The sequence below is a fragment of the Micropterus salmoides genome, unplaced genomic scaffold, assembly GCF_014851395.1.
Source record: "Micropterus salmoides isolate LMB-PRFRI ecotype aquatic unplaced genomic scaffold, ASM1485139v1 Ms_hic_scaffold_2, whole genome shotgun sequence".
Lineage (NCBI taxonomy): Eukaryota > Metazoa > Chordata > Actinopteri > Centrarchiformes > Centrarchidae > Micropterus > Micropterus salmoides.
In genome coordinates, this window is record NW_024041150.1 from 24494584 (window position 1) to 24782941 (window position 288358).

A 288358-nucleotide genomic window follows, 5' to 3' on the forward strand; every position below is an offset into this window, starting at 1 on the left:
AGGTTCCCAGCATACTCAAAAGCGTCCGATTGAAGCTTTCAACAGGATTTCCTCTGGGATGGTATGGTGTTGTCCCGACTTTCCGCATTCCCACCAATTCGCACAGTTCTTTGATAGTCTTGGACTCGAAGTAAGGTCCCTGATCATTGTGTAGGCGCTCTGGGAAACCATAATGGATGATGAGACACTTGGCGAGAGTTTGAGCTTTCTGATTGGGGGTGGGTATTGCCACTGCATATTTAGTGTAGTGATCTGTAATCACTAAGACATTGGTTGTGTTGCTTCTGTCTGGCTCAATTGAAAGGAAGTCCATGCAGAGCAACTATAACGGATGGGTAACTTGGATGTTGACAAGCGGTGCAGCCTTTTGAGGCGGGGCTTTCCTCCGTATACAGCGGTCACATGTCTTTATCTTCGCTTCCACTTCAGCTGCCATCTTAGGCCAGTAAAACCTAGATCGTAGGAGATCTGTGGTTCGCTCTATCCCAAGGTGACCCATGTCATCATGTATACTTTTCATGGCCATAGCCCTCAGCTCTTTGGGTAGCACCAAATTTCACACACATAGATACTAAAAAAATTAAGAACATCTTTAAAGAAAAAAAATACGCCAGAGGCAAGGAAAAACGTCCTTTTAAGAGGCAGAAACCTCGAGCAGAACCATGGCTCGGGGTGGGCGACCATCTGCCTCAACCGGTTGGGGGTGAGAGACAGGGAGAGAGAGAGGGATGGAAGGAGAGGGAGAGGGGAGGGAGGCAGCCTACACAATATACACACAGAGGTACAGACAGTAAAGGTAATGTTGCTGTAGACTGAATGAAAAATGGTAGATATTTCATCACTGCAGATCCATCTCACCCCAGACACAACCTGTTCCAGCTCCTCCCCTCTGGTAGGCGCTACAGAGCACTGTCCACCAAAACCAACAGACACAGAAGCAGTTTCTTCCCACAAGCCATCACTCTGATGAACAGCTGATTTCTGTGATTTCTGATTTTGGTGTCAGGAACAATTCCTGTGCAAAAACCTAGTAACTCTGCCTCTTATCAGCCACCTGTTTACTGGTTTCCACTTATTATTTATTCACCATTCTCTATTTCAGTGCTGTTCACACTGTCATATTGTATATACTGTATACCAGTACACCTACCTCAGGTCACAAGGTCATAGGTCTTGTTTATTTTTTCCAGCATCCTTTGCACTATGTTCTATCACACTGTGTACATGTATGTGTACCTGTATATCATATGCACCTTCAACATGTAAATGAGAATAATAGTTTACTCTTGCATCCTCTGCACTCTGATCACTGCACTATTTGTCAATATGTCTATATTGTTTTGTTCATAGTGTGTATGTTAGTGTTGTCTATACTGTAGTTTGTGTCTGATTTTACTATTATTTTATTATTGTTATGGTATTTTTGTACAAGTAAGCACAACGTGAGCAATGTACAATCCTGAGTCGAATTTCTCGTATGTGTACACATACCTGGCAATAAAAAGGATTCTGATTCTGATATTTACAGTAGTGTTACTGATAATTATCGTAATGATGATTATAATTACAATAAATATAATAATAGGACTAGTAACAATAATTGTAACAGAGGGTGTCGAGCAGGAACACGGGGGCAACCACAGATCCAGACTCCACAGCTCCAGAGCCAGAAACACCTGCAGGAAGTGATAGGAGGAGAGAGGAGAGGGACGGGAAAGCACAAGACCACGGGAAAGGGAAGAAGTCAAGTTAGTAACATGCATTAATGGGATGAGGTTGCATACAGAGGGAGAAAAAGAAGAGGAGAGAGGAGCTCAATGCATCATGGGAAATCCCCCGGCAGTCTAGGCCTATAGCAGCATAACTAAGGGATGGTTCAGGACTCACCTGAGCCAGCCCTAACTATAAGCTTTATCAAAGAGGAAAGTCTTAAGCCTACTCTTAAATGTGGAGATGGTGTCTGCCTCCTGAACCCAAACTGGAACCTGGTTCCACGGGAGAGGAGCTTGATAGCTGAACGCTCTGGCTCCCATTCTACTTTTGGAGACTCTAGGAACCACAAGTAACCCTGCATTCTGGGAGCGCACTGCTCTGGTGGGGTAGTAAGGTACAATGAGCTCTTTAAGATAAGATGGTGCCTGACCATTAAGAGCTTTGTAGATGAGAAGAATTACTTTAAATTCTATTCTGGATTTTACTGGAAGTCTATGCAGAGAAGCTAAAACAGGAGAAATATGATCTCTTTTCCTGGTTCCTGTCAGAACAAGTGCTGCAGCATTCTGGATCAGCTGAAGAGTCTTAATGGACTTTTTCGAGCAGCCTGATAATAAGGAATTGCAGTAATCCAGCCTGGAATTAACAAATGCACAAACTAGTTTTTCTGCATCATTTTTAGACAAGATGTTCCTGATTTTTGCGATATTATGTAGGTGAAAAAAGGCGGTCCTTCAGATTTGCTTAATGTGAGACTTAAACGACATGTCCTGATCAAAGATAACTCCAAGATTACTCACAGTGGTGCTGGAGGCCAGGGCGATGCCATCCAGGGAAACTATATCTTTAGAGAATGCATCACAGAGGTGCTTGGGCCCCAGAACAATAACTTCAAAATGAGACTAAGAAAAGAAAATTACAGGTCATTCAGGTTTTAACATCCTGAAGGCACATTTGAAGTTTCATCTGGCTTGATCGATAGATATAACTGTGTATCATATGCATAACAATGAAAGTTTATGGAATGTTTCCTGATAATATTGCCTAAAGGAAGCATATACAATGGGGAGAACAAGTATTTGATGCACTGCTGATTTTGCAGGTTTTCCAACTTACAAAGCATGTAGAGGTCTAATTTTTATCATAGGTACACTTCAACTGTGAGAGACAGAATCTAAAACAAAAATCCAGAAAATCACATTGTATTTTTTTAAATAATTAATTTGCATTTTATTGCATGACATAAGTATTTGATCACCTACCAACCAGTAAGAATTCCGGCTCTCACAGACCTGTTAGTTCTTCTTTAAGAAGCCCTCCTTTTCTCCACTCATTACCAACCTCTCCACAATGGCCAAGACCAGAGTGCTGTGTAAGGACATCAGGGATAAAATTGTAGACCTGCACAAAGCTGGGATGGACTACAAGACAATAGGCAAGCAGCTTGGTGAGAAGGCAACAACTGTTGGCGCAATTATTAGAAAATGGAAGAAGTTCAAGATGACGGTCAATCTCCCTCGGTCTGGAGCTCCATGCAAGATCTCACCTCGTGGGGCATCAATGATCACGAGGAAGGTGAGGGATCAGCCCAGAACTACACGTTAGGACCTGGTCAATGACCTAAAGAGAGCTGGGATCACAGTGCTGAATGGGAGAAGGTCATGTGGTCTGATGAGACAAAATAGAGCTTTATGGTCACTGTGTTTGGAGGAAGAAGAAGAAGGATGAGTACAACCCCAAGAACACCATCCCAACTGTGAAGCATGGAGGTGGAAACATCATTCTTTGGGGATGCTTGTGATGCACCATATTGAGGGGAGGATGGATGGCCATGTATCGCAAGATCTTGGCCAAAAACCTACTTCCCTCAGTAATAGCAACGAAGATGGGTCGTGGCTGGGTCTTCCAGCATGACAATGGCCCAAAACACACTGCGAGGGCAACTAAGGAGTGGCTCCGTAAGAAGCATCTCAAGGTCCTGGAGTGGCCTAGCCAGTCTCCAGACCTGAACCCAATAGAAAATCTTTGGAGGGAGCTGAAAGTCCGTATTGCCCAGCGACAGCCCCGAAACCTGAAGGATCTGGAGAAGGTCTGTATGGAGGAGTGGGCCAAAATCCCTGCTGCAGTGTGTGCAAACCTGGTCAAGAACTAAAGGAAGCGTATGCTCTCTGTAATTGCAAACAACTGATCAAATACTTATGTCATGCAATAAAATGCAAATTAATCACCAATAAATCATACGATGTGATTTTCTGGATTTTTGTTTTAGATTCCATCTCTCAAAGTTGAAGTGTACCTATGATAAAAATTACAGACCTCTACATGCTTTGTAAGTTGGAAAACCTGCAAACTGAAATGTTCCAGTCTCTGTAATAGGATCTGATGGTCAATGGTATCAAATGCAGCAAGACCTAATAAAACCAGTACAGAGACAAGTCCCAATGCATGATGCAATTAGGAGGTTGTTGGTAATTTTCACCAGTGCTGTCTCTGTGCTATGATCCTGACTGAAAATCCTCAAATAAACTTTTGCTATGTAGAAAGTCACACATCTGTTTGGCGACTGCTTTCTCCAGGATCTTAGAGAGAAATGGAAGGTTAGATATAGGTCTAACCTTCACACACAGTAGCTTACTTTTTCCAAAGAAAAAAAATGACAAATAACCTAACTTACACAGATGTACAATATTGATAGCGGTAGCTATTTTGACGGCGAACACATACCAAGATCAGTGCATTAAGACTTTTCTCAATGTTTTGGATAATGCTAACCAGTCACCTATCATTCTTGCAATGTGTAGAGTAGCGGAAAAAAATGAGAATGCATTATTTCCCTAGTAAATCACATTAAGCCTGTTGAACTTTGGTGTCTGGTTTGATAGTAATTTAAATTTCAAGCAGCACACCACAAAGCTTGTTCAATCATGTTTTTATCAACTTAGAAATATAGCAAAAATTTGATATTAACTTTTAAGGACACCAAGACCATTTTACACGCCTTCATCTCATCACGCCTGGATTATTGCAACAGCCTTCACTTGTTTAACCCAAAAATCTATTGATCGACTCCAGACTGTCCAGAACTCAGCTGCCAGGCTTTTAACCAGAACAAAGAAATATGACCACATTACCCCTATTTTAGCTTAACTACACTAGCTAACTGGTTGTTAGTATGTTTTAGAATTGACTTTAAAATTTTAGTGATCACTTTTAAAGCTCTTCATGGCCTCTCGCCTTGTCATATTTCTGACCTTTTAGTCCCATATGTACCAGCACATACCTTGAGATCCTCGGGCAGAGGTCTGCTGTCTGTACCAGAGTCTCGACTGAAAACTAAAGGGGACAAAGGGTTTGCTGTCAGGGCCCCGAGGCTCTGGAACAGCCTGCCTGACGAAATCAGGTCGGCTGAGTCAGTCAACTCTTTTAAGTCCCTTCTTAAAACATACTTTTATAGGAGAGCCTTTCCTGATCTTATTTGACTTTATTCTATCCCTTTTATTTTATTCTCTTTTACTAATTTTATATTTATCTTAAACATGTATTTTAGTCTTTTCAAGGTTTTCTTGCTTTTATTAGGGCCCGAGCATGAACTGTGTGAGGTCCCTATTGTTTATTATTATATATATATTTTTTTCCTGCAAAGTAAGCTCAATTTTGGGAGGCCTAAACATCAGAAGTGTCAGAAGTGGTGAAAAATTGTAAATGTAGATGTAGGATGAGAGTCCCGCCCTGAACACATGTACATGCCGACATTCACCGACAGTCACAGCGCCACCTGCTGGCAACAGGAAGTGACCTTTAACGAAGCAGCCCCCGCCGCACGTTTCACCTACATGTATGAAATTTCTGTGGCACATGTATCGTGTCCAGACGTAAAAAAAAAAGCCTCTTGGAGCGATGCCCTAAACCCAACAGGAAGTCGGCCATTTTGAATTTTACGGCAATTTTTGGATGATTTACACACTCCGTACTTTAACAAACTCCTCCTAGGGATTTAGTTGGATCGACTTCAAATTTCTGCTGTGCCTTCTAAAGGCATTGACGATGAAAGGTTGTGCCATCTGTGAGACTTCGTCGATGGGCGTGTCCGTGGCCTGGCGTCAAAGATCAACTCTTCGCCTAGACACAAGAAGTTGTTGTAACTTCAGTGTACATGCTCACATCTGAACAAAACTTTACGTGCCTGATAACACAGGAAGTGACATATAACACCTTCATATATCATCGTAACCGCGTAGCAAATTAACAGCCGCACCGGCAGAGTTCCAGAATATGCAACGCGGCCGGCTCACACCCGGACACGCTACAAGTGCGAGGGCCTGCCCAACGCTGTTTGCAGCTTTAATTAGGGCCAGAGCACGAACCGTGCGAGGTCCCTATTGAAACTGTAAAGATTTATTATTTTTTAAAATTTTTTCTGCAAAGTAAGCTCAATTTTGAGGGCCTAAACATACTCGAAAACTCACATAATTTTGCACACGTCAGAAGTGGTGAAAAAATTTGTATTTTATGGGTTTCGCGCATGGGCGTGGCAAAATGACTCACTAGTGCCACCTAGAAAATTGGAAAAAATTAGCCCCTCGTTCACGTTCAACCTACATGCACAACATTTTCTGGGGACATGTATCATGTCCAGACGCACAAAAAAGCCTCAAGAACCCATATCCTAAACTCAACAGGAAGTCGGCCATTTTGAATTTTACGGCCATTTTTGGATGATTTACTTAAACGAACTCCTAGGGATTTAGTCCGATCAACTTCAAATTTCTGAAAAGTTGTGCTATCTGTGAGTTTTCGCTACAAGTGCGAGGGCCCGCCAAACGCTGCTTGCAGCTTTAATTTATGGTTATTTCCTGGCCTGACAGTGGAGGTGTCCTTGACAGAGGAGCTCCACAGTGGAGGTCTGCAGTTGTACCCCTCTCGAGTGGAGATACGTGGTAATGTGGGCTGGTGTGGCTACAGTGCCAGGGCTGAATTTTTGTCCCAGTCCGCCCCGTGCAAGGTTATAATCATTAACAAAGAAGAACGAAATAACGAAAACTAGATGTGAAAAAACACTGTGGGTAAAAAGAAAAACGAGACAAAACAATAACTAACTAAAACTGTGTTGTAGGTTTGCAAAACTAAAATGAAAGCGTGAAATGTTCTTAGTTTTCGTTTATTTATTTATCTCATAGAACCTAATAAGCATACATTTCGAGTGGATATGAAGCCGGGGTAATCATCAAAAAGTTGATTTATTTCAGTAATTCCATTCAAAAAGTGAAACTTGGATATTATATTCATTCATTCCACACAGACTGAGAGATTATATATATATATATATATATATATATATATATATATATATATATATATATTTAATTGTGATGATTAAAACTGACAATGAAAATCCCAAATTCAGTATCTCCGACAATTAGAATATTACTTAAGACCAATACAAAAAAAGGATTTTTAGAAATGTTGGCCAACTGAAAAGTATGAACATGAAAAGTATGAGCATGTACAGCACTCAATACTTAGTTGGGGCTCCTTTTGCCTGAATTACTGCAGCAATGCGGCGTGGCATGGAGTCGATCAGTCTGTGGCACTGCTCAGGTGTTATGAGAGCCCAGGCTGCTCTGATAGTGGCATTCAGCTCTTCTGCATTGTTGGGTCTGGCGTATCGCATCTTCCTCTTCACAATACCCCATAGATTTTCTATGGGGTTAAGGTCAGGCGAGTTTGCTGGCCAATTAAGAACAGGGATACCATGGTCCTTAAACCAGGTACTGGTAGCTTTGGCACTGTGTGCAGGTGCCAAGTCCTGTTGGAAAATGAAATCTGCATGTTGCAACTTCCTGGTAAACGGCTGTGTTGACCTTGGACCACAGAAAACACAGTGGACCAACACCAGCACATGACATGGCACCCCAAACCATCACTGACTGTGGAAACTTTACACTGGACTACAAGCTAACATGGATTCTGTGCCTCTCCTGTCTTCCTCCAGACTCTGGGACCTTGATTTCCAAAGGAAATGCAAAATTTTCTTTCATCAGAGAACATAACTTTGGACCACTCAGCAGCAGTCCAGTCCTTTTTGTCTTTAGCCCAGCCGAGACGCTTCTGACGCTGCGTCTTGTTCAAGAGCGGCTTGACACAAGGAATGCGACAGCTGAAACCCATGTCTTGCATAAGTCTGTGCGTGGTGGTTCTTGAAGCACTGACTCCAGCTGCAGTCCACTCTTTGTGAATCTCCCCCACATTTTTGAATGGGTTTTGTTTCACAATCCTCTCCAGGGTGCGGTTATCCCTATTGCTTGTACACTTTTTTCTACCACATCTTTTCCTTCCCTTCGCCTCTCTGCTAAAGAGGTTGGCCGTTCACAGAGCTCTGTGTCCAAGCACATTAATAATGACCTTTTGTGTCTTGTCCTCCTTGTGCAAGTTGTCAGTGGTCATCTTTTGGACAGCTGTCAAGTCAGCAGTCGTCCCCATGATTGTGTAGCCAACAGAATTAGACTGAGAGACCATTTAAAGGCCTTTGCAGGTGTTTTGAGTTAATTAGCTGATTAGAGTGCAGCACCAGGTGTCTGCAATATTGAACCTTTTCACAATATTCAAATTTTCTGAGATATTGATTTTGGGGTTTTCATTACTTGTCAGTTATAATCATCAATTATATGACCAGCACCTGTGTGTGTGTGTGTGTGTGTGTGTGTGGATTCTCTGAGCACTGCAGCCTTCCTAAGTCCTTATGAATTCTCCTTCACATCTTATGATATTTGACCTTGTGATGTTTTCCATCGATGGTAAGGAAAACTGGATAGGAAAGGATTGTTTTTTTTCCAACTTTTTGACCGCAGCCAAGAGGTTTGGGATTGTCTACAAGATTGTGGAACAAAACAACTTCTGGTTCAAGCAAGGATTGAGGATCGAAGAAACGACAAATAAGGCCCAATCTTAATGTCCACACTTACAGACAAATTTCCATAATTTATAGCCTTGTTACGTGAAACACTGTGGTTACCAGGGGAAGCCCAGAAGCGAGAGAAAAATCTCAGCAAATTCACCTTATGAGAGAAGGAGGAAGAAGAACGGTAAACAAACAAGCATAGAAGGAGCAACCAACCCTGACTTTAAAATAGTTAGAAAAAAAAGTTTACATAGATTTAAGATAATACATAGAACACACAAAATCAGAGGAATGCAATCACCTTATTACACACCTAGTTTATTCAACTATTTATTTTAGTATTTGCATAATGATACTGTGACCAACAATAGTGCATTGATTAACAAATATAGATCAGCTAATTATTGACAATTACCTCTCATCCACTCTGTAGAGCAAGACACATAAATCAGACAGTCAGGAAGTTAAAAAAAGCATGCAACATGTTTAATTGTCATCAAGGTAATGCAATAATGCAGTTAATGTGCTATCCCATTCCTGTTTATAATATTTTGAGCACTTGCAGCCTCTTGCATCAATCACTTACCAGATGCTGTCACTTGCGTCTGTTAGGGTTCAGGGCTTAGGGTTTAGGAGGGACATTGGGGGCCTTTCCGAAACTAGACCCTCGCCACTTCCACTCTGACACAGAGTGAACACTGGTCGGATTCACCCTCACAGCCAAATCAAGCTCCCTCCCCGCGTAGGTTTAAATACAGCGACAACGTTCAGACAAACTATGGGATTGGGCCTGTGAGACTTGAGATGCACCCTCTGTTCTCCCTCACTTTCAGGGCGGATTTGTTAGCTTTGCTACCTGTGGCTAGGCCCCACTCACACCTGCTGGCAATCACTAATTGGGACACCTGACTCTCTGACTCTGATCAGCTGTCCTTCAAAAGCCTGGCTTGTCTTCTGGTATCCCTCTTCAGGTCTGGAGCTACTGCCAACCTGTTCAGTCATCTGAGTGGTCTTCTGCTGAAACCATGCAGACAACTATTTCCTCTGTCTGTTCTGAGCCATTACTCCCTGCCCAAACAAAACTCTTAAATTCCGGTTGTGTTCTGTCTGCTTCTGGGTCCAGCTGCCAAACCTGAAAGTAAAATGTTCAAATCAAGCTTGAATTTGCTTTGATGCATGCATAACTAACAATCACTTATTGTCAGAAATGGGATGTAAACAACCCCAAAGGCTGATGTACTCTGCAATGTGAATTTTATCCTCTACTGATCTATTTTATTTTATAGTTTAAGCTTAAATCTTGCAAAAAAATGTATTTAACAATATTTAATTTTTGGTGACATAGTTCTGAAGTTTGCGTCTAGCCTGTTAGGGGTAAAAATATAGACAAGAAGCCAACAAGCATCTCAGTGGGTAGGGGTCTTTCAACTCAAGCAAGATTTTGAGTGAAAGATCTAAACATGTATTGGGTTTGTCCCCCCAAGTGGTGTTTCAAGTTGCTGTCTCCAATAATAGCCTGAAGTGGGATTCTGCCATTCAGTTGCCCTCCATATTGCTGAGTGGTCAGGGTTGCAGATGTTTACCAAGGGCTTAATCTGGGCAGCTTGATAATAGGTTTTAAGGCACCGGAGCACCAGACCCCTTTCATCTCTAGGAAGCTGGAGGGTTGTAAATCTAACACTAGGGTTTTTTTCCCTGCCAAAGGAATCTTATAATCCACTTGTCCCATTCCATAAAGTTCTTGTCTGGGATATCCACTGGTAGTGATTACCAGGAAAGGCAGCATCCTCCATCTTTTCTAAAACTGGAAAGCAGTGGGTCATAATTTCTTAAGACTAATGGCATATTCATCCTTGAAATGCTTACTGTTTGTAAAATTAAATGTTAAAATATAGGATTTGTGAATATCAAAGAAATGACTGCATACAAACCCATTATGACTAGGCTACCTCAATAATTTCCTGGTTTATATGATGTGTTTCATGTAAAGTATGTGTTATGGGGTTGTGTGTGGTGTGGGGACAGAGAGGACCCAAATGCAATGTTCGGAGGGAAGGAGGTTTATTGAGGGAGAAAGGGGGTAGAGGGACTGGAGTGGAGGAAGAGGTGGATGTCTAATATTATCCTGTTTTATGAGGCTTGTTTAATCCAAGTTTATCATTTTAGGTAGAATTAGTTCCAACCTTTTAGCTAGTATTGCGGCTAACATTTTATAGTCCTGGTTTAAGAGGCTCACAGGTCTATAGTTTGAACACTCCAGTCCATCTCCTCCCTGCTTAGGCATGACTGTTATAACTGCTTCCTTCCAGGAGGGGGGCATCTCCACTTTCTAATGCAGCTCTTCTAATGCATTGTTCAGCAGTAGGGCGGTTAAAGATTCTTTAAATAAAGCCCAGGGCTTTTCTTGGTTGTAAGTCTTGAAACAGCTCAGTCCAGTTATGCAAGCAGGGACTCTGCTTGGTCGTCATCATTTAATTATAGTTGAGTGTTTTTGTAATATGTTTTTAAAACTCTTGCTGATGTTGTCCAAGTCGTAATTTATCTCACAGACTTTAGGGTCTCATATCTGGCAAATAAATCGCTCAGGTTTTTTTATTTTATTTTTTATATGCTGCATTTCTTTAGCTGGGTTTGGGTCCATTGTTGTTTTGTGCTCACTTTGCATCCTTTAAAATTATGCTTCTAGATCTAAAAGTTCCCTGTTGTATTTTTACAACACCTGTTTTTGCAATTAATATCCCACGTAAGCATCCCAGAGAATGGGAGGGGAGACCTCACCATTCTCGTTTTCATCTTAATACTTTATTTCCTACCTCATCCCTCAAAATAGTCTATTTAAGAATTGGAAGATGAAAAAAAATGTTAAAATCTTTTCAGAGTTGGAATTCCCTCCAAACAGCAATTAAACGTGGGTCCTGCGTTACACTGTTAATTTTCCTGCAAAGTTGACTGCTCTGAGAACCAAACCCTTATATGTAGTCTAACTTGGCGTTCCATCTAACAAATCTCCTCCACAGTTCATAAAGCTTCAGAATTGCACTTATTATCATCATCATCATAATTATCCCCCCTATCTGGGTTCAGATTTATATGATGCTGAGAAGGACCCATTCTTTTAATTAAGCATGACCTGGTTCTGAAAAGGATTCCAACCTTTTCCCTTTTTAAATTTATTCAGTATTTTACTCCTCTTACTAGGATTGAGAGTACTATTCATGTTGTCTATAACAGTAGTGAAGGGTAGCTTTGCGCACTCCTGCGATCCCCCATCTGTCTCAGCTTAAATCACATCCTAATGTCGGACGCACAGCTTTCGAAGATAGAGAATGCAAACTCTACTCTCTGCTTTAACTGTTTCTACATTTTAGAAACCCCTGTGTTAATATTCTATGTCGATTAAACATTCTCAGTAACGAAGTGTTTCAAATCCATCCATCCATCCATCCATCCATCGTCAACCGCCTATCCTGCGTTCAGTGTCGCAGGGGGCTGGAAACAATCCCAGCTGACATCGAGCGAAAGGCGGGTTACACCCTGGACAGGGTGGGAAAAAAGAGGAGAAAAAACACTTGCTAGGCATCCACTGGATACTTTTAAGTAATTAGAATTGTGACTTTGTTTATAATGTAAAATAGGCTACTGTGTTAATAGCTTAACTCAAAACAGTGTGCATGAGTGAACCTGTGTCATCCTCATAACGCAAACAATGTCTATAAACAATGTAGATATAGCAGTAGGTCTATTAGATAAGATAAAACCGTTTTGTTGTAAGGAATCATATATGTGTGTACATATTTTGATGTACATCATGATGAATAGACTTACAAAACACTGCATAAACAACAGTTAAAGAAAAGGTGTAGGGATTATCGATACTGTGCTAAAGCACATTTCTTTACTCAAGGTTTTTAAGACTTTGACCTCCTCCTGTGACTGCGTTGATGGGAGAGAATAGAATGGGATCCCAGCCAGACAGCTGATTACGGATCTAGAGCCGCTGATGTTTTATATTATCATTGTAATATAGCCTATTTTAGTGTGTGATGCAAAACTCTTATTAGGTAGAGGTGAACTAAATGTTTCAAAGAGCAAACACCTGTTAGTGAATCAGGACAGGTTTATGTGTGAAAAAAACAGATGGTGATCACAGAGAGGTGACAATCCTTAGGTATTCCTAAAGTCGCCCCAGCCCCCCCTAAGGGTCGGTGGACTGATTTTCAGACAAAAAAGAGCTTAATTTGGCTAAGCTATAGCCTACCTCCTATATTTTAAGATAGATGTCATTAATAAAATAACATCTTAAGTATTTAAAATATTTATTAGATACCAATACTGCATGTGCATATAATATCCTCTTAACATTTAACACTAAACAAAGTCTAGCTATTTATTTATAACTAGCGTACATCATGGTTGTTTTTATTTTCTCTTCATTTATAATCTAAACTAAATGTGAGAGCATACATTAAAACGGTGTGCGTGAGTGTAAAACCCCTTTGTTAAAACCCCTGAGCCACACTCGCAAACAATGTCTATAAGCATTGCAGATATGGTAGCCTAGTATTAAGATACGACCCCGTTTCATACTACTATTATCTAGCCTATATCTAGGTTCTGCGTGTGTCCCCTGGCAGGTTGGTCCCCTTAACTGCGAGGAAATGATATGTGGGACTTGCAGGCTATGATAGTGGGTGGGGAGATGAGAAGGTGGAGAACATTGGGGGCTGACAGAGACCCTGACAAAAGGGTTAAAAGTTTCAGAGAAGTCTTTTACCACCCCCTACTGCCGTGTAGGTGTAAAAGCATGCTGATGTCCTGCTGCTAAAACCATAGACTGTATAGAAGTAGACCGCCATCTTGAACCGGTCATACTCCCAGTTGCGCAGCTGAAGAAAGCAAGATGCCAGAACGCTGTGCAGCATATTCATGCTCAAATTGGCGGACCATCGTATACAGGGCTCGCTCCTGCGTCTTAGCTACATGTATGACCTTTGCAGGAAAACTCTCATGAAAATCAGAAAATCAGCATGAAAATCAGTTCGGTGTTCAGTATGATTAATTAAATGCACTGACAGCTCATTGCACCTGCCGAAGAGATTACACTGAGTGGAGCGGGTTCTAGATGGCGGCCCCACAGCTCATCCGCACCAGTAGGCAGTAGCGGTCAATGGGGCGTCTATCTCTTATATGTCTATGGCTAAAACAGATTTGCAGTTGCATTATACATTTGAATGTTGAATTCAGGCTGGCAAACTGACTCAAACGGACGTGAAAAAAATTAAAGAAAGAAGCTAAAGCCTACCGATCACACAGTACAAGTGAACCACCACATCCCCCGACGACTGAGACAAATAACGATATTAAGGATCAACACTGTTCTCGTAAAGCTGGGTAGGTCTCTGTACATTATTACAATAATTAAAAAGCAGAACAGTAGGGCTTTATTATGTTACATGCGCTATACAAATAAACTTGCCTTGCCTTATATTCAGTATGAAGTTAGCTAGCGTTAGCTAACTAACGTTACATTAGGAACGATCCGCAGCAGACAATTTTCTGGATTTATTTTAGGTTTTGGAAAGAGAATAAATCTCACTTCTCCTATCAACCTCTCTGGGTAGCGACTGTAACAATTACAAGTGCCCCAGGAACAGCGTTTGACCATATCTAAGAAAAATACAGCCCAAAAAAGCTAGAAAACGACTCTTTTTGCATTAGAGTCAATGGAGCGCAGCCACGAAAGTGTCGGACCTCCATTAGAGCAAGTCCTATAATGCACAGTGATTGGCCAGCTGTGTATTCGGGGCGTGGCTTAGCAAAGGGTCAATTGCATACATTTCGTACAGTCGATAATGTTAACTGCTAGCTGCTCCTAATCTTTGGAATACTTTACCTGTTCAAATAAGAAATGCCCAAACTCCTGACACTTTCAAATCCTTGCTAAAGACCTATCTTTATTCATTGGCCTTCAAACAGAGTTGAGTAGTGACATTTATTTTATTTTTTACTTTTTCTACTGTTGTCATGTATATTTGTTGTCTATTGTGGAAAGCACTTTGGTCAACTAGTGTTGTTTTTAAATGTGCTATATAAATGAACTTGAACTTGAACAAGTTATCATCGTAACCTTCACAGGCCACGTGACCGGGCCCCTTTCCCAGCAATTTGGCCTATTTCACAGCCATTTCCTGGGTCGCCCACACCGGTGGCAATGACTATATAGTGGAATTTGTCTCTGGTGGACCGAAATGTTATGCTTACAGCACACTGGAAAATAAAGCTCAGCTGAAATGCAAGGGCATAACATTAACTTTTCATAACTCATCTGTTGTCACTCCACACACACCGATTTGATCTTCTACACAAGTTTGTGAATTCAGACGAGACACCGCAACACGTGATGACAAAATCAGACACTATAGTGAGAGTTTTTTTCTGATCTGAGAACTTAACCATATGGTTTTTGAAATGGCTGTTGGAGAGACTGATGACTTAGATGTTAGACCACAGTATCCTTTTAGACTAATTGTGTCAGATCCTTCAAACAGTGGTAAAACATATTTTGTGAAAACGTTAATGGAAAATGCAGAAAAGTTCATTTCAAAACATATTGAAAATGTTTTATATATTTATTCGTGCTGGCAACCCTTGTATGACCAGATATTGAAAATTAGAAGTGTGAATTTTGCCTGTACATAAAAACGATTGATTATTGATGATTTAATGAATGATGCAATAACATTGAGGTCCAAAATGTCATTACAAAATATTTACATCACAGAAATTTAAGTTATTTATATCTAGTTCAGAATTTGTTTTTTCAAGGTAAAGTCAGTCGTACTATTAATTTGAACACCAATTATCTTGTTTTGTCTAAAAATCCCAGCGATAAATACCATGGCTAGACAAATGTTTCCTGGTAAGAGTATATTTTTGTTTGTTTTGATGATGCCACAAGTATTCCTTTTGGTTATTTAATGATTGACTATAAAGCTAAGACACCTGATGATTTCAGACTCAGAACTGACTTGCTTTCAGACCTGCCTGTTGTGTATGTGCCAAAGAGAAAATAAATATGTCTAGCGCATTAAAAGAAACCTGTCTTTATTGCTAGCTCTTCATACTGCATCTCCATCTCAGAGAATGAATATTATTAAATCATCAGCATCACCAGACTTTTTGGTATCATTATGAGAAATAGCTTACAATGTTTTAAAAGGTAAAATCCCTTTAAATAACACACAGTATCAAAAATTTTAAAAGAAGGCGGGGATTAGACTAATCAGCAATAAAAAGGTTTGCGTTTCAAAGAAAAAGACGCTGTGTAAACAGTCAGCGGTTTTCTTCTCCCCCTCCTAAGTATCGCTGTGCCTTTTTATATCGAGTCTTATTACTTCGAGACAAACTTAGATGACTATGGAGTATGCACAAAAAATGTTTCTGGTACCTAAACAACAGCTTGATCTTTTAAGAAGACCTCCGGCACACGAGTCAATTTGAGAAACTGTTGAAAATGACCTGGATCGTACTATTTAAAGACATTCTGGATCAAAAGACTGAAGATCTTCATGAAAAAGCAAAAAAATATTACAATCGCTTTGCAGAGATTTCTCACCATGGTAAAACAAGGAGAAAGAGATCAGAACACACTAACTTTGTCTATGCCGGTCGTTGAGGATTTTCACTCTTCAGAGCAGAAGAATCAAGAAGGAAGAGATTTTGTTTGTGAAGAAATTTAAAAAAAAAACTTGGAAAAAAACATCAGGAATAAAGATCAGCATATTTTGGATAAAATGTCTTCTTCAAAAAACATTTCTTCATGGACTGAGTGTGGGGAGTTTGTGTTTAACGGTAATGTTGTTAAAGGGTCTCATGTGTATGATTTGATAAGAGGAGTGACTGCTTCTCACAACGTGTCTGACAGCCAGAGACATACAGGTTGGGATGAATATCTGCAATCGTTGGCTATATTGAATATACTTTTCTCAGTTGTGCCAAATCAACAAGTCAAAAGAAAAATTGACAAGTTTAAGAGAGACTTATGGGGAATCTTCTCCTCTTATTACTGGACCACCATCTACACCTCTTGTTACCAGAGTGCATTGATTAGCAAACAATGAAACAAGTCCCTTTGTATCCCCTGAAATGCGATTGAGTGATTGGATAATTGGATTGGATTTTTAATTGTATATCAGAGACATAACTTTATCATTTCAGTGTTTTTATTTATATCATCAGAATAACAAAACAGTGTTTTACACGTTTCAATCTATTAATCATTTTGATAATGATTCACACCCAGCTTGTAATATTATTATACACACTTAAAAGAATCTGATACTTGGACACACTGGTTACATTCTGCATAATTATTTTGTCCACATGCAACCGAGGGTCGTTTTTTTTCACAAATTAGCACACCATAAAATCATTGCATGACAGTTTATTACTATATTTAGTCATTACATTGTCATAACATAACCCTCTATCCATATGGTAAAGAAAAAACAGACAATGCTGACCGCACACTACAGAATCCACATCTTGCACTTGTCTAACAGAAAGTTGCGTGGACTTACAATTACTGAGAAAGACAAAAGGATTCTGGAAAATGTGAGTATACCGGAGAGTTCCCAAAACTGTCAAAGAATGATCCCACACCCTGCTTGTCAATATAGATAGCGACCCAGTGTTGTCCTCCCAGGTGGGAGGGGTCTGTGTTTACCACCAACATGAGGGGTCTCTTTTTAATAACTGTTTTAGGAAGCTGGTCACTAGCAAATACTCCAAGAAAGACGCCTTGCTTTACTACCTTATCAAGTACTTTTGATAGTTCTATCGTAGTTAGAAAAAGTCAATGAGAACCTGTCTTCTTGATGATATCTCATTATAGAATCATATGTGGTGTAAATGACCGCATTTATTGTGCGTTGAAGCGCATTTCTAAAACGAGCCTCTAATCTAACACAGCCGTTTTTAATGAGCGACATATGGTCTCCGCATCCTTCATCAGGGCTCAGGTTAAAACAGAACAGACTATATCCATTACAAATTTGTCACGGGTTATGGCCATAGCGTTGTTTTTAAGATACTTTCCAGTTGCCGAGTACAATTGGTGATACTCCCTGATGGCATTCCCTTCAGCAAAGTTGGGTTGAAAGGGTTTTGAAGGATATTGTTGGCCGTCAACGTATAAACAAAAAAATTCTATATCATAATGGTTAAATGTAAATGGATTACATGCATAACTTTCTGTAAATGCCTCATGATCTACAAATCCTTCTACAATAAATTTAGGTATTTGTCCCAAGAATATATTTTCTTGATTACAAACACGAGTGCCCTCGGGATGCTAAAATTTTTAACATTGCCATGCGTTAATGCCTTAGCATGCGCTAGCTTAACAGCCGGATATACGGTGACTTTCTTTATAAACAGGCTTGCTGACATAATGTTAACCGGAATGTCGCCTACAGTGTTGCGCATTAAGCAAATTGAATGAATTTTATCTTGAGATTGTGGTGGGAAAAGTGTTTAAATAAACAGCAAACACTTGTCTTTCCGTGAATTTTATTCAAGTCTTCTGCAGAAGGAACTCACAGGGACACATACACATCAGAGAGTATCATCCGAGTGAGCTCCAGTGTAACAGCTCATGCAGCTTTTATCTTAGTCTCGGGGTTGGAGTACTAGCTCATCAAAGGAACATGGTGTCTGTCTTTCAGTGTTCCCTACGGGACACTCAATCTGGATCTATAGAAAGACACCCATGTCCAAGGTACATGTGGTGAACCATTTAAAGTCATGACCCCTCTGGACATATGTTAAAGCATCACACACATTTACCTTCCATTGACCTCATACCCAAGAGGCTAGAGGCCCCTTGTCAGATTAGTTACATGGCAGTGTTTTAAAGATGGTTCTCATGAAATTCCCATTACAAGGTCTACTCCATTGATCATTAACTTGTCTTGAAAAAATAAGTCAGAATGTAAAGGGGATATTAGCTCCTCTACGCAACTTTGTGTGTACTCCATTCTTTTAACTAGTGCCTCAATGCATCCTCCAGCCGTTGCGTCGTCCATATGACCTACTGTATCATTCTCATCTCAATGCATCATAACTGACGCTTTCAGACAGCATGACAAAGCGTAAGGATTTTAAGCTAAAGGTACCCTTCAGCGTCCGTGTGAAACGCCCCCGTTTGCTGCGTTGCAGCAACATAAGAGAGGCTAACCCTACCTTTTAGGGCGCAGCTGTAGGGTTAGCCGGTCGACATGCATAAAGTCAGGGACTTAGGTTTAGGTACTAATATTTCAGATGGTTGTGGTAAGAGAAGGGGCTTCTGGGAGCTGTCAACACCTTTTATCATGAACGTAGCTAGCTAATTAGCACTTCCGGTCTGTGCGGGACGCCCCAGCACGTCTCATAGAGACGCACCCAGTAGCGTCTCACAAATAACTACAAATAACTACGCTTTGTCACTCTTTCTCAAATCGTCGGTATATGACGCCGTGAGAACGGGCTGGCTGTATCCATGCAAAATAGTCTGGATCCAAACTGTGTCTTCAGAGCGTCCTTTCCATAGTTCAAAAGGCATTCTATTATACCTCTGTAAGGATATGTGTTTGACGATATGTCAACCTGTGAAAATATTGTACATCCAGGGTAGTTGATAAAGCCCACTTCGTCTGCTTGATCTAGGTTTCCGCCGTTAGCTTTGGTGATTTTTACGTGTCTGTACAGAAACATATTGTTTAGATCCAGGTAGTCCTCTGGAATGAAAAATTCAAGGAGTGCAGAGTCTGATATCGCTGCTAGAGGAGGGAATTCGATGTAGACGCTTTTCTCAATACTTGTTTGTGTTAACGGTACCATAAACAGGTCTAATTTCAACTTAACGTACTCTTGTGACACGCTATGTACCAACGAAATTCACGTTAGAAAATGTCTCTTGTCTTCTGAGGTTTTGTCAACTTGCTTCTCCTTGCTTGTTTATTTTTTCTAGTCTTAGTATGGGTCTTCTTAATTGTTGTTCGGCTACGCCTCTTTGGTGGGGAACTCCCTCTTTTCACAGGTCTTTTGTAATAACATCCATAGCTATGTTTTTAGCAGCTGTCTTTAAATAAGGGGCAACAAATGTAAATCCGTTCTTGAGTAAGGGGAATGTTAGTCTAAACAGAACCCTAAAGATACCCCCTAACCCTGCACCATCCTGGTAAATCACCACCCGCTTGGGCTGTATAATATGCAACTAATTTGTCCGCATTGTGAGCATTTGGCTGGTACATGTTTGGTCCTTGTCTAATACTGGTATTTCACAGACCAAAAGTGTAGCTTTATTATCACTTAAACACGTACATAAAAGGGATATGCTGGTTCTGATCTGTCTTGAGAGAAATCTTGATACTATCAGTGTGTGTTTTGCAGAGCCTCAGGTAGTGTGGTCTGTCATATGCATTTGTGATCATATGGAGTTTTGACCTCGATATATGTACTATTCTTAAAAGAGGGACGTAACTATCCCCTAATGTTTGATGATCAACAATATCGGTATAATCAAATATATTATACATCCCTACATTAACATCGGCAGGATGTGGTGCCATATATGGCATCTGTGTCAACACTGTGTTAGTTCGTGGTTGAGATCTAAATGTCACAGTTTTCCATGAAACGTTAATTCTGCGTCTCTAGTTGGTAAAACGCTTACTCTGTTGTTAATGTTGTTGTAATCAAGCTCAATGTGACCCATTTCGTCATCAGATAAACAAATGTTTAGTTCAGCTATTATCTGTGACATTGTTGTATAGAACTCCTGTGTCGCTGATAAAACTACCCTCTTGTTGGATTTTTTTATCAAACACAACAAATTCTGAGTCTGATGAAAAAGATTTCCATGTTTTTGGATATTGTATTTCTATCAAACCCACCTCGTATGCTGATTTAAAGTGTAAAAGCTTGGATAGTTTTGTTCTAAAGTTTGCTACCTGTATAATACTGCTAGCAGTAGTGTTAGGAGACGTGTCCTTGTCGCAACAGTCCAGAGTGTCCAAACAGGCACCCTTAAACGGCTTGTCCCTGCTCTTGTCCTCTTCTGATTTTTCTTCAGGAATGAGAAATGTTAAATTTCTTTTCCCCAGTTCTTTGCCATAGTCATCCACCCATGAGTTATCGACGATGTCTTTCTGGAGTAATGGAAAATATTTAGGGCTGTTTGATAGACCCTCACCTGCTGCACATGTACTTGTACCTATACAAAACATATACTTTTAATTAGAACAATGTCCATGTCTTTCCCCCATCATAGAGGTAAAAAAAAAATCCCACCCCGACCTTAAGGCCCCCCTACAAAGCCATTCTCCCAAACCATATTTTAACACACAATGAGAGCACTATTTCACAATTGTCCAGTATAATCGTAAAATAGGTGTTAAATACCATTATCTGTGGTATTATACAGTTTTTAAAAAGTCTTAAATTTAACTGGATGAACCCATAGAAACCCATAAAAGCACCTGCAGCAAAATAACAATTCTGTAAATTTTCCTAATTGAAGTTAGAAGGAAAATACAGGTAGATATTCATTATTTATAAATGATTTCCAACTGAATCATATCAATGTCATGTATTTGCACTTACTCAGAGGAATATAAGGAAATTTAACTTAGATGCTTTGCTTTTGATATGCCCATTTTGAAGCTGTATTGTATTTACAATGTTATTGTATTTGATTTGCATTTTTTCCTGCTCCATTACCACTACACTAGAACTCAGTCCTAACTTGTCACACTGGTGGAACTACTTTAAACATTCACAAAGGTTCAATGAACCAACAACAAAAGAAGGGAGTATGCCTTAGTTTTGTACGTCACTGAAGACAAGACAAGCCTGACTTAGCCTTTATTCTGTTCAAATATATAAAGGCCTCAGTAGACTAGAACGGTCACATAAGGTGAATGGTTTGCAATAAGACACTAAGATTTTCATCTTTTCATTTTGGGTAAGTACATTTTTACATGTATACTTTTGTAAATGTACACTGTGTGTGTGTGTGTGTGTGTGTGTGAGAGAGAGAGAGAGAGAGAGAGAGATAATATAGAAAATGTTAGATATTGTATGTTTCAATTGACCGTGATATTATCACAATTATTATTATTGTTTGCTATTTTAATAATTATTTATTGGCAAGACATGTTACATAGAAAGCCAGACATTTTTTAATATAAAATATATTTTTTCCTTTTTTTTTCACCCTTACTTTTCACAGCATTGTGAAAATGCTTTGTTTTAGGTAAAAACCAGCATCCTATTATTAAATTCAGATAAAATAATCATAACGATTTATGAACAGTGTCAGTTCTTGCATCTATTTTCTATGTCTTTCTCCATCGTGGGGTGTGAGGTCAGGGTCAGAGGTTCAATGCTTTAATCAAAGACGTTTTAGTTTGGCTGATGCTTCTCATTCACTCTCTCATGCTCCTTACATACTTCATCTTCCTGTCCTCTACTTGTTAAGGTAGTGTTCTAATGTCTAATGGAGATAAGGCATTTCAAAGACACTAGAAAATAAAGATATGGGAATAAATATGCAAGCAAAAATATTTGTCAGTGAGGTATGAAGAAACACATAGAATATGTTAGGCAGAGTTTTATCACTAAATTCTAACAACTTGACATCTTTTCTTTTTGCTTTTATTTTGCATTGGCTTAGGCAGACTGAGATTCAGTGTTGTCAGAGGAAATACGCTTTTTCCCACTCTCTCCAACTGACTTGGAAATCTGTAGTTGTATGGAATCTCTTGAAAGGCGCTGTTGAATGTAGGTTTTATGAATGCATTGGAGATCCATATTTTCTCAATTTCCATCTACTATATTGTAGTTATTATGATTATTGTATATTGTCATATTTATATATTAATGAAAACAATACTACTATATACTACATTTCACATTAGTAAAAGTTGCATTTTTTCACAGCTGTTTAAAATGCATATAGTCCGGCATGCAGATTCTTTTGAGGGGAAGACGTACTGTATTATATGTTGTACACAGTACACAGAACAAAGAAATTCATTTTAAATGTTTAATTGATTGATTCAAGTGAATGTAGTGCAAAAGGATTCGACATGCTGCTTCTGTGAGTAATGTTCAGTATTGTTTAATTTTATAGATTCAAAGACAGGATGGGTGTAAGATGGATATTATCAATTTTGCTGATTCTAACAGGTAAGCTGATGTTTAAAAGATTAAAGACCAAAAATATAAGAAAAGGTATAGAGAATGACACAAAGTTAAAGCTGAATTCTCTCCTGCACCTCTACCAATATTTCTTATGCAAAGAAAGATCAAAGTATGGTATAATTCTTAGATCACATGCATTTAATAAAGATAAAAGGTAAGCATGTTATGGTCATCATTTGAGCTGGTAATGTAATATAAAGCAAAAGGTTTGTTAGTGGTAACCTACACTGATTGACCCTGCATACTAATGTAGAACAACACCTTAAATATTTTGTACTAAAAGTTTAACATAATATATATTCTTGGTGTAAAAAAATATTCTTGGGTTACAAATTATTCTAACTTTCCTGCTCTGACAACAACAACAGCGGGAACAACAACACCTGCTCAAACAACTACTACATTAACGACAACAGCAACAACAGCACCTGATGCAGTAACGTCTTCTGCAACAACATCTGCTCCGACTACTACTACAGCAGATACATCTGCAACAACAACATCTCCTCTCACAACAACGACAACAACAGAAACAACAGCAACAACAGCAACAACAGCACCTCCTCTGACAACAACATCATCTGCAACAACACCTGTTGAAACTATTATAGTGGCGACAACAACACCTGCTCCGACAACGACTGTGGCAACAACTACTGCTCCAACAACTACTGCATCAACAACATCAGCAATAAGTACAACGCCTGATCCGACAACGACAGCGGTAACAACATCTACTGAAACTGCTGCTCCGACTACAACAACAGAAGCAACAACATCTACATCAACATCTGCTCTGACTACAACAACAGCAGCAACATCTGCAACAACAACATCTTCTCTCACAACAACGACAACAGCAACAACAGCACCTGATGCAGTAACGTCATCTGAAACAACATCTGCTCCGACTACTACAACAGCAGATACATCTGCAACAACTACAACACCTGATCCAACAACGACAGCGGTAACAACATCTACTGAAACTACTGTTCCGACTACAACAACAGCAGCAACAACTACAACAACAACAGCAACAACAGCACCTGATGCAGTAACGTCTTCTGCAACAACATCTGCTCCGACTACTACAACAGCAGATACATCTGCAACAACAACATCTCCTCTCACAACAACGACAACAACAGAAACAACAGCAACAACAGCACCTCCTCTGACAACAACATCATCTGCAACAACAACACCTGCTGAAACTATTATAGTGGCGACAACAACACCTGCTCCGACAACAACGACAGTGGCAACAACTACTGCTCCAACAACTACTGCATCAACAACATCAGCAATAAGTACAACGCCTGATCCGACAACGACAGCGGTAACAACATCTACTGAAACTGCTGCTCCGACTACAACAACAGAAGCAACAACATCTACATCAACATCTGCTCTGACTACAACAACAGCAGCAACATCTGCAACAACATCTCCTCTCACAACAACGACAACAGCAACAACAGCACCTGATGCAGTAATGTCATCTGAAACAACATCTGCTCCGACTACTACAACAGCAGATACATCTGCAACAACTACAACACCTGATCCAACAACGACAGCGGTAACAACATCTACTGAAACTACTGTTCCGACTACAACAACAGCAGCAACAACTACAACGACAACAGCAACAACAGCACCTGATGCAGTAACGTCTTGTGCAACAACATCTGCTCCGACTACTACTTCAGCAGATACATCTGCAACAACAACATCTCCTCTCACAACAACGACAACAGCAACAACAGCAACAACAGCAACAACAGCACCTCCTCTGACAACAACATCATCTGCAACAACAACACCTGCTGAAACTATTATAGTGGCGACAACAACACCTGCTCCGACAACAACGACAGTGGCAACAACTACTGCTCCAACAACTACTGCATCAACAACATCAGCAATAAGTACAACGCCTGATCCGACAACGACAGCGGTAACAACATCTACTGAAACTGCTGCTCCGACTACTTCAACAGAAGCAACAACATCTACATCAACATCTGCTCTGACTACAACAACAGCAGCAACATCTGCAACAACAACATCTCCTCTCACAACAACGACAACAGCAACAACAGCACCTGATGCAGTAACGTCATCTGAAACAACATCTGCTCCGACTACTACAACAGCAGATACATCTGCAACAACTACAACACCTGATCCAACAACGACAGCGGTAACAACATCTACTGAAACTACTGTTCCGACTACAACAACAGCAGCAACAACTACAACAACAACAGCAACAACAGCACCTGATGCAGTAACGTCTTCTGCAACAACATCTGCTCCGACTTCTCAAACAGCAGATACATCTGCAACAACAACATCTCCTCTCACAACAACGACAACAGCAACTGATGCAGTAACGTCATCTGAAACAACATCTGCTCCAACTACTACAACAGCAGGAACAACATCTGCAACAACTACAACACCTGATCCAACAACGACAGCGGTAACAACATCTACTGAAACTACTGTTCCGACTACAACAACAGCAGCAACAACTACAACAACAACAGCAACAACAGCACCTGATGCAGTAACGTCATCTGCAACAACAACATCTCCTCTCACAACAACGACAACAGCAACAACAGCACCTGATGCAGTAACGTCTTCTGCAACAACATCTGCTCCGACTACAACAGCAGCAACAACTACAACAACAACAGCAACAACAGCACCTGATGCAGTAACGTCATCTGCAACAACATCTGCTCCGACTACTACAACAGCAGATACATCTGCAACAACAACATCTCCTCTCACAGCAACGACAACAGCAACAACAGAAACAACAGCAACAACAGCAACTCCTCTGACAACAACATCATCTGCAACAACAACACCTGCTGAAACTATTATAGTGGCGACAACAACACCTGCTCCGACAACAACAACAGTGGCAACAACTACTGCTCCAACAACTACTGCATCAACAACATCAACAATAAGTACAACGCCTGATCCGACAACGACAGCGGTAACAACATCTACTGAAACTGCTGCTCCGACTACAACAACAGAAGCAACAACATCTGCATCAACATCTGCTCTGACTACAACAACAGCAGCAACATCTGCAACAACAACATCTCCTCTCACAACAACGACAACAGCAACAACAGCACCTGATGCAGTAACGCCATCTGAAACAACATCTGCTCCGACTACTACAACAGCAGATACATCTGCAACAACTACAACACCTGATCCAACAACGACAGCGGTAACAACATCTACTGAAACTACTGTTCCGACTACAACAACAGCAGCAACAACTACAACAACAACAGCAACAACAGCACCTGATGCAGTAACGTCTTCTGCAACAACATCTGCTCCGACTACTACAACAGCAGATACATCTGCAACAACAACATCTCCTCTCACAACAACGACAACAACAGAAACAACAGCAACAACAGCACCTCCTCTGACAACAACATCATCTGCAACAACAACACCTGCTGAAACTATTATAGTGGCGACAACAACACCTGCTCCGACAACAACGACAGTGGCAACAACTACTGCTCCAACAACTACTGCATCAACAACATCAGCAATAAGTACAACACCTGATCCGACAACGACAGCGGTAACAACATCTACTGAAACTGCTGCTCCGACTACAACAACAGAAGCAACAACATCTACATCAACATCTGCTCTGACTACAACAACAGCAGCAACATCTGCAACAACAACATCTCCTCTCACAACAACGACAACAGCAACAACAGCACCTGATGCAGTAATGTCATCTGAAACAACATCTGCTCCGACTACTACAACAGCAGATACATCTGCAACAACTACAACACCTGATCCAACAACGACAGCGGTAACAACATCTACTGAAACTACTGTTCTGACTACAACAACAGCAGGAACAACATCTGCAACAACTACAACACCTGATCCAACAACGACAGCGGTAACAACATCTACTGAAACTACTGTTCCGACTACAACAACAGCAGCAACAACTACAACAACAACAGCAACAACAGCACCTGATCCAGTAACGTCATCTGCAACAACAACATCTCCTCTCACAACAACGACAACAGCAAGAACAGCACCTGATGCAGTAACGTCTTCTGCAACAACATCTGCTCCGACTACAACAACAGCAGCAACAACTACAACAACAACAGCAACAACAGCACCTGATGCAGTAACATCATCTGCAACATCTGCTCCGACTACTACTACAGCAGATACATCTGCAACAACAACATCTCCTCTCACAACAACGACAACAGCAACAACAGAAATAACAGCAACAACAGCACCTCCTCTGACAACAACATCATCTGCAACAACAACACCTGCTGAAACTATTATAGTGGCGACAACAACACCTGCTCCGACAACAACAACAGTGGCAACAACTACTGCTCCAACAACTACTGCATCAACAACATCAACAATAAGTACAACGCCTAAACCGACAACTACAGCGGTAACAACATCTACTGAAACTGCTGCTCCGACTACAACAACAGAAGCAACAACATCTACATCAACATCTGCTCTGACTACAAGAACAGCAGCAACATCTGCAACAACAACATCTCCTCTCACAACAACGACAACAGCAACTGATGCAGTAACGTCATCTGAAACATCTGCTCCGACTACTACAACAGCAGGAACAACATCTGCAACAACTACAACACCTGATCCCACAACGACAGCGGTAACAACATCTACTGAAACTGCTGCTCCGACTACTACAACAGCAGCAACAACTACAACAACAACAGCAACAACAGCACCTGATGCAGTAACATCATCTGCAACAACATCTGCTCCGACTACTACAACAGCAGGAACATCATCTGCAACACGTACAACACCTGATCCGACAACGACAGCGGAAACAACACTTACTGAAACTACTGCTCCGACTACAACAGCAGCAACATCTGCAACAACAACATCTCCTCTCACAACAACGACAACAGCAACAACAGCACCTGATGCAGTAACGTCTTCTGCAACAACATCTGCTCCGACTACAACAACAGCAGCAACAACTACAACAACAACAGCAACAACAGCACCTGATGTAGTAACGTCATCTTCAACAACATCTGCTCCGACTACTACAACAGCAGATACATCTGCAACAACATCTCCTCTCACAACAACGACAACAGCAACAACAGAAATAACAGCAACAACAGCACCTCCTCTGACAACATCATCTGCAACAACAACACCTGCTGAAACTATTATAGTGGCGACAACAACACCTGCTCCGACAACAACGACAGTGGCAACAACTACTGCTCCAACAACTACTGCATCAACAACATCAGCAATAAGTACAACGCCTGATCCGACAACGACAGCGGTAACAACATCTACTGAAACTGCTGCTCCGACTACAACAACAGAAGCAACAACATCTACATCAACATCTGCTCTGACTACAACAACAGCAGCAACATCTGCAACAACAACATCTCCTCTCACAACAATGACAACAGCACCTGATGCAGTAACGTCATCTGAAGCAACATCTGCTCCGACTACTACAACAGCAGGAACAACATCTGCAACAACTACAACACCTGATCCAACAACGACAGCGGTAACAACATCTACTGAAACTACTGTTCCGACTAGAACAACAGCAGCAACAACTACAACAACAACAGCAACAACAGCACCTGATGCAGTAACGTCATCTGCAACAACAACATCTCCTCTCACAACAACGACAACAGCAACAACAGCACCTGATGCAGTAACGTCATCTGCAACAACATCTGCTCCGACTACTACAACAGCAGATACATCTGCAACAACAACATCTCCTCTCACAACAACGACAACAGCAACAACAGCAACAACAGCACCTCCTCTGACTACAACATCATCTGCAACAACAACACCTGCTGAAACTTTTATAGTGGCGACAACAACACCTGCTCCGACAACAACGACTGTGGCAACAACTACTGCTCCAACAACTACTGCATCAACAACACCAGCAATAAGTACAACGCCTGATCCGACAACGACAGCGGTAACAACATCTACTGAAACTGTTGCTCCGACTACAACAGCAGCATCATCTGCAACAACAACATCTCCTCTCACAACAACAACAACAGCAACAACAGCACCTGATGCAGTAACGTCATCTGAAACAACATCTGCTCCGACTACTACAACAGCAGGAACAACATCTGAAACAACTACAACACCTGATCCAACAACGACAGCGGTAACAACATCTACTCAAACTAATGTTCCGACTACAACAGCAGCAGCAACAACTACAACAACAACAGCAACAATAGCACCTGATGCAGTAACGTCATCTGTAACAACATCTGCTCCGACTACTACAACAGCAGGAACATCATCTGCAACAACAACATCTCCTCTCACAACAACGACAACAGTAACAACAGCACCTGATGCAGTAACGTCTTCTGCAACAACATCTGCTCCGACTACTACTACAGCAGATACATCTGCAACAACAACATCTCCTCTCACAACAACGACAACAGCAACAACAGAAACAACAGCACCTCCTCTGACAACAACATCATCTTCAACAACAACACCTGCTGGAACTATTATAGTGGTGACAACAACACCTGCTCCGACAACAACGACAGTGGCAACAACTACTGCTCCAACAACTACTGCATCAACAACATCAGCAATAAGTACAACGCCTGATCCAACAACGACAGCGGTAACATCTACTCAAACTGCTGCTCCGACTACAACTACAGAAGCAACAACATCTACATCAACATCTGCACTGACTACAACAACAGCAGCAACATCTGCAACAACAACATCTCCTCTCACAACAACGACAACAGCAACAACAGCAACTGATGCAGTAACGTCATCTGAAACAACATCTGCTCCGACTACTACAACAGCAGGAACAACATCTGCAACAACTACAACACCTGATCCAACAACGACAGCGGTAACAACATCTACTGAAACTACTGTTCCGACTACAACAACAGCAGCAACAACTACAACAACAACAGCAACAACAGCACCTGATGCAGTAACATCATCTGCAACAACATCTGCTTCGACTACTACAACAGCAGGAACATCATCTGCAACAAGTACAACACCTGATCCGACAACGACAGCGGAAACAACACTTACTGAAACTACTGCTCCGACTACAAGAGCAGCAACATCTGCAACAACAACATCTCCTCTCACAACAACGACAACAGCAACAACAGCACCTGATGCAGTAACGTCTTCTGCAACAACATCTGCTTCGACTACTACTACAGCAGATACATCTGCAACAACAACATCTCCTCTCACAACAACGACAACAGCAACAACAGCAACAACAGCAACTCCTCTGACAACAACATCATCTGCAACAACAACACCTGCTGAAACTATTATAGTGGCGACAACAACACCTGCTCCGACAACAACGACAGTGGCAACAACTACTGCTCCAACAACTACTGCATCAACAACATCAGCAATAAGTGCAACGCCTGATCCGACAACGACAGCGGTAACAACATCTACTGAAACTGCTGCTCCGACTACTTCAACAGAAGCAACAACATCTACATCAACATCTGCTCTGACTACAACAACAGCAGCAACATCTGCAACAACAACATCTCCTCTCACAACGACAACAGCAACAACAGCACCTGATGCAGTAACGTCATCTGAAACAACATCTGCTCCGACTACTACAACAGCAGGAACAACATCTGCAACAACTACAACACCTGATCCAACAACGACAGCGGTAACAACATCTACTGAAACTACTGTTCCGACAACAACAACAGCAGCAACAACTACAACAACAACAGCAACAACAGCAACTGATGCAGTAACGTCATCTGAAACAACATCTGCTCCGACTACTACAACAGCAGGAACAACATCTGCAACAACTACAACACCTGATCCAACAACGACAGCGGTAACAACATCTACTGAAACTACTGTTCCGACTACAACAACAGCAGCAACAACTACAACAGCAACAACAGCACCTGATGCAGTAACGTCATCTGCAACAACAACATCTCCTCTCACAACAACGACAACAGCAACAACAGCACCTGATGCAGTAACGTCTTCTGCAACAACATCTGCTCCGACTACAACAGCAGCAACAACTACAACAACAACAGCAACAACAGCACCTGATGCAGTAACGTCATCTGCAACAACATCTGCTCCGACTACTACAATAGCAGATACATCTGCAACAACGACATCTCCTCTCACAACAACGACAACAGCAACAACAGAAATAACAGCAACAACAGCACCTCCTCTGACAACAACATCATCTGCAACAACAACACCTGCTGAAACTATTATAGTGGCGACAACAACACCTGCTCCGACAACAATGACAGTGGCAACAACTACTGCTCCAACAACTACTGCATCAACAACATCAGCAATAAGTACAACGCCTGATCTGACAACGGTAACAACATCTACTGAAACTGCTGCTCCGACTACAACAACAGAAGCAACAACATCTACATCAACATCTGCTCTGACTACAACAACAGCAGCAACATCTGCAACAACAACATCTCCTCTCACAACAACTACAACAGCAACTGATGCAGTAACGTCATCTGAAACATCTGCTCCGACTACTACAACAGCAGGAACAACATCTGCAACAACTACAACACCTGATCCAACAACGACAGCGGTAACAACATCTACTGAAACTACTGTTCCGACTACTACAACAGCAGCAACAACTACAACAACAACAGCAACAACAGCACCTGATGCAGTAACATCATCTGCAACAACATCTGCTCCGACTACTACAACAGCAGGAACATCATCTGAAACAAGTACAACACCTGATCCGACAACGACAGCGGAAACAACACTTACTAAAACTACTGCTCCGACTGCAACAGCAGCAACATCTGCAACAACAACATCTCCTCTCACAACAACGACAACAGCAACAACAGCACCTGATGCAGTAACGTCATCTGAAACAACATCTGCTCCAACTACTACAACAGCAGGAACAACATCTGCAACAACTACAACACCTGATCCAACAACGACAGCAGCAACAACATCTACAACAACAGCAACAACAGCACCTGATGCGGTAACGTCATCTGCAACAACAACATCTCCTCTCACAACAACGACAACAGCAACAACAGCACCTGATGCAGTAACGTCTTCTGCAACAACATCTGCTTCGACTACTACTACAGCAGATACATCTGCAACAACAACATCTCCTCTCACAACAACGACAACAGCAACAACAGCAACAACAGCAACTCCTCTGACAACAACATCATCTGCAACAACAACACCTGCTGAAACTATTATAGTGGCGACAACAACACCTGCTCCGACAACAACGACAGTGGCAACAACTACTGCTCCAACAACTACTGCATCAACAACATCAGCAATAAGTACAACGCCTGATCCGACAACGACAGCGGTAACAACATCTACTGAAACTGCTGCTCCGACTACTTCAACAGAAGCAACAACATCTACATCAACATCTGCTCTGACTACAACAACAGCAGCAACATCTGCAACAACAACATCTCCTCTCACAACAACGACAACAGCAACAACAGCACCTGATGCAGTAATGTCATCTGAAACAACATCTGCTCCGACTACTACAACAGCAGATACATCTGCAACAACTACAACACCTGATCCAACAACGACAGCGGTAACAACATCTACTGAAACTACTGTTCCGACTACAACAACAGCAGCAAGAACTACAACAACAACAGCAACAACAGCACATGATGCAGTAACGTCTTCTGCAACAACATCTGCTCCGACCTCTACAACAGCAGATACATCTACAACAACAACATCTCCTCTCACAACAACGACAACAGCAACAACAGCAACTGATGCAGTAACGTCATCTGAAACAACATCTGCTCCAACTACTACAACAGCAGGAACAACATCTGCAACAACTACAACACCTGATCCAACAACGACAGCGGTAACAACATCTACTGAAACTACTGTTCCGACTACAACAACAGCAGCAACAACTACAACAACAACAGCAACAACAGCACCTGATGCAGTAACATCATCAACAACAACATCTCCTCTCACAACAACGACAACAGCAACAACAGCACCTGATGCAGTAACGTCTTCTGCAACAACATCTGCTCCGACTACAACAACAGCAGCAACAACTACAACAACAGCAACAACAGCACCTGATGCAGTAACGTCATCTGCAACAACATCTGCTCCGACTACTACAACAGCAGATACATCTGCAACAACAACATCTCCTCTCACAACAACGACAACAGCAACAACAGCACCTGATGCAGTAACGTCATCTGAAACAACATCTGCTCCGACTACTACAGCAGCAGATACATCTGCAACAACTACAACACCTGATCCAACAACGACAGCGGTAACAACATCTACTGAAACTACTGTTCCGACTACAACAACAGCAGCAACAACTACAACAACAACAGCAACAACAGCACCTGATGCAGTAACGTCTTCTGCAACAACATCTGCTCCGACTACTACAACAGCAGATACATCTGCAACAACAACATCTCCTCTCACAACAACGACAACAGCAACAACAGAAACAACAGTAACAACAGCAACTCCTCTGACAACAACATCATCTGCAACAACAACACCTGCTGAAACTATTATAGTGGCGACAACAACACCTGCTCCGACAACAACGACAGTGGCAACAACTACTGCTCCAACAACTACTGCATCAACAACATCAGCAATAAGTACAACGCCTGATCTGACAACGGTAACAACATCTACTGAAACTGCTGCTCCGACTACAACAACAGAAGCAACAACATCTACATCAACATCTGCTCTGACAACAACAACAGCAGTAACATCTGCAACAACAACATCTCCTCTCACAACAACGACAACAGCAACTGATGCAGTAACGTCATCTGAAACATCTGCTCCGACTACTACAACAGCAGGAACAACATCTGCAACAACTACAACACCTGATCCAACAACGACAGCGGTAACAACATCTACTGAAACTACTGTTCCGACTACTACAACAGCAGCAACAACTACAACAACAACAGCAACAACAGCACCTGATGCAGTAACATCATCTGCAACAACAACATCTCCTCTCACAACAACGACAACAGCAACAACAGCACCTGATGCAGTAACATCATCTGCAACAACATCTGCTCCGACTACTACAACAGCAGGAACAACATCTGCAACAACTACAACACCTGATCCGACAACGACAGCGGAAACAACACTTACTGAAACTACTGCTCCGACTACAACAGCAGCAACATCTGCAACAACAACATCTTCTCTCACAACAACGACAACAGCAACAACAGCAACTGATGCAGTAACGTCATCTGAAACAACATCTGCTCCAACTACTACAACAGCAGGAACAACATCTGCAACAACTACAACACCTGATCCAACAATGACAGCGGTAACAACATCTACTGAAACTACTGTTCCGACTACAACAACAGTAGCAACAACATCTACAACAACAGCAACAACAGCACCTGATGCAGTAACGTCATCTGCAACAACAACATCTCCTCTCACAACAACGACAACAGCAACAACAGCACCTGATGCAGTAACGTCTTCTGCAACAACATCTGCTCCGACTACAACAACAGCAGCAACAACTACAACAACAACAGTAACAACAGCACCTGATGCAGTAACGTCATCTGCAACAACATCTGCTCCGACTACTACAACAGCAGATACATCTGCAACAACAACATCTCCTCTCACAACAACGACAACAGCAACAACAGAAATAACAGCAACAACAGCACCTCCTCTGACAACAACATCATCTGCAACAACAACACCTGCTGAAACTATTATAGTGGCGACAAAACCTGCTCCGACAACAACGACAGTGGCAACAACTACTGCTCCAACTACTACTGCATCAACAACATCAACAATAAGTACAACGCCTGATCCGACAACGACAGCGGTAACAACATCTACTGAAACTGCTACTTCGACTACAACAACAGAAGCAACAACATCTACATCAACATCTGCTCTGACTACAACAACAGCAGCAACATCTGCAACAACAACATCTCCTCTCACAACAACGACAACAGCAACAACAGCACCTGATGCAGTAACGTCATCTGAAACAACATCTGCTCCGACTACTACAACAGCAGATACATCTGCAACAACGACAACACCTGATCCAACAACGACAGCGGTAACAACATCTACTGAAACTACTGTTCCGACTACAACAAGAGAGGCAACAACTACAACACCTGATCCAACAACGACAGCGGTAACAACATCTACTGAAACTACTGCTCCGACTACAACAACAGCAGCAACAACTACAACAACAACAGCACCTTTGGCAGTAACGTCTTCTGCAACAACATCTGCTCCGACTACTACAACAGCAGATACATCTGCAACAACAACATCTCCTCTCACAACAACGACAACAGCAACAACAGAAACAACAGCAACAACAGCACCTCCTCTGACAACAACATCATCTGCAACAACAACACCTGCTGAAACTATTATAGTGGCGACAACAACACCTGCTCCGACAACAACGACAGTGGCAACAACTACTGCTCCAACAACTACTGCATCAACAACATCAGCAATAAGTACAACGCCTGATCTGACAACGGTAACAACATCTACTGAAACTGCTGCTCCGACTACAACAACAGAAGCAACAACATCTACATCAACATCTGCTCTGACTACAACAACAGCAGCAACATCTGCAACAACAACATCTCCTCTCACAACAACGACAACAGCAACAACAGCACCTGATGCAGTAACGTCATCTGAAACAACATCTGCTCCGACTACTACAACAGCAGATACATCTGCAACAACTACAACACCTGATCCAACAACGACAGCGGTAACAACATCTACTGAAACTACTGTTCCGACTACAACAAGAGCAGCAACAACTACAACACCTGATCCAACAACGACAGCGGTAACAACATCTACTGAAACTACTGCTCCGACTACAACAACAGCAGCAACAACTACAACAACAACAGCACCTGATGCAGTAACGTCTTCTGCAACAACATCTGCTCCGACTACTACAACAGCAGATACATCTGCAACAACAACATCTCCTCTCACAACAACGACAACAGCAACAACAGAAACAACAGCAACAACAGCAACTCCTCTGACAACAACATCATCTGCAACAACAACACCTGCTGAAACTATTATAGTGGCGACAACAACACCTGCTCCGACAACAACGACAGTGGCAACAACTACTGCTCCAACAACTACTGCATCAACAACATCAGCAATAAGTACAACGCCTGATCCGACAACGGTAACAACATCTACTGAAACTGCTGCTCCGACTACAACAACAGAAGCAACAACATCTACATCAACATCTGCTCTGACTACAACAACAGCAGCATCATCTGCAACAACAACATCTCCTCTCACAACAACGACAACAGCAACAACAGCAACTGATGCAGTAACGTCATCTGAAACAACATCTGCTCCGACTAAAACAACAGCAGATACATCTGCAACAACAACATCTCCTCTCACAACAACGACAACAGCAACAACAGCAACAACAGCACTCCTCTGACTACAACATCATCTGCAACAACAACACCTGCTGAAACTTTTATAGTGGCGACAACAACACCTCCTCCGACAACAACGACTGTGGCAACAACTACTGCTCCAACAACTACTGCATCAACAACACCAGCAATAAGTACAACGCCTGATCCAACAACGAGAGCGGTAACAACATCTACTGAAACTACTGCTCCGATTACAACAACAGCAGCAACATCTGCAACAACAACATCTCTTCTCACAACAACGACAACAGCAACAACAGCACCTGATGCAGTAACGTCATCTACATCAACATCTGCTCTGACTACAACAGCAGCAACATCTGCAACAACAACATCTCCTCTCACAACAACGACAACAGCAACAACACCTGATGCGGTATCGTCATCTGCAACAACATCTGTTCCGACTACAACAGCAGCAACATCTGCAACAACAACATCTCCTCTCACAACAACGACAACAGCAACAACAACACCTGATGCAATAACGTCATCTGCAACAACATCTGCTCCGACTACTACAAAAGCAGGAACGACATCTGCAACAAGTACAATGCCTGATCCGACAACCACAGCGGTAACAACATCTACTGAAACTACTGTTCCGACTACAACAACAACAGCAACAACTACAACAACAACATCTCCTCTCACAACGACAACAGCAACAACAGCGACAACAGCACCTGATGCAGTAACGTCATCTGCAACAACATCTGTTCCGACTACAACAACAGCAGTAACATCTGCATCAACAACATCTCCTCTCTCAACAACAACAACAGCAACAACAGCACCTGATGCAATGACGTCATCTGCAACAACATCTGCTCCGACTACTACAACAGCAGGAACGTCATCTGCAACAACAACATCTCCTCTCACAACAAAGACAACAGCAACAACAACACCTGATGCAGTAACGTCATCTGCAACATCTGTTCCGACTACAACAACAGCAGGAACGTCATCTGCAACAACAACATCTCCTCTCACAACAACGCCTGATCCGACTACGACAGTGGTGACAACATCTAATGAAACTACTGCTCCGAGTACAACAACAGCAACATCTGCAACATCTGCTCCGACAACAGCAGCAACATCTGCAACAACATCTGCTCCGACTACGACAGCAGCAGCAACCACATCTGAAACAATATCTGCTCCGACAACAGCAGCAGCAGGAACAACATCTGCAACAACAACATCTGCTCCAACTACAACAGCAGCAGCAACCACATCTGAAACAACAACATCTGCTCCGACAACTACAGCAGCAAAAACAACATCGACACCAGCTGCGACAACGACATCTGCAACAACAGCAGAAACAACATCTGCAACAACACCTGCTGCAACAACTACAGCATCAACAGTAGCAACAACATTTGCTCCGTCAACAGCAGCAACAACAGCAACAACAACACCTGCTACGACTACAACAACAGTAGAATTATCTGCAACAACACTTGCTCCAACAACGTCATCTGCAACAACATCTGCTCTGACAACAATGACAGTGACAAAAACACCTGCTGCAACAACTACTGCATCAACATCTGCAACAACTACAACAACATCGGCAACATCTGCTCTGACAACAACAGCAGAAACAACATCTGTTCCGACAACTACTGCATCAACAGCATCTGCAACAACTACAACAACAACATCTGCAACATTTGCTCCGACAACAGCAGTAACAGCAACACCAACAACACCTAATACAACTACAACAGCAGCAGCAACAACATCTGCAACAACCGCTTCTGCTCTGACAACAACAGCAGGAACAACATCTGCAACAACATCTGCTCCGACAACGACAGTGGCAACAACAACACCTTCTGCATCAACAACATCAGCAACAACTACTACAGCAGCAACATCTGCAACGACTTCTGCTCCGACAACAGCAGTAACAGCAACAATAACAACAACATCTGCAACAACACTTGCTCCAACTTCAACAACAGCAGGAACAACATCTGCAACATTTGCTCCAACAACAGCAGCAACAACACCTGCTCCAACTATAACAACAGCAGCAACAACAGCAACAACACCTGCTCCAACAGCAGCAACAACAGCAACAACACCTGCTCCAACAGCAGCAACAACAGCAACAACACCTGCTCCAACAGCAGCAACAACAGCAACAACACCTGCAACAACACTTGTTCCAACAACGTCATCTACAACAACACCTGCTCCAACTGCAACAACAGCAGCAACAACAGCAAGAATACCTGCTCCAACTGCAACAACAGCAGCAACAACATCAGCAACACCTGCTCCAACTGCAACAATATCAGCAACAACACCTGCTCCAACTGCAACAACAGCAGCAACAACAGCAACACCTGCTCCAACTGCAACAACAACAGCAACAACACCTGCTCCAACTGCAACAAGAGCAGCAACAACAGCAACAACACCTGCTCCAACTGCAACAAGAGCAGCAACAACAGCAACAACACCTGCTCCAACTGCAACAACAGCAGCAACAACAGCAACAACACCTGCTCCAACTGCAACAACAGCACCAATACTTGCTCCAACATCATCTACAACAACACCTGCTCCAACAGCAGCAACAACAGCAACAACAACATCTGCAACAACACTTGCTCCAACAACGTCATCTACAACAACACCTGCTCCAACTGCAACAACAGCAGCAACAACAGCAAGAATACCTGCTCCAACTGCAACAACATCAGCAACACCTGCTCCAACTGCAACAATATCAGCAACAACACCTGCTCCAACTGCAACAACAGCAGCAACAACAGCAACAACACCTGCTCCAACTGCAACAACAGCACCAATACTTGCTCCAACATCATCTACAACAACACCTGCTCCAACTGCAACAACAGCAGCAACAACAGCAACAACACCTGCTCCAACTGCAACAACAGCAGCAACAACAGCAACAACACCTGCTCCAACTGCAACAACAGCAGCAACAACAGCAACAACACCTGCTCCAACTGCAACAACAGCAGCAACAACAGCAATAACACCTGCTCCAACTGCAACAATATCAGCAACAACATCAGCTCCGACAACGACAGCAACAACAACACCTTCTCCAACTACTACAGCATCGACAACACCAGCTCAGACGACATCAACATCTGCAACAACAACCCCCGCTACAACAGCAAATGCTGCAGCAACGACGACAAAAGTATCACCTACTGTGACAACATCTACAACAACATCTGCTCCTGCATCAACAACAGCAACAACAACAACAACACCTGCTCCAACAACGACTTTGGCCGCTCCACCTGTTTATAACATCTCAGCAGATTTGCAAGGAGAACCTTTTTCAGCTAACCTCACTAACCCCAACAGCAGTCAATATAAAGATCTTGAACAACGAGTTGTTATCACGGTAGGTCACTTTTCAAATTCAACACATTATTCAGTGGCTGTGTCATTGTTCTCAATGAACGATTAGATATAATCTTTTAGCTGAAGTTGCACATTTGTTAAGATGGAAATTATTTTCAGTTAAATGTTCATTTCTGTTCAGTTTAACTTTAACAAAATTGTGCTCGAAAATTACTCCAGGGTTTCAATGTTGGTTTCTTTTTGCAGTGCAATATTATATACAAAGCAAGATATCGTAATCTGTTTGACCGCTGCATTGTGACGGGCTTCAGGTAAAAACATTTTTCAGTGGTTCACTGACTTTGCTTTATATGCAGAATTATGGTTTTAAAGAACGTTTTTTCTAATGTTGACAGTGTCATGTTTAAATCACCCATAACACACAGCAACAGAACCATCTCATATCAGTATTTGACATTTACTTTTATGATACAGGATTGCCCAACCTCGAGCCGACGGAACTCAAGTGGAACTGCTAGTTGTGTTCAATTCAACAACTCCCATGGCAGACCTCCCACAGAACAGTGCCGTTGCTCAAACCTTAGTAGAAGCTGTGAATAATACCAACAATAGCTTCAATGTGAGCATAAATCCCAACACAGTCCTAGCAGTAGGTAAGTAAACACAACAAATTGTTTTGCTCTAATCAGTATGTAAAACAAATACAAAATACCATGTGCTGCTCATGCTGTTTTTAAGTAAGTCATCAAAACATTATGCTGCTTAACAAGAAATGTAGGTATAGACAAGATTCATTAGCAATGAATGAATGAAACAATGTTTAATGTTGTACTAATCAATCCATCCAATCAACTGTGTGGCAGAATGACCTTTTTTTAAGCCATGTATTCAGCCACAATGCTTGTTATGCAAATAACTAATATTTTTGACATTAGCAGCTTCACAACTAGACAAGCTGCTAAAAAGTCTGTAGTTCCAACTTTTTCTGTGCCTTTTATGATAGTCCTTAGTGAAACTGGCACCAAAGTCAGTTTGATATCAAACAAAGATAAATGCATCATTTTGGTTTGAACATGAATACTTATTTACAAACTCTATTTAAAATTTTTTACAGCGGGTCCAGTTCCGTCTACAACTACTGCACCTGCAACTGCTGCACCTACAACTACCTCACCTACAACTTCCACATCTGCAACTACTGCACCTACAGCTACCTCACCTATAACTTCCACATCTACAACCATTGCACCTATAACTACTGCATCTACAACTGTAGCACTCTTTACATCAAGGGTGACTTTCAGATCTGTTCAAAGCACCTTTACAAGTGACTTGAACAATCCATCATCTGCAGCTTTTATAGTTCGAGCTTCTATGATAAAGACACAGGTAAGTCTTCCTCAAAGAATAAAATCTTCTGGTACCACTACTGAACTATTTTGTTACTGTCTACTGTCTATTTTTACGGCCCGAGCACCAAACGTGCTTAAATAATTTTGCACACATCAAAAGTGGCAAAAATGTACGTAGTTAAAGTGTTTTCCAGTGTTTCCAGGAGGTCAGAGAATGTGTCATGGCTGTCAACAAATGTGACATATGTAGAAGCTTATCAATCATTTATTTTCCTACATGTGATTGGCAGCTATGGGGTGCGGTTGTTGTTAGGATCATGTGTTAGCCTTGGGACAGAGAGGGTGAAGAGGAGATGTAGCTGGCTGTTGAGCCAGGTTTGTTTCTTCAGTGTAGGCTGCGGCTCACAGTTGCCTGTATTTTTGCAGCATTAATTAGGACCGAGCAAAACCGTCTGTCATCTCGTAGCCTTTCATTAGGGGACGCTACAATTTGGTACTGCGGTGAATGGTGGCAACGCTTCTCACATCAGTTTCGGAGCACCATTTGACACATTTAAGTGGCACCCAAATGAGGTTCCAAAGCTTGCATTGTAATTCAGCCTGGTAGGTACCGGTCGTATAGGAACCAGTTCCATATTGGCACGGTGTTTCGATACCCAACCCTGCTCGTGAATAGGAGTAACGAAATGGCTCCATAGTGCCCCCTAAAATACTTCAAGTAGTAGTTTCCAAAAGCATGTATAATTCGGTTTAGGTTTCACTTGCTAACATAGCAGCATAACACAGTGTAGCAACATAACAGGGTCATGGTATGTCAAACCAATGCACTCAATTTTATTATTTATATAATCATGCATGTTCTGTGAGACTTCTTGTAGTTTCTACAATTTGTACAATTTCTTTCAGAAACTTTGCAATGATCAGAATACAAAATCTTTCAAGAGTTTAAATTGTCTTGTGTGTTTTGTAATTTTGGTGGTTAAAGTGTATCAGAGCATGTTTATTGCCAGTAGGTTTAATAAAACGCCAATGAAATTGTTATTTAAAGGATTAGGTATGGTTGTTGGAAACTGCCAGACAATATTAGAGATGTGTTGTTCCTAATGACCTTAGATTCAGCACTGTAAATAAACTCTAAACTACCCTAAAATATTTCAACGAATGAGCCCCCACAATTCATTTGACCTAGACGTACGAAATATTAGTAGCACATGTATCATCACAAGACACACAAAAATGCCTTTTGGCTCCATACTCTAAACCCAAAAGGAAGTCAGCCATTTTAAATTGAAAGTGATATTTTAGGCCATTTTTAGTGAGGCAAACATGAAAGTGAAAAGTGTTCCATGTGTACAATTTGTTTTCTGTTTCTGCAGCTTGAACCTGTGTTCCAAAGGGCTTTCCCTTCCTCCTTCAACTCCTTGGACGTGGTATCATTCAGGTAATTTCTTAGGTGATACAATTTAAGAGGAGTGGCCTAAGTCTGATATTTTTTTAAAATACTTTACATTTCTTATTCTACAGAAATGGCTCAATCATCAACGAAATGAATGTTCGCTTTGCAAGCACATTTGTTCCTAATAACACTCAGATTGCAAGTGTTTTGATCAGTGCTGCTTCAACCGTCACCGGCTTTGACATTGAAGGCAGCTCAATCAACGTGAATGGCACACGTAAGCTATATTGTATGCTTCTTCCAAATTTCAAAAAACTCTCAAATTTCAAAAACAGTTTATTAAACTAATGTGTTGTTTCATTTTCTCCTCATATACAGCATCAGGTGGAGTAAGCCACAAGATCAGTTTCATTACCGCATCCTGCCTGGTACTGTTGTCATGGATTCTGTCAAGCCAGCGATAGCATCAGTATTAATTTCAGTTCTTGTAGATCATTAGAGTATAAGCTAAACAAAACTTTCTTTCTCTAAAGCACTGCAATGTCACTAAATAATGTCACTATTTTACTATTTCTGTAAAAGGTAATGTCAGTGTGTCTTGCTATTCTGAGCACTGTGTTATTAACTTAGTGTAATTTACTAAAAAAGGGACTAAAAGGGGCTTTGTTGTTAGTAAGTTTTTTTTTAACATGCAAATTGAAAAATCAGAATGCTAGATTTCAAACTGGACAGTTCGTGAAGTTACTCTTTATCAAGGTTTTTACTTTAACATAAAATGATTTAAGGGTCATGGTATCCATGATATGTATGTCAAACCAATACACTCAATTTTCTTATTTATACAAAGTGTATTTATATAATCATATTCGTATTCTGTGAGACTTCTTGTAGTTTCTACTATTTCTTTCAGAAACTTTACAATGATCACAATACAAAATCTTTCAAGTTTAAATTGTCTTGTGTGTTTTGTCATTTTGGTGGTTAAAGTGTATCAGGGCATGTTTATTGCCAGCAGCTTTAAAGGGGCATTATGTAGTTTTCAGCAGCCACTAGCGGTGCGGTTTTAAGATTGCAACCAGGTGTGTGCTCATACATGTGTTCGCTTGAACTCATGAGCGAGCATAATCAGAAACACTACCACTTTCATACAGAAATCCTGCAATAAATGCAGAAACACCAGTATGCAGGCTGTGGCTTTTCACACAGACATGATCAGGTTCTGTTATTTCTCGGCTCAGAGGCAGATCAACACCGGCGCCATACCTTTCATTCAGCACAGCAAGACACGGGCATATTGGCACAGTACTCCCGAAAAAAAGGGAGAGTGACAGCGGCTATAGACAGGTAGTGTGACAGCTTCACACAACATTCTGGAAACTTGGGTAAACTCCCACTGCAACGTTACAGTATCTGCTTGATTTAGCCGACATGCTACATCGCCGTTAGCTCGCCTGCTGCTTTCAGTAACTATCTGTACTATCTGTGTATCTTTCACCAGAGGCTCAGCAATGTCAACACAGCTAAATGTATATGATGATAAGGAAGCGGTCAGTGAGCTGGATTGAATATTATAACGAGATTGTGTCACACTTTATAACAGTTAGACCACAGTATGTAACTTTACTGTAGTGTTAGTGGATGGCTCTTCCTCTGTGTTGTTGTCGCCGTTTTGTTGCAATATTCTATATTATGTGGGTCACGTTAGTTACAGCGACCGAGAGGTGGAGAAGCTGTGCACCCAAGTATAGGTAAAACCAAAATAAATCTAAATTGAATGTCACGTAGCAAGCAGCGGCAGCGGCGCTAATATAGCATTAGCAGGCTGTTCCTCCACCGGATAACGTTAGCAACTGCTCGCCGTTAGCAGGCGAGCTAATGTGACTTTCACTGTGTTTCTCCAGCTTTTCTAATGTTCACTGTGATGTAGATGCAGCTGATGTACACTCAACATCATCTGCATCTGTTTGGTCTGATGGGCTTTTATTGTTTTAAACTTTTATTGTTATTTTGTATCCTTACATGGAATCTGTGTTTTGCTGGGAGCCGGTTGTTTTATGGTGTTAGTGGGCTGCAGTGTTGTCGCTGTAGTCTGAGAGAGGCTCGGGAGCACACACAGTGCCAAATCTGACCCGGTGTCTTCACATTAAAAGCAGAATGGTGGCTGATGCAAGCAACAGAGAAAACAGGTGTGTGCTTCATTTCTAAGTGAGTTTTGAGCCCACTGACAATAACGCAATGAAAATTTGATTTATTAATAATTAATTTCATTGATAAACTTGCATAATAAAATTCTAATGACGGTGTGATTTCATATCATTACATTTCAGAAGAGTGTCTTACCAGCCAGTCTCAGCCTTTGCTGTGTCGGTGAAACGGTTTGTTCAGAAAGAGAGAACTGCGAGCAGCGCATTATTCCCTTTGGCAATGAGATTGTTATTTAAAGGATTAGGTGTGGCTGTCGGATACTGCCAGACAGTATTAGAGATGTGTTGTTCTTAATAACATTAGATTCAGCACTGTAAATAAACTCCAAACAGCAAATCACAGGGCAAAAGGCAGTTGAGGTACACACAGAAAGATTATCACTACAGGGAGTCAAGGTGAACTAGGACAGAAAAAGGGGAACTAGTGAGAAAGGGATAACAAGATGTTTACCATAAATCTTGGAACTTGCTATCTACTCATTACATTTTAAGTTCAGACTTTATACTGTAAAAGCAAAATAAAGAAGAAACAGAGGTACAGATGACTTTTACAAAATTGTCCAAAAGATGTAATGGTGAACTTGTGACACAAACATGCCAAGCCAAGTCCTGGCGAGATTTATATTTGTATTTGTTGTCAATAATGGGAGACAAAATCTCTCTCTTCTCTAATAACTTAAAGTAAAAGAACAAAAACTATGGGCTAGTATTATGATGGGCAACATCTTCAGTCCTTACAAACTGTCCATCAACAGTGCTTACATCTCCCCAAGAATAGTAAAAATATACTAAACTGTGACTTATCATTCCACCTACAAAACAGCCTTAAGAAATCCAAAACACATTTTTGTTTTGTTAAACTGCAACTACTGCTGGGGGAAAAAGACACATATCCTTGAAACTAATATCTTAACTAATAGCTTTTACACTACATCGAATTGACCTGTTCACCCACATTCATACACTGTGCCTAAGTGCTCAAACGTAAACTAACATTCACACATATTCATACAGCACCTCTGCTGTATGAATATGTGTGAATGTGAATGTGCCATCGGGGGAAATTCAAGGTTCAGTATCATGCCCAAGGACACTTTGACATACAGCCCAATTAACGGGCAACCCCTTTTACCCCCTGAGCCACTGCTGCCCCAGGTTACAAGAATAACAAGGTACACGGTAAAAGCAGAAAGAAAAAGAAATTAAAATACAGTAAAAAGAATACAGTTAAAGGTTCAGTGTGTAATATCTCTGAGTATCTACCGACAGAAATGCAATATAAGATCCATCACTATGTTTTCAGTGTTGTATAAAGACCTTATATAATAAACTGTTATGTTTTTATTGCCTTAGAATGAGCCATTTATATCTACATAACCACGGGTCAACCTTCCATGGACGCCACCACGTGGCATCATCATGTTTCTACAGTAGCTACAGTAGTGAGGCCAGGGGAGATTACAGCCCATATGCCTCAGTGAAGAGGTGTGTTTTAAGCTGTTTTTTAAAGGTTATTAGAGAGGAGGCAGAGCGGAAGGCAAGAGGAAGCTTGTTCCAGAGTGATGGTGCACTGACACAGAAGGCTCTGTCACCAAATGTCCGGAGCCTGGAATTAGGGACAACGAACAGGCCCATGTCAGAGAACCGCAGGGACCATGACTGAGTGTAGGCATGGAGTAGATCTGTGAGGTACTGAGGTACAAGTCCATGGAGAGATTTGTACGTCAGGATTTTATATTTGATCCGGGACTTAACTGGCAGCCAGTGAGGCTTCCTCAGGATGGAAGTGATGTGCAGTCCAAGTTTTGTGTGGGTGAGCATTCTAGCCACAGAGTTCTGGACATACTGGAGTCTGTGAGTAGCCTTGCTGGGCAGACCAAACAGGATACCATTACAGTAGTCAAGTCGGGAGTTGGAGAGGCACTGTCAGAGACTGGAGAGGCACTGTCGGGAGTTGGAGAGGCACTGTCAGAGACTGGAGAGGCACTGTCAGAGTCTGGAGATGTTCTTAAAATGTGAAAGGCAGTAGTGTTTTTGATATGCTGTTGGAAGGAGAGAGTGGAGTCCATGATGACGCCCAGGTTGCGTACTCTCTGAGGGGATGCAGAGATTGAGATGTCCAACCTCATGGTGTTTGACTGCGGGGCAAATACCATGAGTTCTGTTTTGTTTTTGTTCAGTTTGAGGAGGTTACTGTCCATCCAGTTCTTTATGCCCTTCAGGCAATTGATAAGCGGTGGAAGGGATGTAGGAGATTTAGTGCTAATGTACAGCTGGGGGTCATCAGTGTAGCAGTGGAATTGTAGTCCATGATTACGGATGATCATCCCAAGAGGTAGCATGTAGATATTAAATAGTAGTGGCCAAGCACTGAGGCACGCTGTGTGAGACTGGTGCCAATTCAGAGCAGATGCCTGTTGGTGAGATAGGATTGAAGTGATTAACCAAGTCATCAACTGTGGTTTGGGGGATAACTGAGAAGATGGCCTGCAAGGGTACAGGATTGTTTAGGTATGCATACTTGTTTGATGTTACAATATGCAATGGTCCTTTTCACACACTTCCTGTATGTGTGCACAGAAACAGAGAACATGACAGCAAGGTGATCTGAAATGGCCAGGTCAACAGTCTGTAAGTCCAGTAGTGACAAAAATTCTGCAGCGTAAACATCACTGGAATCAACATGGATGTTAAAGTCACTATGTAGGATGGTAGCTGGAGAGGTGGGGCAAATCAGAGCAAGGAGGTCAGAAAACTCAGGCAGGAAACTAGCAGATGCCTTAGGCGGGCGATAGACATGGATCAATTGCAGCTGCAGAGACCCAGACAGAGCAAAGTGAATGCACTCAAATGAAGGCGTGTACTGGAAATTTTTATATTATTATTTGTAAACTTTTATCTGGATGGACGCATGATGTATGACAGCCAGTCCCCCACCACGTCCAGAACCACAGGGCTTTTGAATATAACTATAGCTTTGGGGGGTAGCTTGGTTAAGCGCAAGAAAGTCCATTAGGTTCTGCCAAGTTTCAGTCAGACACAGAAAATCCAGTTTCCTGTCAGCTATGATGTCGTGTATGAGTGGCGCTTTATTATTTAGTGAGCAAGTGTTAAGCAGCATAAATGAGGCAGATTTATAGACAGATGTATTGGCATGGGGGATGACATCAACAGCCTGTTCCAAGGGCCATAGGTTAAATGAATGTAGGCGTGGCTTACTCTGATAACGTCGTCGCTGAGTAGTGATACACCAAAGAGTAGCCGGGGGTGTCTCCAGGAAAAAAACTTATGTTGGGCAGCCCTGTGCACATGGGGGGGGGGGGGGGGGCGTAAGAGATGGAGAGATTTAATCACCTCAAGGCTAACGTTACTCGGTACGATGTGTGAGGTGAGATTCTTGAGTTCCAAAGTGGAGTACCTTAGGAAAGCCATGATGCTGGAGGAGACCGCTAGCTTGTCCAATGCTAGCTAGTGTTAGCTTACAAGCCACAGACCATCCACCAGAGAATCACAGCCAAGCTTCAACAGAGACTACTGTGGAGGATCAAGCCGTTGTCAATGTTAATTACAGCTGTTGGCAGTTTGGGGATCATCAGAATAAAGCCAAGGTTTGGAAGTAGCCTGTCGACCTCTCTGCAAGGTAGCGTAGCAACTGGAAAAAGCCACTGGTTTAGCAGATCCCGTAGCGTAACCAGAGCACACAGAGAAAAAGTTGCAGAGTGTGAGAAAGTGAATCCAACTAGTAGCGTAACGTAGAAAACCAGATTAGTGAAGCAGCAGGAGTAGAATTGCAGAATAGCTGGAGTTGTGCGTATTGTTTGTGAGCGTGGGGCGGGCAAGATACTGAACCCTGAATCGCCCCTGTTCCGCCAGTGTATGAATGTGTGTGAATGTTAGTTTCTGTTTGAGCACTTAGGCTCAGTGTATGAATGTGTGTGAATGCAGATGTAGTGTAAAAGCACTTTGAGTGGTCGAAAAGACTAGAAAGGCGCTATACAAGTACGGACATTACATTTGCATGAGAAGCGGCACACACAGCGTCCAATGATGATAATGAAAAAAAACAAAACAACCCAAATGTTGTTTGGTTAGCTCAGTTGGTAAAGTGCAAGATTTGCAACCCTACAGTTGAGTGTTCAATCCCACATCCCACAAATGGATTCTGCAGTGAATGTTTCTCAGATCACAGTATGTGCTTCACTGTTTGTGTTTCGGTGTTTCATCCACACCCATCAACCTATGGGCGCTTTTTCATTTCCCCAGTATCCAGGCAGACAACATTTAGGGGAATCACATTCTTTGACGGCTCTTTCAGAGGTGTGTCGAGCAGGCAACAAACTTTTAATGTTGTTCTGAATTTTTCGAAGTAAAAGCTCAGTTCAACTCCAAATACAGGATTGCAGTAAACATGCTTCTCATACTTTTATTTAGGCAAAACTACTAAAGAGGAAGTGATTATATGAGTAACTGTTGCTGCCATGAATATTTCAGCACTGCTATCAAAGTATTTACCATAACAACCACACCTGCTCCAACAACTACTGCAGCGACAACGCCTGCTCTCACAACAACTACTACAACAACAACTACTCCAGGAACTACTACTACAGCACCAACACTTGCTCCCACAATAACTGCTGCAGCAGCAACAACAACAACTGCTCCAACAACAACTAGTCCAGTAACTACTACTACAGCAACAACACTTGCTCCAACTACAACTACTGTAGCAACAACAACAGCACTTGCTCCAACAACAACTACTCCAGGAACAACTAGTCCAACAACTACCACAGCAATAACAACACCTGCTCCCACAACAACTACTGCAGCAACAAAACCTGCTCTCACAACAACTACTGCAGCAACAAAACCTGCTCTCACAACAACTACTGCAGCAGCAACAACCACACCTGCTCTGACAACTACTGCAGCAACAACACTTTCTGCAACAACAAATACTGCAGAAACTACACCTGCTCCCACAACAACAACTCCAGCCAATACTACTACAGCAACAACACTTGCTCCCACAACAACTACTTTGGCAACAACAACAGCGCCAACAACAACACCTGCTCTCACAACAACTACTGCAGCAGCAACAACAACAACAACAACAACTGTTCCAATAACAACTAGTCTAGTAACAACTACTACTACTACTACTACTACTACAACAACAACACCTGCCCCAACAACAACTACTCCAGGAACTACTACTACAGCACCAACACTTGCTCCCACAACAACTGCTGCAGCAGCAACAACAACAACTGCTCTAACAAGTACTCCAGAAACTACTATTACTACAACAACAACACTTGCTCCAACATCAACTACTGCAGCAACAACACCTGTTCCCACAACAATTATTGCAGCAATAACAACAACACTTGCTCCAACAACAACAAAAGCAACAACAAAACCTGCTCCGACAACAACTACTGCTGCAACAACAACAACTGCTCCAACAAGTAGTTCAGTAACTACTACTACTACTCCAACAACATCTGCTTCCACAACAGCTACTGCAGCAGCAACAACGGCTGCTCCAACAACTACTCCAGTAACTACTTCTACAGCACCAACACTTTCTCCCACAACAACTACAGCAGCAACAACAATAACAACTGCTCCAACAACAACTAGTCCAGTAACAACTACTACAGCAACAACACTTGCTCCAACTACAACTACTGCAGCAACAACAAAACATGTAGTACGAAGATTTTTAAGTAATCAGCAAAAGATTTGGTTTGGCCCCAGTCAATCCCCTTAGTAGAGAATGTTCCGATTTTTCACACAAAAAATGTGCACACTGCCCAGAAAAACACATGAAGAAACTTAATGTTTTTGTAAATAATGAATAGCTCAGATTTTTTTCTATATCCTTTATTGGTGCCCATCATTATACGTTCCTCCCGTCGGTCTGTCTCCTGGCCACAATTAGTTTTCTACACTACCACAGGAACATCTTTCACTCTTGTATAGTCTACGTACTATATCAAAAAAAACTATCTTGTTCAGATTTACAGGAGGAATTGATAAAAAGAGACATCAAGGGGAATACATCAGGACAAACTAGATTATTTGCATTTCTTGAAGGAAATATGTGTGATTGCTAGATATGCTGCTGCTGCAGAAGAAGAATTATTTGAAATAAAGAGCTAAGATAACTAAAGTCTTACAATAAGTCTGAAATTAAGAGTGAAGCAAACTACACTACATCTCCAGCCCACTGTACCACTTACACAAACATACAAGTAATAAGTGTTTAAATGCAATTTATTTTCTGTTTCTGCAGCTTGAACCTGTGTTCCAAAGGACATTCCCTTCCTCCTTTAAGTCCTTGGATGTGGTGTCATTCAGGTAATTTCTTAAGACTTACCTGTTACAATTTAAGAGTAGTGGCCTAAGTCAGATTTTTCAATAATATTTTACATTTCTCATTCTGCAGAAATGGCTCAATCATCAGCGAAATGAACGTTCTCTTTGCAAGCACATTTGTTCCTAATAACACTCAGATTTCGAGCGCTTTGATCAGTGCTGCTTCAGTCGTCACCGGCTTTGACATTGAAGGCAGTTCCATCAACGTGAACGGCACACGTAAGCTATATTGTGTTTTTATTTATTTCAAAATGATACAAAACTGTCTAAATGTTTCTTTTTCTCCTCATTTACAGCATCAAGTGGAGTAAGCCACAAGATCAGTTTCATTACCGCATCCTGCCTGGTACTGTTGTCCTGGATTTTCTCAAGCCAGCAATAGCTTCAGTGCTGAATTCCATTTCATTGCTATCAGAACATGAATGCCATCACTGGTATGAAAAGGGACTTTGTTGTTAATAGTCCAAGATTCAATATTGGTTTTGGTCTTTGGTCTTGTATGGCTTCGGATGACCTTACAATCAAATGTACCTTTCCCTGACCGGAACTATTAATGACTATGAATTAGGTTTGTCTGTCGAACACTTTAAGCACCCGGTCCACTGAATTGTGATAAAATAAAAAGCTCAACCAAATAACAGTATTTATTAAGCCCTGGGATGTCAATTATTATTTGCAATATTTTACTATTTATGTCAAATGTAATATATATAGTACATGCATTTTGGTTCTCTGGGCACTGTACTATAAAAATATTTAACTTTGTGTAAAAATCACTCTCACCATTGCTTGAATGTAGTTTCCAAAAGCATGTAAAATTCATGTTTAGGTTTCACTTGCTAACCTAGCTGCATGACATACTAGCATAACATAGCAGCACGAACATAGCAACATAACATAGGATAACAACACAACATGGTCATTGTATAAATTATATATATGTATAAACAACGCTTTGTCAATTTTTTTATTTATGCAAAGTTTATTTATGTAATCATATGTAAAGCTGTATTCTATGAGACTTGTTGTAGTTTGCACAATTTCTGTCAGAAACTTTACAATGATCAGAATACAAAATCTTTCAAGAATTTAAATTGTCTCTCGTTTGATGTTTTGCAGTTTTGGTGAGTAAAAATAAAGTATATAAGTGCATGTTTAGTGCCAGGAGCTTTAATTCAATTTCACAAGAGCGTTTAACAATGAGCTGGTCTAATCCTTTGTTATGTCGGTGAATCAGGTTTGTTCAGAGAGAGAGAGAACTGGGAGTGGCACATAGTTAGCTATAAGATTGTTATTTATTCAAATACCAGACTTTCTCAGAGACACATTGTTCTTAAATCACCTCAAACTCAGAGTAACAACCAGCATCAAAATCAGAATCAAACATTGTCAGAGTTAGGTTTCCATGATGGCTCTCACAAAATAAGAAGAATCAGAAAATCTGATGCATTGCAGTGTTGGTGAGATGATATTAATGAAATACTCGAACCAGTCTTTCAGCCTAACATGGCAATACTAAGTTTGTTTCACAGCAATCACTCATAGATTATATTTCAATGCATTTTCGGCTCATATTTTCCATAACACTTATATTGCAATAGAATTAAGGATGCCACAGTAAAAAAAATATTTTGCATAAATCTTCTTAGGAACTTGCCATCTACTCATTAAATGCAAAATTTTCCTATTTAAGCTTTTAAAGTTGATCGTAGAGGCGAGTATAAACTTATTGTCAACAAAGAAGAAATTAAGAATGACTTTCACAAACTGATCCCAAAAATCTAATTGTGAACTCGTAACACAAATGAATAAGCTGGTTAGTAAGCTAAGTCCTAGCTGGACACACATTTTGCCTTTATTGTCAAACACTGAAGGCAAAATCTCTAATCTTTCAAATTTTTAGTAAGAGAACAAAGACTGTGGGCTAGAATTATGGTGGGCTATATCTTTAGTCCTCACAATCTTGACAGTTATTCTGAACAGCGACCACACCTCTTCAAGAAATAGTAACCACCACAACTGTGACTTTTCCATCCACACAAAAAACAGTAACTGATTGAAACAGTATCTAGACATTTGTGTGCTAGATACTGCTAATTATAAGATATAGTTATTAATTTTAATACACAATGAACACAAACAAGAATAATACAAACAATACCTTTTAATAGACTTTTCTTTGGGTTAGGGTTAGTATTTTTTAAGGGTGTATCTGGTGTACTGGGATACCTTGAATCCTGCCCTGCTCCTTTGTTGAATTGAACAAGGGGTGTTTTATTGCTAATAAATTTAGTGTTTTATTTGTGGGATGGAGAATGTGATATTTATTTAAAATATTTACATAGTCTTCCTTTCTGCAGTCCAGGCAATGAAAACATCAACTGCATTGGCTGTCCTCTGTTGCCCAAAATGTAATGTGCAGTCATTTATGTTATGTTTGACCAAGGTCTGGAATGTATTATGGAATAATTATTTATCACTGGGAAAAGACAACACATTCTCACTCAACTCTTCACAAATGACCTTTGGTCAAGACCTCTCGGCATCACTTTTTAGTGCACTGGGTAACCCTTTGGCGACGTTTTTCGACTTTTAGGGCTCAGGTGTCAAGTTAGCAACAATAAATATGCAATGTTCGGTTACACTTTCAAAATAAAATAACTTCTTTACGTTAAAAAAACTACATTACCCATGTCAATTCTCTTACATAACTTAACATACATTACTTGCATAACATGGGCAACTTATGTAACTTATGTGAAGTTGTCTTTCTTTTTCTTGTCTCATAAACTGAAAATGTTTCAGTTTACAAGTGTTGTTGGCACTTATTAATTAACTATTCATTCCACGTTTAAACACGTACTATTACTCTCTGATATTTGAGTGTGAGTGTTTGAGTCTGCACTGTTTGAAATCTAACCACTTTTCAACCCTCTTTTCTCAACATATTGTATCCTTCAATAACTTTACTATGGTAACATGTGGTTTGCTTGGAGTATCATGCCTAAGATAACATTATTTTATTCATGTTTATTTAAACATTCATCATTTCCAAGGTATAAGACAAAGCTGAAAAAATACCATCTTACTTGTCTATCCCCTCTAAAACATGTCTCTCAGGCCTTAGAGCCTCCACTATATTTAATTTTATTTGAGGGGTCAATAAATCGGTTGCCCCCCCCCCCCCCCCCCCCCCCCACCCACCACCCACACACACACACACACACACTATTTTGTTGTTGGAACAAAATAATAATTTAAAGAAATAGCCTACCCACTTGCTCTTTGATCTTGTGATGGGCATTTTTAACTAATTTTTCTAAGGATTAATTGCTAATAAAAAAAGATACATTAGATAGTGGCTCTGTAATGATCACATGACAGCTTGGGGGGGGTGATTAACTATTATCATTTGTTTTAATAGATGTTATTTTGATATTGCTGCTGTGTTGCTTTTGCCCCCCTTACTATAGCCTACATTGTGCTTCACTGCTCTCTCAGTAATGTTGACAGAATGAAGCGAAACCATCCTGGCTAAGAAACGGTTATTTTTATATCTGCTGATCAGCGGAACCGGAAGTGGAAAAGCATGGATTAGTGTGTTTACAACTCATATCATCCTGAGTGTACACGGCATTATCCTGCACGCCAAAACAGACCCAAGCAATTTGCAGGCTCGTGCTGCCTGACCCATAATACATCCCTGTTGTACTTTCTTAGTAAGGACTAGGAGTTATTATCTCGGACTAACTGTGTGAGACCGTTATCTTCCGCAGCGTCGGGCCACCCACCATCTGTGGAAGTGGGACAAGGGAACAGATGGCGCATCCAAGTCGGCCTGCAGGGCTGCTGACGCTGACTGTTAGGACAGCACTGGAGACGAGTATGAGTGATTAAAATAAAAGGCAGTCGGTGGTAATTGCACAGTGTATTTTGCAGACTTAACGATGCCAGAGTGACTTGTATAAGAGTGACAGGAAGCATCGTAGTTTGACCAAATTGATGCGCGACGACTCGACCAGTGGCATCAACTTAATCCCTTTTGACGTATCTCCGGCTCGGTGAACAATGGTTGACAACCGCTACGCTACAGCTCTGGTCATCGCCTGTGTGTTGAGCATACTGGCCACAGTGTATCTGTCAGTGGCCATCGGGACTCAGCACTGGTACCAGTACAGCAGCCCCACCGTGCGCGGGGAGGCTAACGTATCAGAGCTGCGCTCCCTGTATGAGGAGTTCATGGATGGGGAGTTTGATGAGAAAACCTACAGCGACACCCTCTTCCGCCTTAACGGGACTGTGGGCCTCTGGTGGCGGTGTGTGCTCGTTCCTGCCAACGGTCTCTGGTACAAAGAGCCAGGTATGTAAATAACTCACCTCACCTAACCAAACAGTCAAACTACTTTTATTTCAGATACATCGGCCCATATCAGTAAAATAAAAAATAAATAAAGAGGTACAATAAAAAGACATACAGTGCAGAAACATGTAGGTACAAGACAGATGAGTCATTAGTTTTCTTTTCTCAGAAGTTCAAGAAGCTGCTGTCTGGGTTTCTATGGAGCAACCAAGTGTGGCCAATTCCCCTACAGCTAGGACCTGTTAGGCGGGAATTTGTTACTCTTGGATTATGGGTGGTATTAGCCCCATTTTGTGCCTTTCCTGTATAATCATTAAATTGGATTCACAGAGCGAACCATCCATTTATCTGAATATGAATTAATGGGTTCTCCCAAACAGTTTAGTGGAGGTGGTAAGCCACCCAGACCCTGATAGATCTGTCTCATGATGATCAAGGCTGGATTGCCAATTGACATTGTCAGTGTAAATTATTTAGTATTTTGTGTGTATTTTGAAAACATCTGCTGCAGTATGTACACGGCAGGTAGAAAATACACACAGCAATCTAAAGTATATTAGAAAAAAAAGTTTATGTGTTATTTGTAGTAAACTGTCCAAAACATGCTTAGACTCTTAGTTCTTCAATTAAACAACCTCTTTCAGATTCCAAGATGATGCTAGAGTGTCGAAGCTTCACTCTACCTCAGCAGTTCACTCCCAAGTATACAGAACCGGGAAACCACAACAGTGGAGAGGACATGCTGCGCACCTGTAAGTCCAGTCACAACAACTTTACCTCTATTTAAATGTTAGATGTTGCATGAAGCTGTAAGAAAATTTGCACCAGATTCAGCCTCTTCTCTCCATTGTGCATTAATTATGACCAATATGTGATGTTGAATAATACATTGCCTCCAGTCAGGGCTGCTGCTTCTGTCATGCATAAGAAGGTGTGTAAATAAAAACTTAGGCAACCATGATGCACAAGGTCTCATACCTTTCTGTGTGTGTGTGCATGTATTTACAGACTTGTGGAGGTGCCAGTTTCTGCTGCCACTGGTGTCCCTGGGTCTGGTTGTGTTGGCAGGCCTGACTGGGTTCTGTGCCTGCCTCTGCCAAAGCCTCACCCCTACTCTGGGCATAGGAGTACTTCACCTGCTGGCTGGTAAGACCTGTTTAGCTGCACAGAACTGCTAACTGATACCTGGCTGATTTCACCATTTGAGTCACTAAATTGGTTAAAGGAGCAAAAAAGAGAGTGTATTGTGGGATTTACATTCATGAAGTGGCCAGAAATACAAATCTTAATGCTAATGTTGTTTGGTGTCTGCTGCGTGTTTAAATAAGCAATTGTTTGCTAACATGTTCGCCATATTGACTTTATAAAATGAAAAAGTATGTTTACAGATTGTTGTGCTGCCTCACACTATGATGAGGGTGTATGTGTTTTACATCAACCTGAAAAGTCCTCTAAAGATGCCCCCTTACAGCCACTCTTCTGTGCCCTGCAGGTCTCTGCACCTTAGCCACAGTGTGCTGCTACCTGGCCGGCATGGACCTGCTCCACAGGGTGTCAATGCTACCTGATAAGGTGGATGGCTCTCTGGGCTGGTCCCTCTACTTGGCCCTCATTTCCTCACCACTTCACATGATGGCTGCCGCGCTGCTGGTGTGGGCCGCACGCAGCCACAGTCAGAACTACTACCGCATGACCGCCTACCGGGTGGCATAGCTCTGGATCTGCCCTGTTTAAATTCATACACCACTCTGACACCAAGATACATTTTATAATGATCTCAGAGGAATGGGATATGGGTTAATCTGTGTGTTTTGGCCTCTGATGGATTAACGTGCATGCTCTCTATAGTAATGACCCTTTATGCTGCATTAAAAGATTTTATTTTTCTCTCTCTAGGTCAAGGTTCGGCAAATAAGTATGGCGTCGGGCCAAATTTTTTTCAGGCTGTTACATGGCGGGCCAGAACATAGTCAAATTATTTCAAATGTGTACGTTTAGCTCACTCGGTAGGAGCGGGACTTATGCAGTAAAATCATTAGTTTGACATACAGGTTTTAAACAAGTCCCCAGATAGTCGTAAAATGCACATCACATTTTTAAACATTGGGATTTCTGAAAACTGAAAAAAAGAAATTAACCAAATTGTAATAAACAGGAATTGCTGTTAAAGTATATAAAAATGTTAGAAACAGAGAAGATACTCAAAATGTTTTTTAATCAAAATGTGGACACTTTGGGATTTTTCTTGGAAATCAAAAAACAAAAGCAGATGTGTTTAAATCTTCTGACTAATGGATGTCCATCGGCACACATCTTATATTATTTCCTGCTTAATATAGATATCATTACAAACAGTATATATACTATACTAAGTATGTGGTATGGTATTGGGACACACCTTTTTCTTTTATTGGTTTGTTTTTGTCTTGTTGACATTTTCAGTCTCACACACCCAAATTCACCCATTTGGGTGTGGTGACAGTTCCTCTTTGTTGGACTTACAAATATGCCCGGCAGTACTGAACATACCCTGAGTATCGTGGCAAGACAAAACCTTTTAGGTAAGGTATTTATGGAAAAGACAAACAGAGGATTGCTGTTGCAAAATTAGTTATTTACTTCTGCTGCTTCATAGTCGAGGAATGTGGACGTCAATGAAGAGTACAGTGAGATAGACAGTGTTTGTGAATGGTTTTCATTTCTATTTCCAAGCACATTTTGTTTTATATTTTGACTGATAGAGGCTTTTGCAGAAAATATTCTTTTTTTCTATATAGTAGTGGTTTTTCATCATTTTGTGTTGTTGCCCTTACATGCTCATATAAAATCCTTTCCATATCCTTTTATGAATTCAGTTGTGTTGTTAATATTTATTTAATTTGTATTGGTTACTTAATTTTTAGTTAGATAGTTATCACCATTTCAATTCAACAGGATTTAAGGGAAAGTGTGTTTCCCTGATAGGCATTATGAATGTAATTTCAAGGCCATAGTGTGATAAGCTACAGTATTCATTTGCACTTAAAATATTGTTGAACATATCCAGAATATTCCTGTAGTGGTCAGTAATGAATTTAAATTTTTTGATGATGCAAATGTCCCAAAAATAAGACATTCAGAAAAAAACACCATTATTACCCTAAAAGCCATGCAATATGTCTCCAGAAATATATAAATTACGACCAGTCACACGGTTTCATAAAACTACAGAATGTCTGTAAAATGATGCACTGTGTGTTGTCAAAAAGGTCTGGTGATAAATCAGATTATTTTGCAAATTCAGCCTTTTAATTTATCTCTGAATCAACTGTAGCGTAAATATAAAAGCAAATGTCATTGTATGACTGTGCTTTTGTGAATCTACAGTGAATGTGTTGTTCATTCTCCTGTTGTGAGCTGAAACAGTTAATAATTGTTCACTTAAATATTGTGTATGAGTGTAAGCAAGCAAATGTGGGTTCCAAGCAACTGCTGTCATTTCAATAAATCAATGAAGAAATGTATTTGTACATCAGTCTCATCAGGTTGGGTGTTTTAAAAGTCCATCCTCACTCTTCTTCTGATGCAAATCCCTGTTGGTTAGCTTGTTGTTCCTGTTCTGTCTGCACTCGGATTGCAGGAATCATCACACGCCTTTTTCTTGCCAACGAGAGAGCGATGCCCTTCTCGTAATAAGCACACTCATTGATAAAGAAAGGATAAAGAGGTGTATTGCCTTTATACCTCAGCGTTTCACCTGAGAAAGTCTGGAACAGTGGGTCTCCAGGGTGGAGCAGGCAGAAGTCTCGGTCCTGTGGGGAAGCACAGTCAATTACACTGATTGCTGAATGAGAATACTTGTGAAAATTTAGGCCATCTTCACTTACATACAATATGTGAACTTTTTAATGCAGTTGGTCGTTAGTAGTAGTAGCAGGTTCAACAAGGCTTTATACTGCACTGTAGTAACTGATTAAAAGAACATTGTAAAAGTTTGACATTTTAGGAACTTGAGCGTGAGAATAGGATATCGTGTGTATATATATATATATATATATATGGAGAAACCACTCTCTCTCTGTGTTAACTAAATAATACAAGTTGATTTTTTATTATTTAGATTTTTGTATTGTATGCAAGTAGTCACTAATTGAAATGGAAATTTAATTTGGTGATATGGTAATTTCTGACATTGACGATATCTCCCACTTGATGAAGACGAGTATCACTATATTTGCCCATATTATCTGTTAAAAGTGAGCTTTAGAAGTACTGGTAGGTGATATTTTACCTTTGGAAAAGGCCAGAATAGCTGTTCTTCTTGCTAATTATAAGCTAACCGTCGCTAAGCTTTAGCTACGCTAGCTGTGTATTAGAAGTATTTTCCAAAATGTCAGACTTTTAATCTAACCACATGTGTTTTATGGTTTCATGGCTTGGGTTTCCATCCATAAATGGTCCTAAACTATATTCTCAGGATTGCCAACTTTTCAATATTTTTTTAAGCATTGGCACCTTTTCACACATTTCACACAACAATAAATTAATCAACTTTTAATTCAGTTATAAAGGCTTTATTAGCTCTGGTGGTGGTGAAGCTTCTTTTAAATGCAAAAAAGACAAAGGCGATGATATTTGCACCTATAAGTACTAAAGTCCCAGCTCTTGCTATTAACACATTGCAAGATGAAGCCATTGAACTTGTTGATACTTATAAATACTTGGGTATCTGGCTGGACAGAGGTTTTACCTTTAAAAAACATATTGAAGCTCTTGCTACAAAACTGAAATTTACTCTGGCATTTCTATATAGATTAAAATGTTGCTATTTTAGGACTACATGGAAAAAACTGGTTGCAGGATTATTCTTGTCTCAGCTAGATTATGGTGATATCATCAGTTTGCATGTCCATCTACTCTGTCAAAACTTGACCCTCTTTATCATGCGGCTCTCAGGTTCATCACAAATGCTGGCTATCAGACACATCACTGCATCTTATACAGTATGGTAAATTGGCCATCAATTAAACTGCACAGGATGCTACATTGGTACACTTTTATTTACAAAGCTATTTTAGGTGTTTTGCCTTCTTATATCTGTTTAAAATTTGTTCATATGCAAAGTACATATAATTTACGATCTAGTTACGGACTACTGTGAAGGTACCCAGAATGAGGACAGAAGCAGGAAAGAGGAGTCTGTCTAACTATGGCCGTTCATCCTGGAATGAACTCCAGTCTAGGCTTAAGATTGGTGCGCTAATTTCCTTAGCTGCTTTTAAAAACAGAATATCTGACATTCTGATGGACATATGTACTTGTTTTTAATTAATGGTAGGTAGATCTCTACATTTAGTCCTTATTTCGTTTGTTTATATATTTTAAACTCATTGTATTTTTTCTATGTAAATATTTTGTAAACTTTGTGTAAATCTGTATGGTATTTTAATTTACGTAATATATTGTTTTTCAATGTATGGTTGAAAAATTGTGTTTTATTTGTGCTATATCGGACTCCCTTGTAAAAGAGACTGTGTCTTAATGGGACATTTCCTGTTTAAATAAAGGTTTATATATATATATATATATATGTTCCAGAAAGTTTTCTGCTCATGTTCAAAACTTTCTGCACATTTAAAATCTTTTAGTTTACTTTCAGTATTTAGATGTTTATATTGCAACTATACCATTTCGATACCACTGGGTCACAAACTGTCTGCCACTCACAGCACACGTGATTTGTCAATGTTATCAAATATATATTTGTCTTTCACTCTGTGAGGAAATTTATGTGGTGTGTGAGTGTGTGTGAAAAGTGTCAGATACGGGAGAGTTGGCAGCTCTGAATTCTCTATGATGATCTATGACCAGACACTGCAATAGTGCTGACAGTGTGTGTGATTTCATGTTATCTTAAAAAGGTTGGAATGTACTACTACAAGTGTTGACATATTCTATAAATATGTTAAATGTAGTTATGTAGTTTAATTTTGTGATTGTGTCCCAGAAATTTGGAAGTTTTTTTTAAAGTTATGTCCATTAAAGATTAGTTACATTTTATGGCTACCATTTTTTATATTGAACAGCAGCAATGTCCGCGCTCAAAACTGACTAATGTGATTTTATTTATAATGAACATTAACATGGTGCTCAAGCAATTTAGTATTCGATTTTCAAAAGGCCTGAAAAAAAGTACAAGTACAAGTAACCAGATATTTTTAATTCATGATAGTAAATGGTCTGGTTGTCCCTCATGGTTGTGTGTACTGATTGACTGATGAAAAACAACCCTAAATATGACTACAGATCTCAATCAGCCCTTGTGTGGCAGTTTCACAATGCCTGCTATTCATGGTAGTCACAAACAATAACAAAACTTTATCAGGCACTGTTATCAAATGCAGCTAGATTTCTGTTTTTTTTTCCTACTGATTTTGTCACTGTAAGCCTGAAACCTGAAGTGTAATCAGTTTGTCACAGGCCTAGATGTCTCTCATGTCTCTTGTGTTTTGATTTTATACTGTAAATTTCCATTTTGTAATTTGTAACATTTCTTTCAAAAGTAACATAGATGTCTTCACACTTTATTGATTGCTAGGAATGTGTAACATAGTAATCAGTACTGTGCACTTGCAATAATATGTTGCACCATCATTCGGACAATTAAACTTTAATAACAGAAGAAATGTTTAAGATTTAATTTAATGGGTCAGCGTTAATCTGTAATTAATACCAATTTCTCTACCTATTAAAAACTCTCTACCTAAAATAAGTTTTACTATAAAAAGAAAAAGATTGTATCAGTCATCCAGTGGAGTTTCAAGTTGAAAAGATTTACTGAATGCTTTCAACTTACAATGTAAATAATCAGGCAGCTAGTAGATTTTCAATGGTATTACAACCATGTTGTGGACGTCATTAGGTTTCATGACTGCTTTTTACCCCACCCTGTGTTGTGAACACTGTTGTCACCACACACAGAGAGATATGTGCAGTAAGATACTAAATATGAAACATAATAATAAATGACCTTTTAGCTAAGGATCATAATTATTATTAGTATTTTATTTTTAATAATAATTATAACAAGACATAATATTATTTATTGTTAGATAGTTTATATTCATAGTGTTTTGTTCTTTTATCCACTCCCTGGTTTATTTAAATTTGAATAACTGGGCTTAGTAGCATTCAAATCTGACAAAGGGCCACCTTTTTCATAAAAGCTTGGAGCCACAAATACATTTTAGTCTGTACCTGGAGTTGAGGATGAATGGCTGCTGTGATGTTTTGAGTCTCGCTGTCTCTCGGGTAGTCGATGTGTCTAACCATGGTGAACACGTCCACGAATCCTCCTTCAAAAATAGTACCTGAAAATGAAAAGCAGAACATGCAAATGAGGGGTAAAAGCAAGACCAAAAAAGACATATACACCATTGGTAAACTGTGCTTAATTGCACCTGAGTTGAAGAAATGGACCCAATCAAGCATGTGCTGCACGCCAAATTTCATTGCTGTATAGATGTTTGACCTCACCACACCGTGAGGTTGGGGGCCGATCTCCATCGCTGCACAAAATGGATTTCAGACAACAAATATTAAAGACATTCAAATGGTTTTGATAAACTGTTTTTATAGTAAAAATGAAAATCTTACCAAAGCCATGTTTTCCCACTGAATCAAGGGAATACGATTCTTTATTGGAGACATCAAAGTGGATGTACCTCATTGGAATATCTGGCATCTGCCTCTGAAAAGGACATGTCAGACTTATATTTAAAGCATTACCAATCTCAATTCCATCTTTGTTCCATTTAATTGTCCCTGATTCTTAAAGTTTCTCAAAATTTGCAGGGTAAACTGGTGTGTGTAGGAACTGTTTGTGCTTGCCTGAAGGTGTCTGAATATGTGCATGCAGATCCAATCGCAGTCAGAGTACGCGATAAGGCACAGGCCCATGTCGGCAGTGGTGTTGTGGAGGTCACAAACAAGATCCACTGCCTCTGGACTTCCTTTGGGACCCAGCATAGCATTCAGTTCTCGGGATCTGATCACCTCGTAGGGCACCATGTCTGATATAGGACCACTGGGAGACAGAGAAACAATGTGATCACCTACTCATCGTCATCAGAACTGCTACCATGAGCATCATTACCTCTCAACGCTGCCTTACTTGAGGGTGGCGTGGGTGAAGCAGCGGTTCAGGTCGGTGTCAACATATCTGCGGCACTGCTGCGTGGCCCGCGGGTTTGACAGCACCATCAGCACTGAAACAGGCTCTGCTTCTTCCTCCTCTTTCTCTTTCACTTTCTTCTCCACCTTCAGCAGCTCTCTCACCAAGTACACACCAGACAGCTCGTTTCCATGGGTACCGCCACACACAGCGACCCGGGACAACCTTGGCAAATGCACCACTTTGTCTACCTCCATCTGACTGAGAGGAAGAGATACAGTGGAAAAAGTGTGAGATTTTGAAGGCGTATGTAATGAAACATTTTACTGTAGCTTATGCCTCCAGTTTTGAGCAGAACAGACTAGATTGCTTTTTATCAGTTCATACACTATTTTGTGTCTGTTTGTATAAAGTATGCATCAATGTCAAATTACACGTTTTATAAATTTATTTCCCTCTTGTTTCACCCAGTGGGAGGCATCAGTTACTCCAGTGTTGATATCACTGGGTACATTGTAGACAGCACTGCAACACAAAGCACAGATATTGATTTGTGAAACCTTACCTCGCTTTTCTGGCTTGCGGAAAACTGTAAAGGGGCAGTTCCGGTTTTAAACCCTAGAAATGTACTGTACTCTAAAGCAGCACTGAGATTAATCTATTTAATGTCTCTTAACTGAGGAGGAAAGCTTGAGGTAAAACAGACGGAACTGTCAGCTCCACATTCATGAACAAAAGATGAAATGAATGACGAGGCATCATATTGTACATCTTACCCCATCTACCCTTGCCGTTACCTTTCTCTTCCCTCTCCCCCTGCCGTTTACCCTCTTCCACCCTCTCCCAGGCTTTGATGCAGTTTCACTGATTCAGCATTCCCATCCCTCTCTCTGTACAGGCTGTAGCCGCCTGTTATGCAAACTCTCGCCGTCTCTCTACCACCTCTTGTCCACTGCACTGCACTGCATTATACTGTATCGTACGCAGGGTGTGTCCTGAGTGTGATGTGGTGCATCGATTGCTTCCTTTGGTCCTAACAGCTGTGAGGTTCGCCAAACTGTATGCCCCTCCCCAACTTTCCCCAACTCCCTGTTTCTCTCTGCCCCATGTATAGGATGGTAGGTTCCAGTCTGCCTTTCAAAAAAAATGGCTCAAAATAAATCTGCTGGCATGACACAGCAGGAGAGGCGCCTGTGGTGTGTACAGTGAAAGAAACAGCTCTACTCACAGGGAAAATAACAAAAGAACCAGCTGGTGATTTAAAGAGAACATAGATTTAAAACTAAACTGTAACAAGGAGGTTGACTCCTAAAGAAACTGTTAAAATAGCAGGTTAAATCTTGTCTAATAACCTTTTTTGAGAAGGGCTAATAAATTTTTCTTATTTAAATACCCAAATACCCAATTTCTCTATTTATTATGTCTCAGTTTTTTCATTGGAAGTTTACATCTTCTTTTTTTATATTTTTCTACTATGTTTTGTAAGTGTTTGCTGCTGTTTACTATAGGCTGAGAGATTGTGGACTTTATACCAGTCAGTCAGTATACATTAATATATTGTACAGGTGCTGGTCATATAATTAGAATATCATCAAAAAGTTGATTTATTTCAGTAATTCCATTCAAAAAGTGAAACTTGTATAATGTATACATTCATTCCACACAGACTGATATATTTCAAGTGTGTCCTTTTAATTTTGATGATTATAACTGACAACTAATGAAAACCCCAAAATCAAAAGGTTCAATGTTGAAGACACCTGGTGCCACACTCTAATCAGCTAATTAATTCAAAACACCTGCAAAGGCCTTTAAATGGTCTCTCAGTCTAGTTCTGTAGGCTACACAATCATGGGGAAGACTGCTGACTTGACAGCTGTCCAAAAGACGACCATTGACACCTTGCACAAGGAGGGCAAGACACAAAAGGTCATTGCTAAAGAGGCTGGCTGTTCACAGAGCTCTGTGTCCAAGCACATTAATAGAGAGGCAAAGGGAAGGAAAAGATGTGGTAGAAAAAAGTGTACAAGCAATAGGGATAACCGCACCCTGGAGAGGATTGTGAAACAAAACCCATTCAAAAATGTGGTGGAGATTCACAAAGAGTGGACTGCAGCTGGAGTCAGTGCTTCAAGAACCACCACACACAGACGCAAGACATGGGTTTCAGCTGTGGCATTCCTTGTGTCAAGCCACTCTTGACCAAGACACAGCGTCAGAAGCGTCTCGCCTGGGCTAAAGACAAAAAGGACTGGACTGCTGCTGAGTGGTCCAAAGTTATGTTCTCTGATGAAAGTAAATTTTGCATTTCCTTTGGAAATCAAGGTCCCAGAGTCTGGAGGAAGAGAGGAGAGGCACAGAATCCACGTTGCTTGAAGTCCAGTGTAAAGTTTCCACAGTCAGTGATGGTTTGGGGTGCCATGTCATCTGCTGGTGTTGGTCCACTGTGTTTTCTGAGGTCCAAGGTCAACGCAGCCGTCTACCAGGAAGTTTTAGAGCACTTCATGCTTCCTGCTGCTGACCAGCTTTATGGAGATGCAGATTTCATTTTCCAACAGGACTTGGCAGCTGCACACAGTGCCAAAGCTACCAGTACCTGGTTTAAGGACCATGGGATCCCTGTTCTTAATTGGCCAGCAAACTCACCTGACCTTAACCTTATAGAAAATCTATGGGGTATTGTGAAGAGGAAGATACGATACGCCAGACCCAACAATGCACAAGAGCTGAAGGCCACTATCAGAGCAACCTGGGCTCTCATAACACCTGAGCAGTGCCACAGACTGATGGACTCCATGCCACACCGCATTGCTGCAGTAATTCAGTCAAAAGGAGCCCCAACATTTCTAAAAATCCTTTTTTTGTATTGGTCTTAAGTAATATTCTAATTTTCGGAGATACTGAATTTGGGATTTTCATTAGTTGTCAGTTTTAATCATCACAATTAAATGAAATAAGCATTTGAAATATATCAGTCTGTGTGTAATGAATGAATATAATATCCAAGTTTCACTTTTTGAATGGAATTACTGAAATAAATCAACTTTTTGATGATATTCTAATTATATGACCAGCACCTGTATGTAGGTCAGTCAATATTCTTTTTTTTTTTTTACTCTATAACATATACAACAATTTTTAATAAAGATGCCTTAAACTTGCCCTTTAAGGAACTGTGACCAAGATAAGTACTTGCATGACATTTGACAGTTGAACAAATGTCTTCAGCCATGCTAGCAGCTCTGTGAGGCTATACTTAGGTACAGCTGCGCTTTGAGGTAAGTGCTATAATACTTACCATATGCCCCATCATAATTTAGGGTGTTAGCATGCTAATATCTGCTAACTAGAACTAAAATGTGTGTGTAGGATGGGTGTTTTCACTGGCAGAAAAGCGTTGGCAGGGCACTAGGATGAAGCACTTGTGTGATGACCAATGACCACCAAACGACCTGCATCCTTCCCGCCCCCCAGAGTCCTAAGGGTGTATGTAGTGACACATGACCAAAGGGGATGTTGAGAGTGCAAAAGTACGACCTCATTACACACATTTTCCATTCACTTCACTGGTTACTGTTTCCCCTCTAACGTCAATACGAACCCTCCGCTCAATTAACTCAAACCAACTCCTTCCCCCTAGGACCAAGCTCATCACCATTTGTTGATCGGGATTTCTGTTCTGCCACTCCTCGGATCTGCAATACCTCCCTGCTCATCTGAGGGCACCTCTGACCTCTGAAAGAGAAATGCTATATGGACACAACCCCTTAGGTCAGTGTTTGAAAATCAAATAATACATTCATTACTCAGAGCACTAAAATTAGAACATAGCACTAGCAGAGTACAAAATATATTTTTTAATATATGCAACTTGCAGGTCTGTCTATTGTTCTGAACAGCTAAGCAATAGTCACAGGTATCTCTGCCGATAATTTGATGGTGCCTGTAGGAAGGCCAATCTGAATTATGAAAAAGACTTTGCTCAAATATTATTAGAGGCAATTCGATCCTCCCAAAATATTGGTAGGGACGTGTCTATCTCTACAGCCCCCTCCAACAGTATTTGAACGGTGAGGCAAATTCCTTTGTTTTTGTTGTTCACTGAAGACATTTGGATTTAAGATCAAAAGATGAGTATGAGACAAGAATTTCAGCTTTCATTTCCTGGTATTCACATCTAGATCTGTTAAACAACTCAGGACATACCACCCTTTGTTTGAACCCACCCATTTTTCAAGTGAGCAAAACTATTGGAACATGTGACTGACAGATGTTTCTTGTTGCCCAGCTGTTGCCTTTTAGGTTGATTGTCCAAACATTAAATAGCTCTGCATGACTAGTCTAAGTTTTCATCCTTGGTTCAAACCTATAAAGACTGCATTTCCTATTAAAGAGGATAAACCAACATGAAGACCAGAAAGCTGTCTATGCGAGAAAAGTAAGCCATTGTCAAGCTGAGAAAAGAAGGAAAATCAATCAGAGCCACTGGACAAACATTGGGCATAGCAAGCACAACAATTTGGAATGTCCTGAAAAAGAAAGAAACTACTGGTGTACTGAGCAACAGACGTCCAACAGTTCGGCCAAGGAAAACAACGGTAGTTGATGACAGAAATATCGTGAGAGCTGTGAAGAAAACCCCCAAAACATCAGTAAGTGACATCACCAACGACCTCCACAGTGCAGGGGTGAAGGTATCACAATCCACTGTTCGAAGAAGACTCAGATAGCAGAAATAGAGGCCACACCACAAGATGCATCAGCAGGAAGAATTGGAAGGTCAGATTGACATTTGCAAAGAAATACAGAGATGAGCAACAAAAGTTCTGTAACACAATCATTCCAGCCAAACAGCAGCAATAAACAGCTGACATAGTAAGACAACTAAGAGAGAAATGAAAACAAGGAACAGTTAAACACAAATAAGAAACACAGCACAGGCACGAGAGCTGGAATAATAACAATTAATTTAAAGAATGTAGTTGTTAGTGAGAGTGGGACGCCACGACCGTGCCGCACGACCCCAGCAACAGGCTGGCAAGAACCCTAATAGCCAATAGGGGTGGGAGAGAAAAAAATTAATAAAATGACTCCCAAATGCACTGCGACGCAAACGCGGAAGGCCCCGCCCCAACCAACAGACACCCAAAAAAACGGCCATCCAAATGCCAATTGACAACGTAATGCCGACGGAAGGTAAAAGGCGTAACCCGCAGAAGAGCAGCGCCAAGACCTTGCGCACACAACATAGACCAATGCCCCCCCTCCCCCAAATTGAGGGGCGGCCAGTGGGGGAGGAAGAAGGGTGAGGCCGCCCCACCAAACGACCTGCAGCCTTCCCGCCCCCCAGAGTCCTAAGGGTGTATGTAGTGACACATGACCAAAGGGGATGTTGAGAGTGCAAAAGTACGACCACATTACACACATTTTTCATTCACTTCACTGGTTACTGTTTCCCCTCTAACCTCAATACAAACCCTCCGCTCAATTAACTCAAACCGACTCCTTCCCCCTAGGACCAAGCTCATCACCATAGTTGATCGGGATTTCTGTTCTGCCGCTCCTCAGATCTGCAATACCCTCCCTGATCATCTGAGGGCACCTCTGACTACTGAGACTTTTACAGTTTTTCTCAATTGTTTACACACAAATTCTGGTACTTGAGACACAATGACCACAACATGTAACTCATTCACCAACCCCCTGAACCAATTCTGTTAAACTACAAGCACAATTCCTGCTTTACACTCAAATTGCAGTTCTAAAACACACTTTTTTCAAAACACTACACACAATTCTCTGCCTTTGGCACAAGTTTCATGCAGAAAATATCTTGTTTTCACAAGGAACACACTGCCATTCAAATATGCACACTGACTCATCACAAGGGCAAACACCCGTCACACAGTTTTCCAATTAGCAATCAGAGCTTTACCGTTAAAGGTGAGCTCTTCAATGGAGCAATGGATGCCAACATTGGAACAGAGAAAGAGAACAGCCACTTTGGTTGATCATGTGGTCAACCATGGTCTAACACTGAAGGAGGCTGGGCAAAGAGTACAGCCAAATCTGAGCAGGTACACTGTAGCATCCATCATCCGGACTTTCCGAAATGAGAATAGGTAAGAAATCTACTCTCGCTAGCAAATTGCAGTACTGCATATCAATACAGTACTCAATGAGTACAGTAGTACAGTATTGCCTGTGGACTGTTCTGTAGGACTGTAAAAATACTGTAACGTATGTTTCAAGTATTTAGGAAATGTATACCTACTTTGTATTTACAGTATTTTACTATTTGTTTGGCAGAACTGAAAGATTACCAACACAAGGTGGTCGGGAACGTCTTCTGTCGCCTGAACAGGAAACTGAAATCATAAACATGGTCCTAGAAAACAACGCCATAACATTACAGCACATACAAAGAAAAATAATAGAAAACAATGACATATTTCAAAATATTGATAGGGTAAGCATATCAACACTGGACCGTGTCTTGCGCAGAAATCATCTCAGGATGAAGCAGGTCTACAGGGTGCCATTTGAACGCAATTCAGAAAGAGTCAAAGAATTGCGATATAACTATGTGCAAGTGAGTCCCACAATTGATGCATACTCTCAAGACTATATACAGTAAATTATACATATTTCAATATTGTAATCATAATGATTGTGCTTCACAATAGTGACCACTCCATGTCTATTTCTGATATTGTCATGTGCTGGCCAGCGCGGAGGGAACATCACAATGTGTGCAGCGATTACCCACCATGGCGTCCTCCATCACCATGCTACCCTTGGCCCCTACAACACCGCCCATCTGATCACATTCCTGGACACCCTACACAACACACTCATTCCACCAGATCAGGTAGATGGCCCAGAGCAGCTCAGGTACGTTGTCATTTGAGACAACGTAAGTTTCCACAGGGCTGCTCTGGTTCGTAACTGGTTCACTGCCCACCCACGCTTTTTAGTTGTTTATCACCCTCCATATTCTCCATTCCTAAATTTTTTTTTTCTACCTGGAGATGGAAAGTGTATGACCGAAATCCACAAACACGTATACCTCTTCTCCAAGCTATGGAGGATGCATGTGGAGATATAGCAGCTGATGCTTTTCATGGCTGGAATCGCCATGCTAGGTGATATTTCCCCTGCTGCTTGGCCAGGGAAAACATTGCTTGTGATCTGGATGAGGTGCTGTGGCCAGACCACAACAGAAGAGAGGATGCAGCATAATTTGTTTTTAGGTAGTTTTTTTTTTTTTACTTTAACTGTGTACAGTAAATTCTTCTGTTTTGTATGTAGTGTATGTACTTTGTGTTGGTTGGGAATGGGATGTACACTGTGTACATTGTTTTTGTGGGACAAATAAAATATATTTCTTACCGTGTATTTGTGTGTTCTGAGTGTAAAAATAATATTCTCAAATATTTTACAACACACTTATGTATGTACTGTCTGTAGTAAGTGTAACACTGAACAAAAAAAAAAGGCTGGACACCCTACACAACACACTCATATCATTCACCTTAAGTCATTATGATGAATGGAGAAGAAGTGTTTGCCATTCATCATAGTGTTTTACATTGAGCACATCAGTGTTCAACTGGTTCTTATGAACGTCTATTCATATGATGGTTTGTGTGTGTCATTTGAAAACAAAATACCATTTTGAGAAGAAATAACATTGTTTTGAATGTAAAGTTTCATTTTGCAGGAGAATTGAGGGGGTTTGCCCAGTGTGTGTGTGTGTGTGTGTTTTGATTTGTGTGTAGAGTTCTGAGAATATGAGGCATTCTTTTAGAAAATGTGTATAAACAATCTAGAAACTGTAAAAAGGGGCTTAAAACATTTATTTTTAGCAGAACGTGTTATTTTTAATTAACCTTGCAAATTGCTTTTTTTTTTTTTTTACCTGACTTTTATGATTTACCTGTACCACTTTGAGATTTCTTTCAAATGCATTACGAATAAAATGAATTATTATTATTATTCTGCCAATAATCTCTTTTTAGGACCAGAACACATTCTGATATCATTCGGCTTTTAGTTTCTTCAAATCGCAATACTATATCAATACTATAATATGAATTTCAATACATTATAAAATCATAGCTATTTGCAATGCTTCTTTCTTGATTCTTCATTTTTAACTACACTTACAACCAAATTATCAAACACACACACATGCTGCATCCCATGTTTCTGGTGTCAGAATGTACTTGCATATGAACACTTCGGCAGATACACAAGGGTGTGATGTTTATTTTCAGGCCACCAGTCGACATTTTAATGAAACTATTTTAATCATATTTATGTATGAATTAATATATTAACCAGCTCACCTTTGTGAGGTTATGAGACCTCACTAAGGTAACATGAGGTAATGCTGTTTAGTGTGTTGCCAACAGGGTTGTAGAGTTGTAGAGTGCCCTCTGGTGGAAAAACTGGTGGGCTCAATCATCCGCCTCTGCTTAAACTCCACTAAAAATTGTGGCACAATCTGTGGCCAAAAACTAACCACATACTGGCTACTTTCAGGTTCATATCCAGCTTGGAACCTGTGTTTGATGTCATTCCCCTTTTCTCTCTCCCCTCATTTCCTGTCTCCTCTACTATCAGCTCTAATAAATGGCATAAGAAGACCAAATACTTACAATTAAACTACCAATCATCTCAATGCTAACAGCTAACTGAGAGCCCTGCTGTTTATTCAAAGCCTTGTTTAAATGTGCCATCTTGCTTTAACTCTGTCAGTCTCAGCTGATCGATCCACAGTTTTCCTACAATGATGTTGTGCACTGTGTTGGTAACTTTCTTCCATGTAGTGATTGTTGCCCTTTTCAAAGATTGCATCAGTTGTGCCTACAAATGCAGATGGGGAAAACACATCAAACCATCTGCGAAAACAAACCATTGTCTGTCACCAGTTGCCTATCATTCAATAGTTTCAGTTGTCCAGACTATAAAGCCACGGTGTGACTGACAAATTCCTCAAGCTCTTTACACTGATTCTCATAACAACACTGTGACCTTTGATTAGTGACTCCTTTTGATTCATCAGGAAATAATCACAGTGTTTGTCATCATCAGACCACAAAGCAAGCTAGACATGTTTGGAGCACATGATGTGGTGCTGGAGGGGGGTGGTAACTCACCTTGGATAGAGGTGAAGTCTACGTAAAGCGTACAATTGAATTTTTAAAAAAGAACATAACTTGGGGTGTGGCCCTTGAGTGCTATTTATTTTTAGGTTTGGAGCCTCGCCATTAGTAAATATTGTCATTTAATGTAGTTACATGTAGACACAGACACACTGACAGACCTGTCTGACTAGATGAATGACTAAACAGAAATAGATAGATAGATTTCACTTCTTCTCTTACTTCTAATAAACCAGATGACTATTACTACTACTATTCTACTTTTTAAATTATTTATTTAAAAGGGAGATCGTACGGTAAACCATAAACATTTCCATTTGATGCACTGTACCAGATTATAGCTAATTCGCATCTGCATTCTCTTGGCAAATAATGTAAAATTCTTCTTCTTCTTCTTCATATGTATTTAACATGTCCTGTAGAGCAGTTTATCCGTTTGGGCTACTGTAGAAACATGGCGGCGCAATATGGCAACGTCCATGTAAGGGGACCCGCGGTGTATGTAGATATAAATGGCTCATTCTAAGGTAATAAAAACATAACGTTCATTATGTAAGGCGTTTTATCTACTATAGCAGAATGACAATGGATTCAGCCAGACCTTTCTCCAGTGCTGTCACAGCGCTTCTAGTGTGGAGATAGGTCTGGCTATGTGAGACTTGATAATTAGAGACATTACCTGTAAAATAAGAAACGCAAGTATTTCAGTTTGTTTTTCAGACCTCACCTATGAAACATTTCTATGAGGGCGCCACTATGCTCCGGCCCATGGTGCTCCAAACGCCATGAAAAACACTGCTGGTATCAATTTATTTTAAGAAATTTAGAAGACAGAACGTGGGCAATAGTCTGGATATACAAACTTTGAATGTAATTCAATGGCCATATTGTGACAAGCTACAGTATTACTTTGCAATTAAATTTTGTTGAACATATCCAGAATGTTACTTTTTTTCATGAATCACATACGTTTAGAAAAGAAACTTTATTACATTTATAACATTATTACCCTAAAAGCCATGCAAAATGTCTCCAGAAATATAAAAAATACCACCAGTTACAAAACTAAAGAATGTCTGTGAAACTATGCACTGTGTGTTGTCTAAAAGTTCTGGTGATAAATCAGATTGTATTTTTGCAAATTCAGCCTTTTAATTCAAGAAATTGATCTCTGGATCCACTGTGGCATAAATATTAAAACAAATGTCATTGTATGACTGTGCGTGTTGTTCATTCTACAGATGTGAGCTGAAACGGTTAATAATTCACTTAAATATTGTGTGTGAGTGTAAGCAAGCATACAAGTGAGTGTTCCAAGAAACTGCTATAATTTCAATAAATGTAACATTTTTGTACATCAGTCTCATCAGGTCAGGTGTTGTAAAAGTCCAGCCTCCTTTTTTAGATTGACAATTAGACAATTAGATTGATTGCTAATGAGAAGCACTTGGATTGAGTCACTTAAACAGGCTTAAACAAGGCTGTTGGCCTTCTCCTATGTGCATAGAAGGATCATTTTCAAAGTTGAACATGTTAGGAAACTTGCAGAGTTAGATGAGATCAGATATATAAGACAAGCCATAGATATTAGTCCCTAATTTAGTAATTTCCCATCATGAAGGCCTAGATGCTGTTTCCAGCATGGAAATATACTAGAATCAGCCCATAGAATATTTATAAATGCTAAAACGTCAAATTCTCAGAGAAAGAACAAAGGACATGACCTCAGTATCCTCATATGGCCCTGAGCAGACAATTAGCATAGCATAAAAACTTGAAGGGGGGGGGGGGAAGCCATGGTTGAATTACTTCCTACTGTGTTTCTCTCCAGGCACAGTGACTTCTTGGAGTCTTGTGCTATCATGTTGTATCATGCAGACTATATTGCCATGCTGGTGAGTCTTGAAATTTGTTGACATCAGCCTCCAGTTTGTAACATCTGTGCTGACCAACATGATTTGATTTATAATGAACTTTCACAGGGTCCCAGAGATTTAGTATATGACTTCCGTAAGGCATAAAGAAATTATTTAAAAACATGATCAGTGTTTCCTGTTTGATGTGCAAGTAACCAGCCATTTTAAATCCATGTTATTAATGGCCTGGATGTCCCTCATGGTTGTGTGTACTGATTAAAATTCATGACCACAGGTAAACTGTAGTGAATGACCATAGATCTCAAACAGCCCTGTGCAGCAGTTTCAAGAGAAACTACATTGTGAAATTCTCAATGTCTGCTTTTCATGCCACAAACGATAACAAAGCATTATCAGAGACTTTTATCAAAACCATCTATTTCCACTGGTGTTATCACAGTTACTACTGTCTGATGCATCATCATCCTGTCACATGACCCTCATGGTTGTGTTTTCATTCCACTCTGTAAATATCAATTCTTGAAATATTTGATTTTGTAATTAGGTAACATAGATGCACCAAGTGGTTAATTCTTTATTTTATGGGTCATTTTTATGTATAATTTATACCAAATTACATATTTCTCTTTATAGCCAGGAAATAATTACTTTTACTATAAAAAGAAAAGGGTTTTATCAGTCATCTAGTGGAGTTTCAGGTTGAAAACGATTTACTGAATCCTTTCAACTTACAAAAGAAATACTCAGCAGGCTACTTCAAGGAGATTTTCAATGGAATGACAGCTATGTTGTGAGTGTCATTGGGTTTCATGACATGCTCTTTATATTTTGGCGCAAGAGGCCCCACCCTGTGTTGTGAACACTTATCATGTACATTCTAGATGTTAGGTCATGATTTATCCCTACAGTGTAAATTAACTTTTAGCAAAAGATGAGAATTATTATTGAATTTGTAGTAATATTTATAACACTTTATCATATCTATTTATTGTTAGGGTAATTTATATTCTCTCCAGCACCTTGTTGTAGACTTACCAGGAAGACTGAGGAGTGTGATACACCTGTAATTGGCACACACTATCTGGTCCCCATTTTTGAACAGGAGAATCACCCCGGTCTGCCTCTCTTTAGACACTGTCCTGGACTTACCAGGTCTGTCCAGAGTTAAAATGGTTTTGGGCCAGGGGTTAAGGTTAGGGTAGGGTTAGGTTTAGTTAAGTGGTGGTTAGGGTAAGTGTATGTCTCCAGGAAATGAGTAAAGCCCATGTAATGTCCCCAAAATAAACATGTAGCCTGTGTATGTGTGTGTGTGTGTGTGTGTGTGTGTGTGAGGAAGTGCATCTCTGTCTCAGACTCACCTGTCAATCAGTGAGCACATGTTCTGAGTTATTTCTGTTGCCATGATTGTCTTCTTTTTTCGATTTGAGTTTGTTGACACTGAGCCTGTACTTGGTTAGGATTGGTCTCTGTATCTCTGACAGTAGAGAGATATTCTGCCATAATCCCTCTTTTAGGGCCAGATCACGTTCTGATATAATTCAGCTTTTTGTTTCTTCTAAAGGCCAGGAGCAGCACATTGATCTGACTGAACAGCAAGCATAAATTTGCACTGCCGCCCTGACGAACACGTCTTCTGGGTGAAGAATACACTTTGTCTCTATTTTTAACAGCACACCTATTTTCCAAATACATTAACATTTTGCCCCCTGTACCACAATGTAGAAGTCTGTAATAGGGCACTTCCTGACAAATAAGACTCAAATGCTTTCTTGAAGAACAACAACAAGTTTCATTTATTTAGTTTTTGTTCCTCACTGTAAGTTTTTGTGTTATTTGGTTGTGGTCTGAAACGGGGGATTGCTGTCTGACAGTGAAAGCACTGATAGTGGAGGGTTTCATGTCAGTGTCTGGAGGCGTTGATGCAGTGGATAAGACACATACCTTTGTTGTGAGAGAACCTGGTTTGATTCCCACTGTGACACATCCACCAATGTGTCTCTGAGCAAGAGACTAAATCCCTATTAGCTCAAGAGGCGTGTGACCTCTGACGTATTTAGCAATTGTAAGTCCCTTTGGATAAAGGAGTGCCATTCTGTGCCAGAAGCTCTACATGGTTTTTAGCCAAAATCCTATGGTCCATTTTTAAAATCTCAATTGTTTTACCATTGTTTTTAACATTGCCTCAGTTGTCATCACCCCCACACCTTGCCCTCCTGGTTTTAAGCACTTTTAACAGCGTAGGGTTTCAGGTCGCGGTGGAGGATTGGCTGTGATTCAAAGAGTAAATTTGAAATGCTCCCCCTACCTAAGATTTTTCCTCTTTTGAGTTACTTGGTTTTATGGTAAAAGGCCCCACTATATGTGTGTTTTGATCTACAGACCCCCAATAACTTCGGTTTTATACAAGAATTCTCTGATTTTAGGTGGTTTTAACATAGGCTACATGTATGCTGCCTTTCTGGTTCCTCCTTTACTAAGGACTTTATAGACATTCTGCATTCTTTAACCTGACTCAGTCAGTCGGTCCCACTTACTTAAAAGTACACACCTTAGACATTGTCCTTTCCTCTGGTTTTAGTATTGATAGCACCTGTGAGGCTAGCTTTGGAGGGTTGGTTGACCACAAAAAAACTTAAGTCTCTGTCTCCACCTCCAGCTCCCTTAGTGACAAGTTATGTTTCCTCCTGTGTTTTCCATTCAAACTCTGCAACAGTTTTCAAAAAGCCTTCAGCACGGCATCTTTACCGAGCAAAAAAAGGAGAAGCTAATTGTATACTAAACCATTTCAATTATACATGTAAGGCTGATCTCAAATCCGTAGCGCCCGTAAAAATCCTAAAGGTGAAATCAACCCCTTGCATACCTTGGCTAAACAACAATATCAGCGACATAAAGAGGAAATGCACACAAGCTTAGAAAAAATGAAAAAAGATGTTTCATGTAAAAATATTAAAATAATTAATGTCTGTATAATAAAAAGCAGTTAAAAAAAGCCAGGTCCTCTTTTTTCTCCAACATCATGGCCACAATTGCTGAATTCTTTTTAAAGCTGTTGAATCTTTAATAAGCCCTCCTAGCCAGCAACATGGAGCCACACCCATGATCTGTGACCACTTCCTAGCTTTCTTCACAAACAAAAGAGATGAAATAAAACTAGAGATTGGTTGTGTCATCAGGAAGCTTTCCCCTTCTCCAAATTGCAACCCCGCTGCCTCATTCTCACAAATTTGAGGTCCTTTCTATGTGCGCTATATAATGACTAAATTGAAGCCCTCATCAAGCCCAGCCCGTTCTGCCTGCCAGATTTCTTTAAAAAGCCTTTAACAGTGCTGGTTCGCTGATTATATCTATTGTACACTAAATAGTAAATAGTTCTCTGTCCTCTGGATGCGTTTCCTCCAGCCTGATATATTTGCCTGTTTTGAAATGTTTTTATTCTGTGTTCAACCATGTAAAGGACTTTGTAAATCTGTTTCGTGCTGTATCAGTAAAGTTTATTATTATTAACAGCATCAGCTAAATCAGTAAATGTAATTTAGTAGTCTTTCCCTCAGCAGCTGTCTTAATGCTTATGTCCCGCATTGGCTTTTATTTTGGAACTCCTGAAAGCTCCAGATTTCAGTTGAATCATGGTCTGACGACCAACTATTATCCTAAATGCGTAACACTTTCAAGATCAATTTTGTTTATCTTAGTATATACTTTATCTGCATTTTTTTGTGTGCAAATTTCACACAGTGGTTTAGGATTACATATTGTCCATACAAATAACAAAATAAACTGGAACACAAACTAATGGGTGTGTGTTTTCACTGTTTTTTATTTTACAGACAACATATGTTGTCCCATCTGGAGCTCTTACTGAACATGAGTTTATATAGAAAGTCCCAAAGAATGAATTTGTTTAACCGTGTTACCTTTTTAATAACTGATTAACAAATTAAATTAAAGAACAGTATGAACAGCTAGTTGTTTGACATCACAGCATTTGTTTATTACAGATTATTTTTCTTTGTTAATACAAAATACTGAACATTGTCATGTCTCGCGTCTCAGTTAAGTACGAAACTCCCTTTTTTTCTGAAAATGAAGACAGTCCTCTTCCAATAATAGGAGGAACCAACAATACAGTTCAATACTATATGAATTTCTATACATTTATAAAATCATAGTTATTTGCAATGCTTCTTCCTTTATTCTTCATTTTTAAGTACACTTACAAACAAAATTATGAAACAAACAAAGACACATCCCACTACATCCCATGTTTTTGGTGTCAGAATTTACTTGCATATGAACATTTGAGCAGATACACAAGGGTGTGATGTTTATTTTCACCACTGCATTTACTTTCAGTATTTTTCTTTGCACATTTGTCTGTGTTCTTCTCAACACAAAAAACACACCAAGCATCAATTACTGTAAAAAAAAACAAAAACATTTTACTACCATGTAACTTTGTTACTATTCATTTTATCTGTAAAATGGCTAAACATTATTCCAATCCTGTGAAGAGGTTGTTAATCAATGATTGTTATTGAATTCAACTGTGCTAATGTGAGATTTCCTCAGCACTGAAACAAGCTTTTTGCCATTTCCCAACAATTTCTAATAAAATTTTAGTGTTTGTACTTGAAACCAGCAACAAATGTCAGCATCATATCCACTCAGATTAGATGTAAATACAAGTGAGAGCAGGTTGCTCATTTCTAAGGCGAAGACAAAGGGCCTGTTTAGGCCTATAGTTGCTGTGTTACTGTGTAACTATAGTTGCAGTGTGCAGGTTCAACCAGTATTTTGGACAATCGTTTTCTTTTTTTAAACACAGTATACTGCACAGTGGCAGTGTTGTAAAGTGATGGAAGAGCAGATATGCATTCATACACAAACGCGCTAGAACCTTTACTTCATTACGTTGAGACACTAAATCAGAGAGATACACAAGAAATCCTCGCTAAAATGTTGAAGGCCACCAGTCGACATTTAAATTAAATTTAATCATATAAATGTATATATGAACCAGCCCCCCCCCCCCTTAGAATTATTACCAAAGCACACAATGCTGTGGATGATAATAGGAACACTAAATTATCTCACAGTTGTTATCAGCACTAAACCTCTACTGCTCCTGATCCAAGAGACTGAAAAGACTTGACAAGAGAGACAAAAAGAATGATTCTACTCTAGATTTGGAAGCACTGCTAATTTAATTTCCTCCCCCTTATGCTCAGTCTGAAACTGACTCAAAGCAGCATCGACATTTTTATTCAAGTCCTCTGAGATGTGTGACAGCAACAGGGGGACTTGAGGACACAGGAACAAAAATGGGATTAGGGAGGCCAGAGGAAAACCCTGCTCCCCCCTGGATCAGATAGCAGTGACTGTCCTGGAGATCTCTTAGAACAGAGAGCCACTGCAGGGAGGCAGCCGTCCAAGGGGGGAGACAAGCCGGCCTTTGTGGTAGCTGTCCACCAGGCACCTTTGATGGATTGGCCTTTTCAGGGCACATTGTAGTCAACGCCGAGGTCAAAATATGTCAGGACATCCCTCCCAGCTCCCACGATCCTTTGCTTCCCAGTAGCCTCCCTTATAGATATGGACTTGCTCACCTGTGATCCGGTCCTCACAGCGCTCGAACCAAAGTGCCTGGTAGTTTTCATGAGGTACGCCTGAAAGAGGAAAAATTTGTGTCACCAAAAAGGTGAGAAACAATCTAAATGGAAGATTAAAGCATGAGGTGGCAGTAAAAGAAACAAAAAGAGGAGTACTTGCTTTTTAAGGAGGGATCATTAAGTGGGTCCTCATCGACAACTTTTGGAAGACAAAAGGGGGATCACAGATTTTTAAACCCCTTAATTAAATTTTGCAATTTTCCCCATGCAAGATAGAGAGGAATTCAAGAGAATCAAAGAATTAACACACACTACTGTGGACTCTAGGCTCTCACCTTCTTCTGACTGGCTGGAGGTGCGCTGGCTGGCGGCTTCTCTCTCTCTCTCCCGCCGGACGCTGCGCTGCTTCTCCTCCAGCCGCTGCTTCTCACTATTGGCCTCGTCCCAGCGACCGTCCTCCATCAGGCGTTGGTCAGGCCGGCGCCGGCTGTCAGTGGGCGCCACGCCCTCCTCCGTCTCGTTTAGGGTCAGAGCCAGGTTAGTGAAGTAGTACATGGTTTCTGCTCCCTCACTATGGTAGAGCAAAGATGCACGACAATAGCAAAACACACAAACCTACGTTAGTAGTAGTCAACTTGTTTTTCAATGGCCGATGCTGATATTTAGAGAGCAGGGTGGCTGATGGCCAATATATAATGCAGATATCAAAACAAAGAAAATTCATGTGTAAGTCCATTATGCCATGCAGAGTACAATGTAATATACATGTTATCTTAGCCAGTGTTGTTGTTTTTTTGCTGTCATTAAGGGATCGGAGAAACATGTTAACATTTAAAGAAGACGATGATGACTGAGGACATTTAGGGCTTGAAACTCTTTCACAGCCATCCCAAAACTCACAAGGGGGAGCGCTAACATCTTTCCACAGCAGCCACACTGACAAGGCAGCCTGCAGATGTGTCCGCAGACATTTGTTGTTTATTGGCCTTGTGAGCACATCTCAAAATGCCAAATCACAATTTGGTGATTCTAATGTTTTCATTTCCTGCCTCACCTGTCAATACTGATGGGAAACCAGAACGCTCCAGAAGCTCACTTATCTTTTTAATCTTGCTTTTATCTAGATTGTTGTTGCCTCTTGCTTGTTTTATTGAATATTCTGTATTTTAAATTGTTTGTTTGCAAACCTTTAAAGCTTTTAAAGCACTTTTAGCAGAATCTCATGTATGAAAGGTTCCTTTTGAAGTACCACGGTGAAAACATTATCCAAAAAGTATAAACCATTACTCAAGTATACATAGTACGGCCACAGAGATTAAAAAAATAATAATAATAACAAAAACACTATGAAAAACTTGTATGCATCTGCTACACGAAGTACACTTCCTCTTTTGACAATTTTAAATCCAAGGTTTCCAGACTTGTTTTATGGTGGAGGTGGGTAACCCTGCCTGAAATAAAGAATGCTTCCACTAACATAACAAAAATGAGCAAAGCTTAGCAACGTAGAAATTTAGCATTCACTGAATAGCTAACTAGTACACGCAAAATGGGACAAAATACAAGATCTGATTGGCTCACCTCTTCAACTAAACCATTTTCTACCCTAAACCTGAAATTCAGCTATTCATTTCTGGTTCTTCAGGAATCAGGGTATATTGCTTGAGTAAGAAACTGAAAAGTTGCACATTTATAGCAAAAAACTCTTGCTATTGCTATTATTATATGCTATTTTATGCTGACATGTTTTTGCCGTGAATGACAATGTATTTTGTGATTCTTTTTGGTTAGAAGGTAAATATAAATAAAAATAAATAAAAAGTATTTTGTACAGTAAGTGACTGCATTTTGCCAAATCACTTCTGTCTTTTCAGCACTTTTCAGTCTGTCATATTATATAAACCATAATGTGTGCTGATGCATGCTCAGCCTGCAATGTAGATGGAAATGAAACCAGTCCAAACTAATAAGCAGAAGCAGAAAGCATATTTGTTTGTTTTGTTCTCATATATAGATAGCCAACTGGGAAATGTAGCAGACAGATAAAAGTTACAAATCTTGGCTCTCCTGCCAAGGACTGACTGGATAATGTTGTTTAAAGAATCTGCAGAACTCCGGTTTACGGACACACCTAGATTTGCAGTAATTACTTACTTACTAATTACTAGTACTTACGGGAGAGGGTTCTTCCTCCACACCTCTCTGGCTTTGAGGGTTTGATAGACCGTCTTTTGTTTGCCCTCTGTGCCGTTCTCTCCTCCTCGGCTGCTCTGCATCACTCGGGAAAACTCCATTTTCTCATCCCAAGTGCCTGAGAGCACATAGTGGGCCTTGCCATCCTTGTCCATCACCACACCTGTCACCTGAAGAGAGAAGAAACAGAAGGTTAACAGAGCAGTAAACTGAAAGGAGCATTCTGACCCATGAAGCATAAGAGACTGGTCACAGGGTGGAGAGCAGAAGTGCCACTGTAAAACTGGTTAAAACTAACACAGTTAAGTGTAGATCTTTTTTATTCCACAAGAGAATTCTTTGTTTTTGAACAGAACATTAAAAAACACAATAAGATAAGTGAAGACGTTAACATGAGCATATTTTATACACTCAACATTGAATACTTGTGTAATCTTAGTTGAGTGTTTACTGCACAGGGATAAATTTGAACAGCATTATGACCTAAATTTAGGAAACGTGTACAGGGAAAAAGTCGAACTGTATCAGTCTTTGCATTTGTCTCACCTTCCTGGCCACATCTCTTGAGAAGTAGCTGTAGGGAGCAAACTTCAAGTGGCAGCGGTCACCTGTCGTGTGGTTGACCACGTCTATCTCTCCTGACTGGCAGAGAGAAAGAAAAAGAAAGTTTTAAGGAAATTACCAACAATGTGGAAACATGTTCACTTTAATTGAATAAATTTCGGGATAGCAATGTGACGATCAATACACTGTGACAGTTTTGAAAACATTTTATTTGTATCACCTTCACAAACAATATTTGTAGTGAAATTCAAGGTAGTATACTCTTAAGACTGCGCTAACAGACTAGTGTGCAATGACTGACAATAAGAGGTAAAATAAGAGCGTGTATACTGACCCACTAGGTGGGCTGTGCAATTGCTGTATTGTTGTCTCCTGTCTGTATGCCGTCACCTGTACTGTTAGTTTAACATTATCTGTTAAGTGTTGAATTTGTTTGTGTTTTTATTGTGTCTGTTATTTTTTAGTATCCTCACTGCAAATCAATGTCCGTGGGGATACAATATTTAATAAATCTATTAGGGCTGACCCCGGATAGTCGAATATTTGATGGGCGGAGCCTGATTCAACTGTCAATCTCACAGTCAAAGCTTCACAGCGAGGATAATACCATTTTTGGCGATGTGGGGGTGCTCAATGTCTGATTTTACAAAGAACTACCAGTTTTCTCCCACTAAGTTAATCTATGGCCAATTACATTTATTCATTTGGCAGACGCTTTTATCCAAAGCGACTTACATTTGAGGAACACCATACAAGCATCAACAGAGCATCAAATACAGATCTACAACAGACAATACATACTAGTCAGAGCAGCAATAAATACTAGTAAGAGCTCATGGTACATATCACATTAATGGGGTAAATACCTAGGTAAGGAAGTAAGAGTTAACAAAAAAGTGCAATCAATACAAGATAATTGTAAGGGGACAGAAGAAGAAGAGCACAGGAAGTGCATGTTAGAGGTTAGGAGTTAGAGGTGTGCTAAGAGGAAGTGTTCTCGGAAGAGATGAGTTTTCAAGAGCTTCTTGAAGTTAGAGAGGGACACCCCTGCTCTGATGGCGTGTGGTAGCTCGTTCCACCATCGTGGTGTCACAGATGAGAATAGCTGGGACTGGGATTTCTTTGTGTGAAGGGATGGCAGAGCCAGGCGGCATTCGTTGGAGGAGCGTAGCGGCCGAGAAGGAACGTAAGTTTGTATTATGGAGTTTAGGTAGATGGGTGCAGACCCAGTAGTCACTCTGTATGCAAGCATTAGTGACTTGAATTTGATTCTGGAGGCCACGGGGAGCCAGTGGAGGTCACTGAGTAATGGAGTGACATGAGTCCTTTTGGGCTGATCAAAAACCAGACGCGCTGCTGCGTTCTGAACCATTTGTAAGGGTTTCACCGCACAAGCTGGAAGACTTGCTAGGAGGGCAATGCAATAGTCGATGCGAGAGATAACCATGGCCTGTAGCAGAAGCTGGGTGGCTTACTGAGTGAGGTAGGGCCTGATTTTCCTTATGTTGTATAGAGCAAAGCGGCATGACTGAGAGACAGCAGCAACATGGTCTGAAAAGGGAAGCTGGTCATCAATCATGACACACAAGTTTCTCACCACCCTGGCTGGAGTGATGGTTGAGGAGTCAATTTGTAGTTTGATGTTATGGTGGATAGACTGCAGTCTTAAAGAGGTTTAGTTGAAGTTGACAAGCCTTCATCCATGCAGATATGTCCGAGAGACAGTCCATGATTCGCACCAAGACGGTGGGATTGTCTGGCGGGAAGGATAGGCAGAGTTGCGTATTGTCTGCGTAGCAGTGGTAAGAGAAGACATGCGAGCAAATGATCGGCCCCAGTGAAGTGCTGTTAATTGAGAAGAGAAGGGGCCCAAGCGCTGAGCCTTGGGGCACCCTTGTGGAGAGGCAGTGGGAGGAGGAAAACTGTCCTTGCCACAAAACATTGTAGGAACGCCCCGAGAGGTATGATTCGAACTACAGGAGTGCTTTACTCGAGATGCCCATTGCTGAGAGAGTGGATAGTAGAATCCTGTGGTTGACTGTGTCAAAGGCAGCTGATAGGATGGATTGGGTTGCAGCTTTAGCTGACCTTAGGGCTTCTGTTACAGACAGAAGAGCCATTTCAGTAGAGTGGGCACTCACCAGACTGATATGGATCTAGGAGGTCATTCCGTGAGAGGAATTCTGAGACCTGTTTGAATACTGCCCGTTCAATAGTTTTGGATAAAAAAGGTAGAAGAGACACTGGTCGATAGTTCTCAACTTGAGTTGGGTCAAGTGAGGATTTTTTGAGCAAGGGTGTAACAGGAGCCCTTTTGAAAGTGGTCGGGAAGGTTCCTGAAGCCAGAGAAGTATTTATCACATGATTTCCGGGACCACGGTAGGAGATATGGCTTGGAGGAGATTCGTAGGAATTGGGTCCATTGGGCATGTAGTGGGACAGCTATGGGTCAGGAGTTCTGATACTTCGCTCTCTGTGAGAGGAGTAAATGATCTATCAAAACGATAGATCCCATACAGAACAGAGCCATATGATGTTTTCTGGGGGGTTCATAAATTTGCTCCGATCCTAGCAATTCAGGGAGATATGGGCTGGGTACCAGGAGCTGTACAGAGAAAATGTGAAATGAAATAACTGTGGAACTGTCTAATCAGAATGGCAGAGAACAGAGTAAATAAGAGTGTATTAAGGTGGCGTAAAGCTCACAGATCTCCATGGGTGAAGGAGATTTATTCTATTTTTGAGGAGGTGGATATGTTGTATATCTACAGGTACAATTTACGTTGTAATATTAACTCGCTTAAACATAAGTTGTTAAAATTAAAAAATGGTTTGAAAATATTTTATTAAAGCTAAAATTAAGGACATATATGCATATCAAACAGAACTTTAGTCCAGAATTGTATGTTACATCTCGTTTATCTAGAAGCCAGAGATCCTTGGTTGCACAGCTGAGAGCTGGGATTTTACCTCTGGCCATTGAGGTTGGTCAATTCTAAAATATCCCAGAAGAAAACCGATTGTGTGAGCTATGTGACCTTGGTGAAGTGGAAAGTGAATTTCATTTCCTCTTGTATTGTACACATTTTGATGATCTAAGAGGCAAATCTCTGAAATATTTTGGTATGCCGACGATCAAAAATTAGTATGCTTGTTTAACTATGATATATTGAAGTTTGCAAACATTGTCTCAAAGGCTTTGAAAAGAAGGCAAGCTAGTTTGTTTAACTAGATATAATTTTGTTCTACTGGAAACTGTGTTGGATGTCATTCCCCTTTTATCTCTCCCCTCATTTCCTGTCTCCTCTACAATCAACTCACATAAGAAAATACACTACCAACCAGCTCAATGCTAACAGCTAACTGAAAGCCCTGCTGTTTATTCAAAGCCTTGTTTAAATGTGCCGTCTTGCTTTAACTCTGTCAGTCTCACCTGATCGATCCACAGTTTTCCTACAATGATGTTGTGCACTGTGGTGGTAACTTTTTTCCAGGTGTAGTGATTGTTGCCCTTTTCAAAGATTGCATGAATTGTGCCTAGAAGGAAAGTAAAAATGCAGATGGGAAAAACACATATAATCGTCTGTCAAAACAAGCCGTTGTTTGTCATAACTGCCTATTATTCAATAGTTTCAATTCCAGAGGTGTGTCTGGCAAATTCCTCAAGCTCTTTACACTGATTCTCATAACAACACTGTAACCTTTGTTTTGTGGGCTCCATTTGATCCATCAGTAAATAATCACAGTGTTCGTCATCATCAAACCACAAGGCATGATGAATATGTTCCAGACCGGTCTTACCTAAAGGCATAATGGAGAGATATTTGCCCCTGAACTTGCTGGCAACAGTGATTTCCTGCCTCAGGGTCCAGCCACGATCAGATATCACATGATGTGCTGCCGCAGGAGGGTGGTGACTCACCTGGGAACGAGGTGAAGACTATGTAAAGCGTACAATTTAACTTTAGAAAAACATAACATAAGCTAGGTTGAGTTAAAATGTTTAAGTGGCATTGATTTGTAGTTTCGGATCCTCCCCAATAGTAATGTCATTTCATTTTAGATAGATCGACAGATTCATGCTCTAAATACAGCCTTCTCCACAGCTGCCTGATCACCAGATTTGTTGAAAGCACAATTTACTGGATTACTTATAGGACTGGCTGTATTTTCTTGTTCTTTAGGAATAAAACCCTTCCGAGATTATAATTTTCCAACATTAAACCTCTTTTCTGTTGTCTGTGTTTGCCTCCATTAATCCCGTCCTGTCTCTGCTTCCAACATCCTTTCTTTCATCCCACCTTGTGCATCTACATCAGACTCCATACAAGAAAACGGAAGTTGCTTTTTCACCTTCCATGCCAGAATATGCACCGATTTTAAGAAATTACAGAACTCTTTTTTAAAACAATTTTTCACATTGCTTGTAATAAAATTTGTTCATATTGTTACCCCGTGAGGTCTCTACATGCATGAATAGAAATTGCAAACAATGGCATAATCACATGTCACAATGAGTTTATCACAATTATGATAATCTATCCATTCCTGAATTGATGAGTTCACACTCATAAATGCTAATTCCCTGTAACATGTCCATCCCCCACAGACATTTTCAAAAAAAAAAAAGGAACCAACTGACTCTCAAAATGCTCAGTCAGATGGATTTTTCAAGCCCTCCATGCTGACACTGATTCTTTGTTCAGTTTCGCTTCCTTGTTAGTAGCTCTTCTCTCACCTGCTCACAGAGAGAGCGGTAGCCGCTCTCTCTCCGGCGGTCCAGTTCATACGTCTCTCCCAGAAGAGGGTTGAAGGGCTTGCCCGTGCGGTGGACGGTGGTCGAGTAGGAGGACACGGAGAAGGCGGCGACGTAGCACATTTGCTCCAGCGAACTCTGGCACTTGCTGGCCTTATCCAGCAGCTCGTGGTACTCGAGGTCCTCCGACAACCGCTGCAGCATGGAAATGGGCTCATTGAAGTTCACCTGCAGAGGGAAAAATCTTTCCAGTGTGAATTCATGTGTGCACTGAGTTTTATTTTAAGTACACGACTTTTAGTGTGAATAATGTAGGTCGATTCCAGGAAGGTATCAAAGACAATTGGTTTAAACAAATACAATCAAGCTACAGTGTTTTATCTACTACAGCAGAAAGTTAATAGATTCAGCCAGACCTTTATCCAGCGCTGGCACAGCGCTACAAGTGTGGAGAAAGGTCTGGCTATGCGAGACTGATAATTAGTAACATTAACTGCAAAATAAGAAACGAAGAAGAAGAATAAGAAGATTCCTTAACTCTCCTATTGAGAAAGTTTTCAACCCCATTTGCGATATTGCGGTGTGATAAAACAGATTTTCTAATTGCAAAGGCTGCAATTACACTCTGGTTACATGACACCCAAGAGTAAAGCAGTCTGCAGACAAAGCGTCAACTTCGCACGTTACGCAGTACTTGTTGTTGTACAATGGCCTTAAGCTTGTCAGAAGCTGACACTGCAGAAACGTAAGTGTTGCAAAGGGAATGAAAGTAGCACCCGCCACCTGCAGGTAACCTGGGGGTGTTGGTGGTGGCTGAAATCGTCGAAAACGTGTAGTAAGGCAAGTGTATTGTGGCGATCGCCGCCTGCGTCATACACACAGCTCAGGAAATATCAATGAAACGGCATTTCAAACCAAACGCACAAGTCCGAAAGAGGTCCAGCCTGGTTCCAGCCAGCGCGCTGCTCTCCAGCATCGCAGGCTTCGGGGGAGGAGGGGGACTCCATTGTTGTCGGAGAATTATTAAGCTTGTCTATTAAACACGAGAGGCGTCACTTGGTTTTATTTTCCAACTTTTGAATTGAATTGTATTTTTTGTTTGCTTGCTGGGATATAGAAAGATGAACTCCTAGGAGATTTGAACTGAGATAAGGATTAATTGGTGTTTACTGTATAACACACTGTGGTGAACTTAGTTTTTCTTGTGGTCTGTAGGTTGGCCAACCTGATGATATCATATACATTTAATGCCATGACTTGACTCAAATTATCTTTCTCATATAATTAATATTTGATATTTCTTCTCCACCATAGCTCATAATAATAATTCGTGCAATTCATGCATCACCTAATTTCATCATAACACAGGCCTGACCTACAAGAAAGAACAGTGTGTGTTTAATCTAATATTGTGTTGGTAATACTTTACACTGATTTATTGCTTGTCCCTTTTGAATAATACAGGCGGTAGAGGGCTTAAAAATTAATCAAATATTAAATCGCAATATTGGTTAAAAAAATCAATCAATTAGATTATTTTCCAAATTCGTTCAGCTCTAGCTGGTATGATAAATTAATTTTTAGAAATTCATAAATTTATAATTAAGAAAACAGGAGGCTATAGTCTAGATATACAAACTCTCTTCTACACTCTCTTTTTCCCCCCAAACTTATTGTGATCTGGAAATTTCTAAACTCAAATTCCATACCCTGGAAGTGGTTAAATATTGCTAACAAGGGTTAGTGTTGCCTAGATGGCCAGGCAACAGACTAGTTGCTCTATAATAATAGGCACAGTGAACATTCAGTCGAAATAGATATACGACTATTTTGGATCTTACACCATTTAATGTGTTGGGCCAAAAATTTGGAAAGGCTTACCGTATGAGACACAGACAGCAGCGACACAGCAGTCCTTGTGCTCATGGTATGGGGCAGGCCAGGGCCATTGTGATAATAGGTTATATAAAGTTTTAGTGTTTTTATCCAGCATCATGCTTCAATTGTGTGCATAAAAACTTGTATTATGTGCTATTTGCAGTTAGTTTTGTTTTATTTCATGTTATATCTTTCCATGTGGGATTTTGTTTTGGTATGTCAGGACAAAACAATACCTAAATAAAGACCACAGATGATCACTTGATAACTGTAGATCAATGGAGCTATTTTAACCACAGCTGACCGTCAGAGAATGTTGTTGGCCCAGTATTGCAGACATGAAGACGATCTGCGTTATGGTTGACCCTATGCCAAAAGAACATGCTTGTGACGTGAAGTTGCACTGATGTGACCTTGGCACATGTTGGTTACCTTGGGGAGTAAACACATTTCTCTTGGAACAAAGACATGAAGAACCAAAGAGTGGTTGAAAAATAAAACTGCCTGACGTCTTTACTTGCCAAGCACGTAAATAAACTTCCTGCCAGTCACACTGGCTATTATGTAACCTCTGCAGGAAAACACTCACAGGCATTGGGATCTTGGACAGCTCTTTGCCAATACAGTTCTTCATGATACTCCACAGGTTGAGGGAGTAGTTGGGTTTATCTGGAATACGCGTCCGCCTCTTCTTCAAAGGCACTAACTCCTGAGAGGGAGAGTCCTGGTTCATCGCCAGTGGCTCCTCATTAAGCTGAATGAGAGAAAATTCTGTCAGTGAAAAAGAGCCGAAAGGTTTTTTTTAGCTGAAAGAGAGTGAACCAGTCTGTGGACAGCCATCACAGGGGCCAAAATGAGACCTACCGATTGATCATCGGCACACATCTCACTGTTGAAACCGCTGATATTACTGCTTGACCTTCTGCAAAAGATTATAAAACAAAGAGGCAGCAAGGTTTCTGGTTAAACAAACAAGCAGTAAACATACAAGGAAACGGAGCAATAAATTTGGCACAATTGCACTAAACAAACAAACAAAATCAATCAACTAGTGACTGCACAAACAAAGAAAAAGGAAGGAATCAACTTTATTACAGCTTATGATAACATGTCATACATACAACATGTCAAGGACCTGAGCTGAATAAATAAACTTGCACACACATAATGAGCTGGTAAGAGTTGTGGGGGAATAACCACTTTGCTTTTCCCTGTATGAAAGCATGTGCTGTAAACATGTGCATATGGGGTGAATGAGAGAGCACTGACTTGTGGAACTGGGGGTCAGCAGGTACAGTGATGAACTCAGGAGCCTCTTCCACGGCGTCAAAGAACTCGTTGTCGTCATCCTCGTCGCTGGCCTCACCTTTTCCCGGCCCAACATCACCTTAACAACAACAAGCATTTAACAGATTCTTACATCCACAGAGACTTACAAAGATTGCAAAAATGATCACTTAATGGTCAAGATCACATTTTAAGCAGCCAATAAATGACAGAATGGTGTAATAGAGACGTGACAACAAAAATAAAATCAGTTAAAAAAAAATATTGGAGTAAAAGGGGCACAATTTCCCAGACCGCAAGAGAAAAAGAGGGGCAAAGAGTGAGTTTGGAAACAGCTGACCATATCCTAACTATAAGGATGTGTTCAGCATCAGGCTTGCGTCTTACTTTTATTGTCTGCTGTAGCATTTGCCTGTGCAGCCCCTCTGAACGCTCGCTCCAGGTGGTTGTGCTGCTTGGCCAGCTGCTCTAGAGTCTCCTCTAGCCTCACCCGCTGGTCCCGCTCTGCTTGAAGGGCCTTCTGCCATCGCTTGCTGTGAGCCTGGGCCAGTGCAAGGAAGTCTCGGCACGCCTGAGAGACAAACGCATCAAACAGGGTCCACCAGAAGCATTGAAACCCCAAGATCCAATTAAAATGAGCAGTTTTAGCCAGTTAATATTAGCCAGCGCAGAGTACATCTTGAAGGGAGCATGAATTCACACACACATTAATCATCAACATTAGAAGTAGATTTACTGGGAGAGGAGGTGACACTTACGTTAATCATGGCATTAGAGGTGATGCGGAACAGCGTGGCTCTCTCTGTCACCTGACGAATCTTATCCCCGGCCTCTCCAGTCAGACGCAAACTGTCCAGTTCTGATAAAGACCTGAAATAAATATCAAAACGTACAACCTCGATTAACAGTTGGGACAATATATCATCAATTTACAGTGTAAAAGGCCTTGAGCCTCAGATTCAGTGGTTTTATTATTATAACTAGTGATGTCTTGTCTGTCTACTGCAGTATCTGTTTATCTACCTCAATCTTCCCACGATGCAACACCGCACCTAAACTTAGCATATGTCAACGTCATCGCAACAGCATCATGATAAGACATTCTGGAAAATAAGGGCACTACATCAAAAAGGTTTTGAAACTGGGTTACTCAAACATTAGTATGTGCATGTTTGTTAAGATAGAAGAGATATGAGAAACGTATTCAACTTGGGCCAGAAGGTTAAAGAGTGAAGCACAGAAAGACAGCAATAGATTGTTAAAGCCTGACCTCTGCAGGGCAGAGCCATGCTTTGAGATTAGGTCGTTGCATGTGCTGAGATCCTCCACTTTGCTGCCTAGTGTTCTGAGAGCAGACTGGACTTCTGAATTCTGTGACCCACCACCTTGTCCAGGTGCCATTGGCGGGGATGATGGGGAAAAGTCATCACCCGAGTCATCTGTTAAAGCAACAGGAAACCAAAGAAACATCCGCTTAAAAAGGGGTTTAACAAAAATCACAACTACCACTCTCATTGCTTCTGTGTGTTTTCAAAGTCGTTTTCAATGAAGGAGAGCCGGTCTCCATTCAGGGGACAGTACATGTTTGGAAAAAAGGGTATGGACAAATGTGAAAAACAGACGTGTTACAGTTAAAGGGGTTAAATGATAGAATATCTGTAATAATGAACTAAAAAAACATAGTAAGAAAATGTTCAAAATATGTAACCAACTCTGAGAAACGACTGACAATTATGATCATGTCTGTTTTGTTAATCTGTTTCTGTTTTATGCTGGTGTGTTTTCTTATCATATTTAATTATTTTGTTTTGTTTCGCTGCTATTTTTGGGTAGAGCAAGGGTGAAGTATTGTTATATATTAAGGGTAGGGTAAGGGTATAAGCTTAGGCTTCAGCCTACACCTTTTTTAATCTTTTCCGAGAATATAATGTTTGATATTGTTTTATTACCTGACTCAGCCTGCATGCGGGCCGCCTTGGCTTTGGCCAGTTCCAGGGCAGTGATCCAGCGCTGACGTTCAACCTCACAGCTGGCCTTCAGGTGGTACGTCTGCGCCCCACCATTGGAGATGACAAAGTTGCAGGCGTCATCCACAGTGATAGTTGCTGTGGCCAGGTTGATTGTGCCTCGACACGTGTGGCCCATCTCTGCCTGGGTCCTGATAATCAGAGGTGTGTGATTTGACATTTTGGGAAAATTTTAACTAAACACAAAACACACCACATGGACTTGGATACAACAGGCTTAATTAATGTTTAATCACCACATATTACACCTGAATTCAGAGCTTACCACCTATGATTACATCACCAAGGACAAATTTTAGTGTTACGTATGAACAGGACCATCAAGACAAGAAGCTTTGTGTACGTCCACCTGTTATATTAGGCTACAGCACAGTACTGGATTTGTGTTTCGTGATTACAACATTACAACTAGGCTTCAGTCTGACAAGGACGTTCAAGCGGTTGACAGTCTCCTGTTTAACAGCTAGGTGGAAAATCAATGCTGAGTTTTTTCTCTGGTGACATGATCAAGGCTATATCCTTCCTTAAGTTTATCTGTTAAACAGGAAAGCGTACCTGTAGTATGACAACAGCCCATTGCTCAGGACAAACCACCTCCGTTGATAACCCTTGATGTAATTTGTCCATTTGAAGACCCATCCTTTGTATGTGTCGCCTGCAGGAGTGGGAGTGGGGGTCTTGGGCTCCGACATCACAGTCCCCAAAATCAAGAAACAGACTTGAGGGACCTCAAAAGGGAAATTTAAAGTTAGAGATGTTGCAATGTGTATGACAAGGCGTATGCCTTCACATGGGACTGAAATTAATAATTAATTAGTAGATCGACCCAAAATAAATCAGCAACTATTTGGATAATCGGTTCATCGTTAAACTGATTCTTTAGGCAGAAAATGCCACAAATTCCCTGTTTTAAGATTTGGGGTGTGTGAAACTGTAGTAGGCAGGTTTCTGTTATGTTTTTTCTTACATTTCTAACCCAAACGATTAATGGAGAAAATAATCCGCAGATTAACTAATGATAAATATATTTGTTAGTCATAGCCTTACTTTAAAACTATGCCATCTCAACCTTTTATTACAACATGATGTTGTGTTATTGATGTTTCAGTGTGGTGTGACAGGTCAAAGGTCAGAATCAATACAGATTCACCTCTGACAGACTTTACTAAAGAACTAGTGTTTTAATAGGAATTAGATGTACAAAAAGTAGAGGGACAATGTGTGGTTAGAACACCTTAGTGTGATTCTGTCTAATTACCTTTAACTAAACAGTCTTAATTGTCAAAGACATCGAGATTTTTCAAACTGTCCTTCAAATAATCTGTTCTGAGACGTGTGACAGCCATTACAACCCCCTGAAACCAGATATTAACAACAAAATAAAAGTGATAAAGCTCTTAACATATTGACAAGGTTGACGCCACAAGCTAAGAAACGTTAGCTCCAATTGGCTAGAGGGAGTCTCGGTTAGTAAACAGCTCACTGCTAGAGAAGGAGCCAAAGTAAAGAAACACAAATGAACACGTTTGCTCCAAGTTGATGTGCTTAATTACAACACGGTGCCCGCGGACAATCAATCAATCAAGATAGGCCGCTGGACAATCGTTAGCTTAGCTTTGAAACTCACCGACGGCTAAATGTTTACCTTGACGTGTGCGAAATGAAAGACCAGGCAACCAGACACCAGGGGAAGTCACGGCTAACTTTGACACCCGTATGCTACAGTGCCTAGCTAGCTGAAGAGGCTAACTGACCAACACAGCTAACGATGAAAAACACTGACGTTAAACCGAACACGTCGACGACAGCAGTTCTGTGTTTGTCAGATAAAGTGTCACCAGCGAGCTTCACACGTATCCCTCATCAATCGTATGTTTTAATGTTCATTTTGCAGCTGCGTACGCCGACAGGAATCTAAAGCTAGCTTGCTACATCTAACTAGCCTAACGTTAGCTCGTTGGTTACACCCGGTGTAACGGTATTGGGTGTCGTCTAGAAACAGACAGCTAGCCACATTGTTCCCTCCTGTCCCTCAAACTAACTAATCTGGACACTTGGCCGGACAAAACCGGCTTTTTACCTGTCAGCACTACGTTGTTTAACTTCGTCTGTTTCAGTGAAAGGTCATTTAGATATATATTCTGTGCTATATAGTTCCATAATATAAATGAATACGTTCACGTGTTCTGTTAATAAGTGATTAACGTTACCAGTAAATTGACTGATATTACGGTTAACTTAACGTTACTTAGTTTATTTTGAAGTCAATACAGGCCGAAACCTGCTTGATTGTAACTCGTTACCTTGACACAGTTCAGATAATCTTTTACTACTACTAGCTATCCTTAGCTAACATTAGCTACACAATGCTAAATACATTGTTGACATACTTTTTGTACAATATTTACTACAGATAAAAGCGAACGTTATGGATGATCACTCTGTTATGTTGGCGTTGTTATGAATATTGGAAAGCTAATGTAAAGTTTCTGATTCTTAAAAAAACTTGCTTTTTTCACCGGGAGTCTTAACTGAAAACGGACAGAAGCAGCTTCTCATACACAAGTCACGAAATCTAAAATGCGACTCCGGTGGGACTCGAACCCACAACCTTTGAATCTCTTCAATTCGTGCCTAGAAGTCCAATGCGCTATCCATTGCGCCACGGAGCCACCTGTTGCACATCTGACACATGACAATATTTAAAGTATGACTCACACGAAATCTTATTTTCTGTTACGATAACTTGTATGTTTTTTTTGTCTCCTGCGACACCACCGTTCACCTCAACGAGTTCACAATACAACTTTAGAGGAAAAACAAATGAACCTGCCATGTGCCATTTTAAACACCAGGTGGCGCTGAAGGATCATATATAACAAGCTCAGCAGCGTATGTCTCAACAGCGACCAATTACACGTCATCACTGTGTAAAAACACATCACCCATTAGAGTGCCATTTTTCAAAGTCTGGGCCAGGGTCCAGGCCTGAGTCACAAAAAGATTTAAAACCGTCCTCAAATTATTGTAAAATTTGTATCCGACGATGCCAAATCCTTCTCCAACAAATGACATAATGTTAAAAACACAGTGGGTCACTTCTCTGATAAAGCAGCAGGGTAATATTTTCTTACATTAGTTTATAATGTAGTCTGCACTGCAGTCAGCAAACGCAGCAGAGGGGAAAGCTGGAGAGAAAATACAGTCCCCCTGAGAAAAAAAGTTTGAAAACCCCTGTAATAAAACACAGGAGATGAGTTGATGGGGAGACGGAGAGGTGAGAGGGAGTGGCGGGGAGGATGAATGAATAGCAGAGAATGATTATAGTGGATGTCTTATCACTCATATTCCTCAGTAGCTTATTCCAAGCCTAGTCCTAACTCACCAGTCTATCCTGACCAGTTTATCACAGCTCTAGAAACAATATGTATCTAAATAGCATATATATATATAATAAATAAGATTATTTAAAAAGGGAATTTGTATTAACATAAGCGATGTGATTGAAATACATTTTTAATGGCATGTTGTTACCTGTTGTGGGTTCGAGTCCCACCGGAGTCGGGTCGCATTTTTCATCTGCTTGAGAATCTTGTATGAGAGAGGACAATTTATTGTTCTGATTGATTGATTCAATATACTCCCCACTTTCTTTCTTTCTTTCTTTTTAACTTATTTTTTGTGGACAAAATGTTTTGACATTTCTACGAATTATCTCTACAAATAAACTAATAGTGAAACCATACAGTCAGTGTTGGTGTATACAACCCATCTCAACCTCAACCATAGAGTAAAGCACGCCCTAGGGTTTATTATTCAGGCAGCGGTACAGCCTGTTTATTATTTGTGCCAACTTCCGTCTTTTCGTACGTGCTTTTAGTTATATTACACCCTCATTTATCTTTCAAATTCAGCAGAAGTTTGAGTCAAACATTCTTTTATCTGCTTCGGCCTCTTTGTAAAGTTTACAACAGCCGACACGGTCTTCAAAAACTGGCATACAAATTAAAAATCATACGTCTCTGTTTCACGCATGCGTGTTACTTTAATTAACGTTAGTTTGTACATTTATCGAATTGAATTCCATTTTATTTATATAGCGCCAAATCACAACGGAGGTTATCTCAGTGCACATTCATTGCCGTCTTCACAATATTATTTAGCCTACAGAGATCCAGCAATTCCGATCATGAGCACGTATCTGGCTACAGTGGCAGAGAAAAACTCCCTCTTACAAGGCAGAAATCTTGTGCGGAACCTCAGACTCTGGGTGGGCCGTCTGCCTCAACCGGTTGATTAAACTACCTCATGTGTCATCCTCATGCGGTTTCTGGACGTTAACGGATGATAGCCCTCTTGGCTCCTGCGCGTCTTTGACATTTCCTGCCATGAGCGGAAGTGTCTGGGATTCTGCTCTGTCCATCGCTACAGTTCAGTCATTTGTGAAGGGAGACAGGGCGAAAACCGCCTGCATCCCTCCCCACATCGCCAACACCACCACCACCACCATCAGCCGGGCTCCGTACAGCGTCGCCGTGCACGCTTTAACGTAGCCTTATATTAGCACGGGACATGCGCTATCAGCTTAGACACTTACTACATCAGCCATGCGTAGTTACTGACTGACCAACACGAGAATAGAGCAATATGTGGCCAATGGGTCTTTATTTCTAATGGACCTATTTTATTATAGGTTTGCGCAATCTACGTGAACGCCTGCCTGGACACAGGAGAGGATTAAATTACTGTTGCTGGTGGATTATTTTATTGGCCTCCTCTTGTCACGCCCGAGTCTTTGGTGATCCGTTTTCCAATTAGGAGAGGGCGCTCAAAAGCCAGGTATGCTATTGTACTCGACATTAATAACCATGCCACTTTCCCTGAAATGTCTCATTCGGGGTTTAACTACGTAATAATACACGTCCTTTGTTGCTCGTGCCTGTATTTAATCTCTGCGAAAGCCACATTTTATCCTGAGCAGACAACAATAGAAACACGCAAATGGTGGACAAATACAGTGTGGGTATTTTGTAACGCTGTTGCTGGGAATTTAAGGCACCGTTATACAATGAGAGAACATTATTTAATAACACAGTTACAGTCCAGGGCTCTACTGTGTAAAATTACATGGATGTGGAGCAGTTTTATCCTCACAAACTACTGAGGGTGCAGACTACAGCCTGGATACCTGATAAAATACAATTTGCTTTGACAACTGTTAATCATTATGGCATATAGAGTTACTGGCTCCCCTGCCTCAGCAGCTCTGACTGCCCAACCCCCTTCCCCTCACTGCCACAGCATGTTGTGGTTTCAGGCGGATCATGCCCTTTTGTCCACTGAAGCCTGGCTGTACTTTTTAGGACCGACTCCCACAATGAAAGAATTTCCCTGCTGTTTTGACAACCTCCCTTTTCTCTCTCGCTGGTCAGGTTTTTTGTTGGGGATTCACTGAATGAACTGTAAAATAACTGAATGTACAATGATTTTAATTAGCTGGTTGCAGAAAGCCATAACAAAGTTCATTTGTGCAGCTTTTTAGGAATGGAAATGACTAGAGCAATTTGGCATGCATGCATTCTTAGTTTTTATTTGTGTGTCAAACATTTAGCCCAAAGCAGCATTTATCATACAAAATTTAGTTTTAGTTGTACAACACTAAAAGAAAACCAGCACGTTTAATAATAAGGTGTACACTGAATAGCAGAAGAAAGAAAATACATGCCTCAAGCCAAACATGTTTCTTATGTGAATAGCCAATAATGTCATTGTGCATTGTCAATGTTTTTATCTTAAAATACAAGGTTCCCTGTGAAAAAGACCTATAAAATTAAATTATACTTATTTTCTATATAATTAAGGTGGCACATTGAAGAAGCCATTTTATTAAATGTAAATGTAATGGCCTTAAAATGTTGAACTATCGAACAACTGTATTACCAAGTCATCTGTAGATCTTATGTTTTACTTTTGCACAGGCTGCAACAGATGATTATTATTTTTAAAAAGTCACAATTTCCCAGAGTCCAAGGTGACATGTAAAGTTGCTTGTTTTGTTGAACCAACAGTTAATAGATATAGTCCAAAGATTAAACCCGAGATTTGAGAAGCTGGAATTAATGGAATACCTATGAGCTGCTCTCATTTGATCACATTTGCACATTTAAAGTTATGATAGAAAGTATTAAGTGAAGTCTCACTTTGCTTTAGTGTTTCCTCTCTTTACTATCCAGCTGTATTTGCCATATAATTCACTTGTCATATTGTTGTTTTGTTTAGTTTTTTTGCCCTCCACAGATATGTCTTTCAGGCGAGGTGTGGTAAGGCAGAGCAAGTTCCGCCACGTCTTTGCCCAGGCGTGGAAAGCGGAGCACTGCATCGACGATGTCAGAGTGTCCCGCGTGACGGGCGACAATCCCCTCTGTGCGGTCAACCCCAAATTTATCGCCGTTATCATCGAAGCTGGCGGAGGAGGGGCCTTCCTCATTGTTCCGATCAGCAAGGTTCAGTTCGCCCCCCTTTTCTGTTACATTCAGCATCAAATAAACAGTGGATCAATATTTTTTAAAAGCCTCCATCTAGTTTCCCATCTTCCACTCTGCTACTAACAGCAATATGTCAGCATCTCTTTGTCACCTCACTCCATGTCTCGCTAATGCATATGCAGCATTTTTACAAAACAAATGCTGGAAAAGGTTACACTCCTGTAATGTGTTAAAGTTTCTCTTACTAGCTGTCACGGTGTCGTGATTTGAACTTTGCGTTTCTCCCACAGAGCGGCAGAATCGATCAATCGTGTCCCACAGTGTGCGGCCATGCGGCGCCGGTGCTGGACATCCAGTGGTCGCCTCATGACGACAACATTATTGCAAGTGCCTCAGAGGACTGCACAGTAAAGGCAGGTTCACAGTTTCAAGGCTCCTCAAGCTGGTGGTTTGTGGCTCTTTATCTGATATCTGTGTCGCCTGCTGTCATACAGTATATGACACAGGTCATTCTGACCACAGTTGTGTGAACTAGATCTCTAACTGTTTCTTTCTTCCTGTTAAAGGAGGTAATCTATTGTTGTCGCACTAAGAGCAGTTACTGTTTTACTGTCCCATCATGTAAATGCTGTTTAAAAGCCTTTTTTTTTATTCTGAAAAGACTGCAGAGGCCAAAGTGCTCAATCGCTTTCACGTGCTGGTTCTGCACAAAGGGAACAAATTCCACCAACCAGCAGCTCTTAAGCTTGCTGATTAACACATTACATATTTTTTCTTTATTCTGTGCAAAAAGAGTAAAAATGACAATTTGTGATTTTTACAAGGGGTTACAGTATGTGCTGGACTAGTCAGGCTAGCTGTTTTACCATGCTTCCAGTCCTTAACCCTAATCTAAGCTAGCCACCTGGCTGTAGCATCATTCAACAGACAGACTTGAGAGTGCTGTCAATCTTCTCATCTAACTAAGAGTGCTTCCCAAAACTATTCTTTTAAAAAGCTCAACTCTTCTCTGTGAGCTATTATATATACATGCATCATTTAAAACATCAGCAGCTCTCATGATCCCAAATGGATCCATCATGATATACATTACTGTAAAGGCATTCTCAAACAAATGTCTGCTGTGTCTCGTTGATTAAAGGTGTGGCAGATCCCAGACGGGGGCCTGACGAGTCCAATGACTGAGCCCGTTGTAACCCTCGAGGGACACAGTAAAAGAGTGGGAATCCTGGCTTGGCACCCAACTGCCTTCAACATCCTCTTGACTGCTGGTGAACTTCATTTATCACATTCTGGTGCCCCGTAAATGGTTGCGAAAAAAACAACTTGGATTGTCTGCGACTGAGATCACCCGCTGCTCTTTCTACCTGTGCACTGTAGAGGGCAAATGCGGTCTATATGTTGTTTTACATGCATTTACATAAAAACAAAAAGGAGGGCGTGTGCTGGCAGGTAATGTCAAAGGTCTGTTTACCTCACACAACGTTGTGAGCTGCTGTCTTCTGTTACTACAGGCTCTGTTTATAACCTATAAGTGCATTACTTCTGTTAGATAAGGCTCGACATGAGATGAACTCACCTTCCTTGTACCTCAAGCAGTCACAGAGGCAGACTGTTGAACTATGATGATTTTATTTTAAAACTTGGCAAATAATGGAGTTATAATGGATACATTTAAGGTGGCAAAACATGATCAAATCAAAGAGAAGGCTAATTGCCCTATCAGTTGTCTCTAGAACTAGAAGAATCATATCTCTGTAAAATTTGATATTAATGACTAAATGTGAAAAAAACATCCTATAGATATTATTTATCAAGAGTTAAACTCTCAAAATCTCAGCTAATCTGCTTCATCAGGACTGTGTGGGTGTGGTTAGGTGAGATATTGCTATATTCTGATTGGTGCTCAGGTGCTGCATGACATCACCTTCTTCCAACTGAGCTCTGTCCCCTTCAAACCCACAAATACCAACTAACCAAAACGGTTCAATGTTCAGTGTTGTATTTACGTGGGACCTCACTGCTCATGGCAAGAAGCTGACTGAGACGCTAGGTTTTAAGGGCATCGGCATGGCATGCTGAACCATGTACCAATCACACAACGGTTGATGGCAAGTGTGTCTGGTTGGGAGACGAGGGAGAGGTTATGCCTCAGTAATATAGTGTGCTGTTGTCAGGAAGGAGGCAATCACCTGCAGCCACTGCACTGTATTTGCATGCAAGCACGCACCTGTCACATGCCAAGCCACCTCATTCTAGATCTAAGAGCCAACACACAACAAAATACACCCACGGTCATTACATTTCTTCAGTCAAGTTGCTTCCTCTTAAGTTAATTAGGCCACATCGATCCAATCCTCAGAAACACCACTTGGCGTCCTGTTGTACTAATGTACATCTTGCATTGCACTCATAGATCCTCCTCTTGGTATACAATGCTCTTTAAGTATTCCAGTTGTGCCGTATCATTGTTCTTCTTATATATGTATTTATGTATATCTATGCATCTTGGTGTTGATATTTGCCTTCCTGTTTTTATTTTATCATCTTCTAAAGCACATTCTACTGCTTTTGTATGAACGTTTATGCTGGCCTTGTTTCCTCTCCTATTGACAAACACCATGACACTGGATGTTGTGTCTTCCTCTCTCTAGGCTGTGATAATGTGATTTGTGTGTGGAACGTGGGCACGGGTGAGCTTGTGTACCACCTGAGTGACGCCCACCCAGACCTGATCTACAGTGTCAGCTGGAACAAAGACGGCAGTGCTGTCTGTACTGTCTGCAAGGACAAGGCTCTGCGTGTCATCGACCCTCGAAGGGGCACCGTCCTCAAGGTTATTTCACTTTTTTTGACTGTGCGAGCGATGCATACAAAAGAAGATATATGACACATAATGACAGTAGAGCAAATCACTTGCTGGGTATTTCCTCATTACCATGTTATGTTGCTTCTACATTAGTCCTTTATCACTCTCTTTATTTGTTCTCCTAGGTGAAAGAGAAGGTCCACGATGGCACCAGGCCAATGAGAGCTGTGTTCCTCTCAGATGGGAAGATCCTGACCACAGGCTTCAGCCGTATGAGTGAGAGACAGCTGGCATTGTGGGATACGGTAAGTCTGACCTGTCTTTTGTGGACCAGCCCAGTGTCACTAAGAATTACGTTCACATTGAACATGTCTGCAGCACACAATTGACGTTCACTGTCAATGCAGGAAGTAGTGTACGCTTGATTTAATGAGGCAGAAAGTAGTGGATCAAAATGGTGGATGAGCATGTTCATTTTTACACAACAACAATATGTCCGTAAGGCAAATAGGGGAAATAAACTATGGTATTTTTAAGGTTAGAGAGATAAAATATTTGGTTACAGGATATGTTCACGAGTCTGTCTTGGAAGAAGATATACTTTATTTAATCCCCAGAGGGGAAACTCAATGTTTTCACTCTGTTATTATATTAGTATACACACAGGTCTGAAAGACACACACATGCACATGCACAAACACGACCCATAGCAACACACGGCAGTTGGGGGTTCAGGAGCTTGTTCAAGGCCTCTTTCGGCAGTGCCCAGGAGGTGAACTGGCAATCATTTCTCCTGTTTATGCTGGCCATTTACTTCTAAATGCACGTTCACAGTTAGTGGTGGGGGGCAAAATCTACACTCCTCTTTCTGTGTACAAATACATTCTATGGTTTATCTCGACTTATTTAAGTCAACATGAGGCTACAGCAGTCTGAGCTAGTTAGTCAGTCAAATAAAGTGGATGTCTTCCAAAGCTACAATCGTTTTAGTACAAAGACTCTCTTTGTTACTGTGGACAATGTTTCTGTGTTGAGCAGAAGTGGAGGGACATTAACACAAAGAGGGAATGAAAAATTTAAAAAAAATTGGAAAATTACTGACTAACTAACAGGCTGTTGAAGCTTCACGTTAATTTTCAGATGAACCTTGGAATACATTATTGCATGGAAGAAGGACTGTAAGTGTTGTCCCCCATTACTTACATTGGAAGCACATTAAGAAGGGATCTTATAATAACCACTGTGCCCAGGACAAACGATAACAGCAAGCAAAACCTATTTCAGTGTTAATATGAACACCTGATTATTGTTTTACGACTGACTTGAAACATTGTGAACCTATGCACTAACCAAGTGTTTTACTTGCTTAAAGGTTCAGTGTGTACTATGTAGGAGGATCTATTGACAGAAATATGATATCCATAACTATGTTTTCAGTGGTGTATAAAGACTTTACATAATGAACCGTTATGTTTTTATTACCTTAGAATGAGCCATTTCTATCTACATACACCACGTGTCCTCCTCATATGGATGTCCCCATATTGCGCCGCCATGTTGCTACAGAAGCTCACATGGACAAACTGCCCTTCAGAGCGCGTTTTTGTCACTACGAAGAAACGTTAGTATTAGTAGTAGTAGTCAACTGGTTTATTAGTAGTAAGAAAAGAAGAGAAATTTGGTCAAATGGAGGCCCAGACGAATTCTTTAGCACAAGAGCAGAAAGAGTGTGTCGGCCACATAGACTGTATATAGATCGGCCACCGTAGCCTCTCCTGCGCTCTTGCAAAAGGAAGGGTGAGTGGTGACTGATGGTGCATTGATGTGGTTTTGGAATAAAAAAGAATATTTTTTTCCTCCTTGCATATACATATTTTGCAAACATGTAATTTGTAATATGGTTATAACGGTTAGTTTGCTGTCCATGTAGAGAGAACTAGATGTCTGTGTGTTGTTGATATGCTCTGATGATGCTAATCCACCACATCTTTGTAGTTGCGTCCATGTTGATTCCACATTCTGACTTAAGAGCATATGAACACACACTGAAGTCGGAAGAACGACTTCAAAGCTCGGGAAATAGGACCACCCAAGGAGCATGTGAATGCATCGTGAGCCACTGGTTGAAATTCGCAACTCTCACCATTAGATGCCACTAAAACTTGCACACTGAACCTTTAACCTTAAACATACCATGAACAGTTTATTTGCCATAACTACCATCTTTCCATAACCTTAACCATACTGTAGTTGTCACGCACAGAAGTTGTTGAAATAAGGTATGTCACTGAACATAATCCGTGGTTTTGTGTAACTGTTCAATATCAGCATTTTGTGGGTGGGTTGAATTTATGTTTTGTATGCAAGCAATAACAATTCAATGCTTTTGCTTTTTACAGAAAGATCTCTCTGAGCCAATGGCTGTACAGGAGATGGATACGAGTAACGGGGTTCTTCTACCCTTTTATGACCCTGACACAAACATGGTATACCTGTGTGGAAAGGTATGACCTCACGATGGTATAGAGAACACAGATTTACATAACCAGGAAAATCATTGTCAACTCCTGTTCATTTTTGGTTCAGTCATGTTAATTAGATAATCTTCTGGCTTTCAGGGGGACTGCACCATTCGGTATTTTGAAGTGACAGATGAATCCCCGTATGTCCACTTCCTCAGCTTATACAGTAGCAAGGAGCCTCAGAGAGGCGCAGGCTTTCTAAGTAAAAGAGGTGTGGATGTCAACAAGTGTGAAATTGCCAGGTAAATATGTTTTCCTGCATTTTATTTTAATTACTTTAAAGGATTGTCAAAAGGCTGGTGATATTCTATATATTTCTTATTGTCAACAAAGTAGAAACACATTAATAAGCCACACCTTTGCACTGTGTGACATGTTTATTTTAAGTCAATCCCACATACACCATTCTGCTGCTGTCAAGATCGGTCTGCAGCTGAAAATAGTCCCCTCAAAATACACTATTTACTCCTGTTTTAGTAATGTTTGCAAAGAACTACAATGCCCACAGTTACTGAGCCTTTATTTAAATTAGGGTATACTTGTATGTAAGTAATAAAACAAAACATTTAGGTTTATTGACATTAAGATACATTTTGAAGACACCAGCCTTATCCTTTTGTTGAGATTACTAATTTCCTGGCATTCTGTAGGTTCTACAAACTCCATGAAAGGAAAGTGGAACCCATTTCTATGACTGTACCACGAAAGGTAAGCCAAGCAAAGCCTTTAAAAAGTGAATCCTAATTTAAAATAACAAATTTATATTATTTATTATTTTAAAATGGAATTGCAAGCCTCCTGTGTGCCAAGGAAGTTGATCCAAAACTGTGTAATAAAAATACATATCTGTCTCCATCTTGCCTCCACAGTCAGATCTGTTTCAGGGAGACCTTTACCCGGACACAGCTGGCTTGGAGCCGGCTCTCCTGGCTGATGAATGGATTGCTGGGCAGGATGCACCGCCCTTGTTGGTCTCTCTGAGCGGCGGGTACATGGCTCATCCATCCAAGCACAGAGACACTCTCAGAAGCAAACCCCAGCTCGTCTCGCAGGACTCTGGGACTGGGGCCGCCCCGCCTTCAGCAGGCAGTGTAGCAGCTCCCGCATCTGCATACGTGAGCAAGGAGATGGAGGATGAGGTGCCACAGCCGCGAGTAGCCACAAGGGAGACTGATGGAAATACTGAGAGGCCAAAGAAAGAGGTGAGTAGACAGAATGAGATGTATTCACCTTTCTAACGTTTTCCATGCTCAAAGTTATTTTCTGATTCGTTCCATTTTCTCACCTCCCTTCTTTCAGGACGATGTGTTGAATGAGCTGTTAGCAGAAATGAAGGCCTTGCGCGCAGTCGTCCTCGCTCAGAGCCAGAGAATCGAGTTGCTGGAGAGGCAGCTGGCGCGGATTGAGGACGGGGATGTATGAGCAAGGCAGAGAACCACTACATTCGGACGGAGTTCTTACTAAATCCATAGACCATAGCCTTACTAGGAACAACAGTACCTTTAAGCTGTGTGAGTGGGAGAATGTAGTGTAGTGTAGCGTGTGAATCACACTGGCTTACAACCATGCAGACTAATGTGATGAAAACGAGACCACAGTGTATTCCTGTGATTGTTTTCCCGACTGTGGCAGAGAATGGGGTGTCATCTGCGTAGAGTGATTTCTGACAGTGAGATAATGTTTTGGTTGTTTTTCATATGAAGGAGTATTGTAGCAGCTATTAGATGGTGCATATAGTGCAGCTTTGAGCTTTGCAAAATCATCACGTTAATTTTGAAGGGCTTTGAAGGCGATGCAATGCCTCAAATTAATGCACAAAGTAGTGATAAAAAGCATTATCTTAAAGCTAATGAAGGTCAACATACTATAGCAAAGCAATGAAGTACCTCCAATATGATTTTCTTTTCTCTGAAGCACTCCCAACTGTGTAACTATTAGGGCTAATTTATCAGGTAGTTAAAGTTGCTCAACTGTGATGTCATATCGGACCAATTGTTAACTCATTGTGTAACTTGTGCTTTGTTTTACTACTTCATTATTATTATTATTATTATTATCATTATAGGACGCCGTGTGTAAGGTAAACGGTACGAAAAAATCTGATGGTGCACAAATCATAATCTTGACAGTGAGAATTATGTGAATAATAGCTGATGAGCTTGTAGTTGAATATTTATGTGTATCGTATTTCTGTGTTGTCTTTGCAGTCAGTGAAAAGGTAACAGTTGTGATTTTGTACCTCCTGTAACACCACGAGACAAGATATTGATAAGATAAGATATAAATACGCAGAAATACTCACCTCTTCCCTCTTTTGACACATTTGGAAAGGCTGCTATATCTGGTTCCCGCTAAAGAACCAGGATGGGGTTTTTTTGCAGAGCTGCAAACTTAAGACTTTTTAGTTGTCACTTTGGCCAAGCATCTAAAATGAGTTTCCCAATTGACACAGAGCCTAAATCACATGTATGACCTAACACTAGCTATAGTGCAATTCACTAAAACACTAGATTTTATTTAGCAATTCCAATGTTAAGTTAAAATGAAAAGTGAAACATTTTTCTACAGTCTGCAAATGAATGTGTATTGCAGTTAAAAGATGGAAAGTTCTGTATGAATGTTTTTTGTTGTGTTTTTTGCCATCACATTTAGAGGCATAATCTGTTACCTCTGCACCAGTCAGCGATCGTGTAACAATGGTACATTACACATCTAGCATATCCCTTTATTACTTAAGTCATTTATATTTCTTTATGCACTTACCTCTTAACACTAACTGTAAAACCACTAGCAGGTTAAATGTGACTACATTGTGACAACCCAATAAACATTAATTCCTCCTTTGTATTAATGGGATGGCTTCTCTGAATGTTCTGTTCATGATTATATGGTGATGAAGTTACGTTTAAATAGTGTACATATTGAGTATTTGACTCTGTGCCATGCAACTGCTGCCTATTCCAATTAAATAGGCACATGCACACACACAAAACACCTGGCCTCCATAAAGCATGCAACCTGAAGATTTCTCACATTTTACACTGGCTTTTGTGGCCATTTGTTGTCTGCTTTTCACATATTTTCTAAATATTCTGAAGATTGGTGGCCAGTTAAATCCCCCAGATGACCACTGCCATGTCAGAAACTACAATTTAGAGAAGCAGTCAACAGATTTCAGAGGGAAAAGATAGAGAGAACAGTTGGGAGTTTCACATTAGCACAGCAGTCTCCATTATAAATTGGAACTTGAGTACTCTTGTCTTTAGTAGGTCATCTAAACAAAATGAGCAACCAACCAAGACGGACAGAAAAAGGGCACTATATGACATGACAACAGAGCCGAATCTGTACTATGTGAAAGACAGTGGGGATCTTCAGATGACAAAGGGCAAACAGCAGCAGCTGGGAGTTTGCAAAAAGGCTTGCAACAAACTAATGGCAAGGCAGAATAGTCTGTGGTCTTACGAAAAGAAAACTAAACTCAGCAACTGTGAAAAGCACTATATGAGCAACCATCATGCATAAAACTGGCGATGAATGATGTTGGTGCTGTAGTTCTGTCTGTGTTGTAGTGTAGTGTAGTGTTAGTATGAGCCTAGTATCATCCAAAGGCAGCAAGGACCCAGATTAAGCTGGTAATACAACATGACAACTGCTCCATCCAGCAGTCAACTGCCTCAGAGTACAGAAATTAAAACAAACCATACCTTCCATTTTCAAAGTTGAAAGACACAAAAGAAGTACACAGGGTAAGGTGAAAAGAAAATAATGTAGAGAAAGAATAAAAATGACTTCTGGCATCTTCATTGGGCTTAAAATTTTTAAATATTTAAATAATTTCACACCATGCTTCTTCTCCATCTGTAAATTTAAAATGTTCATGATTGCACACCAGATAGTAATGTTTATGTCCTCAATTGTGTAATACAGTGTAACATTACTGTACTTATTAGGATAGGGTACATTTGACTTTGCTGATTGCAGGCTCTGTGGCTGCCTGGCCATCCTTCTGAAAACAGGATGTGGCTGACTTGTTTCATGTTCCGAAGTCAAGCGCAGCTTTTGAACTTCATCTGCTCTTTTGATTTGATTTAAATCTTATAACTGTAGAGTATAATACTACTGTACTATTTTCGCCAAGAATATCTGGATTGTGGTTTAGATCTCGGGTTGTCTTGGGCTCACATGGCACTTTACCCTGCGATCGTGTTCACCTCAGATGCTCCTTTTTTGTGTTATTGACAACAGGCTGACAAATATGACTGTACAAGCTTGAAATGTGTCACAGGAAATAAATATACTGTATGTTGTTTAATGTTCGTAAAAACATACTTAATGCATGTTGCATATTGTAACCTGCACCTGTGCTTCAAACTCTAAATGATATAAGTCAACTTTGCAAGCGGAAAAAATTCAAATTTGTGTGTCTTCCTCTTTCCATAAATAAATTGCACATTTTTATCTGTGCTTTTCACCACACCCTACTTGAGTTTGTCTTTGATCTGTATTCTCACCCCCTACAGCCTCCACCTACTTTAGCGTTCTTCACCACATGTCATGTATCACCCCTCTCTCTTTTTCACATGCTGCCACACTGTTCAACAGAACCTTAAACGACACAAGTCAGTCTCTTACCAGGGTTAGTTTTCTGGCGCCTTCTCACACGACAAACGTTATCTTCTGCTCACAACTTGGGTAAGTGTTTTACAGTTTATTTCCTTCCTTATTTCATATTTTGAATAGCTTCTTGAACGTGTTTTTGCTGCACACGTTTTTTACTTTTTCTCATTAAATTATAATGGTAATTCTTTCTTCTTAATGTTTTATTTGCTCTTCTGAAACAGCTCCATGTATTCATATGATGTTAATATTTCTGAGTTTAGATACTTGGGTCTTTTACTTGATGGACTTTACATGTGAAATAGTTGTATAATTATAGTAGTACAGGCTTTAGTTCACCACCTATAAGACAGTATTCATCATGCATTTCAGTGATTGTACCTTAAGTGCAATTACTTAACATCTCTATTTATTAAACATGTTGAAATACTGACTGTCAGATTGTAGTGTGATTAATTACCACAAAAAAAGTTTCCTCCAATGGCAGGCTGACTGATGCTGCTCAATTATAATTTTAACAGGAAACCAGCAACGCTGCGAGCGGTCTGCTAGCTTCCTGTCACTCAAGACAATGCAGGCATCTTACAGTCAAACAAGATAAAGGCAGACTTCCTGTTACATCTCCAGCATACATATGTAGGTTATATTACAATTATGAGCCCGTGGTTACATTTCAGGCATTTATAATAGTGTCAGGAGAAAACTTTCCCTCATATTATAACGCACTGGAGTGTATATTTAGAATTATTGGTATTTCTTCATAAGCCGCTTAACTTTGAGTGAGGTAAAACTTACAAGCCAAAGCAGAATCGCTTTTCCTTTGTCCAGATGATAATGAATTATAAACACATTTAGCAGGAAGCTAATTTACTCATTTACTTAGTTACTTTATTTTTTTTTATAGATCCTGATTGTAAATTTACCTATGGATCTCCTGACTTCACAACCGCTTTGAAAGGACAAGGAGTTTGACTGCTATATTTTGCCTGTAACTGTGACACCAAGCAACTGAGATTTTTTCTACTCAACAGGAACTTTTCTAAGGAGGTAAAGTACTCTTCTAATTCGAATCTGTCTCAGTATTGTGGAATTTACAGCTTGATAACATTGAGAGGATTTCTGGAATAGCAGGATTGAGAGCCGGTGCAAACAGCCTACATAATGTTGAGCATCTGTGTCATCCTGTTTTGGGTGACATTTTGATAGTACTACGGAAATCATGCAAACTAAAACTAAAAAAAATATATGTGAAGTGTGAATGTGAATTTGCTAAATCATCTTATCTTCCTTTCACACAAGCATTATATGACACACCACACCCATGTGGCACCCTAGTATGGGCTGAAAAAAATCATAAAAAACTATTTCCAAATACAAATGGCTGTTAGGGGAATTGTTTGATCTGGGAAATACACTGTTCACTCTCTGGCTAAGAGTTAGACAAGAAGATTGATACCACTTTCCTGTTTGTATAGTAAATATGAAGTTACAGGCAGCAGCCAGCTAGCTTAGCTTAGCATAGATAAGACTGGAAGCAGGGGGAAACAGCTAGCCTGGCTCTGACAAAGGTAACAAAATCCTTAAGCTCACTAATTTATATATATATTTTTTGTTTAAGCTGTACCAATACTGAAATGTAGGAACAACTGTGTGCTGGAATATTTCTTGAAGCCTGGAACCTTTGGACAGAGCTAAGTTAGCTGTTTCTCCCTGTTCCCAGATGACACCCCTTTTTCCAGACTATGTTGTTAAGCTAAGCTAACCAGCTGCTTCAGCTACATACAGTACCGTACAGTCATGAGAGTGACATGAAAGTGAAGAAGTGTATTTTCCAAAATTAAAAATAGTCAAACTATTTCTTTAAGAGACAATGCCACTAAAGACAAAAACATTTGTAGAAATTAATAAATCCCACTATGTGACCATGCTAACTCAGTGACCTTTCTCTCTCTCTTCACCTCAGGCATGGCTGGTGAATCTAAATCCTCACAGACTGTGCTGATCCTTTCTTTCTGCCTATTAGGCTTAATTGTATTGCTTATCTTCTTCTACAAGAAGTTGAACAAGGAGGCCGATGGAGAATATACCGTCCGGCGCATGGTGTATAAGGAAGGCGGGGTCAGGGACCGGGTGAGAGGTGCAGCATTAGCTCTGGGGACACGTGTCGGAGTCCAGCTGTGGCCCCACAGTGATGTTGACGAGGACGGAGAGGAAATGCAGGAAGTCCAAGATGAGGAGGGACAGGTGGAGGAAGGTAGTAGCGAGCAGAGTGACAGTGAGGAAGATGACCAGGAGGAGGAGGAGGAAGAGGAGGAGGGGGAGGAGGAGGGTGGGGAGGAGGAGGATAATGTGGAACTGGTTGGTAAGACAGAGGGAAACGACAGTGACACTTCAGAGAACCCTCCAAACTCCAGTTTGGAGGCAGGGGAGCAAACAAGGCTAACAGATCAGCCAGAAGCAAAGGGAGGGACGGGGGACGAGAAAGTGGTAGATGGGGAAGGTAAAGGTGAAGCAAGTGGAGGGACTGGATTGTTGATAGATCTCAAGCAGTTCTCTGGAAGTGCCATCTGGTCAGATGAAGGGGGAAGCAAGGACGTTGTTGTGACTGCACTGTGAGATCCTGAGGTGATGAGTCCCCCCAGTTAGCTGTTAAATTATATTTTGTGTAAATGGTATGCCATTTTGCCAAGATGAAGGTCTAAATGCTGTTCCACACTGCCGGGGAGGTAGTAATTTAAAAATACTGGAATCAGCCTAAATGACACGGACCATGTCCCAGATGCTAAAACCCCTACAAACTCCCTCTAAAAACACCGAAGACATGGCCTTGTTGTCTTCAATGGAAGCTACAGCTCTCGTCCCACTTTCTTTTTAGGCATCAGGATACAAAGGTGACTGATGAATGAAGCTGTTATAAATATGCAGGAGTATATTGGATTGACTGCCTGGATTTTGAATGTTTCAGTTAGAGTTTACCTGTTATAATGTAAAACTGCCTCGGCCTGTTATGAAATCATTGTATTATTATGTCATGCTGTTGTATGCTGTAAATTGTAGACTGTGCCATATGTTTTTTATTGCTTTACATTTTTTCCTAATTTACATGAAAATTAAAACAAAAACAGACTTTACTGTGTTCATATTGTTCTTAATGTCATATTTAGAGTGGATTCATTTAGGGAAGATTAATCAATTAAACTAAAAATAATAATTTAAATGGTGGGATAGTGATAAACTCAATATTTCTGAGGTTCTTGATAAAACAAATAATTAGAAAAATGTCTCCTTGGACTCTGGGAACTTGTGAAGGACATTTTTCTTTACATTATTACAGACTAAATGATTAATCAAGAAATCAATTGGTAGAATATCAACAATAAAAATGCTAGCTAGCTCTGTAGCACTAGTCATATAATTGTAAGTAGGAGTCAAACTTTCCATCAAGTGACATTTCATACAATAATCTTGTTATATTGTGGCCTAATGTGTTGTGAAAGGTTGTTGCGTTTATGAAAAGATCAGTACTCATTATGTTGAATATACTGCAAAACTATAACATTAAGTGGTATGTGTATTTGCTGTTTAAGGATATAATGATACCATGAAATAAAACTACAATAAGGTCACTAATCACTATAGGCCTGCACTGACACAATTACATATGTCACATAGTTTTATAAGTAAATATGTGTGTATAGCGTGACCAACCTGACTCACATTACATTTTATGACTGTAGGCCTTCTGCTCATGAGCAGTTTTTTTTGGCAAAATGTTTTAACGTTATATCGTTCATTTTGAGACTTTGTACACTGTAGCAGATTAAATAAAAAGTCGCTTGTTCACAGTCGTAGTGCAAAGGGCGTAGTACTTGGCAGGGATGGTACATGTCCCTACCAATATCCAGCAACTACTGAATTGTCCCCAAGTGTAATTTCAATCATAACAATTAAATATAACCACTCTTGTCTGTCAGCGTCTAATCAATATATTTGGTACACAAACGGTTAACAGCTCTTGTTCTGTGACGATGAGTGCAATGCGTTTTTAAGTTTTCTAAGATGATGTCCTCCCCCCTCATTCGGCTCGCAGTGGTTCAGCCCGCTGACTACCTTTTTCAGACCCTCGGCGACTTTATTTCTATTAATCTCCCGCTGGGAGGTGTTTTTATTGTCCCCGACCAGCATAACATGAAATATCCGCCTTTGTACTAGTGCCTTTTTCGTTACACTGCAGCTGCAGATCAACTTACGCCACATAATCAGCGTGAATATAGAAACAATGTTGCACTTCCGTTAACCAATGGGGATGTAGCTCAGTGGTAGAGCGCATGCTTCGCATGTATGAGGTCCCGGGTTCAATCCCCGGCATCTCCAGGAAATTTTGTTTCGCTTCTCTCCCGTCTGTATAAAATACTGTGATCACAAGTCGATGTGTATTAACATATAACAAATAGGTACTAACGCACTTAATACTAGCGATGCAGTGAGCAATGAGCGCGTGAGAGAAGAGACGTGCGTAATTGGCCAGACGGAGCACTTGCTGAAATCTGATTGGATGTCGGAGGCCTTCCAGGCGTGGGCGTGTTCACGCACGCGAATGTCAAACATTTATTTTTCGCCGGCCAAATAATTTTCAGTGGTAGATGAGAGACACTCGATGGAGACGTTATGGACGAGCCGATAAGTAAGCCAGAGTCAAAGCAGGTTAAACATAATGTCACATTATGAAGTCAATTATGTAACCAGAAATCCGGGATTTTACCTGAAGACATTATCACAGTGACAGATGGATCATTTCTAAAGCACCTAAACTGTTCTACAAAGCAGTGATTTGATTGGATACAATGGAGTCTTTCTAATCCGGTAAATATTTAAGTTTTTTGCCTTCATGAATCTGATCCTCCTTTATTCAGGCAGCACAGATTTGGTTAAAAAATGCAGCCTTACACTGCACGATCAAAGCCTGTCTGTCACGGTAACCTACTTCACGAGTGCCGCACCACCGTGAGCATCCAAGTTGCATTTCCTCCTCTCACCCTAACTTGATTGTGCCGGAGAAATGATTTCAGTAGACGTCACTCATCTGCATAGGGAGTAAAATGCAACGATCCTCCGAGGCTTTTTGCGCCCTGAAACGCTGTGTATCCTCGCCGTGTGATAAAAGGACCTACTAATTGCTGCATAACCGAAACTACAAACATGGAAGGTACAGTTTGCATGTAGTGTCATCCCAATATATATATTTATATCCACATATAGGGGACACATCTGGGTTGCAAACTGTCCAAGATGGATGCACCGCCGCTGTGCGCAGGGATGCACGGTGGAGCGGCAGCAGGGTGTCTTTAAATGCCCACCATCCCCGCGGTTTCGCTTTCATTTGTGCCTCCGTGTTGTCAGCTCTATTTTTTTTCCACCTTTGCAGGAGTAGGATGTTACTAGCATCCGCCGTAGTGGTATGGGAATGGCTGAACGAGCACGGACGCTGGCGGCCCTACAGCCCGGCTGTCTGTCATCACATCGAGGCAGTCATCCGGAGCGACCCGCGGTGTGGTAGTGTTGTCCTCGGCCAGGTGGACTCTCGCCTCTCGCCCTACATCATCGATTTGCATTCCATGCACCAGTTCCGACAAGACACAGGTGAGGAAGAGAGGCAGAGGCGCACGGCGGAGGGTGTAAGGTGTAGCCGGGCCTGATGTGGAGGCTTTTTTGTGTGCTTCATCCTTTATGCTGATTCTGCTCCAGGAGTTGATGCTTTGGTGGGAGTGTTTTGCTGCAAAGTGGCTTCTTAATTTCTGCTGCAATTACATAAATAGCGTACCGTTATTTATTATTATTTTAACCATTATTAGTCTTCCATAGGTTACATTTTAATTGGAGGATTAAAGGATGGGTAGAGATGCTGTTTGTGTTTGCATGTGACACCTATAGGCCACAGTAGCAGCTGTAGTGTCCAGTCATAGACACAGAAAACATTTTACACTATCATCAACATGGCAGTCTTTTATAGCAGACTAAGGACATCAGAAGGCATCTTTCACAAGTCAAAGCCTCATAAAGGAGAGGGAGGCAGAGCAGTGTAAGACAAAGCAGGGAATTGTCAGTTGTCAGATGTCTAACTTTGGCAGAAACCCCAACATTTCCCTTTTCTCTCCACATTGGCTGACAAAAGCCTTTGTGCGGTTTATTTTCCAAACCCGGCAGAAGCTTAAATGGGGGGAGACAGACAGGGAGCCTCAGTCTAAATAGGAGACAGAGAGGAAGAGGAGGAGGAGGAGAAGGGTGGAGAGGAATTTCAGGAGTCTGAGGTCATTGATGAAATTGGGTCGATGGGAGCTGATTTTATGAATAAACTCCCCTGTTTACTGTGCCACACTTAGGCCTAATGTATTGTACAAATGTCAGTTAAGTTTGATTAATAATTGTTTAGCTGTGTCATGTATGAAACTGTTATTTTTTAAAAAAGACTTCAAAGATGTTTTGCTGTACGTTTTATCCTTCAGTATGTATTTCAAATGCTTAATTGTACTGCACACGTCTAAGTTTAGCTCACTCAAGGCTGGATTGTAAAATATACAGTGCATTTTACAGCGCTGACAAAAGGTTTCATCTCTCATCTTTGAGGAATCTTTGTGTTTCAGACACAGGATGTGATATGTGAAGGCTTGACACGATGAAGACTCTGTAGAGTTTCTCTGGACACCCTGGGAAAGCAAACACAGCCAGCTTTGGGTCGGATAAAGGCTGCCAGCCAATCAGAATTCAGAACACCGTCTGCTGTTACCAGGGGCGACCTGTTTGCCCAAATTCTTAGCAAGCAAACACAGACATGTTGAGTTTGTTCTAGCTGTTCACAGCAAAGACCTCCTATTGCGACTACCTCTCATCACCAAGGGTCATGATAATAGTTCAAGTTTGAGAAAGAAAGACGCTCAGACGTTATAGTTACCATAGACGTCTTGTACATGTCTACAAACCTCATATGACAAGCAGTGAATCTGTTCAAAGTGCAATACAAGGAAATAATGTAATTGATGTATGCATGGATCTTTTGCATTGTTGTGACCTCCTATTCCCTGCCTCAGGTACCCTTCGACCGGTACGACGTAGCTTCTACGACCCCACCTCAGCGCCAGGCCAGGGCTGGTTGTGGGAGTGGGAGAACGACTCTGGCAGCTGGACGGCGTACGACACGGAGGTGGGCATCGCCATCCAGGCGGCACGCGATCGTCAGCAGCCCTGGCTGGACCTGGCGCCGCTGGGTTTCTGCTACCTCATTGACTTCGAAAGCATGACCCAAATTAACGGGCAGACGCAGCGCTGCCGACGCATCCAACGCCGCTCCGACCTCGCCTACCCGCTGGTGTCCGGGCCCCTGCCCAAATCCCACCACGCCTGGGGGCCCGCATCCATGCCTAGCCATGGGGGCCTGCTTGGTGTGGATGTATCTGGAGTGGGCATGGGGATCAGGATGAGCAGCAGTGGGACTGGAAACGGGAGTGCGTACCCCAGTGGAGCACTCCCTGCCTCAGCCATCACCTCCTTGGGACAGCCCTGCGCCTGTCAGCAGTGTATGCTGGTGCTGAGTGTCAAAGCGGGCGCCATGTCTGCTGCACACACTCTGGGTCGGAGACCTCCACAGACCAAGCCTCCTAGTCCCAAAATCAGCAGTTACCCTATCCCAGGAGGGTCGTACTCACTAACCCTCCCTCGGCCTCCTTCCCTGTCACGGTCACTTTCCCCCCACAGGACGTCCATAGTTGGGGCGACAGGTGGCTTCAGTGTAGGTGGTATGGGTGGTACAGGAGGTGTAGGTATCATCAGTGGTAGCGGTGTTGGCAGTACCAGCCTTGGTTTTGGCGGAGGCTTCCCCCACTCCCTTTCCCTCCTTGGCTCAGCTACCGCCGCCCTCTCCATCTCCTCCAACCGTCCCCCTCCACCACCTCTCCCCCCTCCTCCACCGCCTCCTCCTCCTCCCTCCACCACACTCTCATCAGCCGCCATGTCTCTCCCTCACCCCTCCACCTCGTCATCACTGTCTGCTTCCTGTTCTGCCCCTACGGTGCCCGCCCCAGGCCCTCCTCTCATCTCCACGGCTGCCTCCACCTGCACGCCCTCGCCTTCTGCCCGTGTTCTGGGTCCAGTGTCTTCATCTGGTGCTGCTGCCTGCGCAGCCCCTCTGCCACCCCGGTCCAGCCTAGCAGGGCTGAGCCGACCAGCACTGCAGCGTATTGCCATGGCTCAGTCACGTGCCCTTATCGCCTCTGGGTGAGTAGACAACCACTGTAGAAATACATCAGTTCAATCAAAATATTCTTTTACAGGTTCTATCATCCAAGAAAAGATAAGGAAACCTGTGGATCATGGGGACCTGTGGAGTATGGATTTCCAATAGAGCATATTTAAGCAAGATTTACATAATGTAAATGACAGTTGGAATATGCTCCATCACCACAAAAAGCAAAGGGTGTAGTCCATGAAGCTTAAAGCTGCAATAATCAATATTTTTATATTACAAAAGGATTAAATTACTATTTGTAATGTATAAAAGTCGCTTGTATTGCAAAACCACCAGAGGACTATCACCCAACTCTGCCGTTCCGCTCAGCTTGAGTTGAGCAAGAGTTTTTAATCGGGCTGGATGATTAATTGAGCTTCCAGACCAGAGTCTGAAGCTCAGGCAGATGTTAGCTGCTGCTAACCGATTGATTCACTGTGTTACAGACGCCGTTTTGGCCGCTAGTAAATGTTACTTCAAAGTGCGGGTTACTTCCGGTCGGCTCGGAGACATTGCGAGGCTACCCAGCCGACCAATCGTCGACTCGATGTGTAGTTACATAGTTACATTTTGGAGGAGGTGCACGTCAGGCAACGGCGTAGCCTCTGCATAGCTCCGTAGCCTACACCGTCATCTACGCCGTCGATTTGACGCAGAAGTATAAATTGCACTTTAAGTGCATTCAGCAGTGACAATGCGCCAAATACAGGGCAACCATGTCTCTGTAATGTGGAGGTTTTTTAGGTGAAATTGTCCAGCTCTAGTTTTTAGCATCTTTCAGCTCATTGTCTTGGTTTTCCAGACCACAACTTTAGCGTTTTTATTCATTCTCATCGCTCTCAACCTCATTTCTAGCATCAGCAGCAATGACTATCCGGTGAACATAGCAGAGTCTGTTCAATATAGGAATGCAAGCACATTTATAAACATGCAAAACAAATGAAAGAAGTGGTGGGATACTACCAAATTAAAGAGAAACAAGGGGCACAATGTATATACTGTATAATAATAGAGTTTGAATGCCAGCTGATGAAGGACATTTTAATGGGCACATTGTTCACTGTTTGATGTGACATTTAAACGACATCTCCACAGAGACAACATCCCTTACCAATATACTGTACATGAAACAACATGAGACACAGGATGTGTAAGAAAATCTAGACAGGAATTTCTCATTTGTTTGAAGCCCTCATTAGAGAGCGTCTGACATCAGCGCTCATTAGCATTCGTGAGCCTTTAATCATTGTAACAAGGTCCACCAGACTTGTTCATTTCCATGAAAAAACAACGGAGAGCCGGGCTCTCACAAGTGTTTCACATTCCAGACGTTTGTCATGCAACCACTTAATGATGGATTTACTTTACACACACACACACACACACAGTTTGTATACAGTTTTCATGCAAACAGTTGGAGAATTGGGGCCTCGAGAAATCAGAAAAACCTCAACATACTTTGTGGTTATGTGTGTGAGCACTTGGCCTGGTAACCGTAGCAATCAGCTCGGACCCAGGGCTTTGTTTTCACAAAGCAGGTTTACGGAGTTATCTGGATAACTTTACTGATTAAAACCTCAAGAACCCTCAAATCTGAAACATGGGCTGGGATTAAAAAGACACGCCTCCTGGCTGTCACTCAGCAAACCACATCTGGAACAGGTCGGGAACATCTGGGATGTCCCCATGGTTATGGTATGCCTGATCATTTCTTCAGTGGTCTTGTTCTACTGGAGACTACAAAATAGACAAAAACTCCAGACAAAATGTTTTCAGATGTCGTCCTGTGGGCCTTTAGCCTTAGTAGGTCGAGGGTTGGATCTGCCTTCTATACACATTGCTAATAAAAGTGGTAAAAGTGCAGCTAGTCACCAGCTGTACCGGCAGATGTTTTTCACTGGGAATCAGGCTGAATGTTTGCTAACAACAGCAACATATTGCTGGGATATTACTTTTAGCTGGGGTAGTGTAAGAAGAAAATTAGCATGCTAATATTAAAGCCTGCCTCTACCTCTAACAAATGTGTTTTGCTTGTTGTTATTTCATTTGGAGGTTTGACCTTTATTGTGCAGAATGAAGTGTGCGCAGAGATCGACAGAAGAAGAAGACTGTTTTTAACATTTATCTGTTGAGGGAAAGTTTGTCTGCTCTTAAATCTCTGTTTAAGACGTGTTCCTGTGAGCAGGCACACTTTTTGACATCACAAGGAGTCATGGTCCAATATGCAATTTACACAAGTGTGATGTGGAAACTCGACAACCCAGCACTATTCTAACTTTGGACAGGTTTGTGCAGTGGTGTTCATGAGAGAGAGAGAGTGAGAGGAGGTGCAGCACAAATATGTGCTCCACAATACAGCTCAAGCCCAACTTTTGAACTACTGTTTTTCTGCACATGTAGCCTGTTTATAAGAGCAGTATTCAGTATTTTTACAAAACGTTACGTTAACGCCACCTTCTCCCAACGAGTCATAACATCAGTGACAGTATAACTGCCAGAGTGTCTTTCTAGAAGTTCCATGTTGCTGTGCTGCTTCAGCAGATGCTTCTATAAATTAAACGTAGAAATGTTCGCAGTTGAAAGCTTGTTGCTGGTTGCACAGAGTTTACAATAGACGAGATTGTTGTTTGCATCTTAGAGTGTGGCACTATAATGGCAGTAGCTACTTACAGCTGGTGAAAGAACGCCTCTCTCCCTCGTTCTCCATTCTTCCTTTAGCTTGTAGCTATCAGCGGACATGAACAACATAGGGTCCGGTGCTGCTGACTTGCTGCACATTCACGTCATGGATTAGTTACTTGGATTAGTAACTGTAATAATATTACTGTTTTAGAAAAGTAATTAGTTACACTACTAGTTACTGGGAAAAGTAATAATATTACAGTAACGCGTTACTGACCAACACTGCAGTGCACATACACTAAGAATGATTAATAATAATTATGAATGAAAAGAAAAATGAAAAATATTTTTACGTTTATAGATTCTGGATTTATTCTTTTTTGAGGGAGAAGATGTAGATGTAGTTAGAATTTTTCCCACTTGGTTAATTAACCTTTTCTTGTTGAAAAACTATATCAGACACAAATTATTGTCTCAGAGCCTTTTCAAATATCTGGAGGGGATCTTTAACACACTGATAAGCTGATACAGTTGGAGGATCTCTTCATGTAGAGTTTGAGATAGATTTGTGTTATTTATTTAACACCCAAAGACTCACTGTCTGAGCATGTGGGCTTTAGGTGTTCAGTGATGTCAGCATCAGTTAATGTTAAAGCATGAAGGAAATCACAGTCTCCAGGTGTCATAGCCAGAGGGCGCTGGTTAGCAAGCTGTCTGTGGTCACTGTTACCAAGAGGTTCACTAAGGTCTCAGGGCAGACTTTCAGAACAAGAAGCTGCTGCTTCTTTGTTATTTTATCTGTCCTTTCTGTACTGCAGTGCAGTGGTGCCTGTGTGTTGTGAGCATGCCACACGTTTTATCATCTAGATTTCATCAGATTCCAATTATAGCCTTTCCTTTTATAACATTTTCCTCACAATCACTGAGTCTCACTGAAAGAGATGTTCATGGGGTGCTCTACATTTCACTTGTAATGCAGTTGCTCAAATATAACATGCAAGAAATTCCTAAACTCTTGTGCATCCTACATTATACACATGCAGTAACTTTATCTGTGTTTGATATCAGGTCTGTTGGACTTGGCTGCTTGTACTTTGATTAAACACTGAAAAACAACCACATGCTGAGGATAATTTCCATTTGAGGTAGCCCAACATTGCCCCAGCAGAGCTCCCCAGCTCTCTGAATCCGGGCATTAGCAATCCAGCTAAGCTTCAGATTAATAACAAATAACACAGGCTTAATATTCGCGCTTCAGTAATCTCTGTAGTCTGTGTCAGGTGAGCTGTGTGACTGACCCATTATTTCAACATATCAGGTGAGAGCACCTGCTGCTGCGGTAAAACCGCCAACATCAAGATCAACAGTCTCTCTGATCCCGTCAGCCTGGGATTCCCTCTGCTGCTCGTTCTTCTTCTCTCCTTCTCCTTGCTTTTAGCTCAGTCTTCACTTAGTGCTCCTGCTGTCATCATCTTATTGCTTCAACCCTAAATTCATAACTGGCACCATGTGAGTACTGGTGCAGAGGAGGAAAACACCTCCTTAAGCTGGTGAACCCTTAGTTTTATCATTTAAATCCATAAATACATGTATTAATACATATAGGTTATTAGGCTTGCATGCACATATTGAGTAATTTAAAGAAGTAAACAAAAAAAGTGGATTATTGACCTTTTGAAGCATTTCACTCTCTCTGCACTGATATTTATTTTACATTTTGTCAAGGGCAAAACTCAGTTTAAATATGTTTGGAGTTATTGCTACAGAAAAATAAAAAAAATGTGTTATTTATTTTGGTAAAGTCAAAGCGAAAACTGGCTAGCTAGCTAGTTAGCTAGCTAACTGTGTCTGTCTGCTGTGTACAGTGTGTTTATAGAGGATTTTTTGAAAAGCTGAAAACAGTTGCATGCTGTGACTGGAAACAGTGCTAATGAGCACATTGAGAGTGAATTAAAACATTAAAGTTGCATGCCAGAAATTCTTAACAATGCTTCGTAGCGCTAAGGGGGAACTGTCATGTGATAATTAGTTCGTCACTATTTGCAACCTCTTTCACATTATATAAAACCTTTTGATACTTTGTTGATACGTTTGTGACTACGTCTCTTGCTGAAAAATTGTTATTTAAACCTCTAAGCTACAAATGGAACTGTGAAGATAGCACTAAATTAGCTTTCAAAAATCTGTAAATATAAATTTATTTATTTTTTTGCTACTATGCTACTTTTTGGATGTAATTTTGCTCTAAAACATAAAAATGTATCAGGATGATTGTTTTGTAACTAATTATAAGTCTTATTTCACATTTTGAAGAGAACCTGACCCATGGTTGTTTAAATGTAATCGTTATTGATCCCATGCAGATAAACTGAAGTGTCACTGCAGCAAGAGGAAGTATAAGATGGAGAGGATAGATAAGTCACTTTAAAACGCTAATTATGAGCATCTACTATATATAAAGTGCAGCGCTGGATAACAAACTACTAATTGCCTTGAGACACAAATCACCACAAATAAGTGACAAAATGAGGAAGTGGGATAGATATTGTAAATACCGACAATAATATGAATAGATATGAATGAAGACTGATATTGATTTTGTATGTAGTTGACAGTCATTGTGCTGTTAGCATTCTGAAAAGACAATCACCACAATTATACCATATTATTTTAGTTTATTTAGTTTATTATTTTAGTTGATAACAAAATCTGTTTTTAAAAGAATACATTTTCCAGTTGGATTGGCGGTGTCATTGTTAACATTCGTTTTCATTGTGTTGTGGAGAGATTGCCTGCAGTGAAAGGGAGCAGATGGTTTCCAAGTGAAGTGTTAAACTCTGAGGGGTCTCCAACGTCACAGATTATCACGGTGACGAGTTTCCTTTGGTCCGCACACCTGTTGCGCTTCCTTCTCACCTGACTGCAGTGAGGTTTGATTAGCTGAAAGTGTGTCACAAATCCTACATTTCATCATGCGTGCCTGAGTTTTTCCTCCTGCTTCAAGGTTTTATCTTGTTATCGGACTTGAGCTTGTATCTGCTAATTGTGTAAAAGAATTTGTGTGTGTGTGTGTGTGTGTGTGTGTGTTGCCATATGTTGCAGATTGTATGTTTCCATCATCCAGCTGTCCAGATGGAGGCTGCTCTAATGCCTCTAGATTAGCCTGGATCAAAGAAACGTGACTAGCTGACACTCGTCTTGTTTCCTAACCTTTCTCTGCTTTCTCCTTTAATTTGTTTTATCATGTCACTCATGTTTTCCTGCCTGACACATAAATGTCAATCAACTTATACATGATCAGGTTTGACACAGTCAGCCAGAATGTTTTGTGACTTTGTGGATCACATAAAGCACGTACACAGGAAGCTAACGCAACAGCTCGGACGCTTTGTTGCTAAACAAACAAATGTAGTAACAGAGTAAGCAGATTTCCAGGTACAGGAACTGAACAGTACAGTAACTCCTGATTGTTGTCTGTGATTTCTGTGTCATTGTTGCATCATTTATAAGGACGCAGAGAATCTTCAGATACTGAAAATAGAGATGATTGTTATTGTCTTACTGTTTATATGAGAACAAGACGACACTTTAACCTACAAGCCTATATAGCCTTATTTTTACCCCACAAAAAAGGTCAGAAAGTTTAGATTTTCAATATATGATAACCAATCAACTGCAAATAATATGCCACAGTGTGAATTTTAATAATTTCCTGTAATTTTAAGATATAATTCCTTAAGAAAATCCATAGATTTTGCAGATAATTGAATTCCATTTTTATTATTTAAAGATGAACTGTTTTTTTAGCAGAAATGTTTCAGTTTAGCACCAAATCCTTCCTTTGGGTTGTAAAAGACAATTTAATTGGGTCAATTTCAAGTATATGTTAAATATATGTGCTTTATAATACATGAACAATGTCTTTGGACTGTGGGAGGAAGCCGGAGCAAGTGTTAAAACCATCCTGCCCAAATCGAAGGTTATTTTATGATAGCAGGTGTAATATCTGTGCAGTAGCAATGTGTTAGTATACGGTCTTAGTCTGTCAACCTTATGTTGGCCTGGCAGCGTGACGTGATAACTGACAGTGACAGGTAATCCCTACTGTGACGAATCTCTGGCCTATAGCCAGAGTTTAGTCAAGCAGATGGAAACAGGTGGATTAGCCCTATAAAGGGAGGAGGTAGACCAGGGACCTGCACGCAAGCAGGGGAAGAGAGAGACAGGGACAGAGACACTAACATACTTCCACTACGCCACAAGTGGAAATTATTGCTGGAATATCTCGAGTTGTCTCTGTGGCGCTTTCAAGCAGGAAAAAATGACTGTTATCAAAACGGGCAGACCGTAAGTACACACATCTGACTGGTCTGTGATAGTGACTGTTATCGTGTGTTTTATCTATGTATTTCACCCGTTAATGAGCAGAGATACAGTACAGCAGTAGTTAAGGATGGTTTGACATTTTATTAAATGAGGACACGTGTGTCAGAAGTTTTTTTGGGGCTCATTCAGCATATTTAAGGAGTTTAAATAAAAATAAAAATGACAGTGGTGGATGAAGTATTCATTTACTTAAGTAAAAGTACTACCTTACAGAAAATACTCTGTTACCAGTAAAAGTATCGGATTGAAAATGGTATTTAAGTAAAAGTATAATCAGAGAAAAACTGTTAAAAGTAAAAGTATTCAATGCAGAATGAAAAATGTCCACTGTTGTATATCATATATACCATCATGTATATCATTAGATTATTATTACATTACATGCATTAATGTAAAAGCAGGATTTTACTGTTGCTGTTGTTTGAGGTTCAACTATTTTCTATCAGACTGCAACTAATGTCAGAATTATGAAAATAGTGATAAATGAAATTGCCCAGAACCCAAAGTGATGCCTTCACAGTGCATGTTTTGTCAGTCCAAAACCTTAAAAGGATTAAAAATACATTAAAATAATTAAAAGGAAAAGCAGCAAATCTTCACATTTGTGAAGCTGCAACCATGAAATGTTTTTACATAAAAGATGACTTAAACGATTGTAAAAATAGTTGCCAGTTAAATTTCTTTTGATCAAGTAATGTACTCGCTGTACTTGTATAAACCCTTGAGTAGTTTAGTTTCTAAAGTAACTAGTAACTGAAGTTGTCAGATAAATGTAGTGAGGTAAAAAGTACAGTATTTCCCTCTGATATGTAGTAGAGTATAAGTAGAAAGCGGCATGAAAAGAAAATACTCAAGTAAAGTACAAATACTGTCCACCACTGAAAAATGAATGGTGCTTTATAAAATCAAAGCTGCTGTAAGTAGTTTGAGTACCTTAGTACCTTAATTTGTCTTGAAAAATCTTTGCATTCTGCGAGGGTTAGTGCGATCATTACTAATATTGTCCCTCCTGGCTCCTTTATAAGTATTATATTAGTTTTACCCAAAGAAATAACTCATTTGTCAAGTGCGGACTGTCTAGTGCTGCCGTACACATCCTAATCCTAAGCCTTACATAGCAGGATGTCCTATCTGGCTATCTTCACACAGTACGCCAAGTTGTGATGAGCAACGTCTGTTTGTTACTCCGCATGACTTGGCAAAAGCTCCTTAACCTGCTGACATGTGGTGAACTAGAAGTCTGCGTGTGTCGCGTGTGCCTCCTTCCAGCTTTACAGGTGACTCATTAGATTGTGACGCTTTGAATCTGGGCTGAGGTGACCGGGCCAGTTGTGCGTCTGCCTTCAGTGTGTCAGTGACCTGTAGATTAATATGATTTGTTTACTTGTGTTTCAGAGTGCCAACAGTTCCAGTGAAGAACCTGAATGGATCAAGCCCTGTCCACCCTGCGCTTGCAGGTAAATATATTCACACAACCCATTTCTTTCTCATTATATTTAGATCAGTCAGAAGAGGTGTAAAATCAGTTTATGAGTTTCAGTTTTTAAGAGGCATCTTACAAGTTAAAGTTTGTTGTACTTAAAAATAAACCTTAACTTGAGACTAGTTTACTGCCCTACAGCCGAAACAGCTTATGACATTTATCCCCAAATTTAACTGATATGTCAGCAAATCCACCGGCCAGCCATCACGAGTATGGCTGATAGATAATTCCCAGGATAAACAGCTCATGACACAACCAGTAAACCCCAAATACAGTGTCTAACCTCCCCCCTCTGCTGGCTGTACCCAGGCATTACAGGCATCCTGATGAGCGCAGCAGGACTTCCTGTCTGCCTGACTCGCCCTCCCAAGCTGGTGCTTCATCCTCCACCTGTCAGCAAAAGTGACATTAAGCCTGTGCCCGGTCTGGGCCACTGCTGTCGCAAGACCACAAAGAAACAGGCTCGTAAAGGTGGGTTTGACGACGATGAAGTCTGCTTGCTTTTTCACCCGTGTGCGGTCACGCCTATCATGTGCACTCTGGTCGGAAACAGATCGTCATACTCTGTGTTTATGTCTTGTAGGCAAGACTCCTGAGGAGGTGGTGAAGCGGTACCTTCAGAAAGTCCGCAATCCCCCAGAGGAGGTGAGTTCTCCTTTTTAGCTACCAGTTCAGTCAAATAAAACCTTGAAAACCCGCGGCCCAAATACATTCTGAGGGTTTATTGCCTTGTTGGGTATGGCATACTGTTGAATCCAGTTTAAAAGCCTCACAGTTCTATCTGGGTAAACCATAGGCAGGTTGTAAAAGTTTGTTGTCCTCATTGAAACAAGAAAACACGATTGAGCTTTAAAAAATTGCAGTTTCACAAAAAAAGATTTTTTAGCCACATCTTCATCAGCAGATGGAGTTTGCTCAGATGTCATTAAGATGGTTTAGTCCCAGAGCCTCATCTTCTAATTCATCCACATTCATTATTTGAAAAAAGTTGTTCTCACTGGCTAAAAATAGAAAGACAACATAAAGAAAGGACATGTTGTCAACTGTCTATATCGGACTGGACAAGTCATAAAGCATGTTCGTGTTCACATTTCAGGACTGCACCATCTGTATGGAGGCTCTGGCCGGACCATCAGGCTACAAAGGCCCCGGTGTAGGTGGCATTTCCCGGGCGGAATCGGTGGGCCGCCTGGCGCAGTGTGGTCACCAGTACCACCTCCAATGCCTTGTTGCTATGTACAACAATGGCAACAAGGACGGCAGCCTGCAGTGTCCCACCTGCAAGACCATCTACGGGGTCAAGACCGGCAACCAGCCTCCGGGCAAGATGGAGTACCACGTCATCCCCCACTCGCTACCCGGCCACCCGGACTGCAAAACCATCCGGATCATTTATAACATCCCTCCTGGCATCCAGGTAAAATCAGGTTACCCAAGTTTACGTGACACTAGCTTCTAAATTAAGAATACAGGAAGTGTTTTTTGCTTTACTCAGATGACATGATGAACTTTACTCTTGTTGCTTAGGGCCCAGAGCACCCAAATCCAGGCAAACCCTTCACTGCCCGCGGGTTCCCCAGACACTGCTACCTCCCTGACAGCGAGAAGGGACGCAAGGTAAATGAAAACTCTTCTCTGCTGTTTTCAAGCATACGTGACTGGACTGTATTTGTGCTAAAGTGTCGCGTTTTGTTTCATAATCTCTTCGCCCAGGTTCTGAGGCTTCTTCTGGTAGCGTGGGACCGCCGACTCATTTTCTCTGTGGGTACGTCCAGCACCACCGGCGAGTCAGATACAGTCATCTGGAACGAGGTGCACCACAAGACGGAGTTCGGCTCCAACCTGACGGGCCACGGCTACCCGGACCCCGGCCACTTGGACAACGTCCTCGAGGAGCTCAAGGCTCAGGGCATCACCGAGGAGGAGTGTCTACCCAGAGACTGAGCCGGAGAGAGTCAAGACACAGAAGACACTAGAAACCAGCCTGGAGTTTGAAAACACACGATCCTGGGAGGGGATCCACAGCTGGACAGACGAATTATTTTCAAAATTCGAACAAACGAGCAGAGATGGAAGATAACTTCAAAAAAACAAAAACTCTTTACAGGAACATTAACAGAAAGTGTTGAGAATAAAAGTTCTCCCATGACTGCATGAGTCAGTTTCGATACGTGGGGAATGCTTATTTCTCCTGATGCAGTCGAGATGTTATTCAGTGAGACATTTGAGACCACTGTGCACATACAAGTCAGTGTTAGATTACAAAAAAAACATTTATACTGTGAGACTTCATATCAAGAATGTAACTAAGTGGATTTTGCTGAATTGATGAACCACTACTACTACTACTTCTGCTGCTGCTATGTGGAATTGAAAAGAGGTTAGCCTGAAGATAAGAAGTGAGGTCTGTAAGTGTTTTGAAGAGTTAGTCCACAAGCAGAAGAAACTTTTCACTGCAGATAAATATTTCAAGTGTTTAACTGGATATCTGAGCATGAATATTTGCTGACCTCTAGTGGTACTTTTCCAGAACTACATTCCTTTTTAGGTTTGATTTTTATTAAATTGTATTGTTGTATATTATGAATACTTGATATATTATAGGATATTGTTTCCATTCTGTCATGTTTTTATATTTTAATTTTACATTTTGTTTTATATGGTGTGTTTCTTTGCATTGGTTTTGGGTGCGGCGTGACAGAGATGTGGTATGATGTGAAGATAACCGCTGGTGTACCTGAGTTTGCCTGACAATTTATATGCCATATACCAGCCCCCTTTCTTTAAAAATCATCGGCAGTATTTTGTATTCACAAACTGACATTCCCTAATTGTTCTGCCCTCAGAGCATGGGTGCATTTAATAGCTTTCTATGTCTTATTGTATCTGCGTTAATGTGAAGGACTGATAGAAAAGCTACTATGGATTACACCATTCCCCCCAGGAGGAGTAAATTCCCCAAAAGCTAGGATTGGACCTCCTGCCTGAGCTCAGATTTGCACAGAGCTTTCTACTTAGTATCAAAATGAATCGGACAGCTTGTATCTACTGTATTTTTGTGTAGGACACACACACACACCAGCCTCAAATGCTCTAAAAAACACTACAAAACATGGTCATAAGTTGTTTTTTTTCAGATTTTCCATGAGCAGGTGCAAAAGACTATCTGTTGTTGTGGATCCAGCTTTGGCCAAAGTGGTCCAACCAGTTTGCATTCGGTCCACTGTGGACCGGTTTATTATGAAGTACGTTTGACGAGATGTACAAAAGTATGTGCTGACATACTAATGTAGGCCAACATTAAAAACATTTATACTTTATGAGACTTTATGTATGCACTGTACTGTATGTATGTGTTTTATGTGTACAAATTTGCATTAAACATTTTTCTAAGGTTCAAAGAGATAACAGAGCTTTCCTCTGGTTTACCTTATGTAATGCTGATTTTGTAATGTTTATTTAAAGTACATAAATGTGCCAGCTTTTATTACTTTAAAGTGAGACTGTGTAACTTTTCATAAACAGCAGGCACTGTGGCCACCACTGACAAACACAAGATAATGCTCAAACATTGTGTAACAGTAGCACAAGTAGAGAGGACTCATAAAGTCAACATAATGAATGTGCTTGCCAGCTAACATTAGTCACCATAAACTACTATTCACACCAGACCAAGACTATAGCAGCAAAACCCCCGAGTATGTTGAACTGAGCGAGAATGTGCTACTTCTTCACTCAAAAGTTACATAGTCCTGCTTTAAGGACCATATAAGATTATCTAAACCCTGATTGCTACATCACATGCAATTTAAGAGGGTACAGTACAGTATGTATGAAGTACAAGCAAATAAAGTGCAGTGGGACTATTAAATTGAAAAATGTGAGATAAAAATATCAGTTTTCTCTTGTGTGTTTGTGTACTATATTAAACTAGGTCTGTTTGAATTCACCATCCTGCAGTAACACACTGAGATAATCTGTTTCCACTGAGTGGACTGGAGATAACCTACTTTATAGTTATAGAAAGATAAAAATCATATTTTCTGTCAAATCATGGCAACACTGCAGTTTTTCCATTCCCTTGCCAGAAAGAGTTTCAGACTAATGCCAACTACTGTTTTTACAGTTTTGTTTTGACAAATGTATCAATACTAAATATTCTTTGCAGTATTTGAATACTAAAATGTACTCTCTCATCGTCATTAACTTTAATGTGTCATTGGTTTCATTTTAAATGGATAAAAATCCATCTACACATCCATACAAAACAAAAGCACACCTTGTGTTGTGTTTAACTGAAAGTGGAGTTTTACTTTTAAGTACTAATATTTAAGTAGTACAGGCATTTTAATATGGTTTACTTTACTTTGCTAGTGCCTACTAAATAAGCTGATAATACATCTTGATCCTACGTATATTCGTTAGATCATTAGAAATGTATTGTGTAATTGTGAATATTTTTTTTTTTACATTTTCTTCAGTTATAAGCGAGATGAAATTAGAAATCTATAAAATAGATCCTAGTTAGTCTTGTCATTTAATTTGATTTTACATTTGTAGTTAGACTTTATAGATCACGCACATTACTGACTTCTACATGTAGACGTGAGTGGCGCATGACCAGTTTATCTGTAGATTAGTCTGTCTCCTGGATTAGTAGTCTGGATTACCTCTACCTTAATGAATGAGAAAATGTACGGAGATTAATTAAACACAATTATAATGGACCCCAGCAAAAGGGATTCAGTCATGATACTGAAATACAAATGGTTAGTGTGCTGCTGTGATAGTGAAATAACTGAAATAGTATGTGTGGATTTAAGACTGACTTTGGGAGTCTTTTTTAAATGGTTGCATTATTTTCTGTGTTTAATGCTGAGCAAAAACTGTCACAACAATCACAACCCTGCAAAAAATAATATTTTAGCTTCAGGTAGTCAATAAAGCGATATGAACCCATACCCAAAAGACCAATCACATTTCTTAACTCACTGAGACACAGGCCTTTTAACTGCACAAGGGAGGCAACAGTGACACAAAAAAACTTTCACACTTTCATTTGCTCCTCCATTTCTGCAACTGTGGACCTTAACATTTGCCTTAAGTGACAGATGTGATGGATTGGGCAAAGCTGCCAATTTGCAGTATGAAAATGCACCGGCCGCCTGTCACGTTACTGAGGAGCAGATGGGTTAAGGGTCTAATCAGGCCAGAACTGAGTTAAGCCGGACTGACGGCAACTAGTGGCACTAATAAAGATGAAGTGAAAATGGAAGACTTGTATTTGTGCATCACCATTTTTTAGCTTTTTAGGCGGCAGAAGAAAAACAAAGCTGGAGGCAAAATGCTGCAGAGAAAGAGGGGTTGGGGTTTTTACCATGTTTGTGTAACAGCCAGTGTGGCTTAGGTGCATAAATATTCAAGAAAGAAACATGAGAACAGAGAGGGAGGTAGAGAGAAAGGGAGCAAGAGACTAGGAGAAAAAAATGCACATAATATGGTAGATTAGGGTGCTTGAGATGGGGGTAGACGGAGATCCGCCCCGTGCTGAGATCTAAAAGGGGGGAGGGGTCTCCAACTGGTCAGAGAAACCCTTCCAGCAGGGGTCCATTGTCTGCAACCCACAGCTATGAAAAGAAAGCTGATAACAGCAGAAAGCATTTTGTATTCCATTGCAGGGGGTGCTTGCGGTTGATCACCACATGTTGCCATTTTGTCTGATGTCTCCTCTCTGTCATTTCCACCTAAAGTGTTTCACAGTTTATCCTGTGAAAGGCTTTTGCTTGCATTTTAGGTCTGAAACTGCAGGCTGGAAGTGTTTCCCTCTTGTCTACATCGTGCCAGATAAAGCATATCCTTCCTCTCCCCGTCTCAAAAAACGACTTGTCTATTATTAAAAGCTTTTAAATGGAGCAGTGTGTTGGCTGACTACCAAATCCAGTGCCTAGTTGCCAGGGAAACACATACCCGTAGTCTCCGCTCTCCTTTTCTCTCTCCCCCTCCTCCTCCCCAGAGGCTCATATTTCAAAACTGTCAGCAATCTCATGCAGCTCACACTGCTGCCTTTCAGCTAAAAGCTTTTTGTGCTGCCGGTGCAGCAGAATAGAGGGACAAGGAGAGCGGATGGGAGTGGTTAAAGGAGAGGGAGGGAAAACGAAGGGCCTCCCTCGCCGTTACCAGGGCAACTTGATGTCACAGTGACATCACGCACCACTAAAAGCTTTTAACCGGATTCGTCTCCCGCTTTAGGCCCCATTTTGAGTCCTTTTTCAGCTAGGCTAGGGGGAAGGGCACAGGCAGGACAGAGTGTGTGTGTGTGCGTGTGTGTATGCCTTCCTGCATGTATCACTCCCTCACCTTCACTGCAGATTCAACCCAGCTCTTAGCACAGTAAAAGACTTTCAAATTCAACCTCTAAAGATCCTATTTCTGCAAACACAGCCGGCACAGGCCAAGAGAACCATTTCAAAAATGGCAACAGAGGATGGTTTCAGCTATCTATTGCCAGGCCACAATGAGAAACACAGGCGGGCCCCGAACTGGACCGACGGTGAAATGAAAGCCCTCCTGTACGTGTGGGAGGAACACCACAACGAACTGAAAATGAGTAAGAGGAATGCTAAGGTTTACGAGAAGATGTCCCAGAGGTTTTTCCAGCTGACCGGGGAGCAGCGTTTCAAAGAGGAGATCAAGATGAAAATCACCAACATGTCTTTTCAGTACAGGCAAGTGCACCAAATCCAAATGTCCAATCAGAGTTATGACATCAAACTCCAGCTGTTGCATGACTTTAAACATCTATTTCTGATCTAACAGGCGACTGAAATCCGCAGTCAGTGAAAGTGGGGAGACGCCGGACTGGCCGTATTACAAGCCCATCGAGAAGATCCTCTCCAAGCCGCTAGAGAACGGGCGGGTGAATTCTGTGGAGTTCAATGCCTCCGGTGCAGGTCCCTCCACTTCCTCCCAGTCTACAGACAACCTGGTGCCCCAGTCAGAGGAGGGGATGATGGGATTCCTGCCAGAGTACACAGGCTCCTCAGATGAGATGGAGATAAAACAGGAGCTGGAGTCTTTGAGCTCTGACAGTGAGCACACACAGGGCTCCAGGTAACAGGAACTATACACGTTATGTGGGTGCATGTCACTGATAAAGGTAATAACAGGTTGATAGACTGACCTTTGTATTACATTTGGTGGCAGCAATCCACCAAAGTTTTTTAACTAAACTGACTAACTAAATGGCCCTACAAGGCTTTACTTGTGTTTACTCGGCCATGTTGTTACATGTGTTTCCTTTTGCATGTGTCATAAAGGTATGGCTCTGCAAACAATATCATCAAGAAATCAAACTCAGTTTCTACAATGCCTTTATTTAGGATATATTTAAATTAATAACATATGAAATTTGTGTCATATTTTTAGAGGAAGAGAAACCAAAGGCAGTAAATAAGTTCAACTTGTAAGCTCAAGAGAAAACGCATACATAACTTCTGCAGCTGTACTACAGATAGCAGAGAGCAGGGAGTACAGCAAAAACTGAGGTTGAGTTTTTTTCTCGATACTTAATATTTTACAACAAAAAATCATATTCCTTTGGAAAAAAACTTGAGATTTGGAATACATATGAACAAATAACATGTATTATAAATTACAATATAAATAAATAATTACGTTTGTGATTTTAAAAGTAGCTTAACCATCAAAACGTGAATTCCACTGGAGAAAAGCTGTGATGGTAGTTACTCCTAAGCTTGGCTAGTTACCTTTTTAGCAGGACGAGTAACGTTAGTTCAGCTGTTTTTAGTCTCGATTACTGGATTTAGCTCTCTGTCTTATTTTATGGGATAACAAAAACTGCCATGATGTTAGTTTATCAACACTGATACATTTCAATTACAGGAAACAGTGTGGCGGAAAATGGAATTAATTTAGCTTTAGCAATGGCTTGCTGTGGTTATTTTCAACCAGTTTCAGCGGGATTTGGCTCTCTTGTTTTAGCGTCGTCTGTGTTAGTTTGCTGTTGGGTTTATACATATATGAAGTAACAAAATAGAAAAGTGAATAGATTAGCTTTAGCCAAGGCTAACTTAGCCGTGTTTATCTTCAGCTAGCTTTAACTTTTGCCTCTTTTGCTTTAGCTGTGTAGCTGACTGTTTGGTTTGGTGTTTAAATGAGTTTTGCAGTAGCTGTTAGCTGCAATTTTTTTTACAATGTTTTCTTTGAAATTATACATATATGACATAACAAAAAGGTGTTTACAGGTTTAGCTCTGGTCTAAATTTTGACTAAATAATGCCGTTTCTCCTCTCTGGCTTTTGTAGGGCAATACACTGTGTATAGGATATATCATTGTCAATTCAATTAGTTTATTCAGTATTTTTCATGTTTTAAAATACTTCAGGTACTTTAGTTCTGTCATTTCTGGCTTTAGGAGAAAGTTGCTGATGTTAACAAATTGCACACTGTTTTAGATCATATAACTACTAACAATGAGCTCTTGAAACCAGAGGTGATCTCTTGTTACAAGACACTGCCTGCTCTCAAAGGTCAACTCCCTTTTCTCCAGCTCTCACCCTACTTCAGCCAGGAAAAGGCATGCCAACAAGCACCTATCCATGAAGAGAAAGAAACTGCGAGTGATGCAGGCCATGTTGCAGCAACAAAGGAGGTCGAGCCGGGCCATAGAGGAGACGTGCAGAGAGGTCCGTCGTGCCATGCACCAACAGAACCTCCTGCAGGTCCAATGTCTGCAGCTGCAGGAGCGCATGATGAACCTTCTGGAGAAGATGATTCAGCCTCCCTCCGCCACGTCAGCATCGTGGGGTCAGAGTGGAGTTAAAGATCCAGGGAAGCCATGAAGTGTTAGGGTTATGGTTGACTGGGAGAGATCTTGCCTCACCCATAGCCTTGTAGAAGCTAAATGTAAATGTAGCCTATATTTATTAGGCATTTCAGTTTACATCAGACATTTTTAAGGTTTATCGTGTTGCATATGTCAAAGTATAGCTCTTGTATAGCAGTATAGAGAGGTACAAAAAATATGCTGTTACGATTTCTGAAGGTGGCCTCACTCTGAATATCATTAATGGAAGATGACTGCTGGCACATTAGCGTCCACCATAATTCAGTCTCCAATCTGAGCTGTCTTTGTTAGGATAGCTGTATGAGATCGTCTTTCTTGATAATTTGTCAAGTACCCTATTAAAATCACTGTGGGTCTTATCTTGTCACTTTATTATTATTATTTTTTTTTTACTGTGCCAGGATATTTACATGATTGCAAAGGTTTGATGCCAAAACAGGGCAATTTGTAGCATTATGAACCAGCAGTTGAGGCAATAATCCCTGCTGTTATTGAAGTAACAGAAAACAAGCTGTCAGCAAATGGCATCATAACCAACAGAAGATGCAGCTCTCAAATATTTCCTTTTTGTGCTCAATAGCAGTACTGTCAGCATTAACAAAAAAATGTTGCCTAATGTCGCCCATGGATGAGACAGAATTGCTTCTAACCTTGATTTAACAATGTTATACTGATGTGTCTGTGTAGAAAGAAACTGGAAAAGACGGTGACTCTCAGAAAGTGGCCACACTGCGATTATAAGAATGAAGGGCACCTGCTTTCAACTGATAGAACGGTAGAAAGCAAGGTTTATTTAGATATAATAAATACAACCCAAACAGATATTGAGTCCACTTGCTCATTCTTCTATTCACGTCCAGCAACTTAAGATTGTGCATCTCTGCGACCACACAGATTCTTTATTGCCCATTAACTGGACAGAGTAAGGACAAACAAATAACGTGTTTAATCTGAGGTGGCACTGTATATTTAGGATTAGATACAAATGCAAACCTCAAGTCAGAAGCTAAAAAACATGTTTTCTTTCCTGAGATTTCTAAACTTTAAGATGTAAAGATGTCCTTGTTCTTATCTCTGCATTTCTGCTAATAAAACAACACACAGTCTAATCACTTCTTGTTTTTCATTGTTACTACAAGGTTATTAATGAAATGCTAAATACACAGAAGGTAAGGTCTTTTAAGGTCCTATTTTTAGAGGATTTGGAGGAACTGGAGATTAAGTTGGTTCCATCACACACTACACAAACTTCATGGAAGGCACTGCTACATGAAAATGAAAATGCAACGCTGTTTGTACCTGTTGTGTTGTTACATATAAGCCACGTGACAGTGTATGCAAACTTGAAGCCCTTTGACCAGAGAGGTATTGTTTACAGACCATCCACAGTAGTAAAGTCCTGCTGCTCCAGTGTAGAAGAGACAGTGAGAAACCCACGTGCAAAGTGAGAAAGGGAGAAATCCACGTGCAAAGTGATTGAAGCTGCAGTAAAAGCAAAATAATACAGGTAAGAATTATATATATAGGCTATATAAGGTATACATACATGTAACTAGGTCCTTTGTGACGTGTTGCGGGAATTATTCAATCCCAGTAGGCTATGTCTATATTTTAGTTAAATAACTTAAAGGCTTTCTAATTAGATTTGCTCTGGAGCAAAACAAAGGCTGTCAACTGTCATCCATATCAGCCAATAGCATCAAGTCAACAGTTTGAATATTGAACGTGACGGGCGCGCTGATTGGTCAGAAGGAGATGTCACATGACCCAGAGACGTTACGCTGTCATGGTTACAATGAAAGACGCTTTGTGGTCGCCGCGGTGAGTGAATGGAGGGGTGGTGGTGCCATATGGACTAAACTGAATCACGGCACGAAAATATTGTTTTCAGTAAGTAAAGGACGTGTAACATTAATGCGAAAAATGTAAACGCCGAATGTAAATCCGTGGGAGTTTTGTGGACGTTTCACCCCTGGAAAAGGTAATTTAAGTTAAAGTTAGTACTCAAATAGCTTCATGGTGCGGATAGTTTCAGACTAAACTAACGTTACGTGCGAGTGTAACATCGGTTTAAAGTTTTTATCGGAAGAAGCCTCTCTGCTTCCTCAGGTGTGTGAAAATGTTTACGCTGTGTGGTGATAACATTTAAAAAGAAACCAAAGAGTCTGGTTGTCATTGCAGTGTTGTTGGCGAGTAGGGAGCCAGCTGGCACTCCGTTTTGGGGGAGTGGGTGGAGGGGTGAATGGGAGTAATTTGCAAGCTGTGTTGGGACATAAAAGCTGTGTGTCTTATCTCTGACAGATAATTGCTAAAATGAGATTGATAGCAGTGCTTGTCTTCATAAATGACTTTAGTGAGAGTGAAAAAAGAGCTCATACACATACACTCTATTTTTCTTGTTTGATTTAAAGTGTGTTTTGTAAAGGAATTCTCAGCAAAAAGTATCTATTATTCAAGCATAAAATATTAACTATAATATAAATTATCTGTAATGTAGAGTTGAAACAGTCAATCGATAAGCTGATCTTCAGAAAATGAATTTGAATTTTTTTTGTGATGATTAAATTGTTTAAGTTTTGGAGAAAAGTGAAGATTTCCTGCTTTATTTTGTCTCAAATTACCTTAAATTAAATAACCCATCTTTGGGTTTTGTTGTTTGCGCATCATTTGGGGAAAACTGATTTTGACAAGACAAATAAACAATTTCAAACAGGAGTTTGACAGATTAATCGATAAGTGTTAGTTGCAGCCCCTGCAACATGTCTTTGTTGAAAGCTGTTGAGCTACTGAATTATTGTGCAATCCTATGTGAAGTCTTATGTTTTTATGTTTTGTATAAAATGACAAACTGATTTTCAAATTTACTTTCTTCCTGTTTCTGCCCACTTTGTGTAACTGCAGGATGACAACAACACAATAGTGTTTCAGTTCCCAAACACTGGATCTCACAGCAACCTACAACAAAGATGAGGATACAGGGACAGCCTGAGGGCGCAAGGAGGCATCTGGATTTAAATACAGTCGGTGAGCTCAGGGGTGTGGAGGTCATCCGTGGTCGGGCAGGATATGGCTTTACTATTTCGGGACAGAGGCCGTGTTTGTTGAGTGGCATCCTGGAGGGAAGCCCTGCTGACCTGGTGGGACTCAAACAGGGGGATCACATCATGGCAATCAATGGGACTGATGTGTCCGCTGCTCCACACGAGACTGTGGTGCAGTTGATTGGTAGCTGCAAAGGACCCTTGCAGTTGGTGGTGCATGTGCACAGCCGAGTTATGGGGAACCCCATCCTTAATGATGCAAAATTCGGGATTAACCAAAAGGCAGGCGTTCTCCGCACTATCTCGGACGATTCAAGCAATTCCTCCTTTCACTCAAGTTATGCTGTCATCGCCAAACAGAGGCCTGTGTCAGAGCCTGATATGTCGCAGTGGTCACAACACTGGAACTCTTTAGCTGTGCAGCCAAAGGAGGAAACTTCCAGAGCGGGGGACACAGACTCTGTGTTTACAGACACGGAAGATGCTAATACTGACTGGAGTATTTTAAACATGACCTTGGTGGTGGGCTACTTGAGTTCCACAGAGCTGATTTTAAACACTACAGAATCAGAGGAGGACTGTTTGAAGGCCATTCGGGAGCGAATACGACAGCTGGGAACAGAGCAGGACACACATACTCTGGTGATGATGAAGATAATGTTTGACTGCATCCGACTTTGTGACGACGCAGGAGCTGTTTTGGCAGCCTTTCCTGCTGAGAACCTGGTTTTAGGGGCCGTGTGTGCTGAAGACCCTCGTTTTTTATGCCTGGTCACTACAGCACATATAATAAATGGCCGCGTACCAGAGGATGGTCCTCTGCGAGCCTCCTGCCATGTTTTCTTCATCGACCCAGAGCTGGGAATCCATGGGGACCACGTAGACATTGCCGGACGCTTTGGCTTCGACTGCACTCCAGATCCAGATGCCTTGGGCTGCTTGGAATTCCCTCAGACTCCCCCAGATGTTCTTCAGTTTGTCACAGTCCTGTACAGTGACATGGGTGAGGCTGTGGAGAGGCTTCGAGTCAAACTGGACATGGAGGCTCAGCAGCAAGCCAAGGAGACTAGCAGCACTGGAAAACAAGGCAGCGCAAGCAGCAATGGGGACAGTGGTATTGGAAATGCTTCCCCCCCTGAGGAGAGAGCGGACAGGGATTTCTCTTCTGCAATCCAAAACCACCCTGGGGCCCACCTCCCCAGCTGTCCATGGGATTATCCTCCGGCTGAAGACCTCACCCCAATAAATCTCTCCAAGAATGGCCAAAAACATAATCCGGAGAACAGTGCCAGCACACATTCCCTTTCAGAGTCATTACCTGGTCCTGATTCTCTCACTAGCTTTTATGGGGGTCCCCCACCCAGGCTCGAGTTCCAGTTTAAGCCCCCACCACCTCCTCTGCCTTTGGGGAAAAAAACAAACTTCTTCGGAGATCCTCTTAGAGGAAGCCAAAGGTGGTTCTCCAAGCCAAAGTGGCCAAAAGCCCTCAGTAGTGATACTGAGCGTCAGGTGACGTCCAACACCAACTGGTCCTCTAGCGCTAGCCTTGGCAACAGCACAAGTAGCCTGCCTCCCCCCATGAGCCAGATCCCCTCAGACAGGTACCGGTCAGCAGAGGTCGTGATGCTCCCTCCCAGAGAGGAATGGACCAAAAGGTTTCTTGAACAGAGAGAGAAACAGCGGAAAGATGGTACTACCAAAAATGTAAGTAAGACACTTTTTTCAGCATCAGCAGCATTTAAAAACAGTAATTCTTTTCATAGTGGCAGAGGCTCTCTTTAATCTGTAATCTTTGAGAAATGTTGATTTGTCAGGTCACACAGGGGAAGTGGATCTCAGTCCCCTTTAAACAAAGAAATTACTACTTATTACCCCTTTTTACTGGTTGTGTCTACCGGTTGTGACCAGTTCAACTAAACAGGCGTTTTTTTTCCTTTATTTTCTTGTTAGAAGCCTGAAGAGGTAAAAACATATCCAATACTTGGCAAATATGTTGACAAAATAAACAGCGTTTTTTGAATGAACATTAACTGATCAATAGTACATGCTCTTCCATCTGTGCTGTAGTTTGAATATGTGAATAGGCTCCTTGCAGATAATTTCTTAGCCATGCGTTCATGAGAAATCCTTACGTACGGTGACAAATGGTTCCATTGTAAGTGGAGACACACTGAGACAAGCATTTGTTTCTGTACTTCATTCATGTTCAACACAGCGACACAGGAAGTATTAAATGGTCATATGGAGTTGAGTTTCCAGACACTGAGGGCGTGTTAGGAAGCCTGTTTTTGGTGGCACCTAAAATGAAATACAATACTACTATTTCAACAGTCAATTGGTGCTGAGTGTGAGCTGAGCTGAGAAAGCACCTGTTGTAAGTCAATGATGTCATTGTCATAAACGCGTGGAGAGAAGGAAGCAGGTTTTTTATTTTTGTATGTTAGTGTACTCATTGCCCACAAGATGGCCCTGTGCATCCATGTATTCCCGGAAATGAGCCTCCCTCAGGAAATCAGTGGTGTGTCTGCCTTTCTTTCTCTCAGCCACATAACTGACTGCAATTAGTTGCCATTAATGCTAAAATGTTTGTGTAGACTACTGGAAATCTAAATTCAATTTAGATTTTAGGATATGTCCAGTGTATATTTAACAAAGTTCAGCAGCAAAATCTCTGTTGTTTCCATTTACGGTCTGCATTGTTGATGTCAACTTTATTTAAGCAAAGTATATTGCTGTGTTTGTATAAGTGGATGGTGTCTTTGTCCCCCAGCTTGCGTTAGATCACAAAGACGACAATCTTGCACAGGAAGCCAGGCAAATTACAGGGTAGAGCCCATGCCATGCAGCGGTAATTATCTGCAATTCTTAAACTCTCGTTCAAACATTAGACACAGCCTCTTCAATCAGAAGAATAGGGGTGGATGGTGAAACAGAATTATCTTTTCAAAGATGATTGGCAGAAAGACAATCTATCTGATGTCTTATGGTAGTTTTTGACATTTAGACTGGGAAATTCGTGCTTCTGTGTTGGTACTTGGGTATGTGACCAATCTGAATGATGTCAGATTGGGCTGTGTGTCATTACCGGTTGTATGTAAATGCAGAAGCTTCGGTAGGGAAAGCTCTCAAATCTAGTAGAAAATCTGATATTTCTAGACATCTACTTTAACTGACCAACCTCACGGTCACTTCTCACTTTGGTAGTGTTACATTTTCATTTACTCTTACACTCTATGAATAACTCTGCACACAAACACTTTATGTCATGGAATATTGTCTTAGAGTCAGTGTGTTTTAAATGTTACTTTTTATATAAATTTAAAAGTATACTAGTATAGTATTTTTGAATGATTTTGCTTTTTGAATCTTACAAAGTAATGTTTATTACAACTTCTATTTTTATCTTTTAGTTTTTCAAACTTTTAGGAAGATGCATTTTCTTGGAGTTTCAAGACCAGTAATGACTGTAACAGTGAATGTGATTAAATTGATTTGAATTGAATTACAGTAACTTGGACCCAGAATTATTGGCATTAATTCACATGGGGGTTCACAAGATCAAAGCTGCTAGCCGGAATAAAATGCAAATAACACAAAGATAAGGGTGTTATTTACTTTGTGTCTTGGCTCATCTGTCTCCTTTATCTTTCACAGGGCTCCAGGTTTTGGGGTATGGGTGTTGTCCGAGCCTCTAAGCGTCGCTCTGCCAAACGTCTCAGCCTGGCACGATCACTGGATGACCTTGAGGTAGGCATCAAGTTTTTTTCTTTTTCATTGGTTTTCCTAGAGGTTTGATTTCTGCTAAAATCAGAAAATTCATATTTTGTAAGTGCTTAATTTAATTCATTCTGCCCTGGCTCCGCTACAACATTTTTTTTTTTTTATAAAAATGGATCATCAGTGCTTTTCTAGAGTTTCAATGTCATGTTTTTTTCAAAAGGCTTTTTTAAAATTATAATGTTCATAAAATGACTGTCTTCTGTATGTCCAGTTCTGCTGGGCCTGTATGCAGAACATAGATCACTAATGTGGACATTCAGGTGAACCATCCCCCTTTCTCATTCTGCTCCACTTTCAGCTATTTTTCAACCTTTCATTTCCGTTGCCTTGAACTCTGCGTTTGCTGCTACACTTGCACCACGGGGCGACTCACAAAGTGGCCTTTGTGTGGACCAGAGCCACGGCGCTGTTTGTTTGGCCCCTCTAATGAGCTCTGCTGCACGACTGAATATCGTGCTCGCATTTTCTCATATAAATGTTGCTGGGGAACTCTGTTTCTCCGATGGTCTCTGCATGCATGCGTGCATTACTCATGCAATGCTGATTCATATTCACAAAAACACACACACACACACACACTCGCTGTTCCTACATCTCTTAATTGCTCTGAAAGCATGTGAACAGGCACAAAGACGAGCCAAAAAGTGGCACACTGTATTGCATATCCACGCATTAGTCACAGTCACACACAGACACGCCCGCAGACCACACATTGTACTCAAAGAGGCACAGCACAGATCTCCTCGGGATTGTCCCAGCACTCTTAAACAGTGCTGTTGTTGAAAAGCACCAGGTTTTGAGCAGGTCTGCCCCAGATGTACAGCCACAGGATTAAAGATGGCTATAAAAGGCTAGGACAGCTGCAGAGTTTCTTCTTACATAGCACAACGATTATGCCTTCTTTCATTGTCGATTTACAGTAATCACTAGTCCACAGTGTGCTTAAGAAATATCCTCTAGCTTCTTATGGTTCTCCCACCGTATCCTTACTGCGTGTTCTATTTGGGTTATCTTGTCTTTTAAAGAAGTTGTAAATCACATGTTTTTGTTTTGTTTCTAAGCTCCAAGTCGGCTGATTTGTTTTTGTTGGTTTGGTGATGTGTTTCATTATATCTAGTTGCTATTGTTATGGCTTCCCATCAGTTGCAAATTAGGTTGCATCTTTCCAGAGTTTATTATCATCCCTAACAACTGATGCAGCTTTTTTTCAACATGTTATGAGACATTTATGCCCCGCTCTCTGTTCAGTTTAAAGTGTAGAGAACTAAGAAGCTTTTATCTGCTGTAATCAGTTTATTTTTTACACTTTCACACTTATAGATTATTGTGTTGAGTTCTCTTTCTTACAACTTGAGTTTGCCTTGTTACATAATGTTTTATCCGCCTGTTCTACCTGGACTTCACACCTCTACAGGAGCTACTGTGACATCAATAGGGAGAGGCAGGTTCAGGCTGGTCTAATATGTCGGAAGTCTTAGTAAGAAAAAACTTAACAAAACACTGGCCCTACACATGCGAGCATTGTGGGTAATATGGCTTCTGTACATTTTCAAGCTCTGACATGTTGGCTGTTGTTTAAATGGCTGACTTTAATCAGCTGACGTTTGGTTTGGCATTTATGTATTGTGGAAAATAGAACCCATATTATTCAACAAAACTTGGATTGGGATGCTGTATTGAGTTATGAATGTGGATTTTTGATTGCGTAGAACTTGGCTGATCTGCTTCTCATTGTCTCCTTTGAAAATCTGTATTCAGAAAGCTTCTTGGTGCAGGTATGTCACCGTGTGTTTTTGGTTACATAAGATACCTTTTGATGACAAACGAATAAAAAAAGAATATTTCATTGTCTTTTTCAAGGCAAACACCAGATTTTATCAGACCACTATGGGGAATCCATTTCTATTCAAACTTTGACATAGTCACAGCTGTGCAAACAGAAGTGTTTGCTGTTTGTTTTGCACGGAGCCACATCAACTGCAGTTTTGAAGGAGTGAAGTGAACGTTCAATTTCCCCGTCCAAATCTTTACAAGTTCATATCAGCCAGTGACAGATAAACTGAGACAAACAGTTTTAATAAGCGTGCCTTCAATTTGATTCTCAAGGAATTATTACCTATTTATGCCCCAATCTGGGTAGTTTACTGTTGAAAAATAAACATGTCAGTGCTTCTTGGTGGCGACTACGTAATCATGTGGCAACATTGTTTCTAAATTGTCAGAAACATATATAATTTCTGCGCTGCAATGTTGGCCGTCACACACTGATACAGGCCATCTCTGATTAGAAAAACCTCTGGCAGTGATATCTCTCTGTCTCTATCTCCTATGAGATAACATCCAAGAAATCAGAAAATCAGTTCTCGTAGGTATTCGGACCGCATCTAATCAAGCACAGTCATTTACCTCTTGCAGTTTTATGTCATGGTCGGCCCAAACAGCCCAAGGATAAACAGCGTAGGGAATGTCAAAGGCAATGAGACACTCACCTAGCACTTTCCCCCTGGTCTCTTGTTTCAAGAGCCGAGCTTCACAGTGGACTGTGGTCAGAGATCAGAGGGTGCGCTTCTACAGCAAATCAAAGCCCAACCAATAGCCAGTGGTAGTTCTGTTCACACTTACACTTATGGAAAAGTTTACGGTTTATCTTTAGCAAAAGATTTAGAGAAGTACTTGTTGTCTTTTTCCTCCACTTCAGAGAGAATACAGATAATGAATGATAAACCTATCAAGACTACGTACCACACCGAACAGTTGACCTCAAGTGACTCCTCGCCTATACATATTCAGTGATAGCCGCGTGCGTACGAACTCAAGGGGGTTGAAGTGTTTGGCTCCTGGCACGCTTTCTAACTTGCACATTGTCGTGAAGGATGTTCTAAGGGACTGTTCTCACGGCAAGGTTTGCAAAAAATACGTGATAAGCTTTCAGTCAGTGCATGCATCTGGACTCACAAGGACACCGTGAGATTGTTTTGAAGTTCACCATCAGTGCTCAGGGCAGACCCCTGCGGATAACCCCTGTATGTGGCCTCGCTGCATGTTGTGGACGAGCCCAGAACAATTTGGACGCGTGTGGCCGTGTTGCTTTTTCCACGGTCGGCGGTGTGCGTCACAGTGGCTAGCACAGGAATGAGCAAATGCTTTTTATTTATCTTCACATTACAAAGGCTCTGCCACATAGATTTTGCAACCCAAACACCAAGTTAGGACAGTGTGTGTGTGTGTGTGTGTGTGTGTGTGTGTGTGTGTGTGTGTGTGTGTGTGTATATATATATATATATATATATATATATATATTCAGAGACATACATTTTGAATGTGTTCCTGTTCTGATTCAGTAGAGGGAGAAACTGCTGTAGAATTCTTTGTTAGTGCCGACTTGTTTTGCCTATATCTTGTGTGTCTTGTGTGTAGTGTTTTGATGCATGCTGAGCTTTTATTGTCAGATCCACTTCTGTTTGGGCATATCGAAGCATGCGCCTGTTTCTGCACAGCACTTGTCAGAGCCCTACTGCAAATGGCCCCCACATCACGCCCTCCGCTACGCTCCACCACTATGAGCCGCTTCTCATCACAGACTCCTTGTTTTTTCAGCTCCAAACACATGCTTTGCGCCCCGCCGCTGCTCAGCAGATGACAGTGTTTTCAACTTTGCAGAGGTGACACCATTAGTGTTCACACTGACTCTTGTCTTCTTCTGAGGTGTTGCTGCATGTGAAAACATCTGTTAATGTGTAGTCAATGTAGTCAATGCAAATGCAAATTTTGGGGGACAGCTCTTTTGCTCCCTGGATGTGAAGTTGCTCCTCTCCCTCTAGGTGTGGAGACATTAGTAGATCTTGTTTGCACGCCTGCGAGTAATGGATCTATCCTGTGGGCGTAGCAGAAACCAAGAGGAGGCATGAAGACACAGACACGGGGAGGGAGGTGAACAGAGAGGGAAAGAGGAGGAATCTACAGCAGAGAGAGAGCGAGAGACAGAGAGAGAGGGGAACCGGCAACAGAGGAAGAGAGAGGGAGCTTTTGAACTCCCAGTAGCTGTCAGGATTTTCGGCTCTCCTGCACGCCCCCTCCTCCCCCCACTGAGCTCTGTCTCCTCTGCACTGCAAACACTATCGCACACGCACCGCGGCACTCTAGCGGATGGACCCGTTTACACACGGCAGGCGTGCGGAGCAGCACTGAAGAGAAGCCAAACACACGCACACAACGCCATACATGGAGCAAACTTTAACCCTCAACTCAGTAAGTCTTGCTGTGACATCCTTGAGTCTTGATTTTTTTGTCTGTCTCCACTTCTCTCTCTGTTTGGCGATGCCATCTTCATCTTCCACACTATCTCCCACTCCCATCACACACACGCGCGCCACTGTTACTTTTCCTTCTTTGGGCTCTTTGCTGCTGTTGTAGCCTTCGAGAGGCATACAGTGGTTAGCTTGTGTGGTCTGTCAGAGGAATGTTTTGACCAGTGCCAGCTGAACTCTCACGGTGCTGTATGACACACACGCATAGACACACACACACACACACACACTGTGCTGCTGTACACAGCGAAATATGGTCTAGGATCTATATGAGGATACACGCTGGGTTTAAATTAGACGTTATACCAAAAGGGTCTTGTGAAGTGACCAAGATTATTTCTGTAAACTGCGGTTGCTTGAGGGCCTTTGAATGAAGTACACTCTGTTGCACTCGCCCAGAGAAGTGACCCGAGATGAGAGGTCACTGTTGTCATATAGAATGAAATGCTCAGTAGCATTGTATGTTTCTGATCATGTAATAGGCGCAGTTTAGTTTGAACTTGAAATGGTTGCCTGTGGTTTTGCCTTGCCCTTATTGGCTTTGTGCAGGCACGTCCCTGCTCTGATTCACCAGTCCTCTTATTCACTTATCACACACAAGCTTTTGATAAAATAGATCTTTTTCGGTGCTGCGGGATCTCTGTTGTTCATACAATAGGTCTTAAAGAAGCTTACACACAGTAAATCCAAACAACCAACCTATGTGCACGTACAAGTCGAGTTATAATTCTTATTAATATTATAATGGCTGCTAAAATTAGATGCCGTACATCATTATAAATTCGTCCTTGTGTCTTTGCTGTGGGTGTTATGACTTGAGCAGATGAGCAGGAATAGTGTGTTCCTGGGGATTAGAGGTAGAGGCAGGAGAACACGACGCACTTTTATCTCGCTGACATCACATGGCCAGCTCTGGAGTGTGGGTGGACAGTTGCACTCACGAAATGTGTCCTTAGGCTAGCATTATAGGATGCACAGTCTAAACTGCCTGACATTTTCTAAATGTCTCCGCTATGATTCCTTCCTCTTCTTCTCTTCTCCAGCAAGAGGTTTTATTGCAATTACGTGGACTTCTCTCTCCAAACCCACCGACTGAAAAAAAAAACAGTACATTAACACAACAAAACTTGAGTAGAAGTTCTTTAACTGTCCAGCTGCTCGGAGTATGAATGTGCAACAGCCAATAACCAGATGACCAGATGTGGCTGTGGTTGCTGAGTTTGCTGTTTGACCGAACTGTAACCACGGAAAATACCCGCTGCCTCGCCATCTCTGCATGGAGACGCACTGTAGCTCCACTCTGCACACTATGACATCATCTATCGACATTCAGGATTAGGATTTTTTTATTTTTTTAGTTAACCACACAGCTCTTCATCATTCCCTGTTGATTGGCCAATGGAAGATCTGGTCTGAACCAGGACCTCTATGGATGTGATACACAACTTGTGGAGGTGATTCATTCCCCACACACTGTTTACCTTCCTCAATCGTGCTATTATTAAACTTCTTTGCTTCCCTGAAAGAGAATCTACTGCCAAGGGAGTAGAGGTTTCTCAACAAGGAACAACTGCCAAAGTCTTTTATCACCTCTCTGGTAACAGTTCAGACATGTCTGGGATACAGCGGACAGCTTGTCGTGTTCAACTCTTTACCTCACACCTGAAGCTCAGACGACGCCGTGGCGCATTTGCTTCACGTCTTTGAGACATTGAGCAAGACTGCTTGTCTTGTTTGAACTGGAGTGGAATCGAGGCTCGGAAAGTGAATGTAGTTGGTATCTTTTAGACCTTGTGTTGGCGCAAGACGCTGCAGGACTAGGCCAAGGTCTTGTCTACATTGCACTGTGGAAGCCATAAACATGGATTGTTGGGGCGGCCAAGTTTCTCTCCCTGTGATATTGTGAGGGACTGGCTTGGCGCTCTACTTTGGCCAACTAAACACTAACTTTCCCTTGTGAACTGTTTCTATAACATCTTCATCCTGTTGTCAACATAACGAAATGTGATATCTGTTTATGTAGCTCGGTTATTTCATGTCCTTGTGGCTTTAGGTCGAGTAAAGCGCTGCATATCGTTCATGTTTTGAACTTCACCGTGTGTCATGGTGTTTCTTAGGGCAGTAGATAAAAAGGTTGCCCTGAAATGCAAATGACATAATTATTATGTAGTACAAGATGATGATATAATGTCTTTAACTGAAGAAGTTATTGCCATGCTAAATACCCATAGAGACAAAGTGCCATCCTATAGCCCCTAGCCTAGAGGGATAAACTTAAGCCAAACTTGCCTTTCCTTCTTTCCCAGCCTTGCTCGACCAGCTCAGGTTCCCTGCATGACCAAAAGGATTAGACCGTGTGGTTTAAGGTCAGGAAGACCTAACCAGGAAGTAAATAATCATGGCAGTTCCTTGTCAATGGCAACATACAGCCGTATGCACTCCCAGCATGCAGATTCTTTCATACTGTGGCTTTATCATCACACAACAAATGTACCCAAGCAACTGCACACTGTACACTAAGCTTTAAGTTAGTTTGGTGGAAAACCGGGGGGGGGACTCAAAGGGCTAATTATAAGTTTCAGGTTTCAGGTTGGAAAGTCCATTTCTGGTGTGTTTTTTTTATGGAAGAGAAAGAGAGCAGTAACAGGGTGTGGTGGCATCTTATGTGGTTTACCCACCTCGAGCCCTCCAGGCTCATGTGAGCGCAGCCCTTTCTCCATGATAATAAATTGAGATGGGAGGGGTCGTGGTCACTGGTTCTAGTTTTCCTCTCTGAAGTTATTCTATTTTTGTGGGGTTCAGCTGTGCCTTTTTAAATCAAATGTAATTTAGTTGTTACTCCTTTTGTATTAAACATTTCCACCAACCTGCTGACCTGTGACAAGTTATTGGTAGTGAGTCCGATGCCATGAGCTGTACAGTTTCAGGCAGAGTTAACAATGGTTAACATCAGATTTGACATTGTTGTTATAAGTTGGGGAAGATAAATTCTGATACTGGTTAAAGCGCCATGTTCCTGCCCGTGCGAGAAGTAGGGCAGCAAATGGAAAAAAGTAAACATCTCCATTCAGAGGCATGCTGGTACTCCCTGTCAACTTTTTTATCAGCCACAAGTGGCTAATACACACTCACACCGGCAGCACTGAACAAATAGTAATGCCACTTTAATCCAGAAAGGAGCAGAGCCGTAACCATCTGCTGTGGCTAACCTGTTAGAGTTTGGGAACGGGCAATAGATTATTGCAGATCAGGGGGATTAAGAGATGAAAAGCATTGTGCCGATGGCCTGTATTTGCATGTAAATCGCTCATGTTTTTAAAGACACTGAGAGCAACCCATTTGTTAGTTGAGGGGATTACATTTAAAATAGGCCTCAACACAAGTGTGCACTCTCAGGGCCAAGGACCAGAAATGTATCCACCCAGCATCGTTGCAATGTTTGACTGAAGATCTTTTTTGTTTGTTTGATAGAAAAAACCCATTCAGAAAACTCAACTACAAATTCCCACTCAAGTCCTGTAATGTAGTCTATATCCGTTTGCATGGATAAAATGGCACGATTTATTTTACACCCAAACATGTACACTGTAAGTTTTTTAATGTAAATCTGAGCCTTAAACTCTTAAACTTCTTGTAAATAACTGAATACTTCTGCTAGTTGGGTGAGATGATGACCTTCACCAACAGATTTGAAGGATGTTTTGTTTCACCCTTGTATCTTTGTCTGTTTGTAAAATAAATCAATCAATACATACAGATTTGGCACTCATTTTAAGGAAATAAATCCATTGGCTGAAGCCTTGGTTGGTTAAATGTGGGTTCGGAATCTAAATGTAGATTTTACCATTAGACAAATCTATTTTTATGTCTTTTTTTGTTACTGAGAAGCATCTGGAACTGTCAGGTTAGCTGCAAAACACCATTACCTTTTGTCTAGAAATGAAATTGCTTTATAAGACTTTAACTGACTCAAGAATCATTAGCGTCATTGAGGAAAAACATTGAAAAGTTATTTATAGAACATGTGAAACTCAATTAGATCACAAGAATTACACTGCTGGCATCATTTTTGAGGCTCTCGTGACAGAAATAGAATAGAGACTTTCGCAGCCCTTGATCTATAGACATAATGCAGAAAGGAAATCATGCTAATTGCGGTTATGTTGTTTACCATCCCTGGACCCCTTGCATCACATAAGAATGCTGACCTCATCACATCCTTGCTAATGTGATAGTGTGTCTGGTAGATTTTCTGTGACAAACAAGGGATCTTAAATCCTTGCCCCCCCCCCCCCCGCCACATACACACACGCACACACACACACTCTTTCCCTCCGCTTGGTTGGGGAAGATATGTCTCTTCCATCTTATCAGTCACCGCGCCCTCGCCCTCTCTCCCTCAAAAGGAAGTTGCCTCCACGCAAGGCTCTTTCTTGATGTTATTTTCAGGGGAATATTTTGTAGTCTGCCGCAGATAGCAGGCCCAGATTATTTTCCGGCTTCGGTCAAGATTGCCCGGTGGAGAACTTGACATGCAATTAGCAAGGTCTTGTGACAAGCAGTGCTCATTGCTGCTGTGAAGCCCCGCAAGAAATGCTTCCGCAAATTGATTCAATCACGGGGCGGCACAGAGCTCACGTGAAACCTATTTACTTTGTGGGAGCAGTTTCTTCAGTTGGCAACAATTGGCAAGCAAGAAATAAAAAATAAAATTTTGGTTTGAAGAGTCCCAACATGCTTTGCTCTTGTAATGTTGCTTGTTGTAGATGTGCTCACCTGGCTGCGGTGAACACTCAGGGAGGTCGAAGGGCAAAAGGAGACCTGAAGGGCAGAGGTAGTCTGTTCTGTCTTCTGGGATTTGAACACAGTTATGGATGACTCAGCTTAGCACCATGAATAGCTTTTAATTACTGCACGACCGATTATATCTGCACATGAAAGCAGACACATCCTGCCTATCTGTGTTGCAATTCTGCATTATAGCGTAAAGTATGCCGTGCACTATGTAATTATCTGTATAGTACAGTGTTGAATGTACCATTTTGCACAGGAAATGAAACAGCATGTATGCTCATGAATTCATATTCAAATTCATACAAGCAAACATTCCTGGAGGATTACTTTGTAACGTGAATACCGTTTTTCTTCTGTTCATCTGTTAGCAATTGTGACAAAAGATAAAATGATTGTTATCATGGTAACTTTCCAGAGTAGTAAAATCCCGGCTCGTATAAAATGGATGAGCAGTATTTTGGCGTCTGATAAGTCTTCAAGCTGATCTGATTAATAAAACTGGACTTTCTGGATCGTGTTTCATAGTCTCAGTATCTAAAGCAACTCTTCCTTACCAACACAGCCTTATGATTTTTTTTTTGTAACACAGGGTTGTTGGTCTGAACATCCTCTATGAATGCTTTCTGACGGCAGATTTATTAAGGCTGCGTCCCACAATTTTTGTAACTTTTAAAAAAAGTTTGTCAATCCTGCTCCCAGTAATAGACCGGGCGTGCAGAGGTAGTAAACTTCTCTCGACCTCTTTAAATAAAATAAAAAAATTAATCTTCACACAACTACTTCTGTCACTTTTGTTGTGTAGAACCGACAGCAACATATGAAAGGCTTTGAGGAGAGTCTGTCTAGAAGTGTGCAACGTTATTTATCTGCATTTGCACAATGCAGGGACCTTGGACACCTAGTGTGCAACCTAGTATGTTTGTGTCATACTGGGGCCTTTTCTGTCACCTCTTCATCTCTCTTTTGTGTGTTTGCATACACAAATACCTCCTGGGTGGGGGGGTTAAGATGTCATCTGCGATTGCCCTCTTCGAACAATCAGCACAGCCATGCACATACGACAGACATCCAGTTTCCAAATTGATAGACCATGTAGAAATCTAATTAGACAGGAGAAATCTACCGTGAAAACCAGGCTGCTAATAAACACTGTATCTCATCCATCGTTTACGGCAAAGTTAAGTGCAAAGAATGCTAGCTCATTTGCCACGGAAAAAAACTCAGAGGGAGCCACCCGTGCTTTAAGAATAATAGTCGCTCCAAAAAACAGTTGCCTTGCTGATTGTAGAGATTTTCCAGAAATGTGGAGGCACAGTGCTGTAGCGGAGACGAGGAGTGATGCCAGAATGAAAACCAATTTTCTGTTTCTGGTGCATGAGCAAAATTGCTGGGAGAAAAGACAGCTTGATAGAATTATTACTGTTGGGGGCGTAAGAACTGTGCTCTGTGACAGTGTATAATAGAGCTCAAACTTTTATTTTGATTAAACAAAATTCATCTGGTTTCAATTTAAGCTGATGGGCTACTTCTTCTCTATTTCAAATAAAGAGAGAGTGCCCCAACTGGAAACAAAAGAGGGGGGAAAGGCCAATGTGGTTTTGACAAGGCGAGTGTGTGTGTGTTTTTGTGAGGGGAATAAATGGGGGGGGGTTAATTCATCTGACTCCTTCATGCCACTGTGGCAGAGGCTATATGTATTGTCGGGCGGGTTGCCATGGCAACAGCTGCGGAGTAAGGAAATCTTTCTCTTCTCCTTCTCAACCCCCCCCCCCCCCCCCCTTTCTCTGTCCAGTACCATGTCAAATTTCTGCCGCTCTCTCTCTCTCCCTCCCTTCCTCTCTTCCCCTCTCTCTCGCCGACTTGTACAGACATGGTTTGCAGAGTTTTGGGTGGGGAATGTTCAGGTATGCGTTCGCACACACACACACACACACACACACACATAATCTGTCTGTGTACTGCTGGTGTAGCAGACTAGGGAACAATGAGTCTCAAAAAGAGACTTTCCTTCAAGAGGACCTGGAACTTCAACACTGTAAGTAAACTTGTGGTTTGCCGGGCGGGCCTCGTCTTCCTCCGTGTAAAGCGGGGAGACTCCTTTTGCTCATATAAGCTGTTTTTCTCATTAATCTCCCTCTTTTGTTGCTCGTCTCTTTCTCTCGCCTTCTCAGAACAGCTGTTTGAAGCGGTGGGGACTCGTGGTTGTTTGTTTGCGGGGTGCTAGAATCAGCCTTGACTTGTGTAAAACTTTAGAAGTGGCTTTTTAAAAAATCTGTGGTAAAGTGTTGAACAGGATTTCATCTCAACCCAGTTTTCTGAAGGAAGGAACGCGCTTAAACAAGCCCAAAAGATAAAAGAAGTCACTTTTAAAAGATGAGCATTACACTCTGAGAGAGGTGTTAATGGGTGACATTAGCGTTTGTGTGAATGTGGTTTATCCTTCGACTGGGAGTGTGTTTTTGTCACGGCGGCTCGCTTCAGATCATACACATAAATCTGTATCGGTGTGATCATCTACGTTCCTTCAGCATGTGGTGTCTCGGGATGCTAGACTGTACAGCGTGGGGGCCTTACCACAGTAAAGCTGGAAGAGCGTTTTCCAGCTGGAGAGCCAAATCCTGATCCGTGTGGAGCCAGGGTACTCGCTGTGACTTGAAATGTGATTTTGTCCATTTGGTTGGTAACATCCTAATGTGGACAGCTTTCAGAGGGATTCCAGCTGGGAAATGGGAGTTCTGCAATTCAGCCCTGCATGAAGAGGATCAAAGAGGTACTTCAGAGCCACCCACGGTGAACCAGCTCGTCACCAGAGGTGTCAACAGAGGAAGGGAGTGTGTGGACAAGAGGGGACGGTGTGCCTGGGTCATCACTTCGGCCTCACTGTAGTGGACTTGAGGGCAAGGAAGCAATAACAAGTTGAAAAACACACAGTTGTGTGTGTGTGCGTGTGTGTGGTCTAACCCCTGCGGCCTCATACATACAAACATACACACCACCCTCTGTATCGTTTGCCAGCTCTACCTGGTCAACTTTTAATTGTGCCACGTCATCATTACGTCATTTAATTTGAGAAAGTGCTTATGCTTAATGATTAGTCATTAAATAGATAAGTTGATCCACAGATTATTAACCAACAATACTTTTCGTGGCCAATTTATCATTTAATTCATTAATTGTGAGGGTTCGCTAATTTTCTAAGTTTATATCATTGTAAACTGAATAATTTTCAGCTCACCTCTTATAGAGGTCATTTAATAGAGCAAACATTCAGTCTATTATTTGAAGGAAAAGATATCACCAAATTAATCCACTGCCCCATTTGAGAATGCAAGTAGAATTTGAATTCACTGAATTGACGTTGTCACAGGTTAGATTAACTGCTGGATTTTGCAACATTTCCGTTCATTTATGGGCTCTTCAGCCTGCTTACGCAACGTATGACATATTTGTCATCAACACAACTGTCCTCTGACATGAGCAGGGCTTAAAAGATGAAGGATTACATCAGCTTTGTGTGTCAGGAGGGCGTTCGTTATTATTTATTGCAATACTCCCGCTCACATGTCTGTGAACAAGTGGAAGTTCTACTCTTACAAGAAAAGGTCTGTTTTATTTGTCAGCTTATAAGTAAAGTCTTTCCATACACAGGTTTTAAAAGTAGCACTGACTCCCAAAGTACGGATAGTAGTCAATACACTAAATCCCAATTTCAAGTTTCTGCCTGGAGACTTTCTGTTTGTATAAAACCAAAATTTACGTCACATAATGTGATGCCCGTCTCATTCTTTAAAGTGAACCATGGTCACAGCACTGTATATATTTAAGGTTTGAGGTTTAGCTGCTTTTAGACCCAAAAGGACAACCAGATGGAGTGGGTGTTCTCTCTTTTCTCTCTCTCTTCTGTTTTGGTTTCGCGTTGGTCATCTTCCTACCCACCCATGGTTACTGTACACATGCTAACCACCACAGAAGGGGATGCTTTTGGGTGTTGACTTGATGGGGGATGGACACCGCAGCAGCAGCAGAGTTGTAAAGAGGCTGCGACAGACAATTAAGGGTTTTTTGTGGCCTGTGTCTGATAGGGCTTTTACATGTGGTCACTCCCAAAATGGAACGAGTCGTCAAGTTGGTGCGCATGACCGTGGTCACGTCCCCGGCCTTCAGACAACCAGTGGCATCAACAGAAACTTAAAAGAATGGGCTGGTCCTCGATATGTCTGGACTTATTCTATGGCTGATTGATCAAACTGAAAACTACCAGTTAAATCACAACTCACAGCCAGTTTAGAAATGATACTATGAGTGAAACCAGACAGGTAACTGAAACCATGTCTGTATGTTCCACTTTCAAGAATAGCAGGATGCATTGCTTTAGTTAATTTTCATTGTTCTATAATGTTGTAGCTCTACTCTCCAGTATTATGCAATCCACCGAGGCACAAACTGTGTGTACTGCTCACACTATGGCAGCCTGGCAGTAAGAACCTTGTTCAGACGTATTATCAGCCTTGAATATTCACACTTTAAAGTGGCAGCTCAGAAAACACCCTGGAAATAGTCTCCCCTTTTCAGATGAATCCTCCAACGCACGACACACTCGATTTTTTCGAGTGTTCTTGGACCAAGCCCTAAGATGCGCCTCTCATATCTTCCCCTGCATTTAAATATATTTGCGACAACAGCTTCACAGTTTGGGCTTCAAAGCTGTCTTTATTAGCCTAACCAAAATGATGCTTTACAGAAGGCCAATGCTGAGGCAGTGACTTCAAACTGAAGCATTGCCAAGCAGATATATGTTGATAAGATCAGACACGGGCGGTGTTTTGTTTAGCATTATTCCTTGACTCTAATTACACCCAAGTATGGAAAGTTGTCCCTGTGTAATTTCCATGCCCACTAGGGGTGCTTGTGCTGTTTGCGTTTTAATCAGGGACATCTACACATGCATAAACCACTCGTTCCTTAAATTAGCCAGTGAAAAGAGAGCCATTACGGCCACTGATGGCCTCTCAACTAGCCCTGCCTTGATGAGCTCTGATCTTTGTGACTGCAGTTAGCAGGAATGCGCACATTCAGGGGCTGTGAGGGTAATATAAATTGAGGGTGGGGTCCTGGTGTGGAGGTGTGAACATTTGTGTGGTAGAGGTGAGGGGTCCACCCACTTACAAATTAATGGTCTTGTGTAAGGACCCAGTCCTTTCCCAGTAGCACACACACACACGCTAACACTCATCGGCAACCACAAAGATACACACCTCCAAGCGACTGGTGTGATGACTGAAGAGACACTGCTATCAGCACCGACTTCAGTCTCTTGTCTCAGCACAGGAGGTCATGAGGGCAGCCTCTCACTCATGTCTCTCTTTGTTCTCTTTCAGTCTGCTGCTTCCTCAGATGGTGGTGAGTACCCTTCCTTTATTACTACTTTAAAACACTATTCTCTAAAAGTCTAAACATTATCACATGGTATTAAATGTAGGATAGAGTGTGAGCTCTGTAAGGGAATATTTTTAAAACTGAATTGAATGGCAGGATTAAGGCTTTTTCTTAGGAATCTGTTTTTATTAACATAGTGAGACATTTTGATTGTGTCCTCCTTTCAGTGCTTTGGCCAAACTATTCAGGGTCTGCATTTTTATTTCTCGTTTTCTGCTCTACCCTCAAGACAGAACTTTGTAGTTGCTCTATAAAAATGGTCTAATAAAAAAGACTTAGCACATCAACTGTAGGCAGCATGCCTTATTAACAAAGGATGTTTGCTAAACGTGTTTTGGGCTTACAGTCATGGGGCTGAGGTGCGTGCTGTCTGGTCTTCCCTTTCGTAGCAGTTTTTAATAACATTTGCTAACAGCCTGACCAAGGCTGCGGTGAAGAGTGCCGCTCCCCTCCTTTCACTGTGGATGTGGATCAGAGATGCACGGCTGTTTGCTTTCTAAAGCCATCTCATTAACCGAGCAGCACACAGTGTGGTAAACAGGGCTAAAACAGCCTAATATATTAAACCAAGTCCAAACAAGCGGCTTTTCAGCAAACCTTCAAAAAAGATTTGTGGCCCAATTTAAAAAAAGTTCCCAGTTCTTGAGATTGTCATGCTTAACATAAATCCTGTGAAATTTTAATGACACATCTACTGATTCAGTTTGGAGAAATTCGGATGTACAGTAAGTTTTAAAAGGTCATGTATAGGCCACCTTAGTCATAATCTGAAAAACCCCAACGTAAGGATGTTAGTGATGTCATGTGTTATTTACAGTGCTTTGATTTCACAGCGCCACAGTTTAGTTGGAACTACACCTATTTGTAAATCCAACCTAATTTGTGTGCAGGCATACTGGCAGCATGAGGATATGCTGTTCCTCACCTTGCCTAACCTAGCTAATATTTCTGTTCCCAGCAGCAGAGAGAAACCCTGTTAATACCAGTCGCCCAGGCCAACCAGTTGACTCTCAACAGAATGTCAGAAACAGCTATTTATCCGTAACAAACCCTACTGTGACCCTTTTGTTTTTTCTTTTCTTTTTACTGTGCGCTCCCTGCCTGGTCGGCCCACAGCTCTAAAGTGGCCATCTGCTGCCATGATAGCAGGTACCGTGCAGGTCCAAGCCCTTACTAGTTGAGCACCAGTTTCTGTCTTCTCACCCACTCTCCCTTGTGTCCTTTTAATGATCCATGCCCCCTCCGTCCTCCTCGCTCTTCTCCTACCAACCAAGTGACATCTGCTGACCTGTTCGCTCTGTACTGCACACATCCCTCATAACATGTTTCAGACCTTGACATTTACCTACTGTGTAACATTTAGCAGTGAGAGGTGTAACAAAGGGAACAGTAAAACCAATAGCTTACCTTTCCAAACACTTGACTGAAAGATTGTAGCAAGAGTTTTAGACGCACTAGTTAAATTAGCACTACAACCCGAATCCGATACAGTTCCAATGTTAGAAATGTGCTGTTTATTGTTTTGCCATTTTTATTGTTTACACTTTAAACAAAAATCCTAGGCATGCATACTTTTGTAAGATTTGTCTTGTTTGTGGGTTCTTAGAGGAGATCTAATGAAGTCTTTATAAAAGCATTGTTCTCTATGTATTAAATTGCAGCACTCAGGTTTGCCTTCTCAAAAATTGCTCAAACAAGTTGAGTGAAGGTCAAAATTGTCAAAAGGACGGAAAACACACAAAAATGCTGAACCATACAGGGATATTTAGAAGCCTGAGAGAGCACACAGGAGAACAGCTCTAATATTCCCTCTGGCTAGAATTACCCTTCAACATCAGAGACCTCTAACCTTTTGCATTTCGCTCTCCCGTCTTGCAGACTACAGTGGAGTCCAGTTGCAGGGATGCTGCAGCCAGAGCAGCCTGAACAGTAATGGCAGTCTTCCAGGAGCAGGCAGCCATCGAGGGGTCCTGGAACAGCGCGTGGCCAGCTGGGCCGCCTGCTTCGAGCGGCTCCTCCAGGATCCAGTGGGTGTGCGCTACTTCTCTGTAAGTAAAGAAAAAAACAGTAGTTCTGAGGTAGTTCAAAATACTCTTGCTAGCATCCGATTACTTTGTTTGTTTATGTCACCACATGAATTATATTCAAGCTCAACATCAACCCCCCCCCCCCAGCATATTTTCATATTACCAGACCTCCCACATAAGTGATGTGTCTTTGAATTTAGCCCACAACACCATCAGAAGGCTCGACATTAGGTTCTGGCGTCCCAGATCCACCTCGCTCCTCACCTTCCATCAACACGGAGCAAGCTGCACTCGCCCACACTTTCCTGCGCCTACACTTACACCAATCTTGTTCGCATCATTAAACCCAGTAATTTCGTTCCTCACTACTGCTCTCAACAACAACAGCAACCACAACAACAACAGCGCTGGCAAGATGAGAAAATGATTACCACTTTGAGATCATATAGAAACTCTGATGCTGTGTGTCTCCACAGGAATTTCTCAAGAAAGAATTCAGTGAGGAGAATATCTTGTTCTGGCAGGCCTGTGAATACTTCAGTCATGTCCCTGCAACTGATAAAAAGCAGGTAAGTCCACATGAAGCCGCAGATGCAGTCAGAGCTGTTATTTGGTGGTATTGTATACTGTGGTCCATACTGTGATCTGCAGATATTCTTATTCTAAACTTGTCACGTAAATAAACAGCTCTACCAGACGTTAGTTACCAGAAGTTCACTCGCTTCCAATTCCCTCTGGTTGCTATACACTCCTACACGCCTCTCCATCCACGTTCTCACCCAAACTCTGTGCTTTTTTTCTCCTTTTTTGGCCTTTTCAGTGCAAATTGCATTGCATACAAACAGTGCAAGCTGCTGGTTGCCACCCATATTTGTTTTGGTACAAAACACTGCAATTATTTGAGGGGTGGTCAACTGTCTGAACTCTGTTGTTACTGACCAGTCATTCTGTAGTTATCTAGTGTATTTACTCAGTCGTATGGTTTGTGCTGTTTCCTGACTGTCAAAGACTAAAGGAACATGTGCAAGTTGGTGGAAACAAAAATCTTTGTGTCTGGTTTGTCCGGTCTTCAGGTTTGTCCCAAGCTTAATCTTTTCGTTTCCCTTTGAGGAGATTCCACTGCTAAAATCCACTTAAAACAAAATACGGTCTATGTCTGACCTCTCCTCACAGATTTTTCATATTTTCAAACTAAAAGGCTATCCAATATCCCAAAAAAAGTAATTATTAGTGAACATAATTTTGTGTAGCAGAAATGTTTTTTTCTCTCTTCTTCCATTAATCAGTTGCGACGCCGCACATTTATCTTGAGACCCCTTTGTGGGACCCGATCGCCGGTGTGGGACCACTGGTTTTTAGCACAGTAAGATAGTGCCAAAAACTAGTGGTTCTTGATGCCTTTATAATTTGTGTGCAAAATATATGAATAAAAGAGATGGTGACAGACATGTAGCGACATCATTTACCACAGCTGTTCTTGAAATCTCATTCCTGCAGCTGTCCCAGAGAGCTGGGGAGATCTACAACAGCTTCCTGTCCAGCAAGGCCACCATGCCGGTCAACATCGACAGCCAAGCCCAGCTGGCTGATGACGTCCTCACCTCCCCACGGCCCGACATGTTCAAGACACAGCAGCTACAGGTACCAACGACACAGCAGTAGTAGTGAGCTCATCTCTTAAGATAGCACAACCTGTTGGTTGGTCAATAAAATGTTATGTCAGTTCAATTATGCAGTTGTTACACATCAACCCTGAGCATCAAGATGTTTTTTTCTAGACAGTATTATTAGAAGGCGGGATTCTGTGTGCACTAGGGGGTTTTGTTCTCATCTAGCCTTTAGTCACTTTGCATAAGCATATTGGGTTTTTTTGGTGGCCATCTGGGTTTGTTTACAAAAAAGGCTCTGAGCCTTTACGAGAGAGATAAACACAAACTGGCATACACCCACAGAGAATCTAGCACATACTGTACACACAGACACATAGACATGCAGTCAGAGCTCTGTATATTTTCAGCCTGCACACGAGCATGATAAAATGTTATGTTATGACACCTGTCATAACATCAGCTGTAACCATATGTTAACACTACTAGTTTTGTCTGTCTGTGTTTCATTATATTCTTCTTCACTCCCTTATTTTTGATCCTACGTGCCTCTTTGTGCAGCTCACCTCCTCCTCTCCACTTTCACCAACTACTACTTCTTCTTCTTCTTCTCTTTGTCACTGTTTGTTTACTCACAAACACCACTCTTTATTTTCTTCACGTCTACAGATCTTCAACCTGATGAAGTTTGACAGCTATTCGCGATTCCTCAAGTCCTCCCTTTACCAAGAGTGTATGCGTGCTGAGGTGGACGGCCGACCCTTACCGGACCCCTACCAGATTCCCTGCAGTCCTGCGCCGTCGAAGCACAGTGCCAGCTCCGACCGCTCCACCCTTTCCACTCCGAAAAAGGTACCGCCGTAGCCTTTTTTACACTGCACCAAAGGGGATATATGACATTGCTGACGTTGCTCATCCGTCTAGCACGGCAAGTAAAGTATATGTTTCGGTTCTCTGACCAACAGGAGTCCAGAAAGCAGAGGTCAGGGAGGTCACTGACTGAAGACGGCAGAGACGAGAGTGCCGACAAGAAACGCGGCATCTTCTTCTCATGGTCCCGCAACAGGAGCTTCGGGAAGGGCCCAAAGAAGAAGGACATCGGAGACATTAACCTAGGTAAGAAATGAACTAAAAAGCCCGTTGCCGTGGTTACAAAGATCCCCGCTGTTTGAAGCTTTTGCAACACAGAAACTTTCAAAGTGCTGATGTGCCCTTGAAGAAGGCACCAAATCACTGCCAGCTCCAGAGTTGCCATGAGCTAAATGCGGGGGAGGCGTGTAGAAACACAGCTGCCCCGCAGTGATCAAAGTGTTACACACACACACTACTGGTACACTGGAACACAGACTTGTTGCAACTCTGGCATTTTGACACACTGAAGAGGGTATCAGCTACAAAGTATGTCAAAATATGGCGTTTTGGGGGCGATTTGATGATTATATCTTAATATACCTTGCATTTTGTCTTATTTCAAATGCTGGAATTGACTTAAATGTTACTACAAGCAGTCATACAATTTTTCCTTGCCTGTGTTGCCAAGTGGTTGCTCATGGTGAGAAATTGTTGGGTCTCTGTGAGTAATATCACATATCACAAAGACTACAGTCTACACCTGCTGTATATGAAAAGCACAATGAGATAACTGTTGTTGTGAATTGGCGCTATCTAAATAAAATTTAATTGAAAAGTATACGCAATATTGTAAATATCACAACTTTCAGTCAAACATTTGGCATGGTTATCTCTAATAATTCTATCAATTGAATTCTATCAATTGTCTCTATTTTCATTATGTGATCGTCCTCTCTTGCTTAAATGAACGTTAGGTGCATTTCACACTGGTGCTTTAAAATAAATGTCTCTCACTGAATGTAGCTGCCCTTAAATGTAATGAAACACCTTCTGTTTATTTACAAATAGCTTGTTTGCCTGCCAAGATTTTGTGGTGGCAAACTATAAATAATAAACCATTGTTGTAGGTGATGTTATAGCTTGACACTGTCTTGTTACATATCGTTACGGGTCATTTAATGTGAGTACTGTGTAAATGTCTCTTCATCAGCCTCTGTCCTGTTTTGTGCAGACTACTGGGGCAGTAATGGGCGGAGGGAGTCCCAGGGCTCCTTGTCGTCCGGTACCAGCCTGGAGATGGCCACTTCCTGCTCTGCTGGCAAGATCGAGGTAAGATTCCTCTGGACAGATCACCATGGCAACACAGGGCCCAGTGTCTGGTGAAGCCATCGTAATAAGCCAGAGTTGTTGTTTTTTTACTTGTCAGCCCACTCTTTTTTGTTTATGGATGGCATGAATCAGAGGGCAAAGAAAAACCTTATCTACAATTACAGCTAAATCATTGTATGCTTAACACTTAAAAGCCACAACCCAGTCCCTCTTGTTTAATTAAGCCTTTCAATCTCTTTTTAATTGTGTTTCGTCAGTCTGATAATCGCCACTCAGTGGGAGTATGGGAACGCTCCCCCAAACACTGCAGCGTCATGCTTCCCGACGGTTCCTGCTCCTCTATCACTCTCCGGCCCGGTGCCTCCATAAGGGAAGTCCTCCAACATCTCTGTCAAAACATCAACGTCAACATCGCTGCTGTCGACCTCTTCCTGGTGGGAGGGGAGAAGGTGAGGGAGGGAAAATTACTGACTTATGCTGAAAACATCTGCTGCTGATAGGTCTGAAAGCAGAGCGCCGCTGCAAGCAGGACCTGAATTAATTGACTCAACCCTCTGTTTATTATCAGACTTTGGTAACAATACAGTATGACTACACTTAGCACTTAAATTTTTTGCTTTATTATAGTTGAAACTTAACTGAAAGAAGCAGAATTTACCCAAGGTGAATTGAAAGGTTAAGTTACTGTACAAAGATGCTACAATATGTAGCGTGTTGATGCTTTCTGTTTTGCTAACGTGTACTTTCATGCTTTTTTCCTCCTAGCCTTTGGTGTTGGACCAAGACTGCCTGACCCTCAGCTCACGAGACTTGAGAATGGAGAAGCGGACCTTGTTTAGGTATGAATGATCACGTTTGCTTCGATCTCTCAATGTCCTTTCAGTATCACGGTTTATGTCGATGCTGATGTTTACTTGTGCTCTTTCTTCACTCCTAGATTGGACCTGGTACCTATTAACCGCTCTGTGGGGCTGAAAGCCAAACCTACCAAACCTGTCACTGAGGTCCTGCGCCCCGTGGTGGCCAAGTATGGCCTCCACCTCAGCGATCTTGTGGCCAAAATAGTAAGTCGTCCCCGGTGGTTACAATGCCTTAATCGTTTTGAAGCTCCTGTGTGTCCAGAGAGCAGACCGTGCAGTGTGTGACAGTGCCACAGGGTGGAGTATCATGGTTAGGGGAGGGAAGCGACCGCATCCTTTTCCATCTCTACACGGTGGTTAGCACTCTGACTCAGCCAGCCTCCGAAGATAGAGCACCAGGGCTATAATTAAGAATGACGACACCCCCCAAACATGCCGACTCTTTACTCCTCCTCTAAACCCCTGCCAGAGGATTTATTTTAGTCCTGTGGGTTTACAGGCATCATAACTGTATCATTCAGAAGACAGGAGCTGAAAGATGGTTTATAAATTAGGCAAAGGCTCATGAAGAGAAATTGTAACATATATAGACTCTGGCATGACAGGTGAAGATACTAATGTGTCGACCATCTAACTGTGTTTTGTTTTAGAGCGGAGAAACTGAGCCTTTGGACCTGGGTGCCCCCATATCGAGTTTGGATGGCCTGCGAGTTGTGTTGGAGCGCGCAGACCCATCTTCAGGCAAAGGTAAGACCATCTAACACGCTGTAACCTAATATTTAACATTAAATATTACAAAAAATAAGAAATTTACTACATTTTAAATGGATGTGAGAAGTGGTTTTCCCCACTGGAACATGTCATTAAAGTTTTTATTTATTCAAACACACAAAAACATACAGTCAAACTCTAAAATAAACACTTACCCCAACATCAGCAGACAGTATATCCAGCAACCCCATATACAGGCCTCCTGCAAACTGACATTTCCTTTTTTGAGACAACCAAAATATACATTCAGCACCATGTCTACAATTTTTTTCATATGTCCTACCTACAAAGAGATACATTCCCATGCCCTCCCAAAATGTTCTTCTTCGTTGTTAATTCTAGCCAACATGCGTTCATATGATGCAACTTCTGATATCATTTCCATCCATTTTTTAACATCTGGGGCGACTGTACTCTTCCATGCTCTGACAATTATTCGAGCGTATTTAGATATATTTGACATTTCTGTTTGGTCCCCTAATAAACACAGTCTTGGTGATACAGGTACCACCACACCCAGCCACTTACTCACATGTTCCAGTACTTTCTCCCAAAACGAGTCGACCAGTTTACATCCCCAAATTACATGCAAAAATGTCCCTATTTCACTCTGACACTTCCAATTTCCTATTAAGCCCATTCTATGTATTTTTGAAGGGGTGAAATAGCTCTGAATTATCTTGTTCTGAATAAATTTCCCCTTCGCCTCTCTCATGTGTTTCCCTGTATTAGATAAGATATTTAACCAATCATCCTCACTCAGATCACACCCTAGGTCTTTCTGCCAAGTGATCCTCAGATTTTTACATCGTATACCATTAAATGTCTTAAAAAAAATATGGCTGTTCTGTATGTTATATTAGGTAGGTCCAAAACTTCCATCAATGTATTCTTGTTGCGACTAAATTTACCCTTTGTGATATAGTCTCTTATTTGGAAATATTTACAAAAATGACCTTTATATTCCAGATTATATTTTTGCATAATCTCAGCAAACAACATGAACACTCCATCCACACACAGGTCACTTATTTTGCGTACCCCTCTTACAAGCCATTGATTCCAATGAACAAGTTTCTTCCCAATACATATGGCTGGGTAATACTATAGAGAGACATTATCTTGAGGTGAATTTCTCCCCAGACTGCTTTAGAATAAGACAACACTGGGTTTGAAAAATAATTATGACCCTCACTGGAACCTGTAACTAACTTGTTTCTTTACTGGGTTGTTCTCTCTCGACAGAAATGTAAATCGTGTCCACCTCCACTGATAAACATATTCAGGTTTTGCAGAACATGTCTCTCGTGTCTTAAGTGTCCTCACCCTCCCTCTCTCTGTATCACTCTCTCCTCATCAATTTCTCAATCTGATGAATTTTTCATGGGCATCTCTCGCTCTCTCTTTCAAATAGACAAATCCAAGTCTTCCTCCTTAAAAGGCCACCCTCCAACCAGGAGTTTTTCTGCGACAGTAAGTACTCACGACGTCTTCATACTCATACAACATGTTGCCAACAAGTCCAGATGTGGTGTTTTGTCCTTTTTTATTGCTGCACTGCTTCTGCAACATTCACTATCATCTGATAGCGGCCCTCGTTAATCCTCATTAACATTTACAAGCTTGGTACATTGGTGTGTGTTTCCTGATCTTTTTGCATTCTTTGCCCTAACACTGCCTGTTGCAGACTCACTTGCTCATATTTCTCTGTGCTTGGGGTATTGCACAGTGTGTAGGCAGATAGCATTTGGTCCATATACTAGCAAGGTTAGTTAAAGCTCTGAGCCGACAGATGGACCAGGATCATCTTTATATGAGGGTCTCAGTAAATCTGGACCCTCGGCTTAGTAGGGTGCTTGGCAGCTCATGCTTAGCCCCACCCCCCAACCCCATCCCCCATCCCTCCATCTCCTAACAGAGTGCATTGTTATTGTTGCATCTGCAGGGAGATGAGAGGTCAACACCAAAGGACTTTTCTGTGAGAGCAAGTGGACCAGACTCAGCACTCCCAGGGGAAAAGAGAAAACAGAAAAAGATAAATATAGATGAAGCTGAAGGTAAATCTCCTTTTTCCTTCTTTCTCTCTCTCTCTCTTTTTGACTTGTTGGTAGATTTCTTAGCTTTGCTTTGCATCAGGACTGATATCTTTGGCAGCTCTGGAGGGTTATTCTCTCTGTCAGGTGTTAGGCTGCTATGCTGCATGCTAAACCCAATTAATCCCGTTCTTCCAGGTGCTCACCTATTTGGAAAGTTTAAGTGAGGGAACTTGTTTGATCTGTTTTGCAGAATTCTTTGAGCTGCTGAGCCGGGCACAGAGCACCAGAGCCAACGACCAGCGCGGACTCCTGAACAAAGAACACCTGGTGCTTCCCGACTTCCTGCGCCTAACCCCACCCGACGTGTCCAGCTCCACTCCTGATTCCTTGAGACAGACCCGGGAAAATGGCGTCCCCTCGCGGGGGGCCCTCACCTCCAGCCTACGTTCGGAGAGCCTTGACTCCTCCCTCAGCTCCAGTGCTAATGGACACTCCGGGGCCAGGCGGTGCTTGTTGGCCCCTCCCCGCCACCCAACATTTGGCACCCACCTGTCCCCCATCTCCCGGCCCATAGACACCCGGCCAAACCTCCGCACCGTGGAGGAAGACACCCACACCGACCTGACCCTGGTGGGGGAGGGCGACATCAGCAGCCCCAACAGCACCCTGATGCCTTCATTACCGTCCCCCATGCTGTCCTTCGAGAGCAGCCTGCCTGAAGCCAACTTCACCCCGCCACCACCCTGCTCCCAGTCTCAAGACAAAGGTGGAGAGAAAAAGTCCAGCTCAGGTATTTCTACAGCGTAACAAACCAGTGCTCCGTGTGTTTGCGTGTGTGTCGAATGTGCATGTGTGTGCTCTCTCCCCGGTGGTCTAAACCCAACCACCTTCATGATAAAATTCCCACTACACTGACTCTGATGCACTTTAATGACAAATTGATATTGACTCATTCAAACCGATTTGTTTTATTAAACTTAGCAAAGCATGTACATGTAAATAGTATAATGTATATATTCTGTTCAGTGAGTAACATTTACTTGGATGTCACTTCCCATGTCACACATTGTTGGGTTTGCCATATGACTGGGATTATTATTATTCCAGTTAAATATTTAGTTTATTTTATAGTTTTGGGTGCATGAGAATGCTGATGTAACTGATTATGGATTTTAATAATATATGCATAATGCATACAGATAATGATCAATATTTGACAGTACTGTAGTCAGTGAAAGTTGCGCTGAAGATTATAATTCAGAGCAACTGAAGGTGTTGAGATTTGCAGCTGTTGTCCCCGGCATTATGGGTTAAAGATTTACAATTAGAAAACATCGTAGCAAACCAGACCCATGGAATCTTTTTACAGTGTTGGACCTGCGAAGGCTGGAGAGTCATTACAAAACAAATGCTGTATTCCTCTCCATCCCACCACCTCTAGTTAAGAGCAGTTCAACAATGTCAAAAAGTTTATTTTTCTTTTCTTACGCAACTCTCTAAAAACTAGTGAATCATTAAACAGTGTCAGCTCCCACTACAGCAATTTGAGCAGTGGAAAATAATTAGTCATTGGAGGAAGTGCACCTTTGCGCTGTTGACATTGTTGAATTGCCTGTCATTCTTTATCTGGATCATTCACTCCCTGTCTAGATGCCTGTTGTAGATAATCACTGCCAATAAACTCTGTACCTGTGATTGAGTAGATCTAATAAATGTTAGAACTGGAAATCACTCTTGTCTGTCTTTTTACATGTTTGTAAGCTCGGCCGCCCCTCCACCTCCATCTCCACCTCTCTGCCTCTGCATGCCTTCTCCCATCCCCCCTTAGCTCTGTCTCATTTTGTCTTGTGGCTTCCTCCTCTCATCAGCTCCCATACTCCTTTGTGTACTTACCTGTGTTTTTCTGCTCAGATTGCTCAGTGTGGCGTGTTTGTGCTGTCTTGTTAAACGGTAAACTCTGCCTACTTGCTTGGGGTGTCACGGCTCTGTTTGTGTGAAGCTTCAGTGTGGCACTGTGGATCTCCTGAGTCTGTCTTGTTAAACTTGTAAACTTGCCGTCGTGTGGTTCGTTGTGCGTGTGGAGTGAAAGATCATCTCGTCTCCTGCAGATGGATTTCATTTTCTATTTCTCGTCCTCCACATCCCCACTCCCCCACTGTGTATGTTTCTGAGATTTTAAGGTAAACAATCAGGTGGTGAATTGATTTGTAATGGTGGTGGGTTATTTTCTACAGTAGGAGCCAAAAGCATTCTGTGTCCAGATATCCAATTAGATTCTTGGCTTTAAAGAAAATCCCAGGAAACCTTCTTCTTTGAAACGCTGTGAACTCTATAAAAAGAGAAGATAATCACTCTCAACATGTTTTCCAAGTGTCTCACTCTTCAAAGCACGATATAGAAGGGGCACGAGGGTTTTCACGCCGACTTCACTGCCTTGTATTAATAGCCAGGCTTTATGTACACAAGACGATGAGGAGGAATCAAAGCCTTTCAGCTCCTCTGCAGACTCGCTCCTCTTTTCTGGTTGCTAAGTGCATCAGCCTGAATCTTCCCACCACCGGGCGCCATGGTAACCTTATCCACGAGTTGACTGAGCTACAGATAGAAACTGTCACAACTGATTTTCATCCATCTCCCAGCCTATTTCTCTTCGTCTCCGTCCTTCTCCCACTCGCTTAAATGGAAACATGGCTATGATTTGAGAGACCCATATTTTTAACACTGTTTGCCACCTTGGTGCGGCTGAGGCTCTGAGGGATCTGCAAACATGGAAACGCAGCAAGTTAACACGCCTCCACTTTACCACTTTTTGTGAAGTTGTTACTTTTTAATTTGGGTGGAAAGTCACCCTCGCAGGCTCAGTAATGTGTTTTAGAGACAAACACCCACTGGATAAGTCCATCAATCCAAACAAGTTAACAATGGCTCATTAGCATTTATCTTCCTCTCTTCTTCTGTGTCAATCAGTCGACTTGATTTCAGTCACTGCAGATCTCCCTCTTATCTCCAGCTGGTGTATTACTGTTAAACTGACGCCCTCTGCTGTTCCAAAGGAATAGATTACATTGATGCTGAGGCAGATCAACATGTCACAAGATGCATCAGTGCCACAATATCGTAAATAATAAAGTGCTGTGGAAAGGAAAAGGATAAACGTCCCACTGCTTACGCTTCTTCACATGAGTGTGAATAAAAGATATACAATACGCTATTGTTTCCTCTGATTCGAATGAAAAGTCACCAAACAATAAAAGTTCATTCTTTTGTATCAGTATAAGCATTTGCATATACAACTGTGGCTCCAAGCCACCAGGTCTATTACCAAGAGTATTTCTGGCCTTACAGGTAGTTTACAGCATTTACTTGGCATGTCAGGTGTAAATTGGGCCCCAATTAAACTGTTAAAATCCAAGCCAGAAGGGCTCTGGTCGATATCCAGAGGACCAGAACTGAGAACTGCTGCTCTGTGTTACCACAATCGGTTCTTAATCATGGCTGTAATCACCTCTCAGGGTCTGGCAGGCATTGGGGTCTGTAGGCTTGGTTGGTAGGGATTAGGGCGTCCACTAGGGGGTGATATCACACAGTCTAACTCCATTCATATGACTCTGACTTGAACTCAATGCATGGAGTTTTTAGTTTAGAATAAACAAGAATAAAGTTGTCCTTTATAAACAAGACGGTGATTAATGATTCATTCAGCAAGCTGAGAATGTGTTTCCTTTTTCCTCTCTGCAGTCATGGTCAGAGGTTACATGCTCAGGTTTTAGGCCCAGAGGAGATGATGAAAGGATTCCTGGAAGTAAATTGGACATCTACCCAGTGGCCAGGCTATCTCCAAAAACTGCTCTGTAATGACCCCGTTTCAGCAGCACACCTGGGGAGACCATATGGCTCAGTTTGCTTTCAGACCTGCTTCACTTTCTTCCTTCTCGTGCCTCTGTGTCGGCTCTCAAAGCTGGCCGCTGCTGACCACGGGCCAGCCTTATCATCCATCTGGCGGTCAGAGGAGGACTCGACGCAGATCTTTGGCAGTCAGCCCTCCTTGAGGGCTGTAAGCTGGGTCCGTTCCAGCCTGGCTGGTCTGTCTCAGCTCTCTGACTGCTGCCACGGCTGTGGACAAGCCTTGCCACAGGAGGCATGGTTATGTTAAACCATGGCTATGTCAAGACATAGTTTTTACATGTCAAGTCAGCACGCTTGAACATTGAAAACATGTATGAAAAAGTTGTATGGCTAAATAATGACTTGAAGATGTACAAAAACATTGTAATAAAAAGATGGCATTGGAGCTTTTTCCTCCTTCTAAATATGTATGAATAAGCAAAATCAGGCATTTTGAACTATATCAACATGGTCATTCATTGTAAGAAAGCTTAAAGCCTTTTACGTTTTTGTATAACTGTCTCCTCTCAGTAGCAACATCTTAGATTGCCCTGTGACGGATCGGAAACCTGTCACGGGTCTTCCCATGACATTTGAATGGGAAATGGCCTATAGCGTTACTGGTGGACCCTTAACAGTAATAAGTGGGTATAGAGCAGTGTTCCAACTCTTTTGGCTTCTGACTGGAGCTGAATTGATTAGTCTATTGATTGAATTGATTTTCTGGGCTTTAGACAGTTGGTTGGACAAAATTAGACTTGTAAAGACGTCACCTAGCGCTCTGGGAAATTTTGATTTTCCACAATATATTGATCGAAAAAATTATTGACAGCTTCATCGATAATGAAAATAGGTTGCTGTCCTACTTGTGACCCTTTACAAATAAGCAACTTTAACTTGCCAAGCCAAGGTTATTATTTAGTTATGACAACACAAATGAAAATTATTTTTTAGCATCACACATTGATTGAGTTTTTTTGTCCACAATACAATTTGTAAGCCTGAAGAGGTAAAACTATCCAGTATTAACAGTATAAAGTCATTTTAGATTTTTTCGCCTAAATTGCTTATAATCCCATGACCATTAACATTTACATTTATTCATTTAGCTGATGCTTTTATCCAAAGCGACTTACAATTGCTTAGTATGTCAGAGGTCGCACGCCATTGGAGAAACTAGGGGTTAATTGTCTTGCTCAGGGGCACATTGGTGGATGTGTCACAGTGGGGCACTGAACCTTATTTTTATTGAATTGTCTTGTCCACTGCACCACTACCACCCTTAACATCTATCTTGTGACTCCTTGGGGGCTCCTGATCCCTATGTCGGGATAGAGAGAGGAATAGGAGATGGATGGATAGATGAATAAATGTAAAAATGTTCAAAAATTCAACAAACCTCAATTCATCAAAATGCGTCATGTAGCAGCCAGCTCTACATACCAGCATCAATACATCACATCCTGCGGAAAAACCTGTGACGGAGTTTTGTGTTTATCTAGCATCAGTTATATCAAATTTTAATCAATTTCATGCCTAACACAAGTCAGTATTGTGTCCTTGGACTTCAGGCAAGATTACAGTTGTTGGAAAGTCTTTGAAGCTGTTTCGTGTTCACCTTTGTGGTTCAAGTAATACCATAGTCGTGTTGCTGTGGGGTCTGTGTACGGTCAGCTGTTGGAGCTCACAGGCTGTTTACATCTGTACTGAGAAGCAGTGAATCACAGTCAGCAGAGATAGGAGAGTCTCTTGTTGAAGTGCTGTGTTTGAGTCACCCGGGCCTCTGTGTTTAGAGTCGGCAAGGCCACAGAGTTCACATAAGAAGTGGAGAGTTTATCAGTCATCATACCCTTAATGCCAGCATCCGAAAAAACCTTTAGAGCCCAGGAGTACACACAGATGAAGACAGGGGAATTTTGGAGTCCCCCCAACACACCCTCTTTAAATGTGATTTCAGTGTTTATTAACTTGTGTTCAGGGCTGTCTGATGAGGTAACGCAGCCCTGAATTTGAAATGAAGTACAACTGGTAATACGGAAACATATGTGACAACAATGAAATTAAAGTGTATATTTTATCCTAGTCCAATTTCATCCAGTTCTTTCTCATGATTTCAAGTTTCAACCGACGCAGTTATGTCATCAAGTTTGTCTCAAACATATTAGGTTGACCGAGCATTTGAGTGAGTTAAAATGCATGTGCACCCACATGATGGGCGACAAAGTTTCCACTTCTTAGGTCCTCTGACATCTCATATAGTCATGCTAAGCATCTGGCCATCATGCAGCATAATGCAAAATCAATGCTCAGTCGCCTGGAGGTCCACATGAGTCAAAGATGCAGAGGAGATGAAGCGAGTAGAATTAGGTTTTTTCTATGTTTAGTCACTGTTATTTGAAGACGCATTTTTGACAACCATCATATAAGATGAAGACTGTCGTAATATGCTTATTTAAAGAAAATTGTATATAAACAATGGATCGGAACCACCCTTATAAATATTCAAATAGAAATCTTGGACGTCCACAGTGCATCAGCTCACCTTAAATCTTCCATGTCTTTCTCTTCTCAAACGCACAGAGAGAAGAACAGACCCAAGCTCCAATGCCAAATCACCCACCAACAGAGCCGACGCCGCACAGACGGTTCAGGAGGTGATGGACGTGGAGGGGGTGCATCTAGAGGAGGGAACACTCGAAACCTCCCGGGGTGAGGAATCTGAGCTCAGCCTGAGCTTCCAGGGCTACGTCGCTGAGCTGCGGCAGTGCCAGAGCAAGATGAGGAACGCTCAGGTGCCCCATAACGGCCGCAACCCACCAGAGGGCAAGGACTGCAAGACAGACCTTTACAAGGCCACAGTTGTCTAAAGGGAACCCACACTGCTGCACTTTTAAAGCCTGAGGCACTGTCCTTTGAAAGAGAATCCGTCAGATGATGGGCTGCATGTACAAAGCTGTCAATTCACACTCCAAAAAAAAATCAATATTATGGTGATAGATATTGTATATTTGTTATGAATTTTGGCGTCTTCTTTTTGATTTTTAGTACTGATTGTCAATTTGGGGCAGTGATATGTTTTTGTTATGTTAGAATTTATAAGTGGAAAGCAATTCTATTATGAGCCAAGTTAGACAGGACAACCATGACAGATGCCTGAAATTAACGTTTGGGTACCAGTTTCTAATTAGGCTCACATCATAAACAGTTTATAGGTTGTAATGAGTGGGTTTATTAAATATCAGTTTTTACTTTCTAATAATAATTTATAGACACTATAAAGTTTGAGTTTAACCCAGTGTCCAGTTACTAGCCTTTTCTGCTAGCCTTCACTAAGGAAGAGATGCAATCAAAAGCGCTGGAGAAAGCTTGTAAATGTCTTATTAATAACTTGAATTGATCTCTAAAACATTACCAAATGATTCCATTTATAAACCATTAATTATGCTATTAATTACGACTCATGGTATGAAGACGTTAGGAAGGCTGTGAGATGCAGTTGAAAGCTCCCGCTCCAATAATTGTAAGTAAACCTTGAGTTTGAATTTTTGGTAAACTACTGTTGCCCTATTACAAAGTGGAACCCGCGTTTGTTGGACCATATGCCAGACAGGACTTTAGGATCAAATGGGAGGCAAATCACAACTTTCTTTGGATATTTAAATATTTCCTGTTTACATCTTCTTCCTGTGTTTTGCAGATGGTACCTTTATTGCCTGTAGTTCCTGCTTCTGTGGTTTTGAGGTTGTCCACATGTTGAATGATTAAAAAGCTTTGATGGCTGTAATTCCAACAAAACTGACGTTTTTTTCTTTCGTACATTGTATATGATTAATTGGTATTTCGGACATCCTCACCATCAAATCCTAACGTCTAGTCCACCTTGTAAAAAAATACTCCTCTGTTGTAGTTTATAACCCAAATGTAAGACAGTCACGGCCCTTTATTCTCCTACTTGGCGTATTTGGCCAGCCATATGTGTTTGCTAAGTCAATAATTAATAGTCTTAGGTGAACAATTTCTTCTCTAGTAACACACACCCTTCACATAAGGATTCGTCACTGGCCTGGACGTGCTGTTTAGTCGTTCAGCCTCCTCTTTGTATTTTTAGGTCAGCATCTGGACAGAGATTATTACAGATGGTGAAAATTAGGGGTTGGATTATGGGACAGGGCAGTTTGTCTTGACAGAGCGTGTCACTGCTGGTATGCTGACAACACATGAGGCCTATAAATGGTTGGTTTGGCTCTTCACTTTCATACTAACCTTATTTAAAAAGGTACTGTCATTACTGAATTCTTCATTAGTAATTAACCCTAATGTTAAAACATTAAGAAACCATAAAGTCCTGCACTCTCAGTCACTTGCACTTTATTATCAGCTTTCATCAGATAACATTTTATCCAACCTGGTGAATGTCTGTCGACATAAATGTTGATAATGAAGTGACTGCAGTGTGCTGGATTTACCAGTTCCCTCTTTGTTTTTGATCCGACACACGTGTCAAAATAAGCTGTTAAAGGGGCACTCAGGTGATTTTGTATTGCAAAGTTGAGGGAACTTCAAAAAACATAAAAAGTTGGGTTTCAAGATTTAAAAAACTGATGCAACAGAGGCTAAGATATCTAAAAGTTTTGCTGGAAACTGTTTTCACAGGCTTGTTACTCCCAATGACAAGTAAACAGAACTTAATGTGTGTTGTGTAAATATGTGTAACCAAATGTAAAATTGGTGAAGTGCACCTTTAACCTGTTTTGGGGACTTTTGTGGAAACCTAAAGTAACATTTCTTGGTGTGACCATGGCTTCTTTTTGGTAGTTATCAACTGTGAAATGCAGGGTAAAGTTGTGTTAGCAAGCCCAGTGGTTCTCAAAGTGGGGTCCAGGGACCCTCAGGGGTACTGGTGGCTCCAAGGGATCCCCAGCAAAAGGTGGAATCATTTATTTTCACTATAATTCAATCCATAAGTAACCCAGTGACCCAATGTATGCTTACTTTGGTCATGGGTTTCACACTTTCTGTAATAAAACATCTAAAAGTAAAAATCCTATCAGACTCTGGGACAAGATCTGTCAAATAGTCATCAGTCTAATTTGTGTCAGTTTAGGATCCTTGAGTCTTGAAAGTTTGAGAACCACTGAGCCAGCCAACCAAGTTAGTTAACTAGTCTAGCTAACATAATTAAGCTAACTGCTAAGCATGCTAAAATGGCAATAGATTTAATGAAAAATTGAAATAGGACGTTTTATGAGAGTCTAGATAATCAGAGTGAATTGCCATTTACTTAAAATTGCATAGTAATTCTCTGTGTGTGGTCTGGAACTAGCTTAAATTGACATTATGTTAAAAATAATAACTTTAATGAACTTATTAAAATCGTTAATTACTTTAAATTCTCTGATGTTAGTGTCCCCTCCTAATGTTTATGTTCTAATAAAATGCTTAGTTGATACAACTCTGCCAAGAGGATTATGTTAAGTTTGTTACTTCTGATAACCATTAAGGCAGGTCTGTCAAAGCTAATATTTAGACCTCTTTATTAACAAAACCAGTGCAACACGACCACACATCACAGCTCAAACAAATATTTTATATTCTTATTCGAGTTTATTCGACCAGGCGAAAAAAAAATAACATCGCGCAGGAGTAACGCGGTCCTCCTGCAGCACCGTCTCGACCCCTGCCTGTGCCTGTGACTCCGGAAAGTTTCGGTCCGTCCTCTCTCTCGGTAGATGACAATGACAAACCGTGGGCGTCTGCAGAGAAGATGTTGGGGGAAGACCAGCAGGGACGTATAGGATGCCTGAGAGACAGACGAGCCTAATGACGCAACGGGTTTAACGTTACTCAATACTGCTTGAATTTGTGTGGGACAGGATAATACTTGCAGGATTTCCTATGACCAAAAGCAGGCTGAGGACTCGGAAACTGACAGATATAAAGTGACAGGCACGCAGATCATCTCCCGAGCTGTGCTGGAAACAAGCTTCTCCGGACACCAGGCACCAACAAACATGATGGCATACCTTATATTACTTTTTCTTCCTTGTGTTCTCAGTGCACGGGCGGTAAGTTTTAACCATCCTACTCACCTTTGCGCGCACGTTCTTATCCATTTTGTTAGTAGAATAACTTCTCTTTCCCGATTTCAGCGCATTTTAGTCCCCGGGTTTGAACTATCCATCTCCCAAGAGCCATATAGGGAGAGCAGGAAAGGTAGGTTTCACCTCAGGGCTGTGTTAGATTTAGAGGAAAGGCAGTGAATCTGATGTATTTTCAGCTGTAGCAGCTGAGAAAGTTGTTGGTGCAACATAAATCTACAGCATGTTGGAGGCCAGTGCTTGTATAGGTCTGTAACCAGCCTTATAACAGCATGATTTAGCTGGCTGAGGAGAGGATCACGGATTTACAGTCCTCTGATCAGATGAAAGCAGAGTTTTTGTGTGTGAGGTTCCGGGGGAAACAGCACAAATGGTTTTGATAGAGTTTCTGATGTCACTTTTTTGTGTCAGTCAGTGAAAGTCTCTAACAAACTGTTTTTCTCTGCCCCGTTACCAGTTCTGACTACTACGGGCAAAGAATGTAAGTTCCCATTTCGTCAGGGTGGACGGATTCATCACCACTGCATCACCATCCTGTCCTCAAGACCGTGGTGAGTCCTTATTAGCCAGGCCCTGTCTGGATCTACTGTATTTGGTTACACAATCACCAATGTGTGCCTTGAGATCACACAAAAGTTGCCACACACTTGCACCAGACAGAGGGACAACTCAGATCTCAACAGGTAGAAGTGCTGCCTCATCATATTTGATTTTTGGGCAGTCACTCAGAAGCCACACACGCCCTCTCCACGCCACCCTCACACAGGTTTGACGTCACAGGTGCTTCTGTGACTTGTCCTGAAGCTGGCGTGACCTCAATGATAAACACAAAGCAGGCACTCGCTGACGGGACGCTGATGCAGCGTGTAATTGGGTTGTGTAGTTTCATATAATTGCAGCTGGCAGTGATGAGGGATTTATGCATCGCAGCGTCATCATGAAACATAATGCAATTTTTAATGAGGTGATGAGCTAACTGGCTTTCATAAATGGCTAATTGCTGAATTGTCGCTGGGCCTTTTAATGATTTGCAAGCCCCAACTAGAATATCATAACATGGTGTTATCATACCCAGCTGTTTTTAAAGGTGACGTGGAAAATTCCTCTTAAACTGTGACTAGCTGTAGCTTATAACATTTATTTACTACTCCATGCAGTTTATTCTAATAAACAGCTGTCACAGTTAAACCGTAATGGGGCATTTTTTTATTGCTTCAGATTGTGACACAGCAACAAAATCTTATTTTTATTAGATTTCTTTTATTTATTTATTTATTTTAAAAGGCTGAAAGGCTTTCCAGTCATCATTCCTTGGAATTGAGACAAGAAGGGTTGGTGCCAGAAAGTTGGAGCAACATGAATGCAATTATACATGGCCCAACATCTCTGGTCCACCTACACATAAAGTTACTGCAATGTGACCCTACGTGTTTCTGCGATGTGCTCATGAGCTCAGTGTCGCGATAGGTTTGCCATTATGTAGTGTAGATTCGTTGAGCAATACACAAGTATGCCGGCATTACTTTGATTCATTTAGTGTATGTTTGACTGAGATACAGTGGTGTATAGGTTATGGTTTTTAGAGATCATTTTTTTAGAATCAAACTGGCAACAAAAAGTACAGCGTTTCCATCACAGAGAGATCGTTAAAGTAGCTTGTAAGTACTGTACATGTAGGGTTGGACTGTTTCATTTAGTTAAAAATCCTCTATCATGGTAGAAGTAATTTTATGTCACGACATCAGATTAGTACATTTTCAGAAACATCAAATGAGAAACTTTTAATGGATAAGACAGCCAGATAATAATGATGCAAAGCTGTTTTACCCTGAGGGGGAAGAAAAGGTGGGCAAACAATCCAATAGCCGTTGAGACATTTCAATTAGAACTACAAATGTAAACCTGCTTGTGGTGCTAGAAGAAAAGTCAGGGAATGAACCAAAGTCATTAGGATTTATGAAGATCAGAGGGATCTCACAGTACAAACCATGTGGCCAAATCTCTGACAAATTGATTTGATCCAACCCCATTTAATACAAACTATTCCTCTATTTGTAACCATGTGACCTGCTGGTGACTGTATCATGTTTCTGTCTCTTCTGTTGTAGGTGCTCCCTCACACATAACTTTGATCGGACCGGCAGTTTGGCTTCTGCGCACCAGAGAAAACTCAGCCAGATGGTTAGCGCACTAAACACACAAGTGCATTTGAGCCGATATTACAGTATTGTTCTCATCAGAAATACTATATTTTGCTTTTGTTTATCCTCTAATCCTCTGTGTTGTTCCTCGTTGATGTGTTTCAGTTTTTGTCCACACATCCCGCAGAATCCCAAATCCATGTCAGGGGAATCCCTGTCAGAATGGAGGCGTGTGCACGCCGATCCCACACAGATACTCGTTTGAGTGCTCCTGTGCTGAGAACTTCACTGGGAAACTCTGTGAGCAGAGTGGGTAGACTAATTACTATTTTCTTCTTATTATTATATTATTTATTATTTTTTATTATTATTAATATTTTATGAATGAAAGGTGTAATACCAGTGTTTTCTTTATGTGTATCCTCTTTTTAAAACACGTTCCAAAAACAGAAGAATAATCACATATACTAACCCATCTATTACATTAAACATTAGATTCTCTTCGTTGTAGAGGGCTGCAGGGATGACGTATTTTCGTAGGCCAAATTGGAAGTTAGCACAGCCCTGGGTTCCTGACAAAAAGCCAATGGGGTTTTTCCATTGGATCTTGGATTGTTGCAGAAAATAAGCTCTGTGGCAAACAAAAAGTTTATGATACCTACATGTTGGGGCAGCATAGCTCAGGTGGTAGAGCTGTCGTCTCGTAATCAGAAGGTTCCTGCCTTGATCCCCGGCTCGGTGACTAGTAAAGCGCTATGTGAATGTAGTGAACCACTTTTATGATTTCTGAAACGTAAATGCAATCGTCAGAAGTAAAAAGCTAACTGACTTCAACATCACCACCACTAAGCTCCCAATTATTTGATTGTGTGCTCATTTAATCTCAGTCTCATTTAGCCACTTGTCCGCAACCGTCGACGCGTAAAAGCTTCAAAATTCAGACCAATCATGAATTTAATCCCCGCAATGCTTTCCTCGTGGGGGTTTTATCGCTGGACAACTGGCAAGTGTTCACACTCAACGCGAAAAAACACAACTTGCCATTACTACAGCTGTATGAACCCAAAGTAAACATTTTGCTGTGATTAAATAGCAACAAACGGATTAAACTGATCCTGAAATAACTACAAAATGATGCGGATTTGTTAAACATATGAATTCATGCTTTGTCAGGTCTGTCAGCAAGACAGCAGGACAACAACTTCTAAAATGTTTGTTTTCTGAATGGAGTTCAAATCAATCAGGGCTAAGCTATGCTAACTTGTTCACAGTAAAGTACAACGATAGCTGGAATAAAGTTACAGACACATGTTTTCTGAACTCACCAGGTAGTTCAACCTCCTCGCTTTCTTTTCTCTAATTTTGTCCAGTTTTGTCCATTGTTTATATAAATACGAAGTAGGAGTCCAGCAGAGCTCTGGGTGCCAAACGACGCAACAACAACAGTGGAACCGGATGTGCACGGAAGCTAGCTGCCGAGAAGCTCGAGTGAAGATAAATCAACGCTGTAATCCCAAAAACTAAAGTAAAAAGCTCATTTAATAAAAGCAGTCTACTCCGAGCTCCTCCCGTTAGTAAATAGCGTAGTCAGAGCATAATCCAGTCCGACTACGGGTGTTGTGCTCTTTTTCGACTTCTCATCCATGTTTAGCAGCTCTCCGCCGGCCAGCGGCATTTCAGTCCCCAGCTCTGCCTGGGCTTCTCCACACAACGCTCTGAAGCCGTCGGTGACGTCCGGATAATCTCAACGTTGATAGACTATCGCGACTCAGCGTCATGCTACTTTCTCATTTGAATTTTCAGCTCAAGCGAAGGCCACTGCGTGACCGGCAGTGCCCCCTCCGCACCGCCCGACAGGAAATCACAGTTCTATGTGTCTTTGCATTGACTTTGTCAGTAAACGCACCGCCCCCAACGCTCACTTCGCTTTTTGGTCTGAAAGCCCCTTTAAGCTTGTGTTAACCACAGACCTTATTTCAGGCACCATTCAAAAAAACTGATTGACTTTGAGACGAGGGAACCGGAAGTTTAGGATTCATTCCTGCAGCACTTTTTATGCTGAATCTAGTGTTTTCATATCACTGTGCACATCAGGCTGCTTGTGGTGAATCACCTGTCAGCCACAGAAAGAAACAGAAGTCTGTGCCAGGAAATAAGTCCTTGAAAACATGCCAACTGAACTCTACCGTCACATTCATGTTGTGTAAAGGAAGCAATTCTTAACAGGGAGAACAGTTGGATTACGCAGGCTTTCACTCCATTAACTTTATTTTTAGATATAATCATAACATGAGCATGAAAGTTCATTCTTAACCTTTGGAACAGTAGTGATGAAATAATCTTACCTCAAGGTCTAATTTATGGCTTTTCCCCAGAGCTTTCAACCACATTTCATGGTCTTCATCAGCGAATGGAGTTTGGTTGGTTGAATTCATTTGAATGAACATCAGAAAAAGAGAACGTGTGATATTGCCTAACATCACGTGTCCAAAGTTCCGTCAACTGAACCAACTCCATCTGCTGATGAAGACAGTGAGATGTGTTTGAAAGCTTACCATATATATGTCATTTAAAAATGTATTTCACCTGACATGCGAGTGGACAAGAGTAATATTTAAATAATGTCTTCTTTTAAGTGAAACTACTATTTCCAAGATCAAGAACTTTCGCCTTTAGCTTCAGACACATCAAGGTAATGGAAAAAACTCTGTTATGAGTCATTTGCAAATAGCTTTCACTTCACTTCTTGCATTCAAAGTCATTTCAGACTTCACCTACAAAACAATCAAACATAAACACAACAAAAGAGTCTCCGCTTTGAACGCGTCTCGCACAGCTCAGCAGTGAAACTGTGCTCTGCACGCTCCATTGAGCTTCTTCAGTCTCCACTCACATTTCACCCCTTTTTTATATATTGTGTCGGCTTTTCAGAAAAGTGCTATGAAACTGTACACCTGCGCCATTACGACTCTGGAGAGTCTTGGGGGCGGATTCACCTCCGTAATGTGGAACAGTGCACATGCATGGCAGGGGAAATCAAGTGCGAAAGAGTCCGCTACACAAGTAAGACATTTTTTAATACTTTACATGACGTACACCTGATGTAGAGAGTAAAAACGGAAAATAGTGCTCTCTAAAGAAAAGACGTCTTTAGGCTTTTTGATTTCCTTGCTTATCAAGCCTAAAAAAATACAGGTATCAGGTCTCCTCCCAGCCCGGAGCAATGCTCTTATTCTTTGATCACAGCTCCATAGTTACAGGAGTAACCTTGCCATGGAAGAAAAGACAGATTATATGACTCACTGTGACTCAGGAATGGTGTTGTAGGACACACCCCATGGGTCCGTAAGGTGCTTTCATCTCAATGGGGGGATGTTCATGGGCATTTAACAGAGCCCTTGGCACAAAGGAGAGGGAGGCTGTGAGGTGGTTTCACACTCCCTGAGCCAAGACTAGTTTTTGCCATGATGGTAGGGGCTTTAAGTGGTCATGGGGGAAAAATCCTCCCTTTTAACTTAATGCACCTGAATGCCCCTTGATTTGGCTTTCAAATAAAATTGCGCTATATTTAAATTTTTGCACTGAGATCAGTTTTATCTTTTGGCTCATTGGAAAGATAAAGTTACAGCTACACTTATAAATGAGTTGTTCTACAAAACTGGACTGCACAATGAAAAACAAGTTAAACACACAAATATTTAAAATTTGAATAGAATAAACATAAAATGGTTTTTAAAAGAACGGTTGAAAAAGGTAGTGGTTTTAGCGCAACATGATGAAGATATAACATTCACATTCAATATTATCACCTTATGAAGTTGATATGGCGAACATGTTGGCAAACAGATGCTTATTTACGCAACCTGCAGACCAACTCCTGCTAAATGCTTCGCTATGTTCAACACCTAGTCGCTAACTGTGTCTGTCTGAGAGCAGGGAGTCTGAACCAGAATAGTGAAATTGTGGGGCGTAAAACCAAAACTGTTTTATCTCAATGTTTTTTCCCCCCTGGTTAAATAAAAAAATAAACAATTTGTATAACAGAGATATTACATTGGAAGTATAGGTCACTGTGTAAATATAGAGCATGTATGGTATTAAGATGTGACCTGGTTTGCCTTTATGTTTCCAGCTTGCCGTTCAAACCCTTGTAAGAATGACGGAACGTGTCGACTGATCATGGCAACCGGCAAGGAGGTGTGTAGCTGCAGAAGTGCCTACAGCGGGCCAGACTGCAGCTTTGGTGAGTGAAAGCAGGACTGTAGTGACAGGTAGCAATAATCTTTATGTGTGCATGTTCACATAGTGCATGCGTGTTCATGCATGTGTGTGCTTTGTGATGGTTTGATCAATGGTGGCAGGAAAAGACATGAGCACGCTGCCGAACCTGCACACAGTTGTTGTAACTGTTGCAGTTTAATGCATCCAGAGAGTTTTTTTAGGACGTGTTCTGACTGATTCCTGTGTGGAGGAAAGAGATCTGTCATCACAGATACTCATCTGCATACGGAAATTGTCTGACTACGTTTATATTGTTTATACACCTGTGTTATCACGGCCTGTGCTGAGACACGATTGAGACGTGTATTTGTTTTGTGTGTTTCTGCCTGTGGTCTGTGTGCATGCATGTGTGTGCAGAGCCGGAGACAGAGTGCTATAAAAACAGGGGTACAGGTTACAGAGGGCTGGTGGGCACCACGTTGTCCGGCGCCCTGTGTCTGCCGTGGAACTCAGACCTGCTGTATGACGAGCTCCATGTGGGCACGGTGGTTGCCTCGTCCTTCAGGGGCCTCGGGGAACATGCCTACTGCAGGTGTGTGTGTGTTTAAACATCATGGTAATTAGCTTCTGCTGTAGATGTCTGCCAGAATTGTGACAGATGATGGCGGCTACTTTTAGTTACACTGTGAGTAGATTTTGGGTTAATATTGTGGTTGCTACAGTCCCAGCTGGCTTATCTACAAGGCCAGATTTCCTTAAACATTTCCCATAAATTCCGCTTTAAAACTGCAATATCCATCTCTTTCCCCCACGCTGTCTGCTAGTCCAAGCCCTTATCTGTCAAGTTCATGTGCCAGCACTTGTCACTCATGTACTGTAGATCAGCCCTCAGATGACGTCTACACAGAGGCAACCAGCATGAGCATTAAGGAAGCACAATGGGAATCTACCTTGTTTATTTAAAAAAACAAAACAATAAACAGGTCTTATCTCCTCCACATTCGCTCTATGACTACCTGGCAGTCATACGGCATGTCCACATGGTATGTGCTGCAGAATGTCCCGAACATCAGAAAAGCCCATTTTAAGCAAACATTGAGATTTTAGACACAAGCTCAGACTGTCTGACAGGCGCACACTCATGTGCCTTTATTGTCAGTTTATTGCCGGAAAAGTTGCACATTGCAGCGTTAACGTCAAATAAACATTATTCCTTCCTGCTAAAACAATATGTATACGAAAGTGAAGAATTTTCAGCCTCCACATTCAAAAGCGATGGAGCCCTTGAAAGCCACTTAGCAATTGCATTGTACTGAGTAATGTGTGGTATTATAAACAGCGGGGCCACACCTACACACACTCTGTCCGTTGTGTTGCTGTGTGTGCAGAAACCCAGATGGGGACAAGAAGCCGTGGTGCTACACACTAAAGGACAGCGCCATCTCCTGGGAGTACTGTGACGTCCCCTCCTGTGTGATGTCTGTGTGTGAGTAAGGGGGCAGAGGGGGTTTGTTGTTGTTGTCAGTGGGACTTTTTTCGGGCTAATGTATGTTGAAACCCCAGCTTTACATATTTGTTCTCTTTATTAATTATTGGCCTTGGTTATTTTTGGCCTTATTGTTGAGACAAGTCAAAGGCAAAAAAGCTAGACCTTAATAAATCTTATCAAGGATGGCATATTGAGTTAGCTGTCATTATTTTAGACTGCTATTTGAACATTGATCTCATCAATAATGTATGAAAAGACTATTCATCAAGGCCACTCGCTGTACCATTCGATATTTTCATGCTCTCAGCCTTGACTCTGTGACGCAGCCAGCGACACTCGTCATCTGAGAAACACTCGGAACAGCTCATCAAATGCCTCCGCTTTTAATTAGAAATCCTGTGTTTGTGATAAAAACCGAAAGCGCGGAGAATACAGCTAATCTCCACTGAGTCATGCTGCTCTGAAGAGTTGATTTGAGCCAAGTTCAGTGACAGAGCTTTTTATTTATTTTTTTTACAATATGGGCTAGATGAGATAAGGGGAAATAAGGCACGACTCATCCTGAATCAACATGTCATGTCAGGTGGAGCCGAATGTTTATGTGGTGAGTGGGATTTGGCACAGTTGGCCGCCTGTCATGATGCCAAGGGTATGCACAGAATCCACAAGCTTTTCCCATCTGCTGTGTCCTCTACATATGATTTTTAGCATGTGGTTGCTCTGTTACCCTAACATTGTTGCCCTATAGAGCAGCTTTTCTCGCTTCTCGCAGGGGAGAAATCGAGTATTTAGCATACGCATATGCACAAAACCTGCTATCTGATAAGTTTGAAATAATCATGTACTTTCACTTCTTTCCTCGTGCAGCTTCTTCTCGGAGGATTATCCCATTGAATGTCCCGCCCAGCGTTAAAAAAACAAACTCCGACGAGCCGGCAAAAAAGCCTGTGTGCGGGAAAAAGCACAAGAAGAGGTTATCGATAGCCAGGGGCCGGATAATGGGTGGAAAGTCCGCTCTGCCGGGCACTCACCCCTGGATGGCAGCCATTTACATTGGACAGTCAGACTTCTGCGCCGGCAGCCTGATCGCCTCTTGCTGGGTTGTCTCTGCGGCTCACTGCTTCTTCCGCAAGTATGTCGTGAGTGCACTTGAGATGCAGTGGATGCTGGTATTTGTATTTATGTCACTGCAGAAAAGGCAAAGGTTTTGTAGCCCTCTTGTCCAAAATGTTTTTGTTTTTACCAAAATGTGAAAAAAATGCCCTGCTCACACAAAGTGCTTCTGAAACCTTGGGAGTAAAAAGAAATTTTGTGTCCTCGGGAGCTCAGTTTGAGTCGGCAATGTCCTTCAGGAAACATTCATAGTTCAGAGGGGAGCATTATTTTCTCTTAGCTGTTTTCTGACCGTTGAACAAGAGGTCACAACTCAAAAGGCACGTGATTTAAAGACTTCGACCCCTCACAGCTCTGTGAACACACTATATTTAGACAAGCATCCAGTTCGAGGAAAACCTAAAAACAGCCCACACACAGATGCTGTTTACATGGAAATGCATACATTTCCCTTCCGACGTCAACAAACAGGCAGCTGCTGTCATTGTTCAAGTTCAAAGATCTTTACCTGAAGCAGTGCATCATTAAATTGGACGTTGCTGGCAGTGAACGGAAGTGCACAGCGGTTTAACAGTTTCACAGCCATTTTTTACAGTAAATTATATTTGCAAGGCTTTTGCTTTTTTTACACGCTGTAACTGCTAAGTTGGTATCAACTGGGAATTGTTTAAACTAATTAAAGCAGAACAAGAGTCGACAATATTCATCACACCCCACAGTACAAAAGTGTTGAACATAATGAACAACAGACTGGAGATTCAGCTATTACTTAGAGTCTCGCCAGCAGTGTGGCTGAAAGCCAAGAGATCATTATATCAGGTTAAAAATGGAAAGGGTTCATCCTCTGGGGAAACATGAATTTTCATGGAATTTCATGGAAATCTAATGATGGGCTAAAAGAAAGGTTGCGGCTTCCCAGGATTTACCCTCTGGGGATCATCCACAGCAGATTTCAAGGATATTTAGGCGGTAGATGTGAGGGTAACATGGCTCTGGTATAAAATGTTGGACAAATAGACAATATTACAAGTACTATGAGTGCACACTTTGCAGTACCTCTGACTGATAACAGTGTGTCTTCCCTCAGCCCCCTGAAGTCTCAGCTTCGCGTGGTGTTCGGCCAGCATGGTTTCAACGTCACCGGTCCCAACACCAGGACATTCGGAGTGGAGGACTACATCTTTCCAAAACAGTTCTCCGTGTTCAATCCAACACTTCATGACATTGGTAATCATTAAATACGTACACACACACACACACACACACACACACACACAGTGACTCAGAAGACCTCCCCATTCAGAAACACATAAACTAACTTCAGACCCTAGTCTGCGTGCACAGCTGTGCGTCACTCAACAGCTGTGTCCCTGTGCTCCCCCGCATGAATACACACACAATTCTCACACGCGCACACACACACATTCTGACTTTTGGGTGTAGCAGTTTTACTGGCCAGGAGTCACCAAGTCTACCACTTGTTTCATCATTTAAACTACACTTTTGGTTGTCTCGTTTCATAACACCGCCTTTCTGTTTGCCAGTTCTGATCAAACTGAAGAAGGAGGACGGGCACTGTGTGAGGAGGACCCCGTTTATCAGTCCCATCTGTCTCCCAGACAAAAGCGTGACGTTCCCTGATGACTACTGCTGTATTATTAGCGGCTGGGGACACATGCATGAGAGTGAGTGATGAGGAAATCATGTCAGTGCTGTGTCATTTCAGTTTCATTGTGACAACAGCTATCCACATTCACACATTGGAACAGATCACGGACAGTTTATTTGGTATGGGTAGTGCAACGCCAATAAATTATCTAATTGTTCATCAAGTGGAGCAGAACCAGCGTTTGTTTGCACTTTGCAAAAGTTTTGGCTTCATTGTCAATGTACTTACAGTACACATCCGTCCCTATCCATCACTGGGGGCCTTAAATACAAGCTTGTTTACAATAGTAAACATTTAGACCTTCTTTTAGGGATCTTGGCCTCAGTCAGTCTGACCTCAGTATTTTTTAAATCCTGGCCACGGTAGAGGGTGACACGGGAGTGGATTTTCAGTCCTGTCCCATCCCACACCTACAAAAATACTTCTGTCCCGTCCTGTGACAGAGTGAAAAAAAACAACCTTCCCAATCTCATGAGAATGACTCCCATCCGATAACTTCCCAATAAAACCCTCCAGAAAATAGCGTTTACATACTGTATATATTTCTTTCCTGTCCCGACCAAGTCCCGCCGTGAATAGTGAAATTGACTTCCATCCTGCGAGAATCCCACAGAAATCCCCGGCCACAGCCCTGTTCAGGTTAACAAGGTTCCACTTTTTGGTAATGAGTTATTTGTGCTTTTTTTGACAGAGGCAAATGGTTACAATACTCTGCAGGAGGGTGGAGTGAGACTGATTCCTCATGAGACTTGTAGAAAGCCAGACGTTTACGGCAACCATGTCACCGCTGACATGTTTTGTGCGGGGCTCAACGGCTGTGTTGACGCCTGCCAGGTAGGAAAAGCATTTCAAGACAGAAAGTGATTTCTGTCCACGACTGCTGCTGCTAGCTCATGTAGTCTGACATTATTGGCATAATGTTTTCTAATTTGAGGTTGATTGTGTTGCTCTTGTGAAGTGTAATTTTAACATTTCGTAGTTTATATTGGTATTTAACAGTATCTTAATTAAGTGTCAGGTCAGATGTGTTGACCATAACTCATTACTACCTCTTTTACCTTTCACTCTAAACATATTATATGTTAACAAGCTAACGTTAGCTTTGTCAGTTGGTTTTGTTAGCCAACAATTACACCTGGAAGTAAATAGGTGTAAATATGCAGTAAAAATAATCTCTGTGTAAGAATTAGTTTGTGTGGTGCACCTCATTTTAATTTAGTGATGCATAAACCTCTACTTAGTATTCTTATACTATAAAACAAGGCTAGTTTGAACTTACAAAGAGCGGGACCTATTTTTTATAAATATTTTTGTCTTATTTCTCTGGAGTATTGGAAATTACGACCGATCATGAAGTCTTCCAGGCAAAATAGATTCCCGGAGCCTCTGCTCTGGAGGGGTCGATACCAGAAAGTTGACTCGAGGACTCAGAGTAATGGAACTGCAGTTAAGATGGCAGCAGGGATTCCCCTGAGTGAAGTGCTGGCGGGGAGTAAGGGAGGGTCTGAAGTCTGCAGAAATGTCTGCAGCGCCAGACTACTCACCCAACCTGCTGTGTAAAATATTTAAGCTCCTTCCTCTTAGATTAAATGTCACCGTTATTTATTTACCTCAGGGGCAGAGTGCAGATTTTAAGTAATATATTAAGTTTCAAGTGTATGACTCTAGCTGTTTGTGTGCCTTTGATCTGTGCATGTATGTTTACGTGTGTGGACTGTATGTACTTGTTTGTTTCCCCAGGGCGACTCTGGAGGCCCTCTGGCTTGTGCGAGGAATGATGTCAGCTTCCTGTATGGGATCATCAGCTGGGGAGAGGGCTGCGGCCGTTCTGGAAAACCTGGTGTTTACACTAAAGTAGTGAACTATATCGACTGGATCAATTCAGTGATCAGACGCAAACCCAAGGCTTCATGATTGGACGTTACCTGGACATTAGCTTTAATATATGATATATTGTACTATATTGTATTCTAACTTTATTTGTAATGATTGTGGAAGTTTATTTTTTAACTGTGAAACATTTTGTGAATGAATAAACCCTTACTGACTTGATGAAGCTCTGAGTGTCTTTGAGACTAATGAATGAGTCCTGTTTCAGACAGTTGGAAGTGTTTTCACAAAACAATCGCAACTCAAGGAGCACTTACTAGCGTTTTTGCTGAGCTTTCAACAATGTCATGCAGTCCATCATCAAGTCGGAGTTTGGTCAGCTGCCTTGGAGATATAGATAGACATCTGAGCTCAGTAGATGTTCCATCCGTAGTGCTTTTAAGATTTGTCATTGTTGTTCTTAAAAGATCAGCATCAAGGTTCTTTCTTTACTTTGGACGTTTGGTTTAGCAAAGCAATCCCAGGGTCCACTTTACCAATTTTAGCTCCTTGAACATGCTGCTGAAGTTCAACAGATATCTTATAAACTTATTCTTTCAGTGCTTGAACTTCAACCGTGAACTTCACTCAGCGCTTTATTAACACTTCAACTTGATTCAGTGCTCATACTTTAGCAGAGCCTTTATCTCACTTTCATTTAATCTGCTGTTTCAACTCAAATCAAAGATATAAATATTTATAATAAAACAAGAAATTCCCCATGCACAGCAAGAACAGTCAGGTGCTGGTAGGCCGCAGGATTTTAGCAATGAAAAATCAAAAATAACCCACTCTACACTGAAATGACTTTACCACATAATAATAAATATTTATAACTTTTACCACGTGTGCCTTTTCTAGTTTTGGATATGAACTTCTTCAGTACAATCAATTACAAATACACCTATAGGCCTATACAGTAGTGGAAGAAGTACTCAGTGGTAGCAATACCACAGTGCGGAAATGCTGTGTTAAAAAGTAAACGTTCAAAAGTATTAGCATCAAAATATCATTATGCAGAAGGGCATATTTCAGAAAAATTTATACATTATTGGATTAGAATCATTGATAGATTAATGTAGGCTACATGTCACTTTGCAGCTGGTAAAGGTGGGGCTCTTCTTAATGACTATATATTGCTGGGGTAGGTTAATTTATAGCAAATTTTATTTGTTGAACATATTGAATATAAAGTTACAGTCCACCTGTTCATATACAACTACACATTTAATGAGCCACATCCAGCACTTCCAATTTTGAGGTGTGTTTTGGGACAAGTAATGTCTGTGTGTGTAGTTCTCAAACCAGCGTGAATAATATAATCATGAAATGTGGTATTTGTGGAGTGGGAATCATGTGATCATGTCTTCCAGTACTCTTCAGCAGGTGGTGTGAAACCAGCCCAGGTGGCGGCGGCACGGCCGGTTGGCTGGTGACACAGACAGACAGTCAGACACTGGTCGTGCCATTTTCCGTGTGGCTTGCTTGGGGGCGAGTTTGCGCCCCGCAAGCAGAGAGAGAGAGAGCGAGCAGCTATTTTGAAAGTAACCCCTCATTCAGTCAGCGACTCTGCAGCTGTCAGGAACCATGACTGAAGATGACGGATTCTGTTGTCGTGGAGGGATATGCCAGACTCAGAGATGGGAAAAAGGTGTGTAGCTTGACTAAAAATTTGCTGACGGATATGGCAGACGCACTTTCATCTGTGCTTTAAAAAAAAAGTTTGTGTCTACTTTTCTTCCACAGTGGAAAACTAGGTGGCTCGTTCTGCGCAAGCCGTCGCCCGTAGCAGGTAAAAAAAAACACTAACACTTTTGTAACCGGTCAGGTCTACACATTTCACGTTGGACTCAGATGTGAAGGTTTTGCGCAGCGGGCAAACAAATTAATGCGCGTGAACATGTTTCCCAGTTTCACGGACCTTCCTGTTTTCATAAGGCCTGGTTTGTGTTTGCATATTCAGAAATCGGGGCCTTGTCTATGGGCTCAAAGATGGGTCGAGAAGATTTTAGAGCTTGTGAAATAAAGTTCAGAAAGAGTTTCAAAACCTGTGGTTGTATTTCACCCCTCATAAACCTGTTACAAGACTCTGCATGAGAAGTTCAAGGAGTGTGTGAATGTGTGGGGAAAGTTTGTATTAAAAAAGGAGAAAAAATCATATTTGTTTACAGAAAGTGTGAGGAAAAAGAACAGTTTTTTGTGAGGTCTGAGTTATAAAGCAGAGTGCATACATTTAAAGTGCAAATGTTGGCCCCCATTGTTTCACAGTGTTCTTCTTTCACTCAAATGTTTGACATTCTCACGTTTTTTGTACACATTCACAAGGTTGAACGTGTTTTGTTTTGTTTTTTCAGTTTTAGCAAGGTTGATATACAACTTCAGGTTTTTAAAAATATTTCAGAACACAGTTTCCCAAGCTCACTTGTCCACTAAATTCTTGAACCATGTTTGCATTACACAAACACTTCTTTGGAAATCTGGTGCTGGGCAGCTTAACATGCTCCACAGGTTAGGCTGAGGTTGAGTGCTGCTCGTCTTCAGATCTTTGATGTCAGTGTTATCACAGCTGCCTGCTCTCATGCCTCAGTTATGTGGGTTAAGAGGTGCGTGTGTGAAGGAGAGAGATGTGCACAGTCTTGTTTTGTCAGTTGACACTGATTGTTTCAAGGTGCCAAAAGACTAGAGGACGCTACAGCAGCTACTGTGTGTCAGAATACATCTTATTTGACAGTGTAATCAATTAGGGATTTTAACTGTGTTTATTCTCAAGACATTCTGTCTAAAATAACACAAAACTGTAGTATGAATTGAAGTTTAATTAGAGACTCTTTCTTAAATACAAGAAATTATTATTTTTCTACCATTGTTGTGTCTCATGCCGACTCTTTGATTCCTCCAGACTGCCTTGTGCTACTGGTTTTTAAAGACAAGTCTGACAAAGCGCAGGGCAACAAGGAGAGGGCCAGTGTCACCTTGGAGGAGATCTGCGGTCTGGAAGTGGGACAGTGCTATGAAGGTGTGCCTTTTACTCTGGCCATCCTCTGCCTGAACCACGCTGCTCTACTGGGTTTTGACAGCAAGGAGGCCCTGCAGGCGTGGGACGTCCGCCTGCGATACAGCCTCGGAGAAGGTGAGGAGACGCGTTGGTGCTTTGTTTTTGATGTTTCGTTCTTCTGGTGGTTCACTTGCGGTGCTTTTTGCTCCAAAACTTTTGCGTCAATGTGAATTTGCTTTAAATTTTTACAGGAGAACACAACATTTGACCTCCTTTATACTCTAATCAAAGCAAACTCTCAACAACCAGATCAGTTCATCCATCATGCTGGCAGGTTTCAGTGTTTAAAATGCAGTGCAGTCAAAGAAAAGTACCCTGCAATTTGCCAAACCCTGTGAACAAATCTATTGATTTTAGTCGTAAGTAATGAAGTAAGATTGCACCTTTCTAGAGCTCGGTCAAGAAGTCAAAAGCAAGAGTGTAATACAAACAGTAGTAATATTGCCTAAACAACAAGGTTTTCAAATGCAGCTTAAAAGTCTATGTTGTGGATATCTCAAGGAAGACTATAACCCCCTGTGGGCCACAACAGCAAAACTACCAACTACAGTTTGATTTTTAATTAAGGAGCTGTCAGTAAGCTCTGGTTAGATGACCTGAAAGTCCTGCCTGAGGAGAAAGGGGTCAGCAGTTTATGAAAATATCCAGGGGCCTGATTTATGAAAGCCGTCTGATGGACGGGTGATGAGCAGAATCTTGAATTCAGTCCTGTGTTCCACCAGCAGCAAGTTAAATGAAGGTGGCACACAGGATAAGAGTCTTGCTCGGAAAAGCTGCAGTTTCTCGACTAGATATTATTTAAGACAGGAAACAAAATGCGGCCCAGGCAGGATGAAAGGGTGGCTTGAATAATGACTCTAAATCAAGTTGAGGTATCCTACTATAAGTCGGAAAAACAAAAACAACATAGCATCTTGATAAGTTGTTAAGGATTCATGTACAGATCTCTGTTTTGTTTTTACTTAGCTAGATGCAGATGGTTATTTGGGATATTTTTATTGAGGTTATGAATTATTTTCTAAAATGCTGTTGGCCTTTTAGGCTTCTATGAAAATGATAAAATGGTTGGTTGGTAACATGGGTAAAATGTAAGAAGCTACATTATTAAGTAATTTAAATACAATTTTAATGAAGAAGCAGGCTGGATGCAGGAAATTAGTAGGTCAAGGAACTGTGGTGTTTTTAACAACTTTCTACTTCTATTTGATTTGATAGTTTTGTGATCAACCAAAGTTTTGAGTACTGATGCATTGGACATAAAAGGTCACAAAGCGCCCCCTACTAAAACTACGAAGGTCATCATCCCGTCTCATGCTTCTGCTTCATCCTCCCATTTTAAAACAAACCAGTTTGCATCATGACGAGAGCTAATGGGAAAGATCTTTAACCAGATTTCATCACACAAACTTTTATGTCAGGGATGCTAATTTTAAAACTTTTAAAAACTTTTCTTGTAATTGAGAATTATGGGAGGATGAGGATCATTATTGAGATATTTTTTATTCATGCTCTACGCATTTCTGACATAGAATTAAATGTTAATTTATAGCCATACTGTGTGGATGTGTTATATAAGTGATATAGGTGATAAACAAATAGGAGCTATAAATAGTATTAGCCTGTTCTACTGGTGGCTGTTGTCCAGCTGAAACTTAAAGCAGACGCTAATGACCATGTTGTGGGAGTAGATTGTGTGGAAGAGGACATGGTGCTAAAGACAAATTGCATCGCAGTTGTTCCTTCCAGTCGTGTGTGTGTGTGTGTGTGTGTGTGTGCTTGCTTATATGGATGCACCTGTGTTTGTGCAGGCTTGCATGTGTGTTTTGGTAGAGCTAGATAAGTGTGTGTGTTATGTGGCCTAAAGCTTAATGCCACAGTGTGGAGTGCATCCAAACCAGCCGAAATGTCACCTGCCAGGCTGTGGGCCGAGGGCCACCGTGCGCAGAGCTTTTGTTGTTGTTGGTGCGTGTGTTTGTGTGTGTGTGACACCGTATGAATCTTTCTTAACGTGAGCGATGACGTGACGCAGCTGGCCGACATTTCCTCATCGCCACCTCCATCAATCTCACCTGGCGAGGTTTGTTCAATGCAGTCTTTGGCTGAGCACTGCTGTGGAACTCCACACATGCGTTGGACGAAGTTCTGTGAACTCTTAGGCTGAAGTGCAAATTTTGTGTGCATACATCCAGTTTTCCTCTTTAGTTTCTTATGAGCAACAGTACACAGGCTCAGTTACACAGATGTTTATGACAGACTTTGGTTGATTGCATTAGGCTTTAGATCTAAGTCAGTTGTGTTCAAAGCTCAGCTCGCTGATTTCATTCTCTGTGCAGCTGTTTCTCCTTTTTTATTAGTGAATGAAATTAAATCCGTGCTGAAGTAATCACTGTGTAAAGACAGCATGTTTTCTATCCCCTGTAAAACCTTACTGCAGCTATTTTCAATCTTCTCTCTTCATGCCCATGGATTCTAACCAAAATCTGGGTAGTTTTACTGTCAACCTGCTTAAATCTTGATTGTTAAGGTGTGCAGTCCTAAAGTGAACCATAAAACTCATAAAACATGTCTTTATCAACAAAACTACACTCTCTCCAATGACATTTTGAGAAGTACACTTAAAGCAGAACCACTCATATGTCTGTTCAGTAAATATGAAGCCACCACTAGCAGTTGGTTAGCCTAGCTTAGCATAAAGACTGCAAACAAGGTTAAAGAGTAGCTGGGCTCTTTCCAAAGGACATACAGACAGAGCCAGACTAGCTGCTGTCTCCCGTTTCCAGTCCTTATGCTATGCTAAGTTAAACTAAGCTAAGCTACATGGGTGCTTGCTCTATCTTCATATTTACTGTACAGACAGGGAAGTGGTAATCATCTTCTCATGTGACTCTCAGCAAGGGAGACAATAAATGTATTTCCCAACATCTCAAACGATTCCTTTACATTGACCATTGCTTTCGCATGACTTAAACTGTATTGTTCATTCCTGCACACCTCACTACAGGGAATGTCAATGCATCACAAAAGCCATGCTTGTGCAGACTTTACTTCTCCTGTAGGGCAGTAGAGGAGAGCCACATCCAGAAAGATGCAAGTCCCTCTACTTTTTAAAATAAAATAGATTTGTTGGATAGTTCTTGAAGTTCTGTAATTGGCTTTTCTTCATTGTTGTACTAGTTTCTGTGTTTAATTAGTTCACAGATTCAGCGTTGGAGTCTTACCAGGGACCAAGTTAGAGAGTGGACCTGCAACTCTTCATTTATGCAACAACTTACTGGCTCTGGCCCGGGACGTCCCTCCTGTTATTATCGGCCACTGGAACCTTCCAGACCTGCGCAGATATGGGCCTGTACCCAATGGATTTGTGTTCGAGGGAGGAACACGATGTGGATACTGTAAGTTTATTGCTCTTTATGTTGTTATTTTATGCAGCATGTGGATCTGTTTATTTTAGGTAAGTTGGCCATTTAGCTATTATAATGTTGTGTTTGACAGATGGTTCTTCAAGGCATCAAGATAATTGGTTATTAGGCTGAAACAGCACTCTTGTGTTTGGTTAACATGAGGGGAACTGAAGGAACTATAAAAACAGTGCTAAGATTAATGAACATTGGACATAAACTTAACATAAGTACATTTTTCATTACCACAAAGAGTGAGTGGTTGACTACATGGAAGGATTAGAAAACAGCATAAAGGAGACAGAAAATTTAAAGTAACAAGAAAAAAAAAAAACCTTTTTAGACAAAGTTAAAATCAAACACAGTGTGGTTTTGAGAAAAGACTAACAGTTGTGCAACCACGTTAAACATTGTCTTCTTCATCTCATGACAATAAAGTCTCTTTAGTAAAATAGGGTCGCACCATTAGAAGCTAATAGCTCATTAAATCGCAATCTGAGTCATGTTTTGTTGGTGTCTTCCTCAAACAGGGTAATTTGAGATAATTCATTTGTAGCTTTCATTCAGCAGTCTGTGAAAGAGAGTCTGATTCCCAGTACAGTCATGTCATGTGCAACTCTGAATTAACTACATGCTTCAAAAAACACCCATTACCACGTACTTCCCTGTCATTTTTGTCTGGGGCTGCTTTTCATGGTTTCACTTAGTTCCAATTAAGGGAAATCTTAATGAAACATACTTCAATTATGGTTTAGACTAGTGTTTCCCAACCGTATTTTCCCCCACTTTCTTACGAAATGGTTTCAGGCACCTCTGGTGGATCTCTGACTACCCATGTAAACCCATACATGACATGGTGATCCTGGAATAGTTGATGTTTAGGCTTGGTCTGTTTTTTTTCACTCAGTTCATTCATGTTGGCATTCATACTTCAACCACGTAGAGCAGCAAAAGCTGGTGTTTCAACTATTTATCGATTACTTAAAGAGGTGGTATTATGCCGTTTGGCTTTTCCCCCTCTTAGTTATATACCTTTTTGTGCATGTAATAGGTTTGCAAAGTGAAAAGGCCCAAAGTCCAGCCCAAAGGGAGTTCCCATCTCCCACAGAAAACTCTGCTCTGAACTGCCTGAAAACAGCTTGTTTGTAGTCCAGCCGCTTCCCTTTCATCCCTGTGTCGTCACAGGGATGAACGCAAAATGCTCGTCATATAACGCTCGCCAAGCGGCTACTCTTACACGCCCTCAAAAACACCGGTGGAAAGCTGCAGCAATGTGCAGTATGAAAAAAAAATGGTGTTTTTTGAAAATTAAACTATGTAAACCTGTTCTGGTGCAAATTTGTGATGCTATTTTTATATTTTCCTCCTCAAAACAACTATGTGGATATTTTTGGCAACTCATAATTTCTGTTTTAGCAAATTAGCTGAGCTGCTTTTTCCCGCCCCCACCCTGGAAGTACCCTCTTGATGTACCCTGATAGGGAATCCCTCTGTTGGACAATAGTGTGTGCACAAAACCAGGTTGTTCATGAAATTGTTGGCATATTTTGGGGTAGAAGAACTTTACTGAGCCCTGACCTCAACCCCAGCCAACACCTTTTGGAATAAAGTAAAACACTAACTGAGCCGGGCCTCGTTGGCCAACAGTTAGTTCACAACCTTACTAATACTCATGTGGCTGAATGGGAGTAAATCCCTGGTTTCAAAATCTTGTAGAAGGCCTGTAGCAGCAGATTCATGCCTCTGGTGTTGGAGTAACAATTATGCAATGCTTTTGGCTGTCCACATACTTTTGGTCATGTGTCATGTGATTGCGGTTAAATCCAAATATCACTTGGAAAATTGAAATAGTGGGACGTTATTGGAAATTTGATTTACCTCAATGAGTAATAGCAAGCATATTACGTAAATGGCAGGAAACTATTTTTCACTCGTTCTCGTTTGTTTTGCCCCGACTTGGTGGATTGGGCATTAGAAAACCAGCTGCTTCATAACTATAAGAAACCAGCTGGAGGAGAATTATTCAGCCTGTGCAGGATCACCCCTGCTGTGCTTAAAATTCAGCATCATGCATCACTCCAGAGAAGTTGTTTTTGAGAAGCAAGAGTTATGCCCATGCTCATTTTATTACGGTCCTACCCGTGTGTGTGTGTCCCCGTGATAAGGTAAACTGCAGTTTACATCTTGGAATAGACATGAAACCATTAAAGTAGAGAGGAGCGTATGTCAACACCTGGAGGGGACAGGGACAGACACGAGGGGAACGCCAAACATCAGAGCGCTGCGGACACACGATGACCCTGCTGGAAACATGACACTTCAGAATGTGATGTGTGATTTATTTAGCTTCATTAAATCTTCAGCAGTGGATCTCACATTATATGAAGATGGTCAGAAATCACTTACACTTTTATGTACAAACAAAGAGCAAAGGCAGGGGGTCATGAAGTTGTGTCTAAATGTTTGTGTTGAAGGGCGTGCATTCCTGTGACATGTAATCTCTCAGCAAAGTTTATACACAGCAGAGGGAGAAATGGTATAACAGCGTTGGACCTCTCACTTCTGGTTGAAGCAACTGTAGATCTGAGAGCTGCTTTTGTCCGACCTCTTATCCATGTCGTGCTTGATAGTTTATCTTCCAAGGTTTCTAGTTTATTAGTAGGGAATGTGAGCCAAGGAGCCAGTGTTGTGGTGTGTCAGGAGATGTGTTTAAGGGCTCTTTCGAGCATTTACTATATTCCTGTGTGTGTATATGTAAAACACTTATCACACATTGATATACAGTAAGTGCTACAATTATTAGTCATATGGACAATGATAGATGGGAAATGAATCAACAAGAAGTCACACATGAATCACAAAATAAAACAACATAAGGATACAATATAATAATAATCACATAAATACAGCAAATCTTAACTTAAACTGAACTAACACTAAAAACTAGAATATTACACTAGATTAACAATTAATTATTTTTTAGCAATTTATCATTTATATACATTTATCATTTTGGACAGACAAACAAGCAGTTTGAAGAGTGATGGGCATTTTTGACTACTTTCTGACCTTTTAATAGAAGCTTTACTCAAATGTTAATGGATAATGAAAATAATAATTAGTTGCAGCCATATTTGATATACTTTTTCTTAATCTCTTGAATGATCAGAATGACAGATTTCCTCAAACAGAAGATTTTAAAGCTGCACCAATATTTTTGTTAAAAATGGATCAAATCACTTTGTGTAATGTTGAGGAGATTTTTGTAGTGACAAACCTGCAGAGAATTTCCACCTGGCGCTGTAGTTCATCTCAACTTTTACAAGATTTATTAACTCTTTCGGCTCATTGTTTTAGTTGTGCAGTGCCCAAATTCACTGTTTTTGTTCACTCTCAGTGATCTCATCATTATTTCCAGATCTTAACATTATTTCCAGATGCAGCAGTCAGCTGTTATCACTGAAAAAAACTCTAAAAACACATTGTACACTACTATCCTGGCAGCACCAAACGGCAGACAGATACATTTAGCGACTAGCTAGTGAACTTAGTATAGCATTTAGCAGCTGAAGAGCCAGACATTTCCATCTGGAGTTGGTGGAGACCAAAAATGGAGCTAAAAGAAGATTAAATATCGGACAAACACAACTCCAGCAGAATGCTAATGTTGCTGGATGTGTGAAAAAGGCAACTGTTTTCTAGCATGTTTTAGTAATGATAATATGTTTGTGTTGTGTTTGTAGCTTGTTGTGCTGCTTAGACAGTCACAGTAATTTAATAGCACTTAGTCTATATTATAGGATTGCTTTGGGGATAATTAAATTTTTTTGGAGGGACTTAAAGGGGTCATTATGTAGTTTCCAGTGGCCACTAGCGGTGCGGTTTTAAGATTGCTACCAGGCGTGTGCTTGTACACGTGCTCACTTGAACTCATGAGCGAGCAGAATCCGAAACACAATCACTCTCATACAGAAATCCTGCAATAAACGCATGCAGGCTGTAGCAAAAAACGATAACTAACTAAAACTGTGTTGTAGGTTTGCAAAACTAACCAAAATGAAAGATTAAATGTCCTTAGTTTTCATTTATTTGTTTATTTTATAGGACCTAATAAGCCTGCATTTCGAGTGGATATGAAGCCGGGGGATGTTGCGGGGCAGTTGGTCTGGCCGGACCGGCAGTTCAGCGGTGCGCGCGTTGATTTGCCGATACCACTGTAGGATTAGGGTAGTTTAGCTCTTAGGGTTTTCTGTATGTAGTTTAGAAATTATACTGTAGATTGCATGTGCTTCATTTATTTGAAGTATTTATTTTGACAACATGTCAGTACTTCATATTTAAAAAAGGGTGTCCCTTTACACAAATATTTCTGATTGTACTTGTATTTTAATGTTTTGTGAAAAAACTAAACTGGACTGAACTAAACTGAACTGAGTTTGGCATCGTGCAGCAACAAAGTCTAAAACGAATAAAAATTTAACTAAAACGCATTTTCCAAAAATAAAAACTAAACTAAACTAGCAAACCCACGTTAAAAACAAAAAGTCAAAAGAAATAAAAATAAAAACTAATGAAAAATCCAAAACCATAATAACCTTGATCGGTACCTCTGAGGGAAGCTGGCACTGGTTCCGTAGACATCGATGACTGGTGAATAGACAGAAAAGCATCTTTAATGTTTTCCTGCTTGGATGGATTTGCTGCTGTAAGAATAAAAATGCCGGGCTTTGCTCTCAGTGAATATATGAGCTAATTTACGTTTATGTATTAAGTTGTGTTACTTTGTATTGATGCTTTGTTTTATCACTTTGTGAGAGACCAGAAGGGTCCACTTGAGTTGTTTTTGTTCCTACACAGAATCTGTATTGGATTGTAATCTAAACAAACCCTGCCATCTGTGCCTTGTGTTTTTTCTGTACCGTAGCTTTTGGCAGTGCACCTGATGTTCAATCACCTGCTATCATAAGCATGACATGAGTACAAAGATTTGTAGAGATACAATTCAGAGTCTAACCTAGGTAGTTTATGTGCTTGCGGGGAGATCCATATCACAACAGCACTAAGCAGGCAATACATCTTCAATTTTGACTGGTGCAAACTTTGCTGCAGACCTTTGACCCTGCTCACAGCCAGGGCAGTGCTGGGAATGTTATTCAGGCCTGCCTTGACATGGGTGGTCTCAGGGATAGGGCAACATAATGACCCTTTGTTAGTGATACCTTGTAAGTTGTACTGTCAGAGACCTCTGGAGCACAGCCTTTAGCCTCTCTATTCACTTTTGATGACATTTTAAATTGATGTGAAGGATGAACTGGGAGCAATAAAGAGGAAGTTAGGTTTTCTTTTGTGACTTAATATGAAATGCAGCAGCCACTACAAGGGCTGGGTATCAAACCTCAATGCCTTTGTGGAACAATATGTGTCCGTGGCACCGACTATCAAAAACTGTCAAGTACCAAAAGTTAGCACTGAATGTTTGGTTGGATTTTTTGTTTTTCGTCACTTATTCTTTGATCATATACTGTAGTTTCCTTTAAAATCACAGTTTTTCCAGCTTTAGACTATATTTTATTGATCTTATTAAAGCAAAGTTATCCATACTGAAATGTCTCAACAACTATCAAACGGATTGCCACAAAATTTGTACAGATATGCATGATGTCCAGTTGACGAGTCCTAATGAGTTTGATGAACCTCTAAATGTTTTTCTAGCGCATCTATCAGGTTGACAGGTTGTAGTTTTGAGTGAAATTTTAAGAGTAACTAGTGAATGGATTGCCTTGAAATTTGGTACAGACTTTAACGTCTCCCTCATGATGGATTGTAATAAATTTGGTGATCCCTCAACTTTTCATCTACCACCATCTTTAGGTCAAAATTATAATTTTTGTGTTAGGATTGTTATTAGCATGGTGATATTAGCATTAAGCCTAAAGCACAGCTGTGTGGCTGTGTAAGTACACCCTCACAGCGCTGCTAGCTTGCCTGTGGACTGTTGTCAAAGGAAAGAAATGCCAAACTTTCTCTGGTTCCAGTTTCTTAATTGTGAGTATTTGCTGATTTTTCTTTAACTTGTGTGAGAGTAAACTGACAATCGCTGGGTTTTGGAGTGGTGCCAAAACAAACAATATAAGTAAAATTCTACTAAATACAGAATATTTGCCCTGGTAGTGGATATTTCAGTGCTGCAAAAAATAACGTGACACTAATAAAGTCTGCTTTCTACAGGGGCCGGTGTTTTTCTGCTTTCATCTGCTGAGAGTGAGCAGATCAGCTTTCTATTCGACTGCATCGTCAGAGGCATCTCCCCCACCAGAGGCCCCTTTGGACTGCGGCCAGTTTTGCCAGGTCAGTACCAGAGGTGCTTAAAGCTCCTTAGCTGGAAAGGACTGGAAAAACCAACTGCACATAAGAGTTCTTCACAGAAAGGAAAAGTTTAGTTCTCAGGACTATTATATAAAGAAAGGGCAATGATCTCAATGTGATGCTTATTTGGATAATTAATAGCCACGCTGTTGCCAAGGAGTATGAGCAAACACTTAAGTCAACACTTGCCATTTCAAACCCTGCATGGCTCCCCTTCTGTGCCTCCAGGGATTTTTCATGCTGGCTCCCTGGAATCCACCCATTTTTGGCAGAATGAGTCAGAGGATTCCTCAGTGGATGGATGTGCTTTGATGTGACTAAATTATGACTGACAGCTGTTTTTTTTTTTTTACGTAATTGTGTAATCCTCTGAAGCAATTTTATAATTTTAGTCAAACGCCCTAACCCCTGACTTAAGTGTACTGAATGTAAAGCTTTGGGTCACCTTAAACATCAGTAAGAGGATATCTACTGTACTAACTGTGATTATGGCAGCAAATTCAATTGTAGTCTATGTATAGTTGACTGTGTAGTGCTACTGGTGGGCGTGCTGGAGGACGGGACGAGTTCCCAACAGCCATTCATTGTTGTTGGTTTTTTTTTTTTACTGTTATTAAAGCAGGATTGTCTGACAAGATTTTAATTTGTCAAAGATGCCAAGCATACTGGTTAAATGATAGACCTAATGAGTGAAATTCATTATCTCCATTTGTGAATATTAGTATAATAAAGATCAAGTTCAACTTTATTGTCCCCTAAGGAAAATTTGTTTTGGGCATCCGTGACGCACAAGGCTGCAGTAACACAGACTTCACAATGACACACATCATACCATACATTTACATTGCGTTGCATTGCACAAGTATCTGAGACACTACCCCTATCAGTAATTATTGACTAAATAAGTAAAGCCTGAATAATATTGAAACTACTGAATAATTTTGTTCAATTGCGCTTGAACTCATAAAATAATGAATAATACGTTTTCCAAAGAGTTAAAATGGTAGAATATTGCTACATTATACTGTAGCGTGTCCACCATCAGCTCTTTCGCTCTCCTGTTCATCTACCAACCACTGTAAAAACTCGACAGTATCTGCTTAGTTTCTTTGCTAAAAAAATACTTTTAGGTCTGTTTTCTGCTGCATAACTTGTTTTTGCACAATAACATCAATGTTGTTCATTTAAGTGCTGAAAGTGGATTACAAGAAAATGAATACATTTGATAATCTGTCAAAGTTTTTGAGAGGATTTGCTGCTTTTCTTTGTCTTATGTGATTGGAAAGTGAATATCTTTAGGGTTTTCATTGTTGGTTGGACAAAACAGGCAATTTGAAGACGTCATGAAGAAATACTATAAGTTTCAACCCTATCTGATATAAAAGATGGTCCTCCACATTGTTAAAACCTTCCGACACCGAGAGTTTTAGGGTCTTTTGGCTTTTTGTTTTGGTTTTACTGTTTTGATTCAGCGTCACTGCAACTGTTTTCATCGATTAGGCTCTGATCAATCCACTGTACACTTCCTGCACAGCAACAAACAACAGGATTAGCCTAGCTGGTAAACATAGGGGAGCATTTTAGGAACTGAAGTGGAGTTGGTGGAAACCAACAAAAGGAGGGTGAATATTGCACTTACATTCGTCAGGTGGACACAAATACCAAATCAATGGCCATGTTGCTCCGTATCTGCTGAATGCGCAAATAAACTGTTTGCTAGCATGTTAGCAAAGTATGTCATTGTTGTGTTTACAGCCTGTTTTTGCTGACTCCAAGTGGCTAAGAAATCAGTTATCATCAAACATAGAATTGGTAGAAATAGTCTGATACAGACAAGACAATGCTCTCATACCTTTTATCTGTTATTTTATTAACGCATTTGGATGCTAGATCTAATATTACAGCCGTTAAACATTATCTGCTCCCCTGCTGTCCACTTTAGCACCTTCAATTTTCCACACTAGCAGTTTTGAAAAATGTTCTCACCCAGTGTGCAACTTAACAGGAAATGTGGGCCAGGCAGCTGAGGGGGCTTGTGGGATATTCTGGTTTTCACACATCTCGCCGCCCAATCGCAGGTTGAGCTCATACTCCTATTATTGTGGTGTGTAGTAGAATAAATAGCAGGGAGGATGTCGGAGGGAGAGCAAGGGGTCAAAGTCACAGTTCACGCAAGTAGAACAGCCAAAGCCTCCTAATCACTCCGGGCATGTATGTAACCTCATCCACAGGATTCCGCTGCTGCCTCCCCCCTTTCATTTCATACTCTGTCACCCACTGCTTGACTCTCCTTCATTTTATGCTCTATCTTATTCCTCTATGCAGCCCTTAATTGCATCTCTTGTTCTCACTTGTGGTTCACGTCAGCCCTTGTCTCCATCCTACACAGCTCCTGACTAAATATCTCCGCCTTTATTTTGTGTTTGTGCTGTTGTGTTTCCAGGCTCACTTGTGTGTCGAACCGTTTCCGCCTCTCTCTGCCTTTTAGTCTCCAGGATACAAATTTTATTGCCGTGAATTTTAAACCTTCAGTAAGAGAACGTTCATCTAGAAAATTACAGACATAACGAGTAATCAAAATGTCGTGTGGTGAGACGATAGGGATAACTATGGCAGCTTCAAGTGTAAATTTTAACTGACTAGCTAGTTAGCTTTACCGACATGAAATATAACTTTTAACTTATACGGTTAAAATTAAAGGAATAGTTTTACTAATATTCACTTGATTGCCAATAGTTGTATCATATGAGAAGATTAATAACACACACATATGTTTACAGTAAATTTGTAGCTGAAGCCAGCTGTAATTTGTATTCTTTGTTCTTTTGTTCAGATTAAATAAATAAGAATTAAGGTTTTAATTAGAATGAATTTAGAGGTGTTTATTTTTTAACCCAGTGGGTTTTGTTACCTTTGGCCAGAGTTAAGCTACATGTTTTCAAACTTTATTCAAAGCTAAGCTAACCGGCTGCTAGCTGTAGCTTCAGAGTTAGTGTGCAGATCTATCACATTTTCCAAAATGTTGAGTTGGTCCTTTAAAATTTGTTAGAAAATAATGTATAAACTAAGATTTTATGATTTAACAAGTACAATATTTTCCTCTAATTGGGTATAGCAAATTTGTTGGAGAGCAGTAAGAAATAAGAATCAGCTTTTATTGCCAAGTATGTGTACACATACCATACGAGGAATCTGACTCTGGATTGTACAATGCTCACAAAGTGCTTACTTATACAATAATACAGTAACACAATGATGCAGTAATAAAATCAAGCACAGGCTACAGTATAGAGAACACATATACACACACTATAAACAAAACAAAATAGATTCAGACAATAGTGCAATGAGCAGATTGCAAAGGATGCAGGAGTAAATTATTATTACCATTACTGTTATTGGTATTTTAATATTATATTATTATTGTAAGAGAATAGAATAGTCTTTATTGTCTTTGCACTGTGAAGGTACAACGAAATTTAGTAAGGGCTGTTAGTCAGTTTATTTAGTTTCAATTCCTAATCTCATAATCATAGACATGAGAAAAATGTAGTGAGGACATACTTTTGAAGCCTGTGTACAGCTCACTGCCATCTTTGCCAGTTACAGTAGCCAGAAAATCCTAATTTGGTCAAAGTGGGGGAGGAAGCGTGAGCGGAGCTTAGCTGGGATGAGCAAACCGCAAAAATACGGCATGTGATAGGCTGCGACACCTGTTAGTCAAGTCTAAGACGCACTCCTTTTTTGATCTCTTTGGCTGCACTGCATTTGGTCATGCTGGCATGCTGCTTGTCACATAGCAGCAATGGCAGAGAAACCTGCTTAAATGGAGTGCAGAGGAACTATGATGTTGAATTTCTCTCAGATGATGAACAGCAGCAGATAGTGGAGATGCTGTAGTAAACAAAGCCTTTGATTGAAAGCAACAATACACCACCGCAGTGCAGAACCTTCATTAAGACGAAAGTATGTTTTCATCATGACAAAAACAATGTGGTTATAATAAGAATATATTCTACAAGTATTAAGTGTGAACTTTACAAGGTTTGTACAAGTATTTGAAATCTTAGTCTTAAACTTTAAAATCTTAGTTTGAATCTTACCAATTATCTTTAAGCTAGAATGCAGTTGGTAAATTTCCTTAAGCCAAATGCATTTCCTGAAATGTGAAGTTATTTATTTGTACTTTTGCGATGCTTTGTTTTTCAGCAAGCAACCTGGGGAGTCTGTGCCTCCTGGTGTTTGTGTGATGTACAGTAGGACAAAGAGAGTTTAGTCTCTAGCTCAAGATAGAAGTTTAAAAGGAAGGAGAATAAATTGATAATTGAGAACATTGAGCTGTCTGACTAAATGCAAAAGTTAAACTTTAGTTGAAATCTTAGCTCTGAAGCTTTCGGTTTGGATTTCAAATCAATGTTTCAATTTTAATTTGTCTACACTAGACTGCAGTGATACATTTATTAATAGTTCATCTATTTGCATTCCTGACATACATTGTTGCATAATCAGATTTTCAGCTGGGAATATGTGCCTCTTGATGTTATGATTTGCATTTTATTTAAATACCAGTAGGACACACAGCCTTTTGTCTTCTAGGCATGTAATCAACATATAACTATATGAGAAAAGGGGCATCAGTAGCAAGACTCACTGAAGTCATGGAACAGCTTGTTCCAGTCTGTTATATTTTCATTGTTGTATACTCTCGGTACTTCACATGCAGAATGTGATCTGAACCTTTTGCAGAGTCCATTTACCACATAACCATTGCAGGCTTGGACAGATAACAAAAAATTGATCCACTGTTAGGGTTGACCTTGGTGGTCCATGGTACATTAGATCCTAGAACTGCACCAACAACAGCAGAGCGCGTACCAACAGAGCCACGTGGCAGCGCTATTAATAAACCCTGCAGTGTCGTACAAAAACTGGTGTTCCCCTGCGTGACCCTCGCCCAAAGGCCTGTGACACTCGCTGACGAAATATTGGTACACAGCACTCCTGCCGAAGTGTTTGTCAGTTCTTCTTTCATTAACAAGTTGTGGCTGATACATTTATTTCCACGGTGCCACAGAGATGTGACTGAGACCCTTGTGGTTCAAAGTGTCTCTCCCTGTTTCTCTGGAGTAGTTGGATGTGTTTTCACAGCTGTGCCTGTGTCAGGGCAGTACAAAATGCTCAGCTGCGTCACATTTGATCCCACATCTGTGACAGTAGCAAGACGCACTAAACATACCCTGTAGTCACTAATTAGTTTGAATGTTTTATAACAAGTTGTATATATGAAATAAGCCTTTTTCATTTCATTTCATTTCATTTCATTTCATTTATTTATTTAAGGACAGTGCACATTAATCAACATTTCTGTAAATGTGCCAGTGTTAGCCAGCAGGCTAATTTTCAACTGTAGTCAATTGGCAAGATGTTATACTAGGCACATAATACATTTTTGTGGATGAAGTTGTGCTTCGGATGCTCTTCTTAACAGACCCCAGCCCCGCCAGTCAGACAAATTTGGAGGAGAGGTTGAACCACGAGGCCCAGGAGCTGGAGAAACGGCTGAGCATGCTCTCTCACAGAAGCAGCACAGGTAGAGGATGTTACTGTAATGCTCTGCTCTCCTTCAAAGGCGAAACTGCAGCTAAATGTTTGCCCATTTTACAAATCTTCCTTCCCTGAAGGTGTATCTTTCATTACATATTCATCCCAAAACACCCAGAGTCATTCTTTTACTACAGGGATCCTTCTTCCTCAGCAATGAGTATAAATCATACATTGGCTTTTAATAATGCTGTGTTTGGGTTTAAATTAAGTTTGCAGATAGAGAAGGGTGATTTATAGTTCCTATTAAGTGTTGAATAGTGACTGAGGAAAAACGGACGAGGAGATTATGTTTTAATAATAAGGATAATAATAATTAATGTTTTATTGATGACATGATGAAAGCATATTTTTTTTTGTTAATGCCGTTGATTAAATCCAATAAAGTTTTATTGATATCATCTCTCTTGGCAGTCTCGTACTGCACGTCTGCTGGGGGGGACGACCGCAGCATATCTGGCTCCTCCGACACGTCAGACACCAGCCAATCAGACTGCAGTATTGGCAGCCGGCTGGCCATTTGGACCGAACCGGCATCCAACCCATCCGAAAACACCGGCCATGTGGGCGCTAAAGCGGCATTACAGAGCATCGAGAAGCTCTCAGTCAACCAGGGAGGTGGAAACCGGCCGTCTGCAAAACCCCCCCGTCAGCTTCAGGAGATTGGCCGTCAGAGCTCATCTGACAGCGGCATCGCCACCGGCAGCCATTCCTCTTATTCTGGAAGTTTCTCCTCCTACACAGGCAGCCTGGATATCACCCCCGGGGAGGACTTTGGGTCTGTTTTCAGTTTGCCTCCCCACTTGGCTCAAGACCTGAGCCCTTGTACTTGCCCCACTTCCTCTGGACATGAATACCAGGTACCAACATCACTTAGGTATCTCTATGACTCTCCCAGGAGTCTGTTACAGGAGGAGAGTGGGGGCGCCAAAGATAATGAACCCTCCACCCCAACTAAAGACACCCCTGCCTCTTTAGGCCTCACAACAGACTCAGCAAGTGTCAATAAAAGCAGTGCCATGACCTCTGAGGGTCCATTGGAAACTTCTAACAGTCAGTCGATAAGTGAACACTTACAGGGACCCTCAGAGGAGAGTAAGAAAACCAAGGTGGCGCCCTCTAGTGAACACCCAAACTCCTGCCACATCTGCGCCTCTCTCACATCTGTCTCCAAAACAATCGTGACCATCTGCTCAGTGTGTGGCGGATTTAAGGTGAGTGGAAAGATATCTTTCGGCGTCAGTTTTGCTGACTAAAACCTTGTCTTTTTACAGATTTGCCAGAAACAGACTTGAATTGAGCTCAGTTGTAAGTGTAGTTCTATTCTCCTCGGCCATCTGTTTGTCTCAAGACTTGAAAAAATGGCATCTTCCTCCTGAATGTGCTTGGTTGTATAACTCGACGGTAATAAAGTAACAGCTTGTGTGAGCAGGCCTCATCATCACGCTATCATCTGTTCTGAAGCTTGCCGTCAGTTTGACCTTTTGTGGTATTGTGCAGGCTGATGGTGATGGTGCTCTGTGTTTGGTGTCAAAACAACAAACGGTCCTGTGTCCCATCTGTCTTAAGAAGTTAGCCTGTCAGCGGTCAATTGTGGTTGACGCTGTCATTGTATCCAGCAGATTTTGACCTTGGGAGTGTTTTTCTCTTTTTACACCTCTATGTCCTATTTATTGCTAAACTCAATGCTGTTTGGCTCAGGGAGGGTTCTTTTTTATGGGAATAACATGTCATCCAAGTTTATTTGCGGCTTCTATACCCAGGAATAAGCTCCTGAGCTGTCGCTTTCCTGAGTTTCTCCTTGACTTGGCAATCATAGCGTTGGTAGGCAATTCTGGAGTTGGAGTTTGATTCATCTTTGCTTTAGGGCTGCCACTAACCATTATTTTCATTATCTGTTAATCTGGGGATTATTTCCTAAATCTTTTGGTCATGAAGAAAATGGCTGTCCATCACAAAAATCGCTTGTTTGTTTCAAAATCCAAAGATATGCAGTTTAATATCAGGAAAAAAATAAAATAATGTTCACATTTGCGTTGCTGGAACCAGAGAATGTTTGGCATTTTGTTTAAAATTGACTTGAATCTACTATCAAAATAGTTGCCTATTAATTTTCTGACAATCACCTGTTTCATTAATTTACCAATTGTTTCAGCTTTACTGTGTTGTCTCCATTGTGTCTACTATTGATAAGCTGCTGTAAGTGAATAGTGAAAAGTGTTTTAGGACAACCCCTGGATTTTGAGCTCTATCCTGCTTGGCTGTGATAAACAGCTTTACATCATTTATACCTTTTGAACTTGTGATTTTGTTCCTCATGTCTGTGATGATTTATAGTAGAAATCTGCAGCACATTTATCAGATATCTTCTTGCATTTGTAGTGCCTGAGCTCCACTCTTTTAAGGCTGAGCTTTAGCTCTGATTTACATTTCCTTGGAAATCCTTATCATTTGAACGAACTTGGTCAATTTTTTTTTTCTCTTGGTCAGTCACTTTTATTGAATACTCTAAACTGATAGCTCCACCTGCTGGCAGTGCATTTAGTTAAGAATGCAAATTGCATTTGATTACCGGGGGGGGGGGGGAAAGTCCAGTGAGTCCTCGGTGAACTAAATTAAACACAAGCTGATGGATCAGGCATGAGCAGTGTGGGAGGGCATTTATCATCCTCAGCCTGAGCAACATAATCCTCCCCTGTATATTGGCTCACAGTGAAAGAAAAACAACAACAAACTAAGTACATGTGATTTCACATTTTGGAATTTATTTATGAATGCATCAACACCATTGTATTATAATTAATTGTATTGTAATACACACTGTTTAACACACTTGAATGTTTGTTTGACAAGAAAAATTGTTGTTGAATATGCTCTTTGTGATGGATGCTTTTGTCTGGTATTCAGAGCAGCCATGACACCATGACCAGCTTTGAAACTGCACAGTCCACTGTTAGAGGGATATCTTTTTCTTAATTAATAAATGACCAAAAACAAAGAAAGAATTGATCCAATTATCGGTGTATCCAAAGCCTGATGTTGCTTCTTCCTCTGTGCCATAGAGCTCCATTGTTGTCCAAAAACTACTCCAAAAAGGCATAAATGAGCCACACTATTACACTGGGTGACATGTTTGTAACACTGTACTGTATGCATACATATAAACTGTCCTACTGCTGTAGATATCATGGAGTACTAAATAGGCATCTGAAAATAAACAAACAAAAAAAATTCCCCCTGTTTGAGAAGCCTTTGCTGAAAAACACGGCACCCAGGAAATGATGCATCTTTAAGTTTGCGTTAAGAATATCATGCGTGTCTTTTTTTGGATTTCTTCTCACAGGGGACGCCCTACATCCCTGTGAGTGGTTCAGTGATACCTGCCATACCAGGTAAGTGTAATCACTTATAATATTCTATGTACACTGCATGCAATGATCCCTGCATGCATGAAGAGAGTTGCTGCATGTATGAGAAAAAGCATTCATGGTTTGCTGATTTGATTTGGGACAAAAATCAGTGTGTCAAAGGGTTTTTCTGCCTCCAGAACATCACATATTCAATCCAGCAGATCAAAGTGTTGACAAACCAGCATGCACACGTAGCGCTGCCAGCGAATACAATATTGCCGTGAAGAAAATTCTGGAGAAATCCTGTGCCTCTTCTGGCTCTGGGAGCATCCACAGCTCAGAGGAGCCAACAGTGAGGATGAGTGAAGATTCACCGCTGCCAAAGAAAGGAAGAGAGAAGTTAGCCAGTCTCTTAGCTGATCTGTTAGGCTTTCCAAGCCCAGACAGGCAGCTGGAGGCAAAGACCAACAGACTGAACTTGTATGAGTCCATGAGCCCGAGATTTGGAAATGAGCTCAAATCTGCGCCAACTGGCCCCCGTGTACCGTCACACGACTCACAGCAAGAGAAAAGAGCTGCCATTTATGAAAACTGTTTGAAGTGTCAAGGAGAGCACTGCCACCCTCCTCCACGGGTCGCACCGGCTGAAATGCACCGCAACAGGTGCATCTCCACTTCACAGCCCTTTCCAACTGGGCTGCTGAAGAGAAGCCAAGAACACGAAGTAGCGGCTAATGAGGGACTGCTCTGTCAAGCTCACAGTGATGGATCGCAGAGCGTGGACGGGCAGTGTCAGGATGAAGAGATGGATGGTCAGAAAGTGAACAGTGAAGGTAAGAGGCCTCTTCTCTAGTTTCCTCTAGAACTCATAACTAAGCTTCTACAATTCCTCTGGTGTCCTTTTCCTCTTCAGTCCTTTGAAACGGATCTTCTCTTTGTTTCAGTCCTGTTGTTCTCTTTATCATCAATAAAAAAACACTTTCCTCCTGGCTTAGTTTGTTTAATCAACTGCTTGTTTTCTCTCTTCACTCTGATCTTTCCTTTTGTTGTGTTGCTTTCACAACTGAGCTGGTTCAGGGCCGTGAAAAGCAGATGGGATTGAAGTTGCTGCAAGAGTAATGAAATAAGCAATGATATATAGGCTCCACCTCAGAGTCGGTGCCATTTTTTAATAAGGCCCCTGTTACAAAGGGTTTTAAATTGTAATATAAGTTTGTTAATACATTTTCCGAAAGGTAAGCAATCACAAGGCACTGTCAGAGATTTGTCACAACCCGAAGGTTGGCTTAAAACTCATTTAGAAGGCATTAGTAAAGGACTTAAGCATTTATTAACAACCAGCCAAAGAAATATCTTGCAACCTGGCAACCCAAAACTACTTATTTAAGTAAACTATAAAGCATTAATAAATAATTTATTAGCAATCAGTTAGAACTTATAAACCCTTAAAAAAGAGCTCCTTGTTGGAAAGTGGTACCAGAACACAACAAAACAATTTATTGGCCAAAATTTGTTTATTTAGTTTTTTAACATAAAATATTTTTGATACCCTCAAGTTACTTAAATTTGATTAAGAATTGTGAAAAATGTCCTTGTCAGCACTCTCTGGTGGACAAACTATGTAATGGGGACACTGTTTGTAAAATACCTCAAACATACAGCATCTTTAGCAGTTCTGTTCTGAAATTTTGTGTTTATTTGTATTAGTGAGGGTAGGCGTAATAAAACACATCTCTGTGTAAAGCAATACACGTCAACAGCAGCACAAACTGCCGCCTCCACCTTTTCTAAAAAAGGTTTCAACACAAACTGAATATTTGAAGGGAGGATTTATTGCAGGACTGTTGCATTAGACTGCATTAGTTCTAGCTAGGTGTGCCTAATGACAAACTGGTGCCTGAGTGTGTATGCCAGAGTGTGATAGTAACTCGTATCAGTATATATGTTTTAAGTAACAAGAAATTGCAGCGCAGAAATGCCAAAGGTTTGTTCAAGGTCCTTTTACAGGCTGTTGCTGTCGCATAGTCTGTAAAATGTCCTGCTCGGTACACTTTGTGGTCACAATTCCTTTAAAAATAAGAATTGAAGGAATCCTTAACAAAAATCTTGGTCATGTGTTTATGTAAAACAAATAGACAATTATATCAATAAAGAAGAAAGTTATTCTCAAATCTATCAGTATTGTCTAAATTATCAGATAATAATGTCAGTGCTGATGTATCAGTCAGGCTGTAATGTAAAGGCCTTCTACATCATAAAACTGAAAGTATCAGTGATAACAGTGTTTACATTTTAGTGTTTAGATTGGGTTTCACGTTTGCACAGGACACTAAACTGTCTGCTGCATGTGCAGCCTCTTTACCAGCATGCAGGTGGTGATGTCTGTCCCTTGCATGTTGTTAGTACAGCTTTTATTTGTTTGTGGTATTGTGAGACGATGACTCAATGTTGTTTGTCCCAATGGCTCTTCTGCAGGAATTCCTGCATTCATACCTAGAGAGCACCATGTCTGCTTTTCCCCCCTGCAAAATGGATTGTTTAAAAAAAAAACGATTATTTTCTTCCTGGGCTATTGGCACAAAAAATGTTTAGCTTCCTATATTTAAAACACACTATATTTTTCTCCCACTAGACAAAAGGCTTAATAGTAACGAGGAAAGACGCAGAGCTGATCCTGCTTATGAGATCATGGAGAGTCGGGCGCCGGAGAGGAACTCGGAGGTAGGCCAATCCAAAACTCTCTAATCCGCTTTATGCTATCAACCGCTCACACATTTTGACTATGTAAGTCATTGTACCCTGAGTTCAGACAGACATTTTGGGGGGGAAACGTCTGATATCATGGGAATACCTATTGATGGGGATTAAAACGAATGAATAGCAGCTCATAGACGTTGGTTTTTAAAAGAGGCTGGAAAAATATCTGAAACTGAACGTAAACAAATGTGTTCAATCAGCATTTGTACTTTTGAAGTTCTTGTCCACTTAGTTATTCCATATAAGGATTGGAATAAACACTTGAGGAAGATGGGAGTGTCTCCACTCTCTGTGTATAAGCTGAAATCATAGCATTAAAGTATTATACTTTATTTTAATGTGGGTGTGGGATCAGACACAGTCTTCTCAGAGGTGTTTGTTCAGCCAAAAGGGGAAAAAAGAGAAAAGTCAAGCAGGTGAGAAGATTAGTAGCACTGTCAGGAGCCAGGAGGCAATACGCCTAGCTTAGCATAAAAACAGGAAGCCAGGGGGAACAGCTACCAGGTTTAAAAATACAATCTTCATTGTTTTATTCATATAGAAATGTAATGTGTGGTTTTAGAGGGAGTTATGTGCTGTGACTGTTAGTGAACAACAGCCTGGTGCAGCATCTTCCTTTACACTCATCTATGACTTAGACTTTGACTTAGAGGTGAGGACTTTTGAAACTTGGTAGCCAGGCTAGCAGTTTCCTCCTGCTTCTAGTCTCTATGCGAAGCTAAGCTTATAATCTTCTGGATCCAGGTCCACATTTAATTTACAGACACGGAGTGGTATCAACCCTTCTTATCTAACTTATGGGAAGAAAGCAAATAAGTCTACTCCCAGAATATTGAACAACATTATATGGAATATAGATAATTTGATTATTTTCCATCCTTACAGCTAGGGCTGCACCGGATATCTTTTAATTTTATTTTTTTTCTTTATTTTTTTTTACATTCAAAGCTTCTATTGAGGTTGTTGAATGAAGCTTTGAATGTCTGTTGTCATTTTATGTCATCAGCCTAAAAAAAACGTCCGTTTCATCACCATAAATACATGTAGGCAGCACTTTAATACCAAAAACAGTCCAGTATAGAAGTTCAGTGGGTGCGACCTTCACTCAGTGCGTCACAAACTACAAGAGGCAATAGATATAGATTATTGGTCACTGTGGTTTAGAAAAGGCTAAACAGCAGCTAATACGGCTTGAAGCTGAATATTTCGTGAGATAAAAACATCTTGACAACACTGTGTTGTTGGAAATGTTTGGATCTAAATATTTGGTACAGCCCTACTTATTGCTATTAAATGTGAGCAAATTCATTTAACCCCTGGAGTGCTGTGATATAAAGCATGAATATTAAAAAACAATGCTAGACGTTTTCCATGCCGTCGACCATTGGTTTAAAAAAACCCAATGCATTTGTGAATCGAGCCAACTGCAGGGAAATCCACCAGTGTAATCAGCTGACGACCATTACAGATGATCACTTTTATGTACTAGCCTCATTCATTCTCAACATGATGATGCTCCCGTCAACAAATCCATCTTTGTGTGCTCTGTGGCCTCTTAGCGATACTGAAAGCAATATGGCTGCGCTCCACCACCAATTTTCACACCACAGTAGCTGTAGCTGTTACAGTGGCTGTCTGGAATCTGAGATTGTGTGGCAGCAATTTTAAAAGGTATGGTTATCCGTCCATAATGAGGAGGCATTGCAGCTCTCAGTAAATCCTGAATATCAGTCTCTCTCTATAAATACTCCTGACGTGTCCACCGATCTGTTGAGGAGAAAGTCACCGACACTCTTCTTATGTAATAAATTTGTGTGCTGGGTATAATTGCTCTCCGCTTACTGTCTGTGTGTTTGTTTCTAGGCAGAAGAAAAAAGCAAGTACGAGCTAATGGGCAGCTGTGGTCACCAGAGGTTCCTTCAAGAGGCTGAAGGTGAGTGAGGCTGACATCATGACATCAAGCTACATAACCAGGTTGGTTTTTTTTCCCAACCAAGCCATTTAAACACATGCAAATTGTTGGGTCTATAGCTGCACAAATAAATTCAGATTTTGTTTTTGAGTGCTCTGAACATGTTCAGTCGTGCACTAGCCAGGCTTTCTCACAATAACCAGGACCCACTCGCAGAAAAGTTAATTAAATTGATGAGTCATGCACCTGAATCAACCTAGCAGCAAACTTATCACCCGTTACCTTGTGTGCATGAGTTGAAATGAATAAATGCATAAAACGAGGCTCATTCGGTGTCTGAAATAGCAGACAGGCTCGAGGCATAACATCCACAAGGGCGATGCTGGGAACAAACACGTACACCACACATAATGTTGACTTGACTTTAACAAGGGCAAGGGACTGTGACGTTGATGGGAAGTTGTTCTCATGAAGTGGCTAACTGTACAGTGCTGCATACAGACTCAAACTCTGGAGCCAGTTGTGCTACCTCTGAGTAAGTTCAAATTGCCAGCGGTGGGATGTAATTAAGTGTACTTAAGTTAAAATACTATGTAGCTTTGTATTTCTTCTACACCACATGTTTGGCAGCAGATTTTGCAGTCAGATTATTAATCCAAAATATAAAGCAATTAATAAATTATGTAGTTTTATGATTAAGCCATACTAAATTGCTTTTGTCTCTACTGGTGCACCCCCCACCGCCCGCCCTTTAGCTCTGGCAGACCAATCATTGCTGATTGGCCTAAAACGCATCACTGCCATTTTGCCAGCCAGCACGGGAATGTCGCCACAGACACCAGATCTAAAAACTCCAGTGTATAGCGAATACAGAGAGATTTACCTGGCAATGAAAAGGCCTAATCAGCATTAATTTGATCAGGGATCATTTGTATGTAAAAGTACCACACTCTGGCTAATTCTTCTGAAAATCATTAATTGCTTTTGTTTTTTTCTTTTCTGGACACAAAAATTTAGGAATTAACAGACCCATAAAACAGTTACAGTTATCAGCCAGAAAAACATTTATATTTTTTATTATTAAGAATGTGGTAGTTTCTGGGTTTGTACTCGTATTTCTGTTCCTGATTGATCTGCAGTTTAAATGCTTCTTTGTATGTTACTACAGTACATGTAATATTAAAAAGAATCTTTGGTCTGGCTCCAATATAATGATAGTACTGGGGCTTAATGAAGGCATCAGCTGAAATTTGCCTTCTTTTATGTGATTGTCAGATCATGTACAAACCTGCAAAGTGTATGTGTGTATATAGATAGATCTATCTATCTATCTATGGCCTGGTTCAGTGACATCTCCTTTTCATTGTGTAATAGAGGGATGTGCTCCTTCACTGCAGAGTGAGCATTTATTTCTTCATCTGCATCAGGCATGGGCTGGTAAAGTCGATGTTATTTCAGTATTGATGCACAAACATATGAGGGAAAGTGAGCTCGTATGTCTCCCTCCATACAACAAACAATGAAAAATACACGAGACAACAGTTGTTTTCTTTTTCAAATGTCAGGATTTTTAACAGATGAACACAATGGTGGAAGACTTAAACAAAAGTATAATGTAGATGCCAGCTAAATTTAATTATTGTACTAAATCGCAGAAACATAGTACTTTGCTCTGTTCAGTAATATGAGGGGTGAAACTCGCTGATGTTAGCTAGTTAATTAACCATTTTATCTGCCTCGTTAGCAATCCAATAGTATTTTTTTCACCAGTGCTAAACATGCTAACTCTCTTAGCTTGTTGGATATGTTTATTTCAAGATAGCGTTACCTTGAGTTTAGCGATGAGTGGTGCTCCTGTAGATGGGATATCCTATTTGTCCTACTACCTTCGTCTTTTTCGATGGTGGGAAAATGTTCGGGGGTTCCCCTCCTTCTGCCATCTTACACACAGGTGACTGATTGCTCGCACCAACCGGAGGGGGAGGAGTCATGTTACTCTCCATGCTGCACACAACCTGTGGGATTTTTAGCACTTTCCATCTTTGACGAGACATTTAAAAAAAAAAAAAACAGGTGATACCACAATGGTATAACAGACAATTTTAGACTTTTTCATACCGTTGGATAGCTTGAAACCGGTAACTGGCCCATGCCAAACCTGTACTTCGTAAAGCCGTAAATTCTAGTTACATAAGAGGAAACACAGATATGTAACCAAACAGAGAGTGCAGTGATGTGTGACAGGATACCTGCGCTGATGTGAGGTGAGGGGACAGTCGTCAGGGGACATGTGGACACTTAAGCAACCTGTACCGAGAAACATGCCCTCAGTCTAATGCACACCTGCTCTAGGAAATCCCAGCAGCTGTCATGAAATGGCACCAAACCCATCAGTCATGTTCACACACACACACACACACACACACACACACACACACACCCTCGGCTCCCATGTCATCTTAACCGTCATCCTGCCTGAGCAAGCAGTTAATGGACGGGGACTTGCAGGAGTTGGCCAAGTCCATGTGCTCAGGTTTACGTGATGGCTCGATGGCAACTGAAATGAGTACATGATTTTCATGTTATGTTATAGTATTTTCATAATGTTACATTAAAACAGCTTAATCTCCTGATTTCCTGAAACATTGCGGTTAGCAACTATGACTGATGATCTTATATTGACTTATTTTGGTTCCACAGTGAGACATCTATTCAGGCTGTTCGAGTGTGCAAGCATTAAGGCTTTTGGTGGGACATTTACCTACGGCAGTGCCAGTTTTGATGCCCAGATACACTGTATAATAACAGCAATTTGGAAGGTGCATTATATGTCACTCTGTGCAAGATGGTCTAATAAAATCTCTGTTGTGATCTATGACACACTGTATGATCCATTTTGAGGCATTTGACATTTTTTCTGTGAATCCCTGGTGAACTTTTGTCTTTTGAAAATGGCTCTGGCTGTCTTTGGTCACCAAAGCTCTAATTGCGAGTTCTACACTAATATGTATTTTCTGACTAATGCCCCAGATCAGAGGCGCTCACTCCCGCAAACGGGGGAAATGTCGGGGGAGGAGTCGTAACACCTGCAGCAGATCATCAGAAAGCATGACTAGGTCTTTTAGCATATCACTTCTTGAGTGTGCTTTGTTCAAAGTAATTTGAAAACCACACTTATCGGGGATTCCTCCTAACAAAATGTCTCGTAATGTGTGACCCCCTGTTGCCGAGCACTCGTGTAATGTGCATACCACAACAACTTCAAGATACCCCATTATAGGACAGTCATGTCATATGATCGGTAAAGCAATCCGTCGATTTTAAACTAAGTTGATTGTTGGCAGAAATGTCTTTCAGTAAAATCTACACTCCAATTTATTAGGTACACCTAGCTAAAACTGATGTGGTGTCAAACTGTGGGTAGTGTTGATTCAACTGTGGTCATTCTGTCCACCCCATTTATATCAATGAGGATAGGCTAGGTAACAGTACAAATAATATATATTAATGCAATCCTTCGTGAAGGAGGGAGTTATTACAGAACTGTTAAGACGGCATTAGTTTCAGCTAGGTGTACCTAATAAACTGGCAACTGAGTTTAGGACCACCATTTGTACGGACAAAGGTTTATTGTGGTGTACTAAGAGTTGCTCTTCCATATACCATTGTTGTTAAACAGTTTTTTAATTTAATTTCATCAAAGTCAGCATTTGTGGATTTTAGTTTTCACGCTATGGAAAACACAGTGGTTAACCAATCCTGGGTCACAGGAAACCCACGATTGGTCCCTGAAATAGGGGGAAGAAAGTCATTTTTTTAATGCCGTGAAAATATGACTTAGCATCAAATTTGGACTTCTAGTTGTTGTACCTGAGAAATATGTCTCAAATGTTGCCATTTTAAGCAATGGCATAACTGCTCTGGGTTCAGTCAGACATGTTTCCACCTGCACTTCAATGTCTGCCTGCTGGAACAACATTTGAAAGGTGGAAAACTAGCTTGAACAGGCCTCTCAACCTGAAGACAAAGCTGTCATTAGACCCCTGTTTTCGCCTCAAAAGCAGGATCACTAAGCTCAGCCAGGTATTGCCTCTAACATCCTCCATAGAGGAGATGCAAAGTGTATTATTGAAAGGTCCCTCAGTCTTAGAACTGTGGGCAAACCCACTGTTGTAATGGCATCCATTATAAAACCCCACACTTCTGTGAGGGCTGTTTGGTGTCTGATCAATTAGGTATCAGGCCTGTTAGGCGTTGCCAAAGGCTGCACCCACTGAGACTCTGCTGGCGTCTAATGGCTTCTCACTGATTGTATGGGTGTCCCCTGGGGTTTATGCCTCTGATCTGTGGAGGTAATGGCCACTGCCTGCTGCCATTTAGGAAGAGGCAATAGCCGGAGAAATCTTTTTTGTCCCCAAATGTTACATGTTACCCAGCCTCTGAACAAAATTTACAGCACTGCATTTATATGATAGTGTTTATAGCATTTATATGATAGTGTAAATATAATCACAGCTGCAACATTACAGATACATATGAATCCGTGACAGTCTTTACAGTCACTGTGGAAATTAAAATAATGTATTTTATGCAGCTTTTCAGTTTTTATGACAAATAAATTATAATGATTTTATTTACTCAAACTGTCTTATAGATAGCCTCAGAGTTTGTGTTTCTAGCAGTAAATGCCCGCAGCTGAACTGCTTTCTGTTGTACTCCTACTGGTGTTGGGATCGTCTAACACACCACAGCAAATGTAGTTTAACGATCTGTTTTCTGTGATCTAGATATTCTCTTTAATCTCCAACATCAGTAGTCTTGCAATAAGATGATGTAAGGTAAACAGATCAGAAGCGTTCATGTTGCTGCGTTCAACATCATGTTTATTTTGTTATGAAGTGTTTGTGCTCAGTAAGAGCCTGAGCTCTTTGTTTAATGAGTATTGGTTTTTGCTGAAGTACAGCACTTGACGCGAATTACATGGGCACTCTATGGGCAGTGTAGTGAATTAGTGTGAAATAAACAATATGGGGTTTGTATTAGAGCCCGACCAATAAAGGTCAATAAAAGTTTTTAAGGTCAATATTAAAGGTTTAAAATTGGATAATGATTAATCAGCCAACATTCTTTTTTCCCTCGTTTTAAAGGTTCAGTGTGTAAGTTTTAGTGGCATCTAGTGGTGAGGGTTGTGAATTGCAACCATCTGTCCAGTCTACCACTGCCCCCTACCCTTTCAAAGAGCATAGGACAGCGGTGGCTGACAACAGCACAGAAGTTGTCTCTTCTGAGAAGGGAGAGAGTGGCCAGTCAAGAAATGAGGTTTCTTTAGGTAGATTTATTAAGAAATAACAACAGAGCAAAAAATACAAATAAATAAATGCTTTGATAGCGGTGCTGAAATGGATCTCAGTCATGACAGCAACAGTTACTCATGTAATCACTTCCTCTTTAGTGGTTTTGCCTACAAAATAAAAGCGCAAAAAGCTTGTTCACTGTAATGCATTATTGGAGTTGAACTGAGCTTTTACTTTGAAAAATTCTCAACCGCTTGACACACCTCTGAAAGAGCCGTCAGAGAACATGATTCCCCTAAATGTCCTCTGCCTGGAGATAATGGGCAAATGAAAAAGCGTCTGTAGGTTGATGGATGGGGATCAAACTCCGAAACAAGAACAGTGCAGCAGAAGCTGTTATCTGAGAAACATTCGCTGCAGAATCCATTTGTTCAAGAGAGAAAGAAGTTGTCCCGAGGCGGGATCAAACACTAAACCTGCAGGGTGTGAGTCTTTCATTTCACTAACTGAGCTAACCGAACGCCATGTTGATGTAAGTCAATATTATGGCTTAAATTCTCATCCACCATCTAATACTTGAAACTATTGCTCTGATGCAAAACTTATTCGCAGACCCCTGCTGTCTGCTTCTGCTTCTTCTGCTTCATGTATTAAACATAGTGATGAGCGTTCTGTAGCGCTGTTTGTCCGTTTTCAGCTACTGTAGAAACATGACGATGCAATGTGGTAACGTCCATGGAAGGGGGGGACCCGCGGTTATGTAGATATAAATGTCTCATTCTAAGGTAATAAAAACATAATAGTTTATTATGTAAGGTCTTTATACACTACTGAAAACATAGTAATGGATCTTGTATTGCATATCTGTTGATAGATCCTCAAAAATATTACACACTGGACCTTTTTAAACACGTAGCATCATCAAACATTTAAGATAAGGCTCTAGTTTGTACACCCATAAATAGGACAAGAAATAGCTTGGTGATTTGTAACTGTAGCGGCAAGTAGAGCTAAAACAGGTTAAACAGGCTAAAACAGCAAAAATGCTAAGACAAAATTGGAGCTTTTCTATACTGTACACTGTCATGTACAGTATAGTAGTACACTGAAGGTTTGTTGGTCTGAGATTTTAACACAATTTAAAGATGTCACCTTGGGCCTGGTGATGTGCTTGTGATGGGCATTTTTAAAAACATTTTAAACAGTGAATTGAGAATCAGCAGTTGATGATGCAGGTAATTGTTAGTTGCAGCCAGAGTCGTGAGTCAGTCAAAATGAATTCTGTTTATATGTTGCTTCAAATAATGTCGCTCAGTGCTGCAATATGACGATGATGATTTTAACAAGCTAAAGGGGAAAGAAGTCCGTGGACAAATTTGATTTTCCACACCTGTGTGGCCACCAGGGTCCATGCAACATAAATTTCGTTCTCTGTCCATGTTTTTGAGAGTCAAAGCGCAGCCTAAACTTGCTGACCGTCTGGACTGTACGTGCCAGCAAATGTGAGAACACGTCTGTGTATGTAAACACATGTAATATTAAAAAGAACTACGTGTGTGTCCGCTATCGCCATTTGTTGTGGTGTGTATATACGGCCCTTTACATAAAAATACACCAAATGTAAAAAGAATCTTTTGACAGTGTGACCTGGTTAATTCTTTGATATGTTAACATTTAATTCATGATTATACACAGGTTTTGATCTAAAGTGAACACTTTACTGTCAACATGAATGTGTGATTCCTATGAACAGTGCTGTTGGAGGTGACAGGTACATCTTGCTTTGCACTAGTTCCTTCACGGGCGAGGAAAAAAAGTATTAAAATTTCTTCTCCTTGAGTGTTCTCTCCCCCCGTTTTTGAAGGTTGTGACTATCTTTGCTGGCAGTCGATGCAGCCATAAAAGAAAGGCATCGGATGATGCATGTCACAGAGAGGAAATATGCACATATTTTACGCGTTTGTTCTGAAACTGTGTCGATAAGACATTTGAGCTAAACCGCATTCAATCTGCCAGCAGTGACCTCAACTCTGCACCTCTCTATGCTGGGCAGTTTATGACCGGTAAACCATTTATCAAGCACAATAAATTACATGGATAACGCACTTTAGGCAACACTGTGGTTATAATTTGTGTGTTTGACAGGAAAGACAATGGGTCAAGGCGACATTTGTTTTTTAGTTTTACTTGACACCTTTTTTCTGCTGACTGCACTATTTGATCAGTTTCATAGATTCCTGAAGCATTTGCTGTTTTTACCCCAAATACAATACTGCTTGTGTTCAAAGTTAAACTGTTGCCATTAATAGCACTTATTGTTAGTACATTTCTTAGACAAATTGTGCAAATGCATATGTTTATTAGTAAACAGTTGTGGAATTTTGAATACAGAAATCTGCCAATAATTTGTTTCATTCGTTGTTGGTGATGCAAATATTGTTCAAATTAATCAGCTTATCTAGATTTTGTATTTTGCAATGGTTTTTTTAAATAGCATTTTTATGTGAATCAGATTTACAGTAAAAATATTAGGCTGTAAACTTACACTTCTAAAAAAAAAAATAAGGGAACACTTCAGGGATATCAATCTATCCAATTTGGGAGCATATTGTGTCACCTGTTTTGATGCAAATGAAAGTGACAACAGGTTCACTGGAGAAGCAACAGCGAGACAACCCCTAAAAAGGGAATGGTTTTGCAAGCAGTGGCCACAAACACTTGCTCTATTTTTATCCTTTCTGACTGATTGTTCTCTAGTTGTGCATTTTTAATTGTCCTTGTCACTACTAGTAGCATGAGGCGGTAACTGCAGCCCATTCAGGTTGCACAGGTAGTCCAGCTCCTCCCGGCTGTTGGTGGAGCTCTGTTGGTGGCGTGGCACATCTATATCGCAAGGTTTGCTGTCTCTCCCAGCACAGTCTCAAGAGCATGGAGATACCAGGAGACAGGCCATAACACAAGGAGAGCTGGACAGGGCCGTATCAATCAGCAGGACAGGCTGCCAGAGCCCTCCAAATTGATTTTGATGTATGTTTCTGACTAAACTGTCAGAATGAGACTCCATGAGGGTGGCATGAGGACCCTGATGACCTCTAGTGTGATCTGTGCTCACAACTTGTGCAGAGATCACCAGAATTTGCAGGTCCACCCTTGGCGACCTGTTCTCTTAACAGACGTGCAGGTTCACTGAGCACATGTGACAGACGTGAAAGAGTCTGGAGATTGTGGTAAACGTTATGCTGCCTGCAACATCATCTAGCATGAACTGCGGTGGGTCAGTGATGGCTAACTGTTCCCTGACTGCTGTTAGGTACTGCAGTGAAATCCTCAGAGCCATTGTCAGACCTCCCAGTCCTGGTGCAGGACAATGCCTGGCCCCGTGTGTGTGTGTGCGTGCGCGCAGTTCCTGGATGATGAAGGCATTGATGCCACTGACTTGCCCTCATGTTCCCTAGAACTGAATCCAATTCAGAACATCTACGATGTTATGTATCGGTGCATCTGACGCCACCAAGTAGCACCACAGACTGTCCAGGAGCTCACTGATGCCCTGATCCAGCCCTGAATCTGTTGGTGATCTATTTCCATTGACCTCGGTTCCGTCATTTTTTTCTCTCACCAGATTCAATAAAATACAATGAAGATTTTTAACTATTCGTTCATTGAGATCTGATGTGTGATTTAGGTATTTTGATTTGAGCGGTGTATATTTAACATGTGGGTGCTCCTGTTCTGGTTTTATTTGAAAAATAACTTTGTGTCAGTAAATGCACCAGAATGTTTTTCACATGGTCAAGGAATTGGATGCCGGATGTGGAGCTCTGATGGTGGAATTATGAGGCAGTAAAGCCCTAACATATTGCCCTTTTAACACAAAATAACCATAATGTCTCTCATAATTTATCTCTGGGGCAGCTAATTATGCATAATTAGCCTCCAGGGGAAAGGAAAGCCCACTGGGATACACTGTGTTCTAGTTTGGCTGCTGATCCTTTATCCACTTGTGTGCTTTAGTGTTGAAAATAATATTGTCATTTTATTGCACATGTGAATGAATCTAATTAACATTTGGTGGTTGAGAAGGACTGTTGCCACAAGAGTTACTAACTAACCCTGGAGGGGGAAGTCTTTTAGCTTTCGATTAAGGTTATAATGACAAGGTGTTAAAATAACACCAGTCTTATCTTTGTTTTTGTCATTATGATCTTTTGATTAGATCATAATGACAAAAACAAATCCTGTTTCAAACAAGTGTCACAGTAACGCTGCTGTTATATTATCTTTTTAATATTCTCAGCAAATCCTATGAAAAGACAAAAATCAACAATGACTGTGTGGAGCCACAGCCTGCTAGAGCTTATTCCTCTGTGCAGGAGAACTCCATTGTTGTCCAAAAACTTAGAAACTAAATTAGAAACGCATAAAAGACCCATACTGTTGAATTAAAGTGATTTTTTTTTTTTAAATTTTTTATTACAATGAACACAGCCAGTGTAGAAAAGTGGGACCAGATCCCCAGACAAAACACAAAGTACTGTGAAATAACTGGCTGTGTTCACTATAAAGAAATCCAAATACCACTGCATGGCTCTTTTATGTGTTTTAAAAGAGTTTTTGGATGACAGTATGAGCTACCAGGCTGTGAGTACGCAGACAAATCTTGTCAGTAGGATAAATAACTTGTCAGTTTTGGTCTCTTTTAGGGTTTCGTTGATCATGTAAGTTGTCACACCTTTTTAGATCAAGATTGTGATCTTCAGGCGAACTGTAGAAATCCCGTTTTTTTAATGTCCTCTTTCTTTCTCTTTCCAAACTTCACATAACCTCATTTACTAGCAGATCCGCACTACATGAACAAAAAAATAGAATGAAGTTGTGAGAACTCAACTGCAACTGTTATTTTATGATTATGTTATCTTTTGGCTTCCGATTACAACTTAAAATGAAACTCCGGTTTCAGTCACCATTTAGAAACATGTACAGTATCTTTCCACAGGGCGTTTTAAAAATTGAGAAAAAAGATCGCAATTTAGTTTGTTATTGCTATTAAATAGATATATAATATAAAAATATTTTTATTTACTAGAGACAATGCACATTAATCAACATTGCAATTAAACTTAAATGTAAATGAACCAGGAGTTGGCTAAATAGCTAATTTTTCATGTGTAGTCCCTGAGCAGGTTGTAACTAATTAGTGCCAATATCACTAGCATAGGGCCTAAATAAGTACTGCAAGAAAAAGGTAATATACAAGATAATACATAAACACAAGATAATATATATATAAATACATGACAAAAGTGACGACAGAAGTACAGTATGTAAAGGCATTAAGATAATGTAAAGTGCTGAAGATAGGTGGGTGGATTGCTAGTGGCTACAAGTCTGATTTGTCTTTAGCCATGTCTTAAGTTTATGTTTAAAAGTTAAATAATTATTGCATTCTGTCAGTTCAACAGGTTAACTAGTAGCGAGAGGCTCTAACCGAGAATGCTGTTTGTCTGTTAAGACTTTTTCAAGGGACCGCCCATGCCTATGTAAATATATTGTATTACAAGGATATCTACTGAAGTTAGCATGTTAACCTGCTAGCCAAAACCAGCCAAAGCTCGTCCTGTCTTGAAATACCACTTTGTACCTCAAGAGGACATTATCGGATAGTATAGATCAGGCCTCCACCCATAGTATCAGCTGAAAGAGGATTAACATAGTGATTTTGCCATTCGCACACAAGCTCTCTTGGCTTTTTTAGTCTAATAAAAAACTCACGGAGTGTAAAGAAAGGCAGTATTCGTACAGCTATGGTCCTTAACACACTGCCTGATCTCCCTTTAGCTCCTCTCCAGCTTGATGCCTTTCCCGAAGCTGCCATGCCTTTGTCAAAGTCAGAGTCCTGGCCTGTTCACTGGGATAGCGGTATTATTGGGGGTTGTAGCCCGACACACTAAAGTTTGCTTGCTTCTCAGCACACATTCTTCTGTCAGTCCTGGCCAGAGCCGCTGTAAATCACCTCGGTACTGTATTCCCTGTTGTCAAATTGGCCTCTGATGGTCTTGGAGGCTGTGTTCGATCCCAGTGCAGCTGTGTCCACTGGGAGACTGCGGAGCCTGGTTCTGTTGCCCGCTCGCCTGGCTCCGGTTCTGGTGAACATTCCGTACTCAGTCCGCTAATAGGACTGCTAAGTTAGCTGCACGGCTAGCTGAGCTAACTAGCTAACATATGTCTGTAACATCTGGTGGAGAGTAGTCAATTCTTACACAATGCACCTTATAAGACCTTGTTACTCTTGTATTGACAGGGGCAGTGTTCGTTTTTCCCCCAGAGGCACCACTTCCTGAAAGGCCTCGCAGTGAAGGCGTGACATACGTGAATATTCCTGTTAGTCCACAATCCAAGAAGCAGCTCAACTACATGGAGCTGGAGCTGCAGGAGCCAGGTCCTAGCACCCGGGGGGCTGTTGCACATCTCCCGCTTCAGAGTAAGGACACATCTGAAATAACCTTTTGATAAATAAAAGGGCTGACATATAGTTTACTCTAAAGCAGTGGTAATTACATATTCATATTACTATATTTTTTACCTTATTCAAATGGCAGCCATCTATCTATTGTTAAAAGAGGCCTCAGAAAATCATGTGTCCCTTCCAAGATTAGTAGTGAAAAACTCCAATAGACCTCAAAAATGCTCAAGATAAACAAACTACATAATAAAATTGACACTTGGAAGATTGCAGCAAATTGGTGTGGGCTTTGTCTAACATTTAGAAACCTGCATTATTTGTATAATTTGTTTACTTGCTTGCAGCCTTCTTCTAAACTGCCTTTGTTGGCAGATTATCTGCAACTGTAGATTGGTGCAAGTGTGAAACGATTGGCTGTAGGGCTGAACAATTTATTGAGATCTTATCGAAATTAAGAATATAGCCATCTGCAATTTTCAAATTGCAGGAGGTGCAATATTTGTTTTGATTTGGTATAGATCCTTGCAAAAATCATACCGTAATAATTTTTCAATGACAATCATCCTCATGCATGACAACAAACAGTAGCACAAAAGTCTGGATGATAGTAGTGCGAGGTATCAGATCTCAGTACCATATTGGTAGCAAACAAAGTTTGTGTACAATATGACTATTGCTTACTTTATATTAAAGGTTCAGTGTGTAAGTTTTAGTGGCATCTAGTGGTGAGGGTTGCAAATTGCAACTAGCGGCTCACAGTGCATTCACATGCTGCTTGGATGGTCCCATTTCCCGAGTCGTGAAGTCGTTCTTCCGACTTCAGTGTGTGTTCATATGCTTTTAAGTCGGAATGTGGAATCAACATGGACGTTACTACAAAAATGTGTTGGATTAGCCTTATGAGAGCATAAAAACAACACGCAGACATCTAGTTCACTCTACATGGACAGCAAACTAACCGTTATAACCATATTACAAATTACATGTTTGCAAAATACGTATATATAATACGTGCTTTTGCACGAATCAAAGTTCTGTATACTTCTTTATGTCCCAAGTACACTTTATTTCTCTTTTTGCAATAAAGTTTTGAGGAGGAAAAAAAGATTATGATTATTCCGACACCACATGAATGCACCTTCAGCGGCTGCTCACCCCTCCCTTTCCAAGCAAGCAGGTGAAGCTACGGTGGCCGACACGCTCTGTCGGCTCTTGTGCTAAATAATACGCGTGCTCCTCCTTTTGTTCAAATTTCTCTTCTTTTCTTACTTTTAATAAACTGATCGACTACTACTGCTATATTACTACTTCATATTCTTACGTAGTGATGAAACACGCGCTGAAGAGCCGTTTGTCCGTTCCGGCTACTGTAGAAACATGGCAGTGCAACATGGCGACGTCCATATAGGACCCGCGGTGTATATAGATATAAATGGCTCACTCTAAGGTAATAAAAACATAACGTTTCATTATGTAAGGTCTTTATACACTACTGAAAACATAGTTATGGATAATATATTGCATTTCTGTCAAGAGATCTCCAGCAATATTACACACTGAACCTTTAATGCATTGTTCCACTGTATAAATGTTAATCATTGCATACATTTATGCACTGATGTAGCTCTGCCAAATGGACATGCTGTAAATAACATCATCATCATTATAAACTACAAAATCAGGAATTGCCTTTTAATGTCCATTCAGATCCCTTTAAGAAATTCATGAAAAATCCATGAGAATTTCTGATGAGGCTCCTTAATAGATAAGATGAAAGCAGAATTTTAATGCAAAGGTTTGAATTTAAAAGAAAATCCACGTCCCTAATTGGTTCAATGAAAGTAAAAATAACCTTAATCGTGCCCTTACGTTTTTGTCTTTGTTCACACAGTGTACAAGGATTTCTTTTGTGCTCGTGTTCTGATATGTGCTGCATCGTGGAAGAGCAATTTAGTAAATAATACATTTTCTGTTCAAATCCTGTAGACAGATATGAAAGAGCCAACTCAAAATAAACCAGCATATCGATATCAGGCGAGGATGAAAAGTTGCTCTCGACACACGATTGTTCTGTAATTCGATTTTACGTCGTCAGAGTTACAGGAATCGCTCAAACGATTGGGCTGATTTCCTCCTGTCCCACTAAAAGACAGCTGTGTCCTTGTCATCGGAGACGCGGTAGTGAGCTGTAATTGACGGACAATTCGACTATTAGCGTCATTGTCTTCAGAACTACGAGAGCTCTCTGGCTCTGACAGAGAGGTTAATATCTCATGTCAGCAATACAGTTAATATCCCGGCATGCGGCCCCATTAATCTGTCACCTGGGAGGAGGGTTGTCCCACCTCGCCCCTGAAAGGGGGTTACAGCGCATTCAGATCACAGCTGTGAATTCACTGGCTCAAATAGGATCCTCCTCCAGGGACTATTGATGTGCTGTGAGGAGCTGGTTTTGATTTCCTCCATTTTTATGAGACTATAAAACACATAACTCCAGCAGGAGGCAGCGGTATGGCGATGTGCATTTCTGGGGTATTGATGCACATTCTGCTTTTGCGATTAAACCTTGACATCTTGCTTATTTGATTTTCACCCAAGGAAAGGCACCAAATGATGGCAGTGCCATGGACGTGCACATGGAAGACAGCACATGGAAGACAGCACATGAGGGGAATTTTAAAGGCTTCAGCTGAATAATTTGCATATTCTTCTGCTTTATGTGGGGACGCTCAGTCGCATAATGCTAAGCAATCATGTTGACAGCGAGGGCAGAGATCCGCTTCACTCTGAACTCTCTGTTGTCATGTTTGTTTGGACGTTTCCATCAGTTCTTAGAATTATGGCTTTTTTAAAAAGATGATTCAGCAATGAGTTCCCAGAGCCCAAGGTGGCATCTTTTATATGTCTTGTATTGCTTTGTTCAACCAATACTACAAAAACCTACTGTGATAGAAGACTTAGAAAACGAAGAAGCTAGACATTTTGCCATTTTTGAATAAAATGAAAACAAGTAACCGAATGTCAAAATTGTTACTAATTAAGAGAATAGTTCAACATTTTGGGAAATATGATAATTTGCTTCCTTGTCAATCTTCAAATCTAACTCTCAGCAAGAAAGCATATGAAAATTTCCAATCCACTAATTATTTCAGCTCTTCCAAAACAGAAAGTGTGGAGAGCTCAAGTATTGGAGCCAGGTTGGATGACTTTCTATGACTTACTGAAGTTAAAAGAGGGTATTTGTGGGTTTTTGTGTCTTGACAGGAAAGACCTCCACCAAGTACGCCCAGATTGACATCACCGCTACAGAGATGGCCCACAAAGTCGGCACGCAGCATGCCCTGGGTCGGCAGGAGGGCCTGCACACTCTGGAGCTGAGAAGGAAGGGTACACCTCATTGACTTCTTCATCACTGAAATGTTGATCTCAGCAGGAGGTTTGTGCCCAAGACCAGCCGGCTGCATCATGAAACATCTCTGAGGGGGCTTTTGAGTCCAGACTGTTCCCAAAAGATCCTCAGAGGTTTACTGTGGGATGCGTTCTCTGTCCTGTTCCATCTTTTGAATACAGAAAATATCTGCCCAGTCTCCATATTCTCTGATTCAGACTTCTCTAATCACAAAGCAACTTGAAGATGGAACCTCCTCTGAAAGGTCTGGCGCAGGATCAGGAGCAATATTTCAATCTTGGTCTATTTTGTGGACTTGGGCATCTCATTAAATGGCATTGTGTCAGTGCCTGAGCCTCAGGCTAACGCGGAGGAAGATGTGCGAGTCCTGAGCTGAGTCACTGGCCAGGATAAACCCCTAGAGCAGAAGAATTTCACAGCTCAGTCGGGCCATCCCTCACAACATGTAATATGCTGTTTTGGTCCTTGTTTGGGAAGGGGAGGAAGCAGTTTTGGTGTTTATTCTTACAAGGACTTCACATTAATTTATTCCTCAGTGATAACCACATCAGTAATTCCACATGTAGTTGCACGAAACTCACTTTTTAGTATATTCATATTTGGGGAAACCTTCCATCCAGTCTTACTCAGAATGCTGCAATTTTCAGGCTCCCAGTTTCAAAAAATTACAAGATTTAGGTTTGTATAAGTAAGAGTGAGATAATTCATGGCTCTGCATAATACTTCCACATCGTGCTTATTTTTGCCAGGGTGTAAGTAATGGATATGTTTTTATTATATCAACAGAATCTCAATGCTGCTAGTGGTGTTTTTTTTTTATATGGAATAAGATTTACTGTGGAAAAGCAGGGAAGACGGATTTCCTTTATCACAACAACAAATGTCTCCCAGAACAGACTGTCTGGCACTAGTGGCCCTCGTTTTTAAAAAAAATTATATATTTGAAAAAATTCATTTTTTTTGTTTGTTTTTTACTGAAGGTGGTTAACATCCTTTTAAAAAAAATCCTAATTGTGTGTGTGCACAGACATTTTATTGAAACTGCAATTTTGAAAAATAGTTTTATGCTAAGTGTTTTGTAGAGCTAATTTAGGAACCCATTAGAGTCTGTGATTTGTTATTGTCACATATTGTCTGATTACACTCTCTTTTGATATCTGTAAATACATTCTCGTTCTGTTTAGGTGATGTGGATTGTTATAAAGTATACATGTGTAGACATCATGTATGTACAGTAAAGATGGATTAGTAGAGTATTCATAACATTAACAACTGCTTTGATGTGCGTGTTGGATTCAGTACAGTAGGTCATATGGGACTTATTTCCCTATGTACAGTTTGGTACAATGTTATATAAAAGCATCCATACAACTGATGTTTGTTTTCATTCAACACTACGATGAAGGAAATTAGCACAGATCACGTTAACTAAATATGTGCAATATTTTTTGACCTTTGGGCCAGTGAGTCTGGAGTGAGCCACTTGAATAATTATACAATATATAAAAGATTATATAAATCACAATTTTTATTAAGAGCGTTTCATTTGCTAATGGGTAATCCTGCTTCCTTATTCTGTATGTTTTTTACCCCCTTATTAGACGTCTTAATCATAATAAAATAAAACCAAATACTTAAAATATGCTTCAGTAGTATGGAACAGATTACTTATAGTGGTCCCATATTAAAATTAAATTTAGCTGCTGGGTAGCTACTAAAGAAAATGTAGCGGAGGTGACTCTTTACAAGCTAGAACTAGTCATTTTTTGTTAAACAACAGTTTACTGTTAACTTTTTTTAAAAAAGCAAATCCATATCAGGCTGTTTAGTTTTACTTAATGTCAGCAGATGTTTTCTTGTCACATAAGAGGAGGTAGACATCATAACAGGAACACCTGTGAAATCAAACACAAATATCAACTTTGTTAGCCTTCCAATTGTTGACCAGATTTGCTCACATTATTACAGTTTCTATCTGCGGGAAAGGATCTAGGAGCACCAGCTTGGCTGTGTGAGAGCTTTGGAATAGAAACACAGTGGGTTGTGCACATTGTTCTCACAGTGTGCCACAGATCAGGCTGTAAAAGCTTTCACACAGAGGGACTATTAACAGGCATTGTTCCCGTTCCACATATTTTCAAGATGCTGATGTATAGTCTGCCAGCCTTCAGAATGACAAGATTTGCATTGGCTTGTCACACAGAGACTATGGATATTAACTTCACTGACCTGGAACGAAACCATACACAGTAGCAAAGTATTTCTTGGAAACTAATTTATTCATTAGTTAGTTTAGCCAGAAAGAGCAGAGAAGTAAAGTGTAATTGGCTGCCTGAGCTCAAATATTGATATAAATAAATTTAATGTTAATGCCACTCAGAAACTGGTGGCAGATTGAATCATCTATGCAAATCCGCAGACAGCTTGTGTGTAATTGCAGTGCCTGTTTTCAGTGAAAGAAACAGCAGTTTAGTTCTTGTGGGCAGAGTTTGAATCTCTCCCACTGTGACCACCAACAGTGAATACCCCACAAGTCCAATTCAGGCTACCATCTGTCTACCAGACTGTGGACTTGAGACTCTGACTCGAGTGAAGACTTAACTTGCTTGAGAGACTTCTTTAACAAGATTAAAATTGATGCTCGACCGGATTCTAAACTTGACATGTGCTTTGACAAGACTGTGACAAGCATTGAGACTTGAAACTTATTTTGACAAGACTTGTGACCTTCCTTGCCTTTGATTTTCCCTAAAGGACCTAATAACAGCACTTATACACTGTCGAGTCTATCAGGAATGTGCTGTACAGGAAGCATATAAATGCTGCTTTCATACCAATATAAAAACACTCTACAACTGGATATTGAACTTCCTCACAAACAGACCCCAGTCAGTTCAGATTGGCGGACTCCTCCACTCCAGTGCTCAATGCCGGAGCCCCCCAGGGCTGTGTGCTCAGCCCCCTCCTGTTCATGCTGTACACCCACGACTGCATCCCCAGGACTGGAGGGCTGTGTGCACGGCCCAGGACTGGAGGGCTCTGCAGCGGGTGATTAAAACTGCTCAGAAGATCATTGGTACCCATCTCCCGAGCATCAGTGATCTCGGCGAGGTGAGGTGCCTACGCAGAGCCCAAAGGATACTAAAGGACAGTACCCACCCAGCCACAGCCTGTTCACCCTGCTGCCTTAAGAGAGATAGAAGTTTCTGCTGCTACACCACCAGACTGCAGAGCAGCTTTTTCCCCAAGCTATCAGACTCTTAAACTCTAATTCATCCTCAGCACTGCTCCAGTGATAGTTTACTTCTGTTTACCATTTTTCATAATGAATTCAGTATTAATGTTCATTGTCTGCTATGTAGCAGTAGGGAATTACAAAACTCAATTTTACTCTGACAATAAACCTACCTACCTACACTCACCTAAAGGATTATTAGGAACACCATACTAATACTGTGTTTGACCCCCCTTTCGCCTTCAGAACTGCCTTAATTCTACGTGGCATTGATTCAACAAGGTGCTGAAAGCATTCTTTAGAAATGTTGGCCCATATTGATAGGATAGCATCTTGCAGTTGATTGAGATTTGTGGGATGCACATCCAGGGCACGAAGCTCCCGTTCCACCACATCCAAAGATGCTCTATTGGGTTGAGATCTGGTGACTGGGCCATTTTAGTACAGTGAACTCATTGTCATGTTCAAGAAACCAATTTGAAATGATTCGAGCTTTGTGACCTGGTGCATTATCCTGCTGGAAGTAGCCATCAGAGGATGGGTACATGGACATGGTCAGAAACAATGCTCAGGTAGGCCGTGGCATTTAAACGATGCCCAGTTGGCACTAAGGGGCCTAAAGTGTGCCAAGAAAACATCCCCACACCATTACACCACCACCACCAGCCTGCACAGTGCTAAAAGCATGATGGATCCATGTTCTCATTCTGTTTACGCCAAATTCTGACTCTACCATCTGAATGTCTCAACAGAAATCGAGACTCATCAGACCAGGCAACATTTTTCCAGTCTTCAACTGTCCAATTTTGGTGAGCTCTTGTAAATTGTAGCCTCTTTTTCCTATTTGTAGTGGAGATGAGTGGTACCCGGTGGGGTCTTGTCTGTTGTAGCCCATCCGCCTCAAGGTTGTGCGTGTTGTGGCTTCACAAATGCTTTGCTGCATACCTCGGTTGTAACGAGTGGTTATTTCAGTCAAAGTTGCTCTTCTATCAGCTTGAATCAGTCGGCCCATTCTCCTCTGACCTCTAGCATCAACAAGGCATTTTCGCCCACAGGACTGCCGCATACTGGATGTTTTTCCCTTTTCACACCATTCTTTGTAAACCCTAGAAATGGTTGTGCGTGAAAATCCCAGTAACTGAGCAGATTGTGAAATACTCAGACCGGCCCGTCTGGCACCAACAACCATGCCACGCACAAAATTGCTTAAATCACCTTTCTTTCCCATTCTGACATTCAGTTTGGAGTTCAGGAGATTGTCTTGACCAGGACCACACCCCTAAATGCACTGAAGCAACTGCCATGTGATTGGTTGATTAGATAATTGCATTAATGAGAAATTGAACAGGCGTTCCTAATAATCCTTTAGGTGAGTGTATATAACTGTATAAGCCACTGGATTCAGATTCACGTGTACACTGGGTTTGAGGAACAGAGGCTGCATAGGCAGTGTATAAAAATCCAGGGACTTTCAGTTCTGTTCTTTGTACTGGTTCATTTATCTGAAATCTCCTTCTCCCCTTTGCCTCTAAGAAAATTACATCTACTGAATAAGTAATTGGTACTTGCAAATCAAATTGTCTGCTTTGCTTTGTCAATGTTATACATACTTGTCAGAAAACAAATTCAAGCAATTCAATCTGCTTAATTATTCATGCAAGGTCATTTTTTGCCTCTGCTTTTTGGTACCTCTGAGCTCACTGGTTCTGTGGTTCTGTCATAGGACTCAGAAGTAAAGACAACATTTCATAAATTATGCAGGAACCGTGAGAAAAGGATTATATTCAGGCAACAGCACTTTAAGGCCTGACAGGAAATTCCTGACTAAAAGTGCAATAATAGTTCTCCAAGAACATTAAATTTATTGTTTGTTCAGATGAAAGTAATTCTTGTGCCTCGGTGGGTTCACTGTGCAGCATTTGATGTCTAATGACCATAACTTGACCTTTTACTGTAACCTTGTCTCTTATTTACACATCATTAACACACAACAAAGACTCAAAAGGAAAACATGCTGAGCGCTCACGGTTGTAAAGTAGTGAACGCAAAGTGCTCTTAATGTCAAATTAGTCAGCTATAGAAAAAGGGAAGCCCTTGGGCTTACTTCAGGCACACTAGCCCACACTGAGTCTCCCTCAGGGCGTGACTGGGAAGAGCAGTCAATCAGAGTGGAAAGTTGTGATTCCTTTTGTAGACAATTAGTGGCCAGGAGGCTGATATTACATCAGCATATCACACAATAAAAATACCACAAGTAGGCTGTGTGGAAGGAGAAAAAACTTTTCCCGCTACGCGGAAAAGGAACACAGTGTGGGTCGAAACCGATGCACTGTGGAATTTAAAGCTGCGCTAGTAAATATTTGACATGATGTACAATGTTCGCCGTAATGAAACCACAGCAAATTATCACCTGACTCTACCCTTCAGCTGTGTTTTAGTGCCTTTCAGCTTAATGTTTTGGCTTTCAGTCTGGCAACAGCTTTCTGTTTGGGTTTAAGAGCGGTGAGCTCTCATCAGCCTCTTTTCCAGAGTAAAAGCTCTGATAAACTCACTGCACGCTACCCACCCAGCACCAAATGACTGACAACGCTTTCACTGTAGCACAGCTGTGCCATCTGAAACAGAAAATACCAAATTTTATCACATTCATACAAAACAATCCTTAATAACGTTACGTAGTCAGCCTCAAACTGCAGCAAAGATTAGCTACTACATCACGTGAAATGTCAGCCTGAGCACAATGCACTGAACTGAAGTAATGTCACTCCTTACATGTCCCTAATTACAACACCACCTAACAATTTTCCACCTCTCCATCCATGTTGTCACAACACCATTCATTTTACTGTTCGGACACATTATTTCCCTCTTGACTGTCGATCTGCTAATTGTCCTTTCTTACAACATGATACTGTTATTCATGTCTCTCTTTTCCTCTCGTTTCAATCAATTCTCATTCTGTGCAGTGCACAGCAGTAAATTAGATTACAGAAGCACATGTCCTTCAGGTGGTGGCTGGCAGAGCAACAGAGAGCATAAAGGACACTTAAATTAGTCATTTGTAGTGTGTGTGTGTGTGTGTGTGTGTGTGTGTGTATATATATATATAGCCTACTTTTTATATACTGAATGTCAGACCAGACTCTGTATGGTACCGTACGTTAATAATTTTCAGTCCCTGTGTCTCATGAACAAAGTAGTTTTCCAATTTGAAGCAGCTCACAAGGATGCGACGTCACAAGTGTTGAGTCTGGCTTGACTAAGTGTAGAACAACTGTCTCTTAACTTACGCACTGATGCTTGAACCTACAACCTCATGGCTTCTAAGTAAATGTTATGCTTCCACAAATAGCAGCTGATCGGTTTATCTGTCGGAAGAGATTTGTTGCAAATGGTCAAAGCCTGCAGGTTTTAGTAGCATTTCCAAACGGCAACCCAATAAACTCCAGCCGCTGACCTTTTTGCTCTGGTCATTGGGCCCTGGTCATTGGCCTTGTTCAGCCCAACTCAATTACGACCCCTAATGTCTGACACAAACACACAAAGAAGCTCTTAAAGTCAGTGCCCACAAGGCATTTCAAGAGGAAATGCCTTAATCTTGCCCCCACAGCTTTTATTCTCTTTGGGCTGCAGCTGTTCTGTCGCTTTCATGTTGTCTTCATTTGTGTTTTTCCTTCACTTTCAAATGTGCTAATGTTGATAATAGTCTGTTTTAATTTGCTAATTACATTCTAGTTGAATAGAACTCCAATATTCCAGGCGTTCAGTGTGGTTTAAGGACAGCAAGGGATACAAACATCATTATCTCCACACGAACTCACTGCTGAATACCTACGAGACTGCAAATACACACTCGCACAAAGACACTAAACCGTACATCAGTGACGGTACATTAGCTCTCTTAATACGTTCATTGACACAACCTGATGATTTTTTTTTGTTCTTGCTGATTATTGAGTGTTCAGAGATGCTTTTCAGATCAGTGGAAACCCCCTCTTTTTTTTTTACTGACTACCTCAACAATATGAATGGGTGAGTTTGCCTAAAAATTAATGGGTCTTGATTAAGATTCAGTTCGTTTCAGTTTCTACCTAAGCTAAAGACAACTACACATGAAATGATTGAAAAGGAGCTAGTAAAAGTATTTAGGAAGATTTTCTGGGGGCTAAATGATCTGTATTGGTCCTGATACCACAACAGTTTAAACGGGTTTTTCGATGTAATCATCCAGCCAACAAATTCCATCTCTGATTTCTCATTATCTGTTAAACTTGCTCCAGGCTGCGCTCCTAATCTGTAGTTATGATTCACTCATTTACAGCTTTGGGAGACATGATCACAGTGCCAAATATTGATCACGCCATCTCAGCTAAAGCAAGTAAGACATTTGAGCTTTTAAAATCCACCGTATCACAGCAGGAGCCACGTGACAGCTGCTCCATTGACTGTATCAAAAATGTGGGAATATTTTAGTGGCAACAGCTCAGTTTCTGACTTCCTTCTTTCTCTGTGACACATCGGGTGAGCTGTATGGCTGCAGCAACACTTGTTTGGGTATGAGTTACGTAATGCAGCCAAATGGGGACCCTTCCTTATCGGTTAGCAGTTAACAACAATGAATGTTCTGCCAAACACAAACGCTTAAGCTTGATAATTTGATGCTCATCTGTTGAGCTGTTACTGAGAGGAGAAAAACAACAAAAACTGTCAACTGGCTCAGAGGATAAATACACCAACAACAATCCACTTAGGGACATCATTACTTCGGCACTAAAGCACATCTTTACTTCCTTTTTTTCCCACCTTTGTCTTGTCTATACCATCTATTGATTTCCATTAGTCCTTTGTTCACATAAATGGAAGTGTTGGTGGCTAAACATGATGATCCTGCTACCCAACTGCTGTCAGAGGATGGTGGATGTACAGAGCATTTTACTCTAAAACAGTTCTTAACCAGTTTCTGTACTTTACCACTACCTTGTCTCGCCTAACCTTAGTTAAACCTCGCCTTGCTGTTTCTTTCAGTGTTTGTGTTTTGTAGGATGACAGAAATATAGAAGACAAGTTGCTATAAAATGAAGAACAATTATCGCAGCGAGGGCTGTGTGAGACAGCATGACTCGACTCGGCTCAGCATGATACAAATGATCCTTTAAATGACTCGCTGATTTTTGGGCAAACCCTTTATTTTTTTTTTTCAAAAGCGACATGGGGTGGAGCCTGTATCCAAATGGTAACATTTAATTCCTTCTTCCTCTTTTGAGTCCCGTGGCTTTGCTTTATGTGGTGATTGCCTCTTTCTCTTGCTTCCCCTCGTTAGAATAAACATCATAGTTTCAAAAGCATTTCAGGATGTTTTGACACTGGAATGAGCACACAGTCCACGCTAAAGAAAACCAAGCTTTTAAACAGTAAGCTAAAGATTGCACCGTGAGGCATCTTATACCTCGAACAACAACTCCCAATACACAGTTGTTTGATGATGTTAATTTCCACAGCCTCTTACTTTTTGGGAGCATACAAGTAAATAAAATCATGTAGGAAATGCATGGTCCAAAGCTTGATGACTATTTAAGCAAATGCAACTTTCCTCTACAACTTATTCTTCTAATTCCTACTTCGTAAACTGCATATGTGTTCCTTTGTAGTTTATTGTCCTGACATCACCCGGATATAAATACATTATGACAGATTATTGTGCTTGGTGTCACATTCAGCATTTATTGTGTTTTTTTAAAATAAAATTAATATTTCACTTACATGAAATATGGCAATGATCTTGTGATTACATGATAATTATCCCAAAGTAATTTTCTCTCTTTTGTGGCATGAAATCCCATTTATCACATTGGAAGTGACACTTGGCGCCCCGAGACGCACTTAATGCACATGATGCATTTTGTGCTACAAAATGGGACATGTGGCACTTAGCGCCCCTGACATCCTGAAATGAGGAGGCCTGGAGAGTCTTATCCTTGTCATCATCCATAGATGTGATGAGGTGAAACAGGAGTGGGACCCGAGCAGCGGCCTTGGTGTGTTGTTGGATTATGCCTGACACATACTGATGAATATGACTTGCTCAGGAAAACACGCTATTATCTGTCTGGTTGGTTGAATAGTTATGCCTACATAGTATTGGTATTATATGCTTTCTTCTCTGCTATGAGAGGGCTCCATAGCAGTATATAAGCTTTCTCTTTGTATGGCTGATTATTACCTGGTTTCCTTACAGTGTTACCAAAGATAGTTATTTCAATAATGCTACTTTACAGTGCAGAAGCTGATTGGGCTAAAAGGTGAGAAAATAAACTAAAAAATCTGCTACCTTTGTCATGGGACTTTTCAGTAAACTCAAGGGGATCCCAGCTGATCTGTGTGGACTCAAATGAAACACTCAGGACACACACACACGATTTGACATTTTGGAGATGAGTCACAAGGTTTCAGTGGTTTAGGTTGTGAAAATAGATAACCATTGCTCAGCAAGATGTTGGTGATTTTGCATAGTCAGCGGTGACTCGACTCTTGTGCAGAAACTATAATGCTCTTGTACAAATCTGACACTGTTACAATGACACTTCTAATCCAAGAGGGAAGCTTTAATGTGTGGAGCTTCTTTTTTGCATTATTGTCTTTCCAAAAAGCGAAACAGCCTCATTTACCTTATTTGGTAGCTCTGCTCTCCATCCAGTTAGACTTTGCAACGCTCAACTGGCTGTGGATCATTGACTCAGGTGTCCTTTTGATGGCACGTGCAGTGCTGTACTTTTCCTTGCAACGTCCTTGTCATGTACAACTACAGTTTTTCAAGATGTGTGGGGTTAATCTTCTTAAACGTCTGTAGTTAATATATTAGCTAGACATTTTGGCAAATACATGGTACTTATTTGCCAGAAGGGGGATGAGAGAGAAGGGAAGATTGATACCAAGGGTAAGAAGCTAAAGCACGCAGTTGGTTAGCTTAGCATAAATATTCAAATGAGATGGGAAATGACGAGCCTTGCTCTGTCTATAGGCAAAAAAAAAAAAAAAACTCTAAAGCTCACTAATTAATCATGGTTTTGGTTGTTTTATGTAGAGTCTTTCCTCATATGTCTGTATTTTCCCACCTGTGTGATTGTCTGCCCCGGCCTGATTAGTTTCAACTGTGTCTAGTTATGCTCTCCTCACTTGTGCATTTAGTCTATGTTCTCCCCTTGTCTGTTGCTATTCGTCTTTGTACCTAGCAGTCCAGCCATTTCCCCAGTGTTCTCTAATAGGTAATGGCGCACTTTGTTAATGCATCTGTGTTGTCTTTTTTTTGAGGAGGCGCCAAATAACAGAAATAGAACAAAAGTCGTACTGAAGCAATGCCCAGACTGACAAAATGGCTCAACCTTAAATACTCAATAGCATTCTTTTTTTTTTTATAACTGCAGTAACACATACAAAAAAAATAATACAGAAAAATCTTTTAATGTCAAGGAAAAGCTGTTCAATTCTCAAACGGTTAAGCCATTTAGTCAGTCTAGGCATTGCTTCAGTGCAACTTCTCTTCAATTCTCTCCCTCTAAAAAAGACAATGCATTAAGAAAGTGTGCCATTACCTATCAAAGTTGGATCAATTTTTAACAATTTTTTCATAATTGCCTTTGTCTTTTGTGGCCTGCAAACTCAGTGCTGCTTATATTTAAATGTAACTCATTCAAACTGCAGTGTAGTACAAGCCACTTTAATCGCTTGTCTTTTCTCAATTTTCTCTTCACTTGCACACAAGAAAGGATGAGTGGGAGTTGTCACAGCGTGCCACCTCAAACAAACAGATTTGAATGATGGACCTACGCAGGGACTTGACACCTTGCAGTTTTTAATGAACGCTCTCATGGATAATTGGAACAAATAAATTTTGATGCAGGGTTTCACAAAGGGATTTTGACATGGCATGTTGATAAAGAGAATGGGTGTTCAATTACAGTAGGCATATTGATGTGTTGTGATAGTAAAAGAGAAGACAGAAACCACAGTCACTGTCCACATTGATTAGCTTTCACTGCAGACTCAGAACAGTTATACAATTAATGCGCTTCAGAGGTGTGGGTGGCTAGCTTAGCTTAGCATAAAGTCTGGAAGCAAGGGGAAAGCTACCTACCCACACCTCTGAAGCGCATTAATTAACGTCATGTTTGTTTAATTCATACACAAACGTATGTAAAAATGATGTTTAACGATACGCAGTAAGTATTCCTTGTTGAACAGTTAATCCATCCAACCAGTACTTCTGTGCAGCGGTCTGCGTCCTTGCTTGCTGGGCTATACGTACTGTGAACATTGTAATGTTTTGAAAGCCACTGTTGAGTATCCCTATAATAGCTTAAGTTACTTTATAATTTATGTATTACTGTTCTACTACAGATAATTTCCCCTTAAATTCTTGAATATGTGGAGTGTCCAGCAAAAGACTGTCCAAACTAATCTGTTAATAAAAAAAGCTCCAACACATTGTTATATTAGTAAGACAACAAACATGATTTTTAAATAATTTCATAGGAAACTGGAACTATTTGACATTAACAAATAAGAAAAACTAATTACAATGTCAAATACACGAATGGTGATCTCTATAGCCAGTGGTGGTTTGCTACCTGCTTAGCTCGCTAGTGCCAGTGCTAGCTTGGCTGCTTCCATCGGCCACATGACTAAGGCTGCCAACCTCCTGAATCGGACATAACTGTACAGAATTAATAATTTTAGCGCTCTGGTAGTGCTATGTTCTTACGTGAGTGTTATGTTCTGTTAATCAGCCTTTCAAGATTGAAACAATGAATTTTATTTTATGGAGGAAAAAAAAAAGAGAATTAGTTGCTTCATCCTGGCGCCGGGTTATTGCATAATGCATTACCCTTCAGTAGTAGACTTACGTAAAGATAACATAAAAATGCCTTATAAATACTTGGTTGTGAGAAGAAGTCCTATCCATACCGCTGTACTCACGACCCAATAAGAAGTGAATTCTGTGTTTGGTTAGTGGAACATAACATGATGAGGGATAACAGAACAGGAGGGTTTCCTTATATCTCATACAAATCGCCCTGTATAAATAGTTTAACCTGTGATATTTCTGTTGGTGTGAGTGGTATCAATCTTTTCAATCTAACTCTTAGAAAGAAAACAAGTAAGCGCATTTATTAAAATGTTGAATGTCCTTCCTATTTTCAGTTTGTAAAACACTCTCCGGGGAAATACCCTGAGCTATGAAAAGCGCCTCGTCAAGGGAAAAAAACTACAGAGAGAGCAACGGAAAGGCAAAGTCATTAAAAAGCAATTAACCAGACTTAGGAGTGTAATTTAGACACCAGGCTTCAGGACTATAGGAGTCACAAATAACAATACCAGCTCCAAGGTATGTATGGGTGTGTGTATATGAATCAATGTGTATGAGGGTGAAAAATACAGTAAAAGCGATAATTATGTTGCTGTGTGTGTGCCAAGTGCTGATACAGAGACCACCCTATTATAATTGCAAAGTTTGGTGGCTGTTTTCCAGCCTACTCGTAAAATGGGAAATCAGATAACAGCAGCCTTCCTGGCTGTCCTGATAGAGGCTTGATAATGGATTGAAGAGGGGGACAGAATCGATACGGTTGTCCCCTCTCTGGGCCAGGACACCATCACTGCAGCACAGACTGTAATCTGCAAGGGATGATCGGGCTTGTACAGGCCCCTCAGTAACCTTAATGCTGACGGATTCAAGCAGTCTGTCAGCAGCAATCAGGAGCGATTTGCAAAACTTGGTGGTAATTATTTTTTCATTTCTGCAGAATGTTGAGATCAGAGATGTATCAGTGATCTGTCGTACTTTGTAACTGTTAGGGTGTTGTGGTGGTTGAGCAGGTGGGACCCAAATGCAGGACACACAACAGGCAGGTATAGTTCAAAGATTTATTAACCAAAGGCGAGTGCACAGTGGCTGAGTCCAAAAGAATCCACAATGGCAAGGGGAGAACACAAATCCAAATACAGGTTGACAAGGTTTCAGGCAGATATCCAGACAGAGCTTCTCCTCACAACAAGAACACTGTATACCACATACAATGACCTGACGAAAACAAGACAGAAACACCAGGTATATATACACACGGACTAATGAGCAGGGCGGGAGCAACACAGGTGACAGGGATCAGGGTCAACGAGGCAGAGAGAGAGAGAGAGAGAGAGAGAGAGAGCGTGCGCAGGGGAAAACAGAGAGAACACTAGACATGCAGACATGGGGCAGAGTGAATAACCAACAAGACAGAAACACACGTTACAAAGAACCAGAACCTAAACGAGAACACAGAACTAGAACACAGAGTACAGGGGAGAACAAACCACAACAATGCAAACAAGAACCAGGAGTGAATACCAAAACATGAACTAAGGACATGGAACTAAACCCAGATTCCCACGTCCCAAAAAACCACCCAACATAACAAAGAAAAAGTCCAAGACCCAACCAAGGTGGGCAGAGGGAGGACAGGAGGAGGGCCAAAAAACAAAACAAAAACAAGAGTCTCTTGGGTCAGATTCAGGCGGGGCAAGGCAGTTCAGGAGGCCGACCGAGGCAGCCAGGGTTAGGGGACAGTCCGGGAGGCCGTCCCGGAGGACGACTGAACAGAGCTGGTGGGCAACAGAGTTCTGGAGGCCGTCCTGGAGGACGACCCAACAGGCTGGGCAGAACAGGGGGGGCCAGACTGGGAAGCCTCAGGCGGGCAGCCTGAGAACAGGGCGGGGGGCCAGACTGGGGAGCCTCAGGCAGGCGGCCTGAGAACAGGGCAGGGAGGCCAGACGGGGAAGCCTAAGGCGGGTGGCCTGAGAACAGGGCAGGGGGGCCAGATAGTTCAGGGGGACGGCCTAGAAGGCAGAGTTCAGGGGGTCGGCAGGACAGCCAACAGTGAGGCAGCAAACCCAGTGGGGGCTGAGCAGGAGGCTCACACCGAGACTTCTCCGGAGGTCGGCACCCAACGCTTGGGTGCTCTGGAGGCGCAGCTGGGCTGAGGTCCTCGGACTGAGCAGCTAGGCTGATGACCACCGGCGAGACAGCTGGGCTGATGACTAAGGCGAGCGCACTTACTATCAGTGGCAACTGGAAGTCCTTGAATAGGTTTGTTAGACATTTTGTACAAGTCCTGATAGATTGTTTCACCTCAGTGTCTAATGAAAGCAGAGTTCTGTTTAAGAAGCAATTTTACTGGATTATTAGCCCATTAAGGAAGGTTAATATTTGAAATGGTGTTAATTTTTTATTTAGCTAATTACTGAATTAATGTGCATCTTATCAAATTAGAGTCAGGAGTTTTTTCTTAATTTCCCTTGCCTTATCTGAACTCTACTTTGCGAGTACAGAAAAAACACGACATTTATTAAATAGTCATTCCTTTCTACCACAACTCAAGGTGAACATTCATGGAGGCCAAGTTCAGAGTCTGACCGAATGAGGTGCAACCATGGAAATTAACAATACAGAGAACGTCAAATAGATACACAACCATAAGACGAGAAGCTATATTCACCAGTTACCAACTGTGGTTTTCAGGGTGAATTAATGTTAGCAAAAAGTCAGCTTCTTGAGATCTGTTCAACCAGTCTTATACATAAAGGACAAAATAGGTTCCAAAACAATCCATACCAATTCAATTTTCAATTCAATTCAATTCAATTTTATTTATATAGCGCCAAATCACAACAACAGTTATCTCACAGCGCTTTTCATAAAAGAGCAGGTCTAGACCGTACTCTGTGATGATATTTACAGAAGCCCAACAGTTCCCACCAAGAGCAAGCACTATAGGCGACAGAGGCAAGGAAAAACTTCCTTTTAAGAGGCAGAAACCTCGAGCAGAACCATGGCTCAGGGTGGGCGGCCATCTGCCTCGACCGGTTGGGGGTGAAGGAGAGAGAGAGAGAGGGAGGGAGAGAGAGAGAGAGAGAGAGAGAGAGAGAGAGAGAGAGAGAGAGGGATGTAAGGAGAGAGAGAGGGGAGGGAGGCAGCCTACACAATATACACACACAGAGGTACAGACAGTGAAGGTGATGTTGCTATAGACTAAATGAAAAATGGTACAGATATTTATAATAGTGTTAATGGTAACAATCGTAATGTTAATGATTATAATAACAATAATAACAATAAGACTAGCAACAATAGTCGTTGCAGCAGAGGGTGTCGAGCAGGAACACGGGGGCAGCAGGTGACCCGCAACCACAGATCCAGACTCCACAGCTCCAGAGCCAGAAAACCTGCAGGAAGTGATAGGAGGAGAGAGGAGAGGGACAAGAAAGCACAAGACTACGGGAAAGGGGAGAAGTTGTGTTAGTAACATGCAATAATAGGATCAGGTTGCATACAGAGGGAGAGAAAGTAGAGGAGAGAGGAGCTCAGTGCATCATGGGAAATCCCCCGGCAGTCTAGGCCTATAGCAGCATAACTAAGGGATGGTTCAGGACTCACCTGAGCCAGCCCTAACTATAAGCTTTATCAAAGAGGAAAGCCTTAAGCCTACTCTTAAATGTGGAGATGGTGTCTGCCTCCTGAACCCAAACTGGAACCTGGTTCCACAGGAGAGGAGCTTGATAGCTGAACGCTCTGGCTCCCAGTACTTTTGGAGACTCTAGGAACCACAAGTAACCCTGCATTCTGCAAGCGCAGTGCTCTGGTGGGATAGTAAGGTACTATGAGCTCTTTAAGATAAGATGGTGCCTGACCATGTTCCTGATTTTCGCAATATTACGTAGGTGAAAAAAGGCGGTCCTTGAAATTTGCTTAATGGCAAATACCACATGATAATAACCAAAACTATTAATATTTTCTGATCTGAGTATTTATTATTAACATGGCCACAAGAGGTCGCTTGTCAGGAAAACTTAAAAATAAGTAATTTTGAGTGTCTGAATTACCAGGGCTGTTTTTTCTCCGGTGAGGAAAGAATGTAATTTGCTGCAAGGGAAACCAGGAGCTGGCAGCAGGTTGAGCTGGCCATTAATTTGTACACATTGGCCAGATTTATATCTGTGGTCAGAATCAGGAACTTGGCTAATATTCAACAATGCTCTAAGTTTTGTCAAAGTGGGGGAAGTTCAGATGTCACATCTGAGATTAAAAAAAGATCAGTTTTTAACATTGTTAACACATTTGGAAAAGGCATCAAACAGTGATTATAAAAATAAAACTATTAAATTCACCCCTTGAAGAAATTAGTAGTACTTGAGCGCTTGGAGATTCCAAGATCCAATATGTGTGCAGGTTGCAAATTATGTGCCTTTGCTTGTCCTTTGTTCAGCAGGCATGGCAGCTCCATGGCAGTTTGGAGGGGGCTGGCGGAGACAGACGCAGATGCAAGTGTGACCTTTGACCCTCTTTTAACCCAACCCATCTCTCAAGAGTCCTTGAGGCAAACATAAAAAGCAACAGAGTCAAGATGAGGGACATCAGGGAAAATACAGAATATGCTATGGCTTGGACTGATTTGGTTATGCTTTCCGATTATTGATGCTCAAGTGAGCAAAAAAGCTGAAGATTGTTTGGATTCAGATTTTTGTGCTGTTAGACAAGGATTAGTTTTTTGGTGGCATTTGTGTAGTTTTTCTGGGATGCACATTGAAACATGTTTTTATATCCAAACAAGCAATGCACATATTCAAAACGTCCAGTTTTTAAGAATAAACTGCACACAATGAGATCAATGTTTCATTATCAAGAGAAACTCTAGGACTGCCACATTGGTAAGCTTACGGCAGAACGTGTTATAGAAGAAGTAAAAAGTTTTGGAAACTATTGTTGCTGCCTGTAAACACATCAGCCAGAAAGTTTGGAGGTTTTTAATCTTTAGCAAAAGATAGAGGGGACTTCAGCCAAAGCCACCAAAGAGCAGATGGACACTTGTACCTTCTTCAAGAGAGCAGGAAAAGCTCTTGACTGTTGATCCTCTGGCTTAGTGGTGTGACTTATATTTGCTCAGACATGGTTTAGCACTTAAGTCTAACTGCTGTTTGTACCAGGGAGGGATTAGAGAATTGTGAAGGGAAAAAAACACATGAACCTCAATCTAGGGTGAAGAAGCTTGTAAGAACACAATTTTTAATAATATTTATGGTTGTCATTTCTTCAGCACTGAATTAAACAAATTTACATTCTTTAATTACCTCTCTAATATTAGTAATGTAGCTATATTAGTTTTCCTTGTTGGTGGCGAAGTTCCCCACTCCTGCACTAGATTCAAATCACTTTCACACGCACGAGTAATTCACAGGAAACGAGGCAGCATGTAACTGAGCATTACTCTTTTTAGTTTTATATCACTGACATCACCCTCACTGTTTACTGTTACTGTATTCTGTGTCTGATCATTCAGCAAAAATGTGTGCAAGACAACACAACACTCATGTTGGGTCCGTTTTTCTGGACCATTTCTGTAAATTTCCGAAACAGGCGATCGGACATTGACACCCACTTAACGCAGCGATTGGCCAGCTGTGCAGAGGTGAGAGTGTAAGCAGGGTTTTTCCAAACATTCCCACATGCCTCTGTAGTGACCTGGAACCCATTGTTGAAATGTTCACAATCGTTTATACATATGTAACTTAATGGATTTATTTATTTATTTATTTTAAATTCAGCGATATCCTGGTCTGATAAATTTTATGTTAAGTTTTGATGCACTGCACACAGTTTTTATTTATTATCATAATTTATATTGTGTCATGTGACTTGAGTCAACACCTCTGTCATACCGTGACATCTTACAGGGTTAGGCTACTGTAACTTTTTATAGACAGGGCCCTACAAAACACAAATGAGTCAGAACACTGATCTCAAGTCACAGTGCAACAGTGTGATGGACAGATGTGACATCTCCAGCATTTCTGTGGGATTCCACAGCTGAAACAGTTCTGTTTCTGCACAAACCAAATCCTTTTAGAGAGGTAAATATTGGTTATATAAGGGTTAAACAATATCAGGTTGCATCGTACAAACTATTTTCTAACTCGCAGGTGTCTCCATATCAACCAGGATTGAAATATAGGAAGGAACTCATTTATCTTCTTCATATGAGCAGAAACAGCTCAAAGTGCACATGGTTTCTGAGACTAATAAGTAGCGAGAAATTAAGTAAATTATTTACTTGTGTTTTAATTTGCAACCTCATCTTGCAATTACAGCTCCTCCTTCACACTACCTGGCTGCACTTGAACCAACTCGCACGGCATGCATGGGAAATATGATCAAATGCATGAGAATCCCATTTCTCCCAAAAGAGTAAATATCTGTTGGGGAGCTGGGGCAGTGAAGTGAGACCAATATCTCTTTTTGGAAGTGTGGAGAGGCAGAGGAGACGGCCCGTGATCCCACAGCAATTCATCTTGTCTAAAAATCTTAAGCAAACCCTTGATTTGTTGGAATGGTGAGTCTAAGCCAATTACCACGTTTTCATGTACTGAGCACTGAGTATCTATGTAATTTGGAAAGATTTCAATTGAGGGACATTTTCTGAAAAATGGCAACACATTGGCAGAGGTTGCTGTATGTTCAGTAGTAATTATGAATTTGATTTGCAGCAATTTTCCTCTAGTGCTCCTTTCACAACGATAGAAACATTAGCTGACATTTCAGGGAGTCAACAGCTACCTTCTTTTCTGAGCCTGGCCTTTCCATGGCTTGACATTTATCCCGCACTTGATTGGTTGAAGGAGAGGAAGTACTCTAACCTCTTATGCACTCCCTACCTATCTCTTGTTCTCCTTGTCACTTTCAATTAAGGACTCTGCCCTTAGGGCTGCCTAGAAATTGCTCTAAGGCTTTAAAGCATCTTGCATGGCCTCACAAAGGGCACACATTTAGAATTCGCATGTGAAAAGAGTTTCAAACTTTTCAGGCCCATCACTGTGGTGTTTGATTTTAATAAAATTCATGGAAGATGAAATGCATTCATAACAGGCCTAATCAACTGATAATCAACCAAGTGTGTCCCTCTTATCATGTAGAATAAATTTGTTATGAAGGGGTTTTCTGGATAAGATGGGTTTAGAAAAAAAAGAGCCTATTTTGCACATCTTACAATGAAACCCTTGAAAGTCAGGAGCCTTTCCTCTAGTATCACCATGAAGTCAGTGTTTTTACTTACAATGAAACGTGTCAACATCTACCAGACAGATGTCCTAATAAAATTGATGATTTATTCATATACCTTTCATACCACCATCATCAGGTCAAATTTTTAATTTGTCCTATATTGATTTATGACCAACTACTTGCTAAACTAATGACAGTCCCATTAGCCTCAGCTGTACTTTGTCCATCCATCCACCGTCAACCGCTTATCCTGCGTACAGGGTCGTGGGGGGCTGGAGCCAATCCCAGCTGACATCGGGCGAAAGGCGGGGTACAGACTGGACTGGTCGCCAATCCATCGCAGGGCCGGCGTCCTTTGTGTTCAGTACTAATTAGTGAATGTTAGCATACTAACACGCTAAACTAAGATGGTATACCTGTTAAACATTTGATTAACGTTATTAGTATTCTCATTATGAGCATGGTAGCATGGTGACATTAGCATTTAGCTCAAAGTGAGAGTGGCTGTAGACTTTATTGAATTACTGTATAAATCATGTAGCGCAAATTAGTTTTGTTGATACAGTGAACAGACCAATCAAAGCCCATTTAAATCCAGGTATTTTGAATTGTTGTGTATTTTGTGTTTTTCTCCCGCTATCCTTCCTTTGTTGGGTTTGGCTTAAGGGTTGGAAAGACACAATACTACGTTCATGATGTTTTTTAAAATTATCTAAGAAGTACTTGAATACCTACAGTGACTAATTAGTTATATTTAGTACATTAATACTGACTTGAGTACTTTAGATCTTTACATCTCTTAATTAGAGATGCAGAGCAAGACATTTTAAAACCACACTGTCAAACAGTTGTTAGTTCAGTACAAAGGGCAGAATGTGGTGCTTTCTCATCCTTTAATATGATGACTAATAAATATGATTCATGAGGGGTCTCGATGGCTCTAATCATAAATTTATTTGCCTCTTGGAATCAATTAAGAGACCTTTAGTTCCAATATACACTTGTGAATTTTCAGAAATGCAACAGCAATCCTCTAGTTTCTGTTGCTGCAAAGGAGCTACGTAACTAATGCAGGCGCCAGGCAACCGAGTGAAAGATCTATTAACCTTCACTTTCTGTGTGTTTTATTATTATTAGAATGACTGATTGTTGCAAGTGGAATTCAATTTGAGGAGCGACTCTAGTTGCCTTTCAGGAATGGTTATGGTAAGCATGTCCGCCTGCACATGTGCTTTTTCTCTGCCTGCTGAAGTGATTCTAGAAAGCAGCTTATTTGCAAGTGAGTAGATAGAGTTGTTGTGGATACATCGGAGGGATGGCAGTGATTCATTATTTAATGTTCACGCAGTGTCAGGCATTATTTGCACAGATGTTCAGATGATCAACTGATTGAGCCGCTCACAGCTCAATGAACCGATAAGTGCCGCTACAAGCAGCCAGCCTTGTTTGCATTACCCTCTGTTCCTGCCCACAGTGAAAGAAAAATGTCAGGGTATGACACTGACCACTGCCCCCCTCGCCCACACCTCAATTATTTTATGGAAAACTTAATTCTGTCCAAATAATGAGTAACTCAGTCTTTGAAGGGAGACACGAATTAAGAGTGTAATTACATTTGATGCTTTAAAGACATAATTCTTATAAAGTATGTTGCTTGAGGATTACAGCGGTGTTGTAATGTGTGTGTAAGTAACACTTAAAAAAAACTCATTGGCTTTTCTTCAAGCCTCTTTGGTTTGAATTATAAATGCATTTTCTAAGAAGACATGTCCTTTATGGATATGATATCAGGTATGATCAGGAGACAATAAAAGCTACCTTGAAAGTTGATATTTGATAATTTCAGAAAGAAGGTTAATGACTTTTTTATCAAAGTCTGTTTTTCCCCCCGATACAGAGTGACTTTTAAACTGCTGATAAAATTCATCCTCTGAAGTGTGTAGCAGAGCATTTCAAGCCAGCACAGTCAGCCCATTATCATGGACAAGTGCATTAATATTAATATGGATCCGTTATCTGTGGGCTGAGGGACTCTGGGATGGCTCAGTGTGCTGTTAGTTTATGTGTGTCTTCGTCCTTATAATGGATCTGCAGAGCCAAAATCAATTAAAAGTGCTGTAATGACACATGAAGGAATGTAAGATTGTCATATAAACACTGCATTTCTATTTCCTTCACTCTGTTGGCAATGTTCCAAGACACAAACCAAAAAATGTGTTAAAAAATGTTATACATGCACTAATAGCAGCAACAATAACTAAATCTAAGTTATTAATGTAGGGTATCCTAAAATTGTTACATAACCTGCTATATCGTCTATTTTACTGTAAATGGAGCCATAATTTACAAAATGAACATCATGCTGTATTGAAGAAGACTCAAAACTAGCAACTGAGACCATAAACTCATTAGTAAAGTGTTGACTGAGGTAATAAATCAGGTGAGAAGTAGGGTCATTTCTACACAATCATAGAGTTCTTGCGTCGCCCCCTGCTGGCTATTAGAAAGAATGCAGGCTTCACTTTTCAGACCCAGAGGTTCCTGCCTGGGGGAAGCTAGCTAACTAAACTAAGCTAATGTTAGCTCCACGAGTTGGTTAAAAACGGCATTTCCCGATGACATTTTAACATTACCAGCTTACCAATTTAAGAACCCTGTAAAAGAGATTAAATAATCATCTGACAGCTCTCTAGATAAAAGAATAAGATTAGGTTAGGGTTAGGTCCCAGTAGGCCTAGTGATGGGAAAAGTCACTCTTTTGAAAGACTCGAGTCACCAAATCTCGTTCATTAAAAAGAACTAATCTTTTTTTGTGTCATTTCGTTCATTTTAACTAGGCTGGTTATTGCAGCGCTGCAGACCTCTAGTGGGCGATTTTTTAAAAAACAGCGCAGTTCTCAAACACAGAAGGCTGCCTGGCTTGCTCTAATTGACAAAGTATAATGCACAAATTCACCTCTTGATCTTTCTCTATCGTGGTTCTATAAAGCCCCATGGAGCCACAACCAAATTCAAACTATGTAAAAAACACAGAAATATTGTTGTCAATATTCGATTAAGCCACTACTCCGGCTAAATCCGTCCATTTTCACAATCTTTCCTGAGTATCCTACCAGACCAGCCAAATATATAATTATAATTACTATCACTATATCTCTGTAGTGCTCATTCATACAGTAAAGTGGAGCCAGAACAACTCTCATCAGCTGTTGGCTGTAAACACTAGCAGGACTAAAGTTACGGTACGGCTGTGTTAAAACTATAACTTAGCACAACATCACTGCGCTGTAATAACGTTATGCTTTATTAAATGTCACAAAATTATCAAAATAGATATTAGATATATGTCAGTCCAGTGACTGTTACCTGACAACAGACTTGCCTCTCATTCCCCGGTGCTGGCTGTAAGTCCACCTGCTGAGTGATCAGTGGTGAACGCGTGAACAATTAGTTCATTCCTGCTCCACAATCACAAATTTCTGCATGCATGACTTTAAAATAGTCCCACTGGGTTTTACATCTATTTCATTCAATGCCTGCCAAATACAGACTACATCACTCTCATTAATTGCTGTCCCGTCAGTCACAGTGAATTAATGGGCAGACACAGTCAGCTATGTTTAGGGTTTAATGACAAATAGGAAATCTTTCAGGATACAAACATTTTTCATTGCATAAATAAGTGTTTTATCAGGTTAAATAAATGTGATACTTTAACATATTTAAAAGGTAACATAACTGCATCCTGTAGGCTATTGTTACTGTGGTGCATGTAATTGGGAGATATAGATCACAAGTAGAAATCTTAGTATTGAGGTATATTTCTCAGGTTTATGATGTACATTTTCAAATGTTTCGACTCTTAATTGATTTGGCCATTCTGAGGCAAAATGACAAGCTTTAAACAAAACACTGACATATCTCCATGTAAAGTTGTTATTGCAAATGTGTTACCCAACAGTTGCCTATTTACATATTCAGCAGACACAGAGCAACATGAAGGTCTAATATTCCCTCTCCTTCTAGCTGTTTTGGTCTCCACCACCTCTTGAGAAAATCTCTAGCTCTCAAGCTGCAAAAATGTTCCACAATATTTTTCCAGCTAGTTGCTTACTGGCAATTAGTGTCGAGCAGATAGTGTACACAAAGAAAAACAGCTACCAAACAGTAAAGTAATGGGCCATAAAAAAACAATCAGCTGAAAGAATCCTAAACGCATCTCAGAGCTGAGGGTGACATCACACTCAGATAATAATTATCTGTGGGTTTGTCCCTGTAAGCAACCCCTTTCACATTTCACAAAGTCATTTGATCCATTATTCCACATCAACACTGATTAGTGCAGCTTATAAAGTTTTAAAGGTTTGTTTATGGTGTTAATGGGTTGTAAAAACTCATACTACGTACATCAAAGAAAAAACTTGTCTATTTCTTTGCACAGAAGCAAAATTCTCTCATCTCACTGGCAGTCTTATTTAGGTTTTTGGTAAAATGGATTTTATGTCTCAATAATAAGTGAAATTACCCTAATGATGATTTGTTTTCCTGCAGTGAATCAATATTGCCATTCTCTTTGCTCATTCGTTCACAAAGACTGCTATTCAACGAGCACTTGTATCATCCTCTGCCTCTGCTTCCATGCTGAGTATAGCTTAAAATGAGCGACATGAATGTTTCAGAAGGTCATGACGACAAAACAGACACAGCATATGGTAAGTGTCCCTCTAAGATTAAAAACAATCTGTTCCTGATCAATTATTCATTGGGTTCTGCTTATAATATCTTAGGAAAATATAAACGGTAGATGTGACAGCATGCACTCCTCACTTTAGCTTGCAGCTTCCAACAGGCTGCTGTGTATATGTATAACATTTGACAAATAATAATAGTGATGCAATGCTTTATTAATCCCCAAAAAAGAAATTATGACAATGTAATAATGGAGATCTTTAAAAAGAGAAAATCTCAATATACCTCACGCCAAAAAAACAGCTTATTCCCGTCTGCAGTTAGCCTCATTAACAAGGTCCCCCACTGACACTCCCCACTTCCAAATAATGCAAATGTCTAGGTGCGCCTAATTTTGACTTCATTTTATATCATGCACAAACCCAGCACATTGCACATATTTGTTGTTAATTGTTAATCTATGTTGATCTATATTTTTATATTGTCAATTTATATACAGTATTTATGCACACAGTATTCTCTTCCGTTGCAATACGTCTGCACAACACAAACCGGAGTAATGCACATGTAAACATCAGCCACATTGTTCTTTCTCCGTAAATAGTTGTATTATTTTTCTCTGTCCTTTCATTATTCTTATATAACTTGCATTTGTTTATTCCATATTCAATGTTTATTTATGTCAGCTGGATGTTTGTCTATTGGTAGCATCTTATCTCCAAAGCAAATTCCTTGTTTGTGTAAAACACTACTTGGCAATAAAGCTCCTTCTGATTCTGATTCTAATTTAAAAATGAAATGACAATGATTCACAAATATCACATACTCTGAAGGTCAGTGTTGTTGTTACTAATTAGGAACATGAGATATATAGAGCAAATCACCAGAGAAGATATAGAAAGGGTCTGTGAGCACTGATAGCTAAAGGGTCCCCGAAGCTCCTTCATTTACTTTGTTACTCATACTTCATGACTCACATATCTGCGAAAAGGACAATTTGTATCTGTTTGATTGAATTAGAAAAGACATGCATAATACACAGATAATCACGGCCGGCTTAACCTCTTGAATAACCACTGTGGGGGGAAAAAAAATAGAAATGACTGAAGAACAACTAATATCAAAGCTAAACCTGCTTGACCTGATCCACTTCAAATACAATAGGGGAAAAGGAGAGCATAAACAGCTATAAGCTAATGTGCATCCAAACAAGAATCTAATTAATTGTCATTTGCATGCTAGTCTCTGAGTGTGGTTGAAATTCATTACAACAAAGCAGAGGGCTGTTAAATGTGTGGTCATGCTGAGGTTGTATTCCATGTGACGTGCATGTCCAGGGCCTGATTAAATGTTTTGTCCACACATATTAGCCAAAGACTAATTTATGAATCCTATTATGTAAATGTTATTCTCTAAACAAATAGATTTCAGAGATTTACATGTATATGAGCTATGAAGCTCAATATCACAGTCAAATATTGATTTTTTTTCTTACTGTAATTTTCTACCTCTGTCACGGTAAATCAGGCTTAAATAAACATTACACGCAGTTGCTTGTCTGTTGATGATGATAAATTAATTGAATAACTCAAAATTATTAACAACAATCTTTTCATGACCGAGAGGTCAACAACAATTTATTAGCAACAACCTGAAAAATCAATTTACGGAGAAACTGTGCAAAGAGGAACAAGAATAACAACTACATTTAAAATCTAAAACCAATCATGTGTTTAATCTATGTATTGCTCTTATTTATGCTTTTCTCCTGTTTTAGTAGTTAGGACAACAGTATTTTATCTTTTAAAAAATTACACATCTGACTCTTTCTGCCCACTGGTTGCGCGCGCATCTCAGTGATGACGTTGCACAGACACCCGTCTATTTTGTGACTGAAGCAGGAGGGCGCTGCAGCGTAGCAGAGTCATGGTTTTGCTTGAGCTCTGTAGTAACAGAAAGCTGCAGTAGCTCAGCAGTGACAGAAAACTGCTGTAGCATAGCAGAGTCAGAAAGCTGCAGCTTTGGCATTAGGGAGTGCTGCAATTCTGGTAAGAAGGATTGCTGCAGCACAGGAGCCAAAGTCAATTGTGGTTCAGCAGGGACAGGACTGGAGCGACTTAACAAAGTCAGGGGGTTGCTGTGGCAAGTAGCTGGGACAGGAGTCGGACACACCGCTGACTGGACACGAGGAGCAGAAGTCGACCGAGCTGCCATCTGGACACAGGAAACTTAGGCCCCATCCACACTACTATGTTTTCATTTTAAAACAGAGACTTTTTGCTACGTTTGCACCTCCCGTCCAGACTAAAACGGTCAATCCGAAGACCTAAAACGGAGAAGTTTGAAAATGCTGCTGACCCTGTTTTTGTTTTAAAACTCTGGGGTAGCGTTTTTGTGCGGACGGGCAAAAATGGAGGACTTTAAAAATGATGATGCAGACACACGTTTGGCTCTGATTGGGTCTTCTAAGCCATGCAAAACAGAAACACAATGCTACTGACAGAGTTTTAGTTCTGGTATAAAATATTCTGTACACTTACAGCCTGCACTTACTGTGTATGTCGCCGTATTTACTTTGCGACGACTTCCAGTCTGTTTTCCGCCGCCACAGTCGCTTTGGACTCCCTTGTTACATTCAGTAACAGTCCCAGGTTGTTGTTGGTCCTTGCAAAAAAATATGGTGTGGTTCTTCGTCTGTATTACTGTATTCTTTCGCCAAAGCTGCAGAGTAGACCATCTGCTTCATATTTACACCGGCAACGGCCGTCGTTTTAATATAGACGGAGACCAACTCTTAAACACAGCTAAAACGCTGGTGTGGATGGAGATCGTAAATATTTTAAAACTTCGATTTTAAACAAAAACGTAGTAATGTGGATGGGGCCTAAACCAACTGTAGTCTCAGGGGTGCTAATGCTGAATTTCTACAGTCCCTGGTGTATTGATAAACAGAGTTTCTGGAGAGTATGATAGTTTGTGTTAATCCAATTTACGACAACCTTGTATGTGTGTATTAGAGCTTGTGCCGGAATTTTTTTTTGCCAATTCTGTCCAAACAACAGTCCTGATACTTGCTCTGTAGTGATTTTTGAACATAACCAATATTAAAACATACACAGATGGGGAAGATCCACAGATGGCAATAGAACAGAAAAAGAGGGCAAATATCAACATAGTAGGTTGCAATTGCACATTTAGCTCCAGTTACGGTGCTATTCACACCTCAGAGGATCTGAGTTTTGAAAATAAACCTCCAAAAATTTACGATGCCAAAACATACTGGCAAGGGAGGCAGTGAGCAATCTGTAGCTGTCACAGATGGGATATGCCAGTTTAACTTCAGAGAAATGCAATGAAACACTTTGAACTGCATCAGGACAGACATTTGATCCTGTTACTTTAACTCACAACTTAGATCAGTTTGGGTTATTTCACTTGAGATATTTCTGCATTTGTGCTTTTGTCAGTGTTCTTGTCACTGGTTTGGAGTTGGATTTAGCAACAACTGAGCCCAAATCTGATGGTGAATTCAAGAGTGTTTGAGTGCTAAACTCTTAATAAATAATGACTAAGTTTGTTTTTTTTGCCCAACTTTTAAATGTTATTAATTTAGTCATGCTAGAGAGAATGGTTAATGAATTAAGCATAGTCTTTATGGGGCTTTTATTCCAAGGTGATTTGTTTTTTGGACCGGACCTCCTTCACCTCTGCTGGCCTGGCTCCAGTTTGTGTAAACTTTCATAAATTCATACATCTTGACCCGATCCTAAAGCAGACGTTGCATACAAAACAGAAAATAACACACTGCAGCTGTAACATTTTAACCCTCATGACTCCTACTCACTGCCTGGGAAAGGTGTTTCTTTTCTAACCCTGACAACACAATCTAATAGCACTTGTGTGCTGCAGGCGCGACAGATATCTGATTCAACGTCAGTCACTGTGCTCAGTATCAAAAGGAGATTGTGGTGTGCCTCCAGGGTTAACACAGATGCTTCTCAGTGACAGGCCTTCAAAATGTGTTGACTGTCAGAGTAGCAGCTGCCACTAAAACTGACGTGCATTTGACTTGACATTACCTGCACTGTTGTCTCTCAACTCTCTCACTCTGTCTGTTGTCACTTACAGTTTCAGTTTGATGATATTAGTCAAGACACATTTCACATTGTTTCTCTGACTCTATGAGAACATGATGATATCTAAATATTCTGTACATGTGTGTATATGTATGGGCTTGCTATATGTGTAAATACAACTCTCCTGGTCAAGGAAAGCCAGCCACTGGAGAACCCTCCCACATCACACTGCGCTACTTGTGAATGGTGACTGTGTGTGGGGTCAACGGCTAATTGAACCAGTAAATTTTCAGCTGTAAGTGTAACCTCTCAGAAGGCTAAGAGGAGTTTGTCAGCTGGGGGCAATGTTTCATTAACATTTACAGCATCATTAATACAGCTGTGTGTGAATGCCTATTATGATCTACATAAACCCATTTAAATGTTGAGCCTTTACACAATACGTTTAGTTGTTTTGACCTGGTCAGTATTTGTAAGGGGTTTCTGAAACTATTTGTCATATATGTTTTGCCTTTTATACATGTACACTTCTTACATCTTGTAGAATATTAATATTGTGAAACTGCAGCTTATGAAATCAGTTTATTAAATGTGTGTTATCAGTTGTCGTCATCACCATAGGCTAGGTGGACGGATGGCGTTGTTTCCAGTTTCCAACCAGTTTATAAAGCATGACCACGATCATTCCATAACCAAACCACGATGCTGACAGTGCCATAAAATGGATTTATTTTCCAAAAGTGATTTACAACGGTTTTAGAAGGCACAGAATGATGTTGTCCTGACAATAAGGGTGTCAGATGAGAAAACGCTGCTTTGTGTCCTTCTAGAGGGCATGGACTAACAACGTATTACGTTTAATTTGGAGCACTTGTTGGCCGATGGGGTCAGTCGTCAATCCAACAATGAACATGGATCTGAATTATTTTACTGTTTATCAAGGAGAAGAAGTGATAATACTCACCTACTGAAGCATAATTATGGGAGTAATAACAATCAATACAGGACAACTGGGCAAACTCCATCTGCTGATGAAGATAATGTGACGTGATCAAAAGTTCCAGAACAACCATCTAAATAGACCTTAGTCTGAGGTGAGAGCTCAATATATCAAGAGGATTAGTTAACATCCCCCCTATTTATAATCGTATGCAGAACAACATTGTAACACTGTCCCACAATAGTTCTCTACTTATTCTTTTGTCACACGGTTTATCTGACCCCAACGGGAACAAGTAATAACTCAAGTCCTCTTTGTTCGGGGGTTTGAAAACTCTCCCCTTCACCAGCAGAGTAACTTTCAGGTGCCCAACAGTTGTCATGGTAACAATAATAAACACCTAGTTGAAGTTGTGAAACGGTTGCAGTGTGGTTAGGTTTAGGCAACAAAACTACTTGATATGGGTTAAAATAAGTACGTTATGTAAGTCACGTGACGTTTTACATAGAGTCCTGTGTCCTGTGTGTGTTTGTGTGACACATCCATCCATCTGAGCCACCTCCCAACTCGAACTTTGTTGCTCACAATACTGCGTCAACTAACATTTGTTTCACATCTCAAATGACATCATCTCTGAAAAAATAGAAGTTAGTACAGACTAAATGCCGTGGAATTACATGCTAAAAGAAAAAAAACTTTGACTTAAATATGAAGATATGAGATTTGGTGTTTAAAAAGCAACCGTCTTAATGGCAGTGCTCTGCTTGAAGAAGGAAGTTCCTGTATGACATGTTTGATTTAAAGAGTAGAGGGCGGGTGCATTTTGCTTAAGATGAACCAAATGCAGATGCATTAACATCGTCAAAATAATTTTCCTAACACCATACATGTAAATTAAATGAATAATTCTGAGTTATTACCTGCAAAATAAGTGTCTAATTAGAGTTGTAAGGCTTGCTGCCCGTAATGATCATGCAACAAAAGGGTTCATGCAGAGCTTTCACTCAGCCAGCTCTTCCCCTCACAGCTCCTTGTCATGCCTCACAACTGCCTTTAGTGCTTATTTGACAATATGCCGCTCACTCCTCAGCAGTGCTCTGCAGAAGCTGTTTGTTCATTCATCTCTCCTTGACTGATTTCTCAGCTCTGACATCCAGTTACCGCTATTAAACCATCGCCACCACTATTAATCAAATTATGTATACACAATCATACACAGTACAACATCTAATGAAATTTGTTCTCTGCAGTTCCTTCTCTGCATTAAACACATACTCAGCAGTGGGCAGCCGCTGTGCCTTGGTCAGGACACTGACAGGAGAATTACCCACTGCACCATACATGTTTTTGATGAAACCAGAAGAATCCCACGCTAACGCAGGGAGAACATGCAAATTCCACGCTATGCATCCAGCATGCCATTTTCCCATTCCCATTTTTCTTAAGTTTAAAAAAAATGCTTCATAATGTGTCATCTTGTTTCTAAAGATAGAAATCCTGTATATACTGTAATGTGTTTTCACTTTTAACATATGCATTACAGAACTTCACTCATCCAGTCCTCCACCTAAGACACAGCGGAAATGATTACTTTAAGTTGACTGTTTTGCAAATGATTGTGATCGTGTGAGTCTATTGCTTATTTAATACCGATATACAGTGCATTTAAATACACTATATATAAACAAAATAAAATGGTTTAATTTTTCCACAACAAACTGTCGATAGATATTTTATAGCATGCATTCTTCTTAGTTGTCAAAATGTGACACCTACATTACTGCATTCAGGTGTGTCACGCTAGTAGTGGCTGTCGAGCCGCTAACCTCAAGCAGAGATGAGAGCAGCACGGGCTCCAGAGGTCTGACAAACTCATTTCTTTCTAACGCCACACCCCCAGATTTTTTTTCTTTTTCAGACATCTAGTCTTGAAGTTGACACTTAATGTGGTCTTTAATTCTCTGAGTAGATTTATCCTCATGTGTCCATTTAAAACTCATTATTGTGTAATGTGTGAAATTGGCTGCAGCTTAATTCAAGAAGAGTTTCACTTTATTTGTTATTTTATTTCTTCAATTGTCCTCCATATCTCAAAGATCTCTTTGTCCATTGCAGTTCTGCATATCCTCTAAGAGACATGCAATATCTTGTTTTCACTTTACCAAGCATATTCTCTGCTGCTGGATGTAAGGCTTTTCATTATAAGGCTACTGGAACAATCTCCCTCTTTCTTTGAGATCCATCTCATCTTTTCGCAGATTTAGGTTATCTATATTTCACCATCTTAATACACTGCGTGCATTTTCCTGACGCTGACAAGTATATCCACTTTGTTTGACTATGTGCTGTTTATCGATTGATGAACATCTATATGATCTACTTCAGGTGGATTTGACCTCCACCTTCCTAATGTGGTACTATCTGGCATTGAATTTAAAATGTTGTGATTGTCCCTTATTGTGCAGTGAGGTAAAGTGAACTGACCTGTGTATTTCAACTGAATGTGTTGTACTTATTATACTACAAATAACACGTATGAACTCTGATATGTCAGTCCTTTTGTTGCAAGTTCATTGAAACCTTCTAAACTTCTGTTTCAGTTGTCGTCGGCCTGGAGTGTAGGTGCAACCAGCCGAGGGAGACAACTGTTTTTGTGTATTGGCTCTGTGTATTTATGTTTATGTGTATTTGTGTACCAGTTATGTTATGTTTTGTCTTTGTATTATGTATTTGTGTTTTTGGACCCCCTTGAAAACGAGATGCTACATCTCAAAGGGCTATCCGCTGATAAATAAATTGTTACATTTCAGTCTAAACCAAATCTCGAAAGCCGTTCAACATAAATAATTACACCTAAGCTCTAAGAAACAACAAACGCAGCTTGTTAAGAAGAACATTTCTACAGTGGTGATACACACCGACAGTCAAGACCAGCAGAGCAGAGGCATATTTTCCAATCATCACTGAGTTCTTCAAACATGAATTGTCTGAGATGGCTTTAAACTCATCTCTCCTCCTGCACACTCCACACATCTTAAACCCTGCAGATCACCACTACAGTACCTGTTCACCCTCCTCTCTTCTCCTCTCGCAAACATTTTTTTAATGGTTGTCAGGCTTCTTTCTTTGTGTTGGTTGGCGTTTCACAAGAATATGGTTACAATGAGCAGTATCAATCAATAATTGAGGAATACACATGGCAACACAAGTTATCTGGTGCAATATTCATACAGATGTTGACAGTATCCTGACTGTGGAAGTCAGGAAACAAAAGCGTGTTATTACCGTAACTGTGACTTCTTGGGAGTGTTGGCAATAAAGAGAATGAATTATGCCGGTTCTGTTCTCATTTGGCAGCTATAAATTTGTGGAAGTGAACCTGGACCTGCGGGTCTGCAGCTGCAGCGGTATGGAGGCTACTGGGAGCTGTATGAGGAAGCAGACAGAGGCGGGCTTGTGACTGGGAGGTCACTGGTTCAGTTCTCTGGACAAGCTACTAGGATGAGGTAAGACAGTGAGTCATACTCTCACCTCCCTGTGCAACAGATACTGAAGTCACTGACACAAGGCTGTTTAATAAAGCTGCACAATTGTATCTATAATGAAACGCTAACCTTGTTTTTATTTATGTATTTATTATTTTTACTTATCTGACTCTGTTTACAGAACTAGTCAAGTAAATAAGTATGTATGTATGTATCAAGTTTGAATATCACATGTCGAATGGATGTTGTATGATTGTATCATAAGCATGAGAAAATCATTTAAAAGGAAATAAAAGGAAGAAACTTCAAGAGGGATCCCTCTTCCAGGGCGGACAGACCAAAGGCTTGACTCTCCCTGCTCCTCAAGTTGAAAGAAAAATTGCTAACAAATTAAAAGGAAAACTAAGCGAACAAACGTTACAGTGTGGAGAAACTGTAGGACAATTTTTTTTTAAAGTCTCCATATGGTGAAAATGTATCATCATACCTTGAAAAATAGTGTAGAAACACTATTGAAGTTTCTTCCTTTTATATAATAGTGTGGAAACACTATTTTTCACTGTATTTTCATGGGGCTACTTAAGTGTTGTTTCGTCTCATCTTACCTCACATGTTTCATGTGTTACATGTTCATGTGCTGCTTTTGGTGACCACATTTTCTAATGAGGTGAACAATAAAGTTTTATTCTACATCTCCAATGGGATAATGGAAGGCTTGTTGTTTTTCAGTTTCCCAGATACGTAACATGTAGATGATGTCAAAGGTCTTTCTTTTTTACTGAAACACTGATAACATGGCAACATCATCTACCACAAAACATACACATTTTGGAAGATGTCAAAGCAAGCCTTGAATTTGTTGACTTGCTTGTGAGGCTAGATGTTTGAGAGCCCTGTAAAAGTCACAAGTATCTTTTCTCAAGCAGGACATGCTGACATTTAATAACAACAGGCTGAAAAGCTGCACGTTAACCCTTTGTGTGTTGTTAAAGGTATCCTTCAGTCTAGAGAGATTCAATTTGCTTCAACTTGTACGGTGATGATATAATGTAATTGATATATTTAAGACATGCTATTATTCTCATTTTCAGGTTCAAAATCTTATTTAAGGGTTGTACCAGAACAGGTTTACATGGTTTCATTTTCAATAAACACCCTATTTTTTGTTGCACTGCACATTGCTGCAGCTCTTCTTTTCACTCTGTGTGTTTAACGCTTCGTATAGCTATGGAGTAATACATCTTGCCTCTAAATGATCTTTGTTGGGAGTTGCACAATCAGAAGCAGAGAAGGGCGGGTCAGTGAGAAGCCGTAAACAGCTTCGGTTCAGTTGTACATGTTGCCGACCAGCTTGGCAACGTAGACTGGTGCAACAGTTTCAGAGTGGTGAGTTATTACTTTGTAACAAAAGAATGTTTCATCCATAAAGTTTTAAGTGAGCTCTGTCTTTACATCACAGTAACAACTTCATGTCCACTGACTGCCTGTAGGGTAGCTAGTGTTTGGAAAGGAGAGGAGAGGTGTGTGCTGCTGCTCAGTGTTTTTCCACCAGTGTTTTTGAGGGCGTGTCTGAGTAGCAACTTGGCAAGCCTTATATGACGAGTATTTTGCTTTCATCCCTGTGATGTCACAGGGATGAAAGGGAAGCAGCTGGACTACAAACAAGTTGTTTTCAGGCAGTTCAGAGCAGAGTTTTCTGTGGGAGATGGGAACACCCTTTGGGTGGACTTTGGGCTTTTTCACTTTGCAAACCTATTACATGCACAAAAAACATATATAACTCAATAAAGGAGAGGGAAATAGGCAAAAAACATAATACCACCTTTAAGTCACAGTCTGTGCATGGAGGAGAACTTAATATTGTAGAGGAAAGAATTTGATAACATTTCAAAACTCACCCCAAATATCCTGACATCATCATTTGCTGCCAATGCCCATTTTGTCAGGTTGTTTATGTTTTATTTGAACTGGGATACCTTTTTACACTGTCTTTCTCACATTACTGCATTAGAAGCCAAGGCTTACCATGTGTACATTTCTTTAGGACTTTCAATGATCACATTTGATGTTGTGTCTTTTCAAATCCCCCTCATGGACAACCTTGAATCATATTTGAATGATGAATCTATTGAACAGCACTTCATCTTAAGTGTATTCAAGTCTATTCAAATATATACTCAAATATATGCTTACAAGTCACAATACTCCCCTTCTTCACTACAGTCCTTCTGTGACTGGAGCATCAGCCCACACACTTCACTTCTAACCTTTATGTATATGTTGAGGACTGCAGCACCATTTGTAAATATAAATAATGTGTGCTATAGTTTCAAAAGTAAAATACAATGGAATGCTGTGGTACGGTATGGGTCTGTTTATTTGCAGTTTGTGAGGTCAAGACCAACTGAACAATAAACATATTTAAGGGGGGAACATTATCTAAATATTTGCTCTACTTTACTACAATGTCCCTCTGAAATTACACAATGGCGAAAAGTTCAACCTTTTTGGCTCTGGACTCTTGAAAATTAAAAAAAGTGGCTGCTTGACTCCCATCACAGGCTGTGTGTACTGTTCTGCTTTGCAGCTATAAAAATAGGACTACAAGAGCCTCTTCCCATATCACTAATCTATTTTACAGGAGAAAAATAAAATAAAAAATGTTTAGAAATGTGTTGTTCCTTTCCTATAAAATCACATCCCCCTGAGGTCCTCATACAGCACAGACACTGATACATCAGCAGACATCTTGTTTAACCTGTTAAAACAATAAAACACAGAGACACCTGTACATGCTGTACTTCCTGATGTTTAAGTCCAGTGCGTAAATATTTGTGTTCATGCGCGATGAAAAACGAGCGGAGGTGAAACGCAGCAGGCTTCAATCCATCTTCTGTACCTGATTTACACTGGAGGCGTGTCCGAAGGAGCAGCCTGTCTCGCGGCAGATGAGCTCAACTCCAAAAACTCAACAAGCCTCACATCTTCAGCTTCCCTCAAAGCCCCCATCCACTCCTCCACTCTCTCTCCCTAGAAACCGCCGCCACATGAACACTCCATAAAAAATGAACAACTTCACGAACCTGTGAGATTTTGGTTCACATATTTCTCTATTTTACCCCTAAATAGCCTGACAACGTGCTTGCTTTACAGTTCCAGACGATTATAATGTTGTGAGTGCAGCAATACTGACCTCCAGTGAGTTGAGGTTTAGTAAAAAGAGAGAAAACCGGGCAAGAAACTAAAAACACATTATTTCTCAGGCTTCTCCCTCACCTTGAGTCAATTAGAAAAAATAATCAGCTTTGCTATAGTTTAATAATACTAAAATAATAATTTGTATTCCTAGAAAAAAATGTCTCTAGCCTTATCATATTCCAACACTATGACAATAACCCTCTGTGCCGGGGGCGGGGCAGCGTGGGGTGAGTTTTGTGAGAACAACACATGGGGTATCATTAGAGCGCACCATGCTGAAGGAGGGAGAGCTGCGGTTGGACTGCACTCCACCCCTGACAGGGTGCACCGGAGATTCTTTTTTTTATTTAAGTAAGTTATTATGATACGCATGAACAACAGGCTGCAAATAACCAAAGACTCCGATAAGTGGGAATCGTTTCAAGCGCGCGCATCCATGTAGTCAAATGTGTCAGTCTGCCGAGGAGCTGCGTGCCTTTGATGGACTATTCAGTCTTTAGAAGACTGAACGTGAATTCATGCCGACATTCAGCCGGTCCAGGATATATCTAACGCGCACACAGCCGGGATGGATTCGTTTAACGCCAGCGGGATGGACGCGTTCACGGTGATCCATCTGAATTCCTCCTGGAGCCTGGACAGTGGATATTCTTTAGCAGCGATAGCCGGCATCGCTGCTCTCGTAAGCTTTCTCATTCTCTTTACAGTTGTTGGGAATATTCTGGTGGTTATTGCGGTGTTGACGAGCAGGGCGCTGAAAGCCCCCCAGAACCTTTTTCTGGTGTCTCTGGCCACCGCGGACATCCTTGTCGCCACTTTGGTGATGCCGTTTTCTCTGGCGAATGAACTTATGGGCTACTGGTATTTTGGAAAAGTTTGGTGCGGTATTTATCTGGCTTTGGATGTTTTGTTCTGCACTTCATCTATTGTTCACCTGTGCGCAATAAGCCTGGACCGGTACTGGTCTGTTACGCAGGCTGTAGAGTACAATCTGAAGCGGACTCCCAAACGCATCAAGTGCATCATCTTAATTGTGTGGCTTATATCTGCCTTCATCTCATCTCCACCTCTCATATCTATAGACAGCAACAACGATATCAGCTCTCAGCCTCAGTGCGAGCTGAATGATGACACTTGGTACATCCTCTCCTCCAGCACCGCGTCCTTCTTCGCTCCGTGCTTAATCATGATCCTGGTGTATATCCGAATATACCAGGTGGCCAAAACCAGAACCAGAACCATGTCGGGGAAAACCCCCAGGCCAGATGGTGTTACACAAACTGAGAATGGACTGAGCAAAGCCACCTCCCATTTCCATGGCGAGAGAGAGAACGGCCACTGTCAGTGTCCGCCTACGCCCAGCCAACGCACCGTCACCATCGGGCCACAGACTGAGGATGCTGACATGGAGGAGAGCTCCTCCTCAGAGGGCAAAGGGCACAAAGCTCAGGGCCAGGACTCCCCGAGAGTGAAGAGGGCCAGCCAAAAGAAAAGATCCCCTTCCAAACAATCCACTCGAATCTCCAGAGTCAGTAACAAGTCAATGGACCTCTTTGCCTCCAGGAGGAAACGTCGCAGAGGCTCCTTTGCCAGGAAAAAAGTCTCTCAAGCTAGAGAAAAGAGGTTTACATTTGTCCTGGCTGTGGTTATGGGGGGTGTTTGTTGTGTGCTGGTTCCCCTTTTTCTTTAGCTACAGCCTGTACGGCGTGTGCAGGGACTCCTGTAGGATCCCTGACCCGCTCTTTAAATTCTTCTTCTGGATTGGCTACTGCAACAGCTCCCTCAACCCTGCCATCTACACCATCTTCAACCGGGACTTCCGGCGCGCCTTCCAGAAGATCCTCTGCAAGTCATGGAAAAAGTCTTTTTAGATCTGAGGCAGAACTGCTGCACCACCATGACAATCTGAAAAGGAAATATCAAATTTGGAATTGAGGAAGCCTGTTTTGTCTATTACTGCCACTCTTTATTCACTGTTACGTCTCATTGTCCTGTTGTAAGTCAGTCATGGCAGTTGACACCATTCACACCATTCACAGGCTTCTTACAGGCTGTACTAATCTGATTAGTGAGTGCCACCGTTCTTTGATTCTTACTGAAGTGTGCTGTAATGCTTATTAGTGTATCATCATTGATCAAGCTCTTTATACATCCACAAAAGACACATGGCAGGATTTATCTGCTACCTACTTCTGTTCCTCCCACTCTCTGTGCAATGTGTCTATGCTTTTTGTGCTATAATTCTACTGGGCCACAGGTTTGCTGTGTGGTGATTTAACATATTCATTTGGAAATATGCAACATACATAAGCACAAAACTGACATTATGACGATTTTAAAACTTGATTTCTTTTTTTAACGTTATTATTACAGTAGAAATTCACAATAAAGTATAAAGGCCCTTTCTATCTTATAAACAAGCCTTAAACAGTTCAACCCCATTGTCCCCCCACCCCCATCCCTCCATACTAGTATTAAGTAAAATGGAAAATTATACCTAAATCTAAAAACAATAGTACAATATATAAATACATGTACAAGACACATGTAATAGGTTATATATATATATATGAGAAAGAGAGAGAGAGAGAGAGGCAAGAAGGTTGATAAATTAAAATAAAAAACCAACATGTAAACAAGTAAGGCTAGAGGCCCATGCTGGCAATGACAATAGCATAGTAATGATACATTTAATAGTCAGAGAGCATACAGGGGTACAAGAGAAAGGTTGCTCAGTCATTTGGCAGCTGGAAGACATTCAAAATAGAAGATGAAAGGTTGCCAATGGAAGAAGAATTTTGTAGTTGAGCCTCTGAGAGTGTGTTTGTTGATGTCCTTTTCAAGACAGTGCCTTAGCTGAAAGGTTTACAATTTACAGGGAAAATGCTGATTCTCTTTCTTGCCGTGAGCTATGAGAAGATCGATAGCACCATTGTGCATGGACGATGAATAGCTTGGGCAAGCAGCTGGTTAGTTTAGCTTAGCATAACGACTGAAAACAGAGTGAAACAGCTAGCTCAAATCTACATAAAGGTCAAATCTGCTTCATAGCACCTCTACTTAATATTAGCAACCGGTGGAGACTCTATGAAGTTACTGGTCCTGTGAAAATGTGAATTTCAGTTTTTACTCTTCAGATTTTGTACAGATTAAACAAACAAAATAATAGAGTGTTAATTAGTGAGCTGTAGGCAGATTTTGTTACCTTTCAAACAGAACCAGTCCAACTGGCTTCCCGTTTTTATGCTAAGCTAACCAACTGCCGGGTACATAGTTACCGTAGAGACATGAGTGGTATCGACCTTCTCCTTTAACTCTCAGCAAGCAAGTGAATAAGCGAATTCCCCAAAAAGTCAAAATATTCCTTAAAGATGAGGTGACAATGCAGAACCCGTCTTAAGGCCCTTATCATGTCAGTGTTGTGCTTTAGTTCTGCATAGGTATAAAAATGTTCCCAATTCACTTAGGACAAACTAGTTAACCCACAGTAAGCCTGGAGCCCCTCAGGCCCCCGGAGTTCTGGGGTCTCGGGGGCATCAGTTCACCATGGTTGATGATCCTGCAATCGCGCTTACAGCAGTTGTTTCCTGTCTTTTTTGCTTGTTTCCAATGAAAATGAATCTCCGTTTACACGAGACCCTTCTTCATATGTTTAATATGTCTGTGAGTCAATAGCAGTTTAACCACAGTGACTTTCCTTTCTCAGATCATTCAATTCAAATCATTTTTAGAAGCCTGAAGGGCAAAACTATCTAGTATTTTACAAGAAAAGGGCAGTTATTTGACAGAAAATATAAAAGATTATCTTGCAGCCTCTTTGGGTAGGAAAATATTGACTCTGAGGATAAAAATTAAACATATATTTAAAATCTTTTTGTCTGCTTGCCATGATGTTGCTGTTTGTTTTGAGCGTCTCTGCTGTAAACAGACTCTAAAGCAGTAAGGGTGGAATTTAGCTGTGTTCTTTGAGTACCTGGATGCTTTGAGTGTGTATTCCTGCCACCAAAGTGTCATCTTGCTAATTCATAACTCAGCAGACAAATGGCAAAAGCACAATAGCAGACTAAATCACGACAGTCTTTGTTCTGATCTCTGACTGGACCTTAAAGAGTTGAGATGGCACTGAGAAGGGCTGATGCTCCAGACTATAAGCTAAATTATTTATACAATGTGCAAAAGGGGTCATTGTTTCCACAGTGGCCATAAATGGTTGAGTATTAAAGAACAAATGCATTTATGTTGCATTTATTTTTCCAGAAACTACCTCTGTTTAGTCTTATTTTAATTTTTTTTTGTTGTTGTTGCTGTTTTTGGATTTATATTTTGCAAAGTGCAGTACACATCTTTCCTCTGCTTAAGTTGTCTGCTGTCGTGCAAAAATAAAAGATGAAGAAGTGTAAGGTGAACCTTTGGTGTGATGTTGGTGTATGTTGTGGAGCCCCTTTATAGGCCATGCAGTGCAGTGTTGTTGCCATTTATATTTTCTGATGGAAAGACAATTAGAGAGGCAGGGGCCATGTACTCTAAAAAGCTTTAAATACAAAATACAGGGGATTAGTCTTTATCCGGTGATGTATGACTTTTCCTTTGCTTTTTTAAGTCATTGACAAATCTAGCAGCCCCCAAACAGCCAATTACAGTGGTTTCTGTAAGTGTCTATGAATTACCTTTCATCAAATTAAAATTCAACACATCAATTAAACCCAACTCAGTTTATTTTTCAGCTGAAAGAGAAAATCTCCGTTTATGCAAAACCTGTGAGAGCCGATCCATCTGGTGTCACTGTGTTGTGCAGGCTCGGTGTAAACAGTGTCGTAATATGAAAAACTGAACAATCACGAGCAGATTGGTAAGTATCTGTCTCTGTCATGGGACTTTGGGGTGACATGATGTCACTGGCCAATTTAGAGTTGACTCTTTCTTGACGAAAAGCAACAGACCGGTTCATCATAGGCGAGATGAAATGCTTATATAGAAAAACAAATTAATAAAAAAACAACAATGGGAAGGCTGGGTTACATTGAAGTGTAAATGTCTGAGGGTCCTTTATGCCAATTACTGTCCTTTGAAATCATAGCTCCTTATGATCTGTGGCTTAAGCTCAGCCTTTGCTCAGTACCAGGGTATTTTTAAGGACTGGTTTAGTCTTTTACTCATTCATAAAAACTAAAAATCCAGTCTGTTGGCCTTGGTACAATAAGAACAAAATTCTCGAAACAAATATAAAGTAACACAATCAATTAATATTCAACTAGGATTTCCAGTATTTTAGCTGACTCGTTTTTACGTCAAAAAAAACATAACACTCAGCACTGTGAGTTTGTAATCAATGAGGATGCCATGATGGGGTCAAAAAAAGAGTGGGTTCTGTCCTTACGATGGACAGGGGCCATGCTTGTTTTAGGGTGTTAGTGACCTTTCAGCACAACAAGTTTGATGTTGAGTCTGGCTGCCTCATAATCTAATATTCCCCTGAGCCCCTGTGGGCAGGACTGAGGTCAAAATGAATCCCCCACAACAAACTCTTGTTGTTTTCCTCCTACTTTTCTGCTGTGGCTGAGTGTGTGCAGACAAAAGCCATTAGTAACGTGTTACGAGTCCATCTGCTGTTGTTCCAACTGCTGTTTGCAGCCACAAGAGATTTACATCCCCCAAAAAACGAAAGAACACAGTATCGCCGTCTGTTCAATTGCGTGATTTAAGAGAATAAGCAGGTAGGTTCATGCTCTGTCACAAGTATTAACCAAACTGCTCCATCAGCCAAAACATTATATTTTTTTAAAATTGTGCTAAATCTTTGCAAATAAATTCTTCATTAATGTAGTTTTCTTCATAAGGTCAAGGAAAGATGAATCAGATTAACTGTGCTGTTCTCCCAATGCTCTTTTACAGATTTGTAGGTTTAGTAAGGACAGCACCTTCTTCACTGGGATAAATAAATTGTGTTTGGCTGCACATTAACCCTTCAGGTTCTCAGGAGTCAGAAAACAAACAGTGGTTTAACAGGGCTTGTGATCGATTGCAGTGACTCACCGATAACTTTGCCAGGTGCTGAGATTTTATGGCTTTCAAAAACTCTCCAGCCTGCACTTTGTTTGATAGGTCAGGACTGAGAGAGCAATTCCTGAAAATTGAAGGTGGTGCATTTCTTTTCTGGCTTGAAATCAAGATGAAGGTGTCACCAGAGGGTTTGGAACAGTTTGAAAAAGAGTTTGGTCGCCCTGTAGCACTTGGTCAAACTTATGTTTTTAAAGGCATTTCACACAATTACAGTTTTTCACGACTGCTAAAACACTAAACTAGTGTTGTAGTCAAGAACGCCCAAACCGAGACCCGGTGAGAGGAGGTGCTGAGAGAATATATGCACTGCGCGGAGCTCTGTCATCAAATACGATTTTACCCATTTTAAATAGTAACAAAATCAATTGAAAATCAGCGTTGATAATGTGGCAGGCCGCCACAAATAAATCAGTGTGTGGGAAATGCCTACTGTAGAGGTTATCCAGCTTGATCTTTGCCTTTATTAAGGCAAGAGTGTCAGCATCTGTGACTAAAGTATTAATTTGCTGAAGGCTGCAGTACATAACGTGAGGCTACAGGCTGCAACATTATCCTCACTTTGATCATGTTACAAGACAGCTCGCATGGGTCTCAGTTATTGTTGACAGTTTAAGATAACCCATATGCAAATTAGCAAGTTATGGCATAAGAGAGAAAAGGCAACGGTAACTTACATGGTGATCAACCTCTTTTATCACCATGTTGTTTTATCCATCAGGGTTGGTGATTTATTTATTTATTTATTTATTTCAACAACCCGAAACATAAAACGGTGTTGAAACAGTATTAGATTACAAAAAAGCTGAAAGAAAACAAACCAAAAGAAAGAAGGTAATTGTGAGTCTTATTAAAGTATCATAATGTGCGTCTGTATTGCAAGGATCTTGCTAAATGTGGTTGATATTATTTGAGTTTGAGAACGTGAGCTGCTTTAAATGTTGCTGCCCAAGGAATTGTGGGATGGCATTCTCTCCTTTCCATTCATAAAGGCTGGTCCGGTGTACCCTGTGCTAAAGGAGATATGAAAGGAAGCATTGAGGCACCTTTCCTAAGCTTTTAGAGAATTCGAAGAGCTCTTATCCAATCATGGCTGCCACTGAAATACCCGTTCACTTCACTCAGTTAGGAACCTTCCTAAGCAAAAAGACTTTTCGAACGCAGCCCAGAGTTCAAGACCAAGCCTTTTAGGAGCTGAGACCAAGTCAAGACCAAGACCAGTTCCCCACATTACATGACACACAATAAAATGTGGATTGAGATCATAGGTACTTCTCAAATTGATCTGAAAGATCCACATTCCCATTAAAACACTCACATACAAAAAGTAAGAGCTGAAATGAAGGTAAGTATCTTTATCCAACACTCTTTTTCCATGCTTACCATTGCGGGTATGGGAGTCGTTAACGGGAACAACACATTTTTATTAAGGGTTATTGGTTGCATTTGAAGCAATACGTTTTACATCCAATCAAATTTAGGATGTTAACAAATAAATCATACAATGCAAAAGCAATTTATTGATATTCCCAAAGTTATGGTCTTGGCTGGTCTTGAAATAAAATCCAGAGTCCTCAATGTCCAAGACAGAGACAAGACTGAGTCCAAATGTGGTCGAGTCCAGACGAGACCAAGACCATCAAAAAGTGGTCTTAAGACCGGTCTCGAGTACTACAACTCTACACTAAACCCCATTCTCTGAACCAAACGCTTAATGTCCTAAATCCATTTGTTGAATCAGTCACTCTTTTGGCAAAACCTTAAACAGGTTCAGGTAGTTAAGACACTTTTTGCAAATCTCATCCACTCTTTTTGCAAAACTCTAAATACATTCTCACTCACTAAAACACATTTTGCACTGTGATGCACTTGTGTTGCAAAATGGTAAGTACATGTAGCAAAAGTTAAACACAACTACAACACAGCTGTCATCTTTTACACACAGCAACTCATAATTCTGCACACTTGTTTCTAATGATGTGATCAAACCAATATGTGGTCAAGTCCCTGGCAATGTCACACTTTGATCAAACTATAAGCAAGGGACAGGTTATCTACTGTCATTCAACCTTGGGGCCATATAACATTGAACACTGTCTTACTTTATCTGGGTGGTCTACGGGATTTTGTGTTTGAGCGTGAGCAGCAGGATCATCAGCTGGCAGTGCATCCTGTCTATGGGACAATGTCAGCTTTCGCTGTGGTGTCCCGCTGAGCAAGTGGTTCAACATCAACCAGCAACCACCATAAATGTTTACCTTCAGTCATTCAGCCCTTACTTCAATCCAATAAAGTAATTTTTCTCTGTCTGGTGTGGAAGGTCTATGACCAAAGCTCATTTACAACGTACTTACAGGCAATGGAATTGGCCTGTAGCGAGACAGGTGTGGAGTGTTGTTACAGTCAGGCTGCGTCCAGCACTTTAGAGGGTTTTCCACCTTTGCTTGGCAAGGGACAAGGTTGTATGTGATGCGGATGAAGTCTCTTACTGTATTGACTTTGATTTTGCAGTTGCACGATATTTTTGAGTGTAATGTGCTTTTCATTTATAGTTTTCTTTGATCTTTGGGTGAAGGTTTCAAGAAATGTGTCTTAGCAATTGCATCTGTAATAGAAAGTAAGTCAGTCTTTACAATGCTGTGCACCCCCTTTGAAGCTGTTCCACTGATGACCACTAGATGGAGGATAAAAGACTTCAACTGCTTCAGGAACAATACTAGGCTATGCTGTGATTTTAGTGTACAGGTTCATCTCAGAAAAATTTAATATTGTGAAAAAGTAATTTTTTCCCCCCCTGTAATTCAATTCAAAAAGTGAAACTTTTATATATTCTAGATTCATTACATATAAAGTGAAATATTTCATTTTTTTCTGTTTTAATCTTGATGACAATATAGAATAAAGAGTAAAGGTAGAATACAGAAACATCAACCTGAGAAGAGTCTTTAATCCAAGTCTGGTTCAGTTCATACAACCACAATCATGGATAAGACTTCTGACTTGACAGCTGTCCAGAAGACACTCATTGACCCCCTCCACTTCTGTGGTAAGCCACAGAAGGTCATTGCTGAAAGTGCTGGCTGCTCACAGAGTGCTGGATCAAAGTATATTCATGGAAAGTTAACTGGAAGGTTAAAGTGTGGTAGGAAAAGGTGCACAAGTAACAGGGATGACCGCAGCATTGAGAGGATTGTCAAGCAAAGCCGGTTCTGGCAGGACCGGGTGCCAGGACTCAAACACAGACCAGAGTTTAGCTCAGATTTAAGGAGTATTTATTCAAGACAAATGCAAAGAGATGAAGGCTAGGTGGATGACGTTCTGGTTGGTCAGAGGTTTTGTGGTCCGGGTTCCAGTGCTCGGGGTCTTGTGGTGCTGGTGAATGATCCGAGTCTGGGGTCCAGGCTGGTATTCTGCGGTCAAGACAGGGAAATACAAGTTACTCTCAATATCTCAAAAAAACAGACAAGATTTAAAAAGTTCAGTGCTGGTTTGGCTGGCGTGTGCTCGTAATGAGTGGTACAATGATCCGGCAGGGACTGGAAGGCTGGTCTGGCTTTTATAGGTGAGTAGATTGCAGGATGTGGAACAGGAGCACTGGCGACCATGCCCACCAGCAGCCTCAGAGCATGAGGGAGAGAGCTGAAACACAGAGACAGACGCAAAACCAAAACACACCAAGCACAGAGCAGACACAACACAAAATGGGAAAAGAACTCAAAAACTACATTCACACGTATACCAGCAAGAAGACCAGGATCACGACCGGGGGTTCGTGACTCAAGAACTTGGGGGAGCTTCAGAAAGAGTGGACTGATGGTGGAGTCAGATCATCAAGAGCCATCAGGCACAGACGAGTACAGGAAATGAACTACAAGTGTCACACTCTTGAGGCAACGTCATAAGCGTCTTACCTGGGCTGAGAAATGGAACTGGAGAACTGTGCAGTGGACCAAATTCCTTTTTAAGTAAGTTATGCATTTCATGTGGAAATCAAGGTCTCAGATTGAAGTTTCCACAGTCTGTGATGATTTCAGGTGCCGTGTCACCTGCTGGTGTTGATCCACTGTGTTTAATCATGTCCAGAGTCAATGCAGCCGTTTACCAGGAGATTTTAGAGCACTTCATGCCTCCATCTGCTGACAAGCTTTAAGAAGATGCTGGATTCCTTTTCCAGCAGGACTTGGAACCTGCCCACAGAGCCAAAACAACTACAAACTGCTTGGTTTGCTGACCATAGTATTACTGTGCTTGATTAGCCAGCCAACTCACCTGGCCTGAACCAAGAGGTATTTTCAAGAGGAAAGTGAGAGACACCAGACCCCACAATACAGACGAGCTGAAGCCTGCTATCAAAGCAACCTGGGCTTCCATAACACTTCAGCAGTGCCACATGCTGATTGCCTCCATGCAACACCGCACTGATGAAGTAATTTGTGCAAAAGGAGCCCCGACCAAGTACTGAGTGCATAAATTAACCTTAGACGGTTGATATTTCTGTATTATGCAGTCTTTATTCTAATATTGAGATAAACTTTTTGACTTAAATTACAGAAGAAATTAACTTTTTTGTGATGTTCATGTGTGATGCCATCTGGCCCAGAGATGCACACATCCACTATAGAAGTAACAGCTGTAAAAGTCTCACACTGGCCACAGGACAAGCTCTAAACACTGGCATAATGTTATAAAGTTGTTGAACACTCTTCTGAGGGAAATACTGTACCCGCTCCACTTTCCTCACTAGCTAGTCACAAACTTTGTCTGTCAGCTGTTGTTAGTATACTGTGAGTTTATTGGTTGTTTCACTGCTGCTTACTGCTTCTGCAAATGAGGTGAATGAGAGAGGTGTGAGTGAACCAAACATTTAGGTATTGGCCCATAAAAGCCAAAAACAAAGAGCTGAAAGATGCTAAAAATGCAGACTCAGGTGACTATTCTCTGTGGGTTTGTCACTGTGAGCAACGCTCTTCATTCAATGCAATACTAATATAAAAGTTGTGATTGGTGCAGCTTTAATTTGACTTTTAATTAGAATTTTAATTAGCAAAGAGCAAATGAAAGAATGACTTATTTAGATTACATTTATTTAGTTGCATACCAGATCCATCTAGCTGATGCATTATGGGGATGTTAGGGTTTACAGACAGGTATGTTTGCCCGATGGGTGGTGTCTCAAGCTAAAACCCAACTCCAGAGTCCCTTAAGAGGACTGATGTGGACGGAAGTAGCACCTGTGACAACCACTAGCCAAATTACTTAATGCTCCTTTAAGATCGTTCTCCTGCGCTGTCTTGCATAATAAAAATGAAACAGACAGGAACTTTGAACATAAAGACTGTCTCTCTGATAACTGCTATGAATAGAAAATAGGGGTGTTTGCCATTTCCTCTGAGTGATAGCTTTGAGTGTTACAGCAGCTTTTCACAGGCAGATGTCACCATCCTCTTTTGTCTGGGAAACACAGAAAAAACAAAGGCGTCAGTGTATTTGAAGTTTAATGTGAAGTCAAGAGCTAACACAGCAGTCCATAAATGTGCTTACACGCTTTATTGGATGGCATGCATGTAAAACTTTTAATAAGGAACACGCCCTAAAATACACATTTTTAAAACAAATCAAGTGGTCTAGTCTGACTAATTAGCATATTAAGTGTTTCTCAATTGCTTTTCAGATACACAAAGTAAACACTGAATCTGTGCTCTCCTCTCCTCAATATGCTTCACTCAGAAGCAGATGAGGTTTCTTGTGTCAGCATTAAACCTGACTGGCTTCAATTTTCTGCCCGACATCAGACCCTGGCTGTGAGGAAATATGTGAGATTGCAACAGCAATCCCATCTCAAAAGAGCCATTTGGTGGCTGAGCCCTTCAAAAAAAAAAAATTAAAATTCATTTGTTTACCTTTAAAAACACATTTCAAAGTTCCCCTTGCATTTTTCACTCCTTCAACCATGAATGCATAAAAGCACACATGCACACTTGATTTAAGAATCTATATATGTGAAAGATGAGGACTAACCAAGATGTAATATAGGAGATGTTATAAAGGAGATGTTATAAACCATTTAAAATTATAAAAAAAACGTAGTCCTAAAGCGTTGATAACGCACTGAACCCTAAGTCTTTTAACATTATAATATTAGCTGATGCTCAGCTTATTATTCAGCATCGATTATTATTTGATGTTATGCAGTCGAGTTTGCTGAAGCATCAAAGCATTATGACTCCTAAATCTACATTTCAGTGTGTGATGAATTACCCCATCTGTTGAATTCAGCCAATCATACATCACAGTGTAGCTGTCACATATAATGATGGAGAGCACCTCAGACGCTGTTCACCAACCCCTCTCACAGCTTAGCTCGCAATTCTCTGCATGAGCCAAAAGCCAGCTGGCCGTCCTGTTAGACAGCTCATATGTGAGAAAGTGTGAATGACTCAACTGGAAACAGACTGAAAGCCCTCACGTCTTCTCTTCAATTGAGCTTAAGAGTTTAGGCTTTTTAAACAGGGGCTTTTGAGCCACACACTCACGCAATGCCTTTAAAGATTTAAAGTTGAGACCCTGGTTTTCTGTGTCCCATAAGTAGTGCACTTGAAATGAAGATTTTTAAAGGTACTTTATTTGTCACATGCACCTACATGTAGCGAGATTCATCCTCTGCATTTAACCCAGTGTGTCTTACTGATGCGTTTTTAATAGTGGAGCTCTATGGCACAGACAAATAAGCCATATCAGGATTTGGCTACACAGACAATATTTTTTAGTATAATTTTTGGTTTGGAGATTTCTTGGCAGCAAGAAACATAAAAGTTCTTCAGCCTAATCCTTTAATGAACTGAAGACAGGATATGGCATATTCCCCCCATAGTGCCATCTGTTGTGGAGACCTTGATTGGCCCTTTATTGAATGAGAGACCTGTGCATTTGACCCTCCAATCAGACACAAGAAAACAATAGCCAGAAGGTGTGCAAGTGACTCTAGTGTAAACATCATGTGCAATTAAATAGGCCTTTACATGACGGTTTTAGCGAGTTCACTCTCTATTGCATGAATTTCTGTTTGTGTGAACTTACAGCAGGATTGGAGGACATTTTCAGATCTTTTACTGAAGTAAAACTAGCAATACCACACAGTAAAAATACTCCACTACAAGCACAAGTCCTGCATTAAAAATGTTTCTATTTATGAGTAAATTGAGTTATTTTAGCAAAGTGTACTGTCAGTATCAAAAGTAGTAAATGTAGAAAAATGGCCAATGTGACTGTTGGATATAAGATTATTTGAATATTACTGCTGCTGCAAGAATGTGTAAATAGCACTTTACTGTTGTAGTTGGATGAAGTAGAGCTAATTTGGACTATTTTATATACTGCTGGGTGGTTTAATCTATAACAATGCTTAATAATTTATAAGCTCATACATTTGAAATCTCAATTTGTAAATTAACCAGTAACTATAGCTGTTGAATAAATGTAGTAGAGTAAAAAAGTACATTAATTACCTCTGAAATGTAGAATAAGCAGAAAGTAATGTGTCAAGAAAAAAAGCTTATCAAGAAAAATGCAAATGCTTCAAATTAACAGTGGTTTAGATTTGTGGAAGCGTTCCATCGACATGTTCAAATATAAACACTCCAACTACCTTGCCTCACTGAAGGTTGTTTATCTTTACATTTAGGCTGTTCTGTTTTTATTATCTTATGTTCAAAGGGGACAATAAGCTTTCAGTGAGATGCAGAAGAACAGGCAGACCCTTAAAACACCCCATAAGTTCCTTTTATTGTTTTGTTTGCTCCAGCGAGCTCATCCAGCCTTGGGGGAGACATGAGGGCAAACACACTGACCAAGGTTGACTCTTCTGCATCACGAACACAAAACCAGTTACAGCTGTTAATTTTTCCATGCTAACAATGTCTAACAATGTGTCAAGGCCTTTTTGTTAAATCTAATTCAGAATTACAATTATTGCCTGGAACTCAAAGCCTGAGGCACAGTGTGAATTTGGTAATTACTTGTGCAGGGGTTGAGGGGGCACAGGAAACAAGATGTCATCTCATAATGTGGCTATTGCATGCGCCAACGTTAGGGCTTTTACATTGGAGAATAACTGTGGACAATAATCAATAACAGATTTGGACCTTTATCCCAAAAGCAATGACAAATCAACACACACTCAAAGTCCACTGCAGGACTCAACATCATAAGCAATATGTTCTTCATCATACAACATCCTCAAGCCCATTAATATATAATCATCTGACATAGCTAAAGCAATTTGCATGTCACCTTTACCCATTACAAGGTAACCAATGTATATTTGTGCTTATGGCTTTTGAAATTGTCCAGTAAGTCACATCTTTTGCCAGTATTCCATGTCTTTAAAGCTGCATTAAGTTGTTGGCCACTTGAGGAAAACCACCACTGACATAATAAAGCTGTTATGGAGAACATGTTAGCAAATAGTTGCCTCTTTATGCATCCAGTACACATGGTGCAATATTAGCATTAATTTAGAGTCATGTTTTTACACCTGACAAAGTCCAACATTCACTCTCCTTCCAGCATCAGGTTTGCTCTCTGCCATCTCCTGAGAAAAATATTAGGCTCTTTAGCTTCTAAAGCTCCACGATGTTCACCATCTCGTTACTAACTTTGAGAGTCTGCTGCTTGGTGGTGGGCAGGTAGTGTACATTGGATTTTTAGACCTTTGCTTAAAAACAGCTAGCTGTTGTGACTGAAAACAACGCTATGAGAGAAGCAGTGAGAGTGAACCAAGACAGTGAAGTTGTGAGCCAGAATACCAAAACAAAGAGCTGAAAAATGCTATAAAGCTCCATACACTCAAACTGCATTCAGCCATTGAAACTTGAATGAATTTGGGCAATGTGCAAAGAAAATTAATTGCTAATGAAGGCTTTACAGTAGTTTTATGTAAATAATGTGGAGAGAGGAGCCTCCAGCAAGACAAAGGTCACTGACTGGCCAACAACAGGTATCGTTAAAGGTGGGAAAGAGGATGGATGTCATCAGTTCCACCTGCATTGTTATCTGCACAGCCTTACCATCAAACATCCCGTATATACCCCCAAGGTCTCATGATGCTTCTGTATCTGTTGTGAAGTGAATAACTGCACAGTACAGCCTACAGCAGTGCATTCGAATATGTGTCACATGAAGGATTTTACATGTCTCCAAGGGCGCTGAATTTATTAGGAACAGTATTCCTACCAATATCCAATGACCACTGAATTGTCCCTAGAGATACTTTTGATACAGAAAGTATAACCACTATTGTCGGTCAGTGTTTAGTCAATGTATTTGGTTCACAGCTCTCGCTTTCTACTATAAATCCAATGCATTATTAAATTTTGAAAGATTATGTCCTCCCCCCATATGCCTCCCAGTGGTTTGGTCAGCTGCCTACCTTTTTCACACCCTTAGCGACTTTATTTCTAAATATTTAGTAGCAAACAAATCTACTGAGTTATTCAGAAAATCTGCAGAAAGTGAGAAACATATCAAGTCTATGATATAATCGCCTAATTTATTTAACCTCAGTCAGCGTCTTTCCCCCTCCTCTTGTGCCACGCACACGCTGTTTCTCACTGTCGCTATGAACCCCCCCAACCACCCCTGCTGGGAGATGTTTTTATTGTCCCCAACAACAGTGACATGAAATATCCGCCCATGGATGTCTTGTAAAATTGGATGAAATAAGCAGGGGACCCTGAAATAGATTTTGGGAAGACAAGAGTTGAAGAAAGAGTGTGAGAATAACATGCATCTACTGCCGTACAGCACCACAGTCTTGATTCTATGACAATACAATTTTTCTGTTTGTACTGTGTAAAGATTTATTGGGGTTTACACTATTGCAAGTAAAACCCACAAGAGGGTAGCAGGGCTACAAATGGTCATCCACTAATTTTCTACAGTGACTACTGTCAGGTTCTGGTCATACCCTCTCATTATGATTTTGTGGTCAGACATTAAATTAATGTCACGTTTGTATTCACAGAGAGGTTTTATATTTTGAAAGACTAATTTCACAAAAATTTTTTAAAACTCTTCACATGGCCCAAATTGTTAAAAGAACATATTAAAAATAAATCACCATTTCATGTTTGCAGCAAAATCAACTTTGTCAGAATGATTAAGTTTATAAGTGTCAAAGGTGACTGAGTGCAAACTTAGGTGTGGACCCAAATGCAGACAATAGGTGAGGTGGTTGCAGTTCAAAATATTTATTAAAACAAAAACTTAGCTGAAGGGCTTCCAAAGAGCACAAACAAAGAAGTAATCCAAAGGCAACGAAAATCCAAAACAAACGAATACCAAAAAACAGAACTAAGAAATCCAAACAGAAGCAGGGTAATCCAATAAACGCAGGGACTCAACATAGACAAGGACGTAAAAAGACTGAACAGAACAAGGAAACATATAAACACTAACGAGCAGGGCGGGACCAAGAACAGGTGAAGGCAATCAGACACAGACACACAGGCAACAAAAGTGATCACCGGGGGAGCAGAGAGAACCATGCCAAAATGCACAAACACAACTGAACATCAAGAAGCAAACTAAACCCAACAGGAAACAAGCATGCAAGACTTAACACTGTCAAATAAATCACCAGACAAAGAACAAAAACACAACAGACACAAAACTAAATCATACAAATGAACTATAACCAAACAAGGAACAGACTAAGACTAGGATAAAACAGAACACAAAGCAAAAAAGGCCAAAATAATACAAACACAGAACCAGGAGTGAATACCAAGACATGAACTAAGACACAAAACCAAAGTCCTAACAGTAAGTGACTAAACAAAATGCAACCTGCACCCCTTATAAAAGATTACAAAGTCAGATAATGAAGACTTTATTGCCAGCTGAGCCTAGTTTCAAGCAACGCAATTTAACATCTCTTCGGTATAATTTAGGATGACTAACAGCGGGTTTGTGTTGATTTACTAACAAATGATCGATAGCACTTTCAGATAGCGGTATCAATTTGTCATGAAAGGCATTTTTTAATGGCCACTCTAATAACTTCATCAGAGATTCCAATATGCACATGGGAACTTTTACCAGGTGATTTCAAGCATCTGTAAATTTGTCTCAATAGCATCTGTAGTAGCAGTCGAGTTATGAGTCAGTGAAATTATTATCTCCCTCCTCAAACATCCTTGGCTGAATCAGGATTGTAGTCACAGCAAGAATCATTTCAGAGACAACCTCTTGAGAGTTTTGGGTGAGCTCATCTCCTAAGGACGCAGAGGGCTTAAAAGAGAACTCCACCAATATAGCACTGCACTCCTTTTATGGCGGAGAGTTTAAAAAAAAATGATTTAAAATGGACATAGCAGAAACAGAGATATCCTCTTTTTTATTGCAGCCATTCTTCTTCAGTGTTAAAACCTACATTCCCCGAAATGCATCTCGAGGGCCAACACTTCAGTCGGACATTATAGTAATAGTGGGCTTTATCTACTAGTCTCAAGCTGTCTTCAGCCCCAACCAGTGGCGTTTTCTCCCAGAGGCCAAGGGAAGCCAGGCTTCCCCTGTTTTTATCAGACTCTATTTAGCATTTTAATAAAAACAATGTTTTTAGTTTCGATAAATCTTATAAGCTGTTGCTGTCATCTCTTCCCCATTTCTCACTATTTTTACAATAAGTGAAACAGCGCCCCTCTAAATGCTACGCGTTGGATGTGTGATGAAACACTATTTTGCACCACCGTAGACTGACCTGCAGTCTGACTACGCGGGGAGGCCAGGGTTGCATCCCTTTGTGAAAAAAAAAAGAAAAGGTTAACCTATCAGATGAGGCCACTGTCACGCCACTGCCTAACTGTGATTAGTCAGGATGATGCCAGGGAAGCCAGCTGCTGTCTGGCTTCACGCCAATCAAATCACAGCATGCGATCAACATCATTCAGATGAAGAAACGGGAGCTGTTAGCTGTTGCAGTTATGGAGGGTGGAGATTTGAACTTTTTTAGTTATAAATAGTTTTACTAAACTATCACTAAAGCAGCAATTTAAGATCTGACGGAAGACCAACGCCAAAACTGGACCTGCGCGTGGAGAGGAAAAGGGGTTTCGTACGTTCAATGAGGAAAACGAAAACTATGTCCTGGCTAACGTTAGCTTAGGCGCGGCCTAAGTGGGTATCTCGTTCCCATAGTGTCGTCACCGCAGTTCGAGTTCCCTCGAAGGGGAACATCTCGGGTTACGTATGTAACCCTTGTTCCCCGAGAAGGGGAACGAGACACTGTGTTGGTCCGCCACACCTCACCCCGCCTGGCGTGCCTTGCTTCATAGAAAGGGCTAATGTGTCCTATGTGCCGGCGTGCTTATATACCCCCTCCGGTTACGCCGTCACACACTACCGTTCTAGTAACACCAATAGGATTGGAGTAGTTTCATTCATAGTTCAGCCCTGCCACACCCAGAGGCGTTCCCATAGTGTCGTCACCGACGCAGTGTCTCGTTCCCCTTCTCGGGGAACAAGGGTTACATACGTAACCCGAGACGTTTCGTACGTTCAATGAGGAATACGAAAACTATGTCCTGGCTAACGTTAGCTGGTAACGCCAATCTTCAGTTGACTGTGTTGATGTCGAGGACCTAAAAGCCAGTGGGAAATTCTGTAACTTGGTTATTGACCTCTGCGCCACTATGACAGACAGGAGAATGCCCTTCCTTTTCAAATAGGGTGAGTGAAATGTCACCTCCTTCTCTCTCTGAACTTAACTGAACTGCTGCTATGTGTGTGATTATTGATGTGGTTATATTGTTTGTTTTGCTTTGCTTGCCTGGATTTAGCTCCGAATGAATAGTCTGCTGTAGTAACCTAATTGTTTTTACTGCGGTTGTGTAGGCCTACGCACAAAACACCACGTACAGCACCTGCCACAGAGCCTGGGCCAGGTTATGATGCGTTCCAGGCAACTCGGAACAGGGAAATTTCTGACGTCCAACTAGAAAAACTATCCGGGAATGCCACCTGAAGTCCGATTTCCTACTTGTGAACTCGGAGAAAAAATATCGACTTCACGAGTAGCAGCTGAATTACATCACAAAACAATGTCAGCGCCCCTGGAAGCACACATTGTAAATGGTAAACCATAAACTAAAAAGCAACAAAAAGTATATTTGCATGTATTTCAATTAAAATAATACATACGGTAATATAGTAAAACCTGTTCTGGATGTACATTGATGTGGAAATATGTTAGGGCTATTAGGTAGCTGGCTACAGTGAAGAATCTCATAAAGTCATCTAGGGCTGCAGATAACAATGATTCTAGTATTCAAAGCTTCTATAGATTATTTCAATGATTCATTGATGCGTCGTTTAAGAAGTACTTTTGCTCGAAACAGCTGTTGTTTGTTATTATAAAGATGGCAATTATAAAGACAAAGAATATGGGTGAAAGGATGACTTAGTAGCCTACACGCAGGTAGCAGGGATTGTATGAGCTACAGAGAGAGCTGGAGGGGAGTTTAAAGGTGCAGCTCCCGACACCCAGTTAAGGAATGACTGTGAGGTTACAACTCACGGCCTCAGCTGAAAATAGCTGAGGTCTGCAGCTTACTTAGTCTTCAACTCAACAATCAATCATGATTTCAGTTAAATGCTAAAGTTGCTGTCACTGTTACCTTGTCTGTGGTCCGCTGACAGAATACATGCTGCTTTTTGATCAGGCGCCGTCGTGCTGTTGCCGAGGCGACAAAAATTTCATTTTACGGTGGAAGGCCGGTCACATTACAGAGTTGTTGTTTTCTTTAGCTTGAAATAATCCCGCACTTTGGACACTTTGTTGTCCCTCGCCGTTTGCTCTCTCTTCCCCCACTTTGCAAACAGCTCCATCATGTTCACATCATAAACGTGATGTGCGACAATTATAAATGTCCCTGCGAAACACTATGCTGTATAGTTACATGGATTAAACGAAGCATCGATGCAAAGAATTTGTGTCGAAGCATTTTATGAATCGATTTTATCGATTTAATCGATGAATCGTTTCAGCCCTAAAGTCATCTTCTCTGCATAAAAGTTATTGTTAAAAATGCCAAAACATTAGAAGTGTAACCTACAACATTGACTGACTTGAGGGTTACCAACTTATGTAGCTAGAGGGGTAAACAGAACTAGTAACATAGAGGCTATTTATGTCAGTTGTTGTCATCCTTTTAATTAACACCTAAAACACTGCTGAAGGTGCAACTGTCTGTCCACTTTGTCACGGTCAGCCCTGGTTTTTGTTTACTTTTGGCGTTATGCACCACCATGCACCTGGAACGCTTTGATGTCGGAAGTTTCAACTGGGAAATATCCCAGTTACAACCGGTCTCGAACGCAGCATTAGGCTACCTGAATTATTGTTTTTACTCTGTTGGTTTGGTACTCGTTTCATAGTCTTGAGTGACGTTGTGTTATGAACATTTGGCCAAGCATTAAGAAGTATGTAGGCCTATTGCACATACATGCACCACTGCTACTCTGCAAATGTAAATCTTCAAACGAATTCTGATTGAGCTTGTGAATGCTTCTTTTATTCCTAACCATAGCTTATTTGTACAGTGCACTATAAGCAGCTGGCTATGTATGCTATTTGGGGTGAGAGAGAAAGAGAGAGAGCGCGTAGGTGTCAGTAAATGCAACTTTCAGCATGTGTATTGATAAGAGCATCCTATGATTCAATTTTGTGTAAAATTATACCCTGCACTGTAATAGCACAATACATTAGCTAATTGCCCTGCAAAAAGGACATCCCCTCTCACTTGACTTCCCACTGACCAGTACCACTCGTTATCAGGATAGCCTTCCATGACAACTGAGCAAACTTAACAGACAGATGAAGGCAGCGATGTGTGTCTGAAAGGTCCAGAATAAGAAAGCTAGTGGACCTTGAGTGAAAAATGACTTGAATATGCCAGATTGGTTTTACATTGCACAGTCCGGCCTAGGTATTAATCTTAAAACCAATATGTCAAAGGACAGATTGTTTTGAATTTTGAGACTCATCTATCACTTGAGGTCAGTGTTGTCCACTCAGAACTGGACATGAAAATGTGAGACATTACCCTGCAGCACCATGACCGGATCAAATGAACAGCACTGAGCTGCCTCTGAAATCATTACAAAAGAAGACTGATAGAGCAGTTTGGTTATTGAGTGAACCTGCATTTTGCACCTTCCTGGACTGAAAATTAAGACAAGCACCAGTCTCTGGCAATTATGCATGGCTGGTTAGACACTAGGCGAGTGCACATCTAAGACTAAAGCTGTGTCTGAGCCCTTGTGCATAATGTACAGTTTTATTCGGTTCAAGATGATAGAGGGCTTATTCGCATGCACACAGCATGCCTTTTCTCTCCACAGTCTATCAAATCAAATTAGTCCTTCAGAGGGGCTTAGACAGAGAATATCGCCTGTTACGAGGTTCTTGTGCATTGAGAGTAACAGAGAGAAAAGAAATACATAATTGCACAAGTCTATCTTTTGCAAGAGGAAAAACACTTAATGCAAATTAGTGTTACTGGACTTTCATATCAACAGGATTTTTCAAACAAGTATGCGGGTGGCACTGGCTCTGCTACCAGACAGTTCCTGGGAGTGCAGTCAGACGCGACCATTTGCATCGCTTACAGCTGTCTTTCTTCTACCACTAGGGCTGGGCGGTATATCGGTATAAGATGTATACCGATATAATTTCAAAAGAGATTTAAAGTTGGACAATACTGTTTATACTTGTAGTTGTAGTCTACATACATGTAGTTTGATGTTGAGTTAATTGTTTCCTAAAGTCCTGCCGGCGTTTGCTCCTCTCTCTCTCCCTCACCGTGCCCCTTCCTGTGCTTCTGCAGGCTGCAGTCTACTCACAAAGGGTGCTTCTCAAGTCTCTTATTTGTCATTTCCTCGCTCCTCGATCTTGCTTGAACCGGTCCTTGTTCTCGCAGGCCGTTCCAAAGCTCTTATTTGCGCTCCAAGGAGCGAGGAATGAGGATCGAGGAGCGATCTCTGAGGAGCAATGAGCGAGGATATACCAGTGCATCCTTCGCAGAAGTCTTTTAATGACCGACATGACCCCTTATTGGGTAGCCGTTATTGATTGGACGCTGCCGCTGATCGGACTGATCTGCTGCATCAGGACAGATAACATTAAACTCAAGTGTATCGCTGCAAAGTCTTATATTTGAGTTGTTTTATGATTCATTGTCTTAATAAAATCTGTGTTCATTGTAGGTCTGAACAACAAAAGCCCCCCACACAACTTTATTTATTAGAAAGATCTTTTTTTTATTTCTCCCTTCAACTTTTATTATGGAGACAATTAAAGTCAGAGAGAGTTGGAGAGAGTCTGTCAG

At 40.9% G+C, this 288358-nt stretch overlaps 12 protein-coding genes, 1 long non-coding RNA gene, 2 other non-coding genes and 1 pseudogene across 26 annotated transcripts; 12 read left to right on the forward strand and 4 right to left on the reverse strand.

The window, feature by feature from the left end:
• The first annotated feature begins 33123 nt into the window (after positions 1-33123).
• On the forward strand, positions 33124-38108 carry LOC119911909 (annotated as a pseudogene).
• A 3253-nt stretch (positions 38109-41361) lies between these two features.
• Positions 41362-52423, forward strand: LOC119911910 (mucin-5AC-like). Its single transcript, XM_038730891.1, has 6 exons — positions 41362-41376; positions 42716-42780; positions 42864-43012; positions 49709-51311; positions 51400-51548; positions 51626-52423. Exons 1-4 carry the CDS (start codon positions 41362-41364, stop codon positions 50719-50721), a joined length of 1242 nt encoding a protein of 413 aa, XP_038586819.1. The 3' UTR covers positions 50722-51311; positions 51400-51548; positions 51626-52423.
• A 2486-nt stretch (positions 52424-54909) lies between these two features.
• LOC119913074 (claudin domain-containing protein 1-like) lies at positions 54910-59192 on the forward strand. Its single transcript, XM_038732390.1, has 4 exons — positions 54910-55689; positions 56334-56441; positions 56698-56835; positions 57182-59192. Exons 1-4 carry the CDS (start codon positions 55398-55400, stop codon positions 57400-57402), a joined length of 759 nt encoding a protein of 252 aa, XP_038588318.1. The 5' UTR covers positions 54910-55397; the 3' UTR covers positions 57403-59192.
• Positions 59193-59217: 25 nt separating this feature from the next.
• On the reverse strand, positions 59218-64125 carry LOC119913073 (N-acyl-aromatic-L-amino acid amidohydrolase (carboxylate-forming) B-like). The gene is made up of 6 exons (XM_038732389.1): positions 63842-64125; positions 63559-63754; positions 63325-63418; positions 63129-63236; positions 62926-63038; positions 59218-59480 (listed from the first exon to the last, which is right to left on the reverse strand). Exons 1-6 carry the CDS (start codon positions 64096-64098, stop codon positions 59238-59240), a joined length of 1011 nt encoding a protein of 336 aa, XP_038588317.1. The 5' UTR covers positions 64099-64125; the 3' UTR covers positions 59218-59237.
• Positions 64126-78857: 14732 nt separating this feature from the next.
• On the reverse strand, positions 78858-95227 carry LOC119911786 (oxysterol-binding protein 1-like). 3 transcript variants are annotated; one of them, XM_038730711.1, is made up of 17 exons: positions 94833-95227; positions 93761-93933; positions 93128-93336; positions 92449-92617; positions 91937-92048; positions 91566-91749; positions 91161-91278; positions 90756-90813; positions 90481-90645; positions 87996-88241; positions 87059-87179; positions 86691-86794; positions 83240-83335; positions 82676-82863; positions 80836-81071; positions 80661-80699; positions 78858-80557 (listed from the first exon to the last, which is right to left on the reverse strand). In XM_038730711.1, exons 2-17 carry the CDS (start codon positions 93895-93897, stop codon positions 80415-80417), a joined length of 2325 nt encoding a protein of 774 aa, XP_038586639.1. In that variant the 5' UTR covers positions 93898-93933; positions 94833-95227; the 3' UTR covers positions 78858-80414. The 3 variants fall into 3 exon arrangements, with proteins under 3 accessions (XP_038586639.1, XP_038586638.1, XP_038586640.1); XM_038730710.1 differs by having other exon boundaries at positions 94851-95226; XM_038730712.1 differs by lacking the exon at positions 80661-80699 and having other exon boundaries at positions 94851-95227.
• Positions 95228-95788: 561 nt separating this feature from the next.
• On the reverse strand, positions 95789-95877 carry trnar-ucu. Its single transcript is given in 2 exon segments — positions 95789-95824; positions 95841-95877. It is a non-coding gene; the product is annotated as a tRNA-Arg (tRNA).
• Positions 95878-97606: 1729 nt separating this feature from the next.
• coro1b (coronin, actin binding protein, 1B) lies at positions 97607-107872 on the forward strand. 2 transcript variants are annotated; one of them, XM_038730717.1, is made up of 11 exons: positions 97607-98044; positions 99503-99708; positions 99981-100103; positions 100832-100961; positions 102345-102526; positions 102685-102804; positions 104899-105003; positions 105118-105263; positions 105672-105729; positions 105891-106223; positions 106321-107872. In XM_038730717.1, the coding sequence occupies exons 2-11, from the start codon at positions 99505-99507 to the stop codon at positions 106441-106443; spliced, it is 1524 nt and encodes a 507-aa protein (XP_038586645.1). In that variant the 5' UTR covers positions 97607-98044; positions 99503-99504; the 3' UTR covers positions 106444-107872. The 2 variants fall into 2 exon arrangements, with proteins under 2 accessions (XP_038586645.1, XP_038586644.1); XM_038730716.1 differs by having other exon boundaries at positions 97609-98044; positions 99485-99708.
• A 1689-nt stretch (positions 107873-109561) lies between these two features.
• On the forward strand, positions 109562-112768 carry si:ch211-119e14.1 (retrotransposon-like protein 1). Its single transcript, XM_038730719.1, has 3 exons — positions 109562-109716; positions 110546-110688; positions 111605-112768. Exon 3 carries the CDS (start codon positions 111607-111609, stop codon positions 112255-112257), a length of 651 nt encoding a protein of 216 aa, XP_038586647.1. The 5' UTR covers positions 109562-109716; positions 110546-110688; positions 111605-111606; the 3' UTR covers positions 112258-112768.
• A 1175-nt stretch (positions 112769-113943) lies between these two features.
• Positions 113944-114015, forward strand: trnaa-cgc. The gene has a single exon. It is a non-coding gene; the product is annotated as a tRNA-Ala (tRNA).
• Positions 114016-114050: 35 nt separating this feature from the next.
• Positions 114051-129811, forward strand: dtx4a (deltex 4, E3 ubiquitin ligase a). Of its 2 annotated transcripts, none has more exons than XM_038730713.1 (9): positions 114051-114847; positions 115067-115281; positions 116727-117909; positions 126323-126384; positions 126720-126881; positions 126994-127055; positions 127507-127827; positions 127938-128027; positions 128124-129811. In XM_038730713.1, exons 2-9 carry the CDS (start codon positions 115074-115076, stop codon positions 128352-128354), a joined length of 2319 nt encoding a protein of 772 aa, XP_038586641.1. In that variant the 5' UTR covers positions 114051-114847; positions 115067-115073; the 3' UTR covers positions 128355-129811. The 2 variants fall into 2 exon arrangements, with proteins under 2 accessions (XP_038586641.1, XP_038586642.1); XM_038730714.1 differs by having other exon boundaries at positions 114051-114504.
• Positions 129812-130056: 245 nt separating this feature from the next.
• On the forward strand, positions 130057-136388 carry msantd1 (Myb/SANT-like DNA-binding domain containing 1). Its single transcript, XM_038730718.1, has 3 exons — positions 130057-133135; positions 133227-133520; positions 134980-136388. Exons 1-3 carry the CDS (start codon positions 132882-132884, stop codon positions 135269-135271), a joined length of 840 nt encoding a protein of 279 aa, XP_038586646.1. The 5' UTR covers positions 130057-132881; the 3' UTR covers positions 135272-136388.
• A 145-nt stretch (positions 136389-136533) lies between these two features.
• rgs12a (regulator of G protein signaling 12a) lies at positions 136534-173796 on the forward strand. Of its 6 annotated transcripts, none has more exons than XM_038730705.1 (18): positions 136534-137257; positions 138178-140021; positions 141972-142064; positions 156577-156598; positions 158513-158682; positions 159138-159230; positions 160159-160302; positions 160938-161120; positions 161234-161384; positions 162352-162449; positions 162707-162898; positions 163215-163288; positions 163387-163513; positions 163960-164056; positions 165495-165553; positions 166026-166137; positions 166367-166906; positions 172582-173796. In XM_038730705.1, exons 2-18 carry the CDS (start codon positions 138243-138245, stop codon positions 172866-172868), a joined length of 4221 nt encoding a protein of 1406 aa, XP_038586633.1. In that variant the 5' UTR covers positions 136534-137257; positions 138178-138242; the 3' UTR covers positions 172869-173796. The 6 variants fall into 6 exon arrangements, with proteins under 6 accessions (XP_038586633.1, XP_038586634.1, XP_038586635.1 ...); XM_038730706.1 differs by having other exon boundaries at positions 136534-137166; XM_038730707.1 differs by having other exon boundaries at positions 136534-136783.
• A 1829-nt stretch (positions 173797-175625) lies between these two features.
• On the forward strand, positions 175626-188788 carry LOC119911788 (hepatocyte growth factor activator). Its single transcript, XM_038730715.1, is given in 15 exon segments — positions 175626-176066; positions 176151-176214; positions 176557-176650; positions 178208-178236; positions 178239-178280; positions 178406-178549; positions 181172-181303; positions 182373-182483; positions 182879-183053; positions 183850-183947; positions 184818-185082; positions 186151-186290; positions 186608-186748; positions 187424-187566; positions 188473-188788. Coding segments are annotated over 15 exon segments (1806 nt in total). The 5' UTR covers positions 175626-176012; the 3' UTR covers positions 188647-188788.
• Positions 184565-186249, reverse strand: LOC119911792. Its single transcript, XR_005446031.1, has 3 exons — positions 186120-186249; positions 184982-185137; positions 184565-184895 (listed from the first exon to the last, which is right to left on the reverse strand). It is a non-coding gene; the product is annotated as an uncharacterized LOC119911792 (long non-coding RNA).
• A 1218-nt stretch (positions 188789-190006) lies between the features above and the next one.
• Positions 190007-231581, forward strand: LOC119912146 (protein Dok-7-like). 3 transcript variants are annotated; one of them, XM_038731175.1, is made up of 13 exons: positions 190007-190252; positions 190348-190393; positions 191501-191731; positions 194848-195048; positions 201283-201402; positions 206909-207010; positions 207436-208235; positions 210365-210413; positions 210569-211204; positions 213004-213092; positions 214992-215061; positions 226660-226815; positions 230062-231581. In XM_038731175.1, exons 1-13 carry the CDS (start codon positions 190199-190201, stop codon positions 230196-230198), a joined length of 2691 nt encoding a protein of 896 aa, XP_038587103.1. In that variant the 5' UTR covers positions 190007-190198; the 3' UTR covers positions 230199-231581. The 3 variants fall into 3 exon arrangements, with proteins under 3 accessions (XP_038587103.1, XP_038587104.1, XP_038587102.1); XM_038731174.1 differs by having other exon boundaries at positions 190008-190252; positions 226636-226815; XM_038731176.1 differs by lacking the exon at positions 226660-226815.
• Positions 231582-266182: 34601 nt separating this feature from the next.
• LOC119911751 (alpha-2 adrenergic receptor-like) lies at positions 266183-268407 on the forward strand. The gene is given in 2 exon segments (XM_038730655.1): positions 266183-267567; positions 267569-268407. Coding segments are annotated over 2 exon segments (1302 nt in total). The 5' UTR covers positions 266183-266484; the 3' UTR covers positions 267788-268407.
• Positions 268408-288358: the final 19951 nt, after the last annotated feature.

Coding starts and splice junctions, on each gene's coding strand:
- LOC119911910 (XM_038730891.1), top strand. Junction 42,781..42,863: donor TTGGACGTGGTATCATTCAG/GTAATTTCTTAG, acceptor CTTATTCTACAG/AAATGGCTCAATCATCAACG. Junction 43,013..49,708: donor AATCAACGTGAATGGCACAC/GTAAGCTATATT, acceptor CAACTACTCCAG/GAACAACTAGTCCAACAACT.
- LOC119913074 (XM_038732390.1), top strand. CDS start 55,398: ATGGTTGACAACCGCTACGCTACAGCTCTGGTCATCGCCTGTGTGTTG. Junction 55,690..56,333: donor TCTCTGGTACAAAGAGCCAG/GTATGTAAATAA, acceptor AACCTCTTTCAG/ATTCCAAGATGATGCTAGAG. Junction 56,442..56,697: donor AGAGGACATGCTGCGCACCT/GTAAGTCCAGTC, acceptor ATGTATTTACAG/ACTTGTGGAGGTGCCAGTTT.
- LOC119913073 (XM_038732389.1), bottom strand. CDS start 64,098: ATGGAGGTAGACAAAGTGGTGCATTTGCCAAGGTTGTCCCGGGTCGCT. Junction 63,237..63,324: donor AGTGGGAAAACATGGCTTTG/GTAAGATTTTCA, acceptor CATTTTGTGCAG/CGATGGAGATCGGCCCCCAA. Junction 59,481..62,925: donor CCATTCATCCTCAACTCCAG/GTACAGACTAAA, acceptor GCTTCCCCACAG/GACCGAGACTTCTGCCTGCT.
- LOC119911786 (XM_038730711.1), bottom strand. CDS start 93,897: ATGTCGGAGCCCAAGACCCCCACTCCCACTCCTGCAGGCGACACATAC. Junction 88,242..90,480: donor TGTCCAAGATCCCAATGCCT/GTGAGTGTTTTC, acceptor TTCCCTCTGCAG/GTGAACTTCAATGAGCCCAT. Junction 80,700..80,835: donor CTCCAGCCAGTCAGAAGAAG/GTGAGAGCCTAG, acceptor GTCTTCCAAAAG/TTGTCGATGAGGACCCACTT.
- coro1b (XM_038730717.1), top strand. CDS start 99,505: ATGTCTTTCAGGCGAGGTGTGGTAAGGCAGAGCAAGTTCCGCCACGTC. Junction 99,709..99,980: donor TCATTGTTCCGATCAGCAAG/GTTCAGTTCGCC, acceptor TTTCTCCCACAG/AGCGGCAGAATCGATCAATC. Junction 105,004..105,117: donor TGGTATACCTGTGTGGAAAG/GTATGACCTCAC, acceptor TCTGGCTTTCAG/GGGGACTGCACCATTCGGTA.
- si:ch211-119e14.1 (XM_038730719.1), top strand. CDS start 111,607: ATGGCTGGTGAATCTAAATCCTCACAGACTGTGCTGATCCTTTCTTTC.
- dtx4a (XM_038730713.1), top strand. CDS start 115,074: ATGTTACTAGCATCCGCCGTAGTGGTATGGGAATGGCTGAACGAGCAC. Junction 126,385..126,719: donor TGTCCACCCTGCGCTTGCAG/GTAAATATATTC, acceptor GGCTGTACCCAG/GCATTACAGGCATCCTGATG. Junction 126,882..126,993: donor AAAGAAACAGGCTCGTAAAG/GTGGGTTTGACG, acceptor TATGTCTTGTAG/GCAAGACTCCTGAGGAGGTG.
- msantd1 (XM_038730718.1), top strand. CDS start 132,882: ATGGCAACAGAGGATGGTTTCAGCTATCTATTGCCAGGCCACAATGAG. Junction 133,136..133,226: donor AACATGTCTTTTCAGTACAG/GCAAGTGCACCA, acceptor CTGATCTAACAG/GCGACTGAAATCCGCAGTCA. Junction 133,521..134,979: donor GAGCACACACAGGGCTCCAG/GTAACAGGAACT, acceptor CCTTTTCTCCAG/CTCTCACCCTACTTCAGCCA.
- rgs12a (XM_038730704.1), top strand. CDS start 138,243: ATGAGGATACAGGGACAGCCTGAGGGCGCAAGGAGGCATCTGGATTTA. Junction 142,065..156,576: donor GATCACTGGATGACCTTGAG/GTAGGCATCAAG, acceptor GTTCTCTTTCAG/TCTGCTGCTTCCTCAGATGG. Junction 164,057..165,494: donor AGACCCATCTTCAGGCAAAG/GTAAGACCATCT, acceptor TCTTTCAAATAG/ACAAATCCAAGTCTTCCTCC.
- LOC119912146 (XM_038731174.1), top strand. CDS start 190,199: ATGACGGATTCTGTTGTCGTGGAGGGATATGCCAGACTCAGAGATGGG. Junction 207,011..207,435: donor CTCTCACAGAAGCAGCACAG/GTAGAGGATGTT, acceptor CTCTCTTGGCAG/TCTCGTACTGCACGTCTGCT. Junction 226,816..230,061: donor TGCACATCTCCCGCTTCAGA/GTAAGGACACAT, acceptor GTGTCTTGACAG/GAAAGACCTCCACCAAGTAC.